Genomic DNA, 284454 nt, shown 5'->3' with positions numbered 1-284454 from the left:
TAATGGTGTCAGTAACTTTTCAGACTTTACCTTGAGTAGTACTGATATAGGAACATCTGAGCTAAGCAACTTGAGGAAATGCCTGCCAGCTAATTACTATGGCCTGAAATATGTTGGTCAGGCTTTATTTGTGAGGGAAAGGCATGTTCGTGGGAGAAGTTTGGTCTAGGGAGCATGATGCTTAGGGGTTCTCTTCAGGAGGCCCTCACGGTCCCTTCTGCCCCCAAGAGGGACCTTAAATCTGAGCAAAGGGCATGCATAATGTCAAGGCTACTTGTAGCCCATCTTTTGTGAGAACTAGTAAGAATATCCCCTCTGGGTGGATATTGTCTGTGGGGCTCATGGCTTGGTGTGAGAAGCAAGGCTAGATTTCAGCCCCGCTTGCCCACAATGGGTTGCCCTTGTACACCGTGAATCTGCTCAATCATACAGGGTGGCCTTACGTCATATGAGATCCTCCCATTGGTTTTCACCAAGTGAGGATCATAATAATCTGAGGATTAATAAAAAAATACTAAAATACCGTGTTTCCCCAAAAATAAGACCTCTCTGGACAATCAGCTCTAATGCGTCTTTTGGAGCAAAAATTAATACAAGACCCAGTCTTATTTTACTATAATATAAGACCAGGTCTTATATAATGTAATGTAATATAATAATATAATATAATATAATAATATAATATAATATAATATAATATAATATAATATAATATAATAATACCTGGTCTTGTTTTACTATAAGACCAGGTATATATATAATGTAATGTAATGTAATGTAATGTAATGTAATGTAATGTAATGTAATGTAATGTAATACCTGGTCTTATTTTACTATACTATAAGACCGGGTATAATATAATGTAATATAATAAAATACCAGTTCTTACATTAATTTTACATTAATTTAAAGACACATTAGAGCTGATTGTCCAGTTAGGTCTTATTTTTGGGGAAACACAGTAGCTTTTTGGGGTTGCCAATAGGGCCATAAATAAACAGCATCTTTTTTTTTCTCCATTGGGTTCAAAACAAGTTGAATAAGTAAGCCAAAAAATATTCCCTTTGTTCATGAGAGAAGCTAGACTGAGGAGTAGATGCTACAGCTCTAGTGCAGAAAAATAGGTGCCCTTAATTCTCTGACTAGTATATACCAGTGCTGAATCGACACTCTTTCTAACTACCCCCACAACAACTTTGGGAGGTAAATAGTATGATCCCCATTTTGTAGCTGAGGAAACTGAGTTAGTAAGTTAGAGGAGACTTTAAACCCAGGCCTGACTCGACCCCAAGCCCCCATCTGTGTTCTTGGCACTGCCACTTCTACTGGCTGGAACGTCTACAACCAAAACCCAATTGAATCAACCAGCAATTCTTGCAATTTCCAAAATTGTCCTCTGGCAGAGTTTTTTCCTTTCCCCAGGGTTCTCCTTTGGCACAAGCCAAAAAGGCCTGGCTCCTCCAGCTGATGGAGAAATGTGTAAAGCCTCAAGCCCTCCAATCCCAGGTTATTTTTCATTGTCCCTGGGAGCTCTAGGTCTAAGGCCAGTACGGATGTACTATTTTGAAACTAAATGCATTTCTCAGAAAACTCAGGCAGAGTGCCATTGCAAGGATCTATTTTATATCTTCACCCAGGTCTCTGGTCCCACAGTGCAGCGTCATTGCTGCTGTCCTTCAGTCGGGGCTGTGCTGCCTCTGGAGAAGAGCTGCTTTATCCAGCGTTTGCCTCCCAAGCATGTTGGGAAAACCACATTCACAGACCCAGAGGGCTATTTTGCTCTCATGGCTTTTGGCATTATGAAGATACATTTTTCCGTGGGCTAGTTCTTGTCTTCGGTGCCTCACAGGCAGTGCCTGAGATGAGTTGTGTGTATGTGATTTATTGAGTGTTTTCAAAGAGAAAGAGAATGAGAGAAACAAGATAGGACAGGGAAAGGGGGCTAAACAAGACTCGGACTTCAGCGGGAGCCTAGCTTCAGCTTGATCCTGCGGGGAGCTTTAGAGTCCACATTATACCACAGGGTTCGTCTCGCCTTAAGGTTCCGAGGGCTAGGATACAAAAGGTTGTCCCCCCAGGACGGGCAGTTACTGGCTGTGGAAGCCATGTGCATATACGCATGTGCACATAGCCCCCTGCTCAAGGCTTCCTCCCAGCCAACAGCAAAGCTCCAGGGAAGGGGGAGCCATGAGGTGTCTTCTCCAACTCTCCCAGCAGCTCCAGGAGGCTGCCCGGGTGCAGTAGTTGGTAAAAGGGATCTGGGCAGGGCACTGACAACAGTTCCGAATCCTAAGACACAAAAATCATTTAATCTGAGTATTAGTTCACTAATCTCAGCATTCCCAGAGATTATATATTCCTCATTATATGAAGATCTGTCAGTCAAGTTCACAAACTCATCCAAGAAGTGCTACACACCTCATTGCTGAATATCACTAGGGTCACCTTCGAAGGACTCCCCTTGGGAAGCTATGCACCGATGCCAGCCCCTAGTCCACTCTTCAAAGCAATTTTGGAACTCTTTTTCTGGAATGGCCATCAGAGCTGTCATCGTATTACCCTTGATGTCCTGAATGTCACCAAATAGTCTTCCTTTCAATATTTCCTTTATCTTCAGGTAAAGAAAGAAGTCACTGGGGGCCAGATCAGGTGAGTAGGGAGGGTGTTCCAATACAGTTATTTGTTTACTGGCTAAAAAACTCCCTCACAGACTGTGCCGCGTGAGCTGGTGCATTGCCGTGAAGCAAGAGCCATGAATTGGCGGAAAGTTCAGGTCGTCTTTTTCACGCAGCCTTTTCAGCACTTCCAAATAGTAAACTTGGTTAACTGTTTGTCCAGTGGGTACAATTGCATAATGAGTAATCCCTCTGATATTAAAAAACGTTAGCAACATTATTGCAACAAGTTCTCAAACTTAATTGTCAGACCTCGTATGTTCCTTTCTACACATTTAATTGGTGAGCAAAGCAAGGCAAAAATCACATAGCAAAATAGTCCTACAGCTTCAGTAGCTGTAACTAAAGATAATGTTCAAACAGCACTCACTGTGTTTCAACCTTTCATCCAGCCTGCTAGCATACATAACTGTGACTAGTACAACATAAATTCCATTTTATATCCTTTCATGACCAACAATACTGCATATGGTTCAATCTTACAATATGACCAATAGGTGGCACCAGAAACACCCACACTTATTCCAGCAAATTTATGTATTATGTATGTGTTTGCTAAAATTTCAATTCCTCTCTACTTAGATTTTTCGTGTTGAGAAGGCACTCATAGTATTAAATCCAAACCAAAACTTGGTAACTTACAGTTTTCCATTTGCGCTTTGACCTGTTTCTAATAGGGTTATTTGAGTGCGAAAAAAATAGGGTGATAGGCCCAGTGAATTCAGAAAGAAAACATCTATTCATTAGCAAAAGGAAGGAAAAAAGACTGGAGTCCTGCATCCTTTTCCTTCAAGGTCTCTTGAGTGTATAAATGCTGAAGATTATTAAGAAATTTGAATAACAGGATAAAAAAGTCAAGGATACCGCCTCCAAAACATGAACTTTATTCCCCACTGAAAACAGATTTGGATGGCAACCAAGTCGTTCAAGGATTGCCCTAGCCAATATCTGACCACAGGGTTCCACTCCAGGAAAGGTCTCTGAGTCCACTGTTCACCATTTTCGAGTTGGTTTCTTTTGAAGTCTGTACTGTATTGTTGGTAAGGGGAAGGCAAAGGGGGGAGGGGTGCTGCATATTCCAATTTTTTTTCAACCATTGAGATTCCTCCACCAGGTTATTCCAAGGCGCAGAATGACTGACAGAACAAAGCACTGAACTGAGAATTAGGCCCTTTTCATTATTTCATTCTCCGATGGGGTTAAAAATGGGAATTCTGAGTCTCAGAAAGCTCATGTAGGTCAAGCCAGGACCTCAATCCAGTTCCTCTGACGCCAAGGCCAAGTGACATCTAGATATTCCATGAGCTCACCATGCAAGTTTGGACCGGTCATTTCACCTTACTGGGCTTTGGTTTCATGTGTAATGTAAGAGGCTGGACTGCATGGCCCCAATGTATCTTCCAGCTAGAAATCACCAGGTTCTGAATCGTACGTGTAGACTACAGTGTCTTGTGTACCGATGGGGACTGGAGGTGTGGCTTGGCACACGATCAGGAGGAAGGGAGGGGAAAGCTCACTTTGATAGTGTTCCAAAGTGGAAGGTGACACGGCTATTATACAACGCGTTAAACAGTCTGGTTCTTGTATTTGGGGGCAACATTGAATACCAGCTCCTGATTAGCCTTTCCTATACCTGTCGTCAGCTGATTGTACTGCAAACATTGTGCCTCTGGGAGCTTTCCTTTCCAAATGACATGATCCCAGAGTTTGGAATTCCTCTTTTCATGGCATGCTCTTCTGCCATGCATGCTGCAAATTATTTTCACTGCCCTTCTCTGAACCTTTACTATTTTTGCTCTGCCTTTTTGACAGCAAGACTGATTAAAGGGAGATTTTTTTTTGTTTGTTTGCTTTTTTTTTACTTAAAGGATAGAGGCAATAGGACTTTTCAAGGATACATATGTATGCTTTGCTCAAACATAGCTCTCTAATGTGAATGGGAAAAATCAGGACAGAGGAAGAAAAGACACTAACCTATATTGGATGCCTACGATGTGTCTGTCAGGCTTTCTGCTAAGTCCATTTGATATCTTATCTCTCGTCATCCTCGTGGATGGGACGCAGTGCTGTGTAGTGCACAGACCTGGCTTCTGATCAAGGCCCTGACACAGCTTTATGCAACTCGGGGCAATTTATGTAACCTTTGGTTTCTTTGGTGAGACAACATATGTGATGTACTTAGTAGCGCTCACTGAGTGTTAGCCAATATCATTACTACCACCCCCAAAGCACAGATAACCTATTTCACACCACATGAAAAATGAAGGTCCTAAGAAGTTAAGGAAAATATTTTCAAACTCTTATTGATGTAACACTATTATGGATATCTGTTGTTTATTTTCCCCAGCATCCCTCTTTCCCCAGGAAAACCATCCTACCCTCACCCCCGCCCCCATTATTTTGCTAGAACAGACCCTGTCAAAATAGAGCGTGAACTTGGGAGCCAGGCAGCTTGATTCAAATCTCAGTTCTATCACTTATTAGCTATGTAACTGTTGTTCGATTCTTTTTTTGTTATTAATTTCAAGTGTGCTGGATAGATTCTTTACCCTTCCTGTGCTTTAGTCTGTTTGTCTATCAAATGGGGATTATAAAGATTAAATAAGCTAATACAAATGAAGTGCTTACAGCAGTACCTGACACTGTAAGTACTCAGCAGGTATAAACTATTATTCTTCATACCTTACGTGTCTCCTTGTTACAGGGGTGGGCATATGACTCAGATATGGTCAATCAGAGTAGCCTATCTTTTTCTTGTTTACCATGATTGGTCTAGGGTAGGTGTAGCAAAATTTTTCTGTAGAGAGCAACTAGCAATACTTTAGGTTTTGTGGGCTATACCATCCTGGTCTCCACTATTCAAGTCTACTGCTGTAGCAGAAAAAAGACATAGATAATACATAAATGAATGCATGCAGTGCGTCCAATAAAACTGAACTATATGAGCACAGAAATTTGAATTTCATGTAATTTTCAAGTGTTAGATATTTTATCCTTTTTTCCCCCCCTAACCATTTAAAAATGACAAAATCATTCTTACGTTGCATATTGTTCCAAAGCAAGAGGCAAGCTGGATTTGGCCTGATGGTCATAGTTTGTTGACCTCTGGTCTAAGGGATGAGCACATGACCCTCAAAGGGCCGAAGTCCTGCCATGAGATTGAATTCTTGGACACTGCGAGAGAGTGTGTGCCTCTTACTTTGGATTGTGATTCCCATGGCTGGCTGTCTTCCCTCCCACATGGAGAGAAACTGTCTGTGGCAGGAGGGAATGAAGTTAACAGCAAAAAAGAATCAGAGCCAAGCAGAGACAGCTAAGAAAGAGAAACAAAACCCTGAAAACTTTCTCTGAGCTTCTAGATTTAGTCATGCCTATTATTAGTTCCATGAGTCAATAAATTTTTTTTTAAATTTTCCTAATCTAGTTTGAGTTAAGTTTTGGTCACCTATAATGAGAGAGTTCTGATAGAGACTTACGGGCTTGTTTTCCTCACACTATGCAATACCACCTTACAATATTACTAAGAAAAGGGGAAAATTATCGTGTATATTGTGAACTGACCACGTGCCAGGCAGTTGGGTAAGTGCTTTTACGTGTCATCTCTCATTTATTTCTTATAAAAACCCTCTGAGGTTGGCATTATTTTCCTCATTTTTCAAGTGCATAGACACATTTGATGCCAGTAGATTGCTTGAAAGGAGCAGCTTGAAAGGATTTTTCAAGAGGTCGGGAATGGACTGCTCAGGTCCCTTTTCTCTCCCCAAGATAGCATGATGGAAGAGTAAACTCTGTCAGGGCACGCTTAATCCCTTTTCTGGGAAAGAGCATGTACTGATCAGGAATTCCCAGTGTTCCCTCTGGCCATTCTGGGCAGTGAGGACTGACAGTCTTGGAGTTTCTTGCCCAGCTGCCCGGCAGAGAGTGGACGAGCAGCTGAGGGATACTGATGAACAGCCTGGGTTAATCCAGGCTGCAGTTTGCAACTCCCTTCCAGGACCGATCCAGGATTTCCTTCAGAAGTATCACTTCACAGCAGCTGGCTGGCTTGACTTTGCCAACTGCTTGACCTCTGGCTGCACAGGAAGCTTCAGCAGGTAGAAGCTGGCCAGCCTGAGGAGCAGACACACCCTGAGCTGCTTAGGACAGAACAGAAAGGCTTGTACAAACAGGGTTGGCAAGATCCAGAATGAGAAAGGAGCCAGGGAAAGTAATCCTCTACCTCCATTAACGCTCACCTTGACACCTTAAGCCCTGTGAGTTTGGGATCGAAGACAAAGAGCTACCATATTAATAGCTACTGCTTATTGGACAACTGTTGTATCTTATTCCATTTCTTATTAAAATAGGTACTATTGTTTATCAAACAATCGCTGTGCACCAGGCACTTTATCTATACTGTTCATGGTCATCTCAACAATCCTGCAAATTAGACATTAAATATTAACTACAAAGTTACGGACAAGGTAACTGAGATGACTAGAGGTTAAGAAATGACAAATACTAGGAGGAGAGGAGAATTTGCACCTGGTCTCTCATTTCCACATCACCACAGGGAGTGAGGGATTAAATGAGAAGAGAGAGGCAATACTTTTCCAGCCTCCAGTAGTATCAGGACAGGCCACGTCTCCAGAAACAGAAATGGAGCTTGAGGCTTGAATCCCTCCTCAGGCTCTGTGATTCTTTTAAGGTAGGGAGTTTTCTTATTTTGTGTTTGCCTTGTGTCCTCTCATCACCGAAGTCATACTTGGCCCTAAGCAAGGGCACAAAGAGTGTTTGTTGACTGAGAAAAGAAGTCCAAGTGTCTGCTTTCCATAAAACAGGAAATGGCTGAGGGAACGCTGATTTGATGAGTTCCTCTCTTTGTTTATGTTGCTTTCTGGAACTCCTGGAAGTCATGTAAACTCTTACGGGCATCTACACTACCATGAGTGCAACAGAATAGAAATTTACCCAATTTAACAGCTCATTTTGTAGGCAGTGATTTACCTAATGACACCCTAGTGGCCTAAAGGAACCTGTGGATGAAAAAGGGGCCACACACTAAACCTGACAAGCCCAGGGGAGAGGTTTGGGCCTTACAAACCTACAGACCAAAGTAACCATACAGGGTGGTCAGAATGTAAAAATTTCTAACTAAAAGTGGGTCATGGTGGGTAGTCATGTCTTAGGCCTGTAGCTTCCTTGACAGAGGTCAATCTTTAACTTTGAAATTGTCTATTGTCTGTGTGTATCTAAGATAACATACCTTTGAAATGTCAGAGTAATTTTCTTTTCCAGACTCCAGAGGCACAACCACTGGCCAGACCACGAGACCTCATTTATCTTGTTCCCCGCAGACAGAGATGGTAATTTCTATCTGCCGTAAATGTTAACTACCCCATACCCATCAATGTAAAAGAAGTATGTGTCTTTCCATTTTGCTTTTTATCCAATCCCAGAAATTTCCATACTTTGCTTCCTTCCACCTCCCTAATCTACCACCAATGAATTTCAGTAACCTCTTTACGACTTTCCTTTGATTCTAATGTATAAAATACGCTGCAAAACTGCCATTCTCCAGAGCATTTTTTCAATCCATTGAGATTTTGCTCCTCGGCAATGTTGTCAGTTTGGCTCAAATAAACTCTTAAGACTTTTTCTAGTCTGGACGTTCTTTCATCAACATTTCTTTTGAAAACTCCTAATGGACTGGTGAGGAGTAGCTTGAAGCAGGGAAAGACTGATTCATAAACTTCATTTAGTCCTTAAACATTTTTTTCTATTATTTAATTTATTTTTTCAATTACAAATTACGTTCAATACTATATTAGTTTCATGTGTACATCATAATGGTTAGACAGTTATTTACAGAGTGATCCCCTGATAAGTCTGGTACCCACTTGGCACCATACATAGTTATTAAAATATTAACAATATCCCCTATGCTACACTCTACATCCCTGTGTCTATTTTGTAAATGCTGATTTTTGCTTCTTAATCTCTTTAACTTTTTCCCCAAACCCTCTCCCATCTGACAACCATCACTTTGTTTTCTATATCTATGAGTCTGTTTCTGTTTTGTTTGTTCATTTATTTTGTTTTTTTAGATTCCACACATAAGTGAAATAATACAGTATTTGTCTTTCTCTGTCTGACTTATTTCACTTAGCATCATACTCTCAAGGTCCATCCATGTTGTCACAAATGGTAAGATTTCATTCTTTCTTATGGCCAAGTAATACTCCATTGTATGTATGTACCACATCTTCTTTATTCAGTCATCTATTGATGGACACTTAGGTTGCTTCCATATCTTGGCTATTGTAAATAATGCTGCAATAAACATAGGGGTACATATGAGTATATCTTTTCAAATTAATGTTTTGGATCTCCTCAGATAAATACCAAGAAGTAGTTCTATTTTTAATTTTTTGAGGAACTCCAATAGTGTTTTCCATAGTTGCTGCACAAATTTGTAATCCTAATAGTGCATGAGCGTTCTCTTTTCTCCACATCTTCACAAATACTTGTTTGTTGATTTATTGATGATAGCCATTCTGATCGGTGTGAGGTGATATCTCATTGCGGTTTTAATTTGCATTTCTCTGGTATTTAGTGACTTTGAGCATCTTTTTATATGTCTGTTGGCCATCTGTATGTCCTCTTTGGAGAAATATCTGTTCAAGTCTTCTGTCCATTATTTAATTGGGATGTTTGTTTTTTTGGTGTTAAGTTGTATGAGTTCTTTATAAATTTTGGACATTAACCCCTTATAGGATGTGTCACCGATGAATATCTTCCCCCTTTTGGTAGGTTTCTTTTCATTTTTGTGATAGTTTCCTTTGCTGTGCAAAAACTTTTTAGTTTAATATAGTCCCATTTGTTTGTTTTTTTCTTTTGTTTTTCTTGCCCAAAAATATATATCAGAAAAAAAATTATAAAGAGCAATGTCAAAGAGTTTAATGCCCATGTTTTTTTCTAGAAGTTTTATGGTTTCAGGTCTTATATTTAAGTCTTTAATACATTTTAAGTTTATTCTTGTATATGGTATAAGAAAGTGGTCTAGGTTTTGTTTTGTTTTGTTTTGTTTTGTTTTGTTTTGTTTTGTTTTGTTTTGTGTGTATCTTACTAGTTTCCCTAACACCATTTATTGGAGAGACTTTGTTTACTCCATTGTATACTCTGGTCTCCTTTGTCATAAAGTAAGTGAACATATAGGAATGGGTTTATTTCTGGGCTCTCCATTCTGTTCCATTGATCTGTGTGTTTGTTCTATGCCAGTACCATGCTGTTTTGATTACTATAGCCTTGAAATAAAGTTTGATATCTGGCAGCATGATACCTCTAACTTTGTTCTTATTTCTCAAGAGTGCTGTGGCTATGCAAGGTCTCTTGTGGTTCCATGTATATTTTAGGATTATTTGTTCTGTAAAAAATGCCATTGATATTTTGGTAGAATAGTGTTGAATCTATAGATTGATTTGGGTAGTATGGGCATTTTAATGATGTTAATTCTTCCTATCCATGAGCACGGTCTATACTTCCATTTATTTGTGTATTCTTTACTTTCTTTCTTGAGCGTCTTATACTTTTCTGAGTAAATATCTTTTACCTCCTTGGTTAAATTTATTCCTAGGTTTGTGTGAGTGTGTGTGTGCTTTTTTTAAATGCAGTTGTGTAAATGAGATTGTTTTCTTAATTTTGCTTTCTGATATTTTCTTACTGGTGCATAAAACTGCAGCTGATTTCTGAATTTTAATTTTTTGTCCTGCTACTTTACTGAATTCATTTATCAGTTCTAATAGGGGTGTTTTTTTGTTTTGTTTTGTTTTGTTTTGTTTTGTTTTGTTTTGGTGAAATCTTTAGGGTTCTCTATATATAATATTATGTCATCTGCAAATAGTGACAGATTTACTTCTTCCTTTCCAATTTGGATGCCTTTTATTTCTTTTTCTTATCTGATTGCTGTGGCTAGGACTTCCAATACTAAGTTGAATAAAAGTGGTGAAAGTGGACATCTTTGTCTTGTTCTTGATCTTAAGGAACATGTTTTTAGCTTTTCTCCAATGATATAATGTTAGCTGTGGGTTTGTCATATATTGCCTTTATTTTGTTGAGGTATGGTTGCTTTTTTCATACTTTTCTAAGAGTTTTTATAATAAATGAATTCTGGATTTTATTAAATAGGTTTTCTGCATCTATTGATATGATCATATGATTTTTATCCTTCATTTTGTTTATGTGGTGTATTATATTAGTTGGTTTGTGGATATGGAACTAACCTTGCGTCCCAGGAATAAATCCCACTTGAGCATGATGTCTGATCTTTTTAATATATTGCTGAATTTGGTTTGCTAATATTTTGATGAGGATTTTTTGCATCAATGTTCATCAGGGATATTGGCCTATAATTATTTTTTCATAAAAAAGTTTTTATGAAAAATTTTATTTTTATCTGGTTTTGGAATCAGGGTAATGCTGGCCTTGTAAAATGAACTCGGGAGCCTTCCCTCTTCTTGAACTTTTAGGAATAGTTTGAAAAGGATAGGTGTTATTTCTTCTTTGAATGTTTGGTAAATTCACCTGTGAAGTCATCTGGCTCAGGACTTTTGTTTGTTGGGAATATTTTGATTACTAGTTCAATTTTGTTAGTAGTTATTGGTCTGTTCATGTTTTCTGTTTCTCTTTGATTCAGTCTTGGAAGATTGTATGTTTCTAAGAATTTATCCATTTCTTCCAGATTTTCCAATTTGTTGGCATATAATTGTTTTCAGTATTTTCTCATAATCCGTTATATTTCTGTGGTGCAGTTGTCACTTCTCCTCTTTCATTTCTGTTTTTATTTATTTGGGTCCTCTCTTTTTCTTGATGAGACTGGTTAAAGGTTTATCAATTGTGTTTCCCTTTTCAAAGAACTAGCTCTTGATTTTATTGATCTTTTGTATTTTTTTAGACACTATTTCATTTACTTTTGCTCTGAGCTTTATTATTTCCTTCCTTCTCCTTCCTTTGGGTGTTGCTTGTTGTTCCTTTTTTAGTTCCTTTAGGTGTAATGTTAGATTGTTTATTTGAGATTTTTCTTGTTTCTTGAGGTAGACCTGTATTGCTATGGATTTCCCTCTTAGAACTGCTTTGTCTGTGTCCCATAGATTTTGGGTCATTGTATTTTCGTTTTCATTTGTCTCAAGGTATTTTTTCTTTCTTTCTTGATTTTGTTGTTAACCTATTTATTATTTAGCATGTTATTTAACCTCCAGGTGTTTGTGTGCTTTTTAGTTTTCTTCTTGTAATTGATTTTTGGTTTCATACCATTGTGATCAGAGAAGATGCTTGATATGATTTCAATCTTCTTAAATTTACTGAGGCTTACTTTGTGGCCTAACATGTGGTCTATCCTGGAAAATGTTCCATGTGTGCTTGAAAAAAATGTATATTCTGCTACTTTGGGATGAAATGCTCTAAAAATATCAATTAAATCCATCTGGTCTAATGTGTCATTTAAGGCCACTGTTTCCTAGTTTATTTTCTGTCTGGATGATGTATTCATGGATGTCAATGGGGTGCTAAAGTCCCCTACAATTACTGTAATTATTGTTGATCTCTCCCTTTATATCCATCAGTATTTGCTTTATATGTTTAGGTTCTCCTATGTTGGGTGCATAAATATTTACAAGGGTTATAGCTTCATGTTAGATTGATTCCTTTGTCCTTCTTTGTCTCTTGTTATAGCCTTGGTTTTAAAGTCTATTTTGTTTTAGCTAAGTATTTCAATACCAGCTTTTTTTGTTTTCCATTTCCATTTGCATGAAATACCTTTTTAAATCCCTTTACTTCCAGTCTGTGTGTGTTTTTTATCTGAAGTGGGTCTCTTGTAGACAGAATACATATGGGTCTCATTTTCTTATATAGTCAGCCACCTTATGTCTTTTAATTGGAGCATTTAATCCATTTTATTTAAAGTGATTATTGATAGATATGTAGTTATTGACATTTATTATTTATATTTTTGAACTTTTCCCCCCTTCTTCTTCTTAAGGAAGTCCTGTGTGTGTGTGTGTGTGTGTGTGTGTGTGTGTGTGTATGTGTGTGTGTGTGTGTATGTCTATCCCAAGATCAGATTATTCTTTATTTAAGAAACAACATGTGATACAAATTCAAGATTTTATTTAAATAATTTGTAAGTAAAGTTAACATAATATCTCAGTGGTGAAGGAAAATTTTTAATAAAGCAAAACAATGAGTTATGTGAAGAAACAGAAGAGTGAACAGTGTTAACTGTGCCATTTAAATGATACATGATTTCAATTATTTTTTTGATAATAAGCAGCTTTGTGAACATCTATTCAAGGAACTGAAACCTTGCCTACTATGGAATTTGCAGTTGAATTAGAGCTTTGTTTCCTGCCTTTGGTCATTTTTAAGGAAACAAACGGAAATGGTTTTAAGAACTTATAAAAGTCTACTACCTACCAAAAGAAATTAAAAGTTAATGTGGTAAGCACTATAAGGAAAAAGTGAAAAGAAACACACACACACAGACACACATTGTACAGTTGACCCTTAAACAATGCAAGGGTTAGGGGTGCCAACCCCCCACTCAGTTGCAAATCCCCATATACTAATAACTTTTGTCTCCCCCAAAACTTAACTACTACTCTTGACCAGAAACCTTACCGCTAACATAAACAGTCTATAGTCATATATTTTTTGTGTTATATGTATTATATACTGTATTTTTATAATAAAGTTAGAGAAAAAATCTTACAAAGAAAACATAAGGAAGAGAATATGCACTTACAGTATTTATTGAAAAAAATCCACATATAAGTAGACTTGCTCAGTTCAAACCCATGTTCTTCAGGGTCAGTTGTAATTGTTTGTGGGACAGAGCAAGAGAAAACAGAATAACGAGAGAAGTGACTAGAAGTTCAGCCCACGCCAACCCCTTATTTGTTCTTGGTTGTCAGGGATTTCTGGCTGATCTTTTTCAATTTTCATTATTTTTCGTCAGTGGTTCTGGGTTTGCCTATATGTATCTGCCGTAGAGATACTTGTATGTCTCAGAATGGATATATTAAAAAACATAGGACATGCCAAGCTGGAACTGGTTAGCAATCGGGGTGACCCAGGGATTGTTCTCTGCTTTGAATATATGCTTCTGACCAGTCAGATCCCAGTTTCCTAGTTCTGGGGGCAGAACAGCAGGTGGTTCCCCTGAATGTTGAGCTCCTTGAGCTGAGTAAGCTCCCTGATTTCCTTAGACGGAAAGATCAGGTCATTATCCCTAAGGGTGAGTATCTGTAACTTTGTGAGCTTCCCAATATCTGGCGGCAGGATTTCAAAATTGTTGTCACGTAGGTAGAGTGCATGTAGGGTGGTCAGATAGAAGAAATTTCCTGGAAGAGAATTTTCATTCAGGTTATTGTAAGTCAAATCAAGGACCTCAAGAGCTGAGAGGGAGCCAAACCCTCGAGGCAAAGTGGTTAGTCTATTCATGCTGAAGTTCAGCTGCTTGAATTTTTGAAGGCTGCTGATATGTGGGGGCAACTCCTCAATCTGGTTATTAAAAATGTTGAGCACTTCCAAATTCCTCAGTTCTGCTATATTTGGTGGCATAGTTGTTAGCTTGTTGTGGCTGAGGACTAGTTGTGTGATGTGGGATAAGGAGAACAGGTCGTTGAGATCCAGCACGTTGGAAATGCCACTGTAACTCATGTCCACTTTTAGCTGGTTCTTCTCCTGGCTTTCCTCCACCAACTTTTTCAGAGACTTGGACTGTGGAGGGAAGCACCTAATAGAGTGGGCATGACAATGGCAGAGTCTCACAGGGTTCACAGGGTGCACTGCAGCAATGAGAGAAGTCCTTTTAATATTTATTGTAATACTGGTTTGGTAGTGATGAAGTCCTTTAGCTTTTTTTTTTTTTTTTTTGGTCTGGAAACTCTTTATCTCTCCTTTGATTCTAAATGATAGCCTTATCTGGTAAACTTATCTTGACTATAGATCTTTGTTTTCCATCACTGAATATTTTGTGCCAATCCTTCCTGGTCTGCAAAGTTTCTGTTGAGAAATCAGTTGACAGTCTTATGGGAGCTCCCTTGTAGGTAACTAAGTGCTCTTCTCTTGCTGTTTTAAGATTCTCTCTTTGTCTTTAACCTGTGGCATTTTAATTATGTTGTGTCTTCATGTGGACCTCTTTAGGTTCATTATGTTTGGGACTCTGTGCTTCCTGCACTTGTATGTCTATTTCCTTCACTAGATTAGGGACATTTTCATCATTACTTCTTCAAATAGATTCTCAATTCCTTGCTCTCCCTCTTCTCCTTCTGGTACCCCTATGAGGTGAATGTTGGTACACTTGATGTTGACCCAGTGGTCCTTTAAACTATCCTCATTTTTTAAAAATTCTTTTCTCTTTTAGCTCTTTCAATTGGGTGTTTTCTGCTACCTTCTCTTCCAAATCACTGATTCAATCCTCTGCTTCGTGATGTAATCTGCTATTGATTCCTTCTAGTGTATTCTTAATTTCAGTTATTTTATTCTTCATTTCTGACTTGCTCTTTTGTATGGTTTCTAAGTTTATTTTTTATGTTTACTATCTCTTTATTGAAGTTCTCACTGATTTCATCTATTCTTCCCCTAAATTTATTGAGCATCCTTATAACCAGTGATTTGTTTTTATTTTATTTTTTAAATTAAATTTATTGGGGTGACATTGGTTAGTAAAATTATATAGGTTTCAAGTGTACGATTCTGTAATACATAATCTATATATTGCAGTGTGTGTTCAATACTCAGAGTCAGTTCTCCTTCCATCTGCATATATTTGACCCCCTTTTCCCTTTCTACCAACCCTGCCTCATCCCCCTTACCCTCTGGTAACCACTAAACTGTTATGTGTATCTGTGAGTTTTTGTTTTGTTTGTTTGTTTGTTTGCCTTGTTCATTTGTTGCTTTCAGTTTTATATACCATATATGAGTGAAATTATATGGTTCTCAACTTTTTCTGTGTGATTTACTTCACTTAGCATAATAATCTCAAGATCCATCCATGTTGTTCGTGGTGATATTTCATTTTTTTCATTTTTTCAAATTAATTTTGTTTTAATTAGTTTTAGGTGTACAAAGCAACATAATAGTTAGACATTTACACCCCTCATAAAGTGATAACCCCTCTCCCCTAAGCTTCTACCCCTCTGACAGCTTATATAGTTATAACCATTGTTTTGAACTCTGTATCTAGGAGATTGCTTGCCTCTATTTCATTTAGTTCTTTTTCTGGAGTTTTCTCTTGTTCTTTCATTTGGGACATATTTCTTCACCTTCTCATTTTGGCTGATTCTGTGTATTTGTTTCTATGTATTAGGTACATCTGCTGTGTCTCCCAGTCTTGGCAGAGTGGCCTTATGTAGTAGGGGTCCTGTGGGGCCCAGTGACACAGTCTCCCTGATTACCTGAGTTGGGTGATCCAGGAATGTCCCTTGTGTGAGTTGTGTGTGCCCTCCTATTGTAGTTGAGCCTTGATTGCTGTTGGCATATCTGGGGCAGGGACGGGGGAGGAAAGGGTTGACCCTCAGGCTGACTGGCTGTGAGGATTAGCCATGACCACAGCATATGAACTGCTATGTGGATCTGACCCAATGGAGAGGGCTTTACCCCAGTGGGGTTCCAGTGCCTGTTGAGACCATCCTTTGTGTGTCTTTTGTGGAACTAATTTGTTGGTGCTCTGTTGTGGTCTGAAGCCGGCCACCAGGTATGTTGGTTCTGGGGCCTCTTGGGAGGGGCTCTGGTGCAGACCCAGGTTAGACACTGCTTGTGCCTGGCTGGGGGCCACCTGGTAGGAGTTACAAAGTGCTCTGCAGTAGGCAGCTGCCTGTGTTGGGCCTGGAGGCACGCGGGAGAAGCCATGCTGTTAACCAAGGCTGGCTGCCACCAGCACCAGGCTGGGGCCACCCAGCAAGAGTCCCAAGGCATGCTGAAGCCAGCCACCACACTCCTGGGGCCTGTGGACCCCTGAGAGTTACAAGGGATGTCTGCAGCATGGGCCCAACACCAGCCACCTGTTAGGCACAGCCACCGAAAGAGCCCTGAGTAGCCCACGATCTGGGTGGGGCATGCTCCCAGGGAGTTACCACCGTGGGGCAAGCAGTGTCTAATGCAGACTCAGATTTGGTACCACTGCTGGACCTGACGCCACTCAGCAAGAGGCACAGGGCACGCTGATGCCATCTGTCATGTGCCTGGCGCCTGCGGACCCCTGAGAGCCTTTAGGAAATTCTGCAGCATGAGCTGAGGCTGGCTGCCTGCTGCTGCAAGCTCATTTAGGCCTTTTTTGTTGAACCTTAACCAGAGAGTGATCAAGTGCTGGGTGCTGAAAAAGTTAAGCAGAGACCTCCAGAAGACAAGTCTTTCAAATGGAGAAAGAGGGCAAAGGAGGCCAAAAATTGGCAAAAAGTAAAAAAAAAAAAAAAAAAAATGAAAAAAAACTGGAGCTTTGGCTATTTCCTGCCTATCAGGCAGGCCCTGAACCCAATTCCCTTTTGCTTGGTCTTTGGGACAAGGCTGAGTTAGCAAGCTATAAATTCCACCAGTATAAGTGTGAGGAATGTGGAGATGAATGTGGGGAAGTTTTCGTTCCAAAGGAAAGGGCACGATAGTCAGCCAGCTGGAGATGGAAGATAGAAAATGTCCCAAGTGTGAGCCAATGGAGATTTGAAATTAGAATCTGGACTCAACCTGCATCTAGCTTTTAAGATTCTAATTGTAAGAGGATAGGGCTGTCAAGTAGTTGGAGGAAATTTTGTAGAGACCTGAAGTGACACTGGATTAATCTGCCAAGATAAATGATTAGCACATTTATCTGATCAGTTCAGTGAGTGTATCTTCTTGGCAAGGAGAAACATGCATGCAGCGAACTGGTGACCTGGAGGGAAAGGGTAAAAGAAGAACAGAGCCCTGCGAAGGTGAGCAGGAGAAGATCAGCTGGTGTCCAGAGAAGCCCATCTGGCTTTGCCATCAAAGGCAGCTTGACAGAGACGGGTTGTCTAAACAACTTGCCAAAGTCCCAGTGGGTTGTGGATGACACCCTCGCATAGAACTCATGGCCTGGGATCCCGGCCTGGAGCTTACTTTGGAACTTGCTGTGAAGGATCATTTTTATTGGGAAGTGTGGTTTGGAATGTAAAACGGTTGAGGACTTTGTCTATCTTTGAAGATCAGTGTTTGCTGGCGTAAACCAAGGCTTTCTGGGTTCTCGGATATTGAACAACCCCCTCTTTCCTCACCATGATTAAACTAGGTATGAACAATGAGTATGTGGGAACTAAGAATTCAAGGATGATGACCTTCTTAGGGTATGCTTTGAATGGAAGAATTTAAAACTATGTTCGCTTAATACAACCTCACCCAGTCATAGGCTGGGAGGATAGCAGAAAAGGTATTGTAGTAATGACCAGCAGTGGGGACTCCGGGCCAAGTCTACCATTAATGTGTGAAGCTGGGCAAGCCATTTAACCTCTTATGTGTCATTTTCCTTACCTTTAACGTGGAGATAATAATATTGTCTATTCTTCCCATGTCAAAGTGAAATAAGATAATAAGTGCCCTAGTGCTTACATATGAAAAGTGATTCAACAGCATTACGTGAAACGGCTTGAGAGTCTGGGTTTAAATCCCAATTCTATGATTTACCACCTGTATCATCTTGGACATGCTTCTTAACTTGTCAGTGTCTCAATTTCCTGATCTTCAAATACCTCTCTCAAAAAGTTGTTGTAAAGACTGAATGATGTATGTAAAGTACCAAGCTTGTAGATGGGGGATGATAAATTACACTGGATACATGTTAAGTTCTTAGATTAGTACTTCACCTGGTATATGGTCAATGCTAGTTATTATTATTATTAGCATTAATTTTGCTACCAGATATGAAAAGAACATTTTGAGGCAAAATTTCTCTTGCCTGTCTAGAGAATGGCTGAGTAAAACAGAAGTAATCTAATTTATGCAAACAAACCTGAGCTTTGTTGGACGTAGATCTTTTCCCACCATCTCCGGAAATCCTGTTTCACAAGAGTTTTCATTTTATTCAGATAGAAACAATGAAGGAACTAAAACCACTAACAATATTTAATGCATTGGAAGAACCAAAACTGAGGATAGGCTTTGGACGTGATTCCTCAGCAATAACTTAGCAACCACAAGAATAATGTTCTGCCAGAAACCTCAAAGTCAGGGTGGTGTCCTGCCACCAACTCACCACAAGAGATTGTACCAAAACAGTGGGGTAGAAGGAGCACACATTTTAAAAATTACAGGACAAACAAATGCAAATCCAAAATATTCATAGGCAGAATATATGATAATCTTATAACATCCACAACTGCTAAGAAAGAACTAAGTACACTAGGATCCTTTATTGAGTAAAAGCTTAATGGTACGGGAACAAAATTGGTTAAGCTTGCTAAAAAGCTAATAAAACATCTAGATATTTATTTTTCTAGCCCAAGGACCTAATGGGTACATTAAAATTTTTTTCTACCCATTACATCTTTTTGGAAGCAGTACTATTTTTGCATTTAATGAGTTTCTGAAAATGTATATGCAAAGCTTAATATATAAAAATCAAGCAATAGCCTTATATGTTATGTGAGGAATTTTATCCCCAAGAGCTAAACAAATTATAAAGTCCCTAGTATATGTTATAAATATTTTAATCTTGGATTAAAAATAGAAACCTTGGTGTTATACAATGTATATGTAATTATTAAAAATGTTCAAAACACAAATTAAACATTAAATAGGAACAATAAAATTTCTAATCTGAAATAATTTCTAACCTCAAATTCTTCTCTTAGCCTCCATGAAATGAGGATTTAGTGTTAGGAAGGAGGACTCTCTGATGAAAATGTAAAATTACTGGCTTAGGCAGTGTATTGTGCAGAGGAACGAGCAGACTGATAGATAGATTATGATACCATCAGTTTCTTGCCAAATTTCTATCTTGGGTCAACATGGTAGAATGATTATACAAGTCAATCTTGCTTTTTCCGTCCTTCAATGTCCTTAAAGTAACATAAGTGATAATAAAAAGGAATTAGAGTTGGCATATTTAGCAAAAACTAAGAATAAAAAAATACAGGCTACCCAGTTAAATTTGGATTTCAGATAAACAATGAGCACTTTTTTTATGAGTAGGTCCCAATGCAATAATTTGGACTTACTGTATTTACATGGCAACCATAAAAGGAATAAACCCATAGCACTATACCATTAGCAGATCATAATTATGAAGAATTTTGGATTGCACCAGACTGGATTTATCCTGTAATTCTACTTCTGTATTTACCTGCTAGAAAGATATATTTGCAGAGACACCTGTATAAGAATGTTCATAGCCGCTTTATTCAGTCAAAAATCTAGAAACAACCAAATGCTCATCAACTGTATTATAGATAAACAATTTGTATTTCTAACAAGTTCCCAGGGGTGCTAATGCTGGTTCAGGCACTATACTTAAAGAACTATTGTTCTAGAGAAATCTATAAAAACAGATTGGAACAGAAAGAAAGATAAAAGATGAAAAGAAACTGCCAGCTCAGAGTCAGGGTGACTATAAGTCAAGAGCAGTAGGAGGCCCTGAGATAATTAATTATCTGGATAATTAATTACAGACCTATATCCAGAGCAGCAAAACTAGTCATGACCCTGACCTCCCCGCACCCACCCACACACACACACATCACCACCACTGAATAGCCAACAGCAGCAGCAGCCTTGGATCCTGGGTTATAACCCCAAGAGAATATCCCTCCAAATAATGGGGGCTTCCTACCTGGGAGGGATAGTGGCATGTGGGAGTGGAGGACTGAGAAAGATAAATTGGAACTTCAAAGATGGACTCAGAAGGAATAAACAATGTAAGTCATCTCTGCGAAAGTAAAACAATTCACCGGAGTCCTCCAAGGCCAAAGTAGAGCCCTTCCGGTCTGGCCATGAGGCGAGGAGATGGGAGTGAGAGGGAAAGGGGTCTTCAGCCTGCTTGCCTGCCCATGCCCAAGTCCCTAAGTGGAATTTCTTGGTCAAGTCTCTACCCACTTACATGAAGATCACAGCTGCCTTTTCTTTTACTGTTGGGGGAAATGAGCTGAGCAGCTGCAGAGGAGCCCATGCCAGGTACCTAAAATCATAAAAATATGAACAGACAACTAGGGATTACTAGGCATCTGAGGATGACCAGACATCACGACTAGGAAGGGCAAGAAGAACAAATTGGCGACAGGAAGCAGGCATAGCTCAGAAAGCAGAGAACTGGAAAGAAACACTAATTTATGTACTAGGCGATATTTGAGAGGCTAGCGCATGCATAAAACAAAAATATGAACAATCATAGCCTACGACTGCCAAAGAAATGTAATAGAAACTAAACATGGCTGAGGACTGTGCCTCTTACTGTTTCTCTCTTGTTTTCTTTGTAAATAATAAAGGCAAGACTCAATAAAATATGCACAAAAACTGTGAAATAGAAAAAGATGTGATCCTGCCAGAGCAGAGCTGTGGGTTGGCAGGTGGTGCGGCCGTGGGATTCCTCAAACTGCTCATGAAACTGCAAGTGTAGGAAATTCCAGATTCCATGTGGGAAAGGCATTTTAGGGGTGGCATGTGTAATGTGTGAAAATCAGGTTGTATAAAAGTTGAATATGTGAAAATTAAGAACCATATGTGTCCACATTCCACTTGGCTTTCCCCAGAGCTTAGTAATAGAAATGTTTCAACTTGAATTCAAGGTCACCATAAAATAACTAATAACTATATATCATTTTACCACTTAATAGTTTACAAAATACATTTACTAATTATTATATTTAGTCCTGATCCTGAAAGGCAGCTAACATCCCTGCTCTACTCTTGAGGGAACAGAAGCAGCCAGCAATTTATATTTTCCTTCCAGCATATATATAAAGACTTGTCAGAAAGGCAGTTTTGCAAATTGTTTCCCAAAGGATGTTCTGCAGATTGTTGATCCCACAAGACAGTGGCTCTCACTTTAGTATGCATCAAATTGCCTTAATGTCTTGTAAAAACAACCACAGATTGCTGCTCCCATCCCCCAACCCACCCCCCAGTTTCTGATTCAGTAGGTCTGGGTTGGAACCTGAAAATTTACATTTTTAACAATTTCCTCAGAGATGCTGCTTCCCTCTTCCAGGGTTCACACTCTGAACGTCAGTACCGTAAGATACTCTCTCAAGAAAGGGTCCCATGGTCAAATTGAGAAGGATTTACTGTGTAACAGGATACAAAATAGCATCTGCACTGTAAGGGAAGGAGTAGGAAAATGGGAATAGTTATAATAAAATAATAGGATTGTGAATAATTTTTATTTCAAAAATCTTTTAAAATACAATGAGTATCTTTTCTTTCAAACTAAAATTAAGGGAGAGAATATAATGTACTGAAAAATAACTAAATGATCATCTACAAAGCTTAATGAAAATTTCTTAATGATCTGGGAGTGACTTACAATTTAATCTTAACCATAAACCTTGAAATAGATTTATATTTTTTTAACTCTGTGTGTGTGTGTGTGTGTGTGTGTGTGTGTATGTGAGAGAGAGAGAGAGAGAGAGAGGACTAGAAGGAACTGCCCCAGTATTTTTATAGTGATTGTCTTTGAATTTTGAGCTTATGCGTAATTTTGTTTCTTCTTTGTACTTTCTACAGTTTGTAAACATTATTTACACAGTCAGGAAAATAAATTGTAATTTATTTAAAAAGTGTTTAGAGTCTGTTAAGAATCTCAATTTAAAATAAAATGCCCACCCCACCCCCTTTTAAGGCCACTTTAAAAATTCTACTTTTTTGTTTAAGCAAACTCACTGATAGAATTACACATTTCTTGTAACATAATTCATACACAAGGCAATTGGGGGCTATTTACTAGTACAAAAGAGGGATTATACCATTAAATCAACGAAGATCAAATTACCACATTTCATTGCATATAGGGTATAATTAAGGCAAGTTCAAACTAGACTAATCTTTTTTTCTTCTTTTCCCCCTTGCTCCCCATTATAATCTAATTTCATCTCCTTGCCTACTATTTTTATGTATTTTACCCATTGTTTGAAAACTGCCCCAAAGTTACAGGCCAACTTCTGATAATAAGTGTTTTGTTAAATTTAGAGAAAAAGGGTAAACCTGTGCACATTGTGATATGTTGATTACAACAACCAGTTGCCAAAAGAGTGAGCTCCTGTGCTACAAGTTCATGCTGTACAAGTTTCACTAAAGGGAAAACATTCTCCTTAGAGAAAAAAAAATGAATCAATAGTTCAAAATTAGCTGAATTTTAAAAAAAAAAAACAAAACAAAAGACATTTCCCAGATAGACTCAATACAATTTTTTTGCAATAGGTAGCGTAAGTCAGACTGATGCTGTTTAAAATGACCCCAAATGGTTCTTATATCTGTAATATGTTTATGAAAATATCCCTTCAAATATCCGGTTAGTAATGCACATATTGTATATCTGTTAAGCGCCAAATTTTGTAAGATCTACAAATAGTTTTCTGTCATGAAAGATCTATTCTCTAAATTGGTAGAGATCAGATTTACACATAGAAAACAATAAAAGACAAATGAAGGACAGTAGACATGAGTGGCTAAGTGAAGTTAGCCCACTAAACAAGGGTAGGGGCTACATCCTAATAATCATCTTCAAACCTCTGTAAACACAGCTGGAACAGATCAGTGACCGTTCAAGGGGGTTAGCAGTATGGCAATTCCTAAAGTATTTTAAAATCTACTAAAGTGACTTCTTGCACTGGGAAGTCCTCAGTAAGGAGGCATTTCTCATTTTTCTCCTGCTGCTACCTGCCTTCAGTAGATTTATGTCCTACTGCAAGCTAATGAGGGAAATAGACAAGGGGGAGTATTTCCTCTTGGGGAGGTATGGCTGCAAGTAAGAGAAAAGCCCACTCAAATGGACACAATAAAAAGGAAATCACATATCTCACAAGATAAGAAGCATAGAACAAGGGTGGGTCCCAGGTGTTGGAGGTTCCTGTCAGGGAACCAAGTTTCTTTATCTGCACCTGTCCATCTCCATCCTCAGGCTTGTAGCAAAACAGGAGGCCCTCCCAGGTGTGGACATGGTCCAGAGCAGGAATGGGCAAACTATGACCCATGGGCCAAATTCCGACCGCCACCTGCTTTTGTAAATAAAGTTTTATTGGAACACATGAGTTCCTTTACATAGTGTCTGTGGCTGCTTTCACCTTATACCAGAAGAATTGAGCAGTTGCAGCAGAGCATTTGAAAAGTTCTCACAAAGCCAGGCCAGGTGAAGAGACAGCCAGACCACGGCTGCTCATCGCTCACGTTATCCCTTCCTGTCCCTAGTGATCCATCCATCCATCCACCCAACCATGGATCCATACTTTCACACACACACTTGTTGGATACTGTATGGGGACTTTAAGCTGAGATGCATGCACACACACACACACACACACACACACACACACACACGGCCCTGTTTTAAAAAGCGAGAGATCCCAGACACCTGCTTTTTAGAAACTGATTTCTGACCTGCTTGACTCAGAACATTTCCAAACCCTTGTTCCTTGTTGCTCCCGATCCTTGGAATAATCATTCTCTGACCTCTCCTCCCCTTTCAGGCTTAAAGCGTCTTCTTCATGGGGTTCCTTTCCATAGTGAGTCTGATTGTTCAGTAAGCTGAGACTGTGAGAGTGCCAGGCAGGAAGAAGAACAAACAGAGTAGTGTCTACTGAGGGTCTCCTGTGAGCCGTGCATTGTGCAAGGCACTCTACATACACGTTTTCTGCCTTCATATCCGAAGTCACTGCAGTCAGGCATGAAGAACCTTGGCGGGCAGCTGAGGAAAGGAAGGGAGAAGGATGCTTTCACTGATAGTTACTGGGGAGAGATTGTTTTCCAATTTGTTTGACAGTTACCTGGGATCTTTTCATCCTCAGCCTCCTGCTAAACTAGGTATTCTTCCTTCCTTTCTTCCTTTCTTTTTTCTTTTCTTTTCTTTTGTTTTCTTTCTTGCTTTCTTTCTCTTTCTTTCCTTCTTTCTTTTTTTCTTTTCTTTTTTTCTTTCTTTTTTTTAAATTAAAGTTTATTGGGGTGACAATTGTTAGTAAAGTTAAATAGATTTCAGGGGTACAATTCTGTGATACATCATCTATATATCACATTGTGTGCTCACCACCCAGAGTCAGTTCTCTTTCCATCACCATATATTTGACAGATATTCTTTCTAGTCCTTCCCTTCCCTAGTCTTTCTGAGGCCTTGGAAAATTCTAGAGGGAACCTAGAGATGACTCTGAAAAAATATTCCATTGTAGGTGACTTAGGCTTAAAAAAAAAAAAAGCTTGTACAAAATGTTAACAAGACTAATCACAAAGGGAATGATGTCAATTTTCTGTAAAATGAAATGTAAAGAGAACTATCATGTATTGAGCCTCTACTATGTGATTTGTATATTAATCTCACCTCATGTCCACAATAGCCCTGTCATATATTGCAATTACTTAAGAATAGATTTGGCTGCAAATTGCAGAAAACCTAACCACAGTAGCTTAAAAAATTATGGGTTTAGTAGTCCAGTAGGTGGTGCTGGCATTGATTCAGCTTCTCAATGAGCACATCAAGGAACTAGTTTCTTTTTCTGCATCACTATCCTTAGCAAGTTGACATTTAGTCTTATGCGTGTCATCTCATGATTGCAAGATGACTACATCAGTTCTAGATATCATATCTACATTTAAGGTAGAACTGAGAGGAAAGTATAGGGCCAGCTACAATAGTCCAATTTCATTAGGAAAGCAAAAAATTTTCCCAGAAACCCCCACATCCAACTTCTAGGTAGGGATCGTTGGCCAGAACTGGATCAGATGGATACCTTTTGTTGCAAAGGAAGTGGAGAAAGCAGACAATAGGATTGTCAGGGTAGCCGAAGACTAGGGATGGGCAAACAGCAACCAAATCTGGATGCTGCCTATTTTTGTAAATAAAGTTATGTTGCAACATATCCACACCCATTCATTTAAATGTTGTGTATGGCTCTTTTCATGCGACTGTGGCAGAGTTGTGACAGAAACTAAATGGCTTGCAAAATCTAAAATTTTACTATCTGGCCTCTAACAGAAAAATGTGCCAGACCTGCCTTAGGCCACTATCTAGGTTATGGACTTTCCTCCCCCAGACAAAACTGGGATAGCTTCCCATAGCAAAAAGAGGGGGACGCTGTCACGGGGTAGGCCACTAATGTTATTTCCCACATGTGGCTATTGTGTTCTGTTTTCGAAGAGGAGACTAAGTCTCGGAAAGGTTAAGTAACCTAAGAACAGAGGTTGAATAAGTAAAGTCGTAAGGTCAGACTCAAGCCTCTCTGACGTATCCTTTTGACCATATCGTACTGGTATTCTTGTGAGTATTCTCATCTCACAAGAGAAATGTGTCATCACAAGCTGTGAAAGAGTTGTGAGATATTGACCTGTTATTCATTTCAGCCCTTAAATGAGTTGTACATAAGGACAGAGAGCCAATGAATCTCTCTTAATAGGTTCACAAGGTAATGAAGCATTTACTTTTAAATTGCATTTCAATGCTGATTTCCCATCTTCTCCTTCTTCTGCATATATACACAAGCTTGTAGACCATAATCTGCTTTAGGATAGGTGTTTTTTTCCTTTCTTTTTCTCCCCGCACTTTGCATAGTGCCTAACACATAATTAGGACTCAAAAGTGTGTTGTAACACCCACTCCCCTCTCCCCTCATCCCACAATTGTCTCATGTCAAGTAAATCCATACCATTCATGTTTGCATGTATTAGCTCAGCAATGAGACTGTGAATTATATCAGTGGATACCCACTCTGCACTCATCATATGCAGAATGACTGAATGACGTCCCCACAGTCCACCATTAGCCCCTGGGAATTGAAAATGATTGCAGTTGCAATCTAAGGGCAACATGAGTCACCTTTGGCCTGGCTGGTTTGTCCCATTGGTGTATAATGGCTGCAGCATCTATCATCTATATGGATCTCAGACCTCAACCTTGGGCTGCCTCTGTCCGTTTATTTCCTCTGCAACCTTGAAACAGTAGCACAAGGGTTAAGAGATCCAATAACAGCATACTCTGGGACAAAGGAAAAGAGCAAAGTTTGAAAAAAAAAAAGGCATTAGCAAATCTTTTTTTTCTTTCTTTCTTTTTCTCCATAACTCAATCTAAGGGAAACTGAAAGAAACCATTTCTCTTCCCTTCTTCCATTGCAGTTGTCTTAAGCTTTCTCAAAAGCTTGTTACCTCTCTTGCCTGCAGTTCTTAGACATTTCCTTAGTCTGGAAGATTGTTCTTCTTTCCTACCCGCATACACCTTCCTCAGGCGAATTCCCCTTCTAAGGTTTTACTTTAGAGTCAGCTTCCTCCAAAAAGCCTTTCTCAATAGTTGAAGATGTCCTTGATGTCACAACCATAGCATCCTGTACACTGGGCCTAATTATCTGCCTGTTTGTCTCTTGCATGAGTTTATAAGCAAAACCTATCTGGCTTATCCCATGTGCTCAATTAACTGGCAAATGAAAGACTGAGAACAGGAATAAGAATTCCTCCGGCCCCAACCCTTCCCATGGGTCAGACCAGGGAATTCCTACTTACATTTGATTCATTCTCTCTTCCCTAGAGGTTTCTATTTGTTCCTGGACTTTGGAAACTGTTAACCAGAGTGTCTTTGTTTGGAGATCTTATCTGCACCCTTCACCACCGGGTGTCATTTTCCTCTATCTCTCTAGCCAGGCATTCCTCTGCTGCCAGAGACATCCATCTCAGTTCTTTAAGTGGTGGAGCCTGGCGTCCTGGACAGGGTGCAAAAGCTACAGTGTAATCTCACTTTCTTTCAGGGCCACTGACCAGAGGAAACAAAAACTCCACTGATTGGGCCCTCCTGATGCTGACCAGCCAGGGGTTCTGTAGTTTCCTCAGTGTTTAAAATTCCTTATCTGGCATTGCTTGCAAATCAGCAGGCCCACAGGTCAATGGAGGTTTATCTCCAGAGTTGGCGCTTCAAAGAGATAATACACACCCCACTCCCCTGGGCAGATAGCGGTGCCAGTGAGAGACAGGAGCAATTGGGATCAGTCAACCCAACACATAACACAACCCATTAACCGTTTAAAAAGATTAAAAAAAAATTTTTCAATCATAGTTGACATTCAATATTATATTAGTTTCAGGTGTACAGCATAGTGGTTAGACATTTATATAACTTACAAAGGGATCCCCCGATAAGTCTTGCACCCACCTGACACTATTTATAATTATTACAATATTCTTGACTATATTCCCTACCATTAACCGCTTTCTAAAAGCAAAGTTTATTTTACTTTCTTCCCCATTATAAAAATAATCAGTGCTCATTATAGAAAATTAGGTAAATAACAAAAAGTGGAAAGAAAAACATTTCTTGATAATTTAGTATGTTTGATATGTTTCTCTTTAGTCTTTTACTGGGTTATTTCTTTAATAGTTGTGGTCATATACATTTTATAATAAACATAAATTCATATCCTGGCTTTTCATTTAAAAATATAACAAATATTTCCTCAACTTTTTATGTTATTGGGTAAATACAGTTTCAAGAACAGCACAATGTGTATATATTGAATAACTTATTTTACTGCTTCCTTATTGTTACGTATTTAGATGATTTCCAGTATTTTTCATCTGAGTTGTTATGAATGTCGTTGAGCATAAAGCTTTTCCTAAATTTACACATATTTCCTTAGGCTGAATTCCCAGGAGAGATCAAATTATATGAATATTGAAAATTCTTGGCTTATATTGTAAGGCAATTTGCCAGAAAAGCTCTACTAGTTTATGCTTCTACCAGCAATGTTTCAGAATCCCAATTTATTACACCCTAACTGAGGCTAGATACTAGTATGTGCTTCAGTATTGCGTATTCGGATAGGGAAAACAAATTCCTCATAGGCTTCACTTATATATCTTTCACTATTAATGAGGTTAAATATTTTTTCTCAAGTAAATATTTCTTTTTTGGGCATAATCTATGTCCTTTTTCACCTCTCTACTTGGCCCTTTAATATTTTTTTTGGTACTTTTCATGTGAGATAATTGTTATCTTCCATATGTACCGCATATACTCTCTTCTTGTTTGTTGCTTTCAATTTGATTTTGGTTTGTCTGGGACACAGAAGAACAGTTTTTGGTACTCCAATGTATTGCTTTTTAACAGTTTGTTAACTTTTGTTACTTTTAAACTTGAATTGCCTTCCTTCTTGAGATTTGACAACCGTTCTTTGTTTGCTTTGATTATGTTTGTTAGCTAGTTTGTTTGGCTTAGGAGAGGAGTGATAAAGAACCCCAAATCTATTTTTTTAAAAAAGAACCCCATTTAAAAAAAATTTATTAATTATTTATTTTCCCCCACTTTCATTTATTTAATTAATTTATTTATTTGTTTATTTTAAAAATTTATTGGGGTGACAATTGTTAGTGAAATTACATAGATTTCAGGTGTACAATTCTGTATTACATCATCTATAAATCCCATTGTGTGTTCACCACCCAAAGACAGTTCTCCTTCCATCACCATATATTTGATCTCCCTTACCGTCATCTCCCACCCCCTAACTCCCTTACACTCTGGTAACCACTAAACTATTGTCTGTGTCTATGAGTTTTTGTTTCTCATTTGTTTGTCTTATTCTTTTGCTGTTTTTGGTTTATTTACCACATATCAGTGAAATCATATGGTTCTCTGCTTTTTCTGTCTGACTTATTTTGCTAAGCATTATACTCTCACGATCCATCCATGTTGTCACAAATGTTCCTATAGCATCTTTTCTTACCGCCGAATAGTATTCCATTGTGTATATATACCACAACTTCTTTATCCATTCATCTATCGAAGGACATTTTGGTTGTTTCCAAAATTTAGAGTCAGGGTGCCTAAATTTAAATGCCAGCTCTACCACCCCGTTGGTCTACAATGTTTGACAAGTTACTTAAACCCAGCACCTCAATTTTCTCATCTGTAAAATGGGGACACTAACATACACCCACCTCAAATGGTTGTTGTGACAATTAAATTAATGTATATAAAGCATTTACAACTGTTCTTAGAAGCTTACAGTAAGTGCTATGTAAGTTTTGTGTATTAATAGTTATTTATTGTAGATTTAAAATTTGATAGAGCTAACTTCTGTTTTCCTACTTTAAAAAATTGCTTATTTTTCAAAAAATTTCTTGGATAGTTTCACGTACTTGTTTTCAGGATGAAATCATGCTCCTAAAAAGATTTCCAATGATAATTTTATTGGCCTTGACCTATCTAGTTTAGTGTAGGTTCTATACTATGGTAAGAGGCAGTGGTAAGAACAAGAATTAGAGCATCAGATACCCCTGGGTTTTTGTGTATCACAGTTTTGCCACTTTGTAACTGTCTGACCTTGGTTCAGTTACTTCCCTGAGATTTAGTTTCCTTATCTCTAAAATAAAGTAGGAGTAGTAATAATAGAACCTGCCATGACCCAGATGCCCACCAGCTGATATATGGATAAATAAAGTATGATATATTCATACTATGGAATATTATTAATATTCGGCTGTTAAAAGGAATTAAGAATGATATATGCTACAAAATGGAAGAACCCTGAAAATATTATGCTAAATGAAAGCAGTCCCCAAGACCCCATATTTTATTATTTCATTTATTAAAATGTACAGAATTAGGCAAATCTATAGGGACAGAAAGTAGATTAGTGATTGCTTAGAGCTTGAGAAGATGGGAAACTTGAGGGTGATAACTGAAGGATACCAGTTTCTAGTTACGCCTCACAGGTTTGACCTGATCGATGGTGCCAAGATTGCGTGCCTGCATCCTTGTTGCAAGGAGACTAACTACTACCCTGAAATACTTAGCACTTAAATATGGGAATTTCCCCTGACATAGAAAGCCTATTCAGAAGACAAATGGGCAGTCAGGATTATAATCATATACCTACAATAAGAACAAGGATGGACTCCAAGAAAACCCCAAATCTAAGGTGGACAGAGGAAGAGGATCCCTAGAAGAGTACAGAGCTGAAGGGTGATAAAGGTGAAAAGAAAATACAAAAATTATATATAGTGGAAGAACATGTTTTGGTTTTTTTTTTCCATTTCAAGAAAGAAGGAGTAGTTAGTGATCAAGAGTGTTCGTATTATACAGAAGTCAAATTAAATAAAGTCTGCGCATTATCCATTGGCTTTAGCGATTAGATCATTCATATCCTTAGTTAGAGAAGTTTAATTAGTATGATGAGGAGGACCCCTAATTTCAATGGGATGAAAAGTAAATGGAAGATGATAATACAAAGACATATACTCTTTCAAGACTTGGGGATCTAGTCCCAACATGTGAGTGTTGTAATAAACACCATAGTTAGTCCTTGTAAAGCCTTATGAGGCAGGGACTGTTATTACCCCTATATTACAGATGCACACAGGCTTTGAGACCCAAGATGTAAGGGACTGATTGGGTCTCACCCCCAGACTTGTCTGACATCAGAGCCAGGAAGAACTGTTAGGCACTAGATCACACTGCTAATGTTTTATAACAGCTGTGCTTTTCACGGCAATCCCTATAGTCACAGATTCTCAGAATAGGAAGGGATTTGAACACTGTTTCACTTGCTGGTTGCACTTCAGTGGTTCTTTCTGAGATCCTTAAAGCCAGAATACATCTATTCACCATCCTCTCATTATACTGTGTTTATTCCTCTGTTATATTTATTTTTGAATCATTTTTTTTTCTCTTCTGGTAATAGAACTTTGATAGGTTTTTGTGTTTCCCCCTCCCTGAGGAATCACCCATTTTCTCAACCTCAGTCCACTTGCTTTTTGGCAATTGCTGACTTCATCCACGGCTGGGCAAATCACTCAGCCTTGACCAGTTAGAACATGGCATCTCTCTGGTCACCGTGATAAGTTGAAGGATAAACTTGCAAACAAATTCAAGCCACTGAATATCACATTCAAGACTTAACAGCATAACTGTTGTGAAAGAGAAGTCCTACTTCCTGTTAGACTTGAATCCTGGAGGACATATGCCTGTAGCTCTGGGAAGCCATATTCCCTTCACATAGAACCTGAGAGTGAAGACTACACGGGAGATCAGACCCAGAAGATGCAGAGAATTGGAGTCCCAATGAGCCCTTGGATAAACTTCATGTGAGGTCAGCACCTCTCTACGTTTCATTACATGAGCTAATAATTTTTGTTTGTTTAAGTCAGTTTGAATGGGATTTGCTCTCACTTGACAGAAAGACCAAGAAAGACCTAATGTGTAGCTTATCGCTGCCTGCATAGTATTTTTTAAAAACAGAATCTAGCCATAGAGTACCCTAATCCTGCCATATTTCTCTGTGTGCCCCACTGTCATGCAGGGAGTCCCGCAGGGTCTCCTGTCCTGCTCCCCACATAAGAACGCAGGATATGGTGAGGCCAAAATGGAACACCCATGGAGCCATAGGTAGTGGAGTCACACCACTATAGTCTCGCTGGCGGCTGGGTTGGAGACACAGGAAGCAGAAGCCACACGATCCGCAACCAGCCGTCCGCTTCTCTCTGCCAACCAACCCCACTTGCTAGCTGCAATCTGCAGTGCTAACTGCAATCCGTGCTTGCTAGCTCAGCCACCATCTTCTTGCGAGCCCCCATTTTCTGCTAGCGTAGCCACGGAAGCTATATTAGTGGCCAGTGGCTCACTGCAAGCTGATGGCCAACTAGCCATAGCTGATGGCCATCCAATCATAGTTGATGGCCATTTACTACCTGAGCTAGCACCTTTCCACGTGAGGCCGAGAGCCTGGAAACTGCACTCCTGGCTCTGTCCCCACACCCACCCTCACCAATATCTGGGATGATGCCTTGTATGTAGCATGTACTCAGTAAATGCCTGATGTATTGTGTAGAATTGACTGATTCTGCAACATTCCCTAAAAGGAACTTCAGAAAAGCTTCCTATCCATAAGCTTTCTGACTGTTGTTTTTGTTTCTTAATCACAAAAGTAGTCTGCAGAAGAAGTTTTAAGTATTTGATCTTTCTGTTTGTTTGAATCCACGTTAAACTGGAATTTAGTATAAACATGTCCTTGGAATGTTCACTGCATGCTCCAACAAAACAGCTTGGGAGACACAGAGTGGATTCCTCTATCAGTAGCTCAATAAAATGAAATGCTCACTTTCTGTCCTTTGTAAAAAGAACTAGTTTTTCTCTGGGGCTTAATTCCTTTCACAGAAAGAGACTGACATCCTTCTCAAATAAAAAAGGGGTAGAGAATTAGGACATTTTTTCTGTTTATTACTGTGAAAACTTGGCAGCAGTTCTGTATCAAAATGGCCATGAGCTATTGCTGTTGTGTACAGTTCAGGAACGCAGCTCTTTGGGGCTGGGCTCATTAAATAAGAAAAATACAGACAGAAAGAAATACTTTCAGTACACATTGAGGAACTGTTAAATGATGTGTCATAGCTATGGACAGCTGGAAAATCCTGAGTTGCTTGTATTAGTAACTACTGAGATTGTTGTTTCTTAATGAAATATGTAAGGAGAATCTTCTACCATATCTTTATGAAAAAAATATGGGAGGAAATAGAGTGAGTTGATCATATTAATATTCCAATTCATCATAACTATAGTTGTAGTTGACCCTTCCTGAGTATTTATTATGTGCCAGATACTGTTCTAAGCGTTTTATACATATCACTAATACATAGGGACTATTATTATCCCCATTTTGCAGATATGAAACTGAGGCAAAGCATGATTAGTTAACTTGCTCAAGGTCACACAGGGTGTAATGGGAGAGCTAGGAATCATACTAGGTAGTCTTGCTCCGGAGCTTCTGTTCTTAATGATTATGCTTTATTGCTTCTCTGAATATTTGCACAGACAAGTTAATAAACTTGCAGAACTATGGTAATGTGATCTGGGAAAGTCATCTTGCAACGTCTATTATTAATAAAATTTAAATTACACATCCGCATACACACATAGAGTGACCTCACAATCTAGGAATGTATTCTAAAGGATTTACATACCAGAATATTTACCGCAACATTTTTGGTAAGAACTGGGAAATCCTGAATGACCATCAATAAATGAAAGAATTAACTATTACACGATCAGATTTGGCAGGTATGTTTTTAATGAATTTGGTCTTGATCTGTTGACCTGGAGGTAAATCCATGGTGATTCATGAAAGAAAGCAAAGCAAATAGCAGAGAATTCTGTGTGGTGTGATGCAAAAAACAATGATCAAAGAATAAATATTTGTGTGTGCTTCCATGAGAATTGAATGGAATTAGGATACATCAGGCTGTTAGTGATTTGGAGGTAGGGAAGAATGGGCGCAAGGTACAGTAAGGAAACTAAAACAACATGGAACAATAGACATGGTATAATGTCAGATTAAAATGTCAGATATAAAAGTCAATAGTATTACTGCACATATGTAATAACTGAGTATGGATTTAGGAAATATTTACATGGGAACAGGGACAAATGGTAAATCAAACATTAATTTTATTAAATGATAATTGTGTGAAAAAAATGTTTTTTTTCATTGTGGTTGATTTTGTGGTGGGTTCAAGTGTGAACATGAAATGAGGAGTAAAAGGGAGCAGAGATGAATTTGGTGATGAAGGAAATAATAAACAGTGATAGCTAATATTTAGTGAGTGTTTATTCTGTTGCAGGCACAGTGCCTGATTACGCAAAATTTCTCATTTAATCTTATGAACTTTATTCTCCTTTTATAAACTAGAAACACACTTTGGAAGTGAAGTGAGTTGCTGAAGATCAGTCAACTAATAGGTTGCAAACACATGATTCAAACCTAGCCCAGGGTTGACCCAAAGCCCAGGATCTTGACCACCACACTGGGGCTGGAAGGAAAGGCGGGGCTAGAGGGTGCTCTTGTTTGTATGGTTATAAAATTATAAATGGAATGTTTCTCCAGGTATGATATATTTAATTTTTAATAAAAATCACACACACACAAAATCCAAAGGAACTTGAATTGTCATTCTGTGGGGACAGAGTCCCAGAGAGCAGTTCCTAGGCTCTCGGCCTCACTTGGAAAGGTGCTGGCTCGGGTAGTAGATGGCCGTCAGCTGTGGCTAGTTGGCCATCAGCTGTTACCAGTTAGCCATTAGCCACTGATATAACTGCCACGGCTGGGCTGGTGAGTCAAGTCTGTTGGTTGGCAGGCAGAGAAGCGGACAGCAGGTTGCAGGTTGTGTGATTCCAGCCTCTAGTGAGACTATAGTGCCACCAGTGAGACTATAGTGGTATGACTCCCCTACCTATGGCTTCGTGTGTGTTCCTTTTTGGCCTAGCCATATCCTGTGTTCTTATGTGGGGAGTGGGACCAGAGACCCTGCAGGCCTCCTCTCATGACAAATGGTGGAGCGAGCAGGGTCTTCCGCCCAACACACTCTGCTCTCAAGTCTTTCAATATCAAAACTTTGCACTCAGCCAGTGTCGTGCGGGGCGGCCTGCGGGGTCTCTGCTCCCGCTCCCCACATAAGAACGCAGGATATGGTGAGGCCAAAAGAACACCCATGGAGCCATAGGTAGGGGAGTCATACCACTATATTCTCTCTGGCGGCACTATACTCTCACTGGAGGCTGGATCCACACTGTCCGCAAACTGCCATCCACACTTGCCAGCCCAGCCACCATCTTCTTGCTAGCCCCCATCCTTCCTCTTCTCTCTTTCTGCTAGCGTAGCCACAGCAGTTATATTAGTGGCCAATGGCTCACTGGTTACAGCTGACGGCCAACTAGCCACAGCTGATGACCATCCAATCACATTGATGGCCATTTACTACCTGAGCCAGCACCTGTCTACGTGAGGCCGAGAGCCTGGAAACTGCTTTCTGGGGCTCTGTCCCCACAGCCAGCTAGCTGGTCGGTCATTAACATAAGCTGAGCATACACTATATAAGACTGTAACCTTGAAGTGGAATTAAGACACCAACCTCAACTTCCTGGACCCTGGAGAAAGAGCAGCAGGTGAAATACAAAGCAGCAGGAAAGGAGAGTTCCAAATCCATCTCGGGTTTCTGACCTGTGCTAGAGGCCTTCCACAAATGTGTTTTGGTGATATTGCCCCTGCGGGGATTCAGGTCCATTCCCGAATTGGCCTGGGAATCTTTCACACTGGGACTCTCGGTTCTCTCCAGACTGGAAAGACCTGAATCCTCAATTATATTAAGAAAATGGTCTTCCTGAGATCCCTTGGTCTCATGGATCACCCGTCATGTGCCAGATACTCTGAGTATACAAGGCTAGCTGGTAATGATGCTAAACAGATAAAACCATGATTCACCAATGTTTGCCTTCAACGACCTCGGCGTCAGGAGCACAGCTGTTCCAACCACCTGAGCCACTGGGCCGGCCTCTGGCAGGCTACTGATTGCCATATATCTTTTTTTTTTTACATTAGCTCACTTAGTACACACTCCAGGTGTTCTCCCATTGCTTCCCAGTGGCATCCTCAGTCAGAAAGCTTTGCTGGGCCCAGCTCTACAAAGACAGCCCTTCTCTTGGCCCTACATCGTCTTCCCCACCAACAGATGTCAGTGAGTATCATCACAATCCATTTGAGGCCCAATATCCTTGAACCTCAAAGAGAAAGGTGCAGAGCCCCTTTCTTATCTTCTTCCCAAGGCTGCCTTTTTGCACAATTCCAGAGACACCATCCAAGTTGTACTCGAGGAACATGGTTTCTCTCAGAGCACATCTTCAAAGAGTATAGACATCGATCACAACAGATTGCACTATGAATGGTGCCCCCTGGAGTTGTGCAACTCGGCACTAACTGCTCTACCCAACCTCAACCCCAGCTTCCTATCCAAGGGGAATGGGAAAGAACAGATTATTTAAAGACTAAGACATCCTATTATTTCCTCCTTCCTAGGCAGTAGTTTTCCTGTGATGAAGTTGTATAATTAAGAAAGGTTACTCAGGTGACTCTTGCAAAACAAAGATCTACTTCAAAGTGAGTCTGCAAAGTTTTTTTATTTTTAATAAAATATATTTTCTGCTCCTCCAGGCACCCCATTGCACAAATAATAGCTATCATTTATTCAACTGACGTGGGACATACTTTACATGCATTATCTCATCTCTCTTGTAGAAGAATTCTGTGTCTAATAATGGATTTTAAATGTACAGAAACTATAGTATAAGGTAGACTGTGAAAAAAATTCCACAAGTGAGGTAAGTGCAAAGCACCAGGAGAGCTCAGAGGAGGGAGGGAATATTTCCAGCCAGAGAGTCTTATTTCATCAACATTCAGAATGTAATTATTGTGTGCCTTTTATATTCTGGTCTCAAGAATCTCACAGACCATGGGGAAAAGGACAAGGAAAAAAATCATCTTGACAGTGTGATGTCATCTGATGACTGCAATATGGCCATCAAGGCAGGCTCCTCGGAAGAAGAGGCATGCGAGCTACGAGCATTGAAGGTTTGGGGAGCTTCTGAAGAGACAAGGATGGGTTGCACCTGGATCTCATTATAACAGTCCCATACTCTCGAAGAGAGAGAAAGAAACAAGGGGTTGTTGACTTGCCATTCAATTCTCCTCCAAGGGCCTAATTTTGAAGCCGTTAATGGTAACCAGTCCTTCCCCTCTGTGCAACTGGCTTTCCTCCCACTGAAGATTGCACTGCACTTTTCCCTACTTAACTCCATTCGGTTTGTGACCTCTCCAATTTACCAGTTCTGGTGCCCATCCTCCATCTTTTCTCCCACTGAGAAGAAACAGCCGGCGTTTGGACTTCCAAACCTCCTGGAAAAAGGCCAAGCTTCCATAAACTCCAGAATATTATTGTGTGAATTAAAATGTTCACATGGTATCAACCATGCAGTTACTTCAACATTTATTTTGGAAAATATTACATTTGGAAAATGGGAAGCATTCCAGAGTATTCTCTTACCTTGAAATATCAGCAGAACAAGGGTATTTTGAGATCAGTTCTCGCTCAAAAGTTAGCAAACAATCTGTACAATTAGAACTTAAGATTGCCTTAAATAACATTAGTTAAGGGTTCTGGGGCTTAAAAAATGCCTATAGAATATTTGTGGAGAAATCTGGGGCAGAAGGCTGCAATTCTAACTCTCTAAGGCAAACTTTCAAAATGCCTTTGAGTTAAATCCCACTTGGCTCTTACTGTACATTTCTCTTCCAATCGCTGATGATTAGACCTTGCTCAGTTGCACTTCATTCCAAGAGCTTACATGCTTCAAGCTCCATCCCTTTGGCTACAAGAGGCAAAGCAGTCTACAGCCTTTGAGAGAACCATATCTAAACCTAAAGGCTGAGGCACTTAGGAGCCCAAGGGCCCATATATTTTCACCTTACAGTCCTCTTCCTGCCATCTGTTTCTCCTCAGCCTGGTTTGGCAATGCAAAAGCCCCAAGAGAAGAATGCCAAGGGGTCAGCTGTCCCGGGGCACTTTATTGATGCACCTTTTTCTTTAATGTGGCTCTATGCCTAGTGCCTATGGTATGTTTGCAGTGGCCACAATACAAGTGAGAATGGAGGACCTTGAGAAAAAAGGCCTGGAATGACGGACAGGTTGCAGTCCTTGTGTGTTCTTCCAGGTTTTGAAATTTGATAGTACCTGAGCCTCAACATTGTCCATCATCCCATTTATGAAAAAGAAAACCAAGTAGACATACGTGTGTGTGTGCACGTGTGTGTGTGTAAATGAATAAAGGGAAAGTAGGAGGGCATATATGAACAGACGACAGTGGTTACCTCTGGGAAAGGAAGTGTAATTAGGTGGGGGTGATGGCAGGGTATTATTTTTCCTTTTTTCCCCTTCTTCCGCTTCCCACCCTCCCCACGCCGGTTCAAGCTGTTGTTTCTCAGTCTAGTTGTGTAGGACACAGCTCCCTGGCCCATGCTGGTATGATGAGCCTTGCGCTCCCCCCAGCTGGAGGCAGTCAGTCGTCACAGCACACAGCAGCTCACGCCAACCTCCAGCTGCTCACAGCAGCCCAGCTCCAGGGAAAGCCATTGTTCACAATCTTAGCTGTAGAAGGCGCAGCTCACTGGCCCATGTGGGAATCGAACCGGCGACCTCGGCATCAGGAGCACGGCTGTTCCAACCATCTGAACCACTGGGCCAGTCTCTGGCAGGCTATTGATATACATATATCTTTTTTTTTTTTACATTGACAATTCATGTGGCCTGTGAATAAACAAAGAAAAATGATTAAAATAAAATGAAAATATGTTTTGAAAAAGAACTGAATATAATTCTATGTACCAATATAGAAAACTATCCAAATAATGTTAAGTTAAAAATAGCAAGTTTAAAGTGGTAAATATCATAAGTTCATTTTGGGGGAAGATGTAAATATATCCACACATATTTTGTAGTATAGGCATAGAAAAATTCACAAGGAAAATACAATAAATTATTGCTGTGTTTATTTCTGGGAGAGGGAATTAAAGGGGATTTTTAACTTTCTACATTGTATAGTTAATTCCCTAGAATATTTGAAATTTTAATATTAGCATGTCTTGTTTTTTTAACAAACAAGTCGGATGACGTATTATTATGCCCTTATTTATGTGATATTGCCCCCAAAGGACTGATTGGCTGGTATTAATGGACCAATATGTAACACCACGTTGATCGATCTGAACAGCTGACTCACACTCAAAGGATAATGTTTATGGGAGGTTCTCATGTTTAATAAAGAGTTTAGTTTTCACACCTATACCGAACCTTAAAGAAGTAGTTCCTGCTGCTACAAATTCCCTCCTTCTTCTTCTTCTTCTCTTGGTAAACTCCTATTCATCCTTTAAAACCGAGCTCAACTATTAGCTTTCCCCAACTCCCCAGATGGAATTAGTAATTTCCATGTTGGTCCCGTAGCATTTACACATACCTCAAGTTACTCCATGCATTCTAGTTCTGTTTTACAACCTGTCTCCTAAATTGTCAGATCCTCACAGCAAGAATAGCATCTTATTTTTCTGTGTCTCTGTCTCAGGGCTTAATATAATGAGAAGCAGTAAGTGTTCAATTAAATGGTTTGTTTCCTCAGCCTTCCCTACTATAAGAGCTTTAAATCCAGTGGACCCCACACAGAATCTCCTGCAGGAGCAGTTAAAACACAAATACTGATACACCACTATAGCTATTCTCAATTCAAATCTTTCATATGGTTCTTCCTCTTCCCATTTCCCTTCCCTTTCCCACTGTTTTCCTTCCTGAACAATGCAGTCCACAGCCGTTAACTAGATCCAAACAAGGTAGGCATACACTTAATAGTGGTGGGGTGAAGCTCCAGTGTGGAATGACAAAGCCTAAGCCAGATGAGGAGAGTATCTGGGTGGGAGGGCGATGTGGCGTGGATGTCAGAGCCCAAGCAGAATGAGGCGGGCATTCATACAGGTGGTGCAGCACAGGGGTGACCTGGGACGGAGTGTCAGAGCCTAACAGAGTCAGAAGGGGGCCTCCATGAGGGGTCCAAGCAAGATGAGAGGTTCAGTGCAGCAACTTCCTGCTTGGATGGAGTGTCAGCGCCCCCGAGGGGCAGAAGGGTATCTGTATGGGTGTTGGGTGGACCAGAGTGGGAAAGGTTAGTAAATAAGTAAATGTATTGATGGGTGGTCTCTTACTATCAGCGTTACAAGTGTGGAACAGAGGAAAACTACTATGAATTTTATGGTGTTAGACTGGAATTGGAGACTCTCATGCTTTTCAGTATAGATATAGATATAGAAATATAGATGTAAATAGTGTGTAGGCATAAATATTTATGAATAATATCTTAGCTCTGTTCATTTGAAGGGCTTGGGAGCAGCAACACCCCAATAGCAAGAAGGCATATTTAGCATCTTCATTTCTGTATGCCACTCTTTTCTAAAAGGAACAAGAGTTCATTACAGGATTGGCTGATTTCAGGGCTGTGGCAGTGAAGTAAAAGTAAAAAGTGAACCTGGACATCTGCGCCAAAAAAACAAAGAAGTGCTAAAAAAATAATGGGAACATGTCCAAAGAGCACAGAGACAGTTTGAAAGAGTTCCCACTGGCCAGACCTGGAACAATTTGAGCATCAAAATAACAAATGATAGTTATGGTTTATAACCCACTGGATAAAATAGGAATCCATGATTACATACTGATATAAATAAATAGAAAGTTTGATAAGGACCTGGATGTTTACATAATCTTAGGGTTATCTCCCATTTAAAAAACTTATTAAAGACAGAAAAAGAATGGTTTCATAGTGGACAAGCCTGACAGACACCATCTTAATGAACTGATCAAAGTACCCCTAACCAGTAATGGGACAAATCAAAATTGTGTGCCACCCAATAGGATGCAATAAGAAGAACATGACATCACTTTTATGATATTTGTTTTGGAGGTGCAAAACCAGAATCGAATCATGAGAAAACTTTAGACAACCAAATTGGGGGTCATTCTACAAAATGGTCTGTAATTTTAAAATGTCAAGGTCATAGAAATCAAGGAAAGACTGAGTCAGCAGCCTGAAGAGACATGACATAAATACAACACATGATTTTATAATCTCCTTTTACTTTAAAGGACGTTTTGTGAACAATTCATGAAAATTGAATGGGATCTGAGGAGTTGAGGATAATGAAATATTGATATTATTTTTCCTGGTTTTGATGGCTTTTCTTTGGTGATCTAAGAAAATGTCCTTGTTTGTAGGAAACACTAAAGTATTTGAGAGTGCTAGGGCATTAAGTGTCAACAACTAACACTTAAGTAGTTCAGAAAAAAGGTTTTTTGTGCTCTTCTTGCTACTTTTCTGTAAGCTTGAGATTATTTCCAAATAATTTAAAAAACATTCCCAGATAAGCCCAAGCCATCTTTGTTGGATCAAAAGCTTCCCATGTGATCCCAATGTTTAGCAATGGAAACTACTGGATTAAACAATGTGATGGATTCTTATTAATCAACTTGGGTTTTCCTTCCTCACATGAACTTCTTTGTCATATGGGAGTACTTGGAAAAATATAGACTTCCGAGGTCCAGCCTGAAGCCCACTGGATCAGAAGCTCCAGAAATAAAGCCTGGATATTTTTAGTCATGATGAATAGCTCTTAGGAGCTGATAAGCTTGGGAAACATTAAAATTCATCATGAAGGTCACTGAATCTTTTCTCTAAGGCATGCAAGATGTGGCAGTTTAGTATCAAAATAGTGAATGATGTTTGTGCACTACCGAAGTCTAAATGACCAGAACAAGGTTTCTAAATCGTATTGCCAAGGAAGGACCTTGGGTCAACAGAAAACTGCTGCCTGGAGAGTGGTGGCCCTGGAGACCACCAAGGTAGTCACTTTAGCTGAGGGCATGAAAGGAAGGGTCTGTTGTCTGAGAGAGGAATGAAAATAGCTGTTGTATTTTTACGGTGGAAAGGGAAAGTGCGCTGGCCTCTCTGGTGGGTCCCCTGGGACTGGAATGGCAGTGGTTCTGCAGTCTGTGAAAAATGAATACCTGAGCCGGTCTGAGTGAAGTATCATAGGATTTCTGGTGGGACTTGGAGGAGAATGGGTGTGTGTGATGGAAAGGACTGAGCACTACATGCCGCCCACGGGGAGGTCCAGTGAGGGTCATTCTCTGTTGGTCACAGCACTGAGAGAATGGAGTCTGTCATGAAGTCACCCTCCACCAACGTACCATGCTGACCTGTCCATTGAGCTGGGGCAGCAGTCGCATTCCACAGTGCCTGGCCCACAGGGAGGGACCAACTTTTAACAGCAACACCTTGTGGCCTCAGGGACTGGGATGGACCCTGGAGACTGGGCTTATCTTAGCTCGAAGTAGAAATCAAATGGTCCTCCTAAGTGGAAAGGGTACACCCTCCAGGATTCTCAGAAGATCCAGAACAAGGGAAAGGAGCCCTCGGAAAGTGACCCAAGATTCCATGCTCATCTAACTGAGGGGCGCAAGTCATGTTTCCTATAATTAGGAAAATGGGATATGTGATCATAATTCTGCCTTGAGAGTTGAAGAGCGGTCTATAGCAGATCCATTTCAGCGGATCTGTTTTGATTCCTCCTGTACTGCTCGGTACATGCTGGGTTCTTGTACATGATTGCTAATGAATGGATAAATAGGAGTTCCACAAATCTGGCTGGGAACCCATATGAGGCCTGCTTTTGTATTCTGCGCACCTATGTTAAACAGGTTTCTAAGACATAAAGACTACATCCTGTAGTGCGTTCCAGATGCACATACCCAGTCTCATAGACCTCACCAGACTATGATTAAAAATGAGGTCAGGTTTACCTTCTGTCCAAATTACTGTGGCTCAAACTTTCATCTTACCTGATGACACGAAGTCTCGCCTTTTATGAGGCTCCTCTCCACAAGTAGTAGGTCTCTGCCCTTCCCACCTGCTCACGTGGTCCAGGAGCCCTGCCACCTCTGGTTCCAGGCTGCTCATCACAGCTCCCCCACTGCCACCTCCCACCTCCTGCCACCGTACAATTGAAGCCACCGCAGCTGGCCTCAAGAGGCTTTTCTTCCCTTCTAAATGTCCCTAAAGGTAGACACAGACCCTTCCTTTAATTTCCCTCATTGTGACAGTCTGTAACGGTTGACAAAATTGTACAACATGGTTAAGGATAAGCGAAAGAAATACAAAACGGACACACTTCAAAGTGGCTATTCTGGAATTCCGAATGCTCTCCGAGCCCACAAGCCAAAGCACAGGCTGTCTTGGGGCCATCGAGGTGCCTTTCTGCCTGGTTCCCAGGCTCGGGCTGTCTGGCAGAGTCTGCTGCTCATCTCCTTTGGGGGTGATCTCCAGTGAGTTTGCCCCACCGAAAATCCAGGCCCCAAGCTCCAGAAGCCCCAGGGGAACACATTTCTCCTCGTAGTCTCTCTCTCATCTCAGGCCTGCCGTCCCTATCCTCATTTCCTGTCCACTTCCTCTGGGGAAACTCCAGCCACCACCGCCACTCATGGGTGAGGTCCGTTCCTATGGTCTCTGAGAGAGGCCATCATATATATCATCATTTATATAATGATATAAAAGCAAAATAGCCAATGGAGCACATTCCCCAAGTCTGTGTTTGAGTATTACCACGTGTGAGACAGTAACAGGCCCGCCTTCATGGACTAAGCCTAGTCCAGTCCTGGTTTTTTAGGGCATTTTATCCACATGAAGTAAAAAACCAGAACTGTAGCTTCCCCGTACTCCTAAAGTCTTCACTCCCAATCTCCTGGGAGAAGCTATTTAAACAAGAAGCATAAGCATCTCTACTAAAATACACATTTAAAGGAAATATTTCTCCAACGGCATCATGCACTACAGAGATGGGGCTCTGCCCACAATAAAGGTAAATTTTAATATTAATATGCAGAAAAGTTCATATCTCTGCGGTCACAACTGTCAAACTTCCATTCCAGAAAAGGGACTGGTTCAATATTCGTGTATCTAACCTCTAACATTTTGATCATTTCCTCCACACCAAGGATGAATCTGCCTCAAAATGAATGAAAGATTCCACCTCTGGAAAAAAACTACTTGGAGATCTGAAATGACAATATTCAAGCTACTGTCCCTATCCCAGGCTTCAAAAATCTCAGGCCCGGTTTTTGTCAGGGCTCCAGTTACAAATACTATGCACCTGTCGATCCCCAGCGGTCTCTGCTTTTCCCAAGGGTCTCACTCCTGAAGGGGAGTCCAGCTCTGAGCTGAGGGTAAGGGAAACTGTTTCCTCCTTTCAGGGGACACAGCCCTTTCCCTGCCACACAAATATGGAACTAATTTTGACTTCTTTTTCTTGAACTTTAGATACCTGGCTTGTCCAAATTCATTCAAAAAGAATTTTATAAAGTTAAAGAATTAGAGTTAGCCAAGTAGTGAAATTGAGATTCTTTAGGGATTCAATTTCTATAGTCACAGGTCAGAATTAAATGAATTTGGAGGTGTGGGTTTTAATGGGTTTAGGTTGTGGAGACTGTCAACTCGGATAAATTGAAGCAAAAGGTAGATTTTTCTGAATACATTTCTGAATAGACTTTAAGATTTTATAATTAACAACAGCTGGCAAATGCTCACATCTATTTCCATTTATATTGGCCACTAGCCCAAACAATAAAAATGGGTTTTTACAAATCGTAAACTTAAAAATCATCAATGAGGAATGCCATTTTTAATTTTAAAAAATCCCATGTGGGTATACAATATGCACAAAGAAATCACAGAGAACTTTCCATTCTTTTCTCCCGACTTCAGTTCCAGTCATTCAAGTATTCATTGCCTACCATGTGCCAGGCACTGTACAAGTTCTCGACGTTGCTATCAAGATGAAAAAGCAAACCTTACCCCCTGGTTGGGGAATAGAGGTGAATGGGGTGGCAGGAAACATTGTTAACTAAAATCTGAAACTTGAAAGCCTATTCTCAGTTTAATACGAAGGTGTGAACCATGTGTTGTGGAGGCACAGAGAAGAGCAACTAACTCTACCCTGGCTTCACAGAGAAGGTGCATTTGAGTCATAGCTTGAAAGGTGAGTAGAAAAAGTCACCCAAAGAAGAGACGAGGAATTCAGTGTTTGATGCCTATCCTTCTTACTAGGCTGACTGTAATTTCCATCCAGATAGGGACTGGCTCTTGCTCAATGTCGGATTCCCAGCACCCAGCTCAGCACTTGGCACAATTCGAATTAATTGCTGGCCAACTGATTGAACAGATTCTTAGGCAAAGAGAACTGCATGTACAATAGCAAATAAATACGTAATACAATGATTTTTCTAGACCACGATTTATAACACCAGCACCATTAGCTCCTGGACAGGAAAGAGGTATGTCCTATGTTAGCTCAAAGGAACAAGCACTAGAGACGAAGCCAGGAGACCTGAGTTCTAGTCCCAGCCCTGTTATTAATTAGCTACATGACTTCGAATCATTGATTAGCCTGTACCACCCTCAGTTTTCTCAGGTGTAAAAGAGCCTTGTAAGGGCTTAGTCTTACAAATTATATATTGTAAAAAAAAAAAAAAGAAAGAAAGAAAAAATTAATAGAAGAGGAAAGAATGTAGTACTGCATCTTTTCCTTTTTTTAATAAAAATGCAATAAGCATTAAGGTTATAGAGATTTTTGCATCAATCTAATGCAGGCATCTTTAAAATGTTTTGTGCCATGGGTCTCGGGGCAGCTTAGGAAGACTATGGATTCCTTCTGTCTTAGTCTAATTGGGCTACTATAATAAAAGACCACAGACTGCATGGCTTACAAACAACATAAATTTATTTCTCACAGTTCTGGAGGCTCTTCGAGATCAAGGTGCCAGTGTGGCTGCATTCTGGTGGGGGCGCTCTTCCTGGTTCATAGCCAGCGCCTTCTTTCTGTGTCCTCACATAGCAGGACACACTAAGCTCTCTGGGACCTCCGTTATAAGGCTACCTCCTAATACTATCACAGTGAGTATTGGGATGTCTATATATGAATTTTGGGGGACACAAACATTCAGACCATAGCATCTTCTCAGAATAATACCTTTAAATGCATAAAATTAAAATACATAAGATTACAAAAAACCAATTATATTGAAATGCAATTTTTAAAATATTAAAATTTTGTGATATACTAACATATTACCAAATTAAGTAACAAGACTTGACAGCCAGTTGACTATCATTTTTATTTTTAAAATAAATTCTGGTAAAAAAAATAATAATTCAGAAGAAAGTGGTGAAATTCAAATGTAATGTATACTAACTGGGAAAAATTAAATAATATAGTAGTATATAAAATAAAAAGTGAAAGAGCTCTGTCCTGATTTCTTTATTTGTTGTGTATTCTCTGATACCTTTTTCAATGCCTGTGTAAACATGTACACAAATACATATATACAAAATAGCTTTTATTCTTTAAACGATGAGCTCTCTCAATATAAAATAGTTTGTGGGTTTTTTCCCCCATTCAATGGAATATCATGAACATCTTTCAACATTAGTACATGCAAATATCTACATTATTCTTTTTATCACATTCCACAATATGGATGTATCATAATTTATTTATTTAACATGTCCCTAACATGGACATTTAGATTATTTTGAAAAGTTCTGCTCTTATAAATAACACTTGGAGAAATTTTTTGTCATTTCTATAGAATAGTGGCCTGGAATTAGAATTGTTGGGTCAAAGGCTATACATATTTAAAATGTTCATAGATCCTACTGAAATGATTTCTAAAAATATTGTTAATTTATAGGCAGACTACAAGTATATGAGATGCAGTATTTTAAGGGTGAAAATTTTCAAACATGAGAACAGACACAAAATGGAGAGAATTTGGTTGTGAATTTTCATTTAAAAAGAGCCAGAAAGTAAACATTACTTTGAATGCATATGACAGATGGCTTTGTCCTTCAGACCATGTGGAAAATACTTTTCCAAAATTGCTCACAAACTAATCCAAAAAGACTCAGTAAGGAAGAAACTCTTCAACTATTCAGTTAGGCCTTATTCTATTAACAACAGATCATCAAATACATCCTTGCAGATAATTTTAGTTTTCATAAGATAATCTTAATGAGGAAAACTTCTGCCTTTGAACTTGATTCTAGCCATGATGGAGCACTGATTTGTACAGTGAAAGTGATAAAATCCTTGATAAAAAGTATCTGGGTCATCTTAGAATTTGTAATATTTGTAATATGTTAAGAACGAGATTGCTGGGCAAGTTTAGACAAGTACTTAAGACTTTGAACAAACAGATACTGAAAAGTTTAGAGAGAGAAAAAAATATATATGGCCCATTACTTCAATCTTCAAATTAGGGTACAACTATAGAATGCTAACCATAAAAGTTTAACTATAAAGGTATACTTTAAATTGTATTTTACTAATTCAGCAAATACTTGAGTGTGCCTATGTAGTAGATCCTGGGTTAGGCACTAACGACATTGCATTTATTTTGGAGGAAATTGCAGTTTTGAAGAATTTCATGCATTTGATTTCTATTATTTCTCTAAGCAAGTTACATTAAACAAAAATGTGTCCTCATTTTGCAAATGGGTAATGTCAGTTGCAGAGAGGCAAACAATAGTGTTTATTTTAAAAGATTATACTGACAACCTACTAGAGCACCATCTGACACACAGAGAAACACAAGAGATGGTCCGTGCCTTCAAAGCACTCGCAGTTGTTCTAAGTACCAGAATTTCAAAAAGTATCTATTGTTAAAAAGCATAGCAGAACCTTCACAAAGAAAAATAAAATGCTGGTACCTCATGACATACATAGGTTTTTAAAGGGCTTGTGAAAAGTTAGAAAAAGAGGCACCTTATCAAGGAAGGACACACAAAAGTAGCAACACGCACTTTGTGGATGTAGCTACATCCGGGAATGAACAATTGTTTGAGTCTCATTACGCCAACAAATAGGACACTGTAGCTATGTTTGGCATCAGATAAGGGAAGGAGTCGGCCTTATGCTTGGGAGTAAGTAATGTCATCGAAATGGATGATAAGCAGAATGTAAAGTGATTAACTTGGTTTGGGCTTTTATGTTTGCTATCAAAAATAATTATCACTTATTAGAAAGAATAAAATTAAGGATAATTGAAGCCCAAGGTAGGAGAGAAGGCAATAAGAATTTAGCCATTTTTTCCATGAATTCAAGTGTCTAGACTCAAGTAAATGATTTAAATTACATATCATAGAACTATAATAACTTGCAGATATTACAGAATTGTGGAGCTTATGGATATTTTTGTGTGCTCATGGATAGTTTAAGAGGATCAAAAGCTTGAGCTTAGACTAATATTGTATTATATATATTATTGTATATGATAATACACACACATGCATACACACACACACACACACACACACACACACACACACACTTACTCACGTACTGGGGGTCCCAAAAATAATGTATACAAGTGGACACTTTAGTCAACGTTGCTCAAGCAGTAGTTCGCCATAATCAGAAGTATTTGAATGTTGATGGTAACCACTCTGAGCACCTCTTGTAATTGCAGAAGTCAAATGTGACTGGTATTCATCTTCTTTTATTGGTATATATTGAGTATTACAATTTTAATAGTTTTCCTTTCTTAAAATGTGTATACATTTTTTTGGCACCCTGTGTATATAAAATAGTCACATATATACTTTTTTTGGCACCCCTGGTATATATATGTATAAAGGTGTAGAAGTCATTTCTAGAAACTATAGACTAGGGTGATAAACTGGAAATTCTATCTGGGAGTCAGTTATCTGTCCCTTCAAAATATTGCAGTTTCTCACTAGTGTTCTAGGTGCTGAGGGAAAATATAAAGATGACAAATAGGGCATATTCTACTTCCAAGGAACTGAGACTTTAATAGGGAGTTAAAGAAGTAAACAAAAAAAACAAGCAAATAAATAACAAATAAGTTCCAAATATTTTTGTCTTCTTTTCTTCTTTAAGGAGTGGATACAGTGCTTTAAAATTTCTCTCTCACCAAGTCTTGCATTTATTTATTCATTCAATATTTTACTCAAAGTATTCTGTGTGCAAGGTACTGTGCTATGTGGTATAGAAAATAACATAGAAGAATCAGAAGGAGAGTTTGCCTTCAAGGAGCTTACAATGAGAAGGAGTTTTATTAAAAATTTAAGTGTGATTGTCTTAGTCTGTTTGGGCTGCTACAACAAAAATACCATAGACTGGGTGGCTTAAACAACAAACATGTATTTCTTGCAGTTCTGGAGCCTGGGAAGTCCAAGATGAAGGCACCACATGATTCCATGTCTGGGGAGGCCCTGCTTCCTGGTTCATAGCCCATACCTTTTGGCTGTGTTCTCACAAGGTGGGAGGGTCTAGAGAGCTCTTTGAAGTCTCTTTTACAAAGGCACTGATCTCTTTCATGAGGGCTCCACATAGTGTTGTAATGGTCTCCCAGAGGCCCCACCCCCTAATGCCACCACATTGGGAGTTAGAATTTCAACATGTGAATTTTGGGGGACACAAACATTCAGTCCATTGAAGTAAGTGAGGATGGTCAGCTTGCATGGGTCCATTTAAAACAAGCTGTACCACTGCACATTTATTCATTTGAAAAGGAAGGGTCATACAGTCCACAAGGTGACCAACTGAAAAAATTGGTTGGTTGTTTCATAGGTAGCCTGACCCTGGGGTTGCTATTTTTGGCAGAGACAGTGGTAGATCCTTAACAAATCTCATTTCATCCTCCTTTTCTGGTTCCACAGGAAGACTATATTTCCCATCCCACCTTGAACTTAGGTGGGGGACATACAACTTTGGTTCTGGACATAGGATGTAAGCAGAAGTAATGTAAACCATTTCAAGTCCTGGCCCTTAAAAATAAGAGCAATTAATCAGTATCTACTAAAGCTAAACATATGCCTACCCCATGAACTAGCATTTCTGCTCTTAGGTATATACCCAAGAGAAACAAATTATATGACTACAAAAAGACAAGTAAAAGAATGGTCAGAGCAGGTTTAGTCATAATAGCCCAAAGCTTACAACCCAAATGTCCTGGAATGGAAAAATCGTGCTGTAGTCATACAATAGAATACTACAGAGTGATAAAAATGACTACAATAGAAGACTACAGAGAGATAAAAATGAATGAACTAACATGTATGAACTCTTAAGTGAGGAAAGCCAGACACCAAAGAATATTAATATATGCTTCTATTAATGTACATTCGAGAAAAAGGCAAAATGAAGCTGTCATGATAGGAGTCGGAATAGTAGTTATGTCTGTTCACAGGTGTATGAACTGCGAAGCGGCACAAAAGAGCCTTCTGATGTGATGGAAAACCTGTTTTTCTGGATAGTTGTCTGAGGAGTTAAGGCAAATGTAAAAATTCATCAAGCTGTACACTTAAATTTTTGTACATTCCTAGATACAACAACTAAAACTTATGCAAAGAAAAATCAAATTAAAAAAAAAAAAAGTGGCTATTGAAGGCCCAATAAAGATGGAAGAAGCTTTACCTTGAATCACTACTTGAAGGAAATTTACCCTGAAGAGCTGGCCAACCTGCTTCAGACTTTATGTGAGCATAAAATAAACCTTTCTTATTTCAAGCCCCTGAGATTTAGGGGAGGTGTATGTGGTATCTCAGCATAGCCAAATTTTCTTGGTTAATACCCACGAACTGCCAAGGTCAGAAACTTGGTTTTGTCAGCACACCAAGGGAAGCTCTGTCTCTCATAGGCTAAGTGACACAAAGCAAGCTTATAAATAAGTGTACGAATCAAAATTCCAATTTATTAAATGACAAGGAGGAAAAAAAGCCCTCTCACACAAACTAGGATATCTGTGTTACTATGACCACGCCTTTTCTCTCACTCAAGACAGGCCTACATGAGAAGTAAAAGTATAATAAACATTTGTCTGGTGTACCTGTCCTCAGAAAAGGAGCACTAGTTAGATGAATCAAATGTTTAATGACTAATATATGGTGATGTAAAGAGAACTGACTCTAGGTGGTGAACACACAATGTGATATATAGATGATGTCTTACAGAATTGTACACCTGAAATCTATGTAACTTTACTAACAATTGTCACCCCAATAAACTTTAATTACAAAAGAAAATGTTTAATGGCATCCTTCCAACAGAGCCTGTGAATCCATGTCATAGTAAAGATAGTTTTGTCGGTGCCTCCAGATTACCCAGGGTCCCTTCACTGCAGTTTCCACTCCCATAAGCATATGCCTGACTTACCTCAGTGGCTCTCTCCCTCCTTTTTTTTTTTTTTTCTGCTTCCATTTTTATCACCTGTTTTTTAAAGGCGTGTTATTGCATTCAGTCTAACTTTTTAGACAGATGTGACTGGCCTTTGAAGCATGCCTTTGATATATTTACTCCTATTTATTATATGTGGATTTTGTATATTTCAGCTCAAAGAACCATCATAAACTTTATCTTTCAAATCCTGTGGTGGTAGCAGTATGAGTTTGAAGTGAGGGAGGATGGTGTCATGAGCCATAGTCTCCAAGATAACGTCATCAAACTAGTAATATAGACACTGGGAAGTCTAAGGACAGCACACCTGAATATTTGGTAAGTTTATTTGAGAGCATCCTGTGGAATTCTTGAAGTCTTGAAGGACAGTGAGAAAATTCTTATCAGAAGCTGGGAAAAAAGGGATCCTTGTTTTGTAGAGGAGGAAAGTTTGGCAACACTGTTGCCTGCTGAATTGTGGGAAATAGAAAATATCTCTAACAAACTGGTGCATTTTGTTAAGGAAATGTCCAGGCAGAATGTTGAAAGCATCAATTGATTAAAAACACAAACAAACAAACAAAAATTATGTGTGATAAGACATAGAAAGAGATGAGACAAAAAGAACTATTTAATTTTTAAGGAGAATTTAGAGTCAATATAAAGAACTTAGGATCTTTGGGTTCAAAAATAAAGCTGTTGTTTATTCCCAGCCTCTCCAGATGGTGAAAAATTCTGAAAGTAAGGCATTGCTTTAAGGCCCAGGTGAAATCCAGGATACAGCTATAAGATACTTCTTTAAGATTGTAGAAATATTTAAGACTGTTCTCACTAGACCCTCTCAGCTTCACAAGTGGGCTTCTAAATATTTCAAGCGCATTTTCCAACAGGTCCCTGACTCTCAGCTTGAGATGGAAAGTGTCTCCCTGGAAGGGATTTGTGGGTATGGCTTTTTATAAATGGGCTGGTTATAATTTGATATGTAAGATTCCCCCTAAATTTTAAAGAGAACTATATTGGCAGAAGCACCACCTGCTTGGACTAAAAGAATACAACAGCTTTCAATGTTTATATGGCAAAAATTCATATTTACATCTTAAAAACAGAATATAGTATTTAAAATAATGTGAAGAAAATGAGTCATGTTGCAACCAAAATTGGTAGAAAATCAGAATCATACGTAGTGAGTAGGTTGGTGCAAAAGTAATTGCGATTTTTGCAATTATTTTTAACCTTTTAAACCGCAATAACATCTGTACCAACCCAATATTTTTAAAAGCTTGTCTCGTATCAACTAAGGCAATGTGTATCTGAATGTTCCTGGAATGAAGAGGGACCACAGTGTCATACTTAGTCTGAACCATGCTTTGTCATTGTGCTTATGACTGATTTGCATTTCTATAATGACTGCATGTAAAGCTGAACAATTTAGTGCTGTTAAATCCTCTGCATGAGATCTTAAGAGCTCTTCCATTCTTTTCCATTGACATCTTCAAAGCCAGAATCTTGCAAGAGCAACAATTTTCAGCTTGGCACTCTTCAAAGCCTTCGAATTCAGCTACAAATTGCCAGATTAGTTTCCTTCATTCACTGTGTATCTTCATTGAAGAAACTCTTTGTTGCACCTTGTTGATGAACCCTAAAGCCTTTTTTATGGAAAAGCAACAATAAAGGCCCTAGAGAGTATCCAGTCAAGCCACTGGTCATAGGCAGCTTAAAAGAATAAATGGCCCTGCAGATACAGGGTGTAACATTAGCCTTAAACTTGATGGAAGCATGATGAGAACCCTTTCTTTTAAACAACAGCCTGACATATAACGGAATTTACAAATGTAAACTACTGGTTTACTGCAAACTGCTCCATTTTGCAATTTTTTATTTTTTCACTGCTAAAGCACAATTCATCCTCCCTGAGAATTTACCAATCCTTCCTGTTCTGAAGTCTCTACAGCAGCACCAGGAAAGATAGATAATACCCTTTCCATTCCTTTGAATCTGACTTTGCCTGAAATTTCCCCTTTGCTGTCCAACTCATAAGTACTGTCATCTTTGGTACTTGTGGCAACAATAAGTTTGTTGTTCCCTTCTCAAATCTCTTTAAGCTTCACGTCTCCATTTAATTAAAAGAAATTGCCTGCCGTTAATTGTAATTTTAGAATTTCCTCAGTTATTGGTAAGTATTTGCTGTGCCACATGAAACGTAATGTTTATCATTATGATGCAAACTAAATGAGCTATTATACTCAAAAGCAACTGATAGCAACCGAATTAAGTGTTTGGTGATTAAGATGCTATTCTTGAAGTATTGTACATCCTAACATAACAGTTTGTTACTTATATGTGGCATTTCACTTTATTTTAACTACATGATAGGAACTTGGGGGTTGACGTCTAACACATTCATATTCTTTCATTTAAAAATTGGTTCCCATTTAGCATCTTGCAGAACATCGGATATTCAGGGATGGATTATTGAAATTAAGTAGGACAAGCCTACACTGCTACTTTTGTAATTTCTGTGGGCAAGTTTATATTGGTTCTTATTCTCTCATATTTTGAATTGATTTATAAAAATTGTAATTATGTGTTTCTATCCTACCATTGTATATTGGGTGTGTTAATGGGGGGGAGGGTCGCTAACTTGAACATGAGAGCTGTATTTGGTCCTGAGGAAGATGCTGGAATTTCAGCAGGATGGGGTAACTGCACAGGATTTTTGGCTGTCCCCCACAGGAAGGGGAGGGTGTGTGTATCTCTGAGAAGAAGGATGTGCCCAGATATTTGGGTAGCCAGAGACATAGAACTATGGCAGACACTACTGGTTGCCCCCAGTATATGTTTTTATTTTCCTCAGTAATGAAACCCCAAAAGTTAGCTGGGCATTTGTGCAACCAATAAAAAAAGATTACATTTCCCAACCTCTTTTGCAACTAAGTGTGGCCATGTGACTAAGCTTGGGCCAATGGGATGTAAGGAGAGGTAGTCTGCATAGATCTGGAAAGTTTTCTTAAAAAGAGGAAATACGTCCCCGCTGCCTCGTTTGCTGGTCTTTCTGGCATGTGGATGTCATGGCTCAGAGTGAAGCAGCCATCTTATAAGTCAGGGTGGAAATCACAGGTGACAGTTGGCAGAGCAACTTGTCAGAAGGAGTCTGGGATCCCTGATGGTTATGGAGCCAGTATCTTTGCCTAAGATTGCTTACCTGAGAGAGAGAGAAAAACTTTTATCTCTTTACCACTGTTATTTTGGGCTTTTCATCTAATGAGTACACCTCTTTTATTTCCTTCAAACAAGTATCTCATACTATCTTATTTAGTTTATACTATCTTATATTGTTATTACACCTATCCTGTATTATCTTGTTTAGTTTTCTTGTTTATTTTCTGTCTCCGCTCTCTAGGATGCTAGTTTCAGGAGATTCAATTATAATAGCTTACCCTTTGTGGTATTGTAAGTAATTCACATGGACAATCACAATTCATTGTAGTGCTTGCTGCAAGGGAGGCATATAAAGAGTTGTTTTAGCTAAAATATGATGGGAAGTCATTCCTTTGTTCTACATAAAAGTAATAGTATTAAACAGTCTAATGGCAATCACTGAAAAGCTGCTTAAAGGAATAGTTCCTTCATTCATTGTTTTGGAAGGGTCCATCAGGAAGGGGGAAAAACAAAACAAAACCTAATACAATTCCAATCGACTGAGCTGAAGAAGTGGAAGCTCCTTAACACCCAGATGGCATTTGACTATCATTTTACAAGGGTGTTCCTTCAAGTTAGACTACTACATGGCCTCCCCATTTCTCTCCAAGTGACAAGCCTCCTTAATATCATCCAATCCATCTAATTGCCACTCACGTTTAATAACTGTAATTTTTTTAAATTTATTTTTTTAAAGTAGTGAAAAAGTAGTTTATTAGAAGAAAAAGTACACTTCAAATAAATAGAAGTGGGCCCAGGAAGAAAGCAGTGGCACAAGGGCCATTATTAAAAGGGACAGTACACTTCAAAGACTTTGGAACAGGCCCCAAGGGAAGGCAAGGCAAAAGGGGGGCAAAGGCCCAAAGGCCCAAAGGTGGCATTATTTGGAGAAAAAGTACCCTCCGAAGGGTTTGAAGTGGACCCTGAGCAAAAGCAAGGCTCAAAAAGGCGACGGCCCAAAGGAGCTTGGGGGTTTTATCTGGGATGGGCTGTTCCTCTCCAGGTGTGGGGCCACTTGATTGACACCTACGATTGACCTCATCTCTTCAGACCGTGCTTGCTAACTACAAGCTGATTGGTCCTTCCCTGTACCTGGGCAGTTAATCTTGGCAGGCTCTGCAGCATGAATGGCTTTATTACAAGCTAAATGGCCCTCCTCCACCGCCCCTACACCTGAGCTGATTACTCTGGCTGGTCATGCAGCTTGAATAAAGTTATTTCCTCTGGCTTTGTTATGGTCTCGGCCTTAATTCCTTCCACCGTGGCCATGTCCCTGACTGCCATTGATTTTTCTGTCTCAATCCCCCCTGTGATGGTGTAACCCTAACTGCCATTAGGGAAAGGGATGAAGATCTCTCTGGCTGATTCCGGCTGAGGAGGGGCAAAGTATTGATAAGCAGTGGGCTAGTCGGTCAGAGCGTGGTCTAATGGCCCACGGTAGATGGGTAGGTCTTGTATGTCCATATACGGCTCCATACGTGGCTCCATGTTGAGCACCATTGGTAGTTTTATGGCTCCTAGGTGAGAAGAGATAAACCAAGTAACTACCTGTAATTGGCATCTTTAGAGCTAGCATAAATCACCATGCTTTATTATTATTATTATTATTATTATTATTATTGGGGAATATTGGGGAACAGTGTGTTTTCCCAGGATGTCAAGTCATTGTTTTTTCAATATAGTTATGGGGGGCGCAATTCAGCTCTAAGTCAAGTCATTGTTTTCAATCTAGTTTTGGAGAGCGCAGCTCACTGTCCCATGTGGGAATCCAAACCAGCAACCTTGTTGTTAGCTCGCGCTCTAACCAACTGAGCCATCTGGCCGCCTCACCGTGCTTTTTAAAGGTGTACTTTCAGGAGCCCAGAATAAAATACTAGATCTTCTTTCTTAGACTCTTTTGTTTTGTATGGTGTTTCACACAAAGCAAACTGACAGGCCTTCAGAGGCAGTGACTTCACAAAAGACGTGTAGAGGTCCTCTAAAGTGTCACCCACCAAAATCTGTTTTGCTTCCTCTACAATTACTTGTCTTTTGTCATTGCTTAAACAGAAGAGAACTGCTTTCTTTCTTTGATCTCCTTTTGTGTAGATTTCCTTACTTTCATACCGTGTTTCCCTGAAAATAAGACCTAGCTGGACAATCAGCTCTAATGCGTCTTTTGGAGCAAATATTAATATAAGACCAGGTCTTTTTTATTATAAGACCGGGTCTTACATAATATACTATAAAATATAATATATTATATAATACCGGGTCTTATATTCATTTTTGCGTATTTTCGGGGAAACAGAGTATCATTAAAAATTTTGGTGACTTCATCACTCACTGTAACTCCAGAAGCCATAGTATAGTGCTTGTGGCTGCAGTGACAGCTCAGGCTCCAGGCTGTGGCATTGAGGGGTGGGCGGAAACTGTGTCGCTCTTGTTCACATCTGAGTCTATACAGCTTACAACTATGCCTGGAAAATAGTATGGGTTCAGTAAATATTTGTAGAATGATACTAGGTTTGTGCAAAAGTAACTGCGGTTTAAAAGGTTAAAAAATGCAAAAACCGCAATTACTTTTGCACCAACCTAATAAATGGAGTACACTGGAATGGAGTTACTCTAAAGGTAGTAAGCTCCTGCTTTAAGAAACTGTAGAATTTAGGATTCCAAGGAACCTGGAGGGTTATTGTAGGTGAGGAGACTGACATTTAGAGTGGTTATGTGATTCACAGGCCACACAGTCCCTTGTCGTGCCAATTGTTGGCCAACCTCTCTAGTCGGGTATGAGTTCCATGGCCACTGCTGCCTCTACTGTGTGTTACTGTTTGGCTGATGAGCACTCGCCGTGGATGTTATAGGTAGCTTCTCAGTGTCCCAGGGCTTGTACAGGATGACCTACTACCCTTTCCCCACGAACACAGCTAACAGAATTTTCAAGCCTTCTTAGGCACCACGGAGCTTAGAAAGTCCAGCAATTGGGAACAGTGTGGTCGTAATCAGCAGGCAGTTTTAGCTATTTATTACCTGGCACTCTAGGGAAGGGCAGCTGGCAGTTCTGAGGCTAGTTGTCCAGGCTCTCTTCCGGCAACCATCTTCCTCCACCAGTTCCCAACAAAGACACTTAATCCCTTTCTTCCACTGCCCTCAGTTCTACTTGGGCGGGTTTGGCGAGGACAGACTGGAGTACAAAGTGACCCGAGTGCCCTACCATTGCCCATCCATTCCAGCGCGGGCGCTCCAGCGCGGGGCGGGGCGTGCGGGGTGGGGAGGCAGGCGCGTCCCGAGCTGCGCTCTTACACCTTCCGCTCTGATCGGCTCCGCTGGCGGCGCCGGGCTCGCAGGGGCGGATGCGCGCCCCCGCCGGAGGGAGCGCGCGTGCTCAGCCTCGCCCCGCCTCCTGGTGCGCGCCCCGCCCCCTCGGGCTACGATACGCCGAGCGCTCAACATCCGAGGACTTCGGCCCAGAGTAACCCCGCTCGCGTGACCTTTAGCCTCCATTCCTCCTCCTCCCGGGGCCGGCCCGGCGAGCCCAAGGTGGTTGGACGCTTGCTCCCGTCCCTCCTTCCCACCTCCCTCCCAAGCTTCGGCTCACCCCCCTCGCGTCCCCTCCGCGCGATTCCTCGTCATGGCGGCTCTCAGCAAGTCCATCCCTCATAACTGCTACGAGATCGGCCACACTTGGCACCCTTCCTGCGGGGTCTCCTTCGTGCAGATCACCGGGGGCGCCCTGGAGGAGTCCCTGAAGATCTATGCCCCTCTGTACTTGGTGAGACCCGTAAGGCGCGAGTTTAGCGTGGAGGATGGGCCGGGGTGCCGTCTGGCTCCCGAGAGGCCTGGGGGACTCGCCCAGTGTCTGTTTCTCTTTTGGAAGGGTCAGAGTGTTTTTTTGGGACGAGGGTGGGTGGGATGGGGGAGGACTCAAGGGGCGGGTATCCCAAATCCTACTTGGGAAGGGAGGAGGGGGAGGGGAATTAGAGGTTGAGCTGTCATCTAAATGCCTGTTGGGAAAGAGGATGGGCTTCCAACTCTGGAATTAAGTTTGGAAACTTAAAATTGTGACTACAGAGGATCTGTGTTAGTTTTCCTCTCTCCTGCCTTGAGATGGAGAGATCAGCGAGGCGATGAGAAACGGCCTGTAATCTTTCTTCGTATAAATCCCTCTGTCCCCCTACACCGATTTTTTTTTTTTTAAGGGCGTATTTGACAGCAAATCCCTGCTGCCTCAGAGCTTGTCTCATTTTGGAACCACAGGATTGTGGCTTGAGGGTTTTGCAAGTTTTTTGTAAGTTCACAAAGTAGACACCTTGTTGAGATTTTGCGTGGTAATTTAAAAGGTGGTTCTAGTCTTCCAGTCAGTGAAGGTGATTAGATCTGACTTTATGTCATCGACCTTTATTACACAACTTTACATATATGGCAATCTAAGTTTGGAATTTTTAATAGAGAATATTTGGAAATATGTGTTTGTATCACTGAGAACTGTTAAGAAAGTTTATTAAATGCTCTCACAAGCATCTTTTTTTTGGTTTTCAGTAACCTTGTCTTTGTTATTAAAGATTTATTACTTTGAGTACTGAAGTTCAGTCTCTCATTTTCTTGCCCAGTAGAAATCTGTGTCCTACGAAGGCAGAGATAATATTTTTTGTATGGTTCCTAAAAGTTTCATTCACTAGTCAATGGATGGTCATTTCTTCCTTCTCATTGAGTAATAATTTAGATTTATATCCTGCTATGCCTAGAAGTGTGTCATAGCTCTATCTGTAGTACTTCCTGAAAAGTTTGATTATTAGTTACAGAGATAACACAGGAGAAGATGGTAGCTTTCTCTGAGCTTGCAGAAGCCAGTGTTATTTTTATCATATAGACTGATGCGTTTAAAACTTTAATGTATGTTAGGAATCCCCTGGGGGATCATGCTAAAATGGGGGTTCTGATTCAGTAGCTCTGGGTGGGGCCTGAGATTCTGCATTTCTAACAAACTCCCAGGTAATATTTATTGATGCTGCTGGACTAAGAGCCACACTTTGAATAGTAGGATTGAGAGTGGAGGCAAATAATAAATGTATTATTGGAGCTGTAAATTTCTCCCTTGATTTTCTTTGGCAAAGAGCCATTTTATCTGCTTTTCCACATGAATTGTGGCCAGTCTCTCTCTCTATATATATTTGATAGAACGTCTACAAATATTATTGAGCTCTTGATATATTCAATACTACAAAAAGATTGTTTCTGTCCTTATAGGAGGATGATGTAGGTGGGGAGAGAGTTTATGCTATATAATTTCTCTCTTGAAAATCCATAACAACTCTATGAAGCCTCATTCATTCATTCATTCATTCATTCGGCAACTGTTTGTTGAGTGCCTAGGCAGTGGTTGTATCTATAACCTAGACAAGTTATTGGTATGTTCCGTGATAAGCAAGTTCAGGGGAGCAGGAGGTACATCCATTCTTCTGTTCCAGCAGTTGAGGTGTCAGGGGTGTCAGGAAAGGTTTGTGTTTTACTGTTATATCTCCAACTAGATTAAATACTTACTTTTTGAGGATAAATTCTCCATCTTATTTGGCTTGTATCCCTTATAGCTGTGTATTTCAAACTTTGGGTCACTCCTTATAAGTGGCTGTGAAATAAAATTAGTGGGAATTGACCAATATTTTATTTTAAGTGAAATAGAAGAGAATAGAAAAATTTAGAATTTATGGCAGGTACCAAGGATAAGCATTATTTTATGACAGTTTTGGTTTCATTTATATTTGCATGTGTGGCTGGGGCTACTTAGAGCATATAGCAACACATTGCTCTTTGTCAGTGTTGGATAGTTGTTGATTAAATGTGTTTAAAAGTGTAACCCCAGGTGCCAAGATACAAGGTGGTATGGGAAGAAGTAGGCTTTTAGGAGGGATTTGGGGCACGTGAATTTGACTCTCGGCTCCATCAGTTACTAGCTGTTTGACTTTTTGCATGTTACTTTGTCATTCTCTGTGAGAATTGAGTAAAATAAAGCATTGAAGATGCATCATATTTTCTAGTTCATAATAGGTCTTGAATAATCAGGCATTTTTTTCAGAAGATAATATCCCCATCTTTTAGGGCTGTTATAAGGACTTAAATGGGATAATAGTTTGTAGAAATAGCAGCTATCACATAGTAGGGCCCTAATAAAGTGTTGCAATTATTAAAACTGTGCATTCATTATGATTGATGGCTTTATCTCCTGTTAGAATGGTGGTTTGTATTCAGCACTAGCACAGTACTTCTGTGTGGTACGTGTTTAATAAGTCGGAATGTGTGCAAGTATGAATGAATGAACTCATGAATGGTTCAGGAGTAAGGAGATATTTGGCAGGTCTAAGGTAGTGCCAGAGAGAATGGAAGGGTGGATTTAGATGCATTTGATAAGAGACATTTCACAGAAAGAATGAACGGGACTTAGAGACCGATAATATTGGGGGCCGTGTGAGGACTTTTTTGTACTTCTAGGATTTCAAATCTGATTGGTGCTGTTTTCATCATTGATAGAAAAGGAGTTTTGAAGTGAAGCTGATTTGGGGGAAAGTTTAATCGAGTGTTTTCTGGAGCCTATGAAATAGGTCTTGTTTATTTCCTTTTCATTTGTGGCTATTACCGTGTGTTTTGTACTAAACTGATTGCTTTTGTTCCTGTCATATTTCTTGTTCAATACATCTGCTCTCATGCTGCTTTTTCATTTTGGTATCTACAACGGTTCTTGGTCAGCATTCACCTTATAATGCTTAAACCATGTTGAAATGTAGATGGACTAATCCTTTTAGTAGTGAATCTTGGTGTTTTCACAATTTGTAAAAAACATCAATCCTCATCGTCAATCTACTTCATGTTCTTTTTAAAAGAATCTTACGTATGTTGTAATATATGCTGACAATTCATGCATGTACCAGAAATGTATTCCAGGAAGTGATATTTTGTTTCTTGAATGTTAGTTATTGCCACATGTCTGCAATAAGTGGTACCCCTCGCCACACACATGCACTGTTTAAACCTCAGACTGCCACGAAAACTGATAAAAGCATAGTGCCCTCAGTAATGTGTGGCAAACTTAGGATACGCAATTGCCCATTTAGAGGGATGGATTCCATGCTGTTCATGTACTTAGGTGCCTTCTCTATGAAGAAAACTCGTTCACTTATCTCAGATGGTTCTTAGTTATGCGTTTCCTAGGTGACTTTCTTCAGGACCTCCGGATGAAGATATTGACATTTACCCTTAGCTGACTTCAAAGTAGAACCTTTTGCACTTTGGGGAAGGACTAGGTTTAAAAGCCTGCTATTTCATTGACTTTTAGATGTTTACACCCTTCTTCAGAATATGAACATATTTACTTAATATTTAGTCACTTTGAGCCTTTTAATTTAACAAATTTGTTAGATTGTAAAGGGCCAATTAATCACCTCTAAACTCTGAATAAACACTTAAGCAAGTTTAAAAAAAACAACTTGTGGACAGTCTTTAGTTAGTTGCTAAAGGCTTGAAAACCATTGACTGAAGAAATCAGTTCAGTGGTATGTACCACTTACTTTGAATGTGTGGCAATAACTAACATTCAAGAATTAAAATACCACTTCCTGAAATACACTTTTGGTCTTTTTAAAAAGTGTTCTCACACAGTTTTACTTTATGGGAAAATGGTAATTCTACAAAACTTCCAAAGCTTAACTGCACTTACAAGAGGCTGTTCGGATTCCTGTATTTCAGTATGGCTTAGGTGGCAGGATCCTGGATGCTGGGATCAAATTGCCAGTGTTAGAATTCTAGCTTCCTCCTTACCAGCTGGGTAACCTCAGACAAATTAACCACTCTAAGCCCCAATTTCCCTGTCTGTAGTATTGGAGAAATGGTACATTTTCACTCCAGAGGTCCTTGTGAGGATTAAATGAGCCACATAGTGTGGACTGAGTTTTTAAAGGCAGTCGTTTCGCAGGTTTTCTAGAGAATATGAGACCAGCAAGCAATGAGACTTTTCTAAGTTTTTTGGTAATAGGCCATTTGTTTTTGTTTTTTACAGAGAGAGAGAGATTGAGAGAGAGAGAGAGAGAGAGAGAGAGAGAGAGAGAGATTGATTTTGAGAGAGAGATTAAGGAAAACAAACTGCTGCGAATACCTACCTGTCTGGATTATTTGACCTTTGTAGATCATGGAATTTTAAATATGTGGACTTTGATTTTTGCTAGAGGCCTAGTTTGGGGGGCAGAGGTAAGGGACACTTTATCTCTCTGTTCAATAAGTAACTGATGATTTTTGTATGATTTTGTTATTCCTTTGGAGATGTAATAGTCATTTGGTCTTTTTCTTTTAAATGAGCAATTAAGTGATGAGTTTTTGTATTTATTAACATGACAGTTTGAGTTTGTTGAACTTGTTTTTATATGTGACTTCTTGTTATTCTTTAGCTGATCTCTGTTGAATAGAAAGTACAGTTCCAGCATATCACTCATAGTTGGAAGTTGATGAATTACTGTTGCACTAAACATTCTCTCAACTCAGCGCTTTTCTGTAGCAACTGTCTCTGAATATAGCCGCCAAATCTGGTTTACTTTTGTTTGACTGTTTAATTATCATAGATCAGTGGTAAAAGTTAATAAATATTAGAGTAAAAGATTGAAATAACTATGATCCATCACTGTTCATGTTTCTGAGTCAGTAGATTCTTATTAAAAGAGGTATTTGGTTGATTTAAACAAAATTAAAACGCCTTCAAATCCTTAAGTATTTTTCAATGCCAGCATTATTTCCTTTTGCCTGAGCACTAGAAAATTCTCTTCAAATCAAAAGGAGTGCTCCTTTATCTGGGAAAGTTTACTGTCTTCAATAAATTGCTATATTTTGGTAGAGACAGGAACTCACCTGGAGGAGTAAGGCAGCTAAGTCTACACGGGTATTTCCTGTGTAACACATTTTCCATCACACTGTCTTCATGCCCAACTCGCTGGTTGATTCACTGTGATACAGATTATTTTGATTTACCAGACCTCTTCTTTACTATTTAGAAAATTATATTTGTCATGCATTTTTGACTCTTGAAAACATAGTTTTGATTATTTGCTGATAAATATTGATGAAAAAATATACACTAATGGAGGGGGACTAAGATTTAATGATTAGATTTAGTAATAACTGAGCCTAGACTATTATTCCTAATTCAGTTACCTGTTATTTTTTGAGTCTGGAGTGTTCAGGGTGCTGTGTCTACCGTGTTTCCCTGAAAATAAGACCTAGCTGGACAATCAGCTCTAATGCGTCTTTTGGAGCACAAATTAATATAAGACCTGGTGTTATTTTACTATAAGACCAGTCTTATATAATATAATATAATATAATATAATATAATATAATATAATATAATATAATATAATATAATACAACACTGAGTCTTACATTAATTTTTTTCTCCAAAAGATGCATTAGAGCTAATTGTCCGGCTAGGTCTTAGTTTTGGGGAAACAGAGTAGCAGCTCTGTGCTATGTGGTATTGTGGAGAATAAGAAAATGAATGAGACCTCCTTCTTATTGTGAGAGTGCGTAGTCCAGGAGGGAAGATTAGGCATGTATTATCCTGTAATAAAAATTCATTGAGATAAATACCATTTGATACAGATAAATGCTGTGAGAGGTCAGAGGTAAAAGGTCACATATGGCTAGGAGACAAGGGGAAACCTAATGGGAGAGGTGGCAATTTGATAGCCTTGAAGGAAAAGTAGGATTTGGAAAAATAGAAATGATGGTGAGTAAGGGAGAGGAATGGCTTGAGCAAAGACATTTCGTAGAATGGGATATGGTGTGCTTTGAAAAATGGCAGGTGGAATTTGGCCTTTATTTGACGTAATAGGCGACCAGTAAAAGCTGCCAACAGGGGGTCAGCATGCTTGATGTTCTTTTGCAAAGCTTGTTCTGGCAAAGGTATACAGACCTGTTAGATTTAGTGCCTCAGATGTGAAGCAGGGGAAAGAATCAAATGAAGCCATAAGATTTTCAACCTTCTTGATTGGGATGCATGGAAGATACTGCTTTTGAAAAACATATTTGTAGCAAAATATGCTGGATTGCATGAGGCATATTGAATTTTAGCTACTGGTGTAATACAGGAGTGGAGAATGACCAGAAGACATTGAGAAATGTCAAGCTGCTGTTCTAGAGAGAAGGTGGGGCTAGAGATTTAGGTTTACATGTCCTAAGAATAAGAGGGGAAAGTTGGAGGTATGGAAGGTCAACAAGTAAGAGAGGTCCTTAGGTCTTGAAGGAGGATGTTTAGATGGAGAAGACAACCTGAGGAATGCTCATTTTAGGAACAAAGGAAACAAAAAAGAAAGAAGCAGTTAGATACCAAGAGTTGAGAGGAGACAGTGTTGCAGAGAAGTAATAAGCAGGGCATTTTGGGAGGTACTGTTAAGAGGAGGGAAGACGTGGGCTTGCCTCTCAGTCTTGCCACTTACTAGCTTTTGTGACCTTGAGCAAGGTTCTTACCATATGTGAACCTTAGTGTTCTCATCTACAAAATGGGGGTAAAACACCTATCTCATATTCTTTAAAAATACAAATCAGCGCTTGTTATTCTGCCCAGAACTCTCGGTGGCTTTCCATCTCAATAAAATGTGAAATCTTTATCATGGCCTACAAAGCCCTGTGTGTTCTGGCTGTTGCTTGTTTCATTGCATTTCATACCATTTTCTGCTTTGCTTATTCACCTCCATTTGATACAATGACACTCTTTATTTTATGTTTTTGAATCTAAGTTTTCTTTTTTAGGACAGAGAGCTCTTGATTTCTGGGGAATATCTTAGGTTGGACACCAGATTGTCAAAAAATGAACATTTCTAAGGAGTAAATGAGTATAAAGTAGTTTCTTCTTTTTATGAGTTATGACTTTAAGAAAAAAATCTTGCCTCATATTTGTGCATAAATAATATACATATAAGTAATTGCTTTTATTATAACAAGACAACCTGGATTGAAAGGCTGGAGCACAAACTTATGTTCCATATACCTATCTGTATAAGCTTTGATACTGATAAAAAATGTAGTAAGACTTTGGTAATAGATTTATAATTTGTTTATCAAATATTTAATGAATATCTATCAGGCACTGTGCTAGGTGACAGGGAAGGGGAGTTAATTGAAGTGACTGCTTAAGAAAGTTAAATAAAAAGGTTTTAGAAAGTCTTTTCAAAATGTGTTGGTACAATTTCTTGCATTACTTGTATAGTATAATGAATGTGAAATATGTTTACATCCCCAAGGTCTATACTAGGCACATAGTAATGTGTAATATTGATGCTACAGATTTTAAGTAATTTTGCTCTCAGCAGCATTGAAACATATTCAGTAAAATGAATTTGTGTGAAAAAAAGTATGGTAAGAGGGAAGAATGCCAAATCAAGTGTCATCAGATTGGAGCAGGTTCCTTTATAAGAATGCTGACTTTTTCCAATGTTTTCAACTTACTGCCATTTATGTGATGTAGTCTTTTGACTCCTTACATATGTCAGGTTGCTTTGGTTTCTTCATTTCAACTAGATTATGGGGGTTTGGACTACGATTAATCCAGGTTGGGAATTGTTTTGAGGGATTCTGTATCCCTTCAGCGATGAAGGAAGTTGTATTCTGATCATTCTTGGTTTCTAAACCAAGAAAGTAGACATGGGATCATTCTTTTTCAGACCTGTATCTCAGAAACTCTGAAGCCCAGAAGACACTGAGTTAATCAGGATCAAACTGAATTTTGGAGTGTGCTCACAGTTCCATTTGGAGCACATGGAGTGTGCCTGTAACTGTATTTACTCTGAATCTTCACTTCCTTTCAGTCTTTTCTGCCCTCATTTCAGTCTTCAAATATTATAGATTGCCTATAATGTATCAGAAATACAGGGGTGGCAACAAAATGTATATGGACATTACAGCCAAGGGGGAAGATAAACTTAAAATACACAAAAAAATTATTTAAACTGTGGTAAGTGCTATTAAGAAGTACAGGGTGTTTACTAAGAGTGATAGAAGAGTACCCCTTCAAGTGCGGTGGATTTGGGAAGGCTTTCCCAGTGAAGTGACGGTGACATAGTATGTATATGAAAACATATCAAGGGACTATGTATTAGGTTTGACATTTATGGCACAAAACTGAAATTTTAATGTGAGGAGATTGAGAGAAATAAGAAGCAATTACTTTATAGAAAGAAAGATTATTTGATGATTTCTTAAATCCAATATGCTGGCCAAGAATTTGTTTTCTTTCCTTTTGACTTTGGCCTTTACTTAAACTTGAAGTCAAAGGCAGAAATAAAACATCTCAGACCATACAAATACCTCGATTAACAGAGTTTCTGAAATTTAACTTCCCTTCTAATGAAATTTTATATTTTAAATTATATTTTTCTTCATCCATTTAAATGTAGATCAAGGTTTAGACAAAATTGTGAAATCTGGGAAGGTAAGCATCTTTATAAAGCTTTCTTTTTCTTTTAACCATAGTTAAGTTTCTTTTCTGGTTTAGGTAGATTGTCAGGGTTATCCCCATAAAAAAAAAATAGTAAGGGATTTTATATCTAGCAAATAGTTGATGGGCTAATTTTTAGACTTCAGGATGAGTTTTAGCAAATGTGTGAGTATAAGTACAGTTTAAACCTTTTGAGAATGGCTTTGTTTTCTGTTAATGGAATTTTATATGTCAACAAATGGTGAAGGGAGTTTGGTATTTTTTAGTCAGCCTAGTCCCCTGATATCTGTGATTTCTTATCTTGCTCAAATTGTCCCTTCTTCTCTGGCTTGAATTCTTAGTTTGCTTGAGTTCTGTTTTAAGGATTCAATTCATTCCACCCAGCATTCTTAGTGGAGAGAGTGGAATATTTGTGCGTACCTTCTGTTTTTCATATAAATAAAGTTCTTTGATAAGAAGCATATTATTAGAATTTTCTTCATTAATTAAAGTATTTCATTAAATTAGACCTCATGATATTTATACTTCAGTATGCAGACGATGGCTTGGTGTAAAAAATTACTTGGTTTAAGATCATTGTATTTCATGGTGAGTTATATCAGGAAGTTGAAGTAACAGTTGTGTGTTTTCAAGACTGTCCTTACAGTACCAAAAATATTAATATTACTCAGTTTGGACCAAGGGCATATTACTCAGTATGCAAGGCTCAGTCTGAGCCTTGTTCTTGATTATATTTTTGTCTCAATATTATATCTAGAGTATATTTTCGGGTTTATCCTTAAAGCCTATGTCAACTTCCATATAAATTTGAAAGTGGACCTTTTATTGAGAGTAAGCATATTATTATAAGGCTTGACTAGATGATGGTGATCATTAAAGCTTTGATGGCATGATTTTCATTATAGGGAGGCTTTATAGTAAGTAGCTAAGGAAAACTTTTGAAGATTTGCTTATATTCTCTAGCATATATTATTAACAAAGTTGCCCTAGTTTTTTTTATTTTAATTCTTTTAACATTTATTTTTTAATAAGCCAGTTGTCTGTACATGACGAGGCAGCATGGTGTAGTATATTGGATATAACTTACAAGATCTGAGATTTTATTTTGGTCTAAAACTTACAGTATGATTCTCAGTTTTCTCACTTATAAATAGATGGTAATCCTGCTTTAACTACTTCATGACTAGTGGGAATCATATGAGAATAGTGCGTATTAAAAGCTTTGAAAACTGTAAAAAGATAGGTGAATCTTAGTCTGTGATGCTTGGTTTATTGTCTTTCTGTTTTAGATATTTAAATTTGGCTTCTGTAGCTTATAGTTTTAACCTTAAAAGTAAAAATGCTGGAAGCAATTTAAATGTAGTGTACTAGGGTTCTCCAGAGACACAGAACCAAAAGTCTGTGTGTGTGTGTGTGTGTGTGTGTGTGTGTGTGCGTGTCTGTGTGTGCGTCACACATACCATATATATAGAGAGATGGCTGGGCAGAGAAGGGTCGGCTTATTATAAGGAATTGGCTTACACAATTATGGAGTCTGAGAAGTCCCAAGCTCTGCAGTTAGCAAGCTGGAGACTTGGAAGAGCTGATGTGTGGTTCCAATCTGAATCCCAAACACGTGAGAACCAGGAGAGCTGATTGTGTAAATTCCAGTCCGAAAGCGTTCAGGCTTGAGACCCAGGAGGAGCAGATGTTTCATTCTGAGACTTTAGGTGGGAAAAGACTAATGTCCAGTTTGAAGGCAGGCAAGCAGGAGCTCCTTCTTACTCTGCCGTTTTTTCTATTCGGGTCTTCAATTGATTGGCTGAGGCCCACCCACACTAGGGAGGGCAATCTGCTTTACTCAGTCTCCTGAAAATGTTAATCTTACCACCCTCCCAGACACACCCAGAATAATGTTTGGTCATATAAATGTCTGGGGACCCCATGGCCCAACTGACAAAAAGTTAACCTGCACATACAGTGTAAACTTATTTGTGACCACAAATAATTCTATCTCCTTTATTATGCTATATATATTTTTTCCCTAAATGAGGTCTTATTTTTTAAAAGATTTTGAAATTTGTTAGAGAAAAAATATTGGAAGTCTTCTGACTATAGACGAACATCCTACTTTAGTTCTGTTTGTTGAAGTTCTGTTTTTATTTTGAATCTGTTGGGGCTATAAAAAATGTGGTTTAGGTTTGATTCTCCTGAGGACCACTTAATTTCTCCTGAGGACAGCTCTTTCCTGACCATGTAACAATTAGGTTATAGTGATTACTCATATCTACTGATCCTGTTATAAGAGAAGGTGGGAGGAGGACTTGAGGTGTAATTCAGTTCTTTATAGTTATTTTAATTGCCATTTGTTTTTTTAAACATCTTGATTTACCGGAGATGGCTTTTTTTGAAGTTTCTTCAAAACACTTCATAAACTTGCATAGCACAAAAAGGAACTGGAGTTGGAACAGTGAGCTATTGTGCAGAATGAAGGAAACTAACATTTTTTAAGTGCCTACTATGTAGTGATGATTCTGCTGAGTACTGTATATTAATCATCTCATTTATTTAAAAAGTACTGAGATCTTGGAAGAGGAAGGTTAGCTGCACAGCGGTTGGGGTCTACTTTCTACTAATAGGAGTAGTTCTTTTTATTTGCTGATCTAGTGTTGTGAATTCCATCTTTTACCTTTAGCTCTTGTAGACTGGGAGTGTAACTTCTAGCTCCGGAGTCATCAGAGTACCTTATTTAGTCTTTTCCCACGTTAGCTCACTGATATATGTATAACCTCGTATACACCAAATTTATGAATATTCCGTTAGGGTTTTTTTTTTTTTTTTTTTTTAAATATACCTCGGTTGTTTTTTCTCTATTTATTATATATTTTTTCTTTCCAGATGGGCAGCCTGAGTTCCTTTAGGGGCTAGGAAATCACACGTTTTTGTTTGTAACATGCACTATGGATAAGTGATACTGGTTCTTATGTAGAATATGTCAGACTTCAACAGCAGGTGTGGTGGTGAAGAGCATGGACCCTGGAGCCTCTTCCCTGTGTGTAGTCCCTGCTCTGCTCCTTGTAGGTTGTGGGACTTAGGGCAACATAATCTCTTTGTGCTCATGTTTTTCTTATCTCTAAAGGGGAGATCATAACTGCCCGTCTCATAGACTATTTTGAAGATTAAGTGAATTAACATTGATGTGGTGTTTAAAGCAGTGCCTGGCACATAATAAGTGGTATACATCTTTGATAAATAAATAATAAATATTCTGTTAATAAAATATTAAAACATGTAAATTCCTTATGTTGTGTTCTTTAAAGCAGTTGTTTTCACTAAAGGGGTAATTTTGCCTTCTTGGAGACATTTGGCAATACGTGGAGAAATTTTTGGTTGTCATAGCTCAGGGCGTGCTGCTGGCATTTGCAGACTAGAAGTAAGGAATGCTGCTAGACCTCCTATTATGATTGGGATGGCCATCCACAGCAGTAAGTTTATCTGGTCCAAAATGTCAGTGGGGTTGAGGTTGAGAGACCCTATTTTTAAAGAAATAATGATTTGTTAGTGATTACGTTAACCAAGATTAAACAAATAAAATATAAAATCTACTCTTTCTTATTTTGAACTGTTTTATATTCTAAAGTAGCGAAATTTGTCAGACCTTCCGAAATAGTTTTCTCGGAGAGTTAATGATCAATCTCGGGGGCTAACAAAGCCTGCCACCCGGAAGTTTGGTGCTAACAAGGCTAAGCGCATCGGGTCAGCCCCTTTGAGGGCCAGTTCGCTTCGTTCTGTTCCAGGGCCATAGAATAGACTGCATTCCCACTACGAGTCAACCATCTCTGTGGCCCATGTGCTGCGTTAATCACATGGGGAAACAGACAAGGGAATATAAATGAATAAGCTGAAATGCATAATGCATGTAGCCCCGATAGATGTTGAATAGTGATATTTTTGTAAAGAAACTCCTAAATTGGGGGCCTATCATGGTAAGGTTGCGTCAGCCTTTGTGTTAGGTTGGTCTTCATATTTGCTCTTCATGAACTGTGCTGAAATTCTGCCTGCTTTTGACTTGAACCTGGAATGTTCATCAAGATATTTGCCTATGTTTGCTTCTGGATGCTTTATTGTTTATACTTTTCAAATTTAAGTCTATGGTCTGTCTCAGATTAATTTTTGTGTATAGTATGAGGCAGGGGTCAAGGTTAATTTTTGTTCTACACAGACAGTCAATTCCTCCAGTACCGTTTTTTCAAAGAATGCTGTAACTTTATAAGTGGGGTAAAAGAGCTGATTGTCGTTGTGTTTTTCAGTGTTGACCTTTTATTTTTATTTTTCAACATAATGATTTGATCTACATACTATTTTTCAACAAGGTAATTTGATATACATATACGTCGTGAAATAATTACTACAGTCAAGCTAATTAACATATCATTTCCTCACATAGGGATTTTTTTTGTGATGAGAGCACCTGAAATCTACTTTGCTAGCATATTTCCAGTATTCGTCCCAGTCATTATGCTGTACATTAGATCTGTAGACTTATTCATCCTGCATAACTGCAATTTTGTACCCTTTGACCAACATCTCCCTGTTTTCCCCACCGCCTCAGCCACTGGTAACCACCATTTTACTCTGCTTTCATGAATTCTACATTAGATTCCACATTTAAGTGAGATCATGCAGTATTTGTCTTTCTGTGCCTAGCTTATTTCACTTAGCATAATGTCCTCCAGGTTCACCCATGTTGTAGCAAATGATAGGATTTCCTTTTTTGGAAAGGCTGAATAATATTCTATGGTATAGACGTACTGCATTTTCTTGATTCATTCATTCATCAGTGGACACTTAGGTTGATTTCATATTTTATCTTTTCAAAAAAACAACTCTTAGTTTTATTGATCTTTTGTATTATTTTTTAAGTCCCTATTTTATTTTGGCTCTGATATTTTCTTCCTTCTTTTAACTTTTCATTTAGTTTATTGTTTTTCTAGATTCTTGAGGTATAAAGTTAGGTGATATGAGATCTTTCTTTTTTCGATATGTAGGCATTTATTGCTATAAGCTTCCCTCTTAGAATTGTTTTTGCTACATCCCAAAAGTTTTGCTATATTACGTTTCCTTTTTCATTTATCTTGAGATTTTTATTTTCCTTTTGATTTTTCTTTGATCCATTGTTTTTTCATGAGTGTTAATTTTCACATGTTTATTAATTGTCCAATTTTACTCCTGTTATTCACTTATAGTTTCATAGTGTTGTGGTCAGAAAAGATACTTGATGTAATGTCAATCTTCTTAAATTTTTTTAAGACTTGTCTTGTGGCCTAACATATGATCCATCATTGAGAATGTCCTTCGTGTGGCTTGAAAAGAATGTATATTCTGTTCTCGTTGGATGGAATGTTCTGTATATGTCTGTTAGGTCTATTTGGTCTGTAATCTTCTTTGTTGATTTTCTGTTGAAAGTGGAGTATTAAAGTTTCCTGTTGTTACTGTATTGCCATCCTTCTTCATCAGGCTGGTCTGTTGCCTGGGGGCAGGCCTAGAACCTGGGTTCACTGGTATAGCCCTTGTGCTTGGGTCCATGTGTGCGGTCCTAAGATCTGGGACTTTGGTGTTTGGCTTGAGGCCTGGATCTGTATGGCAAGCCTGGAGCCTGGTTTCTTAGGGTTTGACCTTCTGCTGAGATGGGCCTGTAGCCTGAGTCTACTTGGATGTTCCTGTATCTTGGGTTTGTGTGGTGCCCGGTTTCACTTGATAGGCCTGGTGCTGGAGTTTCTGGCAAAGTTGGGTGCTCACTTCACCCTTCTTTCTCCATTGGGTGAATGTCTCTTTCCACACTGCGTTGCCTGGGGTTGGAATTGGGTGTCGTGGGAAATGTGAGATTGCCTTTCCTACCCTCTTCAATGCTTCTTTTCATATTTCTGTGCTCGGCCCAGGAGCTATAATCTCTCACCTGAATCCTTAGCTCTTGTGAAGGTATTTTTGCGCATGGATAGTTGTTCAAATTGCTATTTCTGTGAGGGGATGAGTGCTGGAAACTGCTATTCTGCCATCTGGCTGATGTCACTCCTGTGTCATTTAATTCAACCTGCTTAATAAATGAGGAAAATGAAATTTAAAGAGCATCTAAAAAGGATCCTTCATAGAAATTGTTAGTTGTCGAGCTAAGATTAAAAGTCATATCTCTTGATTATTTTGTATTCTGTCATGCTGATTATTTCTGTTATTCAGATTTTTTTCTGTAATAATTAATCCCCACTTTCTCATACTTTTCCCCTCCCACCAGTTTTATAAATGTAATCATGTTTATTGTAGAATGGAAAGTACCCCAAAACCAAAAGATTAAAATAATCTACATTCAGAGATAACCAATGCATAATGTTCTAGCATTTGTTTCATATGTTCATTAGAAAATATTGTTTTGCAGTCTGTCTTTTCATGTTATATAGTTTGATTTATTTTTCTTTGGTCATTAAAGAGTCAAAAACTAGGTTATATAAATAAACAAACACTGGTATACATTTTAATCTAGTACTATTACATACCTTGTGCTTAGCTAAATGTTTTCATGGATATTTGGACAATTCATAAGGAACTAATGTGGAATTACTTGGTCAAAGGATATGAACGTTACAACATTTTTGCTCTGAAATATGTTTGTGAAGGTGTATGATGATGTCTGATAATGCTTTTATACACGTGTGGATGTGCTCTTAAAATTACTATATGGCTAATACAGTTACTCTTAACATTATTTGGTTAGATCAGTGCTTCCTAACCTTTCTTCATACTGTAGCATGCTTTGGTGTACATAGAAAAATGACAATAATTGTGTGGCATGCTAGGGAAAACTGAGATGGTTTTCACCTTGCTTTGTTACAGTAGGCTTGGCCTGGCTACCCAGACTATTGGGAGGATCAGTATTTCAGCCACTTATAAACCCTGGTTGGTAGCTCTGGGTTAGAGCACAGTGCTGATAAGATCCTAAGTTATTTCCCACGTTTTATGTCAGATTTTCTCTGTTCTACTGTTCGTGGATATTTAGGTGTTTTGCAGTATTTGTAATTACAGACAGTACTATGAATGCAGCTTTTGGTGGAAATAAGAACTTATTTCTCTTGGTTATATACCTAGGAGTGGAATTGCTGGATCATAGATTAAGTATACCGTGTTTCCCTGAAAATAAGACCTAGCCGGACCATCATCTCTAATGCGTCTTTTGGAGCAAAAATTAATATAAGATCCGGTCTTATTTTAATATAATATAAGATGAGGTATAACATTACATATATATATATATATATATATATATATATATATATATATATATTATAATAAATAATAAATACAATATAATATAATACCGGGTCTTATTTTATTATAAGACCGGGTCTTATATAATACAATATAAGACCGGGTCTTACATTAATTTTTGCTCCAAAAGACGCATTAGAGCTGATGGTCTGGCTAGGTCTTATTTTCGGGGAAACACGGTACATTTAGTTTTATTAGATAATAACAGTTTTCCAAAGTAATTGCACAGTTTTACATTCTCATCAGCAATGTGTGAAGTTCCAGTTACTTTATTTTAGACAATACTTTGCATGATCAGTTCTTTTTATTTTAGTCACTCTGTTGTGTGTGCAGTAGTATTTCATCGTGTGGTACTCGGAGGAATAATGATGCTGAGTGTATTTCATGGGCCCACTGGCCATGTGGATGACTGCTTTTTTTTTTTTTTACTTGAATGTTTTATTTTAAGATAATTGTAGATTCTTAGGAAGTTGTAAGAAATAACAGAGAAATAAAGGGAATTGGGTTTCTACCAACGGTGTTGTCTTGCAAAATGATAGTAAGACATTGTAACCAAAATACCGCCATTGGTATAGTCACGATGCACAACACTTCCATCACCACCAGGATCTCTCATGTTGCCTTTTATAGCCACACCCACTTCCCTCCCACTTCCCTACTTCCTCTTTACCCCTAGCAACCATGACTCTATTCTTCATTTCTATAATTTTGTCTTTTCAAGAATGTTATATAAATGGAATCATACAGTGTGTAGTCTTTTGGGATCGGCCCTTTTCATTCAGAATAATACTGTGGAGATTCGTCAAGGTTGTTTCCTGTATCACTAGCTTGTTTGTTTTTATTGCTGAGTCGTATTCCATGGTATGGATACACCCCAGTTTTTTAACCCATTCGCCTCTTGCACGGCATCTGGTGGTTTTTGATTTTTGACTGTTACAAACAAAGCTGCTGTAAACTTTTGTGCACAGATTTTGTGTGAACATACATTTTCATTTCTCTATGATAAACACCTAGGACTGCAATTCCCGGGTCATATGCTAGTTGCTTGTTTAGTTTTTAAGAAAATGTCACACTGCTTTCCAGAATTGCTGTGCCATTTCACATTACCCCCAACAAGGCATGAGTGACCCATTTTCTCTGCATCTTTGTCAGTATTTGGTGTTTTCAGTATTTTAAAATTTTAGACATGATAGTTGTATAGTGATAGCTCGTTGTAGTTTTCTTTTTTTAAATTAAATTTGTTGGGGTAACAATGGTTAGTAAAATTACATAGGTTTCAAGTGTGCATTTCTGTAATATATCATCTATATATCACATTGTGTATTTTCATTTCCATTTCTTTAATGGCTGATGTGCTAATTTTTCATTTGCGTATCCTCATTGGTGAAAATATCTGTTCATGTCTTTTGCCATTTTCTAATTGTATTGTTTGTTTTCTTACTGTTGAGTTTTTAGATTTCCGTATATTTTCTAGATACTGGTCGTTTGCTGGATATGTAGTTTACAAGTATTTTTTTCACATTTGTAGCTAGTCTTTTTGTCTTTTTAATAGGTCTTTCACAGTTAACTTTTGAATTACAAAATTACACTTAATTTTGAAATGTAGTTTACAATTTTTCCTTTTGTGAATTGTGCTTTTGGTGTCAAGTCTAAGAACTCTGCCCAGCCTTAGCGCACTAAGATTTTCATTGATATTTTTTGTCCTATATTTCTGTAGTTTGATGTTTTACATTTATGTCTATAAAGCATGAGGCTTAGATTGAAGTTAAAATATATTTTTTGTTTTGCTTGTGGATGTCCATTTACTCTAGCACTATTTGTGGAAAAGGCTGTCCTTTCTCCATGGAATTGTGTTTGTACCTTGTCAAAAATCAGTTGGATGTATTTGTGTAGATCTATTTCTACGTTCTCTATTCTATTTCATTAATAGAATAATTTGTCTTTCTGCTAGTATCACAGAGCATGATATCTGTAGCTATATTATAAGTCTTGAAAGTGAGTCCTCCTATTTTATCCTATGTTTCAAAGTTGTTTCGGCTTTTATAGTTCCTTTGCTTTTCTATATAAATTTCAGGATAGTCTTGTCTATATCCACAAAAATCTTTCCGAGATTGTGATAGAAATTTTGTTAAACCTATATAGCACCTTGGGGAGAATTGTCATCTTACCATGTTGAGTCTTCTAATCCACAAACATTTATTTATGTAATCTTTGGTTTCCTTCATCAGAATTGTGTAGTTTTTACTATTAGTCCTACACAAGTGTTGTCAATCTTTTCCTAAATATTTCAGTTTTTTGAGAAGTTATAAATGCTATTGTATTTTTAATTTCAGTGTTCATTGCTCTTATACAGAAATACGAACACTTTTTGTATGTTTATCTTATGTCCTATGCTTTTGCTGAACTTTTTTTTTTTTCAAAGATTTTATTGGGGAAGGGGAACAGGACTTTATTGGGGAACAGTGTGTTTTTCCCAGGACTAATCAGCTCCAAGTCAAGTTGTTGTCCTCTCAGTCTTAGTTGTGGAGGGTGCCCCTCAGCTCCAAGTCCAGTTGCCATGTTCAATCTAGTTGTGGGGGGCGCAGCCCACCATCCCTTGCAGGAGTCGAACTGGTAACCCGGTGCTCAGAGCGGGGCTCTAACCAACTGAGCCACCTGTCTGCCCCTTGCTGAACTTTTTTTTTTTAACTTTCTTATTTAATTCTAGGATGTTTTTTTTTTATTACTTAAGATTCTCTATTAGACAATCATATCATCTGCAAATAGGGGTAGTTTTATTTCTTCCTCCCCAGGAACAGAGGGGATTTTATTTTTTTTTCCTGTAACTACTTGAATATATAATAAAGTACCAGATTCTGCCCATTGTTCAGTCTAAAATGAAGGAGACATTTACATTTCAAAATCTGAAGATGTTAGGGGAATGACCATTAGAACTGATGAGATAATTGAAGATCAGGGAGTAATTGAAAATGATACCAACATTTTGTTCCTAAGTAATTGGGCAGATGTAATGCTACTACTTGAGGTAGGAAACTCTGAAATGAAAGCATTTTTGGGAAATATAGCGTGTTCTACTTTGATGCCTGTAGTATATCTGTATTGACATGTCCAATAGACATTTGAAGTATGGATTAAGAATTTAGGGGAGAGATTGGAGGTATAGTAAGAATTCCTACTTTGAGATGATAGATGATGCTGTGGGAGAGAGCCTATGTAGAATGAGTAGGGATATGAGGAAGAAATGCTAACAAAGAAATAGCATCTAGAGATATGATAGGACAACGAAAAGAATGTACTGACACAGAAACCATAGAAGCCTTTCTGGTCAAAATTCTACCTGTTCGTCAAGATTCATCTTTGAGAGTTCAGTGAAATCTTCCAGACATCATCACCTTTCCAGTCCCATCTCCGTTAAATCATTCCCTAATATGTGTTTTTAGAGCATTTCCTTCCACCTGTAGTGTAGCACCATTGCCATATTGTTTCTGTCCCTGTGTCCCTGTCAGGATTTTATGTTTCTTGGAGGCAAGGATTAGATCTTATTCATCATTGTTTTTCCTGTGTATGGCATAATTCTTAATAACAATTTGTTTTATTGAATGAAGTTGTGGATGGTCAGTTTCAGAGGCTTCAAAGGGATAGAGTAAGAAAAGAACTGAGAAGAGGCCATTAGATTTGTTGGTCACTGACCTTAGGTCAAGTGTTATCTCTAGGACCCTGGGGAAGTAAATGGAGAGTTCGCTAGTCTTCCTTTGCTCCAGTCAGTCTTGCCTTTTCTATATTCCCTCCCTCATTCCCTAATTATGTCCTTCTAACATTTGTTCCTTTGATAATATTGTTTTATCATGATGGAAAAGTATTCCTTCCCAGTGACCTGTGAGAATTCTACTATATTCTTCCAAATTTAGCTTATATCCCCTTCTAAATGAAACTGCTGCCTGTATACACTCTTTGCTAACTTTCCAAAGCACTTTGTATGATATTGCTAATACTTACCCATTCTTCAATGTTTCTATGCATTTCTTACATAATATTATGATTCAGATGATTCATATGATTTTTATTTCCTATAACATTAAATTGCACACAATAAATACTTAGATTGCACGTCTTGATTTTTAAAGAGCATTACTAAATTATCTCAGGGCTTTTTTGTTTTGTTTTAATCGAGAAACCTTTCTTTTAAATTCAAAGTTCACACACACACAAAACCCTAAAGAAATACATGTTTTCCATCTAAATTTAAAAGATAAGTCACGAAGATTCATAAGTTGGTATTCTTTATAAAATATTTCTGTGATAGACATCTGCAATTCTCTATACAAGAACTTGTTCCTGTTTCTGTGTTCTAGTTGCACATGGTATCTACCCATATTATGCTAGGTTCTCAATATTTGTTTTTTGGGTCTTTTTTTTTTTTTTTTTTGGATGACCTCCAGTAGGTCAGAAATCATTCATTTTATTTTTTATTTTTTTTGAAAATAACAATGAATTTCTCTGCTTTCTCTCATTGAAGTTTTCTAATGCCTAGTCTGATGATATTCATAATGTAATTTTGTTTTGGCATTCAACTTCTATTTGAATTATACTTTTTTTTTACATTTAAAAATATATTTTGTTTTTAAAAATATATTTAAAAATGCATTTAAAATTATATTTTGTTTAAAAAAGTGTAAAACTTTTTTAAGACATTATAAATCTTTACCTCAACATTTGGTGGTTACTTATTACATGACCCACATTGTAATTTCTTGGTGTATATTTTACCCATTATACCTTCAATAAATTAAAGTGTCTTCTGTCTCAGGAATTGTATTTTTATAGAGGAACCAGTATAATACCAGGGTTTTTAATTTTAAAATATATGCTATTATTCAGTAGCTTCCATGTAAGAGCTAATTTAAGTAGGAAAAGTTGGTTGGATTAAACAAAAAAGCCTTTCTCTTTTCAGATTGCAGCAATTCTCCGGAAACGAAAATTAGACTATTATTTACACAAACTACTCCCTGAGATCCTACAATCTGCTTCATTCCTGACTGCTAATGGGGCCTTGTATATGGCTTTCTTTTGCATTTTAAGGTTGGTACTCATAATCACCACTGGAGGTTAATGCAAATTCCTTTGTTGAAACGGAAACAAACATGTTTATATAAATGTTGTGCAGGTCACTGCTTGTATATTCCTTTTTTTCTCTCTGAAATGACATTTATTTATCCCAAAGAAAGCTTGTAAAACAAGGAGTTGTGGGCCTCACGGCCAAAGGATATAATATAAACTTCAAGTTATTGCTGTGATTATATAGCAAAAGTGCTTTAAGTATTATACATTTTCTGAGGGCTACTTACATTTACCAAGTTGCTGGTGAGGATTTCTTAACTTTTCAATTCCATAGATCAGGAATTCAAAGCAGTTGTCAATGATTTACATTAAGTCCATATACAGTCAACAGACTTCAAAAGGACTATAAAATGCTCATGTTTATATATAGAACAGTAAATTAACTGATGGCATGTCCTACTAATGAAACTTTTGGTCCTTATTCAGTCTTATATACATTACCTGTGTGACATGTATCATACAATGTAGATGCGGTTAGAGTTCAGTTTTTAGTACTGTGATATACCTAACATATTTATTAGGTATTTTACTTTTTACCTTTTTCCCCACTGATTGTTGAAAACCCAAACTAGTGGTTTTTTTAATCTGTCAAATTTAAAATACTAACTTCACATTATCCTCATATTAGTGTTATCTAATTAGTGTTGCCCAAAGTTATATACCTGTGTTGCCCACAGGTATATTTTAACTGCAATTAAAAATATAATTTCCAATTTTTTTTTAGATATTTTTTTTTTCCCCTCAAAACTTTAATAAACTTTTAGATTGTGCAGAAAATAATTGATAGGGTTTATACTGTTGAGTAAATCATGCCCTTAAATTGACTTGAAAATCTGTGTAAGAAACTGTTCATGTGATCTCTGGAAAGTTTCTAACACTTTCTAAAACTCCAAGAATAAAATTATAAGATAATTAGGCTTTCAAAAATTACAGTAATAACAAATTGCTTTTGCAGCATATTTCTTTATATTCTGTGAACCTATTTGGTTACGTTGTGGAAACATAAAATACTTCTAATAAGGTAACACCTATGTTCCTCCTGCAACTGAGTCATTGAGTAATTTTTCTTTAATTTTTACATTCAGTAACTTAAGTCCTTTGTGGATTTTATGTTAGAGGGAGAACGGCTTCCAGTCTTCTCAGGCAGAAGATTTCTGATGTCTGTTTGAGAAATATCCATGTTATTTATGCTTAGTAGATTTTCTAATTTTTTTAAAGCTAAGCTTCAGTTAAAAAGATCATTGCATCTATGATTCTTGATGTATTAGGTTGTTGCCAAAGTAATTGCGGTTTTTGCAATTTTTTAATGTTTTAAACTACAATTACTTTTGTACCAACCTAATATATGTATTTTTTCCTATGATGTATCATTTAACAATTGAGCAACTTTGTTCAAATAATTTCTTATAATTTTTATGTGCTGCTTCTCCCTTTCTTAGGAACATACTGTCTTTGAAAGGAAAAAAAAAATCTTCCTAACATCTCCTAATTTTTATTTTCTTTTTAAAAACCCAAGCGGCTAATTGGCCATTTATAATGTGCGAGACACTATGCAGATTCTTACTGTCAAAGGACATATTCTAGTAAATGAAAAATTACATACACATGTAATTAAAAATATGAATTACTTTATTTAGTAAGTTCTGTGAGAAAGAGTTATTAAGGCTTGTAGAAGCAAAGAGGGAGACATTTGTTGAATATCTATTATATGTTAAAAAATAGTAATAATAATAGTAATAATTGTAAAAAACAGTTAACATTTTCTGAATAGTTTCAATGTACCGTGCATGGTGCTGGGGAATATCTCATGTAGTCCTCATAACAACTATACGAGCTAGGTAATATTATTCCCATTTTATAGAGAAGGAAACTGAGAACATCGAGGGTTTTTGCATAGTGAGCAATGTTGGATCCAGGGAACATCTGGATGAATTATTGGAAGGAGAGATGCCTGTTAGTTTGCTGTTGTAGCAGCCTGAATGATGAGAGAGGGTGAGCGCCCTATCTAAGGCTGGGCTCAGTAGGTTGGAGAGGAATTTGAGAGATTAATTGCATATGGAAACATTTAAGGGAATGATTGAATATCATTAACAGAGAAGAGGTAACAGAGAAGAAGCCAAGGATGTCTCTATGTGTCACATTTGGGTGGATAGGTACTTGTTGATGCCATTAACCTAGGGAAATAGAGAATAAGTTGCTGAGGATGGGGGAGAGAGATGATGAGTTTGGTTTTGGAATTGGAGGTGCTGTGGGACATTTATATAGAGTGTGGACTGAGATGGGCAACTTGTATTTGTAATAACTGAAATGACCAACTAGAAGTTTCAAACAAACATTCTAAATTTGAATTTCAGGAGGATACTTGGAAAATTCTACTCATGGAGTCCTGGCTTTGGTGCCGCTTTGCCAGCATCTTATGTGGCCATTCTAATTGAACGAAAAAGCAGGTAAATTTTTACACGTCTACGTATTTAATAGAACTGATTTATTGTCCCCCATGCCAACTAGAACATTTTGTTTCCTTATCGTTTATTGTAGTCCAGGTATGAGAAATAGTTCCACATGTCTTCTGGTCTTGCAAATATTTGATGGAAAATTTAATTGTTTACTAATATTATTTTTTATGCTTATTAAGCCTAAAAATATAAAGATTGACATTACAGAATAATAATACCCATTAGCCTTTGTTTACTAAAAAATTAGAGAGTTCTCTAATGTGCCTAACTAAGACACGGTATATACAAATTCGAATTTAAGATCTCCGTAACCACAATACCATTATCACACCTGAAGTAATGAACAATAGTTTTGTTTTTTTTTAATTAAGCTTATTGGGGTGACATTGGTTAATAAAATAATATAGGTTTCAAGTGTACAATTCTATAATACATCATCTGTATACTGCATTGTGTGCTCATCACCTAAAGTCAAATCTAACAGTAGTTTTCTATTATCATCTAGATCTATAGTTTGCTTCAGGCTCATTGAGTGACTTCCGTTAAATAAATGCTTATTTTTAAGGCATCTTCTCATTAAAAATATATTTTCATCTTTATTCAACTTGAAAATGTTCTATGTGAAATGATAAGATTTCTATAAAATCATTACAGTAATGTGAATTGTTTAGTCAGGTAAACAGTTGAAGATAAAGCTTTTGTATAAAAGAATTTTTGCCATTGCATGAATAATTATTGCTTACAACTGCATTGATTCCATCTCTATCACAGATAATTAAGATGGGGTCATGTATTAATCAACTTGGGGTCATCTTTCAGTTTATGAAAATGTTTATTATAGTCATTGATCCCCTTGTAAGAGTATAGATAGGTCTTATCAGGTAACCAATTTTTTACTTAAACCACCTGAAGCCACTTTTTATGTATTCTTATAAATGCAGTATTATCTAAATTTTGTGGTTCTCTGTTTGATTATATCAAAATTCTTTTGGATTATTAAAACTATTAAAATCAAAGGACTGGTAGATATTATTACAACAGCATCATCAAGTCAGCATTGCTCGAAGCTTAGGATACTCCATTTGAGAAGACAGTACAAAATAATATAAATAGTACAGACTTTGGAGCTGTACTACTGGCTGAGGACACTGCTCATTACTGTGTGACTTATATGGCTGTTCCTCACCTGAAAATGGATAGTGATAATCTACTCACACAGTTGTTCAGAGAATTAGAGTTAATATATGTAAAAGTGCATAGAACAGCGCCTGTCATATAGTATTAAGTGTTAAGTATTATTAATGTTTTCCCGAAAAGTAATGAGAAAGTTATTCTGGTGATTGTAACTTCCTGATCAATTTAAAAATATGCATATTGGTTTTGGAAATATGATTTCAAAATACGTTATTCATACATGAAACTTTAAAGATGTTTTAAACCAAGTTTGCTACATTTTATTTATTTTTAGTACTTGAATAATAAGATAGCATTGTTGAAGTTATTTGCTTTTTGAAGTTGTATTCTTTTCTGTTGATGTGTTAGTCCAGGTCTTATTTTTATAATATTTAAAAAAGTCGAACTTTTCTTTGAAGACCAACATTTGTTTAAATGCAGTAATACTAAAGTAAAGTTTATTGCTTTAAACTATAATTTCTTAAGGCATAAAGAGGTTTCTTTGAAGTAAGGTGATAACTTGGATTTTGGTTACTAGTTTATTTTCTATTCTCTTTTTACTTTTGATAGTGAACTTTTTTTAGAAAAGGCTTTCTGCTTTTATTTCCCTTAAATGAGTTATTGCACTGTTTTATTTTTATTTTTATTTTTTTTAAAGATTTTTATTGGGGAAGGGGAACAGGACTTTATTGGGGAACAATGTGTACTTCCAGGACTTTTCTCCAGTCAAGTTGTTGTCCTTTCAAACTTAGTTGTGGAGGGCGCAGTTCAGCTCCAGGTCCAGTTGCCGCTGCTAGTTGCAGGGGGCACAGCTCACCATCCCTTGCGGGAGTCTAACCGGCAACCCTGTGGTTGAGAGGATGCGCTCCAACCAACTGAGCCATCTGTGAGCTCAGCGGCAGCTCAGCTCAAGGTGCCCTGTTCAATCTTAGTTGCAGGGGGCGGAGCCCACCATTCCTTGTGGGACTCGAGGAATTGAACTGGCAACCTTGTGGTTGAGAGCGCACTGGCCCATGTGGGAATCGAACTGGCAGCCTTCGGAGTTAGGAGCATGGAGCTCTAACCGCCTGAGCCACCAGGCCGGCCTGCACTGGTGTTTTGTTGGTAGACACTGTATTCGCAAAAAATTTGTATCTGTTATAGATTATGACCTATTCTAAATATTAATTGGAATGGTTTTGCTGTTTTAAAAAACCTAATGAAAAATTTAAATCTTAAAGCTTCCTAATAAGTATAATCACATGGTTGCTGAAGAAAAATTGATCCTTACCTTGATGTGACTGTTGTGTAGTTGAACTCTTTGTGATATGTATTGATTTAGTTCTGTTGTTTATTAGGTGATGCAATTAATACCTGGCAATAGTTCTTTAGTTTTTTTTTTTGTTGAGAGTTGTGTATGTATATGTATATCAACAACAAATCCTGGTTTGGGGTCTAATTAAAAACTTTAAATTTTAGATTTTTTTAGTATTGCTCAGAAGATACTTACTTTTCTTTTAAAAGCAGTTTTTTAAAATGTTTTTGGTGTTAACCTTAAAATATACAAAAGCAAGTCTTTTTACTGCATTTTAAGGATGTCTGATCTATGTTTATCTGGAATTGTGCCAAAGTTAACTAGTAGTGTTATTTGCTTTGCAAAAGTAGTTTTTACTTATCACAAATTTTAATAAAGATTTTAATAAATTAAATATCAAGGTCCCTTAATAGATTATAAGTAATTTACAAAAGTTGAAGTTATTTATATTTTAAAATAATTAAATCTAGTGCCCCAAATGAAGCATGTTAATATATTATAGTTAATATTTTTACTTGAAGGAAAAGGAATTTATAATTGTGTCTTTAATTCACAAAGAAAATCAATGACAAGTTGGTGGAGATAGCCAGTAGGTAGCTTGAAATGTATTTAGATTCAGGAGAAGCATGGTAGTTATAAAAATAAAATTGAAAGTTTCCTTATTGGTGGTAATTGAAGCAATGGGAGACTAGAGTGTGAAAGCCCAGAATAAGATGAGGTCTGAGGTTAGAAGTTGGGAAACAACAGAGTTTAAGGAGTCAGTTGTCAATTGAAATGTGTATACTGTTCATCCTTTTAAAAATAAATATTATTAACACTAATGTATTAAAAGAGTGGAAGAAACAGAATGTGGAGCATTAGCATTTTTTTCCGAATTAGCAAACAGTGATAGTCCTAAATTTTACATTTCTAAAGCTTCTATTTAGTAGTGAAATCTTTACTCTGAGATTATACATTTTGGACTCAATTGTATAATCAGTTTTTCAAAAAGCATTTAATGAAGCAAGAACATAATGATATGGTTATACACACATATATACAGATACACATGAATTTGATGGACAAACACGCACACACTCTTAAGTAAAGATCTATCTATGTTCATAAATATATTTTCATCTGTATTGGTTTAACTTTATTTCCTTCCTATTTTTTTCTCCCTCTCTCCAACTCATCCATCCATCCTTCCATCCATCCATCCATCCATCCATCCATCCATCCATCCATCCATCCATCCATCCATCTTTCCCAGTCTCCCTCCCTCTACAGAATTAAGCAAGCTTTGCCAGCTAGTTCCTGACTCCTTGTAAGAGGACAGCTTACTTAAATCTTAATCGCATCACTGTGGGGTTCTGAGACAGCTTTGAAGTTGTTTCCAGGGTTGCTTAAAAAATTTGTGCGGCAAAGAACTGTGATCATAGTAACTCAGCAGGGAGCATTGGTAACATCTAGTTTATCCCTAGGTGGGCTGTTAAGAACTAGTCTTCTCTTTCTTTTCCTAGGAAGTGCTTTGTTTGTGGTTCAGAAAGAAGTTGTACTGATGGATTTTGTTTTGTAGAATTGCTATGGAATTTGCTTTGATTTTTAATATTAGTTTAGATAAAACTGCAGGGTGCTCAAACATGGACTGTATTAAAATATCAAAAATTGCATATTTATTCTAAGCATGCTCATGGGTTGAATTGTTAAATTACAGTTGCAGTTATGGAACTCCTAAGCAGATAATGACCAAAATGAATGAACTACATAATATGTGCATAAAAGAGTACCATGAATTTTGTCTATAAATTCTTGGCACCTTCAAGTTTCAGCGTCATGTTACCTTCACAGGAAGAAAGTTAAATTACTTCACAGTCTTCTGAAAAATTTAATCTGTATTATCCACTATACATAATAGTTTATGATCTTGCTGTAGACTGGAAGTGTATCTTATCCTTTCTTATACCTTAAGAAAGTATTTTTATACTCTTCTAAAACATTCTGACAGATGAAAATTTATTATATCTTGAAAGACTTTCTGAGTTGATTAAATGACATCTCTTAGTAAACCACTACAATGTTTAGGAACTTTCACTTTGTTTTTCTTTAATCTCTAATTTTTCTTCATCTGTAGAACACATTATCTGTCTATCTATCTATCTATCTATCTATCTATCTTATAAATATATATATAGAATATGTAAATATTTTGAATTTAGAAGTTACACCATTCTTACTGTACTCTCTGGTGACCTTAGTTATGAAAGGTGTTACATACAGTGTCTTTCAAAAGTTTGAAGTTAGCTAAAAGAGTATGAGGTCGGACAATTAAGTTTGCAAACTCATCCTAGAAAAAGTGCTGCATACCTCACTGCTGAATATCACTACAGTCACCTTCGAAGTACTCCCCTTGGGAAGCTATGCATTGATGTCAGTGCCTAGTCCACCCTTCAAAGAAATTTTGAAACTCTTTTTCTGGAATGGCCATCAGAGCTTTCGTCGTATTACCTACCCTTGATGTCTGCATGTCATCAAAATATCTTCCTTTCAATATTTCCTTTATCTTTGGGTAAAGAAAGAAGTCATTGGGGGGCAGATCAGGTGAGTAGGGAGGGTGCCCCAATACAGTCATTTGTTTACTGGCTAAAAACTCACAGACAGTGCCATGTGAGCTGGTACATTGTCCTGATGCAAGACCCATGGATTGTTGGCGAAAAGTTCAGGTCATTTTCGTCTAACTTTTTCACAAAGCCTTTTCAGCACTTCCAAATAGTAAACTTGGTTAACTCTTTGTCCAGTTGGTACAAATTCATAGTGAATAATCCCTCTGATATTAAAAAAGTTTACCGTGCTTGCTTCGGCAGCACATATACTAAAATTGGAACAATACAGAGAAGATTAGCATGGCCCCTGCGCAAGGATGACACGCAAATTCGTGAAGCGTTCCATATTTTTACCATTAGCCAGCTTTTCTTACTGACAATAAATTATTTAAAAAAAAAAAAAAAGTTTACCAACATTGTTGCAACAAGTTTTGGAACTTAATTGTCAGACCTGGTATATACACTAAAGTTTCCAGAAAAGAAGTGTTATTGCTCATGTAATTAGATACAATAATGTCATTAGAAGATAATAATACTTGGGATTTTAGCAGAATTTGAGGAAAACTTCTAATCTTCTAAGATGTTAAGAAAATTTAATTATTTTAATATTTTCCCATAGGAATAATGATACTCTGATTACACCGAGTTAGTTCCTACAGCAGTGGTTCTTAATATGTTCTTAGGCAGTACCCCTTGATGTGCACAACCACTTAAAATTTCATGCAAATTTAAGAGAGTCATCTCTTTCCCCCATCAGAAAGAAACAAAAACAAAACCAAAAACCAACAAAAAAAGCTTATCTGTGGTTTAAAGAAATATTCGACTAACTTTAGAATGTTTATTCACTGAAGTTTACCAGTCTTTTAACCTAGTGATTCTCAGCAGAATGGGAGTATTTGTGTATCAGTATCGCCTGTGAAATTTAAAAAAATTATTGTGCTTCTTGGCACCAGCCCTTCTTCTATAGGCCTAGGCCATCTTTTATTTTAATTGACACCTCCCCCTTCCCCATCACTGTTGTAGTAGTATTTTAAATATTTAATTTGGTTTTCAGAGGGAATTGACTCACTAGGAAGGTAGTGACCTATTTGTCTTCAGACTTAGGCTAGATATAGTCAAGTGTTAAATAATAAAATAGCATTTGTTTGTTGGGATGCTGAACATCTCTGGTGAAATGATGAAACAAATCACTGTTCTGATGCTCCACCCCTACCAAAGTGTAATTGGAATGGACTCTTCAGGGAAACCTACCATGAAGAGTCTGGTTATATAATCCAACATATCATGCAGATATTGTCCTCTCATTCTTGAGGCTATTGGCTCTGGGTTGGAATTCAGATAAAGCTGGGAAGGAGGTAATCTTCCTCATTATTTGGGAACAATAAATTGAAACTTGAGACCAGAACAGGACATAATCAAATAACAATACATCCTCTGCTTTTTCCCAATAGTAAGAGTATGTCAAGGCTTGATTAATCCTCAAGCCTAACCTGAGAAGCCTGTTACGATACCATATTAAACAAGTCAGTGAATTGCAGAATTTAAAGGTAATTTAGTAAAGAATATATGCTGTAGAAGTAGTGCATTAGAAAGAATACAAAACTGGAGTCAGGTGAACTGACTCCTAATTTCAGTTTGTGTTTTTGCTACTTTTATATTTTTAAGGAATCTACTTAACTTCTCTGATGCTTGGTTTTCAATAGACTGAGGATATTAGTTATCTATATTACATTTCGTAGTACTATTGATTAAATTTGATTTCAAAGTGGAATTGAATGAAAGCTCGAACTGCTCGCTGCACTATAGCCAGTAAGTTGCGTGAAAAGAAGTTGTGGCAAGGAAAGCGACTTTATTTCAAAAGCCAGCAGCTGAGACAATGGACTAGAATCATTCTGAGAAAGTACAAAATTCAGACTTCTTTTATGTCAGAGAAGGGGGAAAGTGGGAGGGGTTTGAGGTCAGGCAGTGATTAATGACTGCAGACATCTGGACATCAGCAAGGGTCCAAGGGGGATGGTGAAACTTCTTTGCTTTTGGTCAACAAACTCCAGTTGCTGTGGTCCCAGTCTCACAGTTGCTATAAATCTTTTGATAAACAATCATCATTTTGGTACATACCTTCCTTATCTCTTTGGGGACATAATTTTCAGCAGGGAGGTTGTTTGAGTAATTTCTAGACTACAGGTTAGATTCCTTTAATAATTAACATATCTATGTGCAAGACTAAGCAAAAGTTGCTAGCCATCATGTTATGGGAAGTGGGCAGGCTCGAGCAAGATGGAGTCAGAAAGACCGATTATTTTATTCTATTACAAAGTGTTGATCACATCTTGTAAATTGTTAAATTTTATGCAAATGCAAGATAATCTAATTCCATCTTTGCTTGCTAACCCTCCCTCTGTCTAGTGGCTATCTTTTGTGATTATATTTCTATACGTGTCTATAATGTGTTCCTTTTTGTAAGGCTAGGTTCCTAGTAATACTTTGTTTAATAATTCCACAACCATTTTTTTAGTGCCCATTAGATGCCAGGTACTACTGAAGGTTTGTGAAAATATAAAGGTAAACAAGATAATATATGCCTGGTAGTTAAACAGTTATATTGTCAGATAGATGGAAGCTAGTGATGAAACTGTTGTTGGATTACTGTTGAATATTAGAGACAGAGTTAGATTAGTGGAACAAATGTTTTTAAAGATAGCATCTATTTCACAATGAAATGTATTATCAAGCACTACCACCGAAATTACAGAAATTTTTAAATTTTGGTTTTATAATTAAGGATATTTTTTGTTCATATGTAATCAGCTTTTGGTAAGAGTAGGTGTCACTTGAGAAGAATTTAACTTTTCTCTGTATGTGTGACTCTTGGATGTTGGTTACCCTAATTTTTCTCTATATAATTTATTTAAAATAAGTACTCTTAGAACATCTTTAATTTAGAATTTGGTAGGAACTAATAAGATTGGTAAAGCTTAGTAAGAACAATTACAATTAAAATGTACAAATTACAGAGAAGAAGTGCTGAGGGGGCCCTACTGATCCTCTTATCAGTGATTTTTGAATTCTTCCCTAGAGGACCAATAGAACTCTGTTGTTCTGCTGAAGTACACTGGGACCTGCTGAAGAGGGCGCTGCCTGCGGGCGGGCTGGGGTGTCTCAGTGGGCATTCCCGGACTGCCTTCACCTTTCCATCACAGAAAGCCCAATATTATGTTTTTTATTTCAATGTTTTTATTTATTTATTTATTTATTTTTTATTTATTTTATTTTTTCATTGGGGAAGGGGTACAGGACTTTATTGGGGAACAGTGTGTACTTCCAGGACTTTTTTTTTCCAAGTCAAGTTGTTGTCCTTTCAGTCTTAGTTGTGGAGGGCACAGCTCAGCTCCAGGTCCAGTTGCCGTTGCTAGTTGCCGTTGCTAGTTGCAGGGGGCGCAGCCCACCATCCCTTGCGGGATTCGAAACCTGCAACCTTGTGGTTGAGAGGATGCGCTCCAACCAACTGAGCCATCCAGGAGCTCAGCAGCAGCTCAGCTCAAGGTGCCCTGTTCAATCTTAGTTGCAGGGGGCGGAGCCCACCATCCCTTGCGGGACTCGAGGAATTGAACTGGCAACCTTGTGGTTGAGAGCCCACTGGCCCATGTGGGAATCGAACTGGCAGCCTTCGGAGTTAGGAGCATGGAGCTCTAACTGCCTGAGCCACCAGGCCGGCCCAATATTATGTTTTATATATTGGTGATAAGTGAAAGTTTTTTTCTTTAAATAGGTTTTGTGTTTGAAAATGTAAGTTAGGTAACTAGTATTCTTCTCTTATTTTAATGACATAATTACAGAGTACCAGAGAATTAAAGTTAACTGGAATGATGATTTCCTGTGTTCAGTTAAATCATGCTGCCTCCATGTGGCTTTAGTAATATTAAAAATCTTACATATTAAGCCATTTTACATAACAAACAATCTAAACTGTGTATGACATCAAGATTGCATTGGCGGTGTTACTATCAAGACCTGGAAAATTGGTACTTGTTTTATATACAAAGTATTTTTTTTCTCTGAGTACTGAAAATGTTTATAAATATTTGTAATTTTCCACATTTGTTATTTGAGCTCTACCCTTAAACTCTTAAAACATTCAACACCTCTTTCCTAGAAAATAGAATGTGCTTTACTCACGGTGTCATATGCAGTATAAGTTAAATAAAGTGACTAAAGTCATAAAATTGTCCTTTGAGTTTCTACCTGAATTCTCATTAAATAAATTTGGTAAATGTGCAATTTTTCTGTAAAGTGAGTGTTTATAGAACTTTTTGTTTGTCTGTTGTCATTAGAAAGTTCACCTAGTGCCTGACTTCTCAGTTATCAATGAAGGTAAAACCAAAGTGATTTGGTCTGATTTGTAATGACATCTAATTAACAGTTGTGTGTGTGTGCAACAGATAGAAGACCTGGTTTATTTTGGATAAATTTGCAGTTAGGTCTTGACTTTTGGCAAGATGAATTCATTATGATTCTTTATTAAATTTAGTATTCTCTAGCATAAACATAGGCTAATAGCAAATTTTACTACTCTTCCTATTAATAAGTAATGTAAGACAATAGTAATTTTTTGAACTGAGATATAATAGACATATATTAGTTTCAGGTGTACAACGTAATGATTTGATATTGCGAAATGATCACCATAATAAGTCTAGTTAACAAGTACTAGGCAATAGTAATTTTAAAGAATTTAAATTAATGACCACTAAACAGAATGTTTATTGACCCTAAACAGAATGACTTATATAATCTATTTAGATCCAACTACTAGGGTACTGAAAATTTTATTCAGCATAATATACCCCTTTTTCTCAACTCCTGATATTTTGATAGATTTCTCAAAAATGATGAAGTGGCTATTAAGTCAAATTGATGCTTAATCTCTATCTCTTTTTAAAATTATTTGCAGGAGAGGGCTGCTCACAATTTATATGGCCAACTTGGTAAGTAATTTTTTTTTTTTTGTTTTTTTTGTTTTTTGAGGTTTTTGTGTGTGCTTTTTAATCTTTTTTTTTAAATTAAGTTCCCTTAAAAAAAAAGAAAAAATGAAAGCTACATAAATTTGAGCATATTCTCTGTCTCTGTTTTAAAGGATAGACTTTTAACATTTAAAAGAGCCTTGATGCCATCTGGTTTATTCCTGTCACATATGACTGAATTTTACTCATTTTAGGAGGAAAGTGGTGCACTGCCCTGTGCCCTTCATGACTTTCTTTTAAGTTTAGATCTTCGTCTTTGACAGGATCTATATCTATATCTGTATATCTCTCTATACATCTGTCATTTCATTTCATGTTTTGTTTCTGTTGCCATTTCTAATGGGAAAAAAAAATGATGTAAGGATGAGTTTTTATAAGGTACACTTTTCTTGGATATCGGAAGAGCATTGATTTTATCTCCAAGTTCTGAGTGTATTTAATAATATAATTAGCAAGGCTTCTAAATTTCTATGTTTACAGAACTGAACTTAATGTTAACTAATCTGATATTCTTTATGGTAAATATATAATCAAGATGATATAATTTTCAATTGCCAAGTTCCTATTTTAAAAACATTTATATTAAAATCTTTTAAAGTTGTTTAAATTTGAAAGGCAACATTGAAAAATCCAACTAAAAGATAATTATTTATTTCCCTAAGGATAAGTTCTTGAATTCTGTAACAAGGAAATATAGTTTAGAATTATATTTACCAACTCATTTTAGTTATGAACTATTTCATTTTGCTCTAGAGTTACCCTGTGTCAGTTACTGCGCAATGTGCTGGTGGGCAGCATAGAGACAGTTGTTGTACTTACGGAGTTTGCTGTCTAATGGAGAAGTCACAATAGAAATAATATTTGAAAAGGACTGAAAGATGAATTTCAGGGTACCGTGGGAACCATAACAGTAGCACCAAACCATTCTGGATGCTGCTCTCCTTATTTTAAAATAAACTTAAAGCTATTATGTCTGTATATTAGAATGGATTTGAGTGTTAATGTGTTTATCTTTTAGCCATGCACATGCTTTCTTATACTACCACATCGGATATACTTTAATACCCAAGTACTGTATGTAGTTTTGCACATATCTTTAAATGCTAAGTAGACTTTTAGAAACTTTTTTGTGTTGCCTGGTTTAGATGGTAAATTCCTGGAGTGAAGATCTTTGACTGTTTGGTATAATCAATGTTGGAAAATGCTCTTAAAATATGTATCTTTTTAGATTGAACTTTTTATTTTGAAATAATCACAGATTCATAGGCAGTTACAAGAAATTATTGAGAGATCTCATGTGCTATCTACTGAGTTTCCCCCAATAGTAACATCTTACAAAACTATATGGTTATCAAAATTAGGATATTTACATTGATATTGACTGTAGTCAAGATAGAGAACATTTCCTTCGCCACTAGGATCCCACATGCTGCCTTTTCTAACTACACCCACTTCCCTCTTACCTTTCCCCTCTCCCCACTTAACCTCTGGGAACCGCTAATCTATTCTTTATTTCTCTAATTCTGTAATTTCTGTAGTCATTTCAAGAATGGTACATGAATACAAATATGTGATTAGCTGTTTTCACTCAGCATAATTCTCAAGTTGTTGCACATGCCACTAGTTGATTCCTTTTTGTTGCTGAGTAGTGTTCCATGGTGCAGTTATATTAATTATTTCAACCTTTCACCCACTGAAGGACATCTGGCTTGTTTCCAGTTTTTGGCTATTATAAATAAAGCTGCTATAAATACTTATGTGCAGATTTTTGTGTGAATATGAGTTTTAATTTCTCTAGGATAAATTCCCAGGAATGCGATTGCCAGGTTGTATGGTAGTGGCTGTTTTTTTTTTTTTTAACAAACTGTTAAACTGTTTTCCAGAGTGGCTGGACCACGTTGCTTTGATAGTGTTTCCAGTCTAGAATATTACTGTGAATATCTAGTGCTTTCTAAAGTGAAGACTTTTGGGGGGTTGGAAGGGCATTTTTCTGTTAAGTAGATTTGTACTTTCTGTCCAGATTAATAAATTTCAGTATTAGTAAAGTTTTTCAGAAAATGCAATGTATTAATTAGTCTTTTATTCTTTGTCATCCAGTTAGTTATAAAGAGTCTGTAATTCTGAAATTTAATGAGATCAAGGTTTTACACATAGATTTTTGACTATGTCTAAAGGAAAGTGAACTTGTACGTGATATATTCTGGATACTAATGATAATCTAATAAGCTTCAGCTTCCTTTTATCTAACTAGAGCTTTTTATTTATGCTATTACTTTTTAATTATTATAGTAACAGGGTTGTTGATTCAGACTAGGTAAGAATTTTAATATTTTCAGGGAGACTGAGTTTAGTCTTAAGAAATAACTTAGTTCTGTAACTTTATTGTATACTAGACTAATTTGAAATTGTTGGCTTATAACATCAGCAACAAAATTTCTAAATATTGTGAGGTTTTATTTTAAAAAATTATTTATTGTATTTAGGTATGTGTTTCTGATTTGGAAAGTACAGAAAGGCATAAAGAAGGAAGAAAAAGAGCTGTAATTTTTTATCATGTAATAATTACTAACATCTTAGTGGTTATTTTTTATTCCCTTCCTTCTCCTTCAGTATACATACATAAATACACAAATATAAATGCATTCACATTGCACATTGTATACCCATTTTTTTAAAAAAATTGGGAGCACATTGTTCTGTGACATCTTTTGTTACTATGCCATATAGTTTTTATTGCTTATGATAATCATTATTTGGAGGATGTACCTTTTCATTTAGTTCTTGGTGATGTCTTCATTACAAGTTGATACATACATACAAATACTCAGCCCCACTCAAAATATTGGGAGACAGTGAAATACTATTTGATTAGTAATAATATAGTTTTGTTAGTTTTGGCTGTGACAGTTACACATTCCGTAATTATATTGCTGTGCCTTTGAATGAATACATGATAGAAGAATACACAGAACTGGCTCCATATCATCTTTATTGTCTTTGTCTTTATTTTTACCAGTGAACATTTATTTAATGCAAAGCACTTTACTAGGTATTGGGGCTCAAATGTAAGCCATCATTCTGTGCATGAAATTAATTTAGTTGTGGGAACAATGTACTCGTATATCTAATTGTGGATTTAAAATGAAAGAGTAATTAATACTCCAAGATAGTGTATTCATGTCAAATATGTAGTTAGACAGTATAGTCTTTAGAACTTTAGAACAGGGAGTTAGCTTTTGGCTGGGCAGTGAGGGAAGGTTTTATGAATTACCTGGGACTTGAACCTTGAAGAAAGGAGAGGAATTAGAGGGAGCTCCGTCTTAGAGACGTGTCATTAGTAACCACAGAACAACATTTTTGCCAAGGATTGCCAACTTGGGGCCAAGGTTTAGGAACAGAAAAAAGAATAACAGATATTTATTGAACGTGTACTGTTTTAGACACTGTAGGTGAAATTGGAGTTACCAAATAAATAAGGGAAAGTCTCTGCTTCCGAGGACCTGAACTTTACCGGGGGAGAGAAATATTAAACCAGTGAGAGTAAACCTCACCTCTATTTTTCAGTATCGATAATTGTCTTAAAACAGGAAATGGTACTGTTTTTCTCCTATGTAATTGTGAATATAAATTTTGCTAGTTGTGTTTGTGTTTATGTTGTAGGGACATCTCTATTAATGCTTTCGGTTTTATAAAAAGATCTTTGCTTGGGTTCTCTTGTACCGTGTGTTTCCCCAAAAATAAGACCTAGCTGGACAATCAGCTCTAATACTTCTTTTAGAGAAAAAGTAATATTATAAAACCTGGTATATTATATTATATTGTATTATATTATATTATATTAATCTGGTCTTATATTATAGTAAAATAAGACGGGGTCCTATATTAATTTTTGCTCCAAAAGACACATTAGAGCTGATTGTCCGCCAGGTCTTATTTTCAGGGAAACACGGTAATTACTCCTATAGTTACTCATGATTATCTGTCAGAAGTCCTGGTGAGTCTCAGTTATTAGACCAGTGGTTTATAGCTTTAGTGATTAACTAGCAGTTTTAGAAATTACAAACTTAAGGCAATTAAGTTAATACCCGTCTGAAAATGTTGTTTTCTTGTTATATGTTACCACATTTTAGAAGGAAAAGTGTACAATTTTTAAATTAGTATAGTTTTTTAGAATTTTTGAATTGATAGAGAATTAATTAGTTGATAAGGGGCAAAATGTATAAGAGGTATATAGAAAAGGTATGAAATAAAGAATTAAATATTTTTCCTGGCTTCAGTCCAAGATATGGCTATAAAACGATGGAAACATTTTCCTGGGGCTAATATGCCAGAACCAATTACCCACAAGAACACCAGCTGCTAGGATTCAACTTTGTCACAGTATGAGTTAAAAGTGAACACATAAAAGTTTGTGTTCACTTGATTTCCCTTTACTATGTTGGTTGTGACAATGACTCAGGATCTCAGTCTTTCAAAATTCATCATGTGATGCTAACAATTATTTAAAATTTGATGTCAAGTGTAGTTAATTTATGTTTAGTTTAATTATAACTTATTACATTTAAAAGTCTTTCTATGTCAGTCTTTTTGAAAATCTATCTCTGCAATTTCATTTATGCCACCAAGGATTCAGCAATGCATGCATTTTAATATTTGTAAACATATCTAGTAGGTTTGTCTCTAACATTTGTTTTTTAATTTTAAACATGCACTGTCTTTGATCAAAACACCTGTATTTGATTTTTCAAACATAAGGTTTGAAAATGTGATTCATACGTATTCTTGTAAGGCTACTTCAATTTAATTTGATTCAGCAGACATTTATTAAATCAGTGCTGTACTAGGCACATGAGGATTCAAAAGAAGTACAAAACAACTTGTAAACTAGTTGGAGAAATTTGACAGATGAACTCAAAAGAAATAAAGTGAAAGTATTAAATTGAAAAACAATTATAAGCACCCTCTCTCAAATTGCTCCTCTAAGCCTTCCCTGTGCAGCAAATGACATCCACCATCCATCCAGTTGCATAGGCAAGCCAGAGACTTAGAAGTTTTAACTCTTCTCCTTATACTCCTAGTCCAGTCCATTAGGAAATCTTATTCCACTTCTAAAATACATTCTGGATCTTATAGTGACTGACTGTCTCCACGCTTATAACCATAGTCTGAGCCCTAACATCTCTGTGTGAGCTATCTTGATAGCAGAACTGGGTTACATCTTCCCAATATTATTGTCTTCCTGTGGTCTGTCTTCCACATAGCAGTCAGTCATTGGAAATACAAAGTACAGCATGTCGGTCTTCTGCTTAACACTTAGGAAAACCTTCCCTTCCCACTGCACCCCAAATAAAATTCAAATGCCTCATTGTGGTTTACAGGGCTCTGTATGACAGCTTCTACCTCTCTGATTTCATCTGCTCTTTCTTCTCATTTTTCGCACTGGCTTTCTTTCTGTCTGTTGAACACTTGAAGCTGCTACTCCTTTACAGCCTTAGTGCTTACTTTTCTTTTGTGCTTGGAAATTTATTTCCCTAGATTTTTCTTGGCTAGCATCTTCTCTTTATATAGTTTTCAATACCGTGTCACCTCCTGAGTTAAAGCAGCTCTTTTACTACCGTAGTTAAAGTAGCTTCCCTCACATATCTACTCTCTAACTCGTGATCTTATCTTTTTCATGGCATTTATAAGCACTGACATTTTCTTTCTTCCCTTACTGTGTATAAGCTGCTTAAGGGCATATGTTCACTGACATATTCCTGGAACCTGCAAATAATGCTTAGCGTGTATCTGCTCAATAAATATTTTTTGAACGAATGTAGGTTGGGAGCAATTACTCCTAAAAATGGCAAAGATGAGAGAGAATGACCCTTCTGAGTTGGTGAACTACGTATTCTTATCCCCCTCTTCCATTAGTTCCAGGACCGAAGTCCTTTTAGTCAACCAAATGACTTTGTTTTCCTACATGAAGATAAACAAAGGAGTGGATCTGTCCTCAGCTGAGTTCCTGAACTAGTAGATTTCTTTGTTGGAAGCTTTCTTGGAAGTATAAGAATTAAGGATGATATTTTCTCTCTCTTATTACTCTGATGGTTTCAATCACATTGAGGAATGTGTTTCTGGTACCCATTATTACATTAGGCAATGCTGATCTTTCATCTTTGCTTTGTAGAAGGTGAGGTATTTGCTATCCAAGGAGAATAGGTTCCTTAAAGTTGCCATGGTTCACTTGATCACAAAGGCGGACGGACAAAAAGGAGGATTTTCCTGGAGACTATAGCCAAGCTTCTGAACTTGAAAAGGGGAATTATTAGGGACTTCCTCTTATTTTCTTTTATTGGATAATTTAATACTATGTTTTCAAGATACATCCATACTTTTGTATTTACTTTGAACTTGACACCGTATTTTCAAGACCTATGTGTGTTGCTTTATATGCTTCCAATTCATTGTTTCTGATTGCTGCGTAGTGTACCACAGTATCCATCCCCTACATAAGCTTTATAATAGCTTTATTGAGATATAAATCACAAACAATAAAATTTATCCCTTAAAATTTACAGTCCAGTGGTTTTTGGAATATTCACAGAATTGTGCACCCGCCACCGCTGTCTAATAGAATATTTTATCCACTGCGTTTTACTTGTTCATTATCCAGTGATGGATATCCAGATAACTTCTGAGCGTCACAAACAATGTGGGGATGAACATCTTTGTACATGACTGTTATATGAGTTTCTCTGGCTATGCATGCATAAAGGCTAAGATGATGGATTTTTAGATCACGTACGAGTACTTTCTGGTAAAACAACAGAATGGCTTGGAATGGGTACGGATTATTATCATAACCAGTTTTTATGTACCTTTGTTTTCTGTTTGCTTTGTAAAGATAATATAAAATATATATTAAAAATTGAAAGAGAAATAGAAAGGAAAATCATTAAAAATATGAAAGAAGCAGATATGAAGAAGCAGAATTTTACGAAGGAATATAAATAAGAGAGGCAAAGGAAAGCAGTATATAAGAAAGGAAAATGCAAAGTACAGAACCAACCCATATAATAATTATTTGGCTTTCATTGACATCTAAAGGGGGCTGTGGCTTTTCTTTACTGCTATGTGGGGGTGACCTCTACTGACACCGCTGTTTGGGGGGTAAGAGAGCAGAGGTCTAGTTATCAGCTGGCGGGGATGAAAGTCTCAGCTCTCTACTTGGTCTTCTCTGAATCTTCCCTTATAAGGGTGTTAGGGTGTCTTGTTACAGTCTTGTGAAAGTGGAAGTCTAGGCTCTCCACTTGTTCATTGCTGGTGGGGGTAGCATTGCAGATTACCCCCCCCCCCCCCCAGTGTTTGGGTGGAGTATAGTATTTATTGTCTAGAAATTTTCTGTTTTGATAGGCTGCCTTTTTCCTGGTCCTTATCAAGACAGAGCAGGTTTTTGTCTGTGCTTTTTAGCATTTCTGGTTTGCAGGCTCATTCTGCTCCAAGAGTGGGATATACCTATAAGTCAGAAAGAAAAAGGTACTCACCACCATATCATTCTTTGTATTGCAAAATTTCTAGATGGTTTGCCTTCTTTCTACCTTTCAGTCTAATATTTGTTTTATATATAATGTCTAGGATTTTTAGTTGTAATTAGTGGGAGGAATAGAGAAAATATGTATACCTGATCTCCCCGAAAGCAGAAGTCCTTCTTCGCATGTAATTTTTATATGGTAGTCAGAAATAATCAGGCACACAAGGAAACAAGTCATCAATCAAGATCTGGCAAAAACAACAAACAACAGAAACAGACCTCCAGAAACTACATGTATTGGAATTATCTGAAAATGTTATAAAACAAGCGTGTTCATTATGTTTAAAATAAAAGATGACTTCTAATTCAGGCCACATTTGAGTAACGGGGAACAGATTTACCCTTCTGCCTGTAACAATAAAAAAAAGACAAAATAAATGAAACAACAGTTTTTAAGTCTTTGTACTTAAGCAGTGAAGGATAGTGATCCTTGAAAGATTGGAAATGAGTGAGATGAGCCCTTTGATTGCTTTGGCTTACTTCCTGGAGAACATTTCTAGACCATGGAGCAGAGATGTAGAACTGAGGCAGAGTCTGGCTGTCCCATGTGGATGAGACATAGCTATGAGTTCAATAAAATAAATGGCTGGAGTTTGCAAGTAGGAGAGGAGAGAGGTACAGAGATCCAGAGATGTACCGAGGGTCCCAACTAGTACTTACCTGAGTTATGATCAGTGCATGCATGTGAGGACACTAGGCAAAAAAGAACCAGGCAAATACATCAGAGGGAAGAATCCTCTGAGCTCATGCAGGGCTAGGAATAGTTTCTGTTCCCATCATTGAGAGTAGAAACTCTCATAATTCTTGGAGCTTTGGGAAGAGAGTATTTAGAAGGATTTTAACTTAGTGTGGGGCAAAATTAGCCATAGACTAAACACTCCACTCCTTTAGCCCCAACTAAAAAAACATAAAATAAAAAAGGAAAGAAAAACATGAAAGGCTCTGTTTCTAAATAGCTACCTCCCAAAAGAAATCTAAAGAAAATTTTTGGGAATACAAAAATGTACAGCACAAGGTGAAATTCACAATGTGTGGTGTACAATAAAAAATTGCCAGGCATGAAAAGAATCAGGAAAATATGACTCTTAATGACAAGAAAAATCAATCATTTGTAACCAATTCAAATGATACCTATGTAGAATTAGTAGACAAGGACATCAAAACAATAATTATACTGTATTCTATATACTTAAGAAGACAGAGGAAATATTGACCATAGTAAGCAGAGATATGGAAGATATAAAAAAAAGACCAAAATTAAACAGGGGAACTACCAAATTCAGAAGGAAGACAGTGATAGAGGAAGAAAGGAACAGGGGAACTACTAAACAGTCAGAGAACAATTAATAAGATGGCATTACTAACTCCTTACCTATCAGTAGTTATATTAAATGTAAATGTATTAAGTTCTCCAATCAAAAGGCATAGATTGGCTGAATAGATTAAAATATCAAGACCCAACTAACTGTATGCTGCCTACAAGAGACTCACTTGAGCTTTAAAGACATGTTTGCTCCAAGTGAATGAATAGCAAAAGATATTCCATGCAAATGGTAACCAAAGAGAGCAGGAGTAGCTATACTTATATTAGACAAAACAGACTTTAGTCAAAAGCTGTAACAAGAGACAAAGAGAGCCATTACATAATGATAAAGGGGTCAATTCATCAAGAGATATAATAATCACAAATATACATGCACCCAACATTGGAGCACATAAGTATATTAAGTAAATACTAACAAACTGAAGGGAGGAATCGGCAACAATACAATAATAGTAAGGGACTTCAGTATCCTACTTCAGCAATGGATAGATAATCCAGACAGAAAATCAATAAGGAAATGTTGGACTATAGATGAAATGAACACACCACTATAGACAAAATCGACTCAACAGACATTTTCAGAACATTCTATCCAGTAGTAGCAGAATACACATTCTTCTCAAGTACCCATGAAACATTCTCCAAGATAGATTATATTTGTATGTTACATCACAAAATCGTCTCAGCAAATTTAAGAAGACTGAAATTACATGAAGTATATTTGCTGACCACAGTGGTATGAAACTAGTAATCAATAACAGGAGGAAAATTGGAAAATTCACAAATATGTGGAAATTAAACAACACTCCTGAAAAACCAATGGATCAAAGAACAAATCAAAAGGGAAATTAAAAAATGTCTTAAGACAAACAAAAATAGAAATACAACATGCCAAAACATATAAGATGCAGCAAAAGGAGTTTTAAGAGGGACGTTTATAGTAATAAACACCCATATAAAGAAAAAAAGAAAGATCTTAGCAATCTAACTTTACAACTCAGGAAACTAGAAAAAGAAGAACAAATAAGGCCAAACTTATCAGAGTTTAGAAAATAACAAAGATAGAGTAGAAATAAGTGAAATAGAGACAGAAAAACAGTAGCAAAGATCAATGAATGGATGAGCTGGTTTTTGAAAAGATAAACAAAATTGACAAACCTTTAGCTATGCTAAGAAAAAATACAGAAGACTCAAATAAATAATATCATTAACAAATTGGATAACGTAGAATAAATGGATAAATTCCTAGAAACATACAATTTACCAAGACTGAATCATGAAGAAATAGAAAATCTGAAGACACCAATAACCAGTAAGGAGATTGAATCAATAATTAAAAACCTCCCAACAAACAGAAGTCCAGGAACAGATGGTGCCATGGATTGGTGAATTTAAAGAAGAATTAATGCCAATCTTCTCAAACTCTTTCAAAATATTGAAAAGGAGGGAACACTCCCAAACTTATTTTACAAGGCCAGCACTACCTTGATACCAAAGCCAGAAAAGGACACTACAAGAAAAAACCACAGGCTAATATCTCTGATAAATACAGATACAAAAAATTTCAACAATATACTAGCAAACCAAATTCAACAGCACAGTAAAAGAATTATACACTATGATCAAGTGGGATTTATCCCTGGGATGCAAGGATGGTTCAACATACGCAAAAACATAAACGTGATACACCACATTAATGGAATGAAATATAATAATCATATGATCATCTCAATAGATACAGAAAAATTGTTTAACACAATTCAGCATTCTTTCGTGATAAAAACTCTCAACAAATTAGGTGTCGAAGGAATGTACCTCACCATCATAAAGGGCATGTATGAAACACAGCTAACATACTCAATAGTGTAAAGCTGAAAGCTTTTACTGTAAGATCAGGAAGAAGACAAGGTTTGCCCACTCTCACCACTCCTGTTCAACATAGTACCGTGTTTCCCCGAAAATAAGACCTAGTTGGACAATCAGCTCTAATGCATCTTTTGGAGTAAAAATTAATATAAGACCTGGTCTTATTTTACTATAATGTAAGACCGGGTGTAACATCACATCACATCACATCACATCACATCACATCACATCACATCACATCACATCACACATAACATAACACACAACATAACACATAACATAACATAACATAACAGTAAATACCAGGTCTTATATTAATTTTTGCTCCAAAAGATGCATTAGAGCTGATTGTCTGGCTAGGTCTTATTTTCAGGGAAACATGGTATTGATAGTCCTAGTTAGAGTAATTAGGCAAGATAAAAAAAACAACAAAAAACAAATAAATAAAAGACATCTGTTTTGGAAAGCGGAAGTATAATTGTCTCTGTTTGCAGATGATATGATCTTATTTTATGGAAAATCCTGAAGACTGCACCAATAAAGTAATAATAAATGAATTCAATAAAGTTGCAGGATACAAAATCAATATACAAAATCAGCTTCATTTCTGTACAATAACAACAAAATATCTGAAAAAAAAAAAAAGAAAATCCCATTTACAATAGCATCAAAACAAAAAAATAACCTAGGAATAAATTCAATCAAGGTGGTGAAAGATTTGTACACTGAAAACTAAAAGACTTGGATGAAAGAGATTGAAGAAGACACAAATGGAAACATACCACATGTTCATAGATCAGATGAATTAATATTGTTAAAATATTTTTATTACCCAGTATCATCTAGGGGTTCAGTGCAATCCCTATCAAAATTCCAATGGTGTTTTTCACAGAAATAGGAAAACAACCTTAAAATTAATATGGAATCGTAAAAGACCTCCTATGGCCATAGCAATCCTGAGAAGTAATAATAAAGCTGAAAGCATCACATTTCCTGATTTCAAACTATATTACAAAGCTATAGTAATCAAAACAATATAGTACTAGCATAAAAATGAGAAATAGACCAATGGAACAGAACCAAGCGCCCAGAAATAAGCCTTCACATATATAGTCAACTAATGTTTGACAAGTGAGCCAAGAATACTCAATGTGGGAAAGAACAGTCTGTTTAATAAATGGCGTTGGGAAAAGTGTATAATCACATCCAAAAAGAAGAAACTGGACCCCCATCTTATACCACTCACAAATATTAACTCCAAATTGATTGAAGTCTTAAAACTGCAAACCTCCCAGAAAAAAACATAGGGAAAAAGCTCCTTGACATTGATCTGGGCAGTGATTTTTGGATATGACACCCAAAATACAAGCAACAAAAGCAAAAACAAACAAGTGGGAATACATTAAACTAAAAAGCTTTCGTACAGCAAAAGAAACAATAAAATGAAAAGGCAACCAAGGAAAGGGAGAAAATATTTGCAAACCATACATCTGATGAGATGTTTCCATCCAAAATACATAAGGATATAAATAGCAAAAAAAAAAAAAAAAAAAAAAAAAAAATTCTGATTAAAAATGGGCAGTGTTTAGAGTATTTTTCCAAGGAATACATACAGCTGACCAACAAGTACATGAAACAGTGCTCAACATCTCTGATTATCAGGGAAATGCAAATCAAAATAACAGTTAGATATCACCTCACACCTGTTAGAATGTCCATTATAAAAAAACAACAACAAGCAATAGCAAGTGTTGATGAAGATGCTGAGAAAAGGGAACCCTTTTGTATTGTCTGTGAGAATGAAAATTGGTACAGCCAATAAGAAAAATGGTATGAATGTTCCTAAAAATAATTAAAAATAGGACTATAATGTTACCAGCAATCCCACTTTTGAGTATATATCTGAAGAAAGTGATTATCACTATCTTGAAGATATCTGCATTCCCATGCTCCATGCAGCATTATTCACAATAGCAAAGACATTTAAAGAACCTGTGTGTCTTTTTAAAAATTTTTTTTTCTTCTTTTTCGGTTTTTGTTTTTTCTTTGAACCTATGTGTCTCTTGATGGATGAATGAAGAAAATGTAAGATACACACACACACACCACACCACACAGACAGACACACACACACACACACACACACACACACACACACACACACAGACACACACACGGGGATGTTAATTCAGCCATGAAAGAAAATTCTGCCATTTGGCACTACTCGTTCAGATACTGAGGACATTATGCTAGGTCCTAAGATACAGAGAAGAATGAATACTGTATGATTTCACTTATTTGTGGAAGCTAGAAAAGCAGACATAGAACCAGAGTGGAATAGTGGTTGCCATGGGCTGGGGTGTGGGGGAAATGGGGAGATGCTGGTCATAGGGTACAAACTTACAGTTATAAGATGAATACGTTCTGGGGACTTAAGATATAGTATTGTGACTATAGTTAATGATACTGTATTATATACTTGAAAGTTGTGAATATAGTAGATAATAAATATTCTCACCATTTAAAAAAGGTTATTATGTTAGATTATGGAGGTGTTAACCTTGTGGTAATCATTTTATGCTGAGAACCCCACTGAATAACTAAAATCCTTTTACGTTGTATATGTGTACTTGTATGAAATCATCACATTTTATACCTTAAACTTACACAGTATTATGTTTCAATTATATTTCAATAAAGCTGGACAAAAAATAAATATCTAAACATATTATGTAGCTTTATGGTGAGAACCCCACTGAATAACTAAAATCCTTGATAGTTAAAGTAAATTTTGAGTTGCCAGGTGAACTGGTACTAGAAATACTCACTTTTGTATTTTTTATTGTCTCTGTTTTTCTCTCCCTCTCTTTTATTATTTTTATTTTTCTTCCCAGGTGTGGTTTGTGGGTTGGGAGTTCTCATTATCAAGGTCACTGCTGTTGGATGTATAGATTAGCCAAAATTAGTGTAACACAAAATATTCAGTAATCCTTACTATTAGGCTAGCACTGTCATTGTCTTGGTCAGTTTTGAGATGATGTCCAGTGTTGCAGACATTTGGCAATTGAATGCAAGTTCAGCCCAAATCATTGAAAAATGAAATTGCAGGCCTTGTAAAAGATAGGACATTTCATGAAGCCCCTACAAGTTTCTATTTATGAACAAATTGAATCACTGAGAAATGTGGACCTGGCAGTTAACAGCTGAAGAAACGTTTTGAAATTTAGGTTTATTTATTAAAAAAAAATTTTTTTTTATTAGTTTCAGGTGTACAAAACAATGCAATAGTTAGACATTTCACTCATCACAAATTGATAACCCCCTCCCCCAATCCATTATGTTTATTTTTCAAGTTAAGTTTCCAGTTAGACCATTTCCTCACTATTTACTTTGAAATTTTAGTCATTGTTTTATGTTGATCAAAATTCTCTCTGTGGGTTTTTTTGGTTTTAGTTATTCTTAGATGATATGGACCTTCTAAAGTTCTTTTTAAATTAAATTAAGGGAAAAAAGTACTTGGATTATGGCTTAGGATCCCAAGGATAGAAAATAAAATCATCATTCTGTCAGTCAGTATATTAGACTTAGCTTACAGGGCTGAGATTGCTTTTTGAAGTCTCCTTCAAGTGTCAGAGTTGTAGTTAATACTGACAGGATACAATGAAGTACATTTTATTGGTGGTAACGTAGGGCTTTTCCATAAGCTACTCACAGAGTTGCATATGTTGGCATCACACACTGCCGTATAACACTTAAGCTGTGTTTATATGTGTGACAAAGCACTGTAAATAAGAAGCGCAAAGAAACACAGTACTGACGCAGACAGTGAGAGACATACCTGTACAGGGCTTGGAAGTAATTGTACAGATTATCACCAAGGGTGCAGTACTTGTAATGGCATGTTACTTTTACAGCAGAGGCTTTGGGAAACTAGCCAGTCCTGCAAACAGCTAGAAAAACAAAAGTCTAAAACAGACTGCAGACCACATTCCAGTATATTCACATAGCGACCTTTATTTGTTATCTTTGAACCCAAACAAAAGCAGCATCTACGAAAAATTTTGAAGTAACCTTGAATGTTGAGCTCTGTCAGAGAAGCCCTGGTAATTAATTTGTCAAAGATGGGGACTGATTAAGCACTTATTGATATAATTTATATTGTAGTTTTAAAAATGTATTAAAGAAATTTGTTTCATTTTAAGAAATTTTTGTAAGCCAGATCTTAAGGAACTTTTGTATGCTATCTCTATTTTTTTTTGAAAAGTCATAATAATTATCAAGGTGTATGACATTTTCTTAATACCTTCTTCATACTTAAACTTAAATTCTAGATCGTTTTAGTTTATGGAAGTTCTTCTTTACATTGGAAATGACTTTGGTGACTTTATTATTTTTTTTAAAGATTTCTGTCTCCATATTTCAAAGTGGGACATTTTTAAAGGTAAAATAAAGTGATTTTATTTGTCTTAAGAGCTATAGTTTATCCTTACCCTACTTCATGACAGTCCCTCTTTATTTCAGGAAACATTTTAATAGTCACCTTCACTTTTATGTTATGCAATTGAACTATATTAACATTGAGTTAACTATCTTTAAGGTCTACAAATTGTGTAATTTATTGGCTTAGATGGCATGACTTTTCTATTAATTTTTTACATTTAGTTGATATTAGGTAGATAGTTAAATTTAGAAATACTTACTCTTGAATAGGATATTCAGGATTCATCTTTTTTGGGAGTACTGTTTATGAGAGAAGTTTTCTTACAACTTCAAAAATTTCCTTTTTAAAACAAAAGAAAGTTTTATACATATAGCACTTTAAGTTTAATATCACAAATGAGAAAGAAAAAGAGTAGAGCTTGTAATATTTAAATTCATTACTGGGCTGGTCTTTTTTGAATCTCAGTCTAAGAAGTACGAGAAGAACTTGTAGCATAGTCTTAGAAATTCATTAAACATTAAGTTGATTTATGTAGAATTTAGTTTATGTAACACATCAGCATTATAAATAAAAATCATGTTTTGTTTACTTTTTATTTAAGAATATAAAGATAATTTACTTTAGCAAATCTAAAGGTTAAAAATAAGTTTATAAAATCACTTTTCAATTTTTACTCTTGAAGAAAATCAAATAAGATTCATTCTGTTATTGTTTTATAGCTTTTACCCCCCCACCACAGCCATTAATAAATATACCTATATATGTTTACATGTATATATGTATCAATGTAGATGGATAGATAGATGATAGTAGCTGTTAATTGATGTGCTACAACTGCATATATTGGCATAGTCTACAATGAAAAATTCCACATTTTCTAGATTTAGAATTGACAGAATTCATTTAGGTAGCTGTTAGTCTCTTTAAACATACTTTTATTGTGTTTAAAGTAAAAAACAGTGACATTTGAAAGACTATGCTTTTCTAACATATGGCTTCAATTTGCATTTTAATCAGAATATGGAAGTCATTACTCTGACATCTGAAACTGAAGTAGCAATAAAAAATTATCACTAACAGGACAGGAGACACAATTTATTTTGTGTTTATTACTGGGTGGCCTTCTTGAAACTTTCCTGAACTTAATTGATTCCAGATATTAGAAAATTACAATCAAATTATGACATTTATTTTGGATGCATTTAAGTTGAACTGTCTTAATAGGATTTATATAAATTAATGATTAATATCTATTAAGATATATAGCATATGTGTACAAACACTTAAATAGGCATATATATTCATATGTGTATATATTAATATAAATGTATAGATGAAGGACCAAAAAATTCATTAGAAAAGGCTAAATGGCTTAATTATAGTTGATACTCTGAAATGGGAATGTTGATGAAAAAAGAAGAATTTCAGGTTTTAGTCTAAATATTATTTTGAGTCTTATAATGGGGATATATTCTATAATAAAATAAATCTATAATAAAATAATTTACAGCATGAGATGAAATTTCATGTATTTCTAAATTTTACTTGAACTAAACTAACAACTACAGTTGTTTAAAGCACTGTTCAACAAATTATTAAAACAGACTTAACTTCTAATGAAGAACATGTACATTGTTCTGTGATCTAGAACTTTGTTGTTCTCATTTTCCAAGATAATCTTAATTTATGACTCAGCAAATATATTTTGACTCCTCACATGTTCCATACATTGGGTTAGGTGTTAGGGAAAGCAATGATGAATGAAACATGATTCTTTTCCTTGAGAAACTCAAGGTTTAATGAAGTGTAGGTACCAGCAAATGTAGATACATTACAATATGATATGGTAAATACTATTTTAGCGATGTGAAAGAAGGACAGAACAATTGGCCGGGTAATGGAAGGAAAGGTTTTACTAAGAAGGCTGCATTTGAAGGATGAGTAAGAATTTTCCAGGTAGGTAAGCAAGGCAAAGGGAATTCTCAGCAGAGGGAGCTTTATATGCATACAAATGGAGTACTGAGTTGCCCTGGCAAATTTAGTCATCCTTTGTGCATTTATTCATTCTTTATTCACTTATATTTAATGTGCACTATGTACCAGCACTGTGTTGAGTTCTGTGACTCTCATAGGGAACATGACAGACATGTTCCTATTATAAAATTCAGTTTAGTGTGGAAGAATGAACTTGTAATTAAAATCATAGTGGGTGGTACAAAGGGGAAGCATAGGGTGTTACAAGTATATGCATAAATATAAATATAGGAGAAGCTTCTGGAATATTGAGGAGTGGTATGAAATGGGACTGGATAGGGAGTTGGGATATAAATATGAATGGGTATATACTGAGCATAGGAATTTCAATCTTATTAAAAATTAACTACAGAAGTTCCATAGCTTGATCAAATTTTCTATTTTAGGACAATCATTCTGAAAGTACTTTTAAGGATGGATAGGGATAGGTTTATAACATAACCGATTGGGAGGTTTTTATAGTGTATAGTCACTAAAAAGTTTTAATTGCTTAGAATTGGCATTTAGATTGGAAAGAGAAGATTAGGGAGTGTCAATCTACGTCGAATTTTTAAATCATGTTTTCAATACCATGTGATACTCTTTTCAGGAAACTTCTGTTGGATATTTTATGCCTGTCTTAAGTGATACATAATAAAGCAAATTAATAGTCTTATTCCACATTCTTCCATTGTACTCAGCTTCTCTGTAACAGTGGCTAATATCATCTAACCTATTTCACAAAATAAGACATGTCAGACTATTCTTGATTAGCACCTGTGTGTTGCTAGATTTTTGTCAAATCTTGATTTATGTTAGACCTTTAAACCATTTTCCGATGATAAAATTTCATAGGTTTTTTTGTTGGATTATTTATTTAGGTTTTCATTTATCCAGCTATCACTTGGTTATCTCTCACTGGTGCAAAACCATTTTAGCACTCTACTATTTGTGCCTCAGGCATTAATGTTGAGCACCAGGGATTGGCAACCTTTTTCTGGATAGAGCCAGATGGTAAATATTTCAAGCTGGGTGCTTCATATGATTTCTGTGGTAATTCTTCAACTCTGCCAGTGTAGGATAAAAGCAGCTATAAATAATATGTATGTCCTGTGCGCCAATAAAACTTTATTTGTGGGCACCGAAATTTGAATTTTATATGATTTCTACATGTCAGGAAAGACTTTCTTTTGATCAAAAAGAAAAAAAAAAAACCCAACTTTATATTAATTGCCTAGAGCTGCTATAACAAATTACCACAAACTGGATGGATTAAGACAACAGAAATATATTTTCACACAGTTCTGGAGACCAGACATCTGAAATTGTGTTGGCAGGGCCAGGCTCCCCATCAAAAGCCTCTAGAAAACACTCCTTCCTTACCTCTTCCCACTTTAGATGACTCTGGGCAATCCTTTCATTTCTTGGATTTAAACTGCATTGTTCCAGTCTCTAACTCCATTGTCACGTGGCTATCCTCCATGTACAAGGTGTGATCAAACAATATGGTGAATGTTTAAATAAAAAAACATTATTACAGTAAAAGACACATTGCCATTAATCCCCCTCAAAATACTCCTCCTTGCTTCAAACACACTTATCCCATTGTTCTTGTCACTTTCTGAAGCAGTTCTGGAAGTCCTCTTTCGTGAGTATCTTTAGTTTTGCTGTCGTGGCTGCCTCGATGTTCTGAATTGATTCAAAACGTTTACCTTTCCTGGTCAATTTGACTTTGGAGAAGAGCCAGAAGTCACAGGGTGCCACATCTGGTGAACAGGGTGGATGAGGACACACCGTAATGTTTTTATTTGACAGAAATTGCCCTACCAGAAGCGATGTGTGACACGGAGCCTTTCCATTGTGATCACAAAACACAGTGAATGTTGTTGCTGAGTACCATCCAACAGAAAGGCAGCAATCTGCAATATGGGAAGCAGCGCATCGAACCTTGGTAACAGTGTGTGACAAGTTTCAACTTGTTCTGTGCAGTCAGTTGGGTGTGAGCTACGGTTGAGAGAAGTGTGATGTAAATCATCCTCCATCATGAGAACGCTACGTGTCACGCATTGCTTCTGGTATGTGGCAATTTCTGTCAAATAAAAACAAATAAAAACGGTGTGTCCTCTTCCACCTTATTCACTGGATCTGGCACTGTGTGACTTCTGGCTCTTTCCCAAAGTCAAAATAATTAAGGACATCGAGGTAGCCACGACAGCGCAACTAAAGACACTCATGAAAGAGGACTTCCAGAACTGCTTCAGAAAGTGGAAAGAACAATGGGATAAGTGTGTTCGAAGTGATGGGTATTTTGAGGGGGATTACTGGCAATATGTCTTTTACTGTAATAATTTTTTTTTAAATTTAAACATTCACTGTATTGTTGAGTCACACCTTGTATATGTGTTTCTGTATCTGAATCTCCCTTTTCCTTTCTCTTATAGACACCAGTCATTGGATTAGATGGTAGGATGGATTTGGCTCATGGCTGTGTGTGCTAACTCCTGCTTTAGCCAGAGTTGGCTTTTTATTTATTCTCTGATTAAATACCTTGTCCTTTTTGGGAAACAAGGTGAGACTTAACTTTTATTGAGCCCCTGCTATCTTCCAGACATTTTTGTATTTTGACATCTTTTATTTTGTTTAATGTTAAAACAACGCTTATAAGGCAGATGTTATCTTCAGCAGTTCAGGAAACAGACTGACAACATTGTTAAATTGTTGAATCACACATCTCATAGGTAGCAAATAGTGAATCTAGGATTTGAATCTGCACCTGAGTGAGTGAGTGACACTAATGTTTTTCACTTCCTACTATGTCACTATATGTATGTAGTGACTTCACACTACTCCTCAGAATTGATCCATAACCTTTAATCTCTGTTTTAGTTCTTCACTGCGATGATTGCACATTCACAGAGTTTCATGTATCTATTATATTTACTTTGGTTGTATATACAGAAACCAATTTGGTTAGCTTAAGAGAAAAGTAAGGATGAAGGGAAAGATACTGAGATGGCTCGCAGAATTGAAGGAAATCCTAAACAATGAAGTCTTGGGAAAGACTGGAACCAGGGCAGCTGCAGGGAACCCAGCAGTAGGATCTTTTAATATGACACTATCATTCAAGTGACTTGGCTCTGGCATCCCCACTCCACCCCACTTCCCCTTATCTTTACACTCAATTTTCAGGTCCTCTAGAGGGAGAATCTGATTGGCCTAGTTTGGATATAGTGTGTTTGATCCTGGATCAAACAGGCATAGAAGGGTCGGGAAAGCAAGGGAAGGAGGCATAGCCCAAATTTGACCTCTGGAGAATATAATTCTTCATGAATTAAACAGCAAACGAAATATTCCCAATGCCATCTTTTGCATCGTATTTATTCATGTGGCTCCTGTGTGATATAGAGCGTCAATTGGAATAATCTCCATTTAAAACATGGTATGTATCTTTGTTATTTCTTGGTCAAGTACCTAAGAGAGTGACAATTCAGAATTTAGAAATCTTTCCTCTAGAATAGGTTATATTCTCTGTTGTCCCGTGGCACTTAGTTTGTGATCGTCATAGAAGTGTTCCTTCCTTCTTCCCTTCTTTTCTCCCTTTTTCCTGTCCTCTTCCATGTCTGCTTCTCTTTTCTGCCATTACAGTGGCAGGCTCTTCCAGAGTTGAGGTTTTATTTTAATCATCTTTGTATTCTAATGAGACAGCTATTGAGAAGATCTTGTGAAAGAGTGTTGAGGGAAAGTGAATAGTAAGTAAATAGTCCCCCAGATGGGAGCAATTTTGATGTATTTGATTTGTAGTCAAGAAGACGGTTATGGCTGGACAGAATGGTATGCACTGAGGTTGGAAAGGTAGGCAAAGGACAGTTCATACTTAGAATGTTGTCAGCTGTGGTAAGGAGTTCAGATTTTCTTTTACGTTTAGTAGAAAATCATTGGAACCTTTTAAACAACAGGGTGATATGATGTGATTTGCCTTTTCAAACAGTTACTCTAGCTGATTCGGGAAGAAATAATTGTAGGGGAGATGGGCAGCAGTATAGGAAGCGTTGGGTCCAATTCTCCGGCTATTGTAGCAGCTTAAAAGAGCTCCAGAATAGTTAAACGTCATGTAAAATTATACTTTACTGATAGTTTATTTAAAGTGCAGATAAATTTGGTTAGTCTCTAAAATTTATACTAGTTTGTTTTACTCTTTTACCAAAGAAAAATTTGCAGTCAGTACATGGAACATATACCTTCTCACTCAGTGCCATTACTCTCATCCTTTCTCTTGTCAGTTGTTTTCAAAAACAGTATGATTGAACAGGATTGTATTAAGATCTGCTATGAGGCATACTCCAGTGCATTTTTACTTGTACTAGTGAAAATGTAGTTATCTAATTAATAATATAGCATTCTTTCCCTGAATTGTATTCTGATATTTCTTGAGTAGGAGAAAAAAGGGTGAATTACAGCTAGTGTGGTATTAATTATCCATAATCTTGGGAATACCCATAGGTGTGGTGTTAAGTCAGCCATCTTAGGGGTTATGATGCAACCCCTAAGGGGTTGAAACCCCTGTTCCAGGTGAAAGGTGACCATTTTATTTATCAATCATTTCATTTTTGTTATGGTCAGAAATTATCTTTTAAATTAGAATATTTATATAAAAGTGATTTGTTAAATTTAAAGTGGTGTGCAAATATAGTTTTTAATTCACAGAATCAATATAAATCTATTGATCACTTTGAAAAATAATTGTAATTCACATCTTTATCAGTCGGCTCTTGAAACTTAATTTTTGTGGCTCTGTCTATTGTGCCTATGTATATAAATGTATATTTTTACATATATATTAGCATCAATGATTTTTACATAATTTTATTTTACTTTAGCCAAATATTTTTCTTAACAGTTGTTGATAGTTAATTATTCTTTCACTAAAATTATGACAGTTTGAGTAACCACAGTTAAATAATCACATTATTTAACTTTTTAGCACAAAATAAAATATACTGTATTTTTTTTGTTGTTTTATTTTTTTGAGAAGCAAAATTAGTATTTCCTAACAGTGTATAGATTTAGAGGTGCTATGTTATTTTTTTGGTCATATAGCACACTATTTATACACACACTTGTGGGAGAAGGAGACTCATTGATTGTGCCATTAAGAACCTGATGTTTTATAAAAGACATGTTTTTCATTTTTGTGTTAAAATTGCTAATAAAGTCCCTATGAAGTATGGACTGCATATTTGGAAGTACTAGAAAGGAAAAATTGCATTTAAAGAAGGCTGGTTTTAATTACTAACTAGGCATATATACTGTATGTGTTTGTTTATAAAATTTATGTTTGGTTTCTGAATTCTTATTAGAGTAATTTATGATGGAAATAAAAGTCAACAGCAGAAGCAAACTAGTACAGGAAATGGTGAGAAATTCTGGAATTACGGAGAATGATTAAGAATTAGGATCTATTGCATTCTTTTTAAGAACACATGTACAAGTGTAGATAAAAAAGGCTTAAGTTCATTTACAATATATTTATTAATAGCCCGAGTCTGGTAGAAAGCAACGCTGATTGAGCAGTTTTGGATTTTTTCCAATTCCTGTTTATTTTGTAAAAACCATAACAAGGTAATCTGGTTCCTTTTGACTTAAATAAGACAAAGAATTCAATATTGAAGCACTGTTTATAGGCTGTCAAATATTTTAGTTTGGTGTCTGAGGATAATGTTTAGCATTGTGTTCAATTAGTGTGAACTAACCGGTGGAAGTGCCAGATTCTTAAATGTCTTACTTCAATTAATACAAAATACTAAGGGCTCCATTCATTCCAAGTTACTTGCTCCGTGGGTGCCAGCCATACAGTCTCCATAAGCAGGCTTTTCTGGGGAATAATCAAGACTCATGACCTCCAGGTTTGTGGCACTGGCATTTCAGTACCTGACACGTCACTTTTTATTTTTATGACCTCTGTTTTCATCTCTGGTTCTTTTGCCCATTATAAGTTATGTATGGAATTGAACTTGTATGATATTCCAGTGTAGTTAGAAATGAGTAATTTGGTAGAGCATTCTGGAAAGATATAACAATAAATAAACAAACATAGATAAAGCTTTATTCAGTTTAGTATATTGCTCTTCAGTAGATGAAATTTTCTTTCTTCTTCTTTTTTTTTTTTTTTAGTAGATGAAATTTTCAGTCAGTTAAAGGTAGCGGTGTTTGTTCCTACTGGTTAGGGCCAGATGTCTGTAAAATGGTGAAGTAGGCAACTTTATTGTTTGGTACTCTCCAACCTTCTTTTTCAGCATCTCTGTTCCTATTTCTGTTTTTCTTCAGGTGCCTATCCTTGTCAGCTAATTTTTCATAAGTTTCCTGTGTCCAGAGATATTTGCAATTTAATGCAAATGTTTGTTAATGAATGAAAAATCCTGAATGTCCAACAGAATACAATAATGCAAATGTGGTTTCAGGCACTGTGCAAGGAAATGAAGATCTTTTTTGGAGGTGAGAGGGACTTTTAACATCTCTTAAATCCAAATAGGCAAATAAGTGCTCTGTCTGATCATGCTGGATCTAGAGTCCCACTTTGGTGTTGTGTCTAGTTCCCGTTCTTCTCTGAATCTGTCACATAAATTACTGCAGATATAGTTGTATAGTACAACTCTTGGCTTCTAACCTTTTATAATTTCCTATTAATATTATTCTTGAAACAATACCTATAATCATAAATGCATACTAAATGTAAATTTTTGTATTAAAAATCCATTTCATGACTCTCCAAAGAAGAAATCTATTTAATTATAATATCATTTAATTTTTTCATTGACATAGTTTTCCTTTGAAGAACTCAAGGCAATTATAATAGTATCCTAGGATGACACAAATTTTATCATTCTAACTGAAAATGAGCCTTTAGAAGAAGTAACAGGTAAAGGATGGTAATAGAGAAATAAAATGCTTTCTATGATATGTAAATGAAGACTATAAGAAAATTTAGAAGATTGACTATCTTTAAATCATATTTTTGCTAAGCAATAATAGTTGATTATCAAGTGAAAGCTAGCCATAAGTCATGAACTAAAATATAAAAGTAAAATTACACTGAAAAAAAGAATATTAGAGCTGGTAAACAAATCTGTAGCCCCTCTATACTTTGATGACACCTTTTTTCCTGGTTTTAATTATGCATGTGTGGGCGTGCATGTTGGCATGTATGATTGCATGTATGTGCATATGCACGTATAGATACTTCCTTTAAACTTTGTACTCCTTTGACTCTAGACCTCTGTTCTAGCTGTTTCAACTCTCTGAATACCATTTTTAATTCTTGTAGGTTTCTTGTCCTTGTAATATGAGAGTCATTAGCAGAACAAGTATCTGAATTTCTTGCTACCAAGAAAAGGCTAAGGAAATGCTCTTGATTACTGAATTATCACCATACCATGTATGGTACCATTAAGTAGGTAGTCAATAAATATTTATTGAAAGAATGAATAATCTTTCGAATATCTTTAGATACTTTGAGAATAGTTGATGAACTTTTCTTTTGTTAACCCTGAGAAAAATATTACTAGGAAATAATGAGAACTGTTATCTGTTGCTGGTAAGAGTGCAAATTAGTACAACAACTTTGGGAAACAATTTGGTACTTTTTAATAAAGTTGAACTACATACATCCTACAATTCATCAGTCCATTCTTTAATTATTGCTAGAGAAAATATTACCTGAGTGTACCTGTACCGAGAAACCAACAAGAATGTGTAGAGGAGTATGTTCATAATTATCAAAATTCAGTTCAACTCAGGGATCCATCAGCAGTTGAATAGATAAGTAAATTCTATATTCATATTCTGGAATACTAGGTGGCACAGAAGCCTCAAGTTGGTTCTAAGAAAATGCAATGAATTATTTCTTCCAAATGCCCATGCTGTTCTCTCTTTGGAAATTAAACAGCTTTAAGTTTATTTTTCTTAGGGTTATAGCTTAGCATTGCGAATATTTGGGGCTTTTGCATCTTTTTACTTTCTGATTTTGTAATTTATAAGCTCTGCTTTCCTTAAAAAAGCTTGTTAGTACTATGGTATAGTTGAAAGGAATAGCAAGGTTTGTATTATCGGCAGACTTTATTTTTGTTGATACATGTTCCTTACTCTTTTTGTCAAATAATATAAAACTGTTTACATTTTTTTTTTTGGACAAAATGAGCCCTGAATTGATAAAATATAAGTATTTAGGAAACTAGTTCATAATTATCTAGACATCTAGAATCCAGAATATTTAGGAATGATGAATAAATGTGGAGTTCTACTCCAAGGTAAAGTTTTTATTTTAACAAATTCTGAGGCAAGTTCTTCACTGGGGTTATAGATTCATTTGGATGTAAGTAGCCAGATACTCAACCACTAGTGACAAAGCGTAAGTACATTTGCTTTTTAAAGTAAGTTACAGGCAGTTTTGAGAGTAGCAGTTCCAGGATTCAGTGATACTATCAAGAACTCAGGCTATTTAGATCCTTGTACTCCGCCATCTTTGGATCATAGGCCTTTTGCTTTCTTGCTTGTCAATAAATTCCATGATAACGATGATAGTGATAGGGGTGAAGGACATACATTTCCTATTTCTATTTTTCTGGGAGGACCTGGATGAATAGAAGTTAGGACATAACTCCTTGAAAGTAATGTTCTGTTGATATTTTGGAAATAATGACTAAAATTCTGACATCATAGAAAAGGAATGATCTTCAATATTACAGTTCGTCCTTCTGTTTGCCCTCTTCTTTCCTTACTCTCTTTTTCATGGTCTGTAAAGATTAGACTGTGTTTTTGGATATTACAACCATTATTAGTGACTCATGGTACCCTAGTATGAAATGAGTAGCTGTTACATGTTTTAAATGAGTTAAATGCATATTGTTAGAGTCATCTAACTTCACCCATTTTTTTGTATTTATTAAATTAATTTTGTTGCATAATAGGTGCTATTTTGAATTCATGTGTTTTGTTAGAGTTGGTTTTTTAATTTTATTTTTTACTTTGGTATATGAACTTTCATTGTCTTTTTTGTTTTTAGGTTGTATGTATAGACTTTTTAAAACTGGACTTCATTTTCAGAGCAGATGTAGCTTTATAGAAAAATTGAGCTGAAAGTACAGATAGTTCCCATATTCTCCCCTTCCCCTTTCTCCTGTTATTCACATCTTGCATTAGTGTGGCACATTTATTACAATTATTATTGTTATTTGATGAACCTATATTGATACATCATTGTTAACTACCATCCATACTTTATATATGGTATACTCTTTGTGGATTTGGACAAATGCCTAATGCCATGTATCTACCATTACAGTATCATATGGAATAGCTTCACTGCCCCAAAAGTCCTCTGTTTGCTACCTATTCATCAGTCCTTGGCAACCATTGGTCTTTTAACTGTCTTTAGTTTTGCCTTTTCTAGAATGGAAAAGCTGTTGTTTATTGATTTTTTTTTTTAAGCTGTTATTAGAATGTTATCTGAAAAAAAGAGACCATTTTATTTCTTCCTTCCTAATCTGAGTAACTTTCTTCTTTTCCTTGTATTATTGCACTTCAAAGAACTTCCATTATAATATTGAATACAAATTTAGCTGACATCTTGCTTTGTTCCTGATCTTAGGGGAAAAATATTCAATTTTTTTTGTCCTTAAATATGTTAGCTATAGATTTCTTTGTAGATGCCCGTTTTTCATTGAGAAAGCTCCCCTGTATTCCTAGTTTTTATAATCAGGAATAGATGTTAGATTATGTCAAGTGTGTTTTTCATACCTATAGAGTTGATCATGTGGTTTGCTTATTTAGTTTAGCAGAATTACATTGTTTGATGTCTGAATGTTAAATTAATCTTGCATCCTGGAATAAACCCCATTTGATGTGTTGTTCTTTTTGTATGTTGTTAGATTCAATCTGTTCAAATTTTAAGCATACTTATATCTGTGTTCATGTGGGATATTGGTCTGTAGTTTTCTTATAATGTTTTTATCTAGTTTTGCTGTCAGGGTAACACTGCCCTCTTAGAATAAGTCAAATTCCTTTCTTTTCAAGTTTCTGGAAAAGTTTGTATAGAATTGGAATTATTTCTTCTTTAAATGTAAGAATTTACCAGTGAAGCTATCTGGATTGGGAATTTTCTTTGTGGGAAGATGCTTAACTACTATTTCAAATTGTTTTTTTATATAGATATAGGACTATTTAGGCTCTCCTTCTTTCCTTCCCTCCTTCTTTTCCTCCCTCCCTCCCTCCTTTATTCCTTCCTTCCATCCATCCATCCATTTTTAAAAATTCAGTTTATTGGGATGAAATTGGTTAATAACATTATGTAAATTTCAGGTGTACAACTTTATTATACATCTGTATACTCCATTGTATGCTCATTAACTGATATATTTCTTTTTGTGTCTTCCAATTTGCCCATTTCATTTAAATTGTCAAATTAATTGGCATAAAATTGTTCATATATTCCCTGATTATCCTTTTAATTTCTGAAGAATTTTTAGTGATATTATCTCATTCCTAATAATGGTAATTTATGCCTCCTTTTTTTCCAGATTATAGTCTCTCTTGAGAAATGTTTTGTATGGATCTGAAAAGAATGTTTATTCTGCTTTTGTTTAGTGTAGTGCTCTATAAACATCAATTAGGTCAAGTTGATTGGTAGTGTTCTTCTAGGGCCATATCTTTTTTTTTTTTTTTAAGTTTTAAAAGTCATGTTTATTGAAGCATAATTTACATTCAGTAAAACTCACTCCAAATTTGACCAACGCAATTTACCACCATAATCAGGATGTAAAACTTCCTCAAAACTCCCTCATGCCCCTTTGCAACCCACTCCTCCCCTTAGGACTCCATGGATTGGTTTTGTCAAAAGGGTAAAATTTAATCATTAAAGTGATCTGTTATGGAAAAATCTGAAGGATATAAAACCTAGTTTTTAAAAGGATACTTTGGAACATACAATCTTTAGAACAGTCAAAAGAGTGGAATTTTAAAATAGTCTTTGTAAATTAAAGCACAGTTGACAAAGTTGTCTTAAGATAGTTGTAGACTAGCTAGTCTAGTTACTGTGTCCAGCTGCAGGCTGGTAGAAAAAAATCCTTTGAATAATGGAATTGTATTTTATGGAAATTTCCTATGGGGTAGATATAAGTTCTTAAAGACGTTTGGCACCTTCTCAAATTTACTCCTGTTACCATGAAAGGGAGAAAGAAAGCAAAAACTTCTTTGTGTATTATCAGTCATCACATGTTCAAATACACCTTATTTATGTGAAAAGCTTCTTTCAAGCACCAGCCCTGAAGTTTGTCAGCATCTTGAACTGGACTGAGCCAAGTCGCTCGCTGAGGCCAAACAGCTAGGGTCATATCTTTATTGACCTTCTCTGTACTTTTCCATCAGTTACTCTAGAGTGGTATTGAAATCTGATTATAGTTGTAGATTTGTCGTATTTATCCATGTAGTCGCATTAGTTTTTGACTCGTGTTTTGAATCTCTGTTTTTAGATTCATAAATTTTTTTTTTCTTCCTTTTGATGAATGGACCCTTTTATTATTATGAAATGGCCTCCTTTATCTCTGGTATCATAATCCTATATCTAGAAAAAAATCACTGACAAGTGGAATGGGATTAATATTATTAATTTAGTTAAGCCATAGTCTTGTAAAAGAAGGTGGATTACTTAAAATCAGCATTTTGTTAGAATAGAGAAAGGAAGTGAAGGAAGGGGAGAGGGATATTGTATAGTCACCTAACAATTTTTTATTACATACGCTAATCTTGCCTACTTAAAAAAATACTTTGTATACTAACTAAATTAAAGGTCAAATTAGATATAATTCTTTATTCCCCAGTTTTGAATTTGAAGTTAAACAGTCTCAATTATTATAATATTTGATATTATCACTGTTTAATGGTTGAGAAAACTCAGCTGAAAGGAAGTGATCAACTCTATTATTTTGTTTTGAAACACAAGTGAAGCCTAACTAAATCTCAACATTTGTGTTTTTGTTTGTTTGTTATTATCCTTTCTTAGTTTGTTTTGAACCTTAGTGCAAGGAGATAACATTGTGGGGAAAATAACCCAATGATTTTCTTAAGTTTTATTATGTTCAAAGAGGAAAAGTAGAACATAAGACAGTATGCTATTTCATCCTGTTACATTGGATAGAACATGACAGAACATATATTTACAAAAATATTCTTCTTTAGAGCCAGATGACTGCTGTCAATTTGAAAAGAATCCATCTGCTTATTGTTTAAATTCCTGGATAACTTACCAACCCACATCTATAAACAGAAGTAGCATTCTTCATAGCTTTAAAACCACTGATGAGGTCCATTGTCTCTCTATATAATGCATACATATTTCCTGTGTACTGAATGAAAACAGATCTTGACATTTGTGATCTCTAAAAAGATCAAGTTAATTTCATTAACATGAAGGCTAATGAGTTATACTTTCTGCATTTGAAATTGTTATAATACAATTTGTGACATATTTGTTCACGCCTTGATAAAGCACATACCCCAAAACTGTCAATAAATAAGTGCTTAGTTGAAGTATTCCAAACAGCTACTTATACATGAGCTCTTAATTCTTGCATTCATTCAACATTTATTGTTTTTCAGGTATTAAGTGCTAGGAGTATAATGTTGAGTGAAATACAACTTACAGTCTAGTGAGAACTTTAGATGAATAAATTGTTATTCTAATATATTGTAAGCGTAATATAAGTATATACAATATATATAAGTATAATAGTATAATAAATATTACTTATAGTAAGTATTATACATTATTGAGAGAAAAGAAAGATTCAGGGATGATTCAAGTTTCTGCTTTGGCTGATGGGTGGATGGAAACTCAGGCACAAGATCGGTGTACAAGAACGGTTGGTCAGTTTTTATATATAGTACTTGTTTTTCTTAATTATCAAGTTAAGTGTATATGAGAGCAATGATTTAAGAACCATTTAAGTGGTGACCTGTGTAGAGTTTTGCATGGAATGCAAAGTTTTCGTAACAGTTTATTCTTCTTGGATCTCTAAGTCCTCCTATGAATGTGACATGCAGACTCTATTTGTCTTAATCTGTTCTAGATTATTTATCTCTTGCAGTTATTGTTGGCTTTAGTATTACTGCTAATTTTCTCCTGCTTTGGTCAACCTCTCCCTCTGCCTCTAGTTAATATGAATTTAAGGTGACATATAAATATACATATCTTTCCTTCCTAAAGAAATTTCTGTTAGGGTAGTACCCAGATTTTTCCTAATGATTGGTGGGAATTTAATAATTAGTTGAGAACTGCTTTGGGGAGGGGTCAGGTGTACATTCTTTTTTAAACACAGCTTTCTTCCTTTTTACACATAATTTTTTATTTTAATTTGAATTTTGAAAGTAAGATCAAAATTGCATTAGTAATATTTAAATTTTTATAGTTTACAAAGCATTTTTACATACCAGTTTTAACTTACTAACTAATATGGTACATAGCAATACAAAACTGTGTTTTATCTGTGACTTTTGCATTTGAAGGGCATTCTAAAACATTTTTTTTTATTCAGAAGTTGTCGTGTCTGCTTCATAATAATAATTTTCAGTTGTTATTAATTGGTTAGGAACAAGTCCACATGGCAGTTTGAAAAGAAGAGATAAAAGAGGGCACAAGAAAAGAAGAAAGTTGAAAACCTTTTACAATTTATTAGGATATGTAAAGACAGCTTTATTTATATTTAATGAACATCACCTGTTTTAAGTATACAGTTTGATGAGTTTTGACAGATGTTTATAGTCATGTGACTATAACCACCATCAAGATATAGAATATTTCTCTCTTCCCTAAAACGTCCCTCTTTCTCTTTTGCAGTCAGTTTCCTCCCCCCTGTCCCAGGCCTCAAGCAATCACTAATCTACTGTTTGTCACTATAATTTTGGCTTTTCTGCAATTCCTATAAATGGACATATGTTTTCATTTCTCTTAGGTAGATACATAGGGATAGAATTGCTGAGTCTTAATGGTAAGTTTATGTTTAACTTTATAGGAAACTGCCCATGTCTTTTCCAAAGTGACTGTACCATTTTGTATTCCCACCAGAAATGTGAGTGTTCTAGGAGCTCTGTGTTCTCACTTGGTATTGTCATTTTATATTATTGTCATTGTCATATTCACTGGGTATTGTCATTCTTTTTACTTTTAGCCATTCCGGTGCATGTGTAGTGGTGTCTCATTGTGGTTTTAATTTGCACTTCCTTAAAGGTTAATGACGTTGAACATTTTTTCATTGATTTTTTGTTCATTTATATATGTGTGTATGTATGTATATACACATATGTGTATATACGTATCTGTATGTATCTGTTTTTCTTTTTCATGGAATGTCTGTTGAAATCTTTTTCTGATTTTATTGAATTGTATGTCTTATTTTTGAATTGTAAGTTATTTACATATTCTAAATGCAAGTGCTTTGTCAGATATATATTTGCAGATATTTTCTGTGAGTCTGGCTTGCTGTTTCATTTTCTCAGTTGAGTCTTTCAAAAGGCTTTTAATTTTGATGAAGCACTTTTTATCAATGTATAGTTATCTGATGCCGTGTAAGAAAACACTCAAAATTTAGTGTCTAAAAATAGCAATAGTGTTTACTTTTCATGAATCTGCAGTCTGGGAAGGGCTTGCCCAGAAGAGACCATTACTGCTCTATTTGACATTGCCTGGTGCAGCATGGAAATTAAGGACTGGAATCTTTTGAAGACTCATTCACATGCATGGCATCTGGTTTGGAGTGCTAGCATAGATGTATGTTGGAATAGCTGGGGCACCTCTCCCTATTTCTACGTAGTTTCTCTAGCATACTGGCTTCAAGGTAGTGGGACTTGTTACGTGGTGGCTCAGGGCTCCAAAGGCGCATGTCCAAAGAAGGTGAGAACGCTGAGCAGAAGCCATTTTGCCTTTTATGACTTAGCCTTAAAATCAGCATCACTTTTGCTTCATTACGTTTAAGTTACAAAGACAGTTTTAAAGGTTCCAGGTTCAAGGGGAGAGAACAAATGACATTTGAAGGGGAGTCAATGTCACATTTTAAGAAGTACATGTGGGATAGGATATATATTGGTGTGGACGTCTTTGATAGCACAATCTGCCATATTAATATTTTCTTTAATGCTTTTTTCCCCTATATAACATATCTTGGCCTAACTAAAGACTATAAAATGTTTCTTTCTAGTGTTTTCTTCCAGTAGTTTTATGGTTTGAGTTTCAACATTTAAGTCTGTGTTCCATTTTGAGTTAGTTTTTGTATATGGAGTGAGGAATGAGTCGAAGTTCATATATTTCTGTGGAAATTCAGTTGTTTCAGGTCCATTGCTTGAAAAGACTATTTTTTCTCCAGTACCTTGTACCTTTGTAGAAAATCAATTGAACATACAGTGTGGGTCTGTTTCTGGATTGTTACCTTACGCAAATACCACATTGTATTGATTGCTGAAGGCTTATAATAAGTCTTCAAAGTGTCAAATTTGTTCTTTTTAAAAATTGTTTTGGCTATGCTGTGTGTGTGAGTGTATGTGTCATTTCTATATAAATTTTCTAGTCAGATTGGCAATCTCTAGAAAAATGCCAGGATTTGGCCTACAGGCAATATTTTGATGATCCCCGGTTTAATGAAATCCATTCCTTTTATGATGAATGTTTGGCAATGTAAACCGCTATTTCTTAGCATGTGGGATTAATCCAAGTGTCAGTTTTTCTTTTGTGATAAGGAAAGTGTTACCTTCAACCTTCTAGTTTTAAATAAATGTTGGAATTCTACCTCTCTAACCCTAATATTTTCTCTCTCCGAAAAAACTGTCTTTGAGTCACGAATTCTACCAGGTGTCCTTCAATTGTCTCTGTAATTGTCAGATGATATTGTTATAATTTGGAAATTAAATTATAAGCATAACATAGATAGAGATGCATTAAGTTTATTATGTATTTTTTGAGTTTTCTACTAGATTATACATTTGTTGGGGACAGTGGGACTTCATCTTTGCTAGAAAGTAGACCCCAAATGTGCTCATCCACTATATATGAGTATAATGCAGTACATACCTACTTTGCTATGAGGAAAATGTATGTTACTAGAAAACAAAAAATTTACATGCATTTTAGTAAATATTATTTCAATGGTAGTTTTTGGAGAGTAGATACAAGTTTTTTTTTTGTTTGTTTGTTTTGTTTTTATCTCCCATCCAAGTACTAACCAGGCCCGACCCTGCTTAGCTTCCGAGATCAGACGAGATCGGGCGCGTTCAGGGTGGTATGGCCGTAGACTGTTTTGTTTTTTAATTTAATTTTCACATTGCGTGATTGGCACCCTGAAGAAAGGAAGAAAGGTATGCCCATGCCATCTAACATTCCCAAGTGTTTATTGAGATCACTAGAATGCAATGAATGCAAATAAAACCTTTTCTCTGTTTCAAAAGCAAATGCAGTGCAGAAAACAAAATACACTTAAAGTGTATGCTATTGTAGAAATATTTATATTTAGGAGGGACATTTATTCTTTACCTTCAATGGACAGAGAAGGCTCAATAGAAGAATTCTGAATTGAATCCTAAAGTTGTTTGTTAATATAATCTGACAGTCTTTGTCTTTTTTTTTTTTTTTTTTTTTTTGCAATTATATATATATTGTTTTTTAATTAAAGTCTACTGGGGTGACAATTGTTAGTAAAGTTACATAGATTTCAGATGAACAATTCTGTATTACATCATCTATAAATCCCATTGTGTATTCACTACCCAGAGTCAGTTCTCCTTCCATCACCATATATTTGATCCCTATTACCCTTATCTATCACTCCCCTCCCCCTTACCCTCTGATAACCACTAAACTATTTGTCTGTGTCTGTGAGTTTTTGTTTCTCTTTTGTTTGTCTTGTTCTTTTGTTGTTTTTGGTTTATATACCACATATCAGTGAAATCATATGGTTCTCTGCTTTTTCACTCTGACTTATTTCCATTAGCATTATAATCTCAAGATCCATCCATGTTGTCACAAATGGTCCTATTTAGTCTTTTCTTACCTCCAAATAGTATTCCATTGTGTGTATATACCACAACTTCTTTATCCATTCATCTATCGAAGGACATTTTGGTTGTTTCCATGTTTTGGCCACCTTAAATAAAGCTGCAATGAACATTGGAGCGCACGTGTCTTTATGGATAAATGTTTTCAGATTTTTTTGGGTAGATACCCAGGAGAGGGATTGCTGGGTCATATGGTAATTCTGTTTTTAATTTTTTGAGGAACCTCCACACTACCTTCCATAGTGGCTGCACCAGTCTGCATTCCCACCAACCGTATATGAGGGTTCCTTTTTCTCCACAGCCTCTCCAACACTTGTTACTATTTGTCTTGTCGATGATAGCCATTCTGACTGGGGTGAGGTGATATCTCATTGTGGTTTTGATTTGCATTTCTCTGATGGTTAGTGATGTTGAGCATTTTTTCATATGTCTATTTGCCATTTGTATGTCCTCTTTGGAGAAATGTCTCTTCAGGTCCTCTGCCCATTTTTCGATTGGGTTGTTTGTTTGTTTTTTTGTTATTGAGTTGTATGAGTTCCTTGTATATTTTGGATATTAGCCCCTTATCAGAAGCACTGCTGCAAAAATCTTCCCCCATTCAGTTGGTTGCTGCTTTATTTTGTCGCTGGTTTCTTTTGCAATGCAGAAGCTTTTAAGTTTGATACAGTCCCATTCATTTATTTTAGCTCTACTTCCCTTGCCTTTGGAGTCAAATTCATAAAATGCTCTTTGAACCCAAGATCCATAAGTTTAGTACCTATTTTTTCTTCATTGTATTGTTTCAGATCTTATGCTTAAGTCTTTGATCCATTTTGAATTAATTTAGGTACATGGTGACAAATAGCAGTCCAGTTTCATTCTTTTGCATGTGGCTTTCCAATTCTGCCAGCACCATTTATTGAAGAAGCTGTCTTTTCTCCATTGTATGTTATTTGCTTCTTTGTCAAAAATTGTCCATATTTATGTGGTTTTATTTCTGGATTCTCAATTCTATTCCATTGGTCTATGTGTCTGTTTTTCTGCCAATACCATGCTGTTTTGATTATTGTAGCCCTGTAGTACAAGTTAAAGTCAGGGAGTGTGATACCTCCAGTATTGTTCTTTTTTCTTCAGATTGCTTTGGCTATTCGGGGTCTTTTGTGGTTCCAAACAAATCTGATGATTTTTTTGTTTTATTTCTTTAAAAAATGCCATTGGGATTTTGATGTGGATAGCATTAAATCTGTATATTGCTTGGGTAATATGGCCATTTTAACTATGTTGATTCTTCCAATCCATGAGTAAGGAATGTCTTTCCATTTCTTTGTGTCTTCTTCAATTTCTTTTAAAAATGTTTTACAGGTTTCAGAATATAGGTCTTTCACATCCTTGGTTAAGTTTATTCCTCCGTATTTTATTCTTTTTGCTGGAATTGCAAAAGGAATTGTTTTTTGTATTTCTTTTTCTGAGATTTCATTGTTAGTATACAGGAATGCAATGGACTTTTGTACGTTGATTCTGTAGCCGACAACTTTACTGTATTCGTTGATTGTTTCTAGTAGCTTTTTGGTGGGGTCTTTAGGGTTTTCTATATATAATATCATGTCATCTGCAAAGAGTGACAATTTAACGTCTTCATTGCCAATTTGGATGCCTTTTATTTCTTTCTCTTGCCTGATTGCTCTGGCGAGGACTTCCAACACTGTTGAAAAGCAGAGGTGACAGGGGACAGCCTGTTATGTTCCTGAACGTAGAGCAAAGGGCTTCAGTTTTTCACTGTTAAGTATGAGATTAGCTGAGGGTTTGTCATATATGGCCTTTATTATGTTAAGGTATTTTCCTCTATACTGGTTTTATTAAGTGTTTTAATGTTAAATGGATGGTGTACCTTGTCAAATGCTTTTTCTGCGTCAATTGATATAATCATATGATTTTTGTCCCTTATTTTGTTTATGTGATGTATCACATTGATGGATTTGTGTATGTTGAACCATCCTTGTTCCCCTAGGATAAACCCCACTGGTCGTGATGAATAATTTTTTTAATGTATTGCTGCATTCAATTTGCTAGAATTTTGTTTAGGATTTTTGCATCTGTATTCATGAGAGATATTGTTTTGTAGTTTTCTTTTTTTGTGTTATTCTTACCAGGCTTCGGTATCAGGGTAATGTTGGCTTCATAAAATGAGTTAGGGAGTACTGCCTCTTCTTCAGTTTTTTGGAAGAGTTGGAGTAGGACTGGTATTAGATCCTCTTTGAAGGTTTGGTAGAATTCACTAGTGAAGCCATCTGGTCCCGGACTTTTGCTTTTGGGAAAGTTTTGGATGACTGATTCAATTTTGTTACTGGTGATCAGTCTAGTTAAATTTTCCAGTTCTTCATGGTTCAGCTTAGGAAGGCCATATGTTTCCAAGAACTTGTCCATTTCTTCTAGGTTATTGAATTTGGTGGCATATAGTCCTTCATGGTGTTCTTGGATGACCATTTTTATTCTGTGGCATCCATGATAACTTCTCCTTTTTCATTTCTTGTCATGTCCAGTGCAACATGGGCAGTGAGAGAATGAGAAGGGGTGGCAAAAGGTTAAGAAAGAAACAGAAATCAAGAAAGTTTTGAAACAGGGGCCAAAGGGTCTCACAGACTCAAAGAACTGAGAGCTCCGAATTGGGCCATGTTGTGGCTTTTATTGATGCACATACAAGGATGTAGCATTGGTTTTTCTACGGTCTGTGAGTCTCATACACCATACCAGAAAACTGGTTCAAACCAATCACCCTTGCCTGGTGAAAGTCCCATGATGTAGAAATAATTACTGTTTTGTAGCTCCTCAGGGGACAAAACCTTTATGTTGAAAACTTACTGAGATGGAGAACTGATGGTATCACATCTAGAATCACTTCCCAAGCAGGTTGTGGGAAGGAATACAGCCACAGAGGCAGAAGTTCTCCTTAGACAGGGGAAGGTGGGGGGTCTATGCCCACCTCTGTCAACCCCGTGAATTCTCCTGGTGGTCGCCACACGACTGTGCCTGTCTTAGGTCGTTCCTTTCTTGAGGAATCTTACCCTTCATTGGCTAGCCAGCCATCCTTTGGGGCCAAACAAGGAGATGGCATGCAAGTGAAACAATGTCCCTGAAAGGAATAGTCTCACAGATTCTTCTTTCCTTTTAGGGGTAGACACGAGGGGACAGACTGCCAGGCGGCTGCATGACAACAATTTTTGATTTTGTCTATTAGTGTCGTTTCTCTTTTTATCTTAGTGAGTCTAGCCAAGGGTTTGTGAATTTTGTTAATCTTTTCAAAGAACCAGCTCTTTGTCACATTAATGTTTCCTATTGTCATTTTGTTCTCCATTTCATTTAGTTCTGCTCTGATTTTTATTATTTCCTTTCTTCTGCTGACATTGGGTTTCATTTGTTCTTCTTTCTCTAGTTCTTTAAGGTGTAACATGAGGTTATGTATTTGGGATTTTTCTTGTTTCTTGAGATAGGCCTGTAATGATATAAATTTCCCTCTTCAAACTGCTTTTGCTGCATCCCCAAAATTTTGGTAGGATGTATTTTCATTGTCATTAGTTTCTGTGTATCTTTTGATCTCTCCTCTAATTTCTTCTTTGAACCAGTCGTTCTTTAAGAGTATGTTGTTTAATCTCCAAGTACTTGTGGTTTTTTCTGCTTTCTTTTTGTAATTGATACCCAATTTCAAAGCCTTGTGATCAGAGAATATGCTTGGTATGATTTCAATCTTCTTAAATTTGCTGAGGCTAGTGTTATATCCCAATATATGGTCTATCCTTGAGAATGTTCCATGTACTCTAGAAAAAAATGTGTAGTCTGATGTTTTAGGATGAAGCGCTCTATAAAGGTCAATTATGTCCATTTCATCTAATGTGTCATTTAAGGCTGCTATTTCATTATTTATTTTCTGTTTGAATGATCTGTCCATAGCTGTCAATGATGTATTTAGGTCCCTTAGTATATTTGTGTTCTGGTCAATTTCTCCCTTTAGTTCTGTTAGTAGTTGCTTGGTATATCTCGTTGCTCCCTGATTGGGGGCATAAATATTAATGACTGTTATGTCTTCTTGTTGTGTAGTCCCCTTTACCATTATGAAATGTTCATCTTTGTCTCTTGTTACCTTTTTCACCTTGAACTCTATTTCATCTGATATCAGTATGGCTACACCTGGTTTTCTGTGGTTACCATTTGCTTAGATTTTCAATTTCCACGCTTTCACTTTGAGTCTACGCTTGTCCTTGTAGCTGAGCTGCATCTCTTGGAGACAGCATATGGTGGGATTTAGTTTTTTGATCCAATCTGCTACTCTGTGCCTTTTTATTGGTGAGTCAGTCCATTTACATTTAGGGTGATTAGTGATATGTGAGGATTTCCTGTCATTCTATCTTTAGTTTCCTGGTAAGACGATGTCTTCATTGTTTTTTTTCCTTTTTGTTGTTTTCTATTATTTCTGTGTGGTTGTATTCTATGATTTTTCCCTCTGTTTCTTCTTTTTTTACAGTATATATTTCAGTTCTGGATTTTTTTTCAGTGGTTACCATTAAGTTTATGTAAAAGAAAGTTTGATATTTAGAGTATTCCATTTTCTTTAGCCTGCTTACTTTCTCCATATCCATATTCTGTTTCAGGTCTTTACTCTCCCATTTTCATGTTTTGTTTGTCACAAATTGTCCCTGTTGATGGTGGTCGAATAGCCTCCTTTAGTATTTCTTTTAGTGCAGGTCGTGTATTAGAAAATTCCTTCAGCTTCTGTATGTCTGGAAAGGTCTTTATTCCTCCTTCATATCTAAAGGATATCTTTGCTGGGTATATTATTCTTGGCTCATAATTTCTCTCTTTTAATAGTTTGAATATTTGGTTCCACTCCCTCCTGGCTTGTAGAGTTTCTGCTGAAAAATCTCATGATAATCTAATGGGCTTTCCTTTGTAGGTTACCGTCTTCTTTTTCCTGGCTGCCTTGAGCATTCTTTTCTTTGTCGTTGATTTTTGACAGCTTCAATACAATGTGCCTTGGAGAAGGCCTGTTGGGATTGAGGTAATTAGGTGTTCTATATGCTTGTTGGATTTGAGGATCTAGTTCTTTCCACAAGTTTGGGAAGTTCTCATCGACTATTTGTTTGAATATACTCTCTGTTCCCTTCTCCCTTTCTTCCCTTCTGGTATGCCCATTATTCTTATATTGTTTTTTCTGATGGAATCAGAAAGTTCTTGTAGAGTTCTTTCATTTCTTTTAAGTCTCAAGTCTCTTTCTTCTTCCATCTGTGTCATTTCAGGTTTCTATCTTTGATGTCACTGATTCTTTCCTCCATCTGGTCAACTGTGGGTTACCTAACTACCAACTACCTAAGCTGGTTATTTCATTTTTCATTTCTTCTATTGAGTTCTTAATCTCCAGAAATTCTATTTGGTTCTTTTTCAAAATTTCAATCTCTTTGGTAAAATGTTCATGTTGTTCTTTGTGTTTCTGAGTTCATTAAACTGCCTATCTGTGTTTTCTTGCATCTGGTTGAGTTTTTTCAGAACTGCAATGTTGAATTCTCTGTCATTTAAGTCACATATTTCCATATCTTTAAGATCATTTTTTGGAGGCTTTTCACTTTCTTTCTGAGCTGTCTTGTTGCCTTGATTATTCATGGCAATTAATGATTTATTATTTCTCTTCCTAGACATCTACAGGAGTGAGTTCTGCAACAGGTTGATAGGAAGAGGTCTTTCTGTTGTTTTCCAGTATATGTTGGTAGAATGTTTTATTTTCTCTCCGACTTTATCCTTTTTGTCTCTCTCACACAGTAGTGTTATGTTTTCGCTGCACTATTCCAGCTTCTCACACAATTGGGGGATTCCCTGGAAGGTAGGCTTCTCCTCTGTTAACTGTTCGCCTGGGTCATAGGGTGCTGCATCCGTGTGGGGATGCAGAGAGCTTTTGAAGTTCCAAAGCTCAACCTGCACCAGATTCAGAGCCCGTATGTTTCAGCAGTTCTGTTTACTCCTGCAGGGATCCTCCCAGATAGGTGGGGCCAGTGGCGGGGTGAGTTTTGAGAGGTGGCCCAGCCACAGCCAGCCCTGCTTCCACAGCTCCTTCCCCTTTGCCAGAACTAGTTGGGCTGAGAATCCTTGTCTGCGGACCACAGTTCTCAGAACTGCAAATATTCTGTTCTTTTTATCTCACACTGCTACTGTTCCACTTCTAGCACTGGGCAGGTGGGGGCGGGGCGAGCTCTGCGAGGGTAGGGAGGGGCCGGCTAGTCTCAGTGCCTAAGGCTTCATTCTGTGTGGCAGTGAGGGCTTAAACCACCGTTTTCAGCCTTCTTCCCTGTCTTTGCTCCGAGGTCTCGGCTGTGAGTGTTGGGTTCAGCCATGTTATATGCTGTCCCCTCAGCCCTGTGGGCCATAAACGGAGCCCTAGCAGTCAGAGTTCTTCCCTCTCCTGCAGCTGAGGTAGTTCCAGGATGCAGCGAGTTCGAAGCAGTGAACTATATCTGCATGCTGCACCCAGGCGGCTCCGTCTCCGCACTTCTCCCTTCCGTTCTGCCCCGCTCACGCACTTTGCCCACCTTTACGTGAATTCAGTAGTGAGCCTCTTCGTCTTGCCTGTATGCTGTGCAAGGAGTCCTTTGTGGAGGTTCAGTTGTTCAATTTGTTGTAAATTCAAGGGGAGATTTCCAGAGGCTCACCTCACACCGCCATTTTTATGATGTCCGAGTCTTTGTCTTTTAATTGATACGTTTAGGCCTGGGATCAGCAAACTACAGCCTGCTGTTCTATGAATGAAGTTTTATTGTGGCCATGTCCATTCATTGTGTATTGTCTATAGTTGCTTTCATGCTACACTGGCAAATTTGAGTAGTTATAATAGGCACGGTATTGCCTGAAAAGCCTAAAATATTTATTATTTGACCCTTTGCAAGAATGTTTTCTGACCATTGGTTTAGATCATTTACATTTAATGTAATTACGTATATTGTTTGAAATACGTGCACTATCTTAATTGTTTCCCGTTTGTTACCTGTTTTTTACTTTGTTCCTCTTTTCTTGCACTCCTTGGGTTATGAATATTTTTTTAGTGTTCCATTTAAATTTATCTTGCTTTTTGGCTGTATCTTTATGTGTTATTTTCTTAGTGGTTCCTTTAATGATTATAATATACACTCCTAATCTTTAATAGTCTACTTAGAATTAATATTATATTTACTACTAATAGTAAAATGTGGAAGGCTTACAATCATATAGGCCTCTTTAATCTCCCCACTTATGTTATAGTTGTCATATATGTTATATCTACATACATTGAAAACGTCAATAAACAATGTTATAATTTGTTGGGTAATCATACATATTTTAAATATCTTAAAAAAGAAATACAGTCTTTTTCATTTACTCACATTTTTACCATTTCTTTTGCTTTTCTTTCTTTCCTGAAGTTTCAAGTTTTCCTCTAGGATTCTTTCTTTTTAACCTATGCAAGTATCTTTATCATTTCCTCTAGAGCAGTTCTGCTGGTGACAGATTCTCTTATTCTCTTTTGCATGACAATGTCTTCATTCCTGAAGGATACTTTTGCTGGATGTGGAATCCCGGGTTTATAGTTTTTGTGTTTCAAAACTTTAAAGATGTTGTCCTCACTTCCATGGTTTCTGATGGTAAATCCATAATCATTCTAATAGTTGTTACACTGTGTGTAATATGTATTCATATTTTTGGCTACTTTCAAGATTTTTTTTCTTTATATTTGGATTTCAATGTTGTGTTCATCATCTATCTAGGTATGATTTTCTTTGAGCATATCTTACTTGGGCTTCACTGAGCTTCTTGAATCTGATTTGGGAAGTATTCAGCCATTATTTCTTCAAATATTTCCTTTATAGGAATCTGTTTTCCTCATTCTGGAGATCTGATAATACAAATGCTAGATCTTTTGCTGTTCTCCCACACTAGTCTGTAGGGCTCTGTTCATTTTTTTCCCCAATTTTTTTTCTCTCTGTGTCTACAGTGGATAATTTCTATTGATTTATCTCCAAGTTCACTGATTCTTTCCCCTTTTATCTCCATTCTGATGTTAAGTCCCTATCCATTGACTGTTTTTATTTTAGATATTGTATTTTTCAGTTCAAAAATTTCCAGTTTTTTGTAGTTTTTATTTCTCTGTTGAGAACTCTCTTTTTATTAACGGTAGTGCGTTTAACTTTACTTCATAGGACACAGTCATAATAACTGCTTTACAGGTTTTGCCTGGTAATTTCAACTTCTGATAGTCTTTCCTTTGAGAAATGGTCTCAATTTTTTTTGTTATTTGCAGGTTGAGTACTTTTGGATTGATCCTGGATATTTAAATGTCACGTTGTGATACTCTGGGTCCTGTTGAAATCCTTTGGAGAGTGTTGATTTTTTTTTTTTTTTTTTTTACCAGTAGTAGTAGTAGTAATAGTAGTAGTAATAGTAGTAGTAGTAGTAGTAGTAGTAAGCGGTCACCTTCTTAGGTTCAGCCTGCAAGTTCTGTCTCTTCTTCAGGGGACAGTAGTTCCAATGTCAGTTCTGTATTCAGTGCCTTTCCTTTGCTACTTTGGGTCTGTCCCATTTGGGTGCCACTCATGGGTCATTCTAGGACTTGGGTGGTAGTTTTAACTGTAGTTTTGGTCTCAAAGCCTTTGCTTTGCTGTTTGGGTCTGTCCTGTGCTTGTGCTAATTAGGGATGAGCCCTGTATTTGCGCCAGTTCAAACACAGATTTAGTTAGGGGAATCCCCTTTTCTAGCTTGTCTTTTTTGAGATTATCCCAATACTCTTTGCCTCACTGAGCTTCCTTTTCCTGGTCCTCTGTCCAGAAAGATGGGGTTTCTCTTGGAGTTTTATTTAGCTGCCTGCACTGTTGTCACAGTTGCAGACACTATACAGAGCCTGCTCTTGGGAGAAAATAGCTAGAGAAAAGACACTGAAAAAAATAATGGAGATTCTTTTTTTCTTCTTTGGACTACTGAGGTCTCCTTTCCATATACCTTTAGCGAGAAAAACAATTTCTTTTCCAATTTTAACTATGTGTGTTGCTGCTGCTGCTGCTTCACCTTATAACTGGGGCCTATCCGTGGGGCAGAGTCAAGAGAAAACGGAGACAGAAAACCCTCCCAACAGCCAGGGATTAATTCTCTACACATTCTCTTGCCCACTTGGGCCCCTTTCCCCTGTTTTCTGGCTAGAAAGAGTTTCTCTAAGAGGTTTGTTCTCTGTGCTGCAGCTGCTGCAATGCATGGAGCCTGAAGTTATGAATTAGAATTAGTAAGCTGGAAAGGGGTTGGGCTATAAGCAGCTGTTTAGAGAAAAGAGTGATAATGGTTTGGGGATATCACAAATATCTTGGCTGCTATGCTAATGAATTTGTGTATTTTAGAGGCATTTTATTACCTTTGTATCGTGCACTGATTCTTTGTGAAAGACAGATAGCTAATGCTCAGTTTTCCTATTTTTTATTTTGTATACTTATTATCATGAGGAAAGTAGCTGGTGCTTAAAAGACTCAGTATTTAAAATTTTCTTCTATGGCCAGGATAAACAGCTGGAGAGTGAATTTTGCAATGGTTTCTGAGGACTTTTGCTAAATTAATCTTCTTGAAATAATGTTAAGTTTTCTATTTTTCTGATTGACTTGTCAAGAATTTTAGCATAAATAAATAGCCATGTAGCATAATGTGCTAATTGTAATTGACTGTTTTATATAGCACATTTTTAATTGCCATCTGATACCAATTGGATTTTTAATTGCAGTCTGATAACTAATTTTAAGGTATAATTGGAATTCTGTATTTTCCTTGAGATATTAATAGTAATAAAATTACCATTTTTCGAGCAAAGAAAATTAATAATTTTCTTTGAGTTATGTGATGTTATTATCCTTATTTTGTTCATGAAGAAGTTGAGCTTAAAGAAGTGAAGTTGCGTGGCTGAGTTTAGACATCTTAACAAATGGCAAAGATAGAACTTGAACTTCAATTTCTAAGTTCAAAAGGTCTGTTTCTAAAACCTGCTTTCTTAATCTTTATGCTATATTGTTTCATATTGCTCAGGGTCCTGGGAATACATAAAGAAAACATTAATTCATGCTCTCCAGGACTTCATTGTTTAGCTGAGGAACTAGAATAATAAAGAGATAGTCCTAAAGCAGTGGTTAAGTGCTGTGCCTGTCGTAGATTTTTGTTTTTCTTAATCACAGCTTTGATTAAGGCTCATTCATTTTTGGCCTTTCATTAGGAAATTCCTTATCTTTACGTTTGAAAAATCAAAATTAGTATTTCTTAAACATCTTTTCATCTCAAGAGGTGCTGTCCTAAACTAAACCTTGGATTCATTATTTTACATTCATCTAGCTCTTTTCAGAGCTTTTCACATTTAACACCTGCATTTACCACCATAAGAAGACAGGTTGATATTAGCTGTCACCTTTTTACAGAGGAGGTCAGAGCTTAAAGAGTTTCAATGACCTGACTAAAGTTGTCAATAGTGGAAATAAGATAACTAGGACTCTGTTGCTTGACTAATAGGAAATAAAAATTTGCTAAATACAACCACATTTGTATTTATATTTATAAACTGCACATTAAATGAACACATTGAAGTCTTTCTATAATATGAAGCTTTAAAGTTATTATAATCATACTGCTTTTCAAGGTAAAAGCATATTAAGTATGTATTTGTTCTTGTTAATTTTACTTATTTTGTGTTGGTTTAATGAATTAAAAAGTATTAGACCGTAAGAGCATGAGTTTTTATTGAGTTTGGATTATTTTCACTCTGGGAGCTACTCAAGGTAGTACTGTTTGTATTGTAACATTTTACATTGTTCCAAAATTCTGTCCTAAATCTGTTTTATCTTTCAGTTTAACAAAAACTGTTACTTTTTTTTTTTTTTTTACTTTTATTTTTATTATTAGCAAACAATACATGTGCATGGTAGGTCATTAGAAAATAAAGAAAAATACCCATTGATTACTACTGTTATCAACTTGTTTTATTTCCTTTCAGATCTTTTTTGATTTGCACACATACACAGACACAAGGATCCAATCCAGAACTTGGCATTTGTTACAGCTAGATTTCACGTCTCCTAAGTCTCTTTTATCTAAGACTCTTCTTAAAAGCCATCTCTCTTGACGGCCTATTTTCAACAAGGAACCCCCCCCTTCCCCCTTACCCCCCCGCACTGACAGAAAATGTTTAATGAATGTTTTTAGTATGAATCATTTTAGTTACCAAAACTCAATGAGAGGGAAATTTCAATCAGGAATTTGCTGGTGTTAAATTTACAAGTGTTGAGAATGAGCCCTGTTATCTCATTGTTTTTGACACTTGTTAGTGATTGTTTGGGTACAAGTAAATTAAAAGCAATCTCTGTAGTAGAGGTCAAAGGAATGTTGTGCAGTCCAGTGCTTCCCTATAGAATCAAAGGGAGCTGAGCTGAATTGACTGAGTGCTATTAGAATGAGACATCCTTAAAAATGTAGGTGGGAGTAGCTGGCGAAATAAATCAATTTAGTTGGAAACAAAAGATTGAATTTGGTATTCTTCTACTGGAGAGAGTACAGAAAAAGAATTAGATCTTCAAACTGCCTTGGGTATTTGAGACACAAAAAAGTAAGTAATTTGATGGGGTTTAGTTGTTGCATGCTTTATCCCAAGTGCTTGCTGCCTGTGCCTTTCCCTTTTTGCCCCTCAAATATATACACAGTAACGAACCTGATTTAGATGAGCACTAGTTAACAGTCACATCACTGGATCAAATAAGGTTTAAAAAGAAAACAGGAAGATGGAAGATATAATTTAATATTCATGTCATTAAGAATAAAAAAAATATTGTGCATCATTGGTGAGAAATTATTTTCCTTCAATAAAAATTTCTAGTTCAATAAAAATAACTAGTTCTTTCAACATCTAGTTTTACATGCTTTAGTAAAAGTCTGTCATAGCAAAGTCATTCATTTATAATTTGAGTTTTGTTTAGATATGTGAATAACTCCCTCCCTCCCCCACCCCACACACACTATTAATGGCTTGCTTTAACTCTCTCTGAGTAAATTATGGATTGGAATTATATTCATATTGTGCTGCAGTCAGAAAATTGAGCAGTGTTTGCCCTAAAAGTTTTATTTTCTAGCTTATCATTTAGACACTAACTCTACACGAGCTTTGTGTGTGTGTATAGGAATGTTTTCAAGATAGATACCCCTCATTTAAAAGAAATGTTATACAAAATTCATTGCATGCTGTATTTTACCAATAAAGTTGAAATAAAAGGAGTTGTTACCTTTTAATTTATATCTTCTGTCTAGCCTTGATCATTTTTCCTTGACAATTCCTAAACCACGAATTCCTCTAGCTTTCTGATCCTGTAACTATGTGGATTTGCAATAACAAAGATTTATGTTTCTCGATCTTAGCTGAGCTTTCAATATTGCTTGGCAGGTCTGTGTTCCATTCCCTTATGTTTTCCTTTTACATGTTGTACGTACTCTCACCCGTCCTTAATTAGTATCTTGGTCATTCTCAGAAGATTATCCTGTCTTCTAATTTAGAAAGGGGAGGGAGGGGGAGAGAGAGAGAGAGAGAGAGAGAGAGAGAGAGAGAGAGAGAGAGAGAGAGAGAGAGAGAGAGATTGAAGGGATAAGAGGAGCGGGCGGGGTGAGGGATGGAGGGAGAAGGAGAGCATGGCCTTATACACGTCTTTGCCCTTTGTCCCTTTTACATAGTGAACAGAGTGCTGTGTGCTCTTGATCCGATCTTCTACGGGAATCTCCTTCAGTCAGTATCCATTTTCCTTCCTGTGTCTGTTCTGCTACCTTACTGTCACTTCTACTTAGCCATGAAAAACTTCTTTAAATTTCTTCTATCCTAAAAATATCCTGTTATCAGTTGTCCCTCAACTCTGCTCTTTCTGGCACCAATTCCATCTCATTTCTTACCTTTATTGTCAAACTTTTTGAGAGTTTGCTTACACTGTTTGACTTTATATCCTCTTAGCCCTAAACTATATTCTTAGGTGTATATGCACCACTTTATTAAAATTGTAAAGTATTTGACCTCTTTGCAAAATTAGACACTATTGATTACTTCTTTAAAAGTTAAAAAATGTGTTGATCAAGAATTTATGTGTGGGTTAAATAGTCAGATAGTATGCTGCAAAGCTAGTAGAAAAAGAGTCGTACTCTTTAACACTCCCAATGCCTGATTGCCACAACCCAGAGGCAACCACTTACAAACCTGTTTACTATTTTTTCTGTTATTTATTTTCTTACATCTAAATTAACATATGCAGTGCTAAATATGACACTGATTTTGTATGTATACATCAGTTTCCTTGTAGTTTCCTCCAGTTTTCCATCTCTGCTACTCTTTGGATTTCTTTAGATACCCGTTCAGTTTTTAAATTCAAAGTTCTTTCTTTTATTGATTGGTTCATGTACTAATTTTTTAAATTTATGTTTAGTAGAGCATCCTTTGATTATGCTTTCAGTTATTGAAGGTTGGTGATGCATTCCTCTTATGCCAGGTTAAAAAACTAAAAAGCACATATGGAACAGATGAACTTGCGTTCTCTTCTTTCCAACTATGCTTTCATGTAGTCTTTTTGTCCTTGGACGTAGCAAGCGTGATCCTCCTACCTACTGGCTTTGTACTTCTTGCCACTTCTGACTGGAAAACCCCTGTTATGGACTGAATGTTTGTGTTCACCCCACATTCCTTTCATAACCTTACCCCCCCCCCCCATGTGATGGTATTAGGAGTGGGGCCTTTGCCAGGTAATGAGGATTAGATGAGTTCACGAGGGCTCTGCCCCCATGAGTTGGGCTTTAGTGCCCTTGTAAGAGTACAGAGACAGCTTGCTTCTGTTTGCTCGCTGCCATGTGAGGACACAAGACAGTCACTGGGAACCAGGAAGCACATGCGCATCAGGCACCAACTCATGAAGCTGTCCTGTCCGTTTTCTTCTAAGAGTTTTACAGTTTGAGCTCTTATATTTAGGTCTTTCATTCCTGTTGAGTTCATTTTTGTGTAAGGTATAAGGTAAAGATCCAACTTCATACTTTTGCATGTGCATATTCAATTTTTCCAGTACCATTTGTTAAAAAGACTGTCCTTTCCCCATTGGATGTGCATGGCACCCTTATCAAATATGAGTGGGCCATGTACATAAGGGTTTATCTTTGGGCTCTCTATTCTGTTTCACTGGCCTGTTTCACAGTACCACACTGCTTGATTACTTGTGGCTTTGTAGCAAGTTTTGAAATTAGAAAATGTGACTCCTCCAACGTTGTTACTCTTTTACAGCATTGTTTTGGCTATTTGAGATCTTTTGGGTTGCATATGAATTTTAGGATGGATTTTCATATTTCTGGGAAAAAGTCATTGGTATTGATAGGAATCCCTTTGAATCTTTGGATCACGTTGGGTGGTGTTGACATCTTAGCAATATTAGGTTTTCCAGTTAATAAACACAGAATCTCTTGCCATTATTTATGTGTTCTTTAATCTTTTCAACAATGTTTTGTAGTTTTCAGCGAACAAGTCTTTTGATTCTTTGGTTAAGTTTATTCCTATTTTTTTTTATTCTGTTGTAAATGGAATTGTTAACTTCATTTTAGGATTATTCATTATTAAGATATAGAAAGAAGTCACTTTTTTGGGGTGTTATTTAATATACCACCGAATTACTTTATCTTCTGTCACTATTTCAATGGCATTAAAGTGATTTGAACTGAATTCAAATGGAAACTGAAAATCAGAACAAATAGTAATTTCTGAATTAAGTCCAAGTACTAAATTTTTATTTGATCTTTGTTAATCAAACTAAGGTTTTAAACTCATCTAAGTATAATAATTTGAAATTATAGATCTGGAAAAATAACAGCAAATGAAAATAACCTTTGAATTAATTTAGTGTGAGTTCTTGATAATATTAAAATGTTCTGAAAATTATATTTTTGGAGTACAATTTAAAGCTTGTAGTTCTTATTGTGCCTTATTGATGCTTCTCTAGATGTTGCTGGAAATGGTTTTTTTTTACATCTTGGGAGTGTGATACAGAGTTGAATACATATTATAGATGATACCTTTTTGCTTTTTTTCTGATTCACAGGCCACAGAAACACTATTTAGAATGGGTGTAGCAAGAGGAACCATCACAACGTTAAGAAATGGAGAAGTAAGATGAGAATTTTGTTATACTTATTAGTTCTTAATTTATTGTATACCATTTTAAAAACGTAAAATGTGGTGAATTCTCTGATGTATTATATAAGAGATTGAGAAATACTTGATGTACATAATATTGAGTGAATCAGACCTAAAAATCTAGCTTAGTTCAGTCATATTGCAATGAGATCTTGGGTTGAAAATGAATTGCTGAGCCTTTTAATATTTGGTTACCAGTTATTTTTACTCTTAAAAGAAAATGACATTTTATTTAATAATAACTTCTGCATATATATGTGTATATATATGCCTATATATATATATATATATATATATATATATACACACACATATATACATATATATATATACACACACACATATATATGGATATATTTAATGAAAATAATCCTATACTTTTTCCTTCCTTTTCTATTTTATGTTTGACAGAACTAATGCTTCTTTCTAAGGATAGAATAATTTGAAATGTTGACATTTTTTAGAGAGAGAGAGAGAGAGGTGGTGGGGAAAAGGAAAAGGGGAGAGGGAGAGTGGAAGAGATAGAAATGGAATTTAGTCTGCTCTTGTAGTTGAGGCTCAATTAAGATACAGATTCTAAATTTTAACTTTTGTAAATATTCCTGCCAATTCTTAAAAAAAAGTTCTGCCACTTGAAATAAATCTCCATTCCAAAATTATTACTGGCTTAATTATCACTCTGCTTTATAAAATTTATTGTTTGATATACCTGCTTGTTATGTAAAAATGTATAATCCTTTGGAAGTCATATACTTTTAAATGTTTAATTGTATATTGACAAATCACTTTGGTATTAATTTGTAATATATATTTTGTGTATGAAAAAGACTTAATTGACCCCTTTTTATTCTCAACAAACTGCAGTATGTGGTGCCATTTTAAGAAAAAAAAACATTCCCATTAATAAAGTCAGACATATTTATCTGTCTAGAATGTGTCAAAATGAAATTCAGATTTTAGTAGTTACTATGTATTTTCTCACGGTGGGGGGCAATGAACTTTTGAACTCTATCTTATAAGAAGGTTTGGGAAATGTATGCAAGACAGTTTTATAAGTAATCTTCTGAGCATATCAACACATATTGAATATGTACATATTTTACTGAATGGAGAGGAAGTAGTTACAGCAGCTGGTTTTTGATCCAATTTCCTCCCAGATTGCTACAGGTGAGTAACCTGGTTAACAGGTATTAATGTTGGATAGAGTTTTCAAGCACTGTCTGACCTTCAGTATCTAAAAGGAGGTTGAAACTGTAAGATGCACATTTTTGCCCTTACTTTTTTTTTTTTTTGCATGTTCAACTTTCTTGCCCTTACTTTTTAAGATCCCTAAAAATGGACTATGTCTTCTAGTCCCTGGCATTTCATAGTCAGGTTTTTAGAGAATTTGTTTGGGAGTAGGAGATAAACTAAAAGGTTAACATTTTAATGGATTATTTAAAACAGAAGCTGAAATTACCATATTTATCATATTGAAAAATTTTTGATATGTTAACGCAGGAGAGTAGCAAGGAGTTTACTTGCCGTAGGGCATTTAAAATATTATTCTCGCCCTTTCCTGCAAAAATATCTGTTAAGCAGGGATTAATAAGTAACCTGTGACAATGACATCCAGTAGGAGGAATAAAGACTGATATATCCACATTACAAAAATATCAGTGTATGAGTAAATTTATCTGGATACATGACAAGACTGAACTTTGCTTGTCTACCCTTTCCTGTGTTCTGTCTCGAAGCCTACGTTTTACCCACCTAATTGGACATTTCTGCTTGTATTTTCTAAGAAATGTTGAGACCAGAGAACATGGTTCCTCTCTCTTAAAGTAAGAAAGTTTCTGCAAGAGTTTGAAACTTAACTTTATAAGTTATAATGAATCATTGGAGGATTTAAGTAAAAAAGTGACATTATCTTTTTAAATCTTCATCACAACGGTGCGCGGTGCAAGGGAAAAATTATTATGCCCATCTTATATTATAGATAACTGAGGCTTAGAGAAGATAAACATTTGGCCTATGATCAAACATCTAGGAAATGGGAGAGCTGGGATTTAAACCCCTTTCTGATTCCAAAGCCTATTCATTCCACTGTACAATATAATCTCCCTCAACGTAATTCACTTACTTAGAGTTTTCTAATCATTCAGTTGTCCCATAGTTTGACAATAGAAAAATAGCATGGTATATAAGACTCTGAGATTATATATTTAGTCTGATTTTTTTATGCATTCTATTATAATTATCACTGTTATCTTTCATATGTATAGAGAAATGTGTGACTTAAAATGAATAGAAAAAACAATTCTCACCTTTCACAATTCTAGTTTGCGACTGAATGCCTGATCATGTTGATGTGTTCTGTACAGTCCTGTATATGAATTAGCTGGATTTTTGTAACTTGATTAAATTACATAAGCTAGAAAGCAGATAATTTTTCTGGGTAGAAAATTTCTAAATTTGTTTATTTTTTGGGGTGGGTAACATAAAATTATCACTCTCAGTAAATGGTTATTGAATGTGCTTGTCTCAAAAGTTATACTTTTGTAATTTCTTCCGGAAAGGTCTGATTATGTTTTCAGCCTTCCAGGAATTTATGTACCGTGTTTTGCTGTGTATAATGCACACTTTTTTGCCCAAATTTTTGAGGGAAAAATAAGAATGCACACTATACATGGGTAGTACTAATTCCGTATCTATATAAATGTTTTAAATTTTTTATTTATGCTTATGAGTTAAAAGTATAACTCTAGAAATCAATAATGATATCCGTATGCAAAGTAATACCCTGGAATACGATAATTGGTTTTGATGAACTTGCAACGATGAAGAGTTCTTGGCCTTCTATGATGCATAAATACTGTAAATTTATTACCAGTACATAAAATTTCTTGTACCTTGTATTTATTCTTGTGTTTTGTAATTATTTGTTACATAAAATTTCTTGTACCATAATACCCTGTTTCCCTGAAAATGAGACCTAGCTGGACAATCAGCTCTAATGCATCTTTTGGAGCAAAAAATTAATATAAAGCCCAGTCTTATGTTAGATAAGACCGGGTCTTATATTATAGTAAAATATGACCATGTTTTATATTAATTTTTGCTCCAAAAGACACATTAGGGCTGATTGTTGGGTTAGGTCTTATTTTCGGGGAAACACAGTATGTTAAAAAATAAATGCTAATACAAAAAACAAGTACCTAAATGCAAACAAATAACAATTTGAATTAAAAAATTAAAATGAAACATTTTATTCCCCTGAAAGTTTGGGCCAAAAATGTGGGTGCATATTATACACAGGAGCGCATTATACATGGCAGAATGTGGTACAGGGTGAAACAAGTACTTTGTTAAAAGATAAAGTTACTTTGTTAAGTTTAATGGGTTTAAAAAATTATCTACTGTTCTTTTACATGATTTGAGTCCCAAGTAAGCCATAATTTGGTAGATTTTCATTAGATTATTCTTAATTCAAAGTTTTGAAAGAGAACAAAGTTCAGCAATTTTTCACCACGGGAAGGTAGTACTTGAACTAATTGCAGGTATAATTCAATTCTTTGCCTTCTATTTGTTAGCTGACACTATCCAGTTCTGACAGTAGTAACAAGGAATCAATGAGTGTAATGAAGAAACTGAATGACTTTCTATAGCCAGTGAGTTGATTCATCTATTGTAGCTCTATTAATTTTTAAAATTTTATGAATTTCTAAAGTATCAGGCACCTGTATTTTCATTTTTGTTCAAAACGTTTAATTTTTCACAAATATGTCTCTAGCATTACTTTTGAAATTTTGGGGGAGATTCATGGATGGAAGGAGAAATAATCCTTGCCTGTTCATTCAGCAAGTATTTATTGATCACCTTATGTGTTTTTGGCATTGTTTTAGGTGCCTGTGTTCCATCAGTGAGTAAAACAGATCAACAGCCTTACCTTTGGGGAGCTGATATTCTAGTTCATTAATAACTCATATTCTAATTATGGAAGAAAATAAAAATGTACAAAGCAACTAGAAAGTAATTATAATTACAAAGCTCCAAAAAATATGTAAATAAGTACATGGTTTAAAAGTAATTTAAATAGTGATGGATAGGGTTAAGTTAGTTCAGAAGATTTCTTTGGAGGCATGTATTAAATTGGGCCCTGAAGAAATTTATGAACATAATTGAAGGAGAAGCGGTCAAAAGGCATTGCCAATTAGAAGAAATAGTATAAAAAGGAGCATAGTTGAGAGTGAAAGAGACATAATTTGATGTAGAATCAAAAAGGCAAGGGGAGGAGGTGTGGTGGTGAAAGAAAGTAACATTTGTTGAGTATTTTTTCGAGGTACTTTATAATCATTCAGCTCATTTATACACCAAAACAACTTTTTATTTTAGATTCTTTTATCATCATTCTTTCCACAGGAGATATATGAGGTTCAAAAAAGAGTAGGTTTTTTTTTTAATCACATTTCCCTGAGAACTGGAATGTTTACGATATTGATTAAATTTGTGGTAAAATCAAGGATTAATATTTTATCTTCCTCCAAGTGGAGTAGCCAGCCTTGTGTGGGGGAAAGCGCACTAGTCTGCAAGCCAGGAGACCTGCCTTCTCCTCCTGCCTTTACTAGCTATGTGATCTTGGACAATTTACTTAACTGCTCACAACTTTAGACTCCTACTTTAGAAAATGAGTTGATTAGATGATCTTTAAGGTCCTATCGAGCTTTAACACTTTCCACTTCTAGGCAGCTTTGTATATGCTTTCTTTTTCTGTGGTTCTCAACATTGTGTTTTGGTTCGTTAGGTCTAGCTTAGGGCTCCAGTATCTATACTTATTAAAACATCCACTGGTTTTAATGCTTACCCACTGTTTTAAAGTACTGTTTTAGAGAAGAATTGTTCAATCTTACGTCTTTTGTGAACTCAAGAAATGCGCAATTTGAGTAAGACATAATGAAATAGTAAAGAAATTTGAAGTGTATTTAAAGATTTTTGTATATAAAGTAGAACACAGTAGCATGGATTTGGTGCTGTTTTGGAAAGATGGATATGGGATGTGACCCAGTATCTACTTTTGTTTTATATTAATGCATGGTAGTAGATATTCTGTGTGTTTTGTTAGAATGGAAAACTTGTTTGCCTTCCTGGAGCGTACTTTAACTAAATAATATAGAATATTGAGTGTGATTTCTGCAGTGAGGGTAGGATCTCTTTGTTATGGGTTTCTGTTTCTTCAAGTTTAGCACCTGCCCAGCATATAATAAAGGTCTCAGTATGTACATGTCTGATGTACAAGTAATAGATTTATTTAGAAAGAACTTCTGTGGCAAATATTACTTTGATTCAATCAACTCTCAGTTTAAATATTACTATAAATATCTTTATAGATTTACATGTATGCATATAAATACTAGGGCTTTATTCAAAATCATGAAGTTTATAATACGATGTTATATTTTTTCACATCAAATTTTTCACGAATTAAGGAATATTTGGAGACTGAAATTTACATATTTGATATTCATTCTTATTCATGAAGTTAATTGATTATTCAGATATTAAGATGTTTCCAACATTGTTGAAATATATTAAAAATTATATTAAATTTAATAGAATACTTTAAGTATTTTCTTTCTTTTTGAATGTGAATTTTTATATAAAGAAAGCTAAAAATAAACTATCATGCATTTATATTTTTAAAAATTGTGTCTGTTTTTTTCTGTTATTATTATTACTATTTATCTTTTAATATCACCTCAGGAAATGCATATGTCTTTAATAAGCAAAGTGTTAGTATTTCAAATAGTGACATCTCTGAAGCTCAGTTGCTAACAGAATTCCAGTAACAAGTGGCTTTTAAAATCTAATCAGATGAGCATGTAGTTACTGAGATCATCTTAAAGGCAGATGTGACACGTGGCACTGGAATCAGATCTGGTGTCCCTTCCCTTTTTCCCCCTAAATATTAACTGAATTTCAGGCACTCTACTAGGTGCTGGGTTTTAACTGTAAATAAAACTCATATGGTTTCTGCTCTCAGGAAACTTTGTAGTCTGGTGGCTGAGTCCGTAACCTGCCACTTGACCCTTGCCATTCAGTATCTTCTATAAATGGGATAAAAGCATCTACTTCCTACATTGCTTTGTAAGAAATAAAGTAGATAATATGTATAAAGTAGCTAGCAGAATGTCTGGCACAAAGTAAGCCTATTAGGATTAAGTCTATACTAAATATAACTAATTTTTGTTTAATTAAATATGATGAATTATTTTTCAAATTAGAGTGAATATATGGAACTCTCTGGATTGTGGTTATTTATAACAGTGTGTGAACTGAGAGTTGGTAACGAAAGACAGACTTTAGATATTTTGGGTCCATAGCTATGTTAATAGCAGAGTTACTGATGCTTTTGAATTATCATTTCCTTCCTATGGGACTCAAGATATTTAGGTCAGCATATCTGAGCAGAGCCAGCTCCCCCTGCTCTCTAGTGCCAGTAGCTCAGTAATATACAGAATATAGGTTTACTTACAGACATGAAGTGTACTGCTCAACCAAATTTTGCTGCTTGTGATTTTGTTTTTGTATATACAATAAATATAGCAGGAAGAAGAGCAGTGGTAGAAAACTGACATGTACAAACATAAAAATTCTATTAAAAAATAGGATAGAGTCATTACATAGTGAAAACTTAGTTCTACTGATAATTGCAAGTCTTAGTTGGGCAAAAGTCCCACTGAGAATGGCGAGACACTGACCGCCCCCCGCCAGAAACGCAGAGTAAGGCTCAATTGATCCTGTCAAGGAAAACTGGATTATCTCTTCTGTAGTAAGACCTCTGATTTGTGCATTGTGTGTGTGTGTGTGTGTGTGTTTTAATTGGGGAAGGGGAACAGGACTTTATTGGGGAACAGTGTGTACTTCCAGGCCTTTTTTCCAAGTCAAGTTGTTGTCCTTTCAATCTTAGTTATGGAGGGTGCCATTCAGATTCAAGTTGTTGTCCTTTTAGTCTTAGTTGTGGAGGGCGCAGCTCAGGTCCAGGTCCAGTTGCCGTTTTCTAGTTGCAGGGGACACAGCCCACCATCCCTTGCGGGAGTCGAACCGGCAACCTTGTGGTTGAGAGGACGCATTCCAACTAACTGAGCGATCCGGGAGCTCAGCGGCAGCTCATCTCAAGGTGCCTGCCGTGTTCAATTTTAGTTGCAGGGGGCGCTGCCCACCATGCTTTGTGGGAGTCGAGGAATCGAACTGGTAGTCTTGTGGTTGAGAGCCTGCGCTCCAACCAACTGAGCCATCCGGGAAGCAGCTCAGCTCAAGGTGCCGTGTTCAATCTTAGTTGCAGGGGGCAGAGCCCATCGTTCCTTCTGGGACTCGAGGAGTTGAACCGGCAACCTTGTGGTTGAGAGCCCACTGGCCCATGTGGGAATCGAACTGGCAGCCTTCGGAGTTAGGAGCATGGGGCTCTAACCACCTGAGCCACCGGGCTGGCCCTATGCATTGTGTTTTAACAGGAAGAAAATGTTAAGATACTTTATACATGTCCATTGCCATTGAAATATACTCTTTGTTAACTTGATTAGCTTCTACCCATATCCCCATATCATCTAAGGAAAAAGAAAAATGAGTTCTGACCACTCTGGAATGTTCCCAAATAACTTTTTCAAGTCTATTTGGTCAACATTGCTCAAGCAGTAGTTCACTATAATCAGAAGTGTCTGGACAGTGATTTAAGCACTTTGAACACCTCTTGTAATTGCAGAAGTCAAATGTGACTTGTATTCACCTTTTGTTATTGGTATATATTGAGTATTACAATTTTAATACAGTTTTTTCCTTTCTTAAAATGTGTATACTTTTTTTGGCACCCCTATATATATATAAATATATATATATATAAACATATATATTCACATGTATTTATATGTATAATATTTATTTAAATACATTCACATATTTTAATATATTTATGTTTATATATTTAAATATATTTATATATTTATTTTTATACATTTAAATATTTTATATTTATTTGTATTTTATATATTTATATATTATGTATTTTTATATTTAAATATTTATATATTTAAATATATTTTTATGTATTTATATATATATATATGTTTATATATATGTTTATATATATATACAGAGGGTACCAAAAAAATGTATACACATTTTAAAAAAGGAAAAAACTATATTAATATATACCGATAACAAAAGATGAGTACAAGTCACGTTTGACTTGTGTAATTACAAGAGGCGCTTATTATCAGCATCCAGAACTTTTTTTTTTTTTTAAGGTGGGGCGTATCTCACAGTGGCCCATGAGGGGATTGAACCGGTAACCTTGGTGTTATCAGCACTATGCTGTAACCAACTGAGCTAACTGACCACCCAGTGTCCAGACGCTTCTGAATACGGTGAACTACTGCTTGAGCAACGTTGACCAGTGTTAACGTCTCTTAAATATGTATACATTTTTTGGCATCCCCAATATATCTATATCTATACTCATATAGATATAGATATAGATATATATACACACACACACACACACAGTTACATAATATATAATATGTAAAATATATTATAATATATTATACACATTATATTATATACATTAAATATATGTGTATATATAATAATATGTAATATATAAAATAGAGTGTATAATATATAATGAATGGATAGCATTCCAAGAAGGAGAGAAGTAGCTATGGAAAAGTATCTAGACAAAGATTAGGGCCTAGGGAGTTTTTGTAACAAGCAAGATATATACAAGGAAGTCGCAAACCTATCTCTAATGAGGTGAGAAGAAATTGTTTTTGTAGAACAGAAATTATTGTAGAACAGAAAGTCTGAGATAGCTGGAGCCACTGGTCGTTACATTAGGGTGATGAAACATTAAAGGAGGTTTCAAAGAAGTTGTGGGATTGCTATCTAGCTCATTTAAAAAAAATTGTATTCCTTAATAGCTATCAATCTGGATGGCATCGATACTGAACTGCCAGAGACAGAAGACTGGTCTAAGTAACATCTTGACACATATTTTTTTCAGTTTTCCAATTCCATGAATCAAAACAACATGTTATATATTGGCAGGTGCTTAGAAAATTTAGACTCCATGCCAGAATTGCATCATAAAACACTGAACTTCAGAATTTGTATTTTATTCTTGCTGAAATAGTCTATCATAGTCACTAAGTCTGCTTTAAATGGCTCATCATGTTATATGATGTGGGATTATTTCATACTCCTGGTGAACAAACAGTTTATTTGGAAAATTCTGGTGCAGACAAAAAAGGCCAAGGGCCAAACTGAGGTTTTAAAAATATCAAATCACGATGTTTAAGCTTGGTGGTCTCGTCTATACCAGCTCTGTATGTGCCTTTCTATTCCAAGATCATTATCTTTTAAAATGCCCCTATTTTCTTCATAATCATAATCTTTTGATTTAAATACAAAAATAAATGTGCCATAATTTTGTGCTTAAACAAAATAAACAATATCTGGACAATATCTGGCTAACCATGGAACACTTAGGTTTTATTTTTCAAAAATTGGAAGAGTTCTTAAGATAACATCAATTCGTTTTGATCCTAATAGGAAGAGCTTTAGGCCAGGAAAGCAATTATTTCCACATGGGTAAGGCTAGTCCCAACTACTTCCCCTCCACCAACTGCTCACTGAACTTAAACTTGCTTACCTTGGTTATATAGCTAAATGTGGTTGAATGCTTTAGAAAATGCAGGCTCTATTTAAAAATAAAATCTTTAGATATATAGAAAATGTTTCTTTTGTGTAAAGCATGCTAAAGGAATTTTGCATATAATCTTGGGGTGAGTTTAGCAGCAAGTAATTTAAACTTTTTGAATTACCAAAGAAATTTAAATTTATATACACATGTATGTATAATTATTACCATTTTGCACTTCTTTTTTCTTTCTTTGTTGACCCTTGACTATGTTCTCAATAGGTGAGTTTGCTGTGTAGAAACAAATGTTATTTATGATAGTTCAGTAGGGATGGGGCAGATCAGAGAAGAGAGGATTTGTATTGAGTGAGAAGGTTGATCTTTCTGGATGATCAGCCCTGATCCTAAAACTATCACCATGGATAACTTCATTAGCATAACAGACACTCCTATCATTTAGGAAATTCCAAGGATTTTTGAAGCTGTGTATCAGGAACTGGGAACAAAGACCTGAGACACAAGAACTGGATACAAGGTCTGACAATTAAGTTTGAGAACTTGCCACCATGTGCTTACATTGGCAGCACTGTACAAACAGCTCAGTAAGGTTTCATAATCTTGGTATATCAGTGTCTCACAGCTGTGTTCATGTCGACGTGTGGTGTGGTGTCTTGCTGAGTGGCGTTCATTATTATTGTTGTGTGTTGTGTGCCATCCTGAGAATGTCTGAGCTTGAATTAGAGCAATGAACAAATATTAAATTTCTTGTTAAACTTGACAAGAGTGGAAGTGAAATCAGGGACGTGTTAATACAAGTTTATGGGGATAACGCCATGAAGAAAACGGCAGTGTACAAGTGGATTAAACGTTTTTCTGAGGGAAGAGAACGTGTTATTTTTGAAGAGAGGTCAGGGCAGCCAGTAAGAAGCAGAACTGATGAAAACATTGAAGAGGTTAATCGAATTGTATGTCAAAATCATTGGTTGACTGTGAGAAGCATAGCTTATCAAGTAAACATTGATAGAGAGGCAGGAAAATCTTAACCGAAAATCTTGACATGAATAAGGTGTGTGCAAAAATGGTCCCAAAGGAGCTCACCGATGACAAAAGCAAAGGAAATTGGAAGTTTGCCAAGACCTTATGGAGAGGCAAGATGATGTTTTGGGCCATATTGTGATGAAACATGGGTGTAGCAACATGACCCTGAAACAAAGCGTCAAAGTGCACAATGGAAGTCAGCAAGTTCTCCATGACCAAAAAAGTTCCATCAGTCCAAATCAAGAGTCAAAATGATGGTGCTAACCTTTTCTGACATCAGAGGGATTATTCATTATGAATTTGTACTAACTGGACAGTTAACCAAGTTTATTATTTGGAAGTGCTGAAAAGGCTGCATGAAAAAGACGAAAACTACCTGAATTTTTTGCCAACAATTAATGGCTCTTGCATCACGGCAATACACCAGCTCACACGGCACTGTCTGTGAGGGAGTTTTTCGCCAGTAAACAAATAACTGTATTGGAACACGCTCCCTACTCACCTGATCTGGCCCCCAATGACTTCTTTCTTTACCTGAAGATAAAGGAAATATTGAAAGGAAGACATTTTGATGACATTCAGGACATCAAGGTTAATATGATGACAGCTCTGATGGCCATTCCAGAAAAAGAGTTCCAAAATTGCTTTGAGGGGTAGACTAGGCACTGGTGTCGGTGCATAGCTTCCCAAGGTGAGTACTTTGAAGATGACTGTTGCGATATTCAGTAATCAGCTATGTAGCACTTTTTCTAGGATGAGTTTGCAAACTTTATTGTCAGACCTCGTATATTCTTTATTACAGCAGTATCTACAGATTTGCTTTTCCTGAAATTTTTATATGTATGGAATTACACAACATGTAGTGCTTTTTGTCTGATTTATTTCATTTAGCATGTTTTTGGTAGTAATTTGAACATCTTTTCATGTGTTTATTAGTCACTTGTATATCTTTGATGAAATGTCTATTAAAATAGTTGGCCATTTTTTCATTGAGTTTACTTCTCATTATTGAGTTACAGGAGATGATTTAAAACAAAAATCTAGATGAAAGTCTCTTATTAAATCTAAAGAGGGTGCCAAAAAAAGTATACACATTTTAAGAAAGGAAAAAAAAAACCTGTGATAAAATTGTAATACTCAATATATACCTAAAACAAAAGATGAATGCAAGTTATGTATATACTTTTTTTTTTTGTACCCCTGGTATGTTTTGAAAGTACTTTTCCCCAGTCTGTGGCCTGTCTTTCTAGTTTCTAAATAGTACTTTTTGAAGAGAGAAAGTTGTAAATTTTCATGAAATTAAGTTCATGTCGTGCGGGAGACCCTGCTCGCTGCGCCATTTGTCATGTGGGAGACCCTACTCGCTGCGCCATTTGTCGTGCGCGGAGGCCTGCTCGCCGCGCCATTTTTCAGGCGGGGCAGCCTGCGGGGTCTCTGCTCCTGCTCCCCACACAAGAACGCAGGATATGGCTAGGCCAAAAAGGAACACCCACGGAGCCATAGGTAGGGGAGTCATACCACTATGGTCTCACTGGAGGCTGGGCCCACTGGACACGCAACCTGCCATCCGCCTTTCTGCCAACTGACCGACCGACGACTCTCCTCCACTCTCTCAACTCTGTTCCTCTACTCTCTTCCGCTCTCCTCGGCTCTGCTCGGCTCTGCTAGGCTCCTCGGCAATCCTCGGCAGTCCTCGGCAGTCCTCGGCTCTCCTCTGTAGCTGCAGCAGTTATACCAGCAGCCAATCGGCTAACCGGCCACAGTCGACAGCCAATCAGCCACAGCTGAGGCAGCACCTCTCCACGTGAGGCCGAGAGCCTATAAACTACTCTCTGGGGCTCTGTCCCCACAGTTCATTAAATGGTTTTTTATTTGTTTTTATTTTGTTTATTTTTTGGTGTCATATCGCCCAAGAAATCTTTCCCTACCTAGGGTTACAAAGATTTTCTTTTATGTTTTCTCCTAGAAGCCATGTCTAGTCTATACTAATAAACCTATCAAAGGAAGGCCTTCATTTTTGTTACAGTGGTTTTGTTTGTTTGTTTGTTTTTTTATCTCCAGAATTTCCTTTTGGTTATTTTTTAGGATTTTCATCTCTTGGTTTACAGTGCCCATCTGTTTTTGCATGTTGTCTACTTTGTCCATTAGAGCTCTTAGCATATTAATCATAGTTGTTGTTAATTCCTGGTCTCGTAATTCCAACATCTGTGCATGTCTGGTTCTGATGCTTGCTTTGTCTCTTCATACTGTGTTTTTTATTTTTGCCTGTTAGTGTGTTTTGTAATTTTTCCTTGATAGCTGGAGATGACGTACTATGTACAAGAAACTGCTGTAAATAGGTCGTTAATAATGTGAGGGTGAGGTGTGGGCGGAGGGGAAGCATTCCATAGTTTTGTAATTTGGTTTTAGTCTTTTAGTGAGTTTGTGCCTCTGGACTGTAAAGTTCACAGGTGTTTCTCAGTTTTATTTTCAGCCCTTTTAGGTGGGACAGGATGGCTAAAATGGGCTGGAGGTGGGTATTTTCCTCCCCCCGGTCAGTTAGTAAACTAGTATCGTCGTGTTAAGTCGGAGAGCGCTGGCTTGTTTCAAGATGGTTCCTTTTCCTTTCCCTCTGCTTGAAAGCACAAGGGATTTTTCTCTGAAATTTATTGTAAGAACCTAGTCAGTTTCCTGGAGGTAAAAAAAAAAAAAAGTGAGGGCCCCCTGTCAATGACGGTACCCTTCGAGTTTTTAACTCTCAGATTTGTCCACACTGAGCCTCCAGCAGTGATTCAGTTAATTACTCTTGAGGTTTTCCTGCTTCGACACTGGTTTCTGTGGTTTTCTGCTTAAGTAAGCCATGACTCCCTGTGTTTGCCAGCCTGTTTCTCCAGTTCTGGGGGGAAGTGGTTTGCCCTGTGTCCTCACCTCTCTCATAGATCCAAGAAGAGTTGTTGGTTTTTCAGTTTGTTCAGCTGTTTACTTCTTAGGATAGTGTGGTGACTACCAAATTCCTTACATGTGAAACTGGAAGTCCCCCACATTCTTTCAGAATTGAGTTCTTGTACTCAATATTCCTGTATGATGTTGAAGTATTCAAATCTTTTGAATGAAGGTGCCGATTTTTTTTTTTTTTTTTTGAGAGGATTGGTAATATGAAGTATATTTGAAATGAGAGTAATAAGCCTTCATATCCTGGATAAAGCCCAGGAAAGAAGTTGAAGAGCATTTGCCAAAAATAAAGATTTAGAACAGAGTTGTGAATATGTAATAATATTTAACAGTATTAAAATGAAGTCTGTTTATTCTTTCCATGCAAACTTTGCAAGTTTATGAGTACATGCCAAAGTGAAATGTATGTTTTGTATTTCCAATCAATCGTAGATATATACAATGTACATTTTGTGACTTACATGTTGGTTTGTTTATTTTAAAATTCTATATTTAAATTAGGAGGAGGAATATAAACCAAAGTGCTTTCTTATATGTATGTGTGTTTAAGTTATGGTTTCTTGTTCATTCCTCAGATTTGTATATTGGGTAGAGGGTTGTACTTTATGAAACTGAAAACAAAGTGGATTAGATGGAAGACTACAGTCTCAAATCAACCTTACAGCTCTGACAGCTACCTTATTATTCATCTTGTGTTTTAAAAATACTGGTTCTGCTGTCTTAAGAGCCGTCTTTAGCATTGGCTTATATGGGTTTTGTCAAGGTTATCTTGGTGTATTTTTAGTATATAGTTATAGTATATATATATATATATATATATATATATATATATAACCATTGCATTATATTTTCACCTAAATGTTAGGTAGAAGAAAACCCTTGAAAAGAAAGTTACATATTACTGTACAGTTTTTTCTAAAGTTTTCTTAAACATGGTGTCATGCAGGATGTCATGCGGGGTCCCACTCCCCACATAAGAACGCAGGACATGGTGAGGCCATAAAGGAACACCAACAGAGCCATAGATAGGGGAGTCATACCACTATAGTCTTGCTGGCGACTGGGTTGGAGACACAGGAAGCAGGAGCCAAACGATCCGCAACCCGCTGTCTGCTTCTCTGCCAACCAACCCTACTTACTAGCTGCAATCCGCTCAGCCACCATTTTCTTGCTAGCCCCCCCCCCCCCCTTTTTCTGCTAGCATAGCCACGGCAGTTATATTAGTGGCCAGTGGCTCACTGGTTACAGCTGACCGCCAACTAGCCACAGCTAATGGCCATCCAGTCACAGTTGATGGCTATTTACTACCTGAGTGAGCACCTTTCCACGTGAGGGCGAGAGCCTGGAAACTGCACTCCTGGCTCTATCCCCACACATGGCTTATTGTTACAGCATGGATATAAATTAATGTTTTAAATAAGTCAAATACCCAAACATGGTAAGCTCAGTTGCTCCCAGAGAACTCCAGTAAAACTATATGAAGGAGTTTCCCTTTTCTTGTGCTCCCTGAGCTGTGCTACTTGAGTATGGGGACGCAAAAATCAGACATTGCAGCCTGTGAACACCTCTTCTATCACCTCCACTGCCAAAGAAAAGAGGAATCAATATATTTGCTTACCTCACAGAATGCTCAAGAGCAGATGGTGATAGCTAGCTGTACTATGCCAAAAGGTCATGAAAGGTTCAAAAGCAAGTAAATATTTGTTGAAAACAAACTGTGCCCTTTCCCATTTCTTCCACTTTTCATATTCAAATCTTGCTCATTCCTCATGTGAGACCCATCTCTATTGTTACCTCCTCTGTGAAGCATGCTTTGATTTCCCCAGCTGTAAGTCATTCTTCCTTTCTTTGAAATATCATAGCACAGTATTTGTACTCTCTAAAAACCTGCTGTATTTCCTCCATTTACATTTGTTATTTGGTTACTTGCCTTATGTTTCCTGCTAGATTTTAACCTCTCCAGGGACAGTTTTTGTGTCTGATTTTCCTTTGCATTCTGGATAGCACTTGGTACGTAATCCCAGTTTATATTCAGTGAGTTAATGGAAAACAAATTGACAATAAAGAGAATACTAAAAGGGAAAGTCCTTTCATATGTATGTTTATTTAAGTTACAGTTTCTTGTTTACTGCTTAGATTTGTGATATTGAATGGAAGGTTATTCAATACAGGCATACCTCTGAGATATTGGGAATTTGGTTCCAGACCACTGCCATAATGCTAGTATCACAATAAAGCAAGCCATAATCTTTTTATTGGTGGAGGGTCTTTCCCTCAAATCATAAAAAAAAAGCAACATCTTTGAAACACAATAAAGTGAAGTGCAATAAAACAAGTTATGCCTGCGTAACCTATAATAATTGCGTATACGTGTTATGATAAAATGATTGAAATGGTGGCACTTCAGTCGGTACTGAGAATAGTAGATGATGAGAAATATGTGTCTGTGGGCAGGAATTTGAATCTCCTTAAATCTCCAATAGTTAGAGCTGTGGCAGATATGATTTCTATTTGCTTTTCTATTTGTGCAGTGTTTGATTATTAAAAGAATTGATTTTATTATTAATGTGATGGGACTATCTGAAGGTACTTTGCATCGCTTACTATTTGTTGACTTTTGTTTAATGAAGATCAGATATGCCTTAGGAAATATGTTCTCTTTAGAAAATTATGTTTTTAAATTCTTCTAGATACAGGAATGTAATGATAAATAAGAGATGGCCCCTGCTTTCACGAATCTCACTTTTGAAAGTATTATTTCATTTGGGTTTCTTTAATTTTTCATTTGACTATATAGTGTTAAATATTTTAAATTTGATTTTTTTGTTTAATTTCATTTAGAATATTAGTAAAGTTAATATTTTGTCTTACTGTGGTGTTTGATGGAAATTGTCTCTATCACATGCACATGACCTACTAGGGTTTAATTATTTTTAATCCCAATAGAACATAATTCTATAGAGTTGAGGTTAAGGAAGGGCAAGGAAAGAAAGCTATCGCTTGAAGCTAAAAGCTCTATAGCATCTGAATTGTAGCTGTGTCTAAATGACTGATTTTTTTTCCGAATTGCCATGGGTCAGTAATCATTAAAATTTTGTGTTTGTTTCCTCTATAGTCTATAGTAAAGTTAAAGACAAGTAAAATTTTGCTCTTAATGTTTTTAATTCCAGAGCACTTTTTAAAATAGGACGTTATGATCATCGATAAACGTAAACTTTTTTACAGATTGATTTGTTAGGATAATTGAAATGTATGCATTGACACTGAAACTTGCAAATCATATTTTCTGTATGCTATTTCTGTATTAACATTATTGTTTAAAAATCCCAAGAGTTCAATTAACCTTTTTTGTTCTAAGAGCATGTTTAGTGAGCATTACCTAATTAGAAAAAAATAGCGATACATAGCCTTCAGATACTTTAGAATCCTCAAAAAGCAATTTGTTTCACAGTTATTTTATTTGCTCTTTTGGAAAATTATTTAAGAGAAATTGAAACTTTTCTCTAAGTATTTATTTGTGAATTATCTGTGATCCAAAGAAACTCATCAGCAAATTAAAGAACGGTTACATGAATAGCACATATATGTTATAGAAGGACAGTTTAATTTTAGATAACTTTTCTATTTGGTATTATTTCCATGATTGGGTTAATTATGTTTTAATTTAATAGAGGTTTCAATCTTCAATAGTAATAGAGTATGCCTTTCATGTTGCTCTTTGAAAAATGCATAGTGAGGAATTAATCTGTAGTTTTGCCTGACAGAATGCCTTCTAGGGTAAGAATTTCTTAGAAGCAACTGGTTACCTTAGGTCTTTCAAAACAATAGCAATACAGAATGATTTTTTTTAAAGAAAATTACTGGTTAATCCATATACCTAGTAAATGAATGAGTTTCTAATGTTAAGTATGTTTCAGAAACCATAGACATGAGAAATTGTGTTGTGTTTATAGACATGACAAATTGTGTTTACATGTATTTCATAGCATTAGTTAGATGCTTCCCTCATTTTTTTCTTAAATATTTTTGTGGTATGTAAGGGGATTTACATATAATGAACTTATCTTTATTCTGCACATATTGCTTTCTATAGTGAATGCCTATAGCTTCTAGCGTAATGGCTGGAATGTGGTATATGCTCAATAAAAGGCTGATGTTGTTGAATACTCTTGTGAATAAGCATTGATTTATAAGATTTTAGAATACCGAAGATAGAAGTACTAATGCACATTGGTTTACCCCTCAGTGGGCAAACATCCTCTGCTAAATAAAAAATATTAGGGTGTCATTTATTACATTATGAAAGAATTTTTCTGTTAAAACTTTCTTTTTATTGTGGAAAATTTCCAACTTATATAAAAAAAGAGTAGCCGTCTTCCAGCTGTAATAATTTTACACTGATTATCAGTATCTTTTATCCATATCTCCACCTACTTTCCTGTTACCTTTCCTCAATTATTTTTAAGCAAATTGCAGATATATCATTCAGTTTGTAAATATTTTAGTATGTATCAATAAAAGACAAGGACACCCCTTTAAGAAATATAAACACAATGTCATTTATCTCACTTAAAATTTTCCTTATTTACACTGATATTTAATCAGTGTTCATATTTCGCTGGTCACCTCTCATTTGTTAAAGTGAGAATGCAAATAACTTTCCAATTTGTTAATAAATCTTAAATTTGTTTTAATTGATTGGTTCCCCCTCCTCTCATCTCTCAGTTTCCTAGAAACCAGCTCCAAAAATGAGTAATAAGGTTTTTAAAATTATTATGATAAAGTCAGAGATTTAAACATTTGTTGTAATCCATTGCGGTATAATCCCTCTTGATGGTCAGATTGTCCCTTCTTTGGCCAGTAGAAGCCTCGATAAGTTGGTTCCCGAATTCTTTTGATATGACCCTAGCAGTGTTCTGGGGTGTTCATCTTGTGCACTTGCTGGCCTCAGATGGAATCAACCTTGTCTCCCAGGAGCCGTGGTTAATTTAAGAAAGGATTTTAACTTACAAAATGTTTCCATCTTTAAAAGTTACCCCTTCCCCATGAATTAAAATTGTGACTTGACTTAGTTTTGATTTTAAAGGACATATGAGTGGATCACTTTTTAAGGTTTGTCCACTATGGAAGTCAGCAGTTTGGGATTTAGTTTCTCTCACTAGGAATTTCTGTTATTTAGCATAAAGTTCATCTTCAAAGATGATTAGATGTTTGTGATATAAAATTAGAAAGATTAGCATTATAATATTCATTTAGCTTCATAATAGACTTTTAAACAATTGTCTCCATTTATAAGTAGGAAAACAAAGATTTATAAAATTATGATTTATAAAATTTGTTTGTGAAACTTAGTAATTTTCAGTCACCTGATTTATGGTACAATATTTTTCACTCAGTGGTATGCTGCGTTTAGACTTAAGATTGGTGTAGGACTGAACATAAAATTATTTTATAAAACAAGAGATAGGGAAAGTTAAGGATAAAAAACCCCCAATGTTTAAAGATGATATACTAGAAAATGTGTTTAGTATTGTGTGGTTAGTATTATAGATACTTTGTTTCACGGTTTTTAAGTAAATGAGTTGTAGCTAAAATAATAGTTTGACCAAATGCTTAGTTAAGAATATTTTATCCCATTGGGTTCTCAAACTTTCTGACTTTGAGATTTTACATGTTTAGAAATGTCAATGCTTGGTTTGTGTCTCAAAGGGAAGGAGATATGTCAAACCAAGTAAAGAGTTCATTAATAAAACTCTTACAATTTATTTCCCACAGAGATTTAGCTTGAATTTGTATGTCAGAGGTTACATAGGGGTACTTCACAGAAAATCTCTGAGGTAAAGACAATAAATGGGGGTAGGGGGGTGGGAGGCCGGAGGGGGATGCATGTGTACAGAGTCGGCTGAGTGGAGTACCTGAGGCCAGATTCTGATTAATGTGTTCACATGAAATGAAAACAGGGAATGGAGAAATAGTTATGGCCTGTGATAAAGTATTGTGGTTGGGTTGGAACTGCCAAATCTAAGAGATCCTGTTGAACTCAATGTAACCCTGCCATGGGCTTTGGGGATCTTTCAGATCATGACCTTACCTGCCATGGATCCTCAAACTGCCCTGTCTTTGAGGCCATTCAGAATGTGGTCTGTTATAATGATTACCGTAATATGACCTGAAACATACTGTGTACGTGTGTGTTTCTGCGTGCGCTTATGTGTGCATGTACTCCCATTTGATTTGCTTTATGCTTATGGTACTTTGACTATTGAGAATCTTTGACTTTTTAGGCCTTTTACAATTTTATATTTCAAAGATTGGAGCATTTTCCAACCAAACTATAAAACTGTAAAGAAAATTTCTCATCACTATGCTGTTTGAACAACTTATTATTTGTGGCAATAGAAACAAAGGCTGATTCCTTTACTGTTTGTTCACCTAACACAAAGTTTTACTTATGTCTGGCTAGAAGCTGTATATTTTCCAGTCTCAAAATTAAACCTTCTTAGCCTATATTATACTTTGAAACTCAGTTAATGTCTATATCTGACTTTGTTTAGAAAGAGTGCTTTGGGTTTATGCTACAGGATATTTAAAAATAAGATTATTTATTCAGAATTCCCAGCTACAAATTCAGAGTTGAACAGTGAGAGAAAGTCTCATCACAAATTCCTCTTTTGCTTTGATGGTGAAATTTAGTGGATAACTCCATGGTGTTCGGATGCCTGTTTCATTAGTGTTGTAGAAAGGGAGCCAGTACAGTTTGCACAGTTATTTTTTTATGTCCACCCCCAATATCATGCAGAAGCTTGAATGAAAAAAAGAAGTAATTCACAGAATTTCCTAGATTAATTGAATTTAATTTTAAGTCAAATCTGAAAAAATAAAATATAGCCTAGAATTCTGTTTTGTTTTTTAATCACTCTCTGCTTCTCCTTATTCTGTCTTTTAATGTTTCCATTCTATTTCATAGAAAAATATAAAAGTAATATATGCTATTTGGCAGTTTCAAAGTGTGCAGAAATATATAAAGTAAAAAATGAATGTCCCCTCTTTTCACTCTTTTTCATTCTCCCACTTGGGATTAACCACTGTTAAAGAGTTTTACTGTTTTGTGTTTATCGCATATGTATTGTATTTATCCACATATTCTTGACTGTTTTGTATTTATCCACATATACAGGCACATATCTGTATGAACATAGAAAAAGACGATATATATATATATATATATATTATATAATAATAAAAATGGGGTCATACACCATCTGTATATTACCGTTTTTACAGAAAAGTAGATTATGAACCTCCTTCCAGTTGATACATACCCCAATCCAATTTATTCTTTATAACTGTTGTATAATTATTGTGTAGGGCAGATACACTATCATTTATTTACTCATTTCCTTAACATTGAACATTTGGGCTATTTTCAGTATTTTAGTTCTCTACTGGTAAAATGAGCATCTTTGATTATGTACCCCGAGGCACTTTTTTTATTCTTGTGTTGGATAGATTTCTGGAGGAATTGCTGGGTCAAAGCAGGTGTACATTTTAAATATTGATCAATATGACCAAATTGCCGTCCCAAAAGTTAGGCCTAGTTTATAATGCAGCACATATTACGACAATGTTTTTTTCCTCACACCTTTGCCAACACTGGCACTTTGATCTTTGGCTTTTTTAATAGGTTAAAAAAAAGTCACTATTTTCAGCGTCTTTTTTTCATTTTTAACTTCTTCTTAGGTTTTCTAAATTATTCCTCTGATTTGTGACTTTTATTGGCAGCTTACAAAGAGTACAGGCTATAGTCAGAGATTTCACTGAAGAAATGAGAAAAAGTAACCATTATAAAGTTTCTTGGTATTTTGGAAAACATCTCTTTATTACTTTAGTATTTACTTTTTCTGTTTAAATGTGAATCAAGCTTGTTATATTCATGTTGGAGCATTCAAATATCACTTTTGTTAACATTCATATTTTTATAATTTATACCAAATTTGAGGTTTTAGAAGATGAATGATGAAAAATTAGATAGTATGATAGCACATTTTCAAGATTCATGATTGATGAAACTTAATAGATATTTTTTTTTCCTTAACAAAAAATTTTAGCCTTATTATTACCTTTTTTTAAAACTAGGGGATAGTAAACCCTCCAGGGCAGGATATATAGATACTTACGATTTTTTTCCACAGAATTTTCCATACTCCTTAGTAAGGATTTGTTGATTTAGGTTGAATTACACTCCAGTATTGAACATTGGACGTTGATTTATCCTGTAAATTCATGAAGGGAATATAATTATTGAAAAAGTTTCCAAATTTCAAATTTGAAGAAGTCAAGTCTTAATGGTAATTTTTTGCAAACATAGTCCGCTCACCTGCTTGGGAAGATGAATTATCAATTTTGTGAAACAATTTTATGGCCAGTTTTGAGTCTCAGTTACCTGCAACCCTCTGCTATTCCCCATCTTTAAAATATTTTCCTTCGCTATTATTTTCTGATGACTCCTGTAGTGTGCCCAGTTGATTCAAACTAATCTTATGAGCATCCTATGAAGATTGACTATGAATATCAATTTACTGCAGACTAATGCAAATGCAAACTCTTTGTTTAAAATTATATGCACATATATTTATATGCCTTCTAGCTTGTTTTAACTATATATATACATACATACATGCATATATATAGACACACACACATATATATTTCTCCCCTCTGGGGTATTCTATTCCATGCTAGTCACTTTTCCTTGATTTTGTATTGTTTTTTAATTGCTTTCTGTATGTTATTTCATTACTTCATAAGTTCCCAAGGGCAAATATTATAGTCGTTATTCTTTGAATTATAAAAAAATTACATTTTTCCAATGCAATATATTTATTTTATGGTTGTATAAAGTAGGAAAGTATTTTTTAAGAAAGTCTCATTATTGGATGGTGTCATGCTGTTTAAAGGTTTAACTAATTCCATGCATGGGATTATTACCTATAATATACCAACTGTACTCATGACCTTTTCACACTTCCCTTCTAGGAATCCCTGGCATTCTCAGCTGCATAGTAATTATTTTAAACATGTTAAGAGTTTGTATAGTGATGAGCATGGCAGATAGAACATCTCAATGGGCAACATCCCTCTGGTAATGTTTATTTACAAAAATATTTATAGGACTGGGAAGAATGCATTTTAAAACTGCTGTTAAAATAGGATTTAAAAATATCATTATGAAAGGCCAAAGATAGAGCAGCAGATCGAAATTTTCTTTTTAATTCACTCATGTATAACAAGGAACAGCTATTTCAATACTTGAAAACCTACTCATTCCTAAGAGAGTTGTTTTAGAAAAATCTTACTCACTTTATTTCATAACCTTGTCAGGGCCAAAGTCGATCTACGCCTCAAATTCTTTCTTGCTTGTTTACTTACAGATGTTCTCCAGACTTCAAAGCTCTTACTTCTCCCTGATAAACATAATCACCCTCTTTCTGAAGTACTGTCACTGCCTAATTCCAGTTTATCTTTCTGTCTTTGAGGATTATTATTGATAATGCCATGGAAAATAGAAAACCATTTGGTTAAAAGAGAAGCGAAGTAGTGGCGGTAATGGTATTGGTGAAAGAGAGAGTAGGGCTGATGGGGGGGATGTGTATTTTTACAAGAATCAAGCAAACTGTTTCTTTTTTGGTACTATTTTAGTAATTAGAAAACTTGAAACTGACTCTTAGTCACATGCAAACACTTAGAAATCTTAAAGAATTTCAAAATCTTTTCGAATTTCAGAGATTTTAAAAAACAAATGGTACCCTAACACTCCCCATAGTGTGTGTTCCTACAGAAAGCAAGGAGGAAGCCACTTTGCCTATCACTTCTGTCACATCCTGCTCATTGGAAGTGAGTTACTAAGTACAGGCAACACTTAAGAGGAGGGGAAGTAGGTTTTCCCCTTTGAAGGGAAGAGTGTAAGGAATTTGTGCTGTGTATTTTAAAACCACTATTGTTATGGTATACAATTTTTACAAATTTGCTGGGATTTAAAAAAATTTGCTGGGATCCATTATTTGGGATTTTTTTCAGTAATGTTAATAAATGACATGTGCTGTAGTTTGTTTTCGATGAAGTTGTTTTTAGGTTTTGCAATCAGTGTTATACTCTCTTTACAGCAATAATTGGAAGTGTTCCTTATGTTTTTATGTTTTTGGAATAGTTTCAAGTATCATTGGGTGTTTACAGTTTTTAAAAGTATGCTAGAATTCTCAGAAACCATCTAGGCCTGGGGCTTTTTTGTTGGGAACTGTGTAACTACTTTTTCTGTTTCTTTCATAATATTTGATTTATGTAGACTTTCTGTCTCTCTTAAAGTCATTTCTGGTACCAATTTCAGTATTTTTAAAGATAAATTTTGAAAGCAAGTTTATACTCAGAAGACTCTATCTTTTGTTTTTGTGCTATAAGCCAGTGGGAATAAAAATGAAATTACATACTTACATATTTTATATATAGACAAACATCAGAAATATATAATTTCTTTAAAGAGAAGTATACCTTTTATATTTGTACATGTTTTTTAACCTGCAGATGGAGGCATTGATAATTAGGTAAATAGGAATGAATATAAGAGTTTTCAAAGAAACACGTATTTACTTCTTTTGTAGTGAGAGTGCTATTTGAAGACATCAATCATCATATTACTTATAAATGAGAGAGATAAGCTTCATTTCATGTAATTTGATATAACGATTTGAATTTGTTGCTTTTGTATCTATTCTCATTTAAACAATCGTGCTTGAGTTTATTTCTTTATAAAATCAATTTATATATTGGTAAGAATTTGATTTTATGTGTGAATGAGACAAGTCATATTGTTTTTAATAAATACTTTGGTTGTCAGGTTTACATTATTTTTGTATTCACTCCTTTTTTTATCAAATAGTCCATTTTTAAGTTCAGATAGCGTGAGATACAACAGTGAAAATAACAAGGTACTTCCTCTTGAGGATCTTGTGTCTAGTAGATTCTAAACTAGGACAGTAGTAGTAAGATCTCATTGAATAAATATTTAGGAGATGTCTAAAAATTGTAAGAGAAATTTATAAAATCACTTTCTCTACAGTTTTTCTTGAGATTAAGATATGGATTATTAAATAGCCTCTGTTAATTTTTATCCACTTTCCTTGTAATTTACAAAACATTTTCAAGTTTTTCCATTTTGTTTTCTCATTTAATGTTTCTTTAGAGCTAAATATTAATGGGACTGCAGATATCCAAATTATTTTAGATTGGTGCTAATAATTGGAAATGAACCCTTTTCTCGGGGGTGGGGAATAACTATTAATTAATTGCTACTAAATACCCAGGGAATAGCTGTTAAAGTTTTAATTTTGTGGTTGTGACATAAAGAGTATCTGAATTTTTTTCATTATATAGTCAGAAAAAGAATTAGGAACTAAATTAGTTTTACTTATTTTTTAGTTAGTTCACATTCATGTTTTAAGTTTTCGTTAGTGAGGATAATTATATATTATACTTTTTTTGAATTTTACTGGGCCTAGATCATGCCTAGGATAAAATAGATACCCAATAAATTTCTATTTAATTTGTGTATATTGAAGCATTGTTGTGTAAAATGATAAAATCTTCCTGTGGTAAGATAGTCTTGTTCTGCTTTTTTCACTTACTGGAAGGTTAATGTAGTAATGTTCAAATTATGACATGCATGCTTATTTTTTTAAAAGTTTCATAGAAAGTCTGTTTTCAATCAGCGAAACATGGTTTTAAAAGAACATGCTCTTGTGTGAATTTTAAGACTTCTAATTAAGGTTTTTACTTCCATTGCATTTAATGAAAAAGTAACCTTTTTTGGCTTCACAGAAAAAAGGAACATCTTTCATGCTGAAGTTAAAAAAAAAATTAGCAAATGTGGATCTTCATCGAGAGAAGTGCTGAAAAAGCTGCTGTTTATTGCCCATAATTGTTAAACTCAACAAAACGCTGCTGTAAGACAACTAACTAGCAGATGTGGTTGGACTTCAAAGCACTTCCAAAGTCATCCACCAGGGCTAAAGTCTGCAGCATCTTAGTTCAGCTCAGTGCTATGTACCATTCTGCAAAATTTAAAAAAGAATCTCTCCAATCATATAGTGGACACAGACTTAACAAAATTCTCTCCTATTACAGTAGAAAGTTTTTTGATTCTAAGGCTTGTTCTCAAAAGTTTATATTGGACCTAACATGTAGTAAGTAGTATTGATATTTCCCCCAAATCAACTGAAAAACACATTTTTAAATGAAAACCAGTATGTAACTACAGGGGTTTTGGAATAGATTGCAGTGTATGTTCCGGAGTTTTGATCAACATCTGATTATTTCTTACATATAACTAATATGTAAAAAGTTCTTTATAATATCAGCAGGATATAAGTATCTAAAAATAAGAGTTTTAAAGATGATTAACCACTTAAAATTTTTTATGCTTTTACAACATGTTTATAATGGTCAGAGTAAAACAAAAGCAGTATTCTAAAGTTGGGTTTTGAAATTATTTAAACATTTAAAACCAAAACACATTTAGACTTTTATCTGGTCCTTCTAGTTTTTACATTTGCTAGTGCACCAAAGTATATGTTATTCTGTACTAAGTTCTCTACACATGAAATTAAAACATGGTTTCTGCCTTCAGGATATTTGCAGAATTGACCTCTAGGGTGCCTACAATAAGTACAGGTATTCCCAGATAACTTATGTCACTATTGTTTAATGTAGCCTTCTCTATCTCACAACCCAAGCAACTCCCTCTTTCCCTTCTTCTCTCCTATCTTCCCTCCCTTTGAGAGTGAACAGAGAGTTTGAAAATAGCCTGTTTCAGCTGGCAGACAATTTTGACTATTGATATGATAATGGACATAAATATTTTAGTGACCTCAACATAGTAGGAAAATTATTTGTCAATATGATCTGTAATGTGATATGAAAATATAAAATATTAAATTACTATTGGTATGTAGATCAATGTAGAAAATACTGATTACAATTCATAGGGCATACAGAGATTAGGAACTCATTGTCCTTTTGCTCCCAGGACCTCAATTTTAGTTTGAAGACCAATAAGTGTTTAAGAAATTCGAATACAAGGCCAAGCTTAATTAGCATAACAATAGTGTTTAGGCTTTGGGATAGAGTGATAAATTTAATTCTTTTTAATTCTAAACTTCATGCTTTCCCCAGTATTTAGGAGGAATTTGGAATAGGAAAAAAACAAAAGAAGTTTGGTAACTTTAATAAATCTGTTTTAATGGAGGTTATGTAGGGGCGTAATAGAAGGTGAGGTTTAGAGGCTGAGACCAGAATTTGGAAAGATGTTAAATTGCCCTAAAAGCTTAAATCATTATCAGTAATTTTGTGTAGATTTACAAATATACTTCTGAAGATTCTGCTTTTTAATGCCTTGTCAGAGCTTTTCATTCCATACTCATTTTTGAATACAATATCCTTTAGGATGAATCATAAGAATATTTAAAAACATGACATGAATGGTCAGTACTGAGAAAATCAGAAAGCTCTTCAATTAAAGATATGTTATTGGGTAGGGAAATACAGAGAGTGCCAAAAAAATGTATACACATTTTAAGAAAGGAAAATATAAAAATTGTAATATCAGTATATACTGATAGCAAAGGATGAATGCAAGTCACATTTAACTTCTGCAATTACAAGAGGTGCTCAGAGTGGTTATCATCGGTGTTCAGACACTTCTGATTACGGCAAACTACTGCTTGAGCAACGTTGACTAAAGTGTCCACCTGTACACATTTTTTGGCACCCCTTGTGGAAATAAAGCTTAGACAAGCATTAAGATTTGCATTCAGTGTAGGTCATGCCTGTTACAACAGAATCACATCTTTGAAAATATTGTACTTTCTCAACTTTTGTCTTTCTTGAGCTGTCATTCCCATTTTCCTTGACAAAAGATTTACAAATTGGGAAGAAAATTCAAATGAAGATTTTTACTTCCTTTTTGGGGAGATAATAAAGATGCATTCTGTTTTAGAAATCCCACCTTCTATGAAGTAAACCTAATTTGTCTTCAGCTACCTTTATAAATGGAATTTATAGTGCTTGAGGATAGGAAATGTAAAAGATTTAAGTGGTGACATTAATTAATCATATGTTTGAAGAAAGATTTTGATGTGCTAAGGTTCTTGGTTATTTTGTAATAATTTAGGAGTGGCTTACTTTATATACAGGCTAGAAAAAAATAAACTCTTAGGATAGCCCTGTGAATTATAATTCCTAGTTTCACCTTATAGGCATGTTTTGCATGATGCTATTGTAACTGTAGAATTCAAGTAGTCATAAAAGGCACTAGAGTTCAACTTAGAGTTAAACGATGTATTCTATACCACTTTATATTAGTATGTCTCTTGTTAGCTTACGTTAGATTCTACTTATTGATTGCAATCTGAAATTGTTCAACAAGTTTTCAGGACAGAAATAAATGCTTCTTTTGAGATTCCCAGTAGTTCTTTTGTCATTTACAAAACCTTCTATTTTATTGGCTACATTTTGAGCAGTAGCTATATGTATCTTCTAAAATTCTTTTATGGTAGTTAATTTTTTTTTTTTTTTTACCCACAACCCCACATCCCAAAAGTTCACAACAGTGTTAGAAGTCCTTATGACTACGTCACTTTATTAGTCCAAGAGCATTAGTTAACAGTTGTTATAATCTATCAAGTCTATCATAGTGTTCCTCCCCTCGCTGATTAACTTACTGCTAAAAGCCTACACCAATGGGAGGGAAAGCATATGGCAGTTTTCACAGATGCTGAACTAGGGGCACTCAGCAAGGATACTGCAAATTAATAAGGATCACATAAATAAAGTCATGCACATTGACAGCAGTGATGGTGACTTGGGTATGAAATCATTTATTTTGTAAAAACAAAGTTGTAATTTTTTTCATTAGCTGTTTTTTAACTGTAGAAACATTTTCAAGCTATTGCTCCTTATAGAAACAAGCTTTTCTCTGCATTTAGGCATATTTTACCTACTAGTCTGCAGTTACGCTATTTTACAAACAGGCTAATTTTATGAGAAGAATATACTACAGAATGTATGTTTTCTCTCTGTGTAATTGCCTTTGTGTGTGTGTGTGTGTGTGTGTGTGTGTGTGTGTGTATACTGTGTGTATAGTTATATATATGTATGCATATATAATTTTTTTGCATTTTTTTCACATTTTTTTACATTTTACATTAATTTAACTGTTAAACTGTAATGTGATACTTTTCTGTGAACATTTTTGTTGGATAAAAACATCAGTTTACGCAAGCTATAGTGTAAAATATATCTGTGTGTGTGTATTATATATTATATATTTGCTTGAACCGTGTATTTTTTTTTCTATATTTGGAAGAAGTTGTGAAATACTACAGGAACTATCTTTTGGGAAAATTCATAATTTAGTACTTGAATGGCTTTCGTATTTGTGTATTACTTTTCTAGTGCTCATCTATATCTTTGTTGTATTAACATAATCGTTGATATGAACAACCTTTTGTCACAATTTCTATATTAATGAAGAGAAATCACTGCTTTATATTTTGAAGGAGAATAATTTAACCTCAAATTCTAGCTTTGCAATCATTATTCTTATTTTTCCAGTCTGCTTTTGCTGTAATGATATGATGTCATCCTTGGAAATTTGGGCTGTTGGTTGATAATGAACTTTTGTTTTTTCAAAAGCTATTCATAAAGAAATGGACATGTTCAGACTACCTTTTGCAGTCTAAAGAATGCAGCACTAACGATAGAGAACTTTCTTAGAGTCTAGACACTGGGAATTCCTTGTGCAATGCTATTACAAGTGGTTTAATGTTTCTGAATAGCATAGGTTAGAGGGAGTGTCAAGAGGATGGAAATCTCCTTGTATTGACCTCTCTGAGACAGTGCATTCATGTCAAAAACTAATCAAGTGCAGCTGCAAGATTAATTGTGTGGGGAAGCTATAAACATAGAAAGCTGTGACCTCTGCTCAGAGTTCTGTTTTATGTACAAGCATTCACTTTGGAACTACTGACTATGAACTTGAATGAACAATAATTTACTCAATTGAGCGTACAGTAGTAGTATTTAATCATTACTGAGTTTGTAGCATGAGATGGACACTTACAGATTTCTAGTTGAGGCATTTTAGGAAATTAGAGTAGGCCTGAGTAATGACAGGAGGGGAAAAAAGAATTTGGGTTCCTAAAACCATGAGAGAAATTTGCCATTATTAACCTTTGAATCTTTTTTTTTGGAGCACGTTTATTTACAAGGGGATTTCACTTGAATCCTCAGTATAACTTGCTTATTTCTTTAAGTCTTATTAATAGTATTTCAAAATGCCTCATTTAAATATTATTAGTAATTATTACTAATTCTTGACTTGATAATTACCTTACAATAATGTTTTTAAATTATGAGATGATAGTTAATTTTTATTTCTAATAGGAAATAGCTTATCTACTTAAATATTTATTATTAATATGTGCATTTTGGAGGGTGTGCATTAGGCTTTTTCCACACACATCCAAAAATCCTATTTTTCGGTTATAATCTAACTGTATTAGATAGTAACCTATTTGAATTACCTTGTTAGGATTTTGGTAATCATAGAAATCAAGATCATCAGTTACATAATGATTTATCTTTACAGTGTATAAGTTTTTTTATGATTTTAGGGTTTCTTTCTTTTTCTCTTTTTTCTTTTTTTATTAACATACTTTATTTTTTAGAGCAGTTTTAGGTAGAGCAGAAAGTGTGGAGAATTCCCATATTATCCCCTTTGCTCTCCCAGCCTCTCCTGTTATCAACATCCCTAGAGTATTACGTTTGTTATAATTGAAGAACCTACATGGACACATTATCACCCAAATTCCATCGTTTACTTACTTCAGGGTTCACTCTTGGTGTTGTTCCTTCTATAGGTTATGACAAATCTATAATGACATGTATCCATCATTAAAGTATCATACAAAGTAGTTTCACTGCCCTGAAAATCCCATGTTCTACCTACCTTTCCCTTCCTCCCCACAAACCACTGGCAACCACTGATCTTTTTATAGTCTCTTTATCTTTTTTAGAATGTCATGTAGATGGAATCATATAGTATGTAGCCTTTTCAGGTTAGCTTCTTTCGCTTAGTAATATTCATTTAATGTTTTACCGTGTCTTATTGTGCCTTGACAGCTCTTGTTTTTTTTTTTCTGAGTAATATCCCATTGTATTCTTTTAATTTTAGAGGGAAAAGCTGCTTACATATGTTAGTGCTGTTATTTTAAAATATTTTTATTTTCCTTTTTACTCTTGCTAAGTAAATGAAGTACAGTTATTCCTATTTGCACACGAGGCAGCTGAGGTACAGAGAAATTACATAACTTTCCCAAAGTCACATTGGTAGGAATTATAAATCCAGTTGTTGAATCCCAGAAGACCTTGTTCCTGCTACATCTTTCTATCTTGGAGAAGGAATATGTAACATATGTAAAATTTTATTTGTTGTAATTTTAAGTGCAACTTAAGTTTTATTAAAAATACTGTCTTATTACAGATTTCATGTTCCAATAACTTTTTTTTTGGTATGGAAAAATTAATAAACTGCTGTTGGAAAAGAAAATATAACAACTCTGTATAGTATATATTGCCATTTTACTGAGGTTTTAACTAAGGTCTTAGTAGATGCAGTTTAAATTTTACTAACTTAAAATTTCATGCAGTACAGAGTGTTCTTTGGCTTTCATCCTCCTGTAATTTTGCGAGTTATATATCTTTCCTGATGCAGTTAATGAATATAACATGGTAATTGTTAAGTCCATTCATAGGAGCCTACTACTCCTTGGAAGAGTTAATTTTATTGTATGATGACAGTTAACGTCAGCTGTATGTTCTCAAAGCTCCTACATCGGGAAATGTGAGAAGTGCTTTAGGTTTAGGTTTTAACGTGCCTTTTTTCCCTCATATTTTCAGGAACCCGATACTTGAAAAAATTACATATATAATTAGTACATTTAAAAAATTCACTTAGTTTGCTAAAATGTATTAATGTTGAATTTACATTAAGCAGTCCAGGCACTTTATTGTAATGACCATGAAAGAGGTATTATATCACATACACAGAATTACTAAATGGACCAGAGGGATTACTATGGAGAGCAAGCCTACTAGAATATACTATGACTATACGTGATCAGGGCCTCTGAACTATATGGGTGAGAACTGACAAATCTATCTCAGAATGTCAGGTATACTCTAATTCCAGACAAACCATTATCTGGCGATTGTTTATTGTGCCTACATTTGATCACTTGGTGCTGGCTAACTTGCTTCAAATAAAACCCTCCCAGCCTGTGAAGGACTGGGAAATACGGTGTTGGTGTATTAGTATGGCTAAATCCCTATAGCTGAATAAACCTCTCAAATTAAAAACAAGAAAGAGTTTTATACAAGCATAATACTATAATAGAATCTGTCATATGATTACATATTCTTAGACATAGTAGGAAATTTAAAAACATTCCCACACATACATACACAGGCACACATTTGTTTTTTTTATTTTAAAGAAAATTCTGTGAAAGTATTTCTATCATTGCCATTTAGTAGTTTGGAGTTTTATTAATTTGTGTAGCTTTTGAGGGGCAAGTGGCAAACCATATGTGTATGTATATAAAATATACTTTTATATTACACATATGTGTGTGTAACATTGTGTATAAATAATAATGATCAATATCTGTTGTCAAGCACTGTGCTAATTTATTTATATGGACTTTTTCACTCAGTTTAATATTGATAACCTATGTAGTAGATGTTATTTTCACTTTACAGAAAACTGTGACTTGAAATTAATTAAATACCATATGATCACCCTCTTGATAAATGGAATATTGTCCAGGATTTTACTCTACTTGAAGGCTTAAAAAGCTGTCCTGCCAGTTTCCTGGATGCTGGCAGAAGACATGAGATTTCTGGTCAGAGACACGAGACTATTACAACAATATCAGTAGACAGAATATTATCATTTTCTTGTGTTGGTTCCTTAAGCCTCAGTTTTCCCAGGGTAAACTGTAGAAGGGTAGGTAACACCTGCAAACACAGTAGATTGAATGACAGGAGAATAACTCTGAGTCTGGGGAACCCAAATCTTTTATAATGGGTACTGAGCATGCCTTTTTCCTCCACAGCAAAACACTCTATCTTCTAAAGCTATTCACTGTATATAGACCTCCTTCAAAGAAAGCCTGGAACAAAAGGTGGTGTCTTTCATATAAGACATGCAGAAACATGAATGATTTATGCAGAATCCCCTCCCACACCAAAAAAAAAAAAAAAAAAAAAAACCCCGAAAAAAACAAAAACAAAACATATGTCAGTAAAGGTGACTTCAGAGTGAATCTCTTAACTATTTCTTGTTACACTGTCTGAGTAAATTATTTTTGCCTTTATTCTTTCTTTTCCTTTTTCTCCTCTGTGTAGTCTTTTTTAGGTTTTTCTTAATCATTCTAATAATTTTCAGAATGAACCTTTTCTTTCCAGCTTCAGTGCTGTTACGCATTTCTGGACTCTTGTCCTCTTTTGACACAATTATTGCAGATAATCTGGGTGGTCTTTTCCCTTGCTTTTATTTTTTCCTCTCTCCCATTCATTTTGTTTATGGCTAAAATGCCTCTTTCTGAAAGTTCCTTATGAATCTATAATAGGTTTACTTGGCTAACTAATCTTTGTTCATTAAATGAGTGTATTGAATATTCATACAAATGATCTATCAAGTCCAGGACCTTTGCCTAGTATTTAAGTAGTTATTCCATTCTTGTCTATTCAAGTTTTCTTCCTACTGCTTCCCTACAAAGTACAATATAATACTTGTTTCTATAGCTGTTCTTTCTTCATATTGTTTCTTCTATATGAAATGCTCTTTGTAGTTCTTTTCTGAATTCTACCTGTGTGCTCTACCTTCTCCATGAAACTCTCTCAGGCAGTACTGTGTTTTCCCCAAAATAAGACCTAGCCGGACAATCAGCTCTAATGTGTCTTTTGGAGCAAAAATTAATATAAGAGCCGGTCTTTTTTCTTTTACTACAGTAAGACTGGGTTTTTATAATATAATATAATATAATATAATATAATATAATATAATATAATATAATATAATGTAATATAATATAGTATGATACCTGGTCTTATTTTAATATAATATATAGCATAAGACCCCGTCTACATAATATAATATAATACCAGGTCTTATATTAATTTTTGTTCCAAAAGATGCATTAGAGCTGATTGTCCGTCTAGGTCTTATTTTCAGGGAAACAGGGGAAAATGTACTGAATGTGCATTCTGTGAGCTCTTACTGTGTTTTTAATCAGTATTTATTGTTTAACACTTATTATTCTTCAGTTAAAATCACTTTTGCTAGTATGTCTCTGGCAAAAGTGAGAGACTATGTTATCTCTTTTCTTTCTGTATGTGCTACTGAAAGAAGTGGTGGCTTCAGAAGAAGAAATGAGAATTAACAGATGGAAAAAAATAGAGGTGTGGAGACAGTTGTAAGGAAGACTTAGGAGTGTAGTTGAAACAGGGTTGTTTTAAGGAGTAATATGAAGTGAGATGGGATAGGTACAGATTGTTTGGTGGAGTTGTGGCTGTGGATTTTTCAGTAGGCAATAAGGACCTTCTGTAGATATTTGAGTAAGAGTGGAATGATGAAAATGGTACATTAGGAAGACATGTCTGTCAGTTTACTATGGATTGGGAGAATTAAATACTAAAAAACCAGCTAGAAGATTTTGTAGTTATCTAGATCATGGATAGCATACGGGACTAACAATTAAGTTCAAGAACTCATCCTAGAAAAAGTGCTCCATGTCTCATTGCTGAATATCACTATGGTCACCTTCGAAGTACTCCCCTTGGGAAGCTATACACTGACACCAGCGCCTAGTCCACCCTTCAAAGCAATTTTGGAACTCTTTCTGGAATGGCCATCAGAGCTGTCGTCGTATTACCCTTGATGTCCTGAATGTCATCAAAATGTCTTCCTTTTAATATTTCCTTTCTCTTCAGGTAAAGAAAGAAGTCACTGGCAGCAGATCAATTGAGTAGAGAGGGTATTCCAATATAGTTATTTGTTTATTGGCTAAAAACTCCCTCACAGACAGTGCCCTGTGAGCTGGTGCATTGTCGTGATGCAAGAGCCATGAATTGTTGGTGAAAAGTTCAGGTCATCTAACTTTTTCATGCAGCCTTTTCAGTACTTCCAAACAGTAAACTTGGTTAACTGTTTTTCCAGTTGGTACAAATTCATAATGAATAATCTCTCTGATATCAGAAAAGGTTACCAACATCATTGCAACAAGTTCACAAACTTAATTGTCAGACCTCATAGATACTAGTGTCAAAATGAATACTTGGGGGGATCCGAAGCTGGAGTAGGATGGAACCATTGCCATTTCTGTAGAGACATAATTAAACACCGTAGTTCATGTGAAGCTTTGATGTTCTTTGAATGTTTGATAAAGCAAGCTATGCATAGCTAAATTTTTAAAAAATCAGTTAATTAACATTTGTGATGTAATATGCTAGGCTCTAGAGATAGGTGAATGAGACACAATCCCCTATTTTTTAAATCTAAGATAAAAGTTAGCTGAACATAGTAACTTAAGTTAGATTTTGTTCCTGCTGTGTGTGCCTCCCTTGACTGGGGTCCATATCAAATGCTGTGCCTCTTACCGTTTCTCAGCATGCTGTTGGTTGAAAGATAGGGAATTGGGCTATTGGGAGAAATAGTGAGTGCCTTGGTGGCTCCAGCCTGTCCTCCCCACGGTGACAAAGATAATCTCTTTGGCAGATAGGCTTGAGAGGATGGACATGGGGATTCACTTTCTTACTAATTGTACTAAATCTTCATTTTCCTTTTATCATTTGGTCGAGCTGGTCACTTATATTTGCACAGGTGGTTGTGAACTACTGTTCTAGTCATTTACAATGTGATTCATTTTGTAATACTTTTATTGAAATATAATGGTAGTAACATTTCATAAAGTGAGGAAATGATGTGTATCTGGTTTGAAAAGTCCATACTCTGTTTCAGATTGTTGGCAAAACTTCAGACACTGCATCTGAGAGTAATATGTAGTAATTTGTGAAATGTTGTGATTTAGAGTTTAGTAAAGCTATTAGCACATGTCTGTATAGAATGGATAAAAATTGAGAATTGTGAAAATTTGTTATAATTACTAATCTCAAATTACCCTAGGACTATCGAAAGGCACGTGATGGTACATTTAACTCATTCAGGGATTTTTAAATGTTTGTGCTTTTCTTCCTATCTCAGGGTACAGATTACTTCCATAATTGTGCAGAGATGAAGATTTATTAAATGAAACAGTGTAAAAACAAATCTCACAGTGAAGGCAAATTTCCCTAAAGTATCCACAATGTAACCTGTGGTAGTGTTACTAAGAGACTAATTAGAAACATCTGTTAGGAATAGTCACATTCAATATTAGTTTAAGAATATTTATTACATACACATAGTGTACTTAACCAGAATAAAAAAGTTTAGTCTACACAAGTTTAATATTTCAAGGTACTTTGGCAGAATACTAATATTTTAAAAACTATGTAGCAGGCACCATTATTTTGGCTTTAGTGTTGTTCTGTGTTTTAATTTCTAAATTCCCAAGTGCTCTGAGAACACAAAGTGGTTGAGAACCTCTGTCCTTGCTAGACTGTGGTAAACCCTCTAGAGTCCTGCTGGGGACCTGTGGGGCCAGCCGGTGGTCTCCTCCAGGTACCTGGCCAGTGAAAAGCAGCCTGTTTCGGACTTCCACGTACTTACGTAGTAGGTTTGGTGGTAGCTGTGCTACAGCCTGATTCACAGAAGACCTGCATTGGCAAGTCACTCCTTTCTGGGCTATGCTATAGATGATTAAGTGAAGGAGAGTTTTCTTTTAAGGAAAACACACAAACCTATGTTGATCACACCGTGGAACACCTTTTTCTTTCTTTCTTTTTTGTATTTTCTTTTGGCTATAACAGCAAGTTATGAGGCAAAAAAATATATGCTAGTAATCATGGTATTTGCTTAATTGGTCTTATTTTAAGTATTTAAAAAATATCCCCCTCTATTACATCACTGTGGAATGTTATGGGAAGGAAAGACTGAAGCTGTGGTTCACTTATGCAGAGTTTCTGCAGTTACAACAACTGGTTAGTTATATTTTTCACCCAACGTTTTGAATAAGATATTGGATAAAGATGTGTAAGCAGCCAAAATATGCATCTTTATTAAGTTGTTAAAAATATGTTCTAGGTTTTATAGATCTATAATTGACTTATTATTTAACACTGATGGACTATATAAGGAAGTAGAGGTGCTAAAGAATTTTATTCTATTATATATCGCAATTTTGATTGTCTCTCTAAGGCCAATAAGGCCAATAGAGTTCATTGTTATTTAGTACTCCAAAAATTCAAGTTTTCTGTAAGTCTTGGATTCATTAAAATATTTTAAATAGTCTTAGATTAAATTGTTTCTGAATGGTATCACATATTTCTCTTTCTTAATTAGAACATATTAAACAAATTGGCATCGTTGATTACTCATATTGTTAATATGAAGTATTCTATAATACCATAATACTTACACATTTAGGACCTATCAAATTGGGTAGGGCTCTTTATTCTGCACTAACTGGTCTCCAGATGACTATTACTTTTGGGTCTAGCTTACTTTTTATTATCTATTGTTCTGTAATGAACCACCCCAAAACTTAGTGGTTTTAAAACAACAGTTTGATTTTCTTCCAATTCTGTGCATCAGCAATTTAGTTTGGTCTTAGCTGGGCTGCTCTTCTACTGGTCTCTCTTGGGATCACTCACGCATCTACAGCCTTCTGGTGCCTTGGCTGGGGACTTCATGGTCTGAGATGATACTGAGTTAGTTTTTCACTTCTCCGTCTTCCTGGTCCCTCATCCTCAAGTTGGCTTGCTTGGACTTCCTTACATAGTGGTCTCATGCTTCCAAGCGCTGAGAGTGGAGCCTGGGCTTGGGAATAACATTGTGTCACCTTTGCCACATTCTGTTGGTCAAAGCAAATCATCGGGCTTACCCAGGAAGGGTGGGGAACTAGGCTCTGTCTATAACTCTAACGAGCAGAGCAACAAAGTCATATTGCAAGGAGGTAGGCATACAGGGATGGGAGAAATTGTGGCCAATTTTGCAAACAGTATATCACTCTTGCCAGTTTTTCCCCTATGCTTTCAACTGTTACTTCATTATTATTTTTATGTCTCTCTCCATCATCCCCTCTCTTTCCTTTTCTTCTTATGATGAATTGGCTTTGTTTTTTAAAACAACTTAACTCACCTTGCTAGAATGTTATGTAAACTAAGAACAAATTTACTTTGAGAGAAGACCTGGGATATTTTCATACAAATCAATTGCATAGTTGTTGTGGCATCTCTCTTTCCAGTCTATGAACTTTTTATTTAGAGAGAGTGGGTTTAGGAGGAAGGGTACAGTGACTTCCCCCTCGCCTACCTCATTTTAGTATGTGCCTTGATAGTGTTTTCTAAGGTATTCTTCACATATGTCCAGGCTTTTGCAGAGCCTCCCAGGAACAACTGTATAGTGTGGTATATATGGGAGACAAAGCAGTACCTCAGGCAGAGCATTTCTACCTTCATTTATTTTACTTACAGTTCTTTTCAGGTTTGATTTTATTTGAACAAAGGGTTTCTTTGCTTAGAGACCATTTTAGGTAATTAGACTTGTTGGCTAGCTGAGTTTTAGATATGTGAGGTTAATTATATAGTTAAAACACAAATGATTTAAGGTCTTATAAAAATCGTTTTGCCTTAAGCTATTTCTAAAATATATTTTCTAAATGGGGAATTTATATGCTTTGATTTTATTAGATACTTTAAAAACATATTCTAGAATTTAGCAACCCTGAATTCAAAACATCAATTACATACACAAAAAAAATTATACAAGATGAAGGGCTAATTTACATGTAAGAAAGCAGTGAATATAGTAAAATAGCAAAATGTAAAGTCTTTCATTGTGTTGAAGGAGGTATATCATTTAGTCCACCAATGAGGGAGTAGATCCTTTTTAAAAAAATTTAATTTATCAGAAATTGACTATTTAAATGTAAAGGAAATTATTTAAAAAAAAAGTTATTCCATACGTTATATGTGTATTTTTTGGATACAGAAGTTTAAATGTTGTTGTAAATGTATATATGATCCAGGGCTGGACCTGTCTGGAGCTGGGAGATGGTCCAGTTTCTCTCTATCCCCATGGGATGGCTTGGGTGGCTCCTTGACCACTGAGAACTTAAATTTTGATTGAAAATGTTTATGTGTTCCTTGTGGTTCTGACCGACAAAAGGGTCAAGGTGGAGAGGTTATCATCTTAAATGTGAAGGACTGTTTTTGTGGAAGAAAGATTTTTTTTTTCCGTAAAACTGGGCATTATAAGTATAATTTTGAGAAAGGCAGATATCACTACAATAATGAGGAAGAATTTGCAAATAGAACTGTGCAATAAATGAATTTGGTTGCCTGGTAAAGTTGAGAGTTTCGCATTATAGGAATTTTTAAGCAAAAGCTGTACAGTAATCTCTTATGGTCATTACAGAAAGGATTCATGTAGCAGGGAAGAGGTTAGGGGTTCTCAGGGTTTTATCTGTACTTAAGATTGTATGAATGGTCCAAGTAAAGAATCTCTAGGCTTCCTCTAAATCAGTGGTGCCAGCTGGGGGCAATTTTGTACATTCTTCAAGAGACAGTGGGCAATGTTTGGAGACAGTTCTGGTTGTTCTCACTGGTGGTGAGAAGTGCTATTGTCCTCTAGTGTGTAAAGGCCAGATAAACTGCTAAACAGCTACAATGCACAGGGTAGCTGTCCACCTCCTCACCCCCAACCACAAAGAATTATCTGCCCTGAATGTCACTAGTGCCAAGGGTGAGAAACTCTGGGATTTGGCTCTAGGGATTTGTCCTAGTGAGTGATTTAGATGGTGTGTTTGATCTTTGAGACTAGTCCGGGCCTGAAGTGATGAGGCCAGGTCATACTGACCTTAGACAAAGGTGTGAAGTAGAAGACACTTATGTCCATGCCCATTCCGGTATCAATTCCATTGCTCTTGAGCTCTGTAAGGTCTATCTCTGTACCACCCTTCTGAACCTGTCCTCTAATGACTCTTGATCTCATCAGAGTTAGCTCCTCTGGGCCTATTTCTTCAACATCTGTTCTCTGTTACCTAGATAATCTGAAGAATGATTATACCTACTGATATTGATTTAATACTCTTTCCTTAATTGGTGATAATTCCTGAATCTTTCTCGCCCAGTTGTGATGGTGATTCTGCTGGAGCCTTCCAAGGTGACCGGTTGTCTACTTACAGGGCTGTAAAATTGTCTGTACAATTTTCAAGTTGTCATTCACACAGAGTATATAAGAATACTTTATTAAAGCAACATAATGTGATTCTTGTCTATTACCTACTCAAAATTATTTATATAAAAATTCAAACTAGACATTAGAAATATTTACCTGCATTTATATGAAGCTAATTAGAGCTAGATGAACTATCAACAGAAAGAACTTGAGCACTGGAAATTATGAATACTAAGAGTGGTCTGCAGTCACTTGGGTATAAATCACTTAGCTTTTGCAGGTTAATTAGCCATCAATTTTAATTTCATGTATATGCAGAAATGAAATAACTAGGCAATAGTTTTGTGTTGAAATTCAGTTAATCTAAACTGCTCTGATTTGTAGTTTGGTGGCATAACAATCCAAAATGAAATTCTAATGTCACCATCTTGTTATGTAGATAATGGGAAGTTTTCTTCTAGTCAGTCATACTATACTCACTGCTAAGTACTGAGTATATTTACTTAGGGGATTTATTTTTAACTCAAATAGGTCTCAAGATACATAAAAGTCTAGTTATAATGACACTTTTGAGGCAGGGTAATGACCAATATTTTAATGCTTAGTTTTCATTAAAAACTAGTCATTTTACCCTTTTTCCTTTTTAGAAAAATGAAATCATGCTTCCACAAATGCCAATTTATATTTTGGCTCCCAGCTTGATTAAGATGAAGGAATGTGTACTTAGGATTGCTCCGATTGAGACCGTGTGCACCAGGAACCACCTGCTTTCCTGAGGGGCCTTTTCTGTTAAAATATTAATCAGACTATTCCATGTGAAAATTTTGGCTAACACACATGCATGCCTCATTTTTGCCATGTCCCATATTTAATACACTGAGAAAATTACATTTAGAAATGCTCTTCAGAACTTTGCAGCTTCCACCCCCAATTAGTCTGGTTTATTGTTACTAATTAAATTTTGAAGGCGGAGAAGGCCAAGTCATATCCGTTTCAATGTTCTTTGGGTATTGTGAGGACTTATTTTTGAGAGCATTTACTCTGTTTAACTCCTAATTATCTTCCCAGCGTGACAATGTTGAGTTGTTCTGCTTTGCTGATACATGGCTTGTTTATCTCATTCTAATGCGGTGGGTGGAGACAGCGCTGGTATTTAGACAGTGTTTTAGACATAGCCCAGGGAGGTCTTTGTGTGTGCTATGATTTGTAGAAGTTTGTATTCAGAAGACTCTAACTTCTAAACTGTAAGATACCTTTAAAAACAAGCACTTGAAAAAATCTGAGTTGGACGGGAGAAATAAGTCTATAATTTAAATGAATGAACAAAATAAATGTTTCTTTTGTTCTTAACCAGGAAATCACGTCCCATATGTCTATATGTCCAATAACCTGCATTTTCAAAGTACTACTTTGGATTATAATCTAGAATAAGTATGCATTCATGTTATTGATATTTTAAAATAAAAATTAATATGGATGTATTCACAGTACTGGAGAAGTAAGCTAAAACTCGGCAGCTATGCTAATTGCTAATAAAACAAGACTGTGGGAACATTAAGAATGCTATTGTGAGAAAGCTTCAGAAAACCTTTGTTCATTTCTTCCCATGCCTGTTAATGACATCTTATGGAGAACAAAAAATGAGAAGAAAAACAAAACTTATTTTTCCTTTCATGACAATTTCTATAGAAGTAGATGATTATCAGGTTGTGAACATAACTGAGGGACTAAAATACCACATGAGGATCACATTATTCATTCTGAAACCTCCTGGTTCTCTGAGATGCAGCCATTCTGAAAAAGCAAGTAAGATGGCTAGAAAAAAAACAAGATGGTGGTTTCTGCAGGTACTGACTACTCACATTTTCATGTCCATAATTTTGAGTTTATTTAGAAAGTTCAGGGACTACTGTCCTTTGGTAAGAGGTATTGTGTGTATACATTTATCTATCTATCTATCTATCTATCTATCTATCTATCTATCTATCTATCTATCCATCCATCCATCCATCCATCCATCCATCCATCCATCCATCCATCCACCCACCCACCCACCCACCCACCCACCCACCCACCCATCCATCCATCCATCCATCCATCCATCCATCTACAGATGCATACATACAACGCATAATATTACCATCAGAAATGTAAGAATAATGTACTTCCAAGTGGTGACGAATTTGTGCAAACATTCCCAGATATTAGTATCTAAAATTATGATTTTGACTTTTAGACAGACTGCCTCTCTCATTAGGTCATATAGGTTCATCCTTGAACCTGGTTATACACCAATTGCGAATAAGGTCCTCACTACATGCAACTAGAATACAAAGCTTCTGCTTTCCGTGATAGAGGTTACCCCAGTGTATAAATCACTTCTTTTTAATCATTTTGGAATTCATAATTAATAACTAATACTGGATAAAACTTGATTTTACAGTTGCACTAGATTTTTATCTCTGTTTATTCTTAATTCATTTTTACTGTTTGAATAAGACTAAATAAGCATTTAAGTTTCTTCTCATTGCCCTAGACCATTAGATGTTAGCAAAGTTGACTGGATTTTTAAAAATATCAGTAGTGATTTTTTATTTTATTATACTCTTATCTATAAACTGTTAAAATACTTTTGTAAAAATGATATATTTCAATATTGTTATGTCTGTTAGTGACAAACTAGATACCGAATCTGTCTTGCTGATTGCAGAGGGGAAAAAAGCACAGAAAAAAGGTTAACCAACACGTAAGAAGCCTTGATCTATTGTGTTTTCTTGCTGTAATAAGCATGGGGAACTCAAAAGGAAAAATCTTGTGTGTGTATACAGTTTTAGGAGAGATGGTTGAAAAGGTTTCCATAGTGCATTTGGTTCATAATTCAAGCACATGCTACCCTGGTACTTACCCCACCCCTTTTTTTGTAGAGGTAATGCCCACTTTAATTGTGCTTTAAAACTTTTAACATGTTCATTAGAAAAAGAAAACCGATTAGTTATGGACCTTTCCTTTCTGAAGAAATGATAGTCAGTGGAAACTGAGTATGCAGAGAGGAATCTGCAGCTGGATAGAAATAATGAGAACTAAGATAGATATGAGCTATGCCATGCCTAATTGAGGAAGGATTTCTCAGATGAGTTCTGGAATGAGCATATGCCCAAAGAACTGGCAGATGGCTTGAGTGTGCGCACAGGGCATACCATTTGGGAGAACTAAGTGACATTCCATTATACCAGCACATGAGTTAAGTACCCATATGTGTGTTTAAAACAACAGTGAAGATAGTGCCTATTTTTCTGTTGTTGGTGGCTCTTTTTCGGGGCTTTATGTATTGCGAATAGTGGGTTCTCAGCGGACACTTAAAAAATGTGGAACTCCGCTGGAGGGCAGCTGTGGGCCTTTGGTCCACAGCACAGTGTGGTTTGGTGAAGTAGTGAGTGAGTGCTGTCTTCCTGGCCACCTTAGTTAGAGTGAAAATAGCCCTCATTCTACTGGTCTTTCTTACCTTTATCAAAAGAGAAAGATCTGAATTGCCATAGTGCCATGTGTTGTTTGTGGCCCTGCTGTGACCTCTCTAAAGTAATCTGCAAGCTCTTATTTATTTATTTTTGTACTGTCTCTGAGGGGAAAACACACTATCACCCTAAGCCTGGTTCTTATTTGAGGTTAATGGGAATACCACCTTTTGGATGACAATAACTAACTTACTACAAATTGTCTACTTACAATAATGAGGTTTCACTTAGGTGACCCCATCTACTTTGCCCTGCTGGAAACACAATATTTTTTCAGCTTTAACTTTGCTCTGAATCCATGTAAAACCTTTCTCTTCCTCCTCCTTCATGTGCTGAATGACATGTGAAGTTCTTTGTTTTGTTCTCTAAATTGAAAAAGGAACATGTTTGGCAGCATTCAGCTAGAGAATGGTGGTCCCTTCCATGGTTTTGTAAACATATTGGAAAACTGACTCATGCAACTTTTTGTCATCTCACTTCATATGTAAACATGTAAAATTTTTAGTTCTTGCTTGTAATATTTAGATTATTTGGAAATTTAAAAAGTATATTTCTTAGATCTGTTTTTCTTTACTAGAATAAATATTTTATAGAAGGTTTGAGGATTATGGAATTTTCTTGTCACCGTTGCTTTTCTTAAATCTGATTTATAGTGTAGATAGTGAGCTCTTTGGCACAGAGAATGTACCTTAACTTACTGTTTTATCTGCTGTGCATGAAAAGAAGAGATGTTTTATAATTCAATTGAATAAAATTCATAAAACTGTAATTCTTTATTGGGAGTTTTTAAAGGAATCTTTGAGAGAAATCCGTGACAGTTCACAGGCTTTAGAATCACACCTGGTTCCCCAAACTGGCTTAATCCCGAGCTATGTTTCTCTAAACCTCTTCTCTGAAGTGAATATAATAATCCCTACATTGCAAGGCCATTTTGAGGATTATATATTAAAGTGAAATATGTCAAGAATTTAGTGCAACATGTGAAATGAAGGAGCTTTCAGAAACATCAACAATTGATGTTGTTGTTACACTATTGTTTTAATTATTGTAATAATACTGAACTTTGAAAGATTTTCCCCTCAATTTTTTAGATGACAGACACTGGTTAAAAAAAAATTGGAATCATTATGGGAATTATTCCTACCTTGTAAACATAGTAGCCACTAAATTAACATTAATAAGAATAAAATCTTTTCTAGAGGCAGAGGGGTATAATTGAAAGCGTTGAATTTGAAATTAAATAGTTTTAGCTTTGAGCCTAATTCAGCCAGTTAAATATTCTGTGATTTTAGGTGACTAACTTATCTGCTGAGACCATCTTTGCCTCATCTTTAAAATAAGAGTGATAAAAACCTACCTTGAAGAGCTGTTGTTAGGACTAGAGATAATATTTTTAAAATACTTTATACAGTACCTAGCACTGCTAATCAATAGTAGTTGATTATCTATTTTATTCCTCTCCTTTCTCCATGTTCTCTGTTCCATTTTATTTTCTTGATTTACCTCTACTAACTTTCTATCATTAAATTCTCCCATGGTTTCTTTTGGCTCCTTGCTCTTCCTTTTCATATTTATTTCCTTTTCTGTTTGTTTTGAATTGCACTTTTAATGACTTTTAATGCCAGTTAACCATAGAGAAATGGGTATGGGGAAGAAAAGGAACAAATGACTGTCGTGATAATTTTTAAGTATGTCATTGCCAACCTTTGCTTCAAGTAAACTGCGTCTCCTTTAAATGGTAAAATAGAGCTGTGAATGAAGTGATGTAGGTGTTTAACCATAATATCTAACTGGGTTTTATCGTCCCAGTTCTGAGAACATACTTTCAATGAGTATTTTGTTCAGTGAATGAATTTGCATCTTGGTTTTTACGTTTTTAGTAAAGACTGAATTTTCCTTCATATAATCCTTGATCTGTAAACTTTTAAATAGACAGTCATTTTAAAGCTGTTTATTTTTTTAAAATCTGCCAGCAGAATAAGAATTAAGTTGTAATAAAGAATGTAACTTCCAGGTTGTATTAGTTGCTACACATTGAAATTTTCCATAGTTACATCCTTTAGCTTGTTTTATTTTTATGGCAGACAAAATACAGCTTACCTACTTACCATAAAAGGACAGGATATCATATAGCCTGTACTTCCCAGCTGCTATCTTACATAGCTGTTTTCTACAACTGGAAAATTTCAAGGTTAATATGTTGTCAGACTCTGTTTGCTGACCTTGAAGTATAAATCAAGAATGGAGAGCAGTGCAAGGAAGAGACTAGGCCCAAATTTTTGGCATATTTAATGTAATTTCCCTCCATTACATTCAGTTCAGTCAGAGCAAATACTTTCGTCTGCTTATGTATACATAAATTCTGAGATTTGTCTCATTATATATTAGTGACATTTTGCTTGGAAATAATTTTGTTGTACACTGAAACCAATTGACTGATGGAATCAGAATTTTGGAGTTTGGAAAGATACTACAGATTAATCTAAGTTCCTTTAAAGATGAAAAGTTAAGACTTAAAGAATGGAAGTGATTTATTTGATCAAGTTTATAGTCTTAAATTTGGAGATCCAAGACTTCTTTCTTAATTCTAGTCAGGCATATGTGGTCCTAAATTTCCCATAAGGTCTTTTGTACTTTTCCTGCATTTGTTTTGTCAAGGAAGGGAAACTTTAAAAAAAAATCAATAAATCGCTATTCTGAAACAAAGTGACAGATTAAAAAGATGGACTGTATAGTATGTGAGATTTAAATTCTGTAAGGATTTTTAAAAATTATAAAGCAATACATAGTTATTTAACTTGAGAGTAGTGCTGCTTGAAATTATGTGTTAGCTGAAGCAAATCAATATTATGATAATATATTGTGTGTTCAAAGTCAGCATATATACATTGCAAATTGTCATAACACTTATTCATCCAATAAGAATGGTTTCCCCAAGAGACCATGAAATAGTCTTGTGTTTTCAGAAAAGTTGAAGATGTTTAGTGTATTCTAAAGTTCAGTCTTATTATAAGTGTGTGAATGAGAGTAATACTAGTTTTTTTGAAGAGGGTTGCTATCAATAGAAACTAACATCATCATTATCAAAAAGCCTTAAATAATATATCAAGAATCTATCCATGTATGGAGTTAGGTAAAGTAAAGACTCTGCCCTTTGGGACTTTATGTTCTAAGTTCTGGTGGAGACATAAAGAAGGGTATACAGACAACCAAAAATGCATTGCCTAAATACACTGAGTAATTTAAATAATAATATAATCAGATGTTTTGGTGAGTACTTCTTGTAGCATGAAGTTTAATATTCTGTTCTCGCATATTGTATTGGAAGGATTTGTTAATACACTTACATTTCCACTAGACTTGACCTCATAAGGGCAACGAGAATCCAGGATCACGTGATTTTGTTTCCCTGGATGCTGGCAGTATAGCAAATACTGAATAAATATATCAACGATAGTGAGAACTTGTGGTTCCTTGTCTATTCTATTTTACTAGAAGATCACGTGGGCTCTTGATAGTTTGGAGCTTACGTTTGTATCTCTCTCCCTTTGACTTGATGAGTCACAAAGTGTTAGAAACACATAGATGCCAAATCAATTATTGTGAATGGGTGGGTGGAAACACTGCAGAAATATGAATGAAATACACATGGGACAAAGGGACATTTATTGCTGCTTTTCCAGAAAACAGAGATGAGATTTTGGTATTCATTTGAGTAATGGAAAGAGGCGGCTCAGTGAATATGGGGCGAAATGGGCTTGGTGAGGAATGAAGGACAGGCAGCTCTGCATCCTTGCTTGTCCTGGGACACAGGCAGGAGGGAGTGGTTACAGGCGCTGTGATTGGGGACGAGAGCACTTAATTATGTTAAGGAAAAGCAGAGTTGTGTGGTAGGAAGTAGTTAAATGCACCATCTGTTCAGGTCTCTGCTAGACTTTAAAATGACTTCAGGATATGTGTTTTAACCATTTTGAGACGTAAATGGTAAAAACAGCGTTCTTTACCAGTCCACACTCACATTTGGACTGTATTCACATGTGTCATATTTCTGATTATTTTTAGGATTTTAAAGTATTCATATATTGTGATACTGTTTTTTTATTAGGGCCTTGAGAGGGGATAGTTTTCATATAAGTCTACATGACATGGTGATGACAGCAATAGTACCGTTGTTTTTTTTTCCCTGAAAGTTTTCTAAGTTCTATACCAGGAAGCCATGTATTGTAAATCTGTCACTTCCTGAAAACTCATTCTAGAGAAAACAGCATTTTTCACTTGAATGAACTTTACTTTCACATTATTTGTTGTACTTTTTCTGTACACTTTTGGCTCAAAATATTCTTTTGGCTTAATATGTTACGAGATTTCCTTTATATGACTACTTTCATTTAACCACCCATATTCTTAGTACAAATAGCTAATAGTGAAATTATTTATAGGTTTTCGTGTAAGTATACTCAGTTTCAAAACATAAAAATGCTTTCTACAAGGTCACCAATCCTAAAATAGACAAATGATATGAAAAAGCAGTTAAAACAACTGACCAAAAAAATGAACAAAAAGGTTTATAAACCTGGGAAGATCAGTTTCACTCATAAGACAAATGCAAACATAATGTATCATTTCTTTCACTCATCGCTTTGATAAGGATAAAACAGTTTTTTTGGTATAGGGAGATTGCTAATCTAATGGGAGTACATCAAAATGAAAAAATGCACCTATCCTTTGATGCAGTGAATCCAGCTCTAAGAATTTACCTCAGAGATATAAGTGCACATGTTTACACAGTGTGCTTTGGTATTCATTATTTATTGTATCCACTCTAAATATCTATTCATAGTCTGTTTAAATAAACTTCAGCATTTCCATATTGTGTGTGTTTATGTATAAAATTAAAGAGAAAGCTACAACACAATGTCTTTATTAATATGTGTCTATTCTCACACACACACACACACACACACACACACACACACACACACACACTTCTACACAGACAGGATACCAGCGATCTGGAATAGCAGGGCACTTTCTTTTCATTGTACTTTTGTTATTCAGTTTGAATTTAGTGTTTATCATGTACATGTGTTGCATTGTAAAAAAAAATCAGCTTTAATAGCCTTTTCAGATGTAATTTACATGCTATAAAATTTACCAGTTTGAAGTGTCAAATCCATGATTTTTTAGTATATTTATAGAGTTGTGCACCTGTCCATACAATCTAATTTTAGAACCTTTTCATCGCCCCCAGAAGAAACCTTGTACCATTAGCAAACACTCCCTATCAACTCTCACTCCCATAGCTCTAGCCATTCATTATTCTACTTTCTGTAAATAGATTGTCTGTTCTGGAATTTCATATAAATGGTATCATACAGCATGTCGTCCTTTGTAACTTGTTTCTTTCACTTAATGTTTTTGAGGTTCATCTATGTTGTAGCAGGCCCTGCATTACTTTTTGAATTAAGAAAATGTTAAAAATTTAAGGCAAAATTAGCAATTTCAAAATTACTTATCCCGTGTAAGTATATTGTGCAGTGTTTGTGAAATGGAAGGGAATCACAGAGACATTGTTTCTTGTTAATAGTTATCAGTTACTGAACATCTATGATGTACTAGTCACTGGGCAAAGTCTAGAGGACTTTCTGAGTTGAGGAAACAGAGTGGAGAGTGAGAGGAAACCATGCTGGATAGAGTTCACAGAACAGAAGACTAGAGAGGAAAGTACTCAGCTGATTACTGATTAGGACACATGAGGGAGGAAAATACCCCAGGCCAAGGAAACAACAACCTGAAAGGATTAGAGGTCCTTAATTGAGTGCTTGGCACTCACATAGCAGCAGAAATAGATTCCTTACCAGCCAGACTGGAAAATCTCAAGATCCATGTGGCGTTGAGTAAAGTAGTCAATACTCAAGTATATAAGGGTCGTATTACAGTAATGGGGAATAATTAGCCCTAAGTTGAGCACTACTCTACTGCCTCCTAAAGTATCTTAAAAGCAAGTCCTTAAAGGATTAGACTGTTTCCAATAACTTGACTGTGTCCCAGAACAAAGCTCAAGAAGATTTATGGGAATACAAAAATACCCAGCACCCACCAAGGTGAAATTCAGAATGTCTAGTATTCAGTCAAAAATACCAGGTATGCAGTAAGAAACAAAATTGAACCATAATAAGGAGATAAATCAGTCAATACCAAACCAAATTTGACAGAGCTGTTAGTTAGCAGGCAAGAACATTAAAAAGAGTTATTATAACTGAATTTTGTAGTTTCAAAAAGTTAGAAACGTGGAAAATAGGGAAAAATCCAAATCAAACTTTAGATATGATAATTATAATGTGTAAGATGGGAAATTTATTGGATGACATTAACGACATATTCTATATTGCAGAAGACAACATTAGTAAACTTGAAGACATAACAGTAGAAATGATCTGAAATGAAGCACAGAGTGTTAAGAGACTTTTTTTTTTTTTTTTCAAAATAAAGAGAACATTTGTGAGCTATGGGAGAATTTCATGTGACGTACTCTACATTAATTGGAGTTCCTAAAGGAGAAGAGTAGGGGGGAGGAAAAAATATTTGATGTAATAATGGTTTAAAATTCTTTCAAATTTGGTGAAAACTGTAAATCGATTCAAGAAACTTAACCCCTAGTACAAGACTACACTAAGGCACATCATAATCAAATTGTAAGAAGATATTGGAACGACGTTCATTGAAAAAACTACTGAAATAAAATCTATCAACCTAGAAATTTATGTCCAGCAAAAATATCTTCCAAACCAAAGGTGAAAATTTTTTAGACTTAACCACGCTCTGCATCTGGCCATGACCTGTAAGTTACGGGATGATCAGGATATAATCCTTACCCTTCCAGTTGAAACAACTAAAACATGGGCAAAACATATGAAACAATGGTTTTAAGATCCTGGACATTCGGGATTGAAAAATGATTAAAATATAGCGGTTTTATAATATAGGTGAAGGTACAATGGGTGACAACAATTGCACAAAGGTCACGAGGGAAGAAATGGAAGTATATTATTTCAGGTTTTTATATTATATGTTAAGTGGTATAATGTCACTTGAATGGAGATTGTATCAATTTAAAGATGTATACTATAAACCCTAAAATAAACACTAACATAAGCCAACCAAAAAAGGAAACTAGAGTCATAAAAAATAGTTAATCCAAAAAAGGCAGAAAAGAGGAAAAAGGAAACAAATAAGAGACAATAGAAAAATAAATAACAAGTGATAGATTTAATTCTGAACTTACTAATAATCACAGTAAATGTAAACAATCTAAATATATCAATGAAGAGGTGGAGATTTTCAGGTAGGAAAGACAGCAAGAAACTGATATTATGTCTATGAGCAATAAACTTCAAATGTAAAGACCCAATCATTTAAAAGTAAAAGAATGGAAAACTAACAGTAATCAAAAGAAAGCAGCAATTTTATAATCAGATAAAATAGATTTCAGAGCAAAGAACATTCGAGATAAAGAAGGTAACTTCATCATGGTAAAGTAGACAGAATTCTAAATGTGTATGTCCCTAATAACAGCTTCAAAATACACCAAGGAAAAACTCGTGGAACTGCAAGGAGAGATTGTGGAGACAACACCACAATTACAGCAGGATATTTTGATACCTTGTCTTTGTCTTAATAACTGATTGAACAAATGGACAAAAAAAACAACGACAAATCAATAAGGATATAGACGGTTTGAACCGAAAATGTCAACCAACTTGCCATAACTAACATGTACAGATCCCTCTGCTCAGCAACAGGAGAATGCACATTCTTTTAAAATGCACATGGGATATTACCAAACATATGGAACATATTCTGGGACATAAAACAAGCTTTGATAAATTTAGAAATAATCAAGTCATATAAAGTATTTTCTGACCGTAATAGAATCAAATAAGAATGCAGTAACAACAGAAAGATTGCTGAAAGTCCCCAAATATTTGGAAACTAAATAACGCACGTCTCACTAAGTCATAGATCACAGAAGTTATACAAAAGCAAAATTAGGAAGTATTTTGAATGGAACAAAAGTGAATACCCAACTTACCACAATTAGTAGGATACATGTACAACAGATCTTAGGAGGAAATTTATAGCATTATACATCTATATTAAAAAAAAATCTTAAATCAGTGGCTTACATTTCTACCTTTAAGAAACTAGAAAACCGAAAGCAAATTAAGTCCAAAGCAAACAGAAAAAAAGGAGTTAATACGGATCCAGTTGACGTCAATGAAATGGATTGATCCAAGTCCAGTTGAAGACATAACAGTAGAAATGATCCAAAATGAAACATGGAGAATAAAGAGAGAAACTTTGTTGACATAACCAAGCTTGGGCCAGGACTTGTGTTGTGGATTCTTTCCATACACACCTTAGTGTCGTGTGTAGTATGGGGTGTTTGACAGGAGCTTCTTTAATGCAGATTTACTGTGTGTTCTGATGCCTTCTTTTAGAGGAAGTTTTTAATAGCTAGTTTATATCCCACAAAGGATGATTATGTTTTTAGGAGCTGTTCTTATTAATTAGAATTAATTGACAACTGGACTGTATTTTACATTTTTAAAAAATACGGTCATCTTAATATAATAGTTAATAAACATTATGTTTTATTTGCTGATTTCATTATCTAAAACTCGTCTTTGTTCTTAATGTCTTCAGACTTTTTTTATTAGTTACAGTTGACATACAATAGTATATTACTTTCAGGTGTACAGCGTAGTGGTTAGACATTTATATAACTTACTAACTGATCATCGCCCCGATAAATCTAGTGCCCACCTGACACCACACATAGTTATTGCAATATTATTGACTGTATTCCCTATGCTGTGCTTTACATCCCTGTGACTATTTTTATAACTGCCAATTTGTACTTAATCCCTTCACCTTTTTCACCCAGCCCCCAACCCCCTCCTATCTGACAACCATCAGTTTGTTCTCTGTATCTATGAGTTTGTTTCTGTTTTGTTTGTTCATTTATTTTGTTTTTGAGATTCCACATGTAAGTGAAATCACATGGTATTTGTCTTTCTCTGTCTGACTTATTTCACTTAGCATAATATCTCTAGGTCCATCCGTGTTGTCACAAATGGCAAGATTTCATTCTTTTTTATGGCATTCTTCGAGATAATTTAAAAAATTGGTTGTTCTTTTTTGAACTTTGTTACCCTTCTACGCAGTCTATATACACATATACATATTGTAATATATATACATATTGTATAATGTATATGCTTTTTATTTATACGTGTGTGTGTGTATACAGACTCATTATTGCCTTAATATGGTTTATTTGAAAGGTAGAGAACGTGATAGATGTGACTACTTTTGCACATCTTTAAATTGTTTCAAGTACAAGATTTAATAGTAGGTTTTTTGCTTTTATAAGACATACCAATGATGATATCAGTTTTCTTTTGCAAGTAATGTATTTTCTCCTTGTTATAGGTCCTTTTGTTCTGCATCACAGCTGCCATGTACATGTTCTTTTTCAGGTATGTTCTGTTATACCAATTTATTTTAATAGAAAAAATAGAGTTCTTTTACAGTTTTTTATCAAGCATGTAACTAAAGTGTTCCCCAAATAATTACCACTGCAAGTGGCATGAGTTTCGTTTTTTCTAGAGTGGTTAGAGATAAATCATTGCTCCTTAGTAAACAGAGAAAGAGAGGGAAGGAAGATTTCTTTTTTTCACATTCTACTAGCAGGTTTATTTGGAAAGCTGAATATGTAAATTTAAGTAGTCCTCAAATACTGATAGGTTTTTTCATGGGCCTGAGTTTAGATATTCTTCACTCACCTTATAGAACAATTAACATTTTAAATTTGAATGAGAAGTGATGGTAAGGTTTAATCTAAGTTTTCTGTGAAGGTAACCTAGCACATCAATCATAGACTGTAAAATATTAAATTAGTCCATGAGGTCAGAGTTGTATTTTTCATTGATGCTGAGACTCGGAGGAGTGTGGGGGAGTTTTAGGATGGCTCGAGTTTTCAGTGCCAATAAAAAGGATGTCTGCTATTGTTATGTAACCATGGCAGCATGGGAATATGATTTTTGTTTAGAAAGAGTCTACTTCTTCATAATCTTCAGTGATATTAGTAATTCCCATTTATTTCACTCTTATTGCACTCATTTGGATAGGCTCTTGATATTTCTGGATATATGCAGAATTCAATCACAGCAGTAAGGACCAGGCTTTTAAAGTTAAAATTTATACTTAATTGACAAAGGCAATTATGGATTTTAATAGGATATATTTGGATATATCTTTTATCATTTTCTAACTTAAAATAAGATAATTCAACCATACCAGAATTTTTGAACAACAAATTTCCTGCCAGTACGTCCTAATAAATATTTGATAAGCACAATGATATAGTTTAAATTATTTTGACTTTACAAAAAATATTATATGCAAATATAAAAATGCTGATGTTGCTGTTATTGTTCTTGTAAAAGGACAGCTAGGCTGTTAGAAAGAAAAAAATGCATAAAGTTTCAGGGTAGGGAGGGCTTGATCTGCAAAGGATCGATAATGGGATATGTAGTATTTTATGTCAGTTATTATGACTGAAAAATCATTGCATCGATCTGGTGCTGTTTGTGAAATAGTTTGACTTACCATTTTAAAGCAGCTCTGTGTACACCCTATGATTTCTGTGGTCTCTTATATTTTAATAATTTAGGGATGAGGTAGAGGAGTTAAGATCAATGACGACTTCATTTTATCAATTTTCAAAAAATTCATAATTGTCCTCAAACACATTAACAGGACAATATTGCAAAAAGTTCAGGTGGTTTATCTTTATGTTCTGTCTAGTCTAAAGATAAAGCATACCTGGTGAGGAAAATAGAAAATATAAAACCTTAGAAGCATAACTTTTGTTGATATACGCAGGAGGAAAGTACAATATCAAGTAAATTTTCTTTTTGTGAAAATTCCTAACAGAACAGGTAGTTAAATGAAATAATCCTTCCCAATATGGTACTTAAAGACCACATATTTGATCAACATTTAGCATTTCTTAGTCATCAGAAGTTTTTGATGTTTTAAAAAACAAATTGTGTGTTGAATATGGTGATAATACTCAATTTTTAGCATGGTTCTTTGAAAACTGCTGCCATAAGCTAGTATTTTTGCTGTAGAAAGAAAATCAACCCTATAAATATGTATTTTGGTGCAGAGCTACGGAACCTTTTCCTGTTTCAGTCACAAAGTCTAGGTTAAGTTAAAAACAACAATTTAAAATACTTTCCAGAAGGCTCAATACAAGGTTTTAGTGCCAAGACAAACATTTTCAATTTTCTGAGGCAAGGGGTTGTTTTTCTCCTAAAAGAAGCACTATCACCAAATTCCTAGTGTTCTTGGCAGAAGTTAGTTTGAATAACTCAACAAAAGAGGTTTGGTAAATGGTAAAGTAAAGCTATTTATAAAGTACTGCAACTAAACAAAACAATGTTACATGTTTGTTTGAACTCTAGCATGTGTTTAGAATGAACAAACAATATTGTACATAGCAGTTAACAAGTCCAATTGCTTTAGAATATTTTATTCTGAAGATTAAACTTTACTATAAATAGATATTTGAGGACACATTTCATTTATTAACAATTGTTTTAGTTCTAATAGCATAAAATTGGACAGGTAAATATCAAATGATATTGTCCCCAGGACTCCATTTATGGTAACCTCCTTTGAGAAGACGATAAGGGAAACATTTTATGTTAGAAATGAGTCAACGTGTGTTTTTATCCTAACCCATAAATGGGAAAATGGGAAATGAAACCCCCTTTCAATGGAGAGAATGTGTGCCAATTTTTATTTTTTTAAGGAAAAACTTGAGGAAGCAGTTCCATAAGTGTTTTTTAACAGTGATATATGATGTAATGGTTATAGTATGAATTTGCTTAAGAAGCAACACAATGTTATTTGGTATTGAAATTATTGGTATTGAAGTACGTAGAGAAAAATGTACTTTTACAGAGCTTTTAATAGGTTTTATTTTACAGGTATAGTTTTTTTCACATATAGTATCTCATACATGGTGATCTTGATTTTCAAGTTGTACACCAAAAATAAGGCTTACGTTTAAATGGAACCCTGGGAATACTTCCGAGGCTTGGGTTGAGGAAAGGTAGTATGTGAAGTGAGAGTTATTTCTAGTTTTGTTCTAGTTCTTAGCCAGCTGGCCATCTGGCCATCCAGCTGTCGATTGATACGAACAAATATTATGGATTCTTTTAGGGATTGGGGTACAATATTTTGAAGGGGTTCTGAAAGAAGTCTCTGTACATCTGCAGTGAGCATTCTTCATAATGGTTCTGCCTCCTTTACTCAGTTTTTTTATTATTTTGTGTTACTATCACAGCTTCACCTTAAAGCATTGTCTGTCACTATCAATACAGGCCAAGCAGAAGTCTTGAAAACTTGGTGAAACATTTTGTCTCATGCATCCCTTTAAAACATTTCTTTACTTCCAAATGTGTATTTATGGGTAAAGCAACCTGCGTTTTTCAAGCCAAAGAATTCATCATAGTTGTTGACTCAAGCTTGACCAGGATCTTCCCAATAATCATCTGAAGAAAAGAAATTAGTTTCTTTTGAACCACCAGCTCTTTTTTGTTTTAATTGAGAAGCAGAAGAAAGAATCAACCATACAACCACTGTGCCAAAACTATTACATTTAATCTTGCTCACAAAAAATAATGAAACATGCAACACTTAAACATAATTTTGTTAGTTTTATTTTCAATGTGAGGTATCTGTGTATGAAGAACACTAATATTTTTTAAAATAAAACAATTCCGTTTCATTATTTCTTTAAGTAATTCAGTTTAAAATAGGTCATAAAGCATATTATGACAACTTTAAGCTCATCCTAGTGAGTACTTAGCTAGAAATTCTTTCCACCTGCCTTTGCAAATCCAACCATTTGTTTAAACAAGTAGATTGAAAGGCTCAGACTTGTCATTGCACATGATCTACAGACTATATATGACTGATTCACAATAGACATATCTCAATCTGATGTAAACATTGAAAAGCATTGCATTTTTAGTTAGAAACCAGTGCAAATTAAAGTTTATTGTGTTTTAAACAGACTTAGAGACAGTATTAATGCCTGCCATTTGATGAATGTGGTCAACTCTCTGTGAAGGCACAAATAATAAAGCATTTCATTAGTGTCAAGATAAAGATGTAGTGTTTGTATGTAAGAAAACGAGACTGCATTGGCTGGACAACCTGCAATTCTTAAGTGAAAAACATTTGTGACTGTCCTCGAATCTCTTTACATAAACTTAGTATCTTTGAAATAACTTTAACAGCAGGTAAAGAACTTTTGATCTGGGTCTTTCAGCTGTTTCCTGATTTTAATGAAAGGCCTTTAAATATTAATTAGGTTCTATTTTTTAAAGTATCTCCTAGACATACACAAACATCCAGTATAGCAAATTACATATGGCATTCGGAATTTGAAAGTTTTACTTCAGGGTTAGGAGAGTTTGCCCTAAATTATTAGTTTTTTATCTTGAAGAGATTACTTCCAGCAATGTAGAGAATGAATTGGGAGTTTGGAGGCAGCATGATCGCAAGTAATGGGAGGATCCCGTTGTAGTTCCCCAGGAGAGAAATGATGAGGACGTGACCGAGAGTTATGGTAATGATATGGTGGAGAGTGGGTTTATCAAACATGTGAGGATTGCTGCTTGGATGTGGAAAAGCGAAACATTGGAATCAGAAAACTGAAACATATGTGGAAACTGAGTTACAGGTTTTGCAAATACGTGTAAGGTTGCGGTCCTGTTAGACATTCACATAGAGATATATAGATACCAGTGGGATAATTGGAGTTCAGAAGATAAAATAGAGGCATTCTTGACTGTCACACTAGCTGCTTAACTTTAGACAAATTATGTAACTTCTATATACATCAGTTTCATCATTATTAAAAAGTATAAAATATTATCTGGACCTAATATGTGGCTTTTGGGATTAAATGAGATACACTATCTTTCAAACTTTTTTGGGTGTGGCCTAAAATAAAAACTACTTTTTGTATTGTGAACACACACACACACACAGACACACACACACACTTCCCAGAATAATACTTAACCTTACTACATATAACACGTTTGGATATTTTCTATCCTAATTTACTTTATTTATTTAAAAAGCTGCTTTGACCCACTAATGGGTAACAACCATCTGTGTGAGAAAATACTGCGCCTAACACATGTGAGCAACTGACACAGTGATTGTTACCTTAGAAAAAAAGTAGAGTTAAAAGTAGTTATTGTTGTTTTTAAACTAGGAAAAAATTAATTAAAATAGAGAATTTCAGGAATGAGGAATTATCTTTAGTGGAAATGCTGTAGATATATTCTGTGACGTAAGTGTTACAAAGTATTCATTTACTCAAGCAATCCACTGGTCGGTGGTATCCTGCTAGAGAAATTTCTGTGGTTGAGTTGGGATAGTAGATGCAGAAATAAATATGACATTTACACTTTACATAGGTACATTGTATTTGTCAATAAAGTTAGGAAAAAATAAAATGTAAAAATAAATGTGAGATGAGGAAGTAGAATGAGTGTGGTAAACAAAAAGTTTGAGAGGAGAAAGATAAGGCAAGTTGATACAAGATTAAAGGTTTTTCTTTTGTATTTTGTTTCTTTGTTTGTTTCTTTATTTGACTAGACTATGAGAAAGTTAAGTAGATATAAAATGGTTGTACAAGCAGGAGAGAGTGACAAGTTGGGGAATGGGAAAGAGAAGAAAGATAGTCTAAAATGTGGTTCAAAATGTCAACATTTATTGGTAGATTGTTAAAATGTACTTGTCTGGGAGAGATCATGATAAATGATTAGGAAGAATTTGAAACCCTATTTGAAAGCCTTGGACACATGGTTTAAATGAAAGAGGACTGATGTATAGAAGAGGTAGGAAATGGAAAAATCTAATGTTTTTGGCTTCCTAAATTCATTGTCGTTCTCAAAAGATACAGTAACTTGTTATAAAAAAATAGACATGGGCTTGTGAAACCATACATCTTCAGAAGGATACATACAGGTGAAACAAGGTGTTCCATAATTGGCAACGAAGCCAGTGTGCTTACCAAAGAATGCAAAATTTTCCCTGTGAAAAGAGAGATTAGGATTATTGCTTTCCTCAAAGTAAATGGACAAGGTGAGACAACGTAGGTTCATAAATGTTGTAAATCACTTCCTCTGGGGATGCAAAGCTTATTATCATGTCGTATGACTGTATTCTGACCTGCTTTTTGAGGGGAGAGAATTAGTCTACCTGTTTGGTGAATGTACTCTGTCTATGGATGAAAGTTGTGGCTGATCGATTTTCACTTTTTGCTCACAAGCCTTTGAGATACGAGTGCCTAGATAAAGAAATTGCTCAAACATCTTATAACTAATGTAAATGTTTATTGTTTTTAGTGGAAGACAGGGAAATACGGTATGGAGGAAGAGGGTAAACTTAAAGTGCAGCTCCTAAAGTAAGGACTCAGTGGGAATCATTGAATATCAGACCTGGCCAGTTGCCTTTCAAAAATTTGCTGCAGGTGGATTTTCATGAATATAAATATAAATGGCATTAAAATTTTTGTTTTTCTAATGTAAATATTTTGTTTATTTTCATTGACCTCAGAGTTCAATAAGTGGATGACATCCATATGTTATTCGCTCAGTGAGAAGTTTATATCGTTACCATACTATTATGACTCATCGCCAGTCCTCTTATTCTAGTCCCACGGGAGTTCTGAGGTTCCACTAGATATAGGAGCCTCTTTGCGAATCAAGATGGTGGTTTGCAGGTAAAATAAAGGATGAGCCATAATTGTGTTTTTCTTTTCTTATCTGAATATCCTGGCATACACTTTTGACCTATTACAATGTTAACTGCTGTCTAACATTGTTAAGCTAAATCAAGGTGGCACTATGTTGTCTTACTTATTTTTTATTTAGTCTTACAAGCTCCAATTTAGTTAAAATTTAACAGTAACAACAGTTGTATCATGAAAAAGAAGTAATTTGTTCCAAGTTCTCCAAATTGTATTTATTACTGACAGAAGAATTATTCTTCCTGTAAATTCAGTTTATTCTTTACTAGTTCTAAGGAATGGAAATAATTCTGTTTTGAAAATGACAGTTCTCAGAAGACTTTGACAAAGCAGTTTTCAATAAAGCATTTCTGTTTTGAGAAACAAGAAAATTCCCGTTGTGTTTAAAAATCCATTGCGTTTGTCAGAAGTCTCAGCAAATCAAATATTCATAGGTAAGAGAAATAATAAATCATGATAAATTTCTAACAACAATGGCAAATCCTTGAAATAATTTAAATACATTTTTCCCCCCGATGATGTCAGTAACAGTTTGTTAGCATTGGTGGTTATTACTGGTGGGGAGTTTTGAGTAAATGAGTCCCCAGTAAATGTTTGAATGAATGATACTGGGTTTAAGACATTTAATGATTAGAAATAAATTTTTTAGCTTTTCAGAATTTTCATTGACTTAATGAAAAACATAGATGTGTTTTAGGCGGTTCCATGATATAACAGAAATTGTACAGTCTTCAATGCCACACAAAACAGACCTCTCTTTAGATTGTAGCTCTACCATTTACTAATTCTGTGGTCTTCAACAAGTTACTTGGTTTCTTTCATCTTAAATTTTCACCCATAAAATTATCCCTATGGTTATGAGAACTTAGATACCCCTACAAGGAAATAATTTTTTAAAATTGTATTTATGTTTCCAAGCCAATCCTTAAAAGTAATTTAACCTATAAATGAATCCATAAAATGTACTTGGAGTATAGTGCCAGTGGTACTATAGAAACAAACAATATTTATGATAATATGTCTTTGGGAAAATACGTTGGTATTGAATATGTTAAAGCTAAAGCAGAGGACTGAGAGTTGCAGTTCTTGAGCTACTCCACAGAGTCCCGTGTTGGAAGCAAGAGTTTAGAGCACAGAGACTGGGAAGTGAGGGGATAGAAGAGCAGAGTTGGAGAGAAAACTTAGGGAGAGGATGGTTAAAAACAGAATAAAACAAAACAGGGTACTACTGCAAACTACAGAGCCAAGGCGTTGGGATTATGGTTTAAACTGGGACTTTCATTTTTCTTTCCTTTTCCTCCTCCTTCACCATCTCCTTCTCACTCTGCTGTTATTCTGACTGAAGGGCTATTGGGGCAGAACAATAAGTGGGACTAGAGAAGAAATGGTCTTGCAGGTATAAGGAGGACAGGCCCTGTGGGGGCTTAGGGGTGGGGAGGTGGGTGGGGAGGAGAGCGGAGTGAGGAGGGAAGAAATGTATTGGCCCCAAATTCTCAAAGCAGCAAGATTTGGCCACCTGTCTCTATTGTCAGCCTTACTCTCAATTAGTTGCTAGTCCATCCATTGAAAACTGGATAAAAAAATCTAAAAAGGTTAAAGTGGATAAAGAATGGAACCAACCATGTATCCTTTTCCTTCCACGTTCCAAATCTCTCTAGCGTAATATCGCATCATATTCTATCATAACTCAACTAAATGAAGCCACAGGTAATTCTTAAAAAGTATCTTTTTTGTCATGTTTTCATAGCCAAACAGCTGTCATGCACTTGACCCTGCTTCCATGCAGTTGACTGTTTCACCTCTTGCCTTACAGGTGAGGGAGCAATGGTGTAAAGGGGGGATAAGAAAGAGGAAACAGTTGCTGGAAGCAGTGGGGTAATTGGAGGCCTTAGTTATATTCGGCTAGAGTGGCCATTTATATTTAAAGGATCTACATAAATTTTTGTGTATGTTCAGTGTAGTTGTAGGGCAGTACTTTCCCTAAATTTATTGGTATATCATCTAGGTGGTAAATTATAAAACGTGTGCTATGGTCTGACTGTTTGTGACCCCCATATTCATATGTTGAAATCCTAACTTCGAAGGTGATGGTCATTAGATAGTGGGGCCTTTGGGAAGTGATTGGATCATGAGGGCAGAGCCCTCATGAATGCGATGAGTGCCTCATAAAGGGGACCTGAGAGCTCCTTTGCCCCTTCCACCATGTGAGGGCACAGTGAGAAGATGGCCGTCAGTGAAGAAGTGGGTCCTCACCAGACATCGGCTCTGCTGTTGCCTTCATCTTGGACTTCCCAGCCTTTAGAACTGAGACAAATGAAGTTCCATTGTTTATAAACCACATAAACAGTGTGGCTCTGGGGTTTTGTTATACCGCGTTTCCCCGAAAATAAGACCTAGCCGGACCATCAGCTCTAATGCATCTTTTAGAGCAAAAATTAATATAAGACCCGGTACTATATTATATATCATATCATATCATATCATATCATATCATATCATATCATATCATATATATTATACCAGGTCTTATAGTATATCGTTCTTAACCCAAATGCCACTTCATGACTGAATATTATTAGAAGACTACCTAATTGTATTAGTCAAAACCAGAGATGCCAACTATACTATGATTTACACAACCGTGCACCTCAGCCAGATTGTAACTTACTCTGTCTCATTCAGGATTGAGATATAAATATAATCTGTCTTTGAAAATATGAAATTAAAATTATTTGGAATTGAAAATAATTTATAAATGATAAATATAGAAGTTAGAAGCTGTTGGTTATGAAAAGATGATGTAAGATACTCTCAAGAATCATTTTTTAGCTTTATTTAGTTGAGGTATGATATAATGCCTAGATAGCTTTTTTGTTTTTTTAAATTTGGGAATCTATGATGAATATAAGTGAATGATAAAACTTACTTTATAATGAGACATGATATCTTGTAAGTTAGAAAAAACAGCCAAAGTTTTGTGGTGCACATTAGAGGATAAATGTCCTCAATTTAAGATTATATTAAAATGATTTTTTTTGTGAAAAAAAATTTTTTTTGCTTATGGTGGAGAAATATCACTAAACAAAACTATCATCATTATCATCATCATCAACACCCATAATCTCTTATTTTACAGAGGAGCAGCCATCACCTTTGTTTATGTTCTTACAGGACATCTGCTGTGTCTTTCTTCTGTCTGTGTATCCGCCCCACCTGCCCTCCTTTCCTCCCTCCCTCTTCCTGTTTCCCTTCTTTCTTTGCTCCTTTTCTTCCTTCCTCCCTCACTTCTTTCCTCTCCCCTCCCATATAGTATATATGTTATCTGCCCAGCTTCTCAAATGAGATCATATCATGTATGCTGCATGATGAAATGCCTTTTCTTGGCACATCTGCATTAGTAAAGACAGACGTCTCTGTGGTTAGTACTATGCACCACGAAGCAGGAAGCAGGCAACCCAACACCGACAGCATGAAACACAAAGCCTCCTACTTATCATACATACACTCACACTCAAACCCATAGTACCTGCACACACAGCACATTATTAGAAGCCACAGAAAGGATTCTGATACGAGTCTTCGGTAAGAAACTGGAGATAACTCTTAACAATACGACTGTAACTAAAATAATTTTTCAAAGCATCTTTTCTTTCAAGTTCTGAGAATCCTCATCTCGGTGCTAAGATATCTGCTTCTGTTTTAGGAGTATTACTACTAGTCACAGAAAGTTCTTAGACTAGACTTGGCTGATATTTGAAGCAGTTAATGTGTAATGTGTAATTGCCTGCTTTCCTAGCTATGAGGAATGCTGTAATTCACTATGTTCTTTTCAATCCTATCTTCCTGTTTCTTTTATTTCCTACTGCTTGCGTTTTCTTAGAGGTCATCAAGGGACACTGTTGTGTAGCAGAATTGGTTAAGAACATGAACTTTGGAGCCAGACTGTGTAGGTTCAGATTTTCACTCCTTCTAACTTCTTTTGTGATTTTGCGTAAGTTGCTTGGCTTCTCTGTGCCTCAGGTTTCTCATCTTAAAGTGTGGATGATAATAGTACTTATTACCTCTTGGGGTTAAAATGACTGCCACATTGTAAACACCCAATAAATGTTAGCTGTTTTTATTATTGAAATCTGAACTGTAAAGATCACATATTGTATGATTTCCATTTATATGAAATGTCCAGAATATGAAATGTCCAGAATAGGCAAATCTATAGAGGTAGAAAGTAGATTTGTGTTCTCTATAGGGAGCCTGTGGGGAATGGGGAGTGACAACTAATGGGTATATCTTTTTCTTTTTAATGTTGATGAAAATATTCTAAAAGTAATTATGATGATGGTATCTTCATACAAGTCTGAAGATACCAAAAACCAGTGAGTGATATATTATAAATAGAAAGTTGGTTAGTATGTGAATTATATCATTTCAACTCTCTTAGAAAAATCTGATCTGGAAACAGATCTTTGTTGCACAGTAACGTGGTGGTTTTTGTGTTCCCACCATTAAACATCCCTCTGGTTGCCACATCTCATGGATTTTACTGTTTTTATGGGCACATAGGCAGACATTGAATGAGAACATTGGGCAACTTCCGTTTTTCTCAGGTGAATGTGAAGGAGTGTTCCCTGGGAGATTGACAGAACAAGACTATGCAAGTGCGCTGCAAGGCTTGTCAGCTCTCTTTCTAGAATTATGGTTACTCTTAGTTCGGAGATACTACACTTTAGAATTAGAAGGGAAATAATAGAAGTCATAAGTATATATGAGATTGTTATTACAACATTGTCCTAATAAAACTGAAAAATTTTTGATACTTATGATTTAGGATGTTTTTTACTTTGTAGTGACATTTCAAAAGTACAATTTTAAAAGAGTTTTATAGAATTGCCAACTAAAACTAATTTTGGAAATATATGCAAATATAGTATTATATTTTGAGCATATATTTCACAGATTGCATTTGAGTTGTTGATATTGATTATATTTTGAAGATAATTTTATTGTATTTTCTGTTTATTTTGGGGGGTGTTCCAAAAATCACTTTCCTTGTCATAGAAAATTTTTCGAATGAATAGAAGGGCACAGAAGGAAATTATATGAATATATGTATCATATCACATGTTTTCTCCCTCTATGGTCTATTGTAGATATTTTTCAAAAAATCACAGATAGCAAAAATTGGAACTATTTGGAATTATTCCAATTTGAATCCTTAAAACTTCAAATAAAATATCCATGTATGGAAGCTTATTTTTCATGCTGTATAGGTTCAGTGACAGGGCTTACTGGGAGAGGAAGTACATCACTTACAGCTGTGCTGAGCTGAAATTCACAGCAAAACAATATTTTTCCACCATTATCAATTTTCAGGCCAGATGCTATTTCTAATATGTGACTGAACCAGTCACTGAACCAGGCAGGTGTTTACCTGCAAGGTGAGCTGGTCAAAATAGAAGCTTTTAAGTTCTAAAATTTCAGTCCAAGTTTTCCCTAGAAGAAGGAAAAGGTGGGTCTTCTCTCTTTTTTATGTTCTCTTGTCAATCAGAGAGCCTCTTTGTGATGGTGACTGACTGCTGGCTTATATCACGTTTCTGTCATCCTAAAATGTGAAAAGAAAAGGAGGAGAACAGCTTTGGCTTCTCAGGCCTCAGAGAATAAGTTGCTTGTGGCAGCCCAGGACTTCTGAATCCAAGCTGCGTTGGAATGCTTTCTTTAGCGAGTCGTTCACTGAAATGGAGTATGTAATTCTTAAGGTTTTGAGCTCCTTGGGTATATTCAGAACACGAATGAAATGTAAAATCAGATGATGGGAAGCAGTTGAACTTACGAGATTTGATTTCTTCTATCACAAACACATCCAGCTTGAATATTGGAAGAAAAGTTTCTAACTTAATCCCTGTTTCTTGCTTGAATGTTAAAAAATTGCTTTTGAATTGGTGTCATGCAGGGTGGCATGCGGAGTCTCTGCTCCTGCTCCCCACCTAAGAACGCAGGACATGGTGAGGCCAAAAAGGAGCACCCACGGAGCCATAAATAGGGAGTCATACCACTATATTCTCGCTGGCGACTGGGTTGGAGAAACAGGAAACAGGAGCCACACGATCTGCAACCCTCACTCCGCTGCTTGTTAGCTCAGCCACCATCTTCTTGCTAGCCCCCATTTCCTGCTAGCGTAGCCACAGCAGTTATATTAGTGGCCAATGGCTCACTGGTTACAGCTGACGGCCAACTAGCCACAGCTGATGGCCATGCAATCACAGTTAATGGCCACTTACTACCCGAGTGAGCACCTTTCCATGTGAGGCCGAGAGCCTGGAAACTGCACTCCTGGCTCGTCCCCACAATTGGATAATTCCCAATTCTAATATTTTGGATAAACCTCCCTTACAGGATGTCATTTTAAGGTATTTTCAGGGATTCTTATGAAAATTAAGACTCTCCTCACCTCACGTTTTAAAATGACCAGCAACTTCTACTGGTATAAAACATGTATGAAGATTCATTATAGCTAGCCGACCTTGTTGAAATTACTTGAGTCCTAAGAATTTTATAATTATTAAAGCACTGATTACTGAAGTTATTGTCTATTCCTTTCGGATTTTAGCTTACATCCCTTATAATTTTCTTTTATATTTTAATGATTAGGAAAAACCGTGGAATGAACGTGAGTTGGAATGATGTAGCTTTCACCTTCTTAAGAGAATATAGGCCTAATAAATAGTGTTAATTTTGTATTATTCTTTGCAAAAGCAGAAATGAAATAGTTCTGATGAGAATGAAAAAGAAAGGTTTTGTTATCAAATGAGATATTTTTTATTGATTCCTAAGTACACACTCGTTAATGTTCAAGAGACATACAGCATTCCCCCGCTATCCAAAAGCAGAGATTTCCTGTGAAACCTTTCGTAAGCCAAAATGTCATAAAGCGAAGAAGCAGTTAGTTACCATTAATTTAAATAGAAAAATTTTTACATTTCCCAGACCCAAAATATAATCTACCAACTCATATCAAATATGCTTAATTACATCCAGTTTTAGCTAAGTGTAACTCCCTTTCCAGCTTTTAGGCTTTTCTGAGGCCTGAGGCCACGCCTTGGTAACGTTGTGAACGAAATAACCTGAGTTAGAGCACAGATGCTCACAGTCGCAGTTCCCAGATGCTGAGGGAGGTTCTCGGGAGGAAACTGGGCTGTGCGGCCCAATCCTGCGGCTCTGGTGTGTGGTGCTGCCTCATGCGGCTGCCTCTGTGAAGGCTGGCTGCAAAACAAACGCTGTTTTCACTTTTTCCCTTTTTTCGTAAAGGCAAAAATCCTCTGGATTTCTTCTGGTTAGTGAAAACAGGTACTAATGTAGATCTTTCTTAAAAATGAACAGGAACACGAACTTTCGAAAAGTGGGGGATACCTGTAAAATGAACTGTTATGAATTTATGACGTAAGGGTCATAAGGGAATTCTCAAACTTTAATATGCATGCACATCACTTAGGAGTTTTAATTGACATACGATTATGTTTCAGTAGGTCTGGGGTGGTGTCTGAGCTTGTGCATTTCCAACAAGCTCCCAGGAGATGCCAGTTGCTGCTGGTCCTGGAATCATACTCCGAGTAGCAAAGCTATACGTCACCTCAAGAAATAAATTACAAAATTTCCTTAAAATCTTTAAAAAAAAAAAAAAAATCCAGAGAATATAATCCCACTGCCTCTCTTGGCAACCTTATCTAGTAGTTCACAGCATTATAGAGTCAAGACATTTTCCCCGGATAGCTTAAATCTCTGTAACAAGAGGGAAGGGGCTTATTCTAAAGTCCTTTATTCAGGTGAAACAGAACACAGCTATTCATATAATTGATTTAGATGCTCAAAAGATTATTAGGTCTCCTTTCCTCCTTCTTACTGTCTTCTCAACTTCAACTTCCTTTAGCATTTCAACATATATTTTACTTTATTACTCCAATTTGAACTGCAAATCATGTTTGCAGGGTAGAAATGATGAGTCTTTTATTCAGTAGGTGAATTGATGAGAGATGTCATTAATCAATGTTATGAAACAAAAAGACTAGTAAAAGCAAGTCCCTCTTTAAAAAAAAGAATAGTTAATTGTACAAGTAATCATTACTAAGTTTTTCTGAAACTTTCAAATGTAAAATATAGAGTAAAAAGTGAAAGTTCCTCCCCCTTTCATCCAGTTCCCTCTTCCTGCTTCTTTTCACTTGAAACCATCTTAACAGCTTGGCATATATCCTTCTAGAAAACTTTCTGTATGTACCTATTTACCTATGTCTGTAGTTATTTTGAAGAATAGAATCACATATTACATATTTTTCTACAGTTTTTCTATTTAATAATATACTTAGGGTTCTGTCCATATGTCAGTACATGTAGAGCTACCTCATTGTTTGTAAGGGCTGCAAAATATCTGTAAATAATTCTTTTAAATACTCTTAAAACTGTTTGCAGTTTTTCACTATTACAAACTGCACAATTTTGAACATTCTTTTAAAAATGTCTTTGTGCACACATTCCAGTGTTTCTGTAGACTAGATAGTTACCAACAAATGGCATCTCTCAGTTAAGTATACGCACACTAGACAGATTTAATAGATGCCGCAGATCATCCTTTCCAAGAGGCAGTACCAGTCTGTTGTCTCTTGTTGGTTCTCAATCCTGGTTGTCAGTAGTTTTTACCTTTGTTAATAAAATGAGCTAAAAACTAATGCCTCATTTTTGACTTACCTTGTACGAGGTGTGATCAAATTCACCGTTCAAATTAAAAAAAAAATTACAGTAAAAGACACATTGCCATTAACCCCCGTCAAAATACTCCCCCTTGCTTTGAACACACTTATCCCATTATTCTTGCCACTTTCTGAAGCAGTTCTGGAAGTCCTTTTTTGTGAGGGTCTTTAGTTGTGCTGTTGCGGCTGCTTTGATGTCCTGAATCGATTCAAAACGTTTACCTTTCATGCTCATTTTGACTTTGGGGAAGAGATAGAAGTCGCACGGTGCCATATGAATAAGGTGGATGAGGACACACCGTAATATTTTATATTTGATAGAAATTGCCATATCAGAAACAATATGTGACACGGAGCCTTTCCGTTGTGATAAAAAAATACGGTGAATGCTGCTGCCGAGTGCCATTAAATGGAAAGGCAGGGATCTTTAATATGGGAAGCAGTGTGTCGAATCTCAGTAACAGTGTGTGACAAGTTTCAGCTTGTTTGGTGCAGTCAGTCGGTTGTGAGCTATGGTTGAGAGAAGGTGTGTTTTCAAGTGCCGTAAATCATCCTCCATCATGACAATGCTCCATGTCACACATCATTTCTGGTATGGCAATTTCTGTCAAATAAAAACATTACGGTGTGTCCTCACCCACCTTATTCACTGGATCTGGCATCGTGAAACTTCTGGCTCTTCCCCAAAGTCAACGTAACTCAGGACATCGAGGCAGTCACGACAGCACAACTAAAGACACTCACAAAAGAGGACTTCCAGAACTGCTTCAGAAAGCGGCAAGAACGATGGGATAAGTGTGTTCAAAGCGAGGGGGTATTTTGAGGGGTATTAATAGCAACGTGTCTTTTACTGTAATACATTTTTTTAAATTTAAACATTCACCTAGTTTTTGATCACACCTTGTATTTCCCTGATAATCAGTGAGATAGAACATCTTTTTATCGGTTTATTAGTCCAATTGGTTTATTAGTTTATTATTTGATTTCATATCCTCTACCCATTCTTTATTTTTTGATTTCTTGTGCTGATTTGTAGAAGGAACTCTTTATATGCTGTTAATATTTATTTTTTTCTTGTTACATTATTGTATCAATCAGCTGTTGTGTAAACAACAACCATAAAATCTTAGTGGCCTATCACAAGCAAGTTGACTGGGCCAGATCTGTGTCCCCTGTGGATCTGTGGGTCAGTTAGGGCAGGTCTGCTCCCATGTGTTCATTCTGAGGCCCAAGCTGAGGGGACAAAAGCTATCTATGCAGGGAAAGCTCATGGCAGTGGCATGAGATTTGTTTTCTCTCATATCATCTCCAAAATGTCAATACATATATATCTTAAGTACTTTATTTGAACCTTGCACATATAAGTTATCTGCCCATTTACCAAAGTATTTCTTTGAGTATGAGTTCCCTAGCTGTAGTTCTGAGTTGTTTTTGTTGTATAAACCATACTTATTTAGGTATTGTCTTCCAAAGCATTCAACTCAGTTTCCATAGAAAAAAAACTTTTTCCTTTTTGGTTTATGTAATATGTAGGTCAGTTACATAATTACATTAACAAATACAAATGAAATAAGCACATGTGGAGAGAAACAGCTGTCCTTGGCAAGCATAACACTCAACCGGTGTGAATAGACATGTATGTGGTCATATTTGGGAGTGCTGGTTTTCTCTTTGAGCAATGAATACGAAATTAGAATGTTTTACAGAGAGAAAGTAGGGACCTAAGATAAATTTGTCTGATATATATAGTCTCTTACGTGGAGTTTGGATTAAAGAATTTTCTACTGCAAAGAGCACATTTTAAGAATATTTGCCAACTTCTGATGCTCCATCTTTGGTCTCTGTAATATCATCATCACGGTCCTCTTTTCCATTCTCTTAGGATTTCTTCCGTGCTGTAAAGCTTTCAAGATTTGGCTCCTACTTTTGTCGTTGTCATTTATTGTAGTAGAGCTAAACTTCAAAGTCATACTTTTACTGTAGGAACCACTTTATATATTTGACACACATCTTGACGCTTATTTATTTTAGCCTAAAAATAGCCGAGGTTGAAGGATTCATGAACTATATGCTAGCTGTGTTAATTTGATATGTTGCAAAATTCCAAAAACAAAAGTATTTCCTTTAAAATGAATAACAATACTTACTGTTTCAAAGGATTGTAGATTTTCAGAGTAGAAAGCAAATTAGAGATTATGTAATACAGCATGATCACTTTTCTGGTGAGGAAACGGAGTTTCTGAAGATTTTTGTGACTTGTCTTAGCTCATACAGCAGTTGAGGCAGAGGTAGAAATAGAATTTTGAATAATTTATTTTAAAATACTATAAATTATTTCAAAATAGTTGAATATTTTGAAATGTAAGTGCGGAACATAGCAAAAGAGTCAATGTTATTTTTGTACTCTTAAAGACTACAATGCGATGGAAAGTCATTTTGAGAGGAAAGATGAAATTAAATAGAAAAATCTAGAAATCAAGGAAGAGAAATTTGGTCAAAATTTTCTCAATGCATATTTTGGTTTTTATGTATGAAATAGTTTTGACTGTATCAGAAATACCATCGTCACATGGGCTTATTAATCTTTCTATTTGAAATAATAAATATTTCTGATTATTGCCATTAGAAATCTTTGGAATTTCCTTTCTCGTGACTAGATTTTTAAACCAGAAGGTAGCTTTCTTCTGTCTTGTGTCTCAGTGTCTCTCTCTTTCCTTCTCTTCCTCTCCTCCCTTCTCTACCCTATTTCTTTTCTAATCTTTTGTTGTTTTCTGCTTTGTTGCTTTAATATATAGTGTCAAGGAAGTAACTGGTAGTGCAAGATGGCATTTGATATTAAATTTCCATCACACCATTTTCAGTGTAACAAATGTGTGCCATTTTAGAATGGAATTAAATTTGTTACTGTTTCCTTATGCATTATTAATAATTTCTTAAGAGGAAGATACTATACAATAGCATGTGTTTATAATTATTTCTGATCTTTTATCATGAATTGATCAATGTTTTCTTTATGAAATGTAAATATATATGTATTGGGGATTTATTTGAACAGCAGTTTGTAGATTTTAAGGATTTTGGTTGTTTTTATTTCTGCAACGTAGTTCCTGCCTTAAGCTCACTAGATATAGTCAATTATCATTTAAATGAAATCTTCCAAATTTAAGGTATAAGAATTTCTTCTAGGAAATCAGAAATGCCTTAAACTTTATTCTGTTTATTACCTTTGAGGACATTATTTTATTTCTAATATTAATGTTTATCTCATTGAAAAATAATTGACTAGATTCCCAAAGAGATTTATAAAAAGAGATTGTTATTTTTTGAAGCTATGAACTACTCGAAATTTTGAGTCTGAAGCTGTGTTGTAGAATATAGGTTTTACATTCTTATTTTTTTTTCAGATCAAATTTGCCACAGTAACAATAAGCTACAACTGAAATATGAAACTTTGACATAAAGCAGAAATTGGAATGTTACTAACAGCTGTTGTCATAAAAGAGATTGACTAGAATTTTATTGTGTTTCTAAAACATTATCTTCTCACAAGGCTTTTTTAGCTTACTGAATTTAAGTTCTAATTCTGCTCTGCGTAATCTCACTTCAACAGTCAAATATTGTTTCTTCTCGTTCCATACATGAATTAAGTAGATATTAGGCCGATCACATTTACCTTGTATAAGGTTCTATTTGGTCTAAATATATATATTTTTCAAATCATAATTCCTCTGAATTTTACTGTTTTAACTGGTTAATAACATGCACATCAGTTCCAGTCCTGACCTGTTGCCCTGTTTCTAACCCTGCAAATCTAACTAGATTCCCTATTCTTGACTGTTAAACTTTTTGTTTAAATTCAGCGTAGTTCTTCTTTTGAGCATTTTCTTCTCATTTCCCCCCCCCACCTGTCAGAATGTCTTCTCTGTAAGTTGTTATCTACAAGGTGGGAATAATTATATAGGCCACATTTTGGGCACAATATACTTTCTTTCAGTGCCCAATTTTATTTGGAGTATAACATAATTTTAAAATTGCTTATGTGCCCTAGGTAGAACCTCTCTATATTCTTACATATTTGTAATACTTTTCTATAGGAAATAGTATAGAAAGTCGGATTTCTGGGTATGCAACTTACGTGAACAAAGTTTAAAATTCTTATGAGAAGAGCTAACAATACAATAGTGAGAAAGACGAACATAATGAATCTGAGGAACAGATACTTATCTAAATTTTATCTGCTTTGATGGAGTCATATGCTAATAGGAATTTTACATGTAAGTAGCATACAAGCACATATGACTTATAAAATCCACCATACCAGTCTGTCTCCCAGAGCATCAGAGCCAGTTTGTCCCTTTCTTCCAGCTGGAAGGGACTGTGCATGATAAGGCTTTGATGAAAAATGAAATAATTATAGCTAGGTAGTACTTACTGAGTGCTGACTTTGTGCCAGGCATTGTGCAGAGGGCTTTACGAACAGTATTGGGTTCATCCTTACTACTACCCTAAAGGGTAATTCCTGACATTTTCTCTATTTCATATGTTAAGAAACTGAGGCTTTGAGAGGTTAAGTAACTTGCCAAGGATTGTATAACTAGAAGTAAACAGAGCTCTGACTTGAATTTGGGTCTTTCTAACTTCAAAGCCTGTTCTCTTCATTTCTCACTCTACCTGACTACACCAGTACTTCCCAGTCTTTCCTCATCATATATACGAAATGTTCGTGCATGTTTTCATATGTCAGACAGACAAAATGTTCGTGCATGTTTTTATAGCACAGTAGGCAAAATAGCTGTGCTACTTCTACCTGGAAGCAGCTGACCTGGAGAGTCTGGGCACCCTAGGGGTCTCCCCTGCCCCCACCAATTCAAATTCAACTAAGGAGGGATTAGTACCTAGTCACATGTTCAGTCATTTGTGGCAGCCACACCTACTGGGAAGCTCTGTTCTCCACTATCCTGTCCAGAAAATGTGAGGTGAGAGGTTCATGTCCTTTTTCACAATGTCACAGCGTTGCCCGAAAACGGGTTCTTGGTGTCATCACAGGAAAGAATTCAAGGACGTAATGAGTAAGCCAAGAAGCAGTAGATTTATTAAAAAGATAAGAAGATGGTACACTCCTAAAATGGTGGGAGCAGGCCGGCCAGGAAAAGAGCATCTGCCCAGATGAATAAAGAGGCTTAGGAATGTATTACTTCTAAAATGACGGTGCAAAATATTAAAGTTTTAGGGCTGGTGTTACAGGCATTCCTAGGCGGGTTCTCTCTGACCACCTCCTCCTGTGGAAGGAGGAACTTTTGTCCTTACTTGGCTCCAGTTGGAACTGTCATGGCAACATAGGGGGTGGAGATTGTCCCTGCCCGTAGTGCTAATAATATTATGATCTATTATAATTAGCTAAAGTTCACCTTGAGGGGCAAGATGGCGTCCTGGACCTGTTCTAGGCCATGGAGATCTAGTTCTGGCCTGTCTGGTAGCTGCACTTTTTTCTTAAGGATGATCTCATCTCCTCCCTCCTTTGTTTCCCCACACTTCCTCCTTCTCTTCCTTGCCCTCTCTCCCTGCGGCCCTGTGTCCCTATTCTTTTTGACCAAGGTAACAGCACTGCCTCCAGCTCCCCTTACCATCACAGGCGAGGTAGTAGGAATTTGGATTGGAGATGTGTTCTTAGTTCTGTTATGTGCCCCCCCCCCGGCACCTTTTCTTTTCCTATCTGCTATAGAAGCAGCAACACGTAACTGATGGTTGAGTTTTGTTCATTCAAGAAATATTTATTGAATATTTACTATGTGCAGTGCTAGGTGTTTTGGTAGTTAAAAAGATTCAGTCTGCCAGAGGAAGTTACATTTGTTGCTATGGTCTAGAAGTTTGTACCTCCACCCCATCCCAATTCATATGTTGAAATCCTAACTTATAAGGTGATGGTACTAGGAGGTGGGGCTTTGGGGAGGAGATTAGGTTACGAGAGGGCCTGAACACTCGTGGATGGGATTAGTGTCCTTCTAAAAGAGGCCCAAGAGAGAGCTGTTGTTCCTTCTGCCATGTGAAGACACAACAAGAAGTCTCCAGCTATGAAACAGGGAGTGGGCCCTCACCAGACACCGAATCTGCTGGTGCCTTGAGCTGGGATTTCTCAGCCTCCACAACTGAGAGAAATAATTCTGTGTTTTTTGTAAGCCACCCACTGTGTGACATTTTGTTAAAGCATCTCAAATGGACTAGACATTTGTACATAAATTACTTTCATTTGGCAGGTGAAGTGTCATAACATCGTGGCATGTACACAGTGCAACTAACAGGAAGGGTACTGTCGGTGGTACAACTGGGAAGTGTAGAAGTAGTATTTCTAATAAGTAGCATCTTATTCAAGCCTTGAAAGATTAGTACAATTCTAACACAAGAGGTAAAGACGTTGGTGATGAAGACAGCCCTGCAGATGGAGTTGATGCCATCAGGAACGGCTTAGAGGTTAGAATGCTGAGAGTTACGTTTACATGTTAAAAAAAGAAAGGAAAGGGGGGAAGCTGGAGGAAGGAGAAAAGAAAAGAACGCTTTCTTGCCCCATTAGTCCTTCCAGTCGCTACCTTATTTCCTTCTTCCTATTTACAGCCAAATTTCTCAACTCAGAAGTCCACATTTGCTCTTTGGCTTTCTTATGTTTCATTATAATCTGATTTCCACCATGTTGTGTTTCTGAAATTGTTTTCACTGAGATCACCAAAGACATCCTGTAACTAAATGCACTGGACACTTTTATGTTCTTACCTTACGAGGTCTCTCAATTACTCATGGCATTGTTGCCCACTTCTCATCTCTTAAAAGACTCAATAGTTGCCCTGAAATTATGCTCTTTTGATACGTTTTCTGTCTAGTCATTCCTTCTTCTTTTTGTTCTCTTCTTCTTACCATCCCTTAAATTTTCATATAGTTAATATTCTTTTCTAGGACCTCAGCTTTTCTTACTTTCATACTCTCTGTGGGTAATCTTACACATTTCTGTGGCTTCAGTGACCATGTATGCACTGATGACCCCCTAATCTATATCTGTAGCTCAGATCTCTCCTGAACTTCACATCCGTATATTAAACTGCTTACTTGTCTCACTGTCCCTCAAAATAAATTTTTCCAAAATTGAACTTATTATCTCTGCCTCAGCCCTTCTCCTTAACCCCTTCTCCCTTAAGCTATTTTTCTTCAAGTGTTCATTTCAGTGAATCGAAATGCCACTGAGCCCAGTTGGTCCCCATTAGAAATTTCGCCATCATTCCAAACTTATCCTTTTCAATTACTTGAAAATCCAGTCACCAAGAATTATCAATTCTACCTCCTTACTGTATCTCGAATCCCTGAGCCTCTCTCCATTCCCACTAGTGGTGCGCTACTCCGAAATCAAGGCCCCCACTGCCCTGGTTATCCCACGATTGCCTTCTCATAGGTCTCTCCACGCACCTGCTGTTTCTCCTGTCCAGTTCATTTCCCCACTATAACCAGAGAGCATGCTGGTCCTGTGCTTCCAGTTTAAAGCCACTCACTGATAAACTCTTTCAGGTAGTTTAAAAGGCCTTCATAAAGGTCTGGTCTCATAAGGGGGAACGTAGGAATTGAAGTCCATTGTGTGGACTTGAATACCACTTATTAACTTGTGTGATCTCGGACAAGTTACTTATCTTCCCTTTGCCTCATTTCTTTGCTGTGTTAAAATGGGGCTAATAATAAGGCCTAGAATTATTGATAGGATTGAGTGACTTGTTAGAACAGTGCCTGGTACATAGTAATTAGTCAATACATGTTAAATCTTATTACTGTAATTGTTACCTTACCCAAATATGTTTTTTGTTTGTTTGTTTGTTTTTTTAAAATCCAATGTTATGGGATCACTTACCATGGTCGTTCACTGGTTAAAGCACCAGAATTTCTGTGACTTCAGCATATGTGGGGAGCATGTGGTAATCAGTGTTCTTTGTAGACACGTACTAGCAAAAAATAAATAGTTTATCTGCTGACCAAATGAGAGAATAGACAGCTGAACACCACAGGAGTTCAGAAGAGGAAGAAGATATTTTGTGAAAATTTGATCTGTTCTTTAAAAGGATAATCAAGGCAGTGGCAGCTGCAGCAGCTAACATTTATTGAGACCGCACTATGTGCCAGGCACCGTGTGAAACACTTTATGTGCATTATTTTCCTCAACATAACTTTAAGAAATATTATTTGTAGCCCTATTTTACAGATGAGGAAACTGCAGCTAGAAAGATTAGGAACCCTGTCAAATGTAAAGCTAGAATTCAAATCCACATAGAGGACAAAGACATTCTCCACTTATTCAATCTTTAAAATGTTTTTCCTTATCTGTCACGTCTTTCAAGACAGTGTGTATACACACACACACACACACACACACACACACACAATCTCTTTGTTTAATAGCTTTTAAAAACAGCTTAATGTTATTTTAATTGTATATAAAATATGATGTATTTATGCCAATTTTCTCATCCATAAAACATGTTTTACAAGTAAATAATAGTCTCAATGTGTAGAAAGAAACATACCAAGCATCAGTCTTATAACATGAAAGACTTGGGGAGAATATGATGGTGAATGCCCAACTGCAAAAAAAGGGAGTATTTTACAGGTTGTATTACTTCAGACTTTTTCAGTGAAACATTCTGAATCATGTTTAGAGGAGCTTGTGTTAAATATGTCTATCTTTTTGGTGATCTTATGTAATTTTGCAAATGTAGAAAAGAACTAATGTCCTATTGACAATTTAGAAGTTCTATTAAGGCTTGATTTAATCTGACTCTGTAGGCCTCGTGCATTTCATTAAAAGTAGACCATTTGAAATAGAACTTTTGTTTGAAGATCTGGAATGTTTACATTGGGTTTTTGTTTTATTTGTGACAAACTTTAAATGGCATTACATCAAGTACTATATTTTCAAACAACAAACAGACTAGATTTTCTTGTGAGGATAGATTGGCTTTGGTTACCAAGTATGTACTAATAACTTTTTCTTTCATTTCATTAGAAAAGATTATCTGACAATTATTGCCAAATTTAAGATGGCATCAGACATACGTATTGCACAATTTACTTTTTGTTCTTTCTTTTAAAAAAGTCTTTAAAAGTTAATTTTGATGCCATTTTTTGTTTTTGATAACTTACCCTAGCAGGCCCAAACTATAAAACATTTTCCGTTTTAGATAGTCTTTTGTATGATCTTTTTATATAAACTATACAGGATGTATAGTCTTTTTTTTGATAGAGAGATTATAAACTATGTTTTTAATTGTCAAGATGTAGACAACACAATTCACAAGTTAATTGAGCTCTTATAAAGGGAATATGACTTACACTTCTCACTAATACCAGATAAAAGAAGGCTTTTTTCTTTGATGAATTTTCTTATAGGTGTATTAATTTCTGTTAATTAGTATTCCATTTGTATTCCAGGTGACTTCTGATTTTTTATCCCCTCTTTTAATAACATCTTGGAAATGAAGTGTTAGGGATTGGTATCTCTTCTCCACTATTTATATCTGTATCGCTAATTTCAGATCATCCATACTGATAGTTTAGTTTGGATTAGGAGTGGGGAAAAGTGTAATCTTAAATTCTTTTCTTTTTTCTTTTTGCTGTGTCTTGAACATAGAGTTAGCAATTTTGTAGTGGAATGAGCACGGGCTTTAGAATGAGGCTAATCTAGATTCAAGATCCACTTTTACCACTACTAGTTGTGCAACCTCTGACAATTTATTCAATCTCTTGGAGCCTATTTCTTCATTCATAAAATACCAATAATTTCTCCTTTGCTGACTGTGTAGAGGCTTAGAGACAATGCGGGTAAGGCCCCTTTCAGTGCTTGAAACATTGACTACTCAGGAAATTTGGGGGATTGTTAAGGAAGATATTTTATCTCAATTGTGAGAAAACATCTGTTAGATCTGTGCTAATCATCAAATATTTCTAGGCTGCTCCCTCCATTCTTGGTCACGTGGTAGGAGTATACTTCTTGGACCCTTGAAGCGAAGTAAGTGTAACCATGCAACGATTTTTGGCCAAAGGAATGACTAGTGCGATGTATGTCACTTCCAGGCAGAAGCTTTGAGAGCCCATGTATCGGTTGCCATATCCCCTATTCCTGTCTCGCTGACTGAGGAAATATGTGTCCAGATAGAGCGTCATTAGCCTGGGTTTCAGAGTGATGCAGCGAACAGAGCCCTCTTGCTGAATTTGCAGTATGAGCTAAAAACAAACTTTGGTTGTATTCCACTGATGTTTGGGGCTTGCCCTTACTGCTACAAAACCATGTCCTGAATTACACAGAACTACGTAAAAGTTGTTTGCAATATTAATGTGAATAAAGCAAAATCTATTGCAAATGAAGATTTTATTTTACCTTTAGAAAACAAAAATTGCTTATGATAGTTCTTTAACTCTAAATTAATCTTGAGCACCCTGGAATGTATTTTATGAGAAGGTGGTGCTACAAGGCATGTTGGAATCCAGAAGTTACGTTTTTAACGAGTTACATGTTGATAGAGTAACATTGCGGGTGGGGAATTGTTAAGCAGTAAAGCCTCTGGGTTTCATTTAGTGTAGAGCACCCCAGGCCTGAAAACAGCAAGAATAGCTGTTTCACACCACTGAACACCATGGGTCCTGAGACAAAGGTAAAAGAAGATTAAGAAGTGTAGATTAAGATTTCCCATATTTCACATTGCTACTCTGATTGCCTCTCCCAGCATCTGCTTTCTATGCTTTGGGGACGCTAGGAGAGAAAGCAGCTCAGCTGATGGGAGCAGTTTGCCTACACTTGTGAAAATGTGCACCACTTGAGCAGGTTCTTTCTTCTTTTTGGTGTTATCTTATTACCCATAAAATGGGCAGGAATGCCTACTGATGATGTAAAGATATGAGACAATGTGTTGGGATAACACGTTAAATGCTTAGCTCTATGACTACAATTTACAAGGTGCTAAAAAGATCAGCTTTCCTATCCCCGCTGGTTAACTGCATTTGTTGAGAGAGGTGGTGCTGCTGCATTATCAGGAACTTTCTTTTTCTATGTGATTTTAGAAAGGAATGACACTCTTCCTTTTCTTGTGAATAGTCTTCTTTGTAAAATCCCTTTATTTTCCTTAAGATGACATAAAACTCACAAGACTGAGTTTCTGGCATGGCACTGAGCTCTTTCTTATTCCAAAGGTTTACTTACCAAAGTAAAAAAAAAAAAAAAAGAGCACCTCATATCCTGTTAGAATCCCCATCCTTAATAAATGGTGGATTCGACTGAAATTCTTCTTTAGTTCAGCAGTATAATTATCATGTTCATATTTATGTGTATAAACTCTGCATATTTAATATTACACAGATATTTCTTGCGCATAGTGACTTATCTATATGACTAGGTATTAAATTGGAATTTTTCTAGTGAATTAAGTTGTCAAAATGTTGTTTGTCTCATGCTCGTCTGATAATAAAAAGTTGTTGGAGCAAATTTGTCTTATCAAATCCTATTTTGTCCATGGTCTCACATTTGAAAAATTCTTGGTTGCTTGTTTAGGGCTCCCTGAATATTGTTGCCATATGAGAGAAGAGGCAATATTCAGCTGAAATTGCAGCAGAGGTTAAAAAATAATTCCATAATTGCAAATTTATCCTAGTCTATGTAAGAAGACTTTGTATACATTATTGATTCATGTAGAAGTAGCAACATATACAGATTTAGTAATACATAGCTGAAACATCTTTGGTGACAAATGTCAATGTAAAAAGGTTTAAAACAAACTCTATCTTAGTCTTAGAATAGTCTTGCTTTATGTTGGAGTAGTCTTCTGTTATTTTTCATGAATTTCATGCCTTGTAAGAATTGGATTTCATACTGTGAATGAATGAGACAGTCTTAGAATGTTCAGTTCCTGGGTAATTAATACTACCCTTGATTAACATATGAAGTGATAGTGAATTATCTGGAATTTTGATCCATTTGAAATAACAATATAATACAATTCTAATTATCATGCTATTTTAATGGTATATTTTGTATACCAAGATTTCATATAATAATAATAAGCAGAGTAATGAGGATGAGTGACATAAGTATTAAAGAGTGCCAACCTTTAAGGAATTTATACTAGAAAACATCCTCTTCCAGAATGGATAAATACAAGGGTCGATGAGATATTTGTTTTATAAAGCAATCATTAATGTTTAGATAATAACTTTTAAAGTTTACTACATGTATATGAAAGGTTTCTGTATGGCTGCTCATGGCTTCTGTTAATGTTAATAAAGGAAAAAAAATGTTCTTTTTTCATATTTTAACTAGAATAATTCAAAGAGCATGCATTCTTTATTTTTCATTCTCTTTTTTAAAAATTATGTTTTTTTTCTTAAAGTGTGCATTTTTTTTGCCTCTAACATATTGGATTTCTATTTATTTAGACTTAATGTATTCAGTAATAGGATAATTTTTGGATTCATATTCAAGTTAAATTTTATCTTCCTCAGTATCAATAATGCATAGGGTTTTTTCTACTCATTTTACCCCAATATAATAAAGATTTTTACAGTTACAAGATGCCTATGGTTATTTGTCACAAGTTCTAAGTTATTAGAAAAACTATAGTATTAAAGGATCTAAGGTAAAGTTTTTTTTTTATCATTTAGATAATAAAATAAAAAGTATCATATTAATTGTATAGGGAAAAAAATATTGTTGATATCCAACCACTGCATTTCTGGGAGTGGAATTATATAGGAGTTGAGTGAACATCTGAGCCCATATGTAGTATCTGGAAAACAGCCAGTTGCATGCAGCTAAAACATTTCCTCATGATGTTCATTAACTTTCCATAGAGAAAGTGTTCCACACTTAGATCAGCTCTTTTAGAAGGAGAAAATTTAGAGCTAGAACAAATAATATTTAATGCTCATTTTATAGACCAATAGTGAGAAACCCAGCTAGAAGCCAAAATTTTTAGTCCTGCACATCTGGTCATGATGATGTTGGAATCTTTACACTCTGATGATATGTCTTTGTTATGACTTTAGAATATTTTCTGGCCAACTCATTAAGCAGGTATGGAAACAGATCCTGAGTCTGACCAAGTTCCTATCATGCATAAAGAATACTGGACTCTTTTCATCCTATAAGACAAAAACAATTCTCTGGATGGTTTTATGGAGCCATTTTGTCATGTTGTACATAAATGGAGTGTAATACTCCTCGATGTTTTCTCTTTTCCTCCTCGTCTTCCAGAAAAAGAAAATCTGTTTCATTTCATTTGAATGCTACAGTTCTTCATTCTTCAACCAAATTTTGATAAGGAGTTGAAGATTTCTTGAAAATAATTGGTATGCATTGTTTCTAAAATATTCAAATATTCTATCAAAGACACATTTAACCTAATTAGCTCTCATTTTTATACAATATTTAAAGAAAATGAAAGACACATTCAATTTTAAAATAATGATTTTAGGTGGCTTGTATAGTATGCCAAATAGTAATAAATTATCTCTCAGATAAAAACAGGAGCATAGGATATTTTATAGTTTATTCCATCTCTTGGGCCACAGCTGTTTATTAAACACTATGCAAAAAATATCACTGGTCATTGTATGCACAAAGAGAGTTTACTTCTCATTAAGCATGTTCCCAGTTTACTCAGAGTGTTCCTTGAATAGAAGGATCATTTAAGATCTTTTTATATGCATTTAATAAGTAGTAGTGTCCTGAACTATCTATTGAATATATAGACTTATAGCTAAAAGGTTTTATTGAAAACCTTTTGTTTCTGAACAAAGATTGAATCTTTTCCATGACTCAGAGTAATGAAAAAGGAAATATTTATTTTGAGGATAAGCCAATTTATATATTATTGGACATAACACAGACCACCCAGGCCTGAAGCCTACTGTTTATAGTTAAGGATCTTAAATCTACATATGCTCTTGATGAGCAAGACCTATCTTTGTTCCAACTAGAAAGTTTTATGTCTACAAAGCATAATAATTTCATGTTTCTCCCCCAACCTTTGGCTAGTAAAATTCTGTCAAGTAGATTATTTTATTTCCACAGGGAAAAAGATTTCTTTGGATCTCAGTAATAATAACATTGCTAAATTTCATTTATCAAAGGACTAATGTTTAATATTGTTGGAAAACTCTAGAGTTATATTTGCCTTTCCAACCAGTTTCTTGTATAAATGTATGCGTGTGAGTGTGTATATATGAATGTATGTATATACGTACACATAAAATGTGCTGAAATGTGTGATACCCACACACACAAAATGTAACTGATTTGTTTTTAGTGGGAAGTTTGTAGTTTGACTTGAAGCTTCATTCTCCTCTACTCAGCCATCAATTTTGAGAATTTTTCTAAGATTGATTCTAGGCTCTCTTCTTGTCTCTCTTTATTCTCACAGTAAACAACTTACCCATGTTCATAGCTTTAACTACTACCTAATGTAATTAGAGGGAAGAAAGAGAAAATGGTGCAAAGCAGAAGCTATCAGGCACTAATCTTCTCAATTTCCCATTGGAAAGTCCATTATCATCTGTTTTTTCAGTAAAGTGGAAGGTAGTGTCTTTGATAAAACTAAGGCTAGAGAGTCAAAGGCCTGAACAGAATTCAGAGGATTTGAAATACTTGTTTTGTATAGATCAGAGGAAAATGGTAGGATTCCTATGCTGTGTTCAGGATCCATTTGATCATGGTGGCCACATTTTGTTGTGTAGTTTTCCCTAGCAGTGTACACTTGCTTCATTATAGATAGAGATAAACTGGTTAGTTTCATCCAGGATTGCAATTTTGCCAATGTAGGTGATGCAAGGATTGAACGGGAAAGGAGTTCAGGGTAATGGAATGTTTTCTAGGGTCATGGAATTTAAACTGTGGATAAGGAGGATAGTGAAGAAAGCATTGATAGATGGGAAGAAGTGTGAAGGTAATGAATTGGAAATCCTTTCAGAGGCCAGAGAACCTTCATGGTAGGAGTAGTTCACTGAGAGAATTAGAAGTAAAGGAGAATGTGGTTGATTGTAAGGTGGACTGCTTAAATAAATGATTCAGAGCAGTTAGGATGACAAGATTATGGTGGTAACTGAAGTGACAAGTGGAGTCACTCACAGTAACAGGCCAGACTACTATATGAATCACACACGCAGCTGCTTCAATCACCCAGAACACGGAAGGCTTTGCAACTGAGAGAAAGACTGCGAATTAAGTTCCAAAGCCTTTGATGAATAAGGGAGAATGACAGAGGGATTAGTACATACAACAGTGATGAAGAGGCAGAGAGGGTGGTTTGACAGAATGACATCAGCCTCAAATGATCAGGATCTTTACTAAAGAATTGGAGATAATGGTAAAAGCTGGAAATAGTACGCAAGGAAGAATGTGGTACAAACACTCTTAGTTTGAGATAGTTGCAGATCATGTGTCTTTAAGGGATGGCTAGTTTTCACTGGAAGCAAAGCGACAAACAAATAAACAAAAAGTACTTTTCCAGATAGGGTTGAGATTATAGAACAAGCTAAAACAGATAGTATGTAGTCAGTAAATGTGATTTATTTATTGAGCAACTATAAAAAGTTGATTGAAACACTGTGTCCACATCTCTTTTGGTTTTCATGCCTCTTGGTATTTGGGATGGAGTATACATATTATGGATGGATTTTAATAATCTCAGTATCAATGGAATGAGATCCGGAATACTAGGATGGGTGGGAGAAACGATCAGAACTACGTGTGAAATCAGTGAAAATTTATAAGTCAAATAAAACATTTATTGTCTCAGGACTATAGAATTCTATTTGTAAATGTGATACAGTGAATTTGTACATGTTGGAATTAAGTTTTTCTAAATGTTTAGTACTGCTTAAAACACTTCAGAGTTTTATATTCTTTGAGTTAATGATCATGTGATCACATTTATAAATTTCCAAGATAATATAACAATTACTTTCTATTTAAAATAATGATTCATTTAATCTATTAAGTGGTAAAACTAAATAAAAATTGTTTTCTTATTGAACAACGTCATTAGCCTTTCTTGAAAATATTTTCTAAAATTTCTTAGTGGAGTGAATTGCCTGTTATTAAACAAATATATTTGACTGCACCCATATTCCAGTGTTAGACCTTGTATGTGTTTGAGGAAATCTCCTTGTGTTGAACAATTTCCTCAAATCCATTTAGTACTGAAATATAAACATATAATGAAGGCAATTTATTAATATTGGAAGTATCAGTTGTAATCCTATAGCTAACATATATATAACATATTGTGCCAAGCGCTGTTTAAGTACTTTACATATGTTAATCTGTGGGACAACCCTACGAGGGTACTAGGTACCATTTACAGGTTTTTACAGATGGGTAAACTGAGGTACAGAGACGTTTAACTAATTTGCTAGTAATTATCAGAGCCAGGACATGGCCACAGCTGTGTGGATCCAAAGACTATGCTGTTTGCCATTAAATATAAACTATGTGATGTGAGGAAGAAAATAAAAATTAAAACTTTTTCTACATTGTCTCTTATTTTCTCAGCATCTGTGGATTACTTTAGGAGTGGTTTCAGTGTTTAAGACTGAAAAACCCAAAATACAGTCACTTAAACATGAGAGAAATTTATTTCTTACGTAAAAGAGGATTCAAGGTGGGAAGTCCAGGGCTGATAATGGGAACTCCACAGTCATCGTGTCCTAACCCACTATCTGTTCTACCACCCTTGTGAATAAAGTTCATTCTTAGATCACTCCCTGTACTAATATGGCTGCAGGAACTCCAGCTATCATATCTGCTTACAGGGCAGAAGAAGGTGAATGGTGAAAAAAGAAAAAGGGACCCCTCCTCTCCTCTTGAAATCAGTTTCCTTTTAGACAAAGCCCCACTCAACACTTCTGCTTTCATTTCATTATTCAGAACTCAGTCACATGGCCATACAAGCTGTAAATTGCGGTCTTTTATTCTGGATAGCAGAATGCCTAACTAGATAATGGGTTTCTATTACAAAGGAAGAAAGGGAGAATGGATATTGGGTAAGTATCTAGCAGTGTGTGAGACACCATCCTTGGTATCCACACCTTTTCAGACTGGTCTTTCACACTGATTTTATCAGCACATTTTGTGCTGAGAATTTAAACAACTGATAGGTGAAGACAAAGATTGAGCAAGCGTAGAATGGGATATTTTGTCCGTCATAGCATATAGTGAAGGTGATACAAAAACAGATTGGAGAGGGCATCAGGCATAATTACTGTAGTTTCCAATTAGAGTAAAACTCTTTCATAAAGTGAAATCTAATTGTACATTCAATAAAATGTGTTATATTTTTAACAGGTTAATACAAAGTAGTAGTTTTAAATTGGACTTCTGGTTCCTGTGGGGGGAGGGGTGGATGAAAAAATTCTCATCTATTTCTTTCATTTCTTTAGATTTATAGGCAAAACTGATTATTGAACCAAGACAGTCCTAAATGATCAGGAAAAAGTCCCTTCATAATTCTCCCTCTCTCACGAGAGATAAGCACTCTTGTCCACCCCGTTTTAAAGAATGGAAGACATAGTGTATCTGATTTCATATGGTTATGGGAGTTTTATTATATAAAGACAAAAAAAAGTATTTTGAAGGAAAAATATTTCTTTGGAAAAGTATTTTTCTCACTGCACATAATAGTAAACTTCAGATAGCTACTTAGCTTATTTCTTGTTTTATTCATAGTTCGGGTTTCATGATTGTTTTTGGTGATACATGAAAACATTTCAGGAAAGTAGAGAATTTTATGCATGCTATACATTTCAAAGAATAATACATGAAACTAAATGTCATGATCAATATTCTTATTTCCCTATAAGACAGTGTGCTCTGGAATACAGCATAGCTAAGTAAAGTCTTGTTTACTTTCAGGGGAGATTAAGTACCTACTGTTTTTTAAAGATGGTTACAATATGAATATTTACATGACTTGTTCATCATACTCTATCAACTCTCACATTTTAGATGACTTAAGTTTCTAGTAAATGATTTAAGGATTTGAACTAGAATGAGAATACCTATATCTTTTACAAGAGAGTATTAGGAACAAAATTCTGACTTTAGGGGTCAAAGATATTGAATGAATGATCATTAATTTCACAAAGAATTCTATTCTGTCTCTGCTATTGTAGTTTTACTCATGCTGCACAATTAGTAAACACAGTTGACTAGTGTTGTTAATGTTCTTTATTTGTTTTGTTGCTTGTGGAAACCTGATTAGAGCTTTTGAGAGTGGATTTCAGTCAGAAGTGATTTATTTTGTGTATCTAAACTGGATTCCAGCTGTTTGAGGTTTTTCTCTTAGAAGTTGGAGGTTTCAGATAGCATCTAGATTGAAAAGACAATTCTGGTTAAGATGCCTATCCTAGTCTTTTTTAAGCCGTTTAAATTCTTTGTTTTTCTACCTTTCTAAGAATTTTACTTAGATTTTCATGTTAAAAATCACTACTTATGCTTAAATTTGTTATGCCGATAAGATTATAAATTCAAAAATTTGCTTTTAAAAACAGCTAGTTTTAAGGAAGGATTATATATGTTTTTTTAATCACTCATATTTTTCTAATTTCAATTAGCAAAGTCAATAGAATTCAGTAGGCTGTCTCTAAGTATAACAAAAAACATTTCCTTAGTGCTTCTAATTCAGAAGTCACAGCCTCTATTGTGAAGACAGACACCTTTTTTATTTTATTCACCAAAATGTAACCAGTTTCACGTCTAGTTTTGACTTACATGACTTGGCAAACTCTTCTTTTTATTATTAAAATTAAGTTTCCTAGCCTTCTTCATAATGTCATAAATGAAATAACATTTTTCTGGAAAGGTGTCAGCCATCATTATTTTCAGACTACAGAGTTCTGTTGACTCAAAAGTTTGTTTGTTTGTTTTTAGAGAAACTTTGAGTTTTTCTCAGATCCAAATCATATACCTGAAGGAACATCTGTAAAAATTTCAATTCTTTTTCTCTTATGTGAACTCTCAGTTATAAAATACTTTTCATGAAACTTGCTGTATCAGGTTACCTATCAGTTCACTTTTAGAAAGGTCACTTGTGATTGCTTCCTTCTTGACTATAATCCTTGGAAGAAAAGCCCCCTTGAAAATTATGCACCAGCACTAAAAAAAAAAAAAAAAAAACAACACGGAAAAAAACCCCAAAACTCTGTAATTGTAGCCTTACTGGGTTCAGTTGGTCAATAACCCCCTCCCTGGAGCTATATAGTATGGTCACATTAACTCACTATGGATTTCTATGAGGTTTTCGTGGTTCTAACATCAATGAAGAGAAGAAAATTGTATCACACATTATATTGCTACCCTATTAATTTTAATCTTTAGAAGGTGGCTTAACATATGCAGGCTGCTGTTACTTACATGGTTATCTAGAACTGCATTGTTCAGTATGATAGCCACTGGCTACATACACCTTTTGAGCACTTGAAATGGGGCTACCGTGTTTCCCTGAAAATAAGACCTTAGCAGGACCATCAGCTCTAATGTGTCTTTTGGAGCAAAAATTAATATAAGACCCGGCATTATATTATATTATATAAGACTGGGTCTTATATTACTATTATATAAAACCGGATATTATTATATTATATTATATTACATTACATTACATTATATTATTATAAGACCCAGTCTTATATTACAGTAAAATAAGACCGGGTCTTATATTAATTTTTGCTCCAAAAGGCACATTAGAGCTGATGGTCTGGCTAGGTCTTATTTTTGGGGAAACACGGTAGTCCAAATTTAGTGTGCAGTAAGTATAAAGCACACACCAGATTTTGAAGACTTAGCACAAGAAAAGATGTAAATATCTGATGAATAATTCTTTCACGTTGATTATTTCTTGACATGATGATATCTTAGATATATTTGGTTAAGTGAAATACATTACTAGAATTAATTTCACATATTTTTACTTTGTAAAATGTGGCTCCTAGCAAATCTAAAATTACATATATGTTTCTCTTGGACAGTGCTGCCCTAGCAGATATTAGACTAGAAATGATCTCTGTGGATCCTTCTGGTCCCAGCATTGTGATGATTCTGATTGGTTCTCTGATTGATCCTGGAACCATCATTTTATACTTGATTGTTATGATGTTTAGGTACCTATTGGGGATTTTACAGTATGTTCTTTTGGAATATAGTCCTCTTGGAGAATCCTTTCTGTTTATCAGGGCATAAACCAAACTACCTCTGCTTTGGAAGAATTTAGCTTTTAAACCTTTCATTATGCTTAGGTCTTCTCATTTCTATAGTTGGATCCTTCTACCTGGTATAGCTATTATCCTGCCTTGCTCTATTATTTTATTAAAAACCTCAAATGTATTAATTTTTATCTCAGTGATTCCATTTATTTTGTCTAAAGCTTTTGATATCTTATAGTGTGAGTTCTGTCTTCACTGGGTCTAGAATGGTACAGTAGAAAGGATGTAGGATTTACAGTCAGAAGCCTTAGATTCTAACTGTGCTTCCTCCTCTAATAATTTATTAGCTTAACAATCCTGGGCAAGACACTTATCTTCCTAAACCTCAGTCTTTTTATCTGTAAAATGGGTGTTGTGAGGATCAAATAAAACACCCTATAAATATTATTACTTACCCATGTTCTTATTCAGAGGTCTTTTCAACCTTCGATGGTATTTGACTTGAATAGTACTATCCTTTCCTACTATCCTTTATTTCTTGCCGTTTACTTTTATTATCATTTTAGGTCTTCTCTTTCCTTCATCCACTGATATTTGTGGGTCTGTCAGTCTTTAGTCCTTCTAACAGGCTATGGTTATAAAGAAAAAGAGAACAAGTATGTTATGTAATATTAATTTTGCTCGCAAAAGGAAAATCGTTACTTGGAATTTGCACGTAGATTTTCAAAAGCTGAGATCATAGATTCAGGAAACAGTTCCAAACACTGAGGTGGGAGGAGGGAGAAAGCCACAGATTGTAGGAAGCAAGACCTGAGGGACAGGGAAAAAGGATCTTAATATGTGTTGAATACCTGCCGTATTCCATGCACTGATGATAGGTGGTTGTATGCTCTCATTTTACTTTATGTTCACTACAGTCTTTTAAGGGAAAGTTTTGTCCCCCTCCTCCCCCCCCGCCCCTCTTATCTGACAGAGGACGAACTGAGGACCAGGGCTATTAAGCAGTTTGCTTTTAGGTTATTCAGATTTCGTCCAAGGTGATTGGTAAATACTGTTTACTTTGGGCATTTGAGTTCTGTTCTAATGATGTGGATAGAGTTGGTCTCAAGTATACTAGCAAAAATAAGTGGAACTTGAGTGTTTTTGAACAAGGATACCAGATATGAGACTTAGGAAATGTATTTTGTATTGTTTTGGGAAACATAAGTCTTTAGACTAGTCTTCAGAGTGGGTGGAAGGGGTGTTAGCAGTAATTCAGGAAGCCTTCCCCTCCTAAGCTAGAAATGTCAACAGAACTTTCAAGTCTGAAAGCTGCTGAACACTAACTCTGAAACCCTTCTCAATGTCTGATTTCCTTTGCTACATTCCCTTAGGGCCCAACTCTTGCAATTCTGCCAGCTCGTCGCTTTACTGGTAGGCAAAACTAAAATGGTAATTGTAAATTTGTGTATTATGCCATGACTTTTAGGGTTAAATCCAGACTTACTTGAAATAGCTTCACAAATGTGACTTACAACAATCTCTACACACTTCCCTCAAAGCTTTCCTCTCTGTACTTTTCTGCTTATTAGCTCCCGAATGCTCTATCCCATACATATCTTTCTCTGGTTCCACCAGTGCAGTCCTACCTCTGACTTTCTTTTTTAGAAAAGCCAAAATATGCTCAATATCTTGGGCGTTAGAGGTTTTGTGGCAAGTATTCTATACTGACTCAAGTGTAGAATTGGTAGCAGGAGTGAATGAACTCTTGAGAAATAAATACCATATTTTCAACTCCATGTTCTCATATTAAGGAAGGCCAGACAAGACATTTATAAAATACGATTTGTAAGAGTACTGGTTTCTAAAGAAATCTTTTTCCCCTTAAGGAGTTCTAAGAGGCATCTGTTGCATTTCTAGAGAAAAAATAACCTTTAACCGCTCCTTTTTTGTTTTATTTAAGTGAATGAATATTTGAGAAGCCCTTGTCTCCATGTTCAGGCTCCTACAATTTTTCTATTAAAAATGTATGTGAAGTGTTACTATTACATTGGGCAATTTTAGTTCAAACTAAATATAAGAATGTTATTTTCTACCCTGCTGTATGGTTGCCTTTTATGTTTTCACTTGACTCTCCCTTCTCTTTTAGCCTCTTGAAATTTTTCCTCTGAAGCTTGAATTCCCTTCTTTTTTCCTACAAAAATGAGATGCAGAATAAGGCATGGCTTGAAGTCAGAAGCAAATTCCTGTGTTTAAATGCTAGCAACCAGTGCAGGTTCCTTGAGGCCAAAGCCTGCCTGTCAGCCGCTTGGATGTTGGGTGACCACATGTTCTGGGAAAGGGCACTGGACTAACTCTAAGAATGTTGAGTTTTCATACAGTGTTACCAAAAATAATAATAACAATAATAATAACTCTGTATTAAGTATTATTCTGACAGGATACTGAAAACTTGAAATATAGCCCACACATACGAACTTGTTGCAAGACAAAATACGTTTTTCACCAGCTTAGAGTCTGAGAGTGAGAAAAGCCAAGCTAGTTTGGATTTTGAAGTTTTCCACCTACTTTTCCTATTGCCAAGCTCTACAGGGACCCCCAAATAGTGTAGCACTGAAAAGAAAATTAGTTTTTGCATTTCTAAATAATAATACTGGTTTTGACTTTGCAGCATTTCAATTTATATATGCAAAGGAAAATATAAAATTACAAGGAATGGATACTGTCTAGTATGGTATCTAAGGAGGGAATTAAGATGTAATTAGGAGTGCTTTGAATGAGCCCATGCATTACCGTGTTTCCCCGAGAAAAAGCCCCAGTTGAGATCTCAGCCAGACGGACGCATTTAGTACATTATGAGGATGTTCCAGAAGATGACATGACTATTTGAATAAATGTTTTTCATGATTGTTGTACATGAAAAAATAAGACATCCCCTGAAAATACACCCTAATGCGTCTTTTGGAGCAAAAATTAATATAAGACCCAGTCTTATTTTCAGGGAAATACGGTAGTTTTGCCCATCTTTAAAAAAGAACACATATAATCCAAAAAGAAGTATGTCTTTATGTACATGTATGTATATATGTATATGTATATCTGTATATGTGTCTCGTGAGCTTCTTTTATATGTTTTTAAACATTTCTTAATGTAGGTTTGTTAAATGTTCTAAGATACTCTCTCGTTAAATATTAGATCATATATACATTAAATATTCTAAGACATATTCTGTGAAATGTACACATGTATGTTTCAACCTTTCCAAGCTGGTAAAGTAAGAACATACTGTAGAAAGTCAGCTAGCAACAAATACAGATGGTAATGTAAACATACTCTATAAATATACGCTGATTATTTGCTATACTTAATTCAACAGAACTCAGATATTTCCACGTACAGAAATATTGTAGACTAAGACAAGTAGATAAACTATCTTGAAGGTAAAATACAACCTTGAACATTTGCGTGTATAGTTTGTTCACTTGTGTTAGAAGTTCTTTTACTTTGGGTAGAATGTTAATGATACAGTATTTTTTCTACTTTTAGAGCATATAAGGAACCATATCGTCAGTGGTCCCTAGAGTTCAATGTTCCAGTACATCACATACAAATTTACAATTGATACAATTATAGTATTTTAATTTGAGATCTAGAATCAGATTGGGACTATATCAAGTTTAAGCAGATCATAAAAAATTGTGGGTAATATTTTGTATCAGACTACTTAAATTGTGAGGAATATTAAGGACCATTCAGTTCAGTCCTTTCATTTTTTAGAGAAACTAAGGCTCAGAAACATAAGTTTTTTTTAAGGTCTTGTAACTATTTAATGAAAAAGCCAGAATTAAAAATGAGATTCTCAGATTCTGTCTTACTATAATCAATTATGGAGTCTGATATGGGAGAAGAATGCTCACCAGAAGGAAAAACATTAACCTGTCAGTATATCAGGCCGTATATATCTATTGACCTATTTGTAGGTGAACCAATAAGTTCTGTTGAAATTCATGATAACTAAGACCCTTCTAAGACATTAATGTTGTCGGCTCTGATAAAGTAAATGAAACATTGCTCAAATAGGAATAGCTATTTGGTCTTTTTCTTGCATTTTGAATTATCAACACCAGATAATTGATATATAAGAAATACCGTGCTAACAAGGCAGACATAGATGGCATTGCCCTCTTTTCTCTGTCATTCTGTCTTGAAAATGAATGTATATTTTGCAGCAGAAAAGTTGTCTTGTGAACAAATGTAACAAACATGCAGAATAAAGCCATTTATTCTTAAAACTTTGTATGGGACAATACAGTGCGAGACCGAGTCTGGCATCTTTGATAGGCTGAATTTATGCAAGCTATGTTTACTCCTAGATTTTGTGTTATGTGAGGAAAAAGAATAACTGTTTTTTAAGCTATTGCAAGTTAGATTTTCTGTTACTTAAATCGGAACACATTCTTAGCTGAACCAAAACCTAAATAAATTGGCTTACTAGATCTGCGTAAAAAAAAAAAAAAAAAAGAAAAGAAAAGAAATACCGTGCTGATGGCTTTACTTTTGTTTACTGAACTCTCTGTTTGCAACACTAATGGCTGTCTTTGAAAGAATATGGGTGTTACATATTCTTTCGTTCCTCCTTATTCTTCATTTAGGCTGGTCATATAGGGTTTTCTTCGTTTTTGTTTTGAAGGTAAGCATGAATATTTGCAGATAATGTGTGTATCCATTGTCACGTTTTATGTATATAGTCAAAGCACTTAGTTTTTCCAAATAGTCTGATGAAGTAAAGCCTTTTTATTCTAGTTTTCTAATTTCATTTTTAGTAAAGCTTGAGGAAAAACAAAAACACATCTTTTTCTAAAGTTTCTCAGAAAGTATCAGGGTATTCCTTTAGTCCTCTGTTCTTCCCTCCCTTGTCCAGCTCTCCTCAAAAAAAGTCCACAGAAGTGGAGTTGTAAGGCTGGTAAGGCTCATCAGATTGAAGAATTCCCAGGAGATCCTCACAGAAGGGGCAAGGACTTCAGGAACCCATTCTCTTCTACCACCCGCCCTCATGGAATCTTTTCTGGTGTTCTTTCCTGTCTATCTTTATCACTTATTCCCTTTCTTGGGGCTGATTTGCCAATTTTGTTATCTTAAAATTATAATACCAAAGGATTATAAATTGAATGTTCCATGAGTAGTTTTAAGATTTTTTAACTCTTTTATTACAAAAATTTGACCATGTGATTAGCTAGCTATGTGGTAGAATGGGCAAACCCTCCCTGCACTTTCTCTCCTCACCAAAGAAAAGCAGTACAATCCTAAAGCAATAACAACCTATTGAGTGCCTTCTCTGTTTCAGACTGTATACATTACACCCTTTTTATTTTCATAACAGTCCTCTTGTAGCAAATAATATTATTTGAGTTTACATGTGTGGAAACTGAAGCTCTGTGAGGTCAAGTAACTTAAACACTGCTCCTAAAAGTACTCTCGTGCTCTTTTGTAATCAGTTCCTGCCCCTGTCCCCATTCTTGGTACCTGCTTTGTGTCACTGGATTAGATTTCTTCTTTCTAAAATTTCATATCATGGTGGGATCACTGCATAAACTCTATAAATGTCAACCACTATGCGGTACATCTGAAACTAATATAAAATATTGAATGTTTACTGTAACTAAAAAAAAATCATTAGAAAATTTTTATATAAATGGAATCACACAGGATGCACTTTTGTGTGTGGTTTCTTCTGAGCATGTTTTGGAAAGTCATCCATTTTGTTAAATATATCAGCAGTTCTTTCTTTTTTTGCTCAGTAGTCTTCCCCTATATGCCACAGTTTTTTTTTTTTTTTGCATTCACATGTCGATGGACCCATTTCCAGTTCAGGTCAATTTTTCATTTGACTGTTTATGTTACACACTTCATATGGGTAGAGATCATTATATTTTTTTATAGTCCCAGTGCTGAAGATAGTAACTAACATACATTCATCTTTGTAGTTGTGTTTGTAGTAGCGATAGCAGAAGCAGTAATAATAGGTGATATTTGTTAAGCACTTAGTATGATATTCATATGACTTTGATGCTATTATTTGCCTTTACAAATGGAGAAACAGACACAGAATTTAAACAACTTGCTTGTCTCATTCCATAGCCCTTCTTTTTAACTCTGCTGCCTCAGTGGTTAATAATTGTAGAACAAATGAATGTGTAAATGAATAACCATTGCTTCATAGTTCTCTAAATACAGTGTTAATCACACAAAATTACATAACTATTGCATTCGACATTACATATCGGTAGTCTTGTTTTTCATCATCCTTCCCTATTCCCACAATAAGTAAATGATACATGCTTATTAATTATATACAGATGGAGCAATATCTAGAACGACATCATTATGGCTGCCAGACATGAGGTTACTCTCTGTAGCAGAGATGGTCTAGATGAACTCCTGATTGGATAGTGACAAGCAAGAAATAGATTTTTGTTATGTCCAAACGCTGAGGTTTTTTGGCTTGTTTATTACAACAGCCAGTATTAGTTACCTGAATTTAATAGTACCAATAAATTTGATACTTTATGTCTTTATGTAGTTGTGGTTTTGAAAAGAGTTACTACTTTAAACTAATTTGGTAATCTATCAAAAGGTATTAAAATCTGTTTTAATGTTGATGTGTGGTTTAATTTGCTGTCTTAAAACAAAGAATGTAATTTTTAGATGGCTTTAATATCTGTTGCTTTCAACAGAATTCAGTTTGTAAGTTGCCATTTAAAAAGTTTCAACAAATATTACTAAGTGAGATTATAGTTCAAAAATAAACAATGAAGCGGGAGTCAGTAGTAGTTTCATGAAAGCTGTACTTGGAATGTCTTTGTTATACACAAAGCTAGTCGTGTCATTCTTCTGGGGCGTGAGGCCTTTTGCCTTATAGGTGAAGTTCAAACTCATTTTTGGCATGGTCTGGCCTGTGCCAGTCTTTCTTCACTCTGCGTCCTTTCTCCATGTTCCAGTCACATGAAACCTGTTTAGTTCCCAGAATACCCAATGTCCCCTTTTCTTTAAGTCGTATATATGGTACTGTATTATATCTCCTGCACCCCTGCTTTCTACTGCTTCCTTTATGTATCACCTTAAATATCTCTTTTTTCTGGATAGCCCTCCATGACCAAGCGAAGGTCAGGCACCCCTCCTCTGTGTTCCCATAGCACTGTGTATTTTATATTAAAGTACTTTGTATAATGTACTAGCACTTTTCACTTATGTGTACGTCCCACTGGATTGTGAACTCCTGGGGAACATGGACAATGGTTCCCCTGAGCACTTGACAACCTGCCTGGCACATAGTTGACTCATGGTAAATATTTGTGAAGCATATAACTGTGTGAATAAGTGAATGAATGATGAATGAATGTGAATAATGCCCCAGCCTACAAACTTTATGGTCTCAACTTGTTTACTCAGTTAACAGTTTCTAGTAAAGTGACAAACATGCCTATAGCAGCATCCCCAAGCCTGCCCTTGGACATGATAGTTTTATATTACAGTCACTGTTATTTTTCATTTGGGTTATTAAAAAATAGCTCCTCAGTAAGAAAAGTGACTCCTATTTAGACCCCTATTTATGCATATTTGTGTCTAAGGGTAAATTCATACCAAATTATCAGTAAAATCAATAAAAATTTATATTAAGGGTGATCACTGGAAGTTGTTAATAAGTATTGGGGTAGCTAATTAAAAAAAAATTTCTTTAGAAACTGAATATAAAAAAAAAAAAAAGCCCTAGAATTGCTGTTTTTAAAAAATGAATCCAAGTAACTTGGAACCCAGTTGGCAATATAATTACTATAAATTGTGTTTTCAGTTACTACACAGATAAAAATTTCTTTCTTTCAACATGTTTATTGAGTGATTTATATGCTGTGCACTGATGTAGGTACTTGGGATACATAATTGAACAATGTGAAATTCCCGAATGCTTTAGTAATAGGAAAAACTCAGAATATACATACACACATGTTTATGCATATATGTAAAATATCAATACGTTGTAGGACAAGCCTGTTTCTGAAACAGAAAGGTTTGAAATTATCATACTTAAAGTGAAATATTGAAGTTATTGTGAAAAAGACTAAATATTGGCAGGATTTAGGAGGAAAAAGGAAATTGTGCTTTGAATTTCTTTAAATATAATAAACAAATGTAATTGATCTTTAACAATAATATGCTTGGTCTGTGTGATAGACTGTGTTATTGTTCAACAACCTTTGTTTCCCCTCTCTGGGGAAGCATTAGACTTCCCTGCCTTATTGACATCATGCCTGGCCGTACATTTGCTTTGGCTAATGAAATATGGGTGGAAATGATTTATGTTACTCTTGAGCAGAAGAGTCAGAACTAAGTGTCCCATATTTCCCTTCTTTCCTCTGCTCTAACAATCAACAGATCCAAGTAAATGCTTCTCCATTACCCTAAGGTCCAGAAAAAAGATGACATGTAGTTGAGCCATAGCCAACCTTTGTTTGACAGGTAGCATGAGCAGGAAATAAAGTTTTGTGATAGAAAGCCACTGAAATTTCATTACTGCAACATAACTTAGCCAAGTGGTTCTGAAACTTGAGCGTGCTTTGGAATCACATGGAGATTTTGTTAAAACATATACTGATTGTTGGGCCCCCTCTTAGAGTTTCTGAATTCAGTAGGTCTGGGTGGGGCCAAGAATTTGTATTTCTGACAAGTTACCATCGTATGTTGATGCTGTTCAGGGACCACGCTTGGAGAATCCCTGGCCTAACCTTTCATTTCCCAGCCTCATTATTAAAGAAGTCAACTCTATAAGTCGCTCCTTTGATTTCTGTGGTATGGATATACAGAATACCATAAGAAACCCTAAATTTCATAGAGTAAATTAGGTAACTGTGGAATTCCTACCATAAGTAGCCAGAGTCAAAATAAAAGCCCCCCCCTAGAACAGACAAAGAACAAAGAGAGTTTGAGAAAGTTACAGTCATATCTGATTGTGGGACAAATTGCCATTCCTGACAGACTGGGTAGGAATTCTCTCAGAAAAGGAGGGCAGTTGAAGAAGGCATTCAGTGTGAAAGGACCAGGATGACCAAAATGAGAGCGGTGAAGAAGTGTGAAATGTGTCGGAAAGTAACCGATGATACAAGTTGCTACCGAGAGACAGATAAGGGAGAAGTCATCTCATGAATTTCCTTCAGAAATCCAGTTTCTTACCTGGTGTATAATATGAAACACAGTGAAGCTTCAATTCAGCGCTGTTTTTTTTTGTATTCATGTCTGTGATTGAGGTGCTTTTGGAATTTAAGTAGCTAAAGGTGGCAAATTAGTACCAAGGATAAGCCTTATGATTGTTCAGGAATTTCTGGAGAGACTGATATGAAAAATAACTATTATGAAGAGGAGGCAAATAAGAGAAGCCAGCATGGATTCCTGATCAAAGTACACTTTCAGGCAAATGCTGTTTAAATAGGAGGACATGTGGAAGTGAGAAACTGGAAATTGGTTCCTTTAAAACTATCCATGCTCTTAGGTCCCTTTATAGTCTTTGTATAATGTCATTTAAAAGAGCATTGTTCTCTCTCTCTTAATTCACGTGATTTGTGGTTTCTCTTCTCCAACCCAAGATACCCCTACTTCTTCTCTGTAATATTTCTTCTCTACACCGAGACCTCAGCAGTCACAGAGTTAGATGATTGGGACATAAAATGATTTTACTGTGGTATGAGGATGTCTGAGACCAAACTCTTTTTTTCTGGCAGACCACTTAACCTCCCTGGGCCTTGGTTTCTTAATTTGTAAAATATAATCTCTCAGGTTACTTTAGTTCCAGTATTCCATTTTTCTAATACCATCTATAGGTCAGCAAGATTCCAATATGTGTTCACCTGCCCAGTTTCTATTACACATGCCACAAATTAAGTTCATCTTTGAGATGAATGAAGTAAGCTGAAGTATTTGAAATGCATGTTTTTCTTTTAGAGTTAGGATACTCTCTAGTCAGTCCTCAGTTAATCAGAATATCATAGTTTTCCAGAAGCTTCCGAAATGTTGTTTTTGCTCCATTACCTGGAGAAGAATATTTTATTTATTTTTTATTTGAATTTTGATATTAAATAAACATCAATTTATGAAAAAAGTATAGCCTAACATTAATAGTTTCAAATAGCTGTTCATTTTGTTCAACATAAAAGCCAATTGCCATATTATTTTAATGACATAGATACCAACATGTATTTGAACATAAATTAATGTTGATTCAAAGATTCCATATTATTGAAAACATATGTTTTAATCTTTTTCACAACCATTATAGGAAGGGAAAAATGAAAATATTTGCTAGTCTTGAGGTCTTTAAAAAATAGATTAGTTCAACATTGTGGTTATCATTTGGTGTAATGTAAATCGTTTTTGCTATAGCAATGCCATGATCTTAAAAACTTGGTAAGTTTTTTCTTGGATTTACATAAAACACTATGTTGATCTTAAATTTGTTTTTCGCCTGTAGTTAATTTGTCAAATCTAAGCACATGCCATTTCCTCAGGAACTGCAAACAAGCCTTCGGTTTAGGGCCAATGGAACTAAAATCTCCTTTTACAAGTATTTTAAAGTTTGACTAGTGTTGCTATTACCAGTTCATTTTGAGGGGGAAATTCATCCTAATTAACATTTCTCTTAGACACAGTCTGAAGGTGATTCTTGGTTCTTTAGCAATTGAAGACAGCTTGGAGCATGACCTTCCTTAGTTTGGATTTTAAAGCAAAAACAGTTACAGCCTGTCCAAGTTTAAGGCGAAATCTGATTCTATTGGAGTTGTTACTGTAAGTTTGAATCCAAATGTTTCCAATTTATATTTAGGGCACACCAGAAAAAAAAGTGCACAGTAACCATCTGGGGACTTCCAATCACACTTGATTACCCATAACTGCTGCCTGCTTCAGCAACTTTCCTCAGGTTCCTGAGAACAAACAGTGTTCCATTCTATATGAAATCAATGTACTGTAAAATATTTACCAGAATGAGAAGTAATATTTTTAATGCACTGGGGAATTCACTATTTAAGGGAATCCAGTTGAAAATTATTTTGAAGATATATAATGTATTCATGAAGCTAACAAAATAATCTTCCCCAAATTTCTTAACTTGCTGCTGCTATTCCAACCTCAGATTTTTGTATGTGAGTTTTCTTAAAATAGGAACATAACATTAGTTATTTTGTGTTCCTGCATTACCATATGCAGACTTAAACTGACCTTTCACTATTTTATTATTCAAACAATGGTAGACTTCAGAGGAAAAGCCTGTTGTGTGTGTAATAAGCAATGTAATTATTTTTCTTCACACACCACAAGTTCTGAGTAGTAAATTCAAATTATTGATTTCACCTATTGGAGTATACATGTATGATTAGGACACTGAAGATTTTTTTTAGAACAAAACAAAAATAAACGTCTGAAATTAATTTCATGTCAATCTTTTTTCAATATTTTACTATAAACAGGTGTCAATCAGAATCAAGTTTTAACTACTAAATTGTAACTGAGTGTTAAGGTGAGCTTGTACACTTGAAAATGGGTTAGGAAAGTTAGAAAAAGTGGTTTATTCTTTTATGTGGGTTTTTAAAAGCAAAATAAAAAAAATTAACTTCAGAAGAAACTATAAAACTGCACAAGTTTTGTTTAAAATGAAGACCACTGTGAGTCACAAATTTGAGTCATTCTGGTTCTTTTTTAACTTTCAAATTAAACTTTTCAGTTATATTCACTCCAAATATATCTATGTTTTTAGTACCAATGATAGATACGCAAGTCAAAATTTTGAAGATCTAGCTAGTGTGTGTAACTATAATTTATAATTAAGTTCATATGTCATTCTTTTCATATCCCAGTATGCTTGAACTTTAAGATATTTTCTGTTTTAAATAATTTTGCTCACATATAAGAATATAACTTTTATTTTTGATACCGAGTTACTTAGATGATTCATATCAATACAATAGAATATTTTAAGAATTATCAATGTGTATGACTATTTTAAATCTAACTTGTCTTTATTTTTTTGCAAATCTTTTAGCATCTTTAATTGTGATTTTGAATCTACTGTATTTCCCAACTCATTTAAGAATATAGACAATGTTAAATGCTGGGCTAAAGAACTTTGAAGTTGAATTCAAGTATAAAGAGAGTAAGCGCCTAGAAAGCACTATTGATACAGGAAATTATGTGCTAGAACTTTTGGTCAAGATTATTTTCATTTATTTGACAAACATACAGATAGCTTTACAGATGCTTTCTATATATATTTTTTATGGTCAGATATGGTATATAGTTTGTCTTTGCATTCCTCAAGTTATTGGCAGCACAGCCTCTTCTGTACTTTAGGTGCTCAACATACGATCATTGAGATGATAGATGATGTATATTTAACCAATATTTGAGTTTCCTTCTAACCAATAAAATGAGTTTAAAAATGACAACAAATTTTGAAATTGATACTCAAAGGAATTTTCAATGAAATTATCCATGTTTATTGGGATCATAGTTTCAGAAAATTCTAGTCTAAACCATTTATTTTAGTTTGTAATTTTATGCCTTCTAGACAACTTTTACAGCATTAATTAGCAGTATTAATTAGTAAAGGTGCCTATTTTGAGTTTTAAATTCTGTGCCATTGTGTTGGTGAAATAGAGATGAAGACCTTTTACACTGTTTAATCTGTTCCTAAAGGTTCAAGTATTGGTGTTTTTAATTAAACAAACTACACAAATAATATATAAGTGTATACTTGTAAAATATTTGAAATGATACATAAATATAGAGTACACAGTTTTTCTTCCTTCACGCCTCTGAACCCATCCTACTTCATCCAGCATGCCAACAACTATTTGAGTTATATGCTTTTGACCATATTCTGTAACAGTATGATTTCATTCCTATGTGGAATATAAAACAAAAAAGTAACAAACGAACTAACAAAACAAAACAAAAACAAACTCATAGATAGAAACAACAGAATGGGGGTTACCAGAGAGGAAGGGAGGTGGGGAAGAGGGTGAATTGGGCAAAGGGGATCAAATATATGGTAACAGAAGGAAACTAGACTTGGTGGTGAGCACACAACAGAGTATACAGATACTGAATTATAATGTACACATGAAATTCATATAATATTATTAAACAATGTTACCTCAATTAAAATTAAGAAAGAAAAAATAATCAATTTGCCTAAAAAAGCATTATTTTGGTGTGACAAATTCTGCTCCCCTACAGAACAGGAAATCACTTATCATTGAAAGTCTAATATTACTATAGTTACTTGGAGGAATTTAATCACGATTAGCAACACTTTCAATATCTATAAATGTGTTTTTAAGGGAAAACATGCAATAAAATGTTTAATGTAGAAATGACATCAAAGAGCTCAACTTCCAAAATGGTTTACTAGCGACATCTGCCGGTACAATTTTGTAGTAAAGATAAAAGTAGCTCATGGAAGTAATTTCATGGAAATTAAGCATGAGACAAAGAATCTTTGTGGGCAAAATTGTTTCTTTTACTATCGATACACTTCTAATTGAATTTTTTTGTTTTTGTCTTTCTGGGTTCTCCCCCCCATTGGCATTTGACCAAGAATATTATTCTAATAGCAACATTAAACTTCTTTATACATTTTTGTACATAGTCTTAAGTTCCAACTGGGACCTCTGTAATTAGTTGTGTATCACCTAAATTGTTTGATATAATTTCACAAATTCTTTTTCCACAAATTCTTGTCTTTTCTGGCTTCGCTTTAAATCATACATAGCATAGAACCTTGCAAATGTAGAGAGATTCAATAACTATGGATTGAGTCATACTAGTTAGTTATGTAGCAGAGTCCAGTAGCTACTGTAGACCAGTAGCAGAGTCTAGGTAAACATGAGTTAAATGTTATCTTTATGCACACTCAGAAATAAAAATGAAACAATATTACTGATTTTATTAGGAGGAAAAATGATTTTTTTCCCTTCTATAGAAGAGATTTTTCTGCACTATAAACTATGGAGGAATAAAATATTCTCATTTCTAGGATATTTTCTCTATCAGCACTTACTGCCTCGATGATTGTATCTAATCCCATGGATTTAAGTACTACTTATATATGAATCAGACTTGTTTTTTGAACCCAAACCTGTATAGCCAGCTACTTGCTTTCTTAACATTTCCATTTATAGCTAATATGCATCTCAAATTTAACATGTCCAAAACAGGACTTTGGTTTTTCTCCTGAAACCTGAAGTCTCCCTCACTTCAGTAAATGGACATTTTATCTTTCCATTGGCTCACACCGACAATATTTCAATAATTTGTAAATTCTTTTTTTTTTGCTCGTATCCCACATTCAAACCATCAAGAAATTTCGCCAACTCTGCTTTTGAAATACAGTCAGAATCTTACCAGTTCTGTCCACCTCTACCACTGTGATCCAGTCAAGCCAAAATCATCTTCCCCGTGGAGTTAGCCTCCGTGCTTCTAACCGTGCCCTCCTGTAGTCTGTTTTCCAATCAGCAGCCAAAGTGATTATCTTAAAATTTAAAACAGATCTTGTCACTCCTCTGCTGAGGACCTTCCAAAGTCCTTACCGTGCCTAAAGAACCCTATAATAATTGTAAACCATTCTCTCCCTCCATAGCTATTACTGTGACCTCATTTCCTACCACCGTTTCCCTCCTCTGTGCTGCTCCAGCGGCAGTCATCTGCTTGCTGTTCTCCTTACGTGCCATGCAGACTCCTCACCCGGGCTGTGTGCTTGCTCTTCCTGCAAACTGAAATGCTCTTCCCTCAGTTCAGTAAGGTTTCTGATCAAATCACCGAATTTCCCCTCCCCGAGAGGCCCTTCCTGAACACACTATGTAAGATGATAAGCCCTGGCTCCATCACAGTTTCTCCCCTTATTGTGCTTTGTTTTTTTGCCATAGCAAATATTATCACATGACATACTTACTTTTGTTATTGTCTCTCTCCCCAACCTAGAATGTCAGCTGTATGAAAGCAGGGATTCTATTGTTCACTGTTACATCCTTAGAACCTAAATCAGTGCTTACACATAGTAGGCACTCAGTCAATATTTGCTGAATAAATCAGTGAGCCTGAAGACGTGAATGGAGGCTGAGATTTAATTTACATTACAATAACGTGATCCATGGAATAGTGAGATACCTTCTAATGGGGTCTGCTTTGTATACATCTTTATGTTTATATCATACTTTTTACATTTAACACAGATTACGATAGTGTTTCGTAGGTTGAGGCTCAGACAATGCTCTTGGTGTCAAAATGCAGGACAATATAACTATTTTAAAGATTCTTTTTATGGGAATAATTACTTTTTTGTTCTTTTGACATAGACATCTGACCCTCAATTACGTTAACAGACCTTATACACATGAATGGAAGGAAGAATAGCCCCTTTTGAATCTGTGCTAAGACTTTATCAATATGAAGTGCTTCCCACAGGGTTCTGCTGAAAGAACCAAACTTCCATCAGAATGAAATTGCAAATTCATTTGTATATGGCCTTTTATATTTGAAAGCTACTTTTTGATGTTTGGTCTGCAATTAGATTTATTGTTTAAGGTCACAAATATGCAATCCTGACTAGACCAAGTTGTCAGAATCCTTTATCTATTCAGCATTGCACAAAGATAAATGGCTAGCTTTTAACAATAACATACTAAAGCCAAAATTTGCTCCCAGTTGTATATAATCTTTTAATCAATGTGCTGCTTTCTGTTTTCCAGTCAATCGACCCCTAGCCTACCCCCTCACCACCACACCTATCTAGAAATTACCCAATTATGGGTTTTAAGTTACTGAGAATCACTTTCTTCCGACGGAAAAGGATAAGTTTAAGAATTTTAATGCTATAATTTTCCCATGCACATTTTTAGCTTCACATGTGAATTCTTTTGCCTTTACCCTCACTGTGTAGGGCAGATAATTATGTAGTATGTTAGCTAAATTCCGTGGTTACGTTTCTCATTGTTAACATGACCACAAAGTAGATCATGTTGCTTAATTGAAATGAATTCCTAAGTGTTTTAAAACATCTCTGTGCACATGGATTAAATTCTTGTCTGAGATTTTGTATGTCCTCCAAGAAAAATGTATATATTTAAAATCTTTAAGATAGATTTCTTATGTTTTGTGCATTTTCCTCATGACTTTTTATATAAAAGGCATTCAGAGAGCATTGCCCATTTAGACTTGAGGATGTACTTTTTATCCAAGAACATCCAGTGTCTAATATAAACATACATTAGAGCATCATTATGTCACCAATCTTTATAGCTTCTCCAAGGGATTTTGATACTAGATACCCGGAGATTCTTTAGGACCTTGGTCATAACCTATAAAGCGGATCGTTAAGACCACGATAGTAATGTCCCCGTTTTAAAATATTGTTAAAATAGTTTTTGCAGATCTGACAATCTTGTTTTCTTAATTGCCATGTAGTTTGAGTCTTCCCCAATGAAAAGGAACACCCTCTTACGGGAGGAGGTATAAGAGAAAAGCATGACTTTTAAGTCAGCTGAACTTTCCCCCCCCTGAATTCTGACTACTAGTATTGATGTCGTGACCTCTGGGAAGTTGCTGCACTTGGGGGGCATCTGCACAACTGTGGACTAGAGAAACACCTATTTATAGAGTTGTGATACAATTAAATGAGACAACACATATAAAGGGCCCAAAACAATGTCCAGCAGTAGTAAGTACTCAATAAATATTATTTGGAATTTTTCTGTGCTCTCTCCTCACCCCCACCCTGTTCCCTGTGCTAAGTAATCTGATTGGGCTTACTCAGAAGTTAAAACTGTTGAACTAAACTTGAAGCCCTTTTGTGCCTGCCAACTCGACATTGCTCTGCACTCACTGAATTAATAAGTAGGGAGAGGTCAGGACCTTGAATTGACCTTTACATAATAGCCAGCAGGTGTGTGTGGCCTCTGTCTTCTCAACAAATTGCTCCCCCATGGATTGGGTGGAATGGAGAATATGCCACTTGGGCCTGCATTTCACGTCCACATGGAGCCCGTAGAAGATTTACTTAAATCTTTCTTCACCCTGCATATCTGAGAGTTGAGCCTTAAATTACGTTCATATGACGTAGGAAAGCATTATTATTTTAATCATTGTGTAAGATGGCCTGCCTCATTGTTTGTTGTTTGTTTGACCGCTTGTACTACTCTGATCATTGTCCTAAAAGAGTTTAACCTTTAAAAAATTCATCGCTTTTAGAAAAATGTTAATAACTATTTAATTTACTACTTTATATCGCAGAGCATGTTGTTTAATCTTTGTAAATTATTATTGTTTTTAGATGCAAAGATGGTTTGAAAGGATTTACATTCTCTGCACTTCGGTAAGTAGCATATTTTATTTACCTTTATGTGAAGAGAATGTGTGAGTTAACTTTTTAATAAAAGAAATGTCATTATACCTAATTATAATAAATATTTATTGACTCACTTTTTAAGCTGAAAGTAATTTTAGAGGCCACAAAAGTGATTTTATGAATATTTCATTGAAAGAGTAATTTATTGGTCTTTTTTCCCTGAAAAAAAAAGAAAAGAAAAGAAAATCAGTCTATCAGCAACTATTTTGGGGGCCTATTGTGTGCCTCATACCATGGCTTATTAGAAAAGAATTGCCAGAACTCTTTCTTTAGGGAGCTTGGAAAGACAAAGCTATGCATGAACAATTACTGGAAAATTAAGTACTTAACGGTGTAGTACCAGATTATGGGCTTCCTTAGGGCAGGACTCATGTACTGCCAAACACATTTTGGATGATAAGTTTCACTAAAGTAAGTAGAGTCTTCTTTTAACCTTATAGCCCATCTCTTACCACCGTAATTGCCACATGATAGACACTGTAGAAATGATGGTTAAGCATTGGCGTTGTATTTTGTGTTATAGTTCACCAAGCACTTTATCATAGATTAGAAAACTGAATTTTCACAGTTTCATGAGACGGGTATTTTTATTCCCATGTGACACGATGAAGAATCTTAGGCTTAGAATGTTTGACTGTACCATCATACAGTGATTATATATACTTACTCCATACCCAGTGCTCTTCCAGTTTGTGTCATAAATGTTGACTGTTCTGCAAAGTACATATAGTAGATGCTTATTGAAGATTAGTAATTATTTACTGTAAATGTAGGAGGGAAGAGTTAGGGTGGGTTCAATACGAGGGGAAGCTTTTATATGATTGTCTCAACATTTGAAGATCAAATGAGTTAATTGCATGTAAAGTGTTTAGATCTATGCATGGCACATAATGCTCAATAAATATTGGCTATTTTTAAAATTTAAAAAATTTTTCAATTACAGTTGACACACAATATTAGTTTCAGATATACAGAATAGTAATTAGACACTTAACTTATGAAGTAATCACCTCGATAAGTCTAGTGCTCATCTGACACTCTGTGTAGATATTACAATATTATTGACTATATTCCCTGTGCTGTATTTTACCTCCTGATGACTGTTTTTATACCTGGCAATTCGTACTTCTTAATTTCTTCAACTTTTTCACCCATCCCCCTGAACCCCACTCTCATCTGGCAACCATCAATTTGTTCTCTATATCTGTGAATTTTTTTTTGTTTTGTTTGCTTGTTTGTTTTGTTTTTAAGATTCCACATATAAGTAAAATCATATGGTATTTGTCTTTCTCTTGATGACTTATTTCACTTAGCATAATACCCTCTAAGTCCACCCATGTTGTCACAAATTGCAAGATTCTATTATTTTTTAGGGCCGAAGTAATATTCCATTGTATATTTTATGTACTACCTCTTCTTTATCCGTTTGTCTTAGATTGCTACCATATCTTGGCTATTGTAAATAATGCTGCAGTTAACATAGGGTGCACATATCTTTTCAAATTAGTGTTTTGGATTTCTTTGGGTGAGTACCCATAATTGGAATTGCTGGGTCATAAGGCAGTTCTATTTTTAATTTTTTGAGGAACCTCCATACTGTTTTTCTTAGTGGCTGCACCAATTTCAATCCTACTGACAGTGCACAAGGGTTCCCTTTTCTCCACATCCTCTCCAGCACTTGTTGTTTGTTGATTTATTGATGATAGCCATCCTGACAGTTATGAGGTGACATCTCATTGTGGTTTTGTTTTTACATTTACCTGATGAATAGTGATGTAGAGCATCTTTTCATATATGTATTGGCCATCTCTATGTCCTCTTTGGGGAAATGTCTATTCAGGTCCTCTGCCCATTTTTTAAATGGGATTGTTTGTGTTTTTGGTGTTAAGTTGTATGAGTTCCTTATATATTTTAGGTATTAACCCCTTACCAGAGGTATCATTAACGAATATCTTCCCCCACTCAGGACATTGTCTTTTCGTTTTGCTGATAGTTTTCTTCACTGTGCAAAAACTCTAGTTTGATGTAGTCCCATTTCTTTGTTTTTTGTTTTGTTTACCTTGCCTGAGGAGATACATTATTAAAAATATTGCTAAGAGTGATGTCAAAGAGTTTACTTTACTGCCTATGCTTTCTTCTTGGAGTTTTATGGTTTCGGATCTTACATTTAAGTCATTAATCCATTTTGAGTTTATTCTTGTATATGATGTAAGAAAGTGATCCAGTTTCATTCTTTCACATGTATCTTTTCAGTTTTCCGAATACCATTTATTGAAGAGACTGTCTTTACCCCATTGTATATTCTTTCCTCCTTTGTCATAGATTAATTGACCATAACAGGTGTGGAATTATTTCTGAGCTCTCTATTCTGTTCCATTGATAGGTGTGTCTGTTCTTTATGCTAGTACCATTCTGTTTTGATTACTATGTTCTTGTAGTATAGTTTGATATCAGGTAGCATGATACCTTCAACTTTACTCTTCTTTCTTAAGACTGTTTTGGCTATTTTGGGTCTTCTGTAACTGCATAGAAATAGGGTTATTCGTTCTAGTTCTGTCAAAAATGCCATTGGTATTTTGCATTGAATCTCTAGATTGCTTTGGGTAGTATGGACATTTTAATGATGTTAAGTCTTCCTATCCATGAGCATGGTATATACTTCCATTCATTTGTATCTTCTTCAGTTTTTTTCTTCAATGTCGTATAATTTTCTGCATACAGGTCTTTTACCTCTTTGGTTAAATTTATTCTTAGGTATTTTATTCTTTTCGATGCAATTGTAATGGGATTGTTTTCTTAATTTCTCTTTCTGATAAAGAGATTGGTCTCTTTATCATTGTGGTATGTCCTTCTTTGTCTATTGTTACAACCCTTGTTTTAAGGTCTACTATTTCTGATATAAGTATTGCTCCACCAGCTTTTTTTTGTTTTGTTTCCATTTGCATGTGATATCTTTTTCCATTCCTTTACTTTCAGTCTGTGTGTGTCTTTCGATCTGATGTGGGTCTCTTGTAGGCAACATATGTATGGGTCTTTTTTTTTTTTTTTTTTTTTTTTAATCCATTCAACCACCTTATGCCCTTTGATAAGAGTATTCATTCTATTTACATTTAAAATAATTATTGATAGGTATGTAGTTATTGCCATTTTATTAATTTTCTTTTTTCAGATTATTTTTGTAGTTCTCTGTTCCTTTCTTATTCTTACACGCTCTTCTCTTGTATGTTGATGCTTTTCTTAGTGTCATGTTTGGATTCCTTTCTCTCTATTTCTTATTATCTCTTGAAGACTTCTTGTTTGTGGTTGCCATGTGCTTCATAGAGCCCAAGCTATGTTTATAGCATTCTAAGTTGATGGTGCTTAAGTTCAAGTACATTCTAAAATCACTACAATTTTTACTCATTTTCTCCGTGTTTTTATTTTTCCCACTCTTTTTCACTTCTTTGTGTGTGTGTTTGTGTATATGCCTTAACTTATTGTTATCATTGATCTTTCTACTTTCACCTTTTAACCTTTGTACAACCTTTATAGTTGGTTTATCCATTGCTTTTACTAATTTTTTGCTTTTGTAAGCAAGAATTTTTTTCTTTCCTATTTTCTTACTCATATTTTTGATGTTTTCTTTTCTATTTAAAGAAGTCCCTTTAATATATCTTGTAATAATCATTTGGTGGTAATGAACTCCTTTAGCTTTTTCTTGCTTGGAAAGCTCTTGGTCTGTCCTTTGATTCTAAATGGTAGCCTTGCTGGGTAGAGTAATCTTGGTTATAGGTCTTTGCTTTTTATCACTTTGCATATTTTGTGCCAGTCCCTTCTGGACTGCAAAGTTTTTGTTGAGAAATTAGCAACAATCTTATGGGAGCTCCCCTGTATGTAACTAACTGCTTTTCTTATGTTACTTTTAATATACTCTTTGTCTTTAATGCTTTGCATTTTATTTATGATGTGTCTTGATGTGGGCCTTTTTGGGTTCATTTTATTTGGAACTCTGTGCTTTCTGGACTTATGTGTCTATTTCCTTTGCCAGGTTAGGGATGTTTTCTGTCATTATTTCTTTAAATAGGTTTTTTATTTCTTTCTCTCTGCTTCTTCTGGTACCCCTGTGATGTGAATGTTGGCATGCTTGATGTTGTCCCATATGTCCCATAAAGTATCCTCATTTAAAAAAAAAATATTTTTTCTTTTTGGTGTTCTGATTGGGTGTTTTCCACTACCTTGTCTTCCAGATTGTTGATTCTATCCTCTGCTTCATTTAATCTGCTGTTGAGTTCCTCTAATATATGCTTCATTTTAGGTATTGTATTCTTTATTTCTGACTGGTTCTTTTCTTTCTTTCTTTCTTTTTTTTTTTTTTTTTTGGTTTCTATCTGTTTGTTGAGGTTATTACTGAGTTTATCTATTATTTCCCTATGTTCTTCCCTAAGGATGTTCATCGAGCATCCTTATAACCAGTGTTTTGAACTCTATATCTGGTAGATTGCTTGTCTCCATTTTGTTTAGCTACTTTTTTTTGGAGTTTTGTCCTGTTCTTTCATACTGCTCATTTTGGCTGACTCCCTGTGTTTGTTTCTATGTATTAGGTAGATCTGCTATATCTCCCAGTCTTGGCAGAGTAGCCTTATATAGTAGTTGTTGTGTGAGGCCCAGTGGTACAGTCTTCCGGTTCACCTGAGGTGGGTGCTCCAAGAGTGTCCCTTGTGTGGGTTGTGTGTGCCCTCCTTTTATAGTTGAGCCTTGATTGATATTGGCACATCAGTGGTCGGGATTGACCCTTAGGCTGACTGGCTCCGAGGGCTGGCCATGACTACAGTGGACAAGCTGTTGTTCAGAAACTGACCCCACAGAACGGGAGTTGTTTTAATAGGGCTCTGGTGCCAAAAGAGTCCACCCTTTGGGTATGTCATTTGTAGAGCTGGTTAGGTGCTGCTATGTAGGGGTCTGAAGCCAGACACCAGTTAATGTTGGTTCTGGAGGCTCTTGGGAGGGTCTCTGGTGCAGGACAAGGTCAGCTGCCATTTATGCCTTACTGGGGGATGTCTAGTGAGGCTACAAAGTGATCTGTAATTAGTTGCTGCTTATAATGAACTTGAATATACTTGGGAGAGGCTATGCAACGAACCGAATCCAATTGCTATTAATGCCTGCCTTTAGACCCTTTGTTGGGTACCACACCGTGAGCTGAAGCCAGCTGCCTGTTGTGCTGGTTTTGTGGCCACTTAGTTGAAGCTATGTTCCAGGCCAAAACTGGCCACCATTCCATGCATGGCGCCACCTGATTGGAGTTACAATGCAAGTTGGGACTGGTTGCCTCTTGTTCAGGGCTTGGGGCAGTTTAGTAAGAGAAAGAGGACACACCAAGGTCAGCCGCTGCTTGTTAGGGATTTGTGGACCTTTGAGATATTTTAGGAAAGTTCACAGTGCAGCAATGGTAGGCTGCTTGTATGGAAAAGCTGATTGAAGCATCTCGGCCAGGTGAGTGTGTTGGGTGGGGCAGGGTCTCAGGGAATCACCAGGACAGAGCGAATGGTGTTAGCCAGGTTAATGAGAGCTTAGGTTTGTCACCTGCCTGTGTTTGTGTGACATAGCTTAGTCATTAAGAACTCAGGCATTAGAGTCAGTTCTGAGTTCAAGTAAATACTGATATTATTGGCTATGGATAAGATGCTTTTTTATGCTAACTCTTATGGAGACTATGTTACCTACTTCATAGTGTTGCTCTGAGGATTTAACGATTTAACATTTGTAAAAGGCTCAGTACTGTGCTTGTCATGTAGTAAATTATCAGACAATGCTAATTATTATTATATACATTCAGTGTGTATTAACTAAACATTTACTATGTGCCAAACCCTGTGCTAAGCACCAGGATCTAATAGCAAAGAAGATATACATAGTCTCACAGTTTAGTGGGATGTAAACTACTAAAATGGTGCTTCAGTACTGGAGGTTCATTGGGCTATGAGAACACAAAGGAAGGGCGGTTAACTCACTCCACCTTAGGGCAGGGCATTTTCTCTGAGGAAGTGACTTCTAATTTGAGATGGTCAGTCCTGGCCAAAATAGCAACAGTGTTATGAAATGTGTGAGAGGTATTACTGTATCTGTTCTAGCATAGTTTTGTCTTGTTTATAAAGAGCAGTAGTACATATCTTAAACTCTGTGTGCACCCCCACGATTAAGAACCAAATTCTTTTAGGCTAACAGTTACCAAGGATGCACAGCTGCCACGTGGTGACAATCTCATTGCACACCCCTTACAATTTGATGCGTTAGATGTTTTACCAAGCTTGTCTAAATGGGATGGGTTGTACATTAAGTTTCTCTGTTTTATGAGTATTTAAATTGTTTTATTCTGTTTGTCATGGGTCCCAGGTTCCAGAATTTTAGTGTAGTATTATAGACCCCATGTTGTTCTGTACTTTATGATTAATTTTCTGAAAATTCAACAGGTAGAGTTCCCTCAGGGAAGCTTAGTCATTCTTTATAAGAGCAATGACTCTTATGTTGAAGGTGCAAACAGTAAGAATGAAAACTCTGATAAAAGATACTGACTGAGTGATATCTAATGGTGATAACATTTCCTTTGTATTGTCTTTGGAAAAATTTAGTCCAGTTTTGATATGATAGGTGTCTTCTCCTGGGTATTAGATTTTTCAAAAATGAAATAAGTACATTGGAATAACATCAAATTTAAGATTTTCTCATGAAATAATGTGAAGATTCATAGAATCTTGACCATTTTCTGATTCTCATTCTTTAGTTTCCTCTATTTCCTCATTTGTGTATAGATGACCTTCTACTGCACTGTAGCTGTTTAAAGTGACATTAGATATAAATTTAGAGTAACATTTGAGAAACTCCTTCAATTGTAATCATTAGCAAGTTTTAGAGAAAAATGAATGAGTTTTTTGTCTTTAGTAGATCCAAGTTAATAGTTCATCAGCTTCTTTATTTGACAAAAACTTTAACATGTGTAATGCTTTATAAAAGTGGTGACCTAAGTTAAAAGGTGCTTTATGAAAGTGCTATACTGTATTTTACTTGGTTGATTTAATTAAAAAATACCTGCATTGTCAAATAAATGACTATTAACATTTTCTGAGTATTCAGATTTCAAAAGTCTATTTTTAAAAAATGGTTAGATTTTATATAAGTTGTGAAAAATATTATTTCAAATGATAAAGTACTCTCCAGAGTTTATTTATATATAAGCAAAATTGGTTTATTTTCTCATTGATTTTTTATTTTTTAATTTTTTTAACGTGAAAAATGCCTCACACTCTGCTCTTTTCTTTAGGTTCATTGTAGGGAAGGAAGAAATTCCCACACATTCTTATTCACCAGAGACAGCATATGCAAAAGTGGAACAAAAGACAGAGAAACAGGAGGAAAAACCAAGAAGAATGAATATAATCGCTCTAGTCAGAAGACTTGTGGATTCAATGTGAGTTCTTTATGTGATATTTATGTGAGTTCTCGATGTGATACTTTAGCATGCTTTGTCATTGGTTTATATGATATTTGTGTCATGCCAAGGTATTTTTGTTTTCAGGTAATTTTTTTTTTTAACCAGAAATTGTGCATAGTTTTATAAAAGGCACATGATGGCAAGTGAATGTTATATATTATGCCCAACAGGACTATAAACCATCATATGCCTTTATAACATATTTATATGAAATTAAAATACTTTTTATTTCAAACTATGAAGAGTTGCAGGAGGCTAGAATGGGGAACTTCAGGAAACAGATTAATATGTGATAATCGAATGTGCCAAATGTGGAAAGGAGAATGAAAAGTTCTGAGAGAGATTCAAGAAGCTGCAGGAATAATAAGGAGCAAAACTTAATATTTTACAAAAGTGGGAAATTTTAGGGCTTTGTAAATAAGATGAGAAATCTTTATTTGTGTATATACAAATAAGTCTTTATTTGTATTTCAAGTGTAGATATTTAAGAAAATAAATGTAATGGTTTAAATTAAATCAGCCAATAAAAATAATCTTAGTAGTGATATTTTAGAGAGTAAGGCATGAGTAGGCAATATAAAAAGTTAGCGGATCAATTATGGGAAGTTGAAGTCCTTTAAGTAATCAGAAGACCTATGTTTGACTCTTATTTTGCCCCTGCTGGGCTTTGTGACTTTGGGTAAGTGATTTAACTGCCTGCATCCCAAAGTCCTCATTGATTTACTGAGGTTAATAATCTCTATTAAGGGGTGTAGTGTGCATTAAATGAAATAACATATGAGGTGCCTCACATACATGAACAAAGAGTTGGCCCTCAAAATTTTTACTGAGTTTAAAGATTTTGGGCGTCAATTTGGCATACACCGCATATGGAAGGTAAGAGGAAAGACAGGAATAGTAGATGGCAGGAATAATTATGGTAGTGAACTTATTAAGCAAGTTCAGAACAGTTATGGGTTACCTTAGTAGGGAGAAGGGAGAGAGGCTCCCTCTTAGTGGAAATCATGTCAGCAGACTCATAGGGGAATGCGGAGAATGTATTATGTGGATGAATGATGTCTTGGGTGGCAGAACTTGTCAGAGTGTCTTCAGTGAGTCCACTGGTGTGAAAGCAGATGCAGGATAATACAGAAGCAAAACAGACGGGCAGTCCAGTACTTGGGACGCCATTTTAATGAAAGAGTAAAGAAAGATTAAATGACAGTATAGTTGGTATCAGAATTTAACTTCACTAGCAGAGAGAGTGTAACAATTTCTGTGTAGTTCTGGTAGCAATGGCTGAGAAATGTCTTTGAAGAGGACACTTAAAAGTATGAAGAGTGATGGTTTACGTAAGGCAGTTCTCTGATTCACCTCTTTTCAGGCTCCCAGCTTTAATCACTCAACAACTTCACGTGATCAGATATGTCATATCATTCTAATGACACAAAGGCTATGGTTGGTATGGACCACTGCTGTCACCCTTGAGTAGGAAAGGCTGCTTGTATACCAGCTGCACTGCAGAATTGGATTTCGGAAAAGGTCTTGTTAATCAATTTGTGAGTGGGATTAGAGAGACGTGGAGCCAGAAGATTGCCCTACAAGTAATTGCTATAAACAGGAAAGAGTTAATGTGTTCCAACCGTGAAGACAATTAATTAAGTACAGTCTGAAAGAGTTATAAAGACTACTTATTTTGGAACATGAACTCTTCAAAGAGAAAGGGGAAGAGCTAAACCCATGTTAGGTATTTTACTCACTTTTTTATGCCTCGAGTGAATAAATGGTGCTGGAGTCAGCATCCGTAATTAAAATAAGTGTGTCTTGAACAGTAGTCCTCTGAGCAGAAATGTTTATTAAACACTAGAGGACTAAGTGGTTTACAGTTAAATCACAAATAACCTACTTCTGAATTCCTACATGATCTATATCTATATTTATTTTAAAAACTGAATTTCGAATTCTAATACTGTATTGTGTTTCTTTTCCAGATGTTTTCTCTCAAATATAATTAAGTATAAATTCCTGTAACCTGAGCACATTCTCATTATGATTTTTGCTCAAGTACTGACTTCATGGATGATTTATGACCGTTATACTCTACAATAAGTGATTTAAACCTTCCAAAAGATTTGGCAGACTAAAGAGATAATATATACATATTTTTCATATTTAGTCACAAATGTTTACCAATATGGTTTTTCTGTTCCACACTCAAATATTTTGACTACAGTCACATATTTTATACAATGTGTCAAGTGGTGATCAACAAAGAAAAAAAAAATCTGTTCTCTTCTGTATGTCCTAAGACACCAAAAGATGCACACATTTACAAATGAGTAGGTAATGTTTTCTCCTTTTTTGGTTAGAGAGGTTTAAGCAGATACAGACACACACACACACACACACACACACACACACAGAGACACATGCGCACACACGTACACACATTTTAATTATAACTAGGCTTTTGGTTTAATTTCAGATGTAAGCATGGACCAAGGCATAGATGTTGCAAACACTATGAGGATAACTGCATTTCTTATTGCATTAAAGTGAGTACGTAAAAGTATCTTCTTTATTAACCATGTAGAGAAATAACTTACTGATTAAAACATAATTGCAAGGTAAATGGAAACGTTAACAATAATTGCTATCATTCTTTGCGTTTGACTCGAAGAATAAGGAATTTGTGAGAAATAGGTAACAATTTAGCTTAATACTTACCAGATTTTTAATTAGATAATTTAAAAAATCTGCTTCTTTAAAAATTAGTGTAAAACTTACGAAGTAGAAGGTGAAATAACAACAAAAAAGTCATTAAAATTTGTACTTTGTAATGTGTCCTCATTAGAATACATACTAGAACAGGGCCCCTGGACGGTGCTGTATACTAGTGGATCAGCAGTCTCACACATACACTGTGCACAACCGGCTGCAGTGGCATTCGGGGTTGGACTTGTGAAGCTGGTAACTTTTTTAAGGCATGGAGGTAACTGGAGCGTGTCCACAGTTGCTCTCCATTAAGAGAGTTAGCTATGCCCACTGGCATAAATTCCTTACTGCCTAATATATTGGGCCCTGGTGTGTCTCTCCCTACCCACCCCGTGCCTGCCATTCCCCATGCGCCATCACCACCAACTCTGGAAAGGAAGTATTTTCATTTCAGTTAGTCTGGCACAGATGGCACCACCTGCTACCAGTTCTTCAGTTTTGACTGGTACTGTAACAATTCTGATGCTTTTAAAAGTTTATGTTCTTTCTTACTGCGTCTTATCCCCACTCAGTTTCTAAGAACAAAGTTGTACAGAACCCCAAAAGACAGCCTCCTGACAGTCACTCTAGAAGGGAGGGATTGTATCACATGAGTGCTTCCAAATGTGAGCACCTATGGCCTGGTGTTGACGGCACCATTTGCCCAAGCCAGCACTTCATCCGTGTCATCCCCAAAGATATGACCAGGGGTCAAAGCAGTAGAGTATTGTTTTCAATTGTGCAATGGTTTCTGATAACACTCCTTCCAAATCTGATTTCCTGCCCTACTTTTAAAGTGGCGCAGCCCCCCACCCCCCAAAAAAAAAACACCACACACACAACAACAAATCACACATAAAAGCATCATCACTGCAGCCTCAGAGTCAGCCAGTTCTCAGAGAGTTATTATTCCCTCCCCTGGACGTAATTCTAGATCAAGAGGAGACTTCAGTAGGGGAACTAAGAGAAGTCTTCCAATTAAATCATAGGTATTTGAGAGATTTTAGGAAGAGGGGAGATGGTACAAAAACAATAAGAGAAAGTTGGTGAGAGCTACTAAGCAATGAAAAAAAATCCAGTCATTCTTTCAAATGTGTGTCAGTACTGTAAACTTGGTAATGTATGTATAAAATGGAATATTATGTCCACAAATGTAAAATTTGGAGACCTGTGGGTGACAAATTTACACCACAAATATAGTAAAATATTTATAGTGCGCCTCATTATTCCATGGACTCAGTTACACCGTATGTTCAATTACATCCCTGAGTAAATAATCGTATGAATTACATTCCCTTCCGCTCACTATATTCCAGTCACACTAACTTTTTGTTGGTTCTTTGTACCTGCCGTTCTCATTTTTGGCTTACTGTTTTCCGCCCAAGGCATCTGAAATGCTTTTCTCGTGCTAGCTCCTTTTCTTTTTTGTCTGTTTATGTGTCGCATCAGTAGCCTTCCCCGACCGCTCAATCTAATATAAATTGCCCTGTTAATTTCTCTCTTAGTGCCCTATTTCCTTCATAACACTTACTGTAATCTGTAATTATGTTTATGCACGTATTTATTTTTTCTGCTTCTAATGAGCATGAAAGCTCCATGAAGGCAAAAACTTTGTGTCATCATCACTACTTTATCCCCAGCATCTAGTGTAATGCTTCGCACGTAAGAGGCATCCAGTGAATCTTTCCTGAGTACATGAAAGGGTGAATGGATGGAGGAATGAATGGGCTTCTTGAAAACAGCATGAAAAGATTGAACACGAGTGTGATCCCTGAATCCTTCCATATTTCTCAGTAGTATAAGATTATCAGTGGAAAGGTAAAAGTGTGAACCTTTCATGCATTAAACAAATACTTGACAGTTTCAGTTAGGCAAATGTATCGTAATTCATACCAATTGATTGGACAATTTAATTTCCATGTTTTAACCAGGTGTTGGATAGTTTCAGGTAAATTAATGAATGTTTCTTCGTAGTGATTCAGTGTTTTTCTAAAAAAGAAGGCTGCTTTCTGGGAGATAAAAACCTGACCTTTAAACTTACCAGGCAAGCATTGCTAAGAATGTAGATATTTTCCCTCCCCCGTGGGGGTGACAGAGGACAAAAATAGGAGACTAGTATTACAATGTACTAGTCTAATCATGTATAAAACACTATTTTTTAAAAACATGTTGTCTTGTGCTAATTGGAATTTTACAGTCTTTCAATGTTAATTGGCATCTAAACTTCATTTTCCTAAACACGGCAATGAAATTGACCAACATTAGTCATCCTCTCTGTTCCCCTTTGTACTATAAATAGTTGCAGATAAGATGGAGAAATGTTGGCAGCAAATATGGATTTGTAGCAGATTTGCTTTTTCAAGTTTTGTTGAGTATACCTTAAAGCTCCCATTCCCTATAGATGTTTTAGCCTGACACGTTTGAGTACAGAAATAAAAATAGATATAATTATTTCTTTTCCCTGAAAGTCTTTTAACCTGATCATTTAAAAAGTTGATACCAAAGGTCTAAACAAATAAAAGAATTGTTTTTCTGTCAAAAGAATCCCTACTCATACTAATGAGTAAGAGGAGTTTTCTGTTAAAATTTACAAAAGGGTTTGGTTTTATTAACTTTTTTTTTTTTTTTTTTTTTTGAATTTCAGTGCTTCTGTTTCTAAAATTCAGATGTAGTTTAGGAATTATAAATCCTAGTTATTGTTTAAAAATGTCAAAAAAACGGAAGTTTGGTACATAGGCAAGCTTGGCCAGTGCTTGTGAAACTTTTTAAGTCTTTGTAAATCAAAGAAAGTATATTCACTGCAAGATTTCACCCTTATTTTTAAGGTAATTGTTTTAAAATTGAGGTTTTAAGATTTAATTTTGAAAATGGCTGTGATATAAACTTGTGTTAAGTTTTTCTTGAGTCCTGTTTTGATTGTGAGACAGTAAAATTCATATCTATCAGACTTCAAAATTTGATTGTAAATCAGAATTTTCTCCCAATTTTCTCTAGGGTTTCATCAGAATGTTTAGCGTGGGATACTTGATCCAGTGCTGCCTCCGAATTCCCTCTGCATTTAGGCATCTGTTTACACAGCCATCCCGGCTGCTTTCCCTCTTCTACAATAAAGAAAACTTCCAGCTTGGAGCTTTTTTGGGTTCTTTTGTTAGTATATACAAGGTAAGGCTTTCAGAAGGGGGAAGAAAAATGGGAAATAAATGACATAGCTGTTGTTAGAATGAGATATGGCCTTAACTCATTTATAGTTTTTTTAAGTGATTCTTTCTGTAGTATTCATAAATATCTTAACATCACCAAATATACACAGTATCTTGGGAATTCAGGTTGTGGAAATTTCTTCTTTTAAAATATTATTTAATATGCTTGCAAGTGCAGACACACTTGCATTTATACATAATATTAAAAATTTTCAGACTCATTTTCTTTTTTTTTCAATAAGGTGGTCAGTGAGAAAATATGAACTTTCAGACATTTCTAACATCAAAAGTGATGTTAATATACCTGATCTATTTGTTTTTATTAACTCTATTTACTGCCTGGCTTTAATTTAAACGTATTTCAGACCCTTCTAGCTGATGTCAACACCTGATAGAATCAATAAAGATTATCTGCTGTAACTTATATAAGCAATCACTAATTTTCCCTCTTCCACTCACTCACTATTCCTACTACACTCTCTCAAATAACCAGAGTGAACATTGTTCTACCCCTTTCCTGTAAACGTACTCACACATAGATAAGCACACACCTGAACACGTGTAGGAATCATTCATAGTACAGTACTCTGCAACTTTAAATAATGGCCTTGTATTTAATGGGAATCACTAATATGTAAATCATGTTACTAACAGTTTATTAAACATCTAAAATTTAGATTTTCAATCTAAATATAGATTATAAATGGTAAAATGGGTTAACTAAGGTTGACCTTTGTGCATATGCGCGTGCGCGCGCGCGCACACACACACACACAATTTTGTGTTGTTAAACACAAAATTAATGCTGGGAAACTGGAACTCAGGCATTATTTTGGGTAAGATGGATATGTATCATTTTATGAACAAGTTTACTCATAAAAGGTAGATATGGAGAAGGTATTTTGAAATGGAAAGGTAAACAGAAGTGACAAATTACAGGTAAACTACAGGTTAATCACTTCTTATGGAATATTACTAATAGTGAAAACAGTTTCAATATAGTTTGGCCAGGAAGCATTACTAGTATCTTTGAATATACAAGAGTTAGTGGGATAGAATATTGGTAATTATATATTTATAGTCACATTCTTTTTCATTTCTCATGTCATAGTGTTTCTATTTATTCTTAATGTAAACTCTTAAATGTTTACATGTAGATTATCTCTCACATTTTTAGCCCAGATTGGTTATTCTCCACCATCCAGCATATCTCAAAGCATATATTTTGTTTTTTTGTTTGATTGTTTTTATTTCTGTTTCTATGTATTTACTTAGGTTATACAAACTAATGGTATTCAACTAAGGATAATACAGCCAGGTCAGAAAATCTCTTATAGGAAAATTCATACAGTGTGTTCCAAAGCCATATGTAATTTTAAAAAATTATCAATGCCAGTAGCATCTTCATGAGATTGTAATTAAGAGGAGGACAGACAAACCTTATATCTTCTGTGTCTTCTTGGTGAACTGATCCTTTTTTCATTTTGTAATGTTCTTCTTTATCCCTGGTAGTAGTCCTTGTTCTGAAGTGTACATGTCTAATAGTAATATAGCTACTCCATCTTTTGATTACATTTGATAGTGTATTGTTTCCATCCTTTTGCTGTAATCGTTCTGTGTCTTCAGTGTAAAAAGGTTGGTTTCTTTTAGACCACATATATAGTTGGTTCTTACTTTTTTATTCAGTTTGATAATCTCTGTCTTTTAATTGGTACGTTTAGACTACTTATATTGATGTACTTATTGATATGGTTGAGTTTAAATTTACCTTCTTGCTAGTTGTTTTGTGTTTGTTCCATTGTTTTTTTGTTTTGTTTTGTTTTTGTTCCTCTTGTTTTTTTCTTTTTCCGTCTGTTTCTGAATTTTTAACAATACATTTTTTTATTTGTAGTCATTTTTTGTATTCTATCTTCAGTATTGGCTTATTGTTTATATATCTTTTTGAAATTTAGTGGTTGCCTTAACATTTTGTAATAAATGTTTTTAATTTATCAATGCTTTCAAGTAATATATCACTTCATTATAGTATAAGAATATTACAACACTATACTTCTGATTTCTCCTTGCCATTCTTTGTGCTACACATTTATCTTTTCATATATTATAAACCCCACAATATGTTGTGAAGTCAGAAAACTTTTCCTGTAAAAAGCCAGGTGGTAAATATTGTAAGCTTGTGGATTATGTGGTCTCTATCACAACTACTCACCTCTGCTGTTGTAGTGTGAAAACAGTCGTAGACAATACACAATGAATGGGCATGGCTGTGTTCCAATATAATTTTACCATACTGTAATTAGAATTTTATATAATTTTCATGTCACAAAATATTGTGGTTATTTATTTTTATCCATTTAGAAGTGTGAAAAACATTCTTAGCTCACGAGCCATATAAAAGCAGGTTACAGGCCAGATTTGGCTAGTGGGCCATAGTTGGAGGACCACAGCTTTAGATAGTTAATTCATTTTTACAGCAGTTAAAGATAAGAAAAGCATGTCTTCTAAATTTACCTTCATTTTACCATTTCCAGAGCTCTTCATTTCTTTTTAGAGATCTAAATTTTTGTCTGGTATAATACTCCTTCTGCCTACAGAACTACCTTTAATATTTCTGGTAGTGAAGGGCTGCAGGTGATGAATTTTCTCAGCTTTTGTCCGAGAAAGTCTTTATTTCACCTTCATATTGAAAAATAGTATCTCTGGGAATAGAATTCCAGCCTGACAGATTTATAGTTTATCCAGCTTTTTTTCCTTGTTAGACTGGGAGTGATACTTTCCCCAGCATTCTACATGTAGACAAAGCTAGAATCTGTGATTCATTTTGAAAAATCGTTATAATAAAAATATTATGGATAATTCTTGATAGTGTCTATCCAAAACAGTAACTTTATTACAGGTTATTGTTTACAATTTTCCCAATCATGTGTTTGATTAATTTGCCTCCATGATCAGCTAGTGACTCATTACAGATGTTACATGTATTTCTTTTCTAGAAATGAAACAACTGAAGTCATTGTATTTTCTTCTTGATACAGGGTACTAGTTGCTTCCTGCGCTGGGTCAGAAACCTGGATGATGAACTGCATGCTATTATAGCTGGTAAAGCAATGATTAAAAACACCAAATTATTATTATTGCATCAATCAGTGATAGGGATGACTCAGAAATAGTTTGAAATTCATCTGATTTCTATGTATCTTCCTTTCTCTGGAATAGAATCCCTACTGACGCACTAGTCTATACATTTTGTATTTGTGAAGTTTAACAACATATCAAGGCACTCTTGCCATTTGGTGTTTTGAGTTGGCAATATAATGACTTGGGTATCTGCCCTGCTGTAGGCCAGAAATCCTAGGGAATGTGTCACAAAGGAACATGAAGTCTTAAAATATTATCTAAGCGACTATAATATTATGCTATTATATTAGAGTTCTTAAAATACTCTGTTTTTACCACTGGCAAGTGACATGTATTTTAATATATGTTTTTATTTTTTTAGGAACTTAAGTAATTTTCTAAAAATAAAAACTAAAGAACATTTTCTACAAGTGCCATACTTAAGTTAAATCAACAGTTTTTCAGTTATTAGTGATTTTCCTACTATTTGTATTCCAGGTCTCCTCCTACCTTGGTTTTCCATTTATAAAATGAAGACAGTACTGTGCAAAGAAGTGTGATGATAACACTAAAAACAATTTGAGCTATTAGAATAGATGAATAAATATTTCCGCTTAAAATTAGAAATGATACCAATAGCCTTGAAAAAATTATTTTTGAAAATCATTGTGTTGGGCAAGACCACTTTGTTTTTAAAGTTAAATTTAGAATGTAAAGTTTCTTGTAATATGTACATCAGACCTGTGTGTTCTTAACTCTGAAGGTCAGTCGTTTAAGAATATATGATGAGAACTCAGCCCATTTTAATGTCATCAAGTATATTACTGTCCTTGAATTTGATGTAGCCAAATGCAATCTACAAATCAGTTCTTTCCTATGTAAGTGAATTAACACTTACAAATGACTTAATAACAAGGATGTACTTCCAGATCTGATGAGTTTTGCCTTATTTGTTTCAGGATTTTTGGCGGGAGTATCAATGATGTTTTATAAAAGCACAACAATTTCCATGTATTTAGCTTCCAAATTGGTGGAGGTAAGCAAACATTTTTATCCATGTACAATTCTAAAGGAATAGAGCTCTTAAAGCTGCTTTAGCAGCGAATATATATCCCAATTTAAAAAGCAATTCTAATCCTGTACAAGTATTTACGAAGTCAGTTCTCCTATCTGGTCTTTTGTCTTTGCATTATTTTCAAATATACACAAATGTAGAAAGAATAATGTAATTAACGCTCATGAACCCGTCATACAGTCCCAACAGTTAACAGCTTTTGGCCAATTTCATCTCATCAGTACTGCCCCACCCTCCCTAGTACTAAATTATTTTAAATCAAGTCCCAGATTACAGCTATCATATAAGTGCATTCATAAACAACTCAAAGACTCCTTAACGAATAAGGCTAAAGGATAAAGACTCCTAAAACACAAACAAATACATCACCACCACCAAAGTGTAATTACGATACCATTATCATACATTAAGAAAAACCTAGTAGTTGTTTAATATTCCCATGTATCCAATTAGAGCTTACTCGTACATTTTCACTGATTGTCTCACAAATGTCTTTTTGCAATGCCTTTGTTTTAACCAGGATTCAAAGTCTCTTTTAGTTTATAATAGTTACCCCACCCCTTCGTTATTTTCTTCGCTCTTTTTTTTCCTCCCTGCCATTTATTTGTTGAAGATCTAGGTCATTAGTTCTATGGAACTTTCCACATTCAGGATTTTGTAGATTGCATCCTCACTGGAAATATTAAAGTGTTTAACTCATTGTTTCCTGTAAATTTAATTAGATCTAGAGGCTTAAGCAAATTCAGGTTCAGTTTGAGGGGGTGGGTGTTGCAGAAATACTTCATGGCTACTGTATGTGAATTCCTATTGCATCACATTAGGAAGCACAAAAATGTCTAGTTTTCTCTTTTTTTTATAATGCTAAGATTGGTCAGTGCGCTCAGTCTTGATAGAGCCAACATAAGTCTCCCCATCAGTCTTTTACTTAATTATTGTAACAGCCATTAATGATCATTACCAGGAATTATTTCATTGAGGGTTGCAAAATGTTCATAATCTAATATTATTGTTTCTTTTGCATTTATTAGTGGGAATTCTTCTAAAAAGAACTTTCTCTTTTCAACTCTTGAGTTACTCTGAAATAATTTATACACAAAGTCATATTAAAATGCTTAATTACTTCTGTTTATTTACCAGCATTCAGAATGAGTTAGTCCCTAGTATCCTGCAAAGTTGACCTGAGTCTTTATTTTCAATTGTCATGAATTTTAACATATTGATTTGTTTCAGTCCATTGCAGTCTTTTGCTCAAATTGCCCCATCTTTGTCCGTGAGAGCCTCTTCAAGTTGACTCTTGTTTGACATAATGCCAATACCTTTGATAGCTTTCTTGCTTTGTGATAAAAGAAGATAATTCAGGCTCATTTGGGACATTTTCTGCCCCAGTTATGGAATCAATATTTTCTCCAATAGCCCCTAGTTTCTTCTGGTGGGAAATGGTATTTAGAGACTTCAGTTAGGGTGCTAGAGGTGTTTTGCTCCCTATCTAGTCTCTGTTTCTGGGCCTTTCCAGTGAGCAGAGCTAGAGAATCACCCCCACCCCCATACACATTTCTTTTTAGAGAAAGAGAAAATAATTAACAGTATATTGATATTACCAATTCAAAGTTAAGATTTTAGATTTTATTTAACTTGCTTGATTTTAAAACATTGTATCTCACCGAAAATGTGTGTCCCTAATGACATTGGAGAATTACATATTGCTTTATACAAGAGTGTGTGTGTGTGTGTGTGTGTGTGTGAGAGAGAGAGAGAGAGAGAGAGAGAGAGAGAGAGAGAGAGAGAGAGATTTTTTTTTTCTCAGTGCAATTGGAAGCCATTGAAGTTATAAGCATGGAAATAACATTTAATTCAAATTTTAAGAATATTATGGCTATTATATAGAGAATAGACTGGAGGCAAGACTGGAAGCTGGGAACAGTCTCAGGCAGAAGATGGTGGCTATTGCCAGGACAGTATCAGTAGAAACGGAGAAAAGTACACAGATTTTAGTGTGCTTGGGAAGTAAAGTTGACAAAACTTGCTAGTAGGAAAAGGGGAGTGAGAGAAAGAAAATAACCCCTAGGTTGGAAAACTATATTCTTTGACACAGGGGGAATCCAGTATTGAGATCTAGTTTGTAAAAGGTGGTTTCACAGTTGCTTCGCTACATAGCTAGTTTTTTAAGCCAATCAATCCTATTGCTCTGTTTCTTACATCAACAGGCCATATTTGATCTTGACCAAAGAAACTGTATAGAAAGTGTGCTTATGCGAACATTTTTAAATACAGGAAATTAGAAATTTAAGCTTACCATGTCCTTTGTAGAATTAATTACTATGGTGTAACAGGCAATCATTTTCCTATAATTGAAGTTAATTTTATATTACAATGCTGTATTACTATATAATGAATATTAAATAAAAATCCGCTGTATAGATGACTTTTTTCTTAGAAAAAAATTATTTCCAAGGTATATTTATTGAGTATCTATTATGTTCTCATTACTGTGCTACCAGCTGGTAAGCATATAGAAATATAGGCTATGGTTCCCACCCTTCATTAACTTAGAATCTAGTTCAATAGGTATGTTTTATTATAAGAAATAATTAGGAACATAATTATTCCACATATCAAAAGATACCTGTTTCATATAATGTTTCTATTATGCCATTCTACCACATCTGAATTTCATTTTCATCAACATGAATATATTACAATATATCTGTACCTTGTAATGTACTGTCGTATTACTTTCAAAATAGTGTACTATGTTTGTCTTGTTTCCTAAATATAGTGATCTATCTATGTAACTTTTTTACCTATCTTACAGATTGAACTTAACTCTATGTTAAAATGTTGTATTACTATATAATGACTACTAATTAAAAATCAGCTGTATAGACAACTTTTTTCTTGGAAAATTTGTTTTATGTTCTTTATTTTATGAACCACTCATATCTTCTCAAACCTCCTACCATCCTATTGTAACTCTTTTCTCTTTTGGCCTTCTTTCCACTTTCTTTAAACTAGTTTTACTTTAGGGTTCCCATGTTCCAGAAAACCAGTTTCCATGAATTATCCCATGGTCTATCCACAAAAATTAAGTGGCCAGTCCTCCTATGTACTGCGTACTTGCACTCTGCTTGTTACCCCTGCTTTTTCTCTCTTATCTAGTTGATCCCATGCCTCTTATAAGGCAACACTATTAAAAGTGTGGTCAGCAGACTAGTGCTAGTCTATGAACTGTTAACAGTTGATGACAAGATAAGTAGAGACATTGAGAGCGAGCATTTGGAAGCTTTTATAGCAACTTGACAGAGTAATTTGTATTTTGAATATAATAGTGAAAATTCAATTTAATTTTGTGTTTTTTAAATTTATTTTTTAGTAATTTATTTTAATTACATTATGAAAGTATTGAGTCATGACAATTGGATTTTTTTTTTAAGTGTTTTTTTACTGCAGATTGTTTGAGAAGCACTACTCAAGAGTAGTCATTTCTGAAATCCTCCAGAGTAGTTGCTCCCTCCTGGAGAGCCTAAATATGTTTATGTATTATAAATTTATACACACACACACACACACACACACACACACACACACACATCTAATGAGACCATATAAATATATATGTGTATATATATATATATATATATATATATATATCTAATATATGTCAAATATATGAGATACATGAGATATATCATCTATATGAGATATATGTATGTATATATATATGTATATATATATATTTCAGAGGCTCATTTGAGTGTGTTAGTTATTTCTGTTATGCACTAACCATTTTTATTCATTTTCACATCCCTAGCTCCTAGCATAGTACCCAGCATATAGTTAAATTAACACCATTAAATGTTGAATGAATGAATGAATAGATCTAACAGGGAATGGAGGACAGGGAATGAGGCTTGTGCAAAAAGCATTGGAGAATAAATGACATAAAGAGGTAGAAATAAAGAGCTATTGAATTTTACTGAAAAATACTATTACTGGCATCTGGGATTTGGGGTGCGGGGATGAGGGAAAGGGAAGCGCTGACACTTCATGCTGTTGTGGAAGATGCGACCTATGATTTGAGCTCTGAAAGGATTGTTAGATTTTGAAAGGTAGAAAAAAGATAATTGTAGATAGGGAGCATGCTGCTCAACTATATTGTTAATGCTATTTGAAGTTTTTTTTTCTTTATAAATCTTGCATTATACTTTTTTCTTGCAGACTATGTATTTCAAAGGCATTGAAGCAGGAAAGGTTCCCTATTTTCCCCATGCAGATACTATCATCTATTCCATCTCTACGGCAATTTGCTTCCAGGCAGTAAGTTATAGCTTTTGAAATGAGAAATAGAATTATTTATGTTTCTAATGTACATTAAACCAATGGGGGGAAAAGGCCTGGGAACATTTTTATTTACTACGTTTTAAGCCCTTTTTTTTTTTTTAATAGCAAGATAACTTGCAAGTTTCAAATCATTAAACATGTTAACTTAATGGATCAGTTCCTGTTTTATGAACACAACAATTTTTAGGTTTAATAGAGTGCAGTTTTTATGGGTAAATTATTACTCTAGTGCCTTAGCTAGAATGGCCCAATTTAATTATACTTCTTCTAGAAGAAAGGTAGCTTGGGCATAAATAAGAATAATAGCATTTCCACGATATTACTCAGACAACGAGGACAGAGGTAAAACCTAGTTGAATAGAAGCATTTTTCAAGCTCTTTAAATTCTGTAATCATCATTGTTGATGTTAATGGCGTTAGAGCTGTTGCAAAGTTTTGGGGACAGCTTTTATTTGCCCTTTTCACAGTAATGCTGCCAGGTTGATGCACTTACTAACTAGTTAAGTGCCAGCTGTCTAATGGGTATTCAGTAAATGCTTTCTGATAATGACATAATTAACTCAATTATTGTTTCATAAGCAATATGCCTATTTGAAGGCCTATTTACAAAGATTCTTGATAGTTATCAACTTAAACATAAATACATGTTGTTATTATTATTCTGATCACTGTCATTTTAAAACTACAATGAGCAATACAAATAGAGATGAAACCACTCTGTTACCTAAGACTGCTGATAATATTTGCTATTTACTAAAAGAAGTCTCAAATTGGATACTCTAATCTTAGGCTGTCATGGAAGTTCAGACCTTACGACCATCTTACTGGAAGTTCCTTTTAAGGCTCACGAAGGGCAAGTAAGTGACTGTTTTAACTGATCATAGAAAATAAGCAATTTCCATAAAAAAGATTTTGAATCATTTGGTCTCCTCAAGGGAATATTCTTTTATTGGTAGATATCCAGATAGAAATCAGATATGACCAACTTAATAACAAGGGGCATTCTTTTAATGAACATTATTTTGACTGTTTTTCCCTGTATTGTTTTAGATATTTTCAATGTTCTAGAGTAATACCATGTTGATTTGCAAACTGCTAATTAGTTACTACATAACATACTTAAGTCTCACTTTTTAAATCTTTGATCACTTCTTTCTGATTAAAAATATTAAACAGATTCATTAGAAATCATTCCTAAACAATTAACTGATTTCTATTTGTAAAGAAATTCTTTTGCCTGATAGTATAAACATACTTTCCTTTGCCTTTCTTGTTGTTGTTAGCATTTTCTGATCCTAAACTAATTCTTTGGGTGGCAGCTTGACCAAATAGAACAACCAGGGCTTTTGGAATCGGACAGACCTGGGTTTGACTTCAGTTCTGACACCTTTAGCTGTGTCACTGGTGGGAAAATTGTTTCCCCTCATGAATCTCAGTTTCGTTGTCTCTACCATGAAACAGTGATGTATACTTTGTGTGGTTGTGGGAAAATTGAGATTTTTGTCACAGCACTTAGCAGACCCTCAGTAAATTGTAGCTGCTATTAATATTACTATCATTTATAGTAATAATAACAAACACTAGTGTAGTTCTTACTATGTCCCAGGTATGGTTTTAAGATACACACACACACACGCACACACACACACACACACACACACACACACACACACACACCCGAATACATACATATGTGTTCAATCCTTAAAATGACTCTATGAAATAGGTACTGTTAACATCCCAGTTTTACATGTAAGGAAACTGAGATGCACAGAGATGTTAGATAGATCTCCAGACTCACACAGCTAGAGAATGATGAGGCTGGCATATAAGCCAGGCAGTCTGGCTTCAGAATTTTTCTTCTTAGCCACCTCACCATGTATCCTTTACATAATTATTATTTAATAACTTATTCTTTTGTCATTGAGTTTTTTGCACATTAGTGAGTTTAACTGGTTGATTATTTTGGAAGGGAACTCACTTTGGAAAAGAATTAAAAAGGCTCTTGGAATAATGGTGCTGGCCAATGACTCAAACCTAATTCACTCTGCTGCTTTCCCTGAGAGGAAATGCTAGTGACGAGGCACAGACACACAGAAGGTCCATCCTGCACGTTAGCTAAATACGTGTCTTTTCAAAATTGTGTATCTCTTAGGTTAAGTGATGGATAAAATGAGGGTGTGCTTTTACTCTTGTCGATTAAAAATCTGAAAATCTATATGCTGTTTGCCTTTTAATCATTAAATTTTTGCATATTTGGATGTATTTTGATTGTGTGACATTAAAATGTCAGTTATGAGAGAAATTCTATTTAATACCTTTGCTTCATTGGTAAACGTTAGCTCATTCATTGTTTATGTAGTTTCTTGTGATTTCGAAAATTAATCAGAAAAATTGTAATGAACGTATTTTTCCATTTGACACTCCATTGGAAAGGGTTTGACGTTTCAGGTCTGGGGATTATTATTTCTTTAAAGAAAATATGAGACAGTGAATCTTGCAGAAGAGTATTAAAGTGACTTTTGAATCTGCCATTGAGTCTTTTGCTATTGTCAGCCTTTTCTGTTTTCCCAGCCCATGAAAGATAAGTCAAATAGAGTGAATCATTGTATCCTTTAAACTTCATTAAGTACCTGTTCCCTGTGTCCTCTCTTACAGATTTGCTGTCATGAACCGCAAAGTCCTTGATGTTTTTGGTACTGGTGCATCTAAACACTTTCAGGATTTTATCCCTAGGTTGGATCCAAGATATACGACCGTAACACCAGAGTTGCCCACTGAGTTTTCTTGAAGATGACTGTAATTTATTAATGTGTCTTACTTAATGTTTCATTATTTTATCCTGAAAAGAGTTAATTATGTTGAACACAAAGAAGGGGGCCCGAGCTTGAACTTCAGTGTTATTTCAATGAGAGATGCTCTTTTTTGTTTGTTTTTCTTACCAATCAGAAATACAGAAGCTTTTTAGGAAGGTGTTGCTTAATAATTAAGCTCCCTCTGTAGCCAGAATCTGATTCTAGATCACTGTAGTGGTTGCCATTATGGTATATTATTGATTAAATTATGTCCACAAGCAATATTAAATAATCTATGTAAAAAATAAGAGTATACTTAAAATTACTTTAAAAGATGTTTTAGTTCATTCCAATACGATTCTTGGTTAAAACTAAGAATATTTCTACCTTTTAGGATACAAAAAGGATCACGGGTACATGGATTTGGTCTGTATTTTTTTTTTTTTTAAACTTTTGAATTGGTAATCTTAGTAGTGAAATGTTATGGATATGAAGTAACTCTTCACAGACATGCTGCTTTACTATAGAGCAATTTAATTGTAGAAAGTGGCCATTCTTACTTCAGGGATGCAAAGGCGGGTTTCATACTGTTTGGATAAATGCCGTTGTAGCCATGCTCTTCTTCCACTGACATCATCATCTCGATCCATGGTCAACTGGACTACTTGGCAGCCCAGTGAACCTGTGCACTAACGGCAGGTTAGGTGCAAATGGAAATAGACATATCTGATAAAGTTGAAATATATGTTTTAATCTTTTACAGAAGCATTACACTTGAATATTTAAAAGCAAATGAAGTTACTTTGAAACCTCCTGTAGCTTTATTATGTTTGTTTTCATTTATAAGGACTGAATTTTTCATAGCTAAGTTTGTATGCCATTACTGATTTAGAAGGGATCAAAATTCTATGGAACAAAAGTAGTTTGGGCAGGTTTGGCAGTTTGTTCCCTCCCAACGGTTTCACCTATACAATGGATGCTTTACAACTAAACTCAATATAAAAATCTGGTAGTTGTTACAAAGTACATTATAGCACTAAATGAATTCATGTTCTCTATCCTCCTCAAAAAAAACATTGTGACCATTTTTACTCCTGTTCAAATAAAGAAGTGACAAAACGTAGTCACTACTGATTATGAGTCAATTCAGGACAGCTGTGATTGAAATATGATCACTCTTTAGAGTTTTTCAGGGAAAAGTTATACTTTTCTAAGTTAATCAAAGGCTTAAGTGGTTATGATGTCTACAGTTAATGTTACATATAGTGATGATGGTATATTTTTTAATACAATTTTGTGGCTAAAAAGTTTCAGGCCATTGTAAATTAATTACGCAATAGAACTTGTGTTGCAACAAGAATTATAACCCAGACTTTGGAAATGCTTAATCCTCCATATTCGATTTCATCAAGCCTTGTATACTTATGTTTACATGTAATACTATCCTTGGTTGTTATGGCAAATTCAAACCCAACAAAAAGACGGACTCTGATACCATGGTAACAGAGAGAACCACTTTAATTTGGTCAAAATTTTGCATTGTGATTAACGTTTTAGAATTGACTTGTCTATTAGGCAGTATTGTTAAAGGATCGTTTTGGTTTCAGACTTCAAAATTGATTAATAAATTAAGTTTTAAGTTTTTGTTCACTGGAATCAAAATGAAGATTTGTACTGTGTTTACTTTTAAAAAATGAAGTGTGACAGCAGTGTAGAAAGCACTGCTACCCACACCTCATTTTCTCTATTTAGAAATGTTTATAGTATTTTCCTGTCAGGTTAAAAGAAAAAAAATTTAATCCATAAGTTATTGTTTTCATTGACATTAAGACTATGATATTGAGAGACAAATTCTGAAATTTGATGAAATTGGTAAAATTTTACTGGTCAAAAGGTGCATTTCTATGATTTACCTTTTTATTTCTTTATTTTATTTTACAAACTACAGTCATCTTTTTTTACATGAAGTGTAAAAATAACCATCATGAAGCAGAATACAATAATGAATGTATAGCTCGAATGAATAGATAACTGATTTGCAGTGGTGAATTGAGAAGTCCAATTTGATTTCATTGGGACAGACTGCAAAGTGTAGTTGTTTGAGCAAACACAAAGAAATCGTGTTGGTTTGCATTCTTGAAGACAATCATAATGAATATCTCTACCTCTAAGAAATCAGGTATTGATTGATAACTTGGCATCATAAATAAAGGCAAATAGATGTCTCCATTCCAAAACATGTTTTTAGTCCATTTATACTCTAAAGAAATCCTGCCTATGGTAAATTTCCACCAGAACTGATTGTGTTAAATGTTAGTATGCCCCCCCACCCCTTGGTATTTCTTAGATCTTTACTGAAAAACAGTGCACTGGGCTAGTTAGTAGTATTATAGTTGTTTCATTGCTATTTCCTGTATTAGTAAAATCCTAGAGTTAGTACCAAGTAAAGAGTGAGGTTGCCAGACAACAAATTGTCTCAGATCTGTTGGATTCTTACCAGTTTTTTATCAGAGCATTTCAGTCCATTTTACTACTCATTTCGGAAATAAAACCTTTGATTCAGTTATCTTTTTCATAAATTCTGCGGTTACTTCTGTAACTTTTTTCTTGATCTGTAAATATTGTTGTCACTCAGTTGATACCTAGTTTGTTTTTTGCCTTCATTTGCTGTTTAGTCAGTTGTTATTTAATTTAGAATTTTATCTTTTTATCCTTTGCTCTCAGATTTTATAATTTACTTTTTTCTAGAATGAACATGTCTTTTGTGACGAAACCCAAATGGGTCAGTTGTCACACAGTATTTTCTTGTTGAGCTTGGGTATTCATCTTCTGTGGCTTGTGTCTAGGCTCCCATTTGATTTAGTTGTTAATACTGACAAAACTGCTTCTGTTTGTATTTTATCACTTCCCTGAGTTTCTGAGCCCTCTGCCAATGCATGTTTAATAGAAATCAATTTCCTTTACCCTCAAGGAGTTCCATCCATTTGCTTATGTCCCATCCTCCTCGAGGTGGTGGTCAGAAGCCCCCTGCAGGGCCAGAGGGGGTGCGTCCCCGGGGATCAGCGCCCTGCTGCCCTCGCTGCCTTTGAATCTGAGAAGTCACCGAGTCCACAGAGTCCTTGAATTCTCCCTGTGACTTGTTTGTATTTGTGTAAGTAGAAAGTAGTTTGACAGAGCAACACAATCATTTTTACACAGATGGTGTTTTGCTCCACATAGGCAAGAGTGTTCCTTTCTGAATTGTGACCTGCTAAGATAGCTGATAAACTATCTCCCCTAACACCTGGACCTGTTGCTGCTTATCTCCTCAATACTCACTTTCAGGTAGAGAATTTTTGTAACTGAAAATGAGTGGCCAAGAAAAAAACATTAAAAAAATGAATAAGACGTGAACATTTTTGTAGGGCTGGGCAGAAACGGTGATGAGTAGTAGAAAGGTTGGCCCCGTTGGGGACTCCCAGGAGAAAGCCCTTACGATGGCCTCGGCACTGCGCCTTCCTTTCTGTAGCCTTTCCTGTTGGTACTTAGCTCTGCAAGTCCTTTTTGTGGAATTAGCAGGGAAAGGAGTGTCAGGGACTGAGGCAACCCTGCGATCGGAGGGATGGACTTGGATCCTGTGGTGCTTCCCTCACGCTAGGATATGGGGACCTCAGGACTGAGACGGTGTTTCTTTTTCAAGCTGTACCCTTAGGTAACTTTGTAATGCCTTGCTTCCCTGAAAATAAGACCTAGCCGGACTATCAGCTCTAATGCGTCTTTTGGAGCAAAAATTAATATAATACCAGGTCTTAAGTTTATTTTTGCTCCAAAAGATGCATTAGAGCTGATGGTCTGGCTAGGTCTTATTTTCAGGGAAGCACTGTAGCTTTGTGGTGTGAAAAGGGTCATTAACTACAAAGTATGACATTGTAATCTTGTCAGAAAACCCCAGGCTATAGGCCATAGAATGGCCCCTGCTTTTGTCACACAACGTGGCAGCTCAGCATCCCTCCATGGCTAGGGAGGTCCAGGCTTCCACAGGTGGACCTGTGCACCTGTGTTGGCTGAAGTCACGCAGCAGTATTACTTTCCTCTGTCCCTTCATTTGGACCAGGCAATTTCTGAGGCCTCTTTCCTCAATGTCTAATAAACTTTTCATAGTCATCAATCAACCCCTTAAATAAATTTTCTTTTCAAATTATTTTGGTCATACAAGAGGACCCTGTGGCCATAGAGAGGGATTGGTGCCAAAGGTCTAAAAGGATTTACAGCATGAGGTAATCCTGTTGTTGGTCATTATGGGATGAGATGCCAAAAGGGACAGGTGAGAAGGGACTATAAACACATTTCAAGTCTTACCTCTTCCCTCCTATTTCTTTCTTTACCTCCCCAACCCTGTGTTTTCCTACCACATCTTTGCCGTTTATTTCTTCGTGTGAGTTCTCCATGGAGAAAGAAAAAAGAAGAAGAACTTATTTTCTCATTTGTTTCAGGGAAAACTGAAGGTGAAGCATAAGCATCTTGGTCAGGTAAGAGCCTGAAGGAAAGTTGCTGAGTCTGTAAGAAAAAGAGGTAACTTCTCTTTTTCTCCTCTCTCCTCAGAAGTGACCAGAGGGATTCATTCAAAGTGGGAACATTTAGAGTCATATCCCAGTGACAGGTGTACACAGTCTGTAAAGGGGGAAGAAAAGGGATTTTTCTTAGCATTATTAAAGTAAGGGCCATGTTTGCAAGCTTTATTATAAATAGAAACCTGACAGGAAGCCAGTGGTCAAACGAGGTACATACCAACAAGGTCAGTCTCCTCGATACTCACTTTGCCCAAGGATTCGGTGTTTGCGGCGTGAATGATTCAGGGGCCCTGTGATGCTTAAGAACAGACAGCAGTCATTTCCTCATGAAGTTGGAAATGTCTTGAGAGGTTTTATATGAATGAAGTTTCTAACTTCCTCTCTTTGGAATTTAATTTGTAATATAGGTAACATCTGCAAAACTACAGGAATTCTATTGCATCTAAACCTGAGTCTGCAGTTTTTAAAAGTCTGTCATTCTCAGGAATAGCAGCAAGGTTCTCTTTAAACCCATGAGGGCAAGATAAATAAATATACAAAACTAGAGGTGTAATTGAATCAGCTGGGCATCTTCTTTTTTTTACTAGAAGTCTTTCTATAACTTGAATTAAAGTTCAAAAATGGGATTGCAGTCATTGTTAATTGCTCAACTGATGGCTGTTATCCTTCTTCCTTGCTGATGGAATACTGATTTTTATTTAAAGCAGCAAGATGCTCATCCCTATGGATTTTAATTGTTCTAGGCCTTTCATGTCACTCCTTTCTTCTTGTTCAGATATTTTCCCAACCTTTCCTCTAGAAATGATCATGTGACTTAGTTTGGCTAATACAGTGTAATGGAAAATCTGGGAAACTCTTGGGACATTTTTTTCTTCCCTGATTAAAGGAAAGCTCCTTTTAGCTCCTTCCTTTTTTCCCCCCTTGTTCAGAACACTTGTTAATGGCCTCTGGATCTGTGGCAACAATCTTGCAACTATGAGGTGAAAAGTACAAAGATGAAAAACCACCATGTTAAAGATGTCAGATCAGAAAAATGGAAAGAACCTGCCTCCCAGATGACATTCTTGAGCCACTGAATTAATGCCAGTAACCACATACCTCAGAGCAGTTTTAGAAAACAAACCTCCATAGCTTAAGGCTCTATTAGTTAAGGATTCTGTTACTTTCAGCTCAAAACATTTCTAATTGACACATTCCATTCCTATATAGATCAGGCCGCAGATTCTTTTCCCATCGTGTACATCCCTCCCTCGATTTGAATGCTCTTTTCCTCCCCTCTTCTGCTTGTGTCCTGGAATACTCAGTCATCTCCTCTCTGAAGGTGTTGCTGATCATTTATCTCTGTCTTCTGAATAGTTTGCTAATACCTCCCACAAAGCATGTTCTGTTTGATTCTGGTTAGCTGTGTGCTCACCTGTTGCTTCTTTAGATGGTGGTATATATATTTGAAAGGTAAAGACCCCAGCTTATCCCCCATCTTAGTGCCTAAATCAGGCCTTTATATGGGGTTGGGGGGAGTGGGATTAGTGTGGGGAGTGGTGGTCTCAGAAACTACATATTGAATACATGCTGACTTGGTGGCATCTGCAGACTGAAAGTATACCCTTAGCCCACTCTATAAAAGTCTGGAAAATATTATCCTTACAAATGATTTTGTAAATACTCCGGGAAATTGGCTTCTGCTACATTTCCAGCAGCAATTGGAGCCAGTTTGGCTTCAGGTCTTAGAGAAATGATTTGTCATCTATTTCATTTGTTTGCTTTTCCCTGACAGAGCTGGAATTCTGGATTGTTCCCCACTTAATAAACTGCCAAATCCAAACCAGAAGTAGACAAGAGCAGGACACAAGGCTCTTCTCACTCATTTTCACAGTGTGAAAAGTCACAGGCAGTTTTCCTAGAGTTATACTTTGTGTTCTGTTTTTCAATAGCATGTTATGATTATTATTATAGTTTTCCTGTAACAGAGGATCTTAGATATTCAAGAGGAAAAGGCTTAGGATGATTCTTATCAATACAGGCAGAGCCTTAACAAATAGCTTCTTCTGATACTTATTTTTAAGAGGGAAAAGAAGGAGACTACAATGTTTGAGGTGCCTTTGATATATAATAAATTGCTTACATCACATTCAAACCTCACAGACTATGAGGTAGATATTATTAGTGGTATTATACCAGTGAGAGAACTGGGAATCAACGAGGCTGGTAATTTGTCCAAGGCTATACTGGATTTTGAGCTCACATCTCCAAAAGTTGAGATTTTTTTTCCCCTCCCCTCAGAACATAACAAGAAGACGTGGCATCTTCACCTCCCTTTGTTAAAAGTAATCATATAACATTGTAATAAAAATCTTGGCTTCAAAAATGATTTTGACATATTCTTGCAGCTCACGTGGAAGAACAGGAACTGGAATTGCCTTCTTACTTGAAAAAAACAAGCAAACAAAATGATAATATATATATATATATATAAAGCAACAGTTTCTGGACACTGGATATCAATGCAGGGCAGTGATCCCTGAGAGAAGGAACAAATGAGTTGAGTACTGTGATTGCCTCAGGTGATGCCTGGAGAGAGATTCCAGATTGCTGCTCAGGAAAGGAGCACCAGAGCGGAGCCCAGGGAAGTAGAGGAGATTGAGCATGTTATGTAGAGGCATAGAAAATATAAAAAGGATAAGAAAGTGACTTGAAAGAGTTGAAAATTACATCTGAGATTTAAAACAAACAAACAAACAAAAAAACTGGGTGGGATTAACTGGATTGTACAGCAAAAGAAAAGATGATAGAACTTGAAAATTTAGCAGTAGAAACTATCCCAAACTACTTCAAATGAAACATGACTAGAAAAAAAAAGTGAACAGAGCTTCCATAAACTGGGTTCCTTCAGGCAGACTGATATACATATAATTGGAGTCCTCGAAGGAGATGCTATGAGTGTGAGGAGGGAAAGGGTGCTGAAAAATATTTTTATGTTTTCATCATCATTCAGTCATTTGGAGACATGATGGGCACATTTTTTCAAATCAATGAATTCCAAGGACAAGGAACATGAAGAGAATCACACCAGGGCACATCTTAATCAAATTGCTTTAAACCAGTGATAAAAAGAAAATATTGTAAGGGGGGGGGTACATGTTACATACAGAGGAGGAACTTAGATAAAAATGACAGGAAACTTCTCATTGAAAACCATGGAAAGCAGAAGACAGTGGTGCAATATTTTTTAATGTAGTAAAAAGAACAAAACAAAATAAAACCCTGTCAACCTTGACTTCTGTATTAAATGAAAATATCTTTTAAACAAAAGGCAAAATAAAGATTTTTTTCAAATCTCCAAAAGCTGAATGAATACATCACTGGCAGACCTACACTACAAGAAACGTTTTTAAAAGTCTTTCAAACAGATATAAAATAATACTATGTGGAAATACGGTAAATATGTGGATATGGTAAATATGAGGATAAATATGAAAACCCTTTTTTTACTTTTAAATCTCTTTAAAAGATAATTGCTGAAAGCAAAAATAGTGACAATTATGTTTATAACACATGTCAAAGTAAAATATAATTACACAGAGTATAGAAAGGGGAAAATGGAGATGTACTATGCTGGCATTCTGGTACTATATGTGAAATATATTACTTGAAAAAAACTGCGATAAGTCAAAGATGTATAATATAAACCCTAAAGTAATTCTTTCCCCCCCAAAGAAAAACTGGAATAAGTCAAAGATGTATAATATAAACCTTGAAGTAATTCTTCTCCCCCCAAAAAACTGTGATAAGTCAAAGATGTATAATGTAAACCCTAAAGTAATTCCTCCCCCCCAAAAAAAAGTGTTATAGCTAATAACCAACAACAAAAAATATATATACAATGGAATCAATACATATTCAGTTAATCCTAAAGAAGGAAGAAAAGGGAGGGGGAAGGGGACAAAAATAAGACATAAAGAAAGTAAATAGCAAGCTAATAGGTTTAAGCCGAACCATATCAATAATCACATTGTAAATGGTCTAAACACCAAAAGGCAGAGACTGTCACATTGCATAAAAGAAGGCAAGACTTAACTGTATGCTGCTCACTCAAAACCCACTTTAAAGACACTAGGTTTAAAGTAAAAGTAGAGAGAAAGATACAGTAACAAGAAAGATTATAGTGATAGTAAAAGTAGATTTCAGAATTTCAGAATATTCTCAAGATAAAGGATTAAGATGGTTGTTTATAATGATAAAGGTATGAGATTAACAGGCAATTATAATCCTAAATGTTTATGTGCATAGTAACTTCTAAATACTTGCAGAAAAGACTGATAGAATGACATAGAAATAACTACCCACAAATAGAGTTGGATATTTCAACACCTTCAATAATTGATAAAACATGTAGACAGAAAATCAGCAAGTATTTAGAAGACTTGAAAACCATTATCAACCATCTTGACTTAACTGACCTTTATAGAGCACTCCACCCAACAACAGCACAATACACATTCTTTTCATGTGCATTCAGAACATTTTCAATAGAGACCATATTCTGGGCTACAATGGAGGTCACAATATATGAATGGTTCAGATCCTACAAAGTATATTCTCTGGCAAAAGAAAAATTAGAAATCAATAACAGAGATCTGGAAAGTCCCCAAGTATTTGGAAACTAAACAACATGCTTCTAATGAAGAAATAAAAATAAATTAGAAATGTATTGAATGAAGATGAAAACACAATATATTGAAATTTATTAGATACAGATAAGACAATACTTAGAGAAAAATTTGTAACACTAGCTGCCTATATTAAAATAGAAGAAAATTCTCAAATCAATTTCAACTTTCACCTTAAATAACCAGAAAAGCAAACAAACAAAAAAAAATCAAAGTGATCAGAGATAGAGTGTAATAAGGATAAGATTAGAAATCAATGAAACAAAAATGAGAAAACTAATAAAACCAAAAGCTGTTTCTTTGAGAAAAGTCAATAAAATTGCTAAACTTTTAGCCAAATAAATTGGAAAAAATAAAAAGACAACAAGACTATCAGGAATAAGAGAGATAACATCACTGTACAATCTTCAGAAATTAAAAGTATAATCACTGACAACTTCATGCCAATAAATTTGACAATTTAGATGAAATGGACAAACTTCTTGATAGATACAAACTAACAAACTCGTACAAGAACTATTTAATCTGAATAGTTCAGAAATGGAATTTCTAATTAAAAGCCTTTCCATGAACAAAACTCTAGTACCAACTATGTTCATTGGTGAGTTCCACAAAACATCTAAGGAAGAAGTACCTATTATATACACACTTTTCATAAAATTAAAGAGGGAAAAATTCCCATCTCATTCTATGAGGCCAGCATTTTCCTGACATCAAAGACAAGGAAATTACAAGAAAAAAAAAATTCCTTCTGAACATAAAGACAAAATTTTAAACAAAATTTTAGCAAAGCGAATGTAATACATAAAAAGATAACACGTAATGACCAAGTGGGAATTATCCTAGGAGTACAAGGTTGGTTTAACAATGGAAAATCAATCAATATAATTCATCATGTTAACCCACTAAAAAAAACTCATGTGATCATCTCAATAGAACCAGAAAAAGCATTTGACAAAATCTAACCATTTCTCATAACTCAGCAAACCAGAAATAGGAACTAGTTTCCTCAAACTAGAAATAGAAAGAAATTTTCTAATAAAGGGCATCTACAAAAAAAAACCTAAGCTAACATCACACTTAATTGTGAATGACTTAATGCTTTTTCTCTAATACCAACAAAGCAAGAATGTCTGCTTTTACCACCTGCTTCTATTTTATATTGTACTGGAGGTTATAGTCATTGCAATAAGACATGAAAAAGAAAATCATTAAATTGGAAAACAATAAGTAATAATGTTTTTAATGGCAGACAGCATGCTTGTCTATGTAGAAAATCCTATGAAACCTATAAAAAATGTTATTAGAATTGATAAGTGAGTTTTGCAAGCTGATTCTAAAATGTATATAGAAATACAAAAGATAAAGAGTGGCCAAAACTACTTTTAAAAAGAACAAAGTTCTTTTTAAGGAGACTTACACTACTTGATTTCAAGACTCATAAAGCTGCCATAAGCAAGACATTCTAGTATTGGTATAAAGATAGACAAATAGATCAATCAAACAATACAAAATCCAGAAATCAACCTAGAGATATTTAGTTAATTGATTTTTGGCAAAGATGTCATGATAATTCAATGGGAATATAATAATCTTCAACAGATGTGCTGGAACAATTGCCTAGCCATATGTAAAAAACAAAAATCACAACAAAAACTTTTGACCCGTATTTAAAAAATTAACTCATACCATATATAAAATTTTAACTAAAAAATATATCATGGACCTAAGTATGAAGCCTAAAACTATAAAACTTCTGGAAGAAAAGTTAAGACAAAAGACTTTGTGACCTTGAGTTACGCAAAGATTTCTTAAATAAGACACCAAAGGTATAGTCCATAAATGAAAACTGTGATAAATTGGAGTTCATCAAAATATAAAACTTTGGCTCATTAAAAGATACTTTTAAGGGAATGAAAAGACATCCCACATACTGGGAGAAAGTATTTGCAAATCACATATGCAATAGAAGTCTTTATCCACAATATATAAAGAACTCTTGAAACTCAGTAGGGAAGTCAAGTTCTGGTAAGTAGCTCTCCTGACTTGCTCTCCAGTGAAACTGGTGAAAATTATTTTTAAAAGTTCAACGATTTAAAACCTCTGGAAAAAGTACTAAGGACAAATAGTAAAATGAAGAAACATATATTTAAGAAAATCTATGAAAATTCAAGAAGAAAGGTGAATTTTGCTTTGAATAAGAGAAGTGAACCTTACTTTCAGTAAGAAAGTCTCTTTGAACTGAGACTGCTCTCCCCCTCTCCCCAGCTCAGCAAATTGGAGATTGCACTTCAGACTGCTTTCTCCAAGAACACAGAGCAGAGCCCCCTCTTTCCTAGCTCCCAGCCAGAAGGCTTTGTTCCAGGAGTAACAGGACTTGAGTGATTCTCATCCTGCCCTAGCTGCCTGTCACTGAGGCTCAGTCCCACCCCCACTCATGGAATGAGGGCTCTACCTTGGGTGCAGCACGCTGAGAATACTGAGGCCCTGATAGCCTTTTCCCCATCTTGTGAGGTGGTGGTTCCAAGCAATGAAAGGCAAGCCAAGAGGACCTCAGGCTGCTGCCCCTCCCCACCCTCAATGAGCGCTCAGCTCCTAGAGTGGAAGTGTCCTTTGAAGAGAAGCTTGTCATTGTCCCCACTCCCAGCTTCAGAGTTGGGGAAAAGTGGGAGGGAACCCTGTAAGTACTGCAGTCACCCTAGGGACCCTGGGCATGCCCAAAGCTGCACTTTCCTGAGGAGTATCATTGGAAGCGTAAGCGTAACACTGTGGAAGAGAAATAAACTTCACGATAAATAATTCAGCCAGTCACCAAACAAGCAGGTAAGAACAGCACGCCCTGGAGGAAGGGAGGAGTCCATTACCCAGAGTTGCTACAAAATGTTACCTAAAATGTCCAGTTTTGGATAAAAATTTATTAGGCATGCAATGAAACAGGAAAGTAACCCACACATTGGAAAGAACAAACAGGCACCAGAAACTGCTTATGAGGGTGACCAGATATCAGACTTAATAGGAAAATATTTCAAAGTAGCCATTATAAATATGTTCA

At 35.6% G+C, this 284454-nt stretch overlaps 1 protein-coding gene, 1 non-coding gene and 2 pseudogenes across 2 annotated transcripts; 2 read left to right on the top strand and 2 right to left on the bottom strand.

The window, feature by feature from the left end:
- Positions 1 to 13600: 13600 nt before the first annotated feature.
- On the bottom strand, positions 13601 to 14285 carry LOC109451376 (ras suppressor protein 1 pseudogene; annotated as a pseudogene).
- A 38137-nt stretch (positions 14286 to 52422) lies between these two features.
- On the bottom strand, positions 52423 to 57117 carry LOC109451388 (cofilin-2-like; annotated as a pseudogene).
- A 948-nt stretch (positions 57118 to 58065) lies between these two features.
- TMEM135 (transmembrane protein 135) lies at positions 58066 to 273835 on the top strand. The gene is made up of 15 exons (XM_019739636.3): positions 58066 to 58427; positions 79372 to 79499; positions 81893 to 81985; positions 91995 to 92028; positions 141480 to 141545; positions 194676 to 194722; positions 247385 to 247426; positions 254757 to 254903; positions 257392 to 257461; positions 260655 to 260822; positions 263896 to 263959; positions 264937 to 265013; positions 269268 to 269366; positions 270180 to 270247; positions 272049 to 273835. The coding sequence occupies exons 1-15, from the start codon at positions 58287 to 58289 to the stop codon at positions 272179 to 272181; spliced, it is 1377 nt and encodes a 458-aa protein (XP_019595195.1). The 5' UTR covers positions 58066 to 58286; the 3' UTR covers positions 272182 to 273835.
- On the top strand, positions 87289 to 87395 carry LOC141572627 (U6 spliceosomal RNA). The gene has a single exon (XR_012497935.1). It is a non-coding gene; the product is annotated as a U6 spliceosomal RNA (small nuclear RNA).
- Positions 273836 to 284454: the final 10619 nt, after the last annotated feature.

Source organism: Rhinolophus sinicus, chromosome 14 (assembly GCF_057876585.1).
Source record: "Rhinolophus sinicus isolate RSI-liver-muscle chromosome 14, RSI-T2T, whole genome shotgun sequence".
In the NCBI taxonomy this organism is placed as follows: Eukaryota; Metazoa; Chordata; class Mammalia; order Chiroptera; family Rhinolophidae; genus Rhinolophus; species Rhinolophus sinicus.
The sequence above is the reverse complement of the archived record's forward strand: the minus strand, read 5'-3'. Positions and strand labels throughout refer to the sequence as shown.

Coding starts and splice junctions, on each gene's coding strand:
- TMEM135 (XM_019739636.3), top strand. CDS start 58,287: ATGGCGGCTCTCAGCAAGTCCATCCCTCATAACTGCTACGAGATCGGC. Junction 254,904..257,391: donor AGAAGACTTGTGGATTCAAT/GTGAGTTCTTTA, acceptor GTTTAATTTCAG/ATGTAAGCATGGACCAAGGC. Junction 257,462..260,654: donor GCATTTCTTATTGCATTAAA/GTGAGTACGTAA, acceptor AATTTTCTCTAG/GGTTTCATCAGAATGTTTAG.